The 270,110-nt window shown below is 43.1% G+C and overlaps 7 protein-coding genes and 1 pseudogene across 23 annotated transcripts; 2 read left to right on the top strand and 6 right to left on the bottom strand.

The window, feature by feature from the left end:
• The first annotated feature begins 14,315 nt into the window (after positions 1-14,315).
• On the top strand, positions 14,316-16,367 carry AVP (arginine vasopressin). The gene is made up of 3 exons (XM_019971961.2): positions 14,316-14,493; positions 15,731-15,932; positions 16,121-16,367. Exons 1-3 carry the CDS (start codon positions 14,374-14,376, stop codon positions 16,297-16,299), a joined length of 501 nt encoding a protein of 166 aa, XP_019827520.2. The 5' UTR covers positions 14,316-14,373; the 3' UTR covers positions 16,300-16,367.
• Positions 16,368-26,013: 9,646 nt separating this feature from the next.
• Positions 26,014-26,941, bottom strand: OXT (oxytocin/neurophysin I prepropeptide). The gene is made up of 3 exons (XM_019972770.2): positions 26,777-26,941; positions 26,266-26,467; positions 26,014-26,175 (listed from the first exon to the last, which is right to left on the bottom strand). The coding sequence occupies exons 1-3, from the start codon at positions 26,894-26,896 to the stop codon at positions 26,120-26,122; spliced, it is 378 nt and encodes a 125-aa protein (XP_019828329.2). The 5' UTR covers positions 26,897-26,941; the 3' UTR covers positions 26,014-26,119.
• A 14,609-nt stretch (positions 26,942-41,550) lies between these two features.
• Positions 41,551-43,843, bottom strand: MRPS26 (mitochondrial ribosomal protein S26). The gene is made up of 4 exons (XM_019971962.2): positions 43,606-43,843; positions 43,365-43,511; positions 43,154-43,277; positions 41,551-41,781 (listed from the first exon to the last, which is right to left on the bottom strand). The coding sequence occupies exons 1-4, from the start codon at positions 43,815-43,817 to the stop codon at positions 41,647-41,649; spliced, it is 618 nt and encodes a 205-aa protein (XP_019827521.2). The 5' UTR covers positions 43,818-43,843; the 3' UTR covers positions 41,551-41,646.
• Positions 43,829-51,522, bottom strand: LOC109567205 (progonadoliberin-2). The gene is made up of 2 exons (XM_019971963.2): positions 44,944-51,522; positions 43,829-44,819 (listed from the first exon to the last, which is right to left on the bottom strand). Exons 1-2 carry the CDS (start codon positions 45,116-45,118, stop codon positions 44,590-44,592), a joined length of 405 nt encoding a protein of 134 aa, XP_019827522.2. The 5' UTR covers positions 45,119-51,522; the 3' UTR covers positions 43,829-44,589.
• A 135-nt stretch (positions 51,523-51,657) lies between these two features.
• PTPRA (protein tyrosine phosphatase receptor type A) lies at positions 51,658-222,558 on the bottom strand. 8 transcript variants are annotated; one of them, XM_070801203.1, is made up of 24 exons: positions 222,275-222,558; positions 185,755-185,852; positions 171,529-171,609; positions 119,816-119,894; positions 118,373-118,711; positions 111,368-111,394; positions 96,374-96,458; positions 95,160-95,233; positions 94,831-94,967; positions 82,031-82,121; positions 80,782-80,858; positions 72,093-72,129; positions 67,942-68,039; positions 66,547-66,666; positions 65,555-65,721; positions 64,926-65,061; positions 64,105-64,254; positions 62,596-62,689; positions 62,200-62,276; positions 61,579-61,713; positions 54,857-54,982; positions 54,626-54,777; positions 52,936-53,071; positions 51,658-52,294 (listed from the first exon to the last, which is right to left on the bottom strand). In XM_070801203.1, exons 3-24 carry the CDS (start codon positions 171,556-171,558, stop codon positions 52,220-52,222), a joined length of 2,442 nt encoding a protein of 813 aa, XP_070657304.1. In that variant the 5' UTR covers positions 171,559-171,609; positions 185,755-185,852; positions 222,275-222,558; the 3' UTR covers positions 51,658-52,219. The 8 variants fall into 8 exon arrangements, with proteins under 8 accessions (XP_070657304.1, XP_019827523.1, XP_070657305.1 ...); XM_019971964.2 differs by lacking the exon at positions 185,755-185,852; XM_070801204.1 differs by lacking the exon at positions 171,529-171,609.
• On the bottom strand, positions 72,136-76,845 carry LOC139186518 (proline-rich protein 13 pseudogene; annotated as a pseudogene).
• An 8,948-nt stretch (positions 222,559-231,506) lies between the features above and the next one.
• On the bottom strand, positions 231,507-259,647 carry VPS16 (VPS16 core subunit of CORVET and HOPS complexes). Of its 6 annotated transcripts, none has more exons than XR_011570100.1 (24): positions 259,452-259,647; positions 238,016-238,104; positions 237,661-237,758; positions 237,445-237,573; positions 237,220-237,364; positions 236,982-237,097; positions 236,759-236,881; positions 236,576-236,631; positions 236,128-236,217; positions 235,945-236,039; positions 235,714-235,790; positions 235,140-235,271; positions 234,927-235,054; positions 234,761-234,796; positions 234,459-234,567; positions 234,164-234,298; positions 233,960-234,068; positions 233,772-233,869; positions 233,585-233,692; positions 233,198-233,275; positions 232,934-233,103; positions 232,751-232,852; positions 231,908-232,011; positions 231,507-231,792 (listed from the first exon to the last, which is right to left on the bottom strand). XR_011570100.1 is itself a non-coding variant. In XM_019971968.2 (24 exons), the coding sequence occupies exons 1-24, from the start codon at positions 259,502-259,504 to the stop codon at positions 231,648-231,650; spliced, it is 2,520 nt and encodes an 839-aa protein (XP_019827527.2). In that variant the 5' UTR covers positions 259,505-259,647; the 3' UTR covers positions 231,507-231,647. The 6 variants fall into 6 exon arrangements, 2 of the variants coding, with proteins under 2 accessions (XP_019827527.2, XP_070657308.1); XM_019971968.2 differs by having other exon boundaries at positions 232,756-232,852; XR_011570103.1 differs by lacking the exon at positions 232,751-232,852.
• Positions 259,648-259,685: 38 nt separating this feature from the next.
• PCED1A (PC-esterase domain containing 1A) lies at positions 259,686-264,863 on the top strand. 5 transcript variants are annotated; one of them, XM_070801208.1, is made up of 8 exons: positions 259,688-260,047; positions 260,322-260,487; positions 260,963-261,042; positions 261,153-261,391; positions 261,492-261,642; positions 261,760-262,006; positions 264,058-264,129; positions 264,477-264,863. In XM_070801208.1, exons 1-8 carry the CDS (start codon positions 259,850-259,852, stop codon positions 264,722-264,724), a joined length of 1,401 nt encoding a protein of 466 aa, XP_070657309.1. In that variant the 5' UTR covers positions 259,688-259,849; the 3' UTR covers positions 264,725-264,863. The 5 variants fall into 5 exon arrangements, with proteins under 5 accessions (XP_019827535.2, XP_070657309.1, XP_019827531.2 ...); XM_019971972.2 differs by having other exon boundaries at positions 259,694-260,047; positions 263,860-264,129; XM_019971973.2 differs by having other exon boundaries at positions 259,695-260,047; positions 260,343-260,487; positions 263,860-264,129.
• The last annotated feature ends 5,247 nt before the right edge of the window (positions 264,864-270,110 follow it).

Below are 270,110 nucleotides of genomic sequence, written 5' to 3' on the forward strand. Positions count from 1 at the left end.
AAAATACACATTCTGACAACTGTTTGCTGTGTGGAGTAGGTCCTAGTCATGGGAGAGTTCAGTGAGGAAATCCATTGTGCTGTTCTCTGTTCCCTTCTGTGCATGTTGGGGAAGGAGGAGCCGAGAAGCGATGCTTCTTATTTTGTATTTGAGGTTTCATCACGAGCACCTGTGGACAGGCGTGGGGGCTCTCAAGCCACTCAGGGTCTTGAACCACTGATCTCCCCAACTCCCACAGGCCTGCTGCCTCCACTTTGCTCTAGGGGGACCCGCAGGGGAGGAGGCCCACATTCTCCCTAGTTTCTGTGCTTTGCACACAGGGCAGAGAGAACTATACTTCTTAGACTAATGGGGGAAGGAGGAAGCTTATTAAAATTCCATTCTTGGATTCCATATCTAAGACTCGAGAGAGATGAGGTTGGGGTTACAGGGCGTGTTTTTAGGGTGTGTATGTCTACAAAGGTGGCTGCAGAGAGGCAGTCCCACCCTCCCCTCTGCCTCCTGGTGACACTTCCCTTGACCCCTCACGTGACTCTGAGTCTCCAGGGTCTGCATTGGTGGGCTTTCGATGCTCCTGTGTATCCTTTGGCTTTAAATGTCTGAAACACTCCAGATTCTTTCCTTATTTTCCTCGTGTGCTCGTATTCTAGGAAAAGCTCCACCATTTGTAGCAAAAGCACAGCCTTGGGGAACTAACAGCCTAGTTCTCCAAAAGCAAGTTCACTGCTGAGAGGCCATCCCTCTGGGGTTTGTCCTGTCTCTCCCAACCTGGGAGCCTGAGGAGGCTCAAGCACGGGTCAGCATAAAGCGCAGAGTGCCCAGATGAGGGCAGAATTGCCTCCCCTCCTGCAGGGCGCCTGGTGATCTGCATTTTGAACACACTTATGCTCCCCAGGGAGCTCTGGGGGGAAACCGGGCCTGGGAGCCCCTGTGATGGACAGCTGGAGACACATCCATATCCTTGAAGATGCATCCATTTGTATCTCAAGGAGTCCCCTAGAATGAAGTGTTCTTTTCTCCACCCTTGCCAGCAACACATTGAGTTTCTCTTCCCCAGAAAATGAGGATACCTTCTCTTGCTGCCAACTAGACTCAAAGGGTAGTTTGTTTCTCACCAGAGCTGGGGCCAGGCACAAAGCAGCTACCAACAATCTCAGGGAGCTGGACTCTACTGACTGAGACCCAGAACTTCAAAGCCTTGATGTGACCCTTCTGCCCTCTCCTGACCACAGGTTCTGTGGGGGCACAGTTCCCCTTTTCAGTAGCATTTTCTCAACACAAAGTTCATTTTGAGGACATGCAACTGTGGGCCCTTTGAGGGCAGGAAACAGCCCCAGTGGCTGGTCTCCAAATCACCCTCAAAAGTGCAGCGTGAGATCTTGCCCCACATCCTGGCGTCCTCCTTGGGGGCCCCAGCCCCCAGTCCTTGGCTAGTCTGCCCTCACTCATGCCTGCTCTGCCATCGTCCTCCAGCCCCAAACAGAAGGGAGGGCCACTCACACTCCTGAAGTAGAAGTAGGAAAACCAAATTGCCGAGATGAGCTCTGTACCCAGGGTACTGTACCTCCAGGTGGCGTCTGGGTCCTGAGGCCAGGCGGGCTTCCCCAGCCCCTCTTCAGTCCTGCCTCCTCCCGTGAGTCTCCAGCCTGAGGCCGCTCAGCTGCCGGGTGCTTTTCCATTCCCCGGGAAACAATGCTCCCTGGGTTGCTGTTAAGTAGGTCTACAGACAAAGAGACCTGCCCCTGGAGGAGGCTGGCTGCCCGGCTGCCAGGCTCCTGCTTACCTCCCACCTGCAGTATTGTGATGCTGGGCAGGCTGCTGCTGTGCTGGCCCCCTTCTCCAGCCCTCTCTCCAGCCTCACCAGCCTGCCTGGCCTCTCAGTCCACCTACACAGGCAGGCTCTTTTCTTCCAATTCTAGGTTGGGAATTGGCCAAAGAGGCACTGGCCGGTAGAGTGGCTACATAAATTAATTAAAAATAAATTTAAAAAGTCACACCAGCCATATTTGAAGTACTTAATAGTCACATGTGCTAGCGGCACCCTGTTGGACAGCGCAGAAAACAACATTCCACCCACCATCAGAGAAAGTTCTATTGTACATTGCTGGGCCGGAGTAGGAACTTGTTGAGAATGGCCCTTGGTGTTCCCTTAACCCTTAGGAATCTGCCTCCTGGTCAATAAGGAACACAAGGTGTAGAGCTTTGAATGGAGAGCAGGACAGGGGTGGGGAACCAGGTATGCCTGAACCTTCCCTACCACCCCACCCCCAGATCTGTCAGAGGCCATAACCCTGGGCTCCTCTGGGCTGTAATGTGCTCCCTCCTTTACAAAGAGATGCTGTGGCCCCGACCCGTGATAAGATCTCCAGTGGCACAGGGAGGAGGAGAGGAGGAAGGAGGATGAGACAGCCACGTGGCGGTTAGCAGAGATTTTCCATTAAGGTTTGCATCAGTAACAAGATAATGCTACCCATAGCGGTATTACTGAAAGATAACCACTCAAACCAGGCTCTCCTGGCTCTTTCCCTTCCACTATTTTTCTATAAGGAAAAAGACACATGTATATACTGTGTGGTTCTGTTGTCTGTTTTCTCTCCTAACGTTCTGTCATGGACATTTGCCCTTGTCATACACACTATTCTTTTTGTTGTTGTTGCATTGAGTCTTTGTTGCTATGTGTCAGCTTTCTCTAGTTGTGGTTCATGGGCGTCTCGCTGCAGTGGTTTCTCCTGTTGCAGAGCACAGGCTCCAAGCACATCGGCTTCGGTAGTTTCAGCACACAGGCTCAGTGCAGCTCTAGGGCCCTAGAGCTCGGGCTCTGTAGTCGTGGCACACGTGCCCCGTGGCATGTGGAATCTTCCTGGACCAGGGATCGAACCCATGTCCCCTGCACTGGCAGGCAGATTCCTATCCACTGCACCACCAGGGAAGTCCCACACTATTCTTATTATAAAGATCATTTTGAAGAACAGGCCAGAATAACCACAAAAAAAAAAAAAAAAAACAAAAAAAAAAACCTTTAAAATGAACAGTTTGAGTTGGGGGTTGGGAAAACTAAAGAATATACAAACAAACCAATGAAACATTTAAAAAAAATCCAGAAACAGGCTCAACTGCATATGGAAATTGAGGGGGGTGAGTATCTTTCAGTAAGTAGTGCCAGAGTCACTGGAAGAAGGAAATCATCTAAGAACTAGAAGAAAATGGAAAATGAGGAAATTCCTATAAACCTGAAAATGAGAAAAACTCCTGATTTCAGAATCCACATATAGTAAGGGGAAAGACTGATAAATCTGACTACATAAAAAAAACAACATATATAGAAAAAGAAATCCACTATTAGCAAAGTAAGAACATAAATTACAATCTAGACCAATATATAGCTTCTAAATATAAGAAAGACACACAAAGAAATGCAAATGGCCTTTTAACCATGTCAAAAGATGCTCAACCTTGCTCATAATATGATGAAATTTTTAGAAAAGACTGAAATACCATTTCTTGTTTAGTAGATTAACACAAATCTCAAAATTTGACCACAATCTGCTATTGAGGCTGTGGGAATGCAAGCAATATTCAAGGGAATGCGAGAGGCTGTGGGAATGGAGGGAAATAGCCAACAAAGCTACAAACACATGATCCCTCTGACCCCGCCATCCCACCTATAGGATTCCAGCCCAAAGATTCCTTGGCAAAAAATGAAGAGAACAATTCCAGCCCCATCCACAGGCAGCCTGAGCAGCCAGGACTGATCCCTGTGGGCTTAGAGCCACATTCTCCCTGTGGGAGGGGACAGCAGTTCCAGGAGGTAGGTCCAGGAACAAGTGGTTTATACACACAGGATTCTGCATGTGTTCTCTAAGAGGTTACAGAGACTGTGAAGCCCACCCACGTATGAAAACAAACAAACAAAAGACCTTTGCCTTCAAAAGTCTTTTAGAAAGTTCTATTATTGAGCACACCTGTTCTGGGCATCATGCTAAGTGCTTCATATGTATTATCTCATTTAATCCTCACAACTCTCCATAGAAGGAGGAAGCTGAGGCCTAGTTCCATGAAGAACTCATCTCATTGACTCTAAGGTCACCAACTTAACCCCTGTGATGTTCTGTAGGTAGTAGAGCCTGGGAAAGAGCAGACTCAGGTGCCCTCTACAGAGGTGGCCTGGATATTGTCAGCACAGAGCCTCTAAGGATCCCTCCATTGAATGGGAACCTAGTGCAAGGCACAGGGGCACTGCCAGCATCGATCTGGTGGGAGACCACCCAACTCCACAGCCTATAGAAACCTATCCACTTTGGCCCAAGTTCATCACGAGACCCAGAACTAAAGGCATAAAAAGTATGGAATGACCACTCATGACCAAGCTACAGCACAGCTTTTGAAAATTCAAAAATATTACACCTCTAGGCCCCAAAATAAGAGAATTCCCCTCACGTCCCCATAAAGTCTCAGCGGCATTAAATTCATGTAAATGGATACATCTCCTGATTGAAATGTTAATGGAAAAGTACAGATACTGAAAGAGGAAGGTGTGGGAAGAAGCAAGGAGACAGATGGGAGAGAGGCTTAGGAATGGTCTCTAGCTCGCTTTGCCAAGCACAGTGGGTGCTAGGATCCTGAGATGGGGCTGCCATGGTATAGACAGCTGCTCCAGTTGTGTGATGTATGTGGCTGGGCGAGATCCAGTTTAAAAGAGAAACTGGGTGATTGGGAACCAGTAATCAATGTGGTAACCTACGTGGTCCTGGTGGGTGGGCAGGCGTAAGGCATGGACAAACGGGGGGACAGTCCTGGGAAAATACCAGTAAGCAGAGGTGGGAGCAGGGACACCCCCTGACTGATACCCTCTAAACTGGTAAGAGGAACTGGGTTTGAAAAGAGAGGGGCTAGAGAATCAGCATGGGGGAGGCAGAGACACAGGCTAGCCTTCCCTTCCCATGATTCCTCCGAGTCTCCCCTCGGGCCCAGGCCCAGACATCAACCGTGACTCAGCTGATGAAATGCAACCCCACGGCTCATTAATTAGGAAGTCTGTAATTAGCCTGTCTCAGAGACCAGGATCCCCCAGAGAGAGCCCCTCTCACCTGCCTTCCTCTCCCTCCCACCCCAAGAATGAGATCAGGCTTGAGGGGATCTGGCCCCTGGGAACAAGGAGCGGGAGAGGAAGCATGAACACGGGGGAAAATGAGATGCCGGGGCACGCGTTTCTGCGCCAGGCAGCCTTGGCAGATTGACCTTCTGTAATGAGACGACGGAAATGATGGTGTCTCAGCTCCTGAAAGTTTCCTCGACTCAAGAAACCCCTGGGCAGGTTTGGGTGGCCTGGCTGGATCTGTTCAAGCTTGGTCTGTTTGAGGCCTGAAAACCATGGCCCACGAGGCTCGGTCTGGAGCAAAAATATAGATTTAGTTGCCAAAATGCAGTTTCACATGATGGGTGATGTCAGTCAGCAACTCTTCAAATCCCCCTGTTATCCTCCCCTCTCCCTCCTGCAGAACTTTGTGTGCACGCTCCCATACCTCTTTTCAGTGCTTCCTGGAAAGGTCTATTCCAGACCGTAGTCTCCAGACTTGCCTCCTGACTTCACACCACTGGGATGATTTCAAATGATGGGTTGCCAATTATTCAGCACTCCTCCCACCCAAAGGAGCTCTTTGTTCCTTCTCTTGACCCTGTGGACAGGCTTGTGGCTGCTTCAGCCCATGGAATGTGGCAGCAGTGACCCTACATGATTTCTGAGGCTGTCACTCTGCTTTGTTTGCTGAAACACTCACGCTTGAAGCCTTGAGCCACCAAGCAAAAAGTCCAACTGTCCCAAGGCTACAGGCATGAGAAGACACACAGAGAGGCCATAGGCAAGCAGGCATTCCAGTCTGTAGTCCCAACCTAGCCCAGCCTCTGAGTCATCTCAGCCCAGGCATGTCCATGAAGGAGTCTCCAGATGAATCCAGCCCCAAACCATTCATTCTTTCCAGTGGGGACACCACACACTGTGGGCAGAGAAAAGGTGTCCTTGCCGTGCCCTACTGGGACTCCTGACCTTCAGAATCCACAAGCATAATGAAATGGTGGTCATCTGGAGCACTGCGTCACACATGCAGTTACGCAGCAGCAGGAACCGGAACAACCACAACATCCTAGGCAATCGCTGCAGAGGGAGCTGGGGAAGAAGGGGGAGAGCCCGGGGTACAAAGCCAGAGAGGGGAGGGGAAAGCCTGAAAACGTTCCTGTGCTAATACTTTGTACTTGACCATGGGAACCAGTGCAGACGGAGGACCGTGATGCCCCTGGGCTGGCTGGCACACGAGATCGGCCATTTGCTGAAGAGCCAGTGTAGGGCCAGACACAGGGTCCAGGGGACACACTGATGGAAGGAACACTGTCTAGTGGGGAAGAGAGACGGTGAAACTCATGATTAAGGGATGTCTATGCAGGGCAACACACAGACCTACAAGAAGAGTCGGTTCCGCTAAGGTCAAGGGTGGAGCAGATGGGACTCTGGTACCCACTTCAGAAAAATGTCTCAGTGGATTTTGAGGGATGGCCTCCATTGACCTGTCATAATAGCATCCTGATTTTGTGGGGGTTTTTTATATTTATTTAATATTTATTTGGCTGTGGCAGGTCTTAGTTGTGGCACTCAGGAGCTCCGTTGTGGCATGCAGGATCTAGTTCCCTGGGACCAGGGATCAAACCCAGGCCCCAGGCACTGGGAGGGTGGAGTCTTAGCCCTGGACCACCAGGGAAGTCCCTTCATCCTGGTTTCCTTTTAAAGCACTACCCTTTCTCTGTTGGCTACAGACCAAGGGAGCTTTGTTCAGTCTGTAGCCTAAGGAGTGGACATATGACTCTCAAGAACATGAGGGACAGGTAAGACTGGTCAGGAAGGGGCAGAAGGCAGTGAAATGGGTGTTTATATTCTGGTCTGGACCCTCGTGTCCTAAGGCAGGTGAAGAGGAAGCAGCTGAGTCGTTGGAGCCATGTGTCTCCTGAGGGCAGGGTTCTGGCAACTCAAAGGACCAGTAATGCCTAAGACCCAGACAAGAGAAATCTTTAAAGCCCTTCTCTGGATCGCCTTAGGATAAGACCAGGGGATATGCCCACCCAGAATCTGTGCACTGCAGGCTGTGGCCTGGAATGCCTTACCTGGCTTCCCTGTGACCGTCCGCTACTGGAAGTGTCCTCTTCCCTGGGTCTGTGGCCCAGGTGGACTACACCTCAGGTGCACAAATGTGCCTGCACAGAGGAAAGAGGAGGCAATTTGTGAGGCCCACAGGCAGAGCCCAGCGTGTCCACGTGTGTGCCTGTCCCTGCGATGCGAGACAAAACAAAGCTGTAGGGAGAGACCAGCCCCCCAGGTTGCCAGGTTCTGCTACTTGAAGGTGGGCTTCAGATCATTGTAAACAAATATCTGTCAAGGTAGGAGGACAGAACATGTTTAATTTAACATTGTGTTAGCTTAACTTACAACTTTTATATAGTTACTCATATTTTACCACAGGGCCTAAAATGTGGGGCTGACACTTAAAAAACAAAACCTTTTTATTACGGAAAATTCCACATACATACAAAAATACAGATTAGTATAATCAACTCTCATGTATCCATCACTCAATTTCAACAACTCTCAATTCATGGCTAGTCTTGCTTCTTCTTACTTTTGTGTGTGCTAAATTGCTTCAGTCGTGTCCAGCTCTTTGAAACCCTATGGACTGTAGCCCATCAGACTCCTCTGTGCATGAGATTCTCCAGGCAAGAATACCAGAGTGGGTTGCAATGCCCAGGGATCAAACCTGACCCAGGGACCAAACCTGAATCTCTCAGTCTCCAGAACTGGCAGGCAGGGTCTTTACCACTAGCGCCACCTGGGAAGTCTTCTTGAAAAGTGAAAGTGAAAGTGAAGTCGCTCAGTTGTGTCCGACTCTTTGCGACCCTGTGGGCTTTAAGCCTACCAGGCTCCTCTGTCCATGGGATTTTCCAGGCAATAGTACTGGAGTGGATTGCCATTTCCTTCTCCAGGGTATCTTCCCAACCCAGGGATTGAGCCCGGGTCTCCTGCATTGTAGACAGACACTTTACGGTCTGAGTCACCTGGGAAGTCTTCTTACCCTCACCTAATTCACCCTTCTCATGTTATTTTGAAGCAAGTTAAGACAGCATCAGATTAACACATTTAGGACATGATGTGTAGGAGCTCCTGGAGCTCCCTCTTCCCAACAAAACAGCAAATCACAACCTGGGATAACCCATCAACGCTTTGAAAGGCGCAGGAGTGGGGACCCCCTCCCTCAGGGTGCTCTGGCATTGGGGTCCTGCTCCTCGCTGGCTGTGTCACTTCAGGAAATTGCTCAACCCGTTTGGGCTGCAGTCTCTGCATCGATAAAATGGTGATAAGTGTCTCCTGACGTTGTTGCACGGCTTACAGTGGTAGTAATGGGAACACAGTCAGCCTGCGGTAACTGTTAGCTGCTCTCCATCACCCCTGTTCAGGAGTTTTCCCTGTTTAGTGCAGAAGATGGACAGAGAAGTTTCTCCTCCCTGGGAAAGCAGAGGCTTGGAAGAGGGGACCCATTTTGTGGCTGCCTCCCTGGCCATAAGGAGGGACACCCAGACATAAAGTAGCTGCAAGAAGGGAGTAAGGAATTCCCAGTTGACATCCCTGAACCCCAGCCAAGCATAGGATCATCAGCCTTCAACCTTGAATCCTAAATAAGTTGTAAATGTCCTGGTGGTTTAGTCACGTCTGTGGGTTTTCAGGCAGTGGAGTGGTGAGGAGCACAGACTCTGGGGCCTGTGTCTGCTGTTTATTACCTGGGCCTCCTGGAGCAACTTCTCCTTCCTCTGGTTTCCTGTCTACAAATGGAGATAAAAATGACTTCCTCCTTCCTAGGGTTTTATGGGGATTCAAAGAGGAAAGGTTCGTAAAAGGCTGTGAACAGTGCAGTGAAAGTCGCTGTTGTTGTCTGGGGCTCAACAGGCCTATTTGTCCTGTGTTATGTCTTTACTGCACATGCGTGTGTACTAACACACACACTCACACACAGATCTACTTCCTTCACACCTTTGCACACACAAGCTGTTTATCCGGGCCAGCTGCATCCGCTCTCTCAGAGCTTCCCACTCAGCCTTCACTCCCCAAACTACAGGTATCGAAGGTGTTCGGGGACCTGCCCTGCGCGGCTGTCCGGCTGCTTGCACGTCTGCTCCGCCGCCCTGCGCGCGTCTCTCCGCCCACTAGGCGGGGCGGGACCGGCCGGGATCGCCGAGGGCGCAGCGAGGTATATTCTGGAAGCCTCAGCCGGCCGGCCTTGAGCCCAGGCAGCGCCTCCCGATTTGCGCTCGACCCCATCGGGTCCCCTCGGCCCACAAAGCTTCCTGACTGCGCTTCTGCTCATCTCGGCCCGCAGCCTTCCTGGTCACTCGTCTGGCTGCGTCGGGGAAGGGCGTGTGGTCCTCTGGCTCCTCCCCAGCCGACCCAAGGGGGCCACTTTGGTTGCCCCAGAGCAGCAGCCACTGTGCCCAGCGGTACGCCAGGCCGGCCTCGTGGGCCCTGGAGCTGGAGCCCACAGACCCCAGAAGGGAATCCACTCACTTGACCATTGTACAGGCTTTTAAGATAGAAAAAGTCTGTCAAAAATAATTTTCCGAGGTTATGTTGCTTTTTATTTAGGTTATTTTTGCAAGTAAGCCTTTTTATGATGTCCTCTCATTTCTGATTTCTTTTAAGCTTAATGTAACCCCCTTAGAGATCTGATAAACATTCACATTCAGTTCCCTCCTGTCTGATGAAGAAGTGAAAGCCTTTTTTCCAGCTTACTCCTAGTGCAGACCCAAGGCAGTTTCATACCAAGGCCCAGCATTTTCCCTGTTTGTCACCGCTGCTCAGCACACCCTCTTGGAGTCGATTCAGTCCTGGTTCTTGGGCTCCTACAGTGTTTGCTGGCTTCCGGTCCTCTGCACAGCTCACAGAGCACTTGTGTGACCACACTGCCAAGAGTCCTTGACCCAGACTGATAGGAAGGAGGTGAGATGCTAGCAGACCTGTTTGCGAATGAGGCCACCCCCTTCCGAGGGTGGCAGAGATGTCATTGGAGTACAGCACTAGGTTGACCCTGAGAAAAGAGGAATAAGAAACAAGAGTGGGGAGTAGTTAATTGTTACCTGTTCTCAGAAAAGATGGTCTCAGGGTAAGGAGGTACTTTAAGAACATTCTGAGATTTCAGGTTTAATCTGGAGGTTTGCAACTCTTTGTTACATAAAGATTTCAGACAATTCTAACGTCTTATAGCATCTTCAGATCTGAGTCACCTAAGACCTCAGACAGGACTTCCCTGGTAGTTCAGTGGTTAGGAATCCACCTGCCAATGAAAGAGACATGGGTTTCATCCCTGCTCGGGGAAGACTCTATGTGCCGTGGGGCAGCTAAGCCCGTGTGCCACAACTACTGAGCACCCCTGCCCTACAGCCCATGCTTTGCAACAAGAGAAGCCACCTCAGTAAGCCCACACACCGCAGCTAGAGAGCAGCCCCTGCTCGCCCCAGCTAGAGACAGCCCATGCACAGCAACAAAGACCCAGCACAGTCAAAAATAGGTAAAGAAATAAAAAAAAAGACCTCAGTGAGATAAGACATGGGGTCAGTACATCAAGCAACCTTGAGAACAGGTGTGACTCACTCAAACGCACAGAGTAATTCCCTGGAGAGCCTTTCCTTCTTTTAGTAATTTATTGAAAACCCACTGTGTGGCAAGTACTGTACCAGGAGTGGGCTTTCATTCTAGAGGGGGCACAGCCATATATACAAAAAATAATAAATAATACATAGACAAACATATAAACTGCAAATTGTAGTAGGTGCTATTAAACCCGTCAACATAGACCCAGGTTAGAAAGTAACTGAGGTAGGTGTGAAGGATGCTCCAGGTGGGTGCTCAGGGAAGGCTCCTCTTGGGAGGTGACACTTTAAAGCAACCAGTGAACCCTAGGGATGGGTGACAGTAGGCAAACCGTTTATGACAAGGAAACAGCAAGCTCTGAAATTCCAAAGCAGGGGTGGAAAGAAGCAGATAGTTTGAAATGATAGATTTTAGAGGTAGGACTAACAAAGAGTGAGGGAAAGCACTGGATCAGGGTGAGTCCCAGGTTCTGGGAGGACCAGTTGGCTGGATGCTGGTGTGATTGCAGAGCAGGAGAACCCTGGGAGAGAGCAGGCGAGAAACTAAGACTCAGGAGTTGAGTCTGTCCACGTTAAGTTGGAAAGGCTTATTGAATATCCAAGGGTAGATGTCACTGGGCACTTGGGGGAGAGGCCCAGGATGGAGGTATGGATTTGAGAATCATTAGTTTGTAGGAAGTATTAAAAAACTATGGGGTTAGAAGCAATCACCTAACAAAAGAAGAGAAGAGACATAAGACTGAGTCCTGGGATTCTCCAATATTTAGAAGTCAAGGTCAAAGAGGTAGAGCCAGAAAAGGAGACAGAAAGAACATCCAGTGTGGTAGATTTTTAAAGCCTATATTTAAAAAGGACAAGTGCAAATTTGAAATCCCTGGCAGTCCAGTGGTTAGGAATCAGCAACTTCACTGCTGGGGCCTGGGTTCAATCCCCGGTTGAAGAATTAAGGTTCTGCAAGCCAGGAGGCATGGCCAAAGAAAGGACAACTGCTCAACCATGTTGAATGCTACTAGGGGATAATGTAAAATGAGGACATGGATGTGACACCAAATTTGGTAATACAGAGGTACTTTATGACATTGATAATAGGAGTTTCTGGGGTTGGTTTGGGCAGAAGCCTGACTGGAGGGAGTTGAAGAGGAAATGTTGACTTCTGAATAAAAATGGCAGATGGATGACAATGAAAAGCAAAGGTGATCATTAACTCGAAGGAACAAAAAGCTATGACATTATTATATCAAGAAAATGGTGAATGGGAGGGTACCTGTTGTGAGTTGGGGTACGGAAGGACAGGTGAAAGAGCTAAATTCTCTCTAAGTGACATTGCATCAAGATCATGAGCTAAGGTGTAGGAGATGTAAGGGTGGAAAATATGTGAAGAAGTACTTTTGGAAAGGGAACATATAAGGAAAGTGAAGAAGGGGTGGGAGTGTCCCAAGGGTCCACAGGACCTGGGAGGTGTTATATTGGTAATGCAACCAGTCCCAACCACTGAGACTTTCCCAGCCAGTGTGGATTCCAAGAAGGTGGTACTGGGAGAAGCAGTCCCTCTGGTATCTGTTGGAGGTGAGGTTTGGTGTCTTTAAGGGGCCCTAGTGTGGGAGGCAAGTCTTAGATGATCCAGGTAGATATGGCTGGTTAGCACACAACTTGTACCAGAGCCTGAGCCCTTTATTTCCTGTAGCCCCTTCAGTTTTCAGTTGGTAACTCAGACCTAAAGTGCAGAGAGGGTAAGTGCTGGACCAAGGCCACACAGCTGGACTAAGCCAGGCCTCTGACTTTCTCCTGGGTCTGCCCCACAGCCCAGAGACTCAGGAGAGCAGTGACCAGACCAAGTTTATTTTTTGGCCATGAGTGGAATGAAAAGGTTCATCCTGGGTTAACTCAAGAAGGTACTCTCTCTGGAAAAATCTCTTAAGGTCTTAGTAATATGGCATTAATTGGAGAAGGCAATGGCACCCCACTCCAGTACTCTTGCCTGGAAAATCCCATGGACAGAGGAGCCTGGTAGGCTGTAGTCCATGGGGTTGCGAACAGTAGGACACGACTGAGCGACTTCACTTTCCCTTTTCACTTTCATGCATTGGAGAAGGAAATGGCAACCCACTCCAGTGTTCTTGCCTGGAGAATCCCAGGGACGGGGGAGCCTGGTGGGCTGCCGACTGTGGGGTCGCACAGAGTCGGACACGACTGAAGTGACTTAGCAGCAGCAGCAGCATGGCATTAATAATACTACAATACTACAATTAATTAACTTCACAATGGTACAGGCACTTTTCCAAAGCTCTCATATAGTACATTATCTTAGTCCTCATGACAACTTGGTGATGTGGCTGCAAGTATTTTCCCTACTTCACCCTGGAGGAAAATGAGGCTCAGAGAAGTCAAGTGATCCACCCTAGTCATGATGTTTCGAGCAACAGAGGCCAGATTCCAACAGGCTGCTGGGCTCCAATGTCCTCACAGCTCCCCATCCTTGGGACCTGGGACCCCGTACTGCGCTTGGTGGGCAGGAGGCAGCTGGAGCTTCCCGCCGGCACCCTGGAGAAGAGGCCAAGAGTCTGGGGGCGGGGGGTGAGCCAGGGGCTGTGCAGAACCTGAGAGGTACAGGGTGGCTAGCTTAGGTCCAAGGATCAGAGAGCCACTTAGGTGGCCCAGAGAGGGAGACTTCCATCCCTGAAGCCCACCAGCCTGGGGTCATAAACCAAAGGCTGCTTTCTCAGGCTGGGCCCCTTTGGCTGTGGCTTTGCCCCTCCCCCAAATCCCCTTGAGGCCCCAGGCCTGAGCTGGTATCTGCCCTAGTCCCCACAAATCAGGGTACTGGTCAGGGTAGGAATTGGGGTGCTGGCTGTCAGTTTCTCCCCCAACCTTTGAACTTTGCTGGGTCAGGATTTCTTCTTTCCCTGTAGACACTCACTCTACTGCTGCCTGGAAGGGGAGTGGTGGGGATATGCCAAGAAGCTGTCCCCAGGGTCCCCAGTCCCTCCAGGAAACTTCCCCACCCACCAAGTAGAAGGGCCCCTGATTCCATGTTGCTCCCTTGCCTCCATGACACAGGGCTGCGGGCAGCATTTCCTCTTCTAGGGCAGCTGGTACAATGGCCTCTGTCAGCACCACCGAGGGTGTGTGCCATTCTTGGTCACTTGTCCTCTCACGGGACTAATCCCCCAGATGGGGTCCTGCATACCGACTGTCCCCTGCCCACCACTCCTGGGCTGGGGCCTGACTTACTCCTTACCAGCAGCCCCTGGGTCCCCTTGCCCCCTTCTCTGGGGTCTGTGTCAGGGGACAGGGCCTGTTGACCCTCAGCCTCTTCTGAACACCAGAAAGCTTGGAGACAGTTTCCAGGTGACCCCCCCTCATTCCCCGTCTGTCCACCTCCCCAAGTCTAGAGAGCCGCAATCATAGCCGCAGCAGCTCCTGTCACACCGCAGCCACACTGCTGCCTATGACAGCCTGGAGGCCAGCATCCCTCCCCCACCGTCCCCTGCACAGGTCCACGTGCGTCCCCAGATGCCTGAATCACTGCTGACGCCTGGGGACCTGGAGGCCACGGGCTCCTGGGGAGCCACTGGGGAGGGGGTGGCGGCCACGTCACTTCAGAGGGAACACCTGCAGACATAAATAGGCAGCCAGCGAAGACATCGCAGCACAGTCCACAGAGCAGCACTGCGCACTGTGCCCACCCGTGCCAGGATGCCCGACGCCACACTGCCCGCCTGCTTCCTCAGCCTGCTGGCCTTCACCTCTGCTTGCTACTTCCAGAACTGCCCAAGGGGCGGCAAGAGGGCCATGTCCGACCTGGAGCTGAGACAGGTATGACCATGGCCGCTCTCAGAGCTGCAGGGAAGGGGCAGAGGCCCAGGGACGGCACCACCGTGCAGGGGCTAGCAAGGGAAGTCGTGGGAGAGGCAGGCTTTAGGGGAAGTGCCCAGCAGAAGAAGGGAGGCTTGGCATGGCCAGACAAAGGGGACCAGGCTGTCAGGCAGGCTAGGACAGGTTGCAGGACTTCCGGAACATTGTCCCTACCAGAGAAGGGATGCTGGCAAGAGGTTTCCCTAATTCCTGGGCTTGGAGCTGCAGCAGGGAGAATGGGCAAGGCCTTCTCTGTGCCCATGGGGCCTCTCCTCCAGGACCAGCTGGAGCTTCAGAGGCTCTGTCCTCCCAGCACTCTAAGCCTTCCCCGATCAGCGTCCAGCTTCTCCTAGCCATGGGCCCCAGCATTCACCCCGGCCCCGAAGCTGGCCATTGCCCTGAGCTTGCCCGAGTGACAGGTGCCACTCAAGCATCCTGTAAAGAAGTTCTTCTGGGTACCTAGCCCAATTCTTTCATGCTGCATGTCCAATGAGTCCCTCTTAATCCATCTTCAGCAGCACTAAAGGAAACCCAATCACCGTGCTCAATTCTGCCATGGTCAAAAGTGGCCAGTTTTGAGCTGCTGAACAAACTTTTGGGAAGGTGGGCAGCCCCCACTGACGGCCCTTCCTCTGCTCGGCAGCTTTGGAAGCTGGAGTCACCTAGGTGCCTCATACCCTCCTCTAGGGCTCAGATCCTTGCCACTCAGGGTCAGTCCTTAGACGGACTAGCAGAAGTCAAGGTCCCAGTGAGACCCACTGGCTTGAGGGGCAGGGCAAGGGCAGAGAGGGGACAGGACAGGACAAGGAGGGGCGGGGGAGGGAGGGCAGAAGGAAGGTCTGCTTCAAGGGGAGGGTAGTGGGCAGCTGAGAGAAGGGTGGACACCAGGAGGCCCCAGAGCTGAGGGGGAAATTCTCCCCCAAATAGCGCATGAGGGTTCCCTTTGACAAAGCGGGAGGACGCTGAGGGGTGTGACTGACAGCTGTTCCTCAAACATCTGAAAACCGAGGGAGCGGAGAAGCTTTTTTTTGATTGCTCTCCTTCGACCAATTTTGGGCCCAAAGAGAGCCAGGGAGACCCGCCACCTCCCGCGCTCCTCGGGCCGCCCTCGCCCGCCCGGCTCAGCCCCCCACCCCACAGGGTCTCCCTCCCCGGCCGCTCCCCTCCCGCCCCCGGCTCATCCCCTCCCTCCCACCAGTGTCTCCCCTGCGGCCCCGGGGGCAAAGGCCGCTGCTTCGGGCCCAGCATCTGCTGCGGGGACGAGCTGGGCTGCTTCGTGGGCACGGCCGAGGCGCTGCGCTGCCAAGAGGAGAACTACCTGCCGTCGCCCTGCCAGTCCGGCCAGAAGCCCTGCGGGAGCGGGGGCCGCTGCGCCGCCGCCGGCATCTGCTGCAACGACGGTGCGCGGCCCGGGCGGTGGGGCGGGGGCGGGGAGGGGGGCGAGGAGGGGGCGGGGTCGGGGCCGGGGGCGGGGCGGGGCGGGGCGGGGGCCGGGTTGATCTGGGTCCGGGTCTGGAGGGGGTGGGGAGCGGGGCCCGGTCCCCGAGACGCGCCCGCCAGCTGCGCGCTCAGCCCGTGCTCCCCGCAGAGAGCTGCGTGACCGAGCCCGAGTGCCGGGAAGGTATCGGCTTCCCCCGCCGAGTCCGCGCCAGCGACCGGAGCAACGCGACCCTGCTGGACGGGCCGAGCGGGGCCTTGTTGCTGCGGCTGGTGCAGCTGGCGGGGGCGCCGGAGCCCGCGGAGCCCGCCCAGCCCGGCGTCTACTGAGGCGCGCCCCCCCACCCCCACCCCCACCCCTGCCCTCGCAGCACGAAAAATAAACGGTTTTAAAGGCACTGCTAGTGTGCGTCTCTGCCTCTGGGGGTGGAGAGGGGAGACGAAGGGAGGGCGGGGGATCAGTTCCTGGACCCGAAGTCGCGCGCAGATCCACCCCCAGAAAAGGGACAGATGCTGGGGGAAGCGATCTTGGGCCAGCATGATTCTAGATAGAACAACGGCCTGGGAGACCTGGGGAGCGCGGAGAGGGAGGCCGCCGCCTGGGAGTGGCCGCGGAAGGGGCTGGGCTGGGGCTCTGGCAATAGGATGGAAATAAAAACAGAGAGAGGGGAAAGACGGTGGGCAAGATAGCAAGAGAGAGCGGGATAGCAGAACGGTGGAGAGAGACGTTGAGAGTCACAGAGAGAAGAATGAGAGAGGGGCAAGGGGATGAGCCAAGGGTGACCAGGAGTTCCTGACTCTTTTTTACATCCCAGGAGACTGAGGCAAAAACAGCTCCAGGAATTCCCAGACTTTCTCATCCGAGACTGTGTTTTATGTGCCCGAGTGTGGGGGACATTATCACCCCAGATCCAGCAGAGAGGAGGGCCAGGTACTGTCTGTCCAGGAGGAGACTAAGTACCCCATTCAGGCCCTCAGCCAGGGTGAGAGACGGAGCCTACAGAAACCCTGGGTACATTCCCCGCCCCCATACAGCCACACCAACCCCCTGCCTCCTCCAACACACACTCGCAATCAAGAAAAAAAATCATCAGGTACGTGCCCCATGATCCTTGACCACAGTCATAGATACGGATCTGAGATTCACATTCAGAAGCACAGACACACGCAGAGAAACGGACAGAGCCGACTGGACCACACACAGGCACGTGTACACACACACACACACACACGCACACACACACACACACGCTCACATTAGGACCTTCCAGCCTGGCCTATGCAGCTTCAGGGCAGATGTCTGCTAGCATTTGACAGATGCTCTTCTATGTCCCTCAATCCTTTGCCCCCTCTATCCCATTCAACCCTCTATCCCCCCTCCCCTCACTGCTCTCTTTCCCCTGCCCCCACCCCAGCTCTTTGGCCCTCTCCTGCCTCTTGCTTCTCTCCTTTCCCCGCTATATCCCTTCCAAGCCTCTTCTCGCCCCTCTTGCCTTTGTTACCTCCCATCCTTCTCTCTTTCTCTGCTCTCTCTTCTTTGCATCCTCATCTTGGGATTTCTTGCTCCATGTCTTGGGACCTCAAGGGGCTGCATCTGCTCTGGAATCTTCTGAGACTTGGAGGCCACCGAGAGAGCACAGGCAAAGAGAATTCTTTCTGAGCCCTGACCCCGAGCCCCTGCCTCGGGGCAGAGCCTAGTGACACAGTCCTGTCAGCCCCAGGCTCTCTTCTGCTCTTAGAGCCCTAGCTCTGCCGTCACCCTGACCCACCTCAGGGTCCAGCATGATTAAGTCTGGCTGGGGCAGGGCACACTCCGGCTTCTCTCCCTGCCATGGCCTCACCCCTCTGCCCTAGTGTGGTGCACTCAGGGCCAGTATTTAGGTCTTCCCAGACCTGGACCAGACTTAATAGGAATTTAGTAATTTTTCCAGGCAGAGGGAGATGGGAAGAGGCAAGCTGGTGTTTTAAAAATGGATCATATGCTCAACATTGCTAATTATTAGAAAAACACAGATCAAAACTACAGTGAGGTATCACCTCATGCCAATCAGAATGGACATCACCAAAAAGTCTACAGATAATAAATGCTGGAGAGAGTGTGGAGAAAAAGGAACCTTCCTACACTGTTGGTGGAAATGTAAATTGGTGTAGCCACTATGGAGAACAGTATGGAAATTCCCTAAAAAAACTAAAAATAGAGTTGCCATGTGATCCAGCAATCCCACTTCTGGGCATGGATCCAGAAAAGACAAAACCTCTAATTTGAAACGATACATGCACCCCAGTGTTCATAGCAGTGCTATTCACAGTAGCCAAGATGTGGAAGCAACCTAAGTGTCCATCAACAGATGCATGGATAAAGAAGATGTGATATACACACACATACACACACACACACACACACACGGACTGTTACTCAGCCATAAGAAAGAAAGAAATAATGCCATTTGCAGCAACATGAATGGAATTAAAGATTATCCTTCTAGATGAAGTAAATCAGACAAATATCATATGATATTGAATATGTAGAATCTAAAAAACTGATACAAATGAATTTATTTACAAAAGAGAAACAGACTCACAGACATAGAAAACAAACTTATGGTTACCAAAGGGGAAGGGGGGGATAGACTAGGAGTTTTGGATTAAAATATACACACTACTATACACAAAACAGATAAACAACAAGGACCTACTGCTGCATAGGGAACTATATTCAATATCTTGTAATAAGCCACAGTGAAAAAGAATCTGAAAAATATATATATATTCATATATATGTAAAACTGAACTACTCTGCTGTATACCAGAAATTAACACAACATTGTAAATCAACTATACTTCAATTAAAAAATGGATCGTAGACCTAAATGAATCTAAAATTGTAAAACTTCTTGAAGAAAATACAGGAGAAATTCTTTATGACCTCAAGTTATGTAAAACACTCTTGACACTCTGACTCCACAAGAGCCATAGAAGAAGAAATGTGATACGTTTGGAATTCACCAAAATTAAAAACTTCTGCTCTTTATTTTTTGTTCCTGATGCATCACATCATGATTTTTTTTTAATTATTTACTTGTTTTCGGCCGTGCTGGGTCTTCATTCCTCTGCTTGGGCTTTCTCTGGTTGCGGCAAGTGAGGGCTTTCTCCTTTGCGGCGCACTGGCTTCTCGCTGTGGAGGCTTCTCTTGCTGTGGAGCACAGGCTCTGGACTCAGGCTCAGGAGTTGTGGCGCCACATGTGGAATCTCCCCAGACCAGGAGTCGAACCCGTGTCCCCTGCATTGGCAGGTGAATTCTTATCCACTGTGCCACCAGGAAAGTCCTTGCATCATCTTTAAGAAAATATATGATGTTTTTATAGCAGAATTACAAGTTGAGTACAACTAGAAAAATTTTGCCCACTAAATATATTTTTTTTAAGTTTCAAAGAATAGACATCTGCTTTAAGAATATTGATGACTGTATTATTGAATGTCACTAAAAAATTTGTGTCAGAAATATGCATACCTTATCCATGACCATGTAGCCATATTCCTTTGTAGAAATTCTAAAGTTTTGTCTTTCATACATGTAGTAACTGCATCCTTGGAAGACAAGACATGATGAGCATGTGTTAGCTTCAGTCGCAGGAGTTACGTCAGATCTGGAAAATCTACCTCTTAGAATGTCCAGATCTGACTTGAGCTTGCCACACCCCCAGAGGAAGTACTCCTGGACAGGGAAAAAGTGCACTGACACCCAGCCCCATTTCCATTCCAATGTCACAATCCTCCAGCCAGATTGGGGGAAAGACAGCTAACCATGAAAACAAATGTCTAAGGGGGTATGAGAGGTAAAGGGACCCTGCCACAGGACTGGGGAGCACGGAGAAGTGCAGCTGCAAGGATGAAACTTTACCCTGATCAAGTACACAGGACCGGAACAGGACAGGTTTTTAAACTTCATATGAAAAGCCTGGCGTGCTGCAGTCCATGGGGCTGCAAAGAGTCAGACACGACTGAGCGACTGAACTGAACTTATATGAAAATAGAACATTCTGAAGTTCCTTTCATACTTTGTTAAAGTGAGAACTGCCCTAAAGTTATCGTAAGTCTACTTTCAACTCATGAAATGCTATTACATGGGAAAAGATTCTGTGCATGTGGAAATGAAGTTAGTTAAGATGGATTATCCATGTGATCCCTCCCTGTCATCTAGTGTTTCTATGACAGAGACAGTGGCAGAGGGAGATTGGACTATAGACAGCAGGCAACAACTTCTCTTTAAAGGACACTGTGAAGAGAATGAAAAGGCAAGCCACAGACTGGAAGAAATGATTTACAAGTAACATAGCTTATAAAAGACTTATACCCAGAATATATAAAGACCTCTTTCTCAAAACTCAATAATAAGAAAATGATTCAATTTTTTAAATGGGTGAAAGATTTAAAGAGATATTCACCACATAAGATATACAGATGACAAATAAACACAAGTAAAATCATTAGTGAAATGCAAATTAAAGCCATAGTGATATATCCATTTCAATGGTTAAAAAAACAGGGGGCTGCCAATATCAGGTGTTGACAAGGATATGGAACAATGGTAACCTTCACATATTGTTTGTTGATGTGGATGCAAAATCATTCATCTACTCCTGAAAACTGTTCTATGGTTTCTCATAAAGTTATTATTACCACTAACCCAGCTGTCCCATTAACAGGCAGTGGTCCAAGTGAAATAAATATCTATATTCACACAAAAAGCTGTATGTGAATATTTATAGTACCTCTCCTGTAATCGTCAAAACTTTATAAGTTTTAAACAGATTAGAATTTTAACTATGGTCCATTTGGATTTAATTTTTATATAGGGTGCAAGTCATGAGTTGAAGTTCATTTTTTGCGTCTGGATATTCACTTGTTCCAGCTCTATCTGTTTAAATTTTTTTTGGCCACATGGTTTGCAGGATCTTCATTCCTCCACCAGGGATTGAACTCTGGCAGTGAAAGTGTGGAGTCTTAATCACTGGTGTGTATGTCCTAAGTCATTCAGTTATGTCTGACTCTTTGTGACCCCATGGACTGTAGCCCACCAGGCTCCTCGTCCATGAGATTCTCCAGGCAAGAATACTGGAGTGGGTTGCCATTTCCTCCTCCAGGGGATCTTCCTGACCCAGGGATCAAACCGGCATCTCTTATGTATCCTGCATTGGCAGAGAGGCTCTTCACCACTAATGCCGCCAGGGAAGCCCTTGTCAATAAAGCATGAGTAAAAAGAATAGTGAACTTGGGGGTCTTAAGACAGTGTGAGCCTGCTCCACACTCCTTTCCCTTCCCACCCAGTGGAATCCACAGGATACTGGTCTCAGACATGCAGACAAAGATGAGGCCTGGGGATGACATAACTATATGACAGAAGAAACCCAAGTCCCTAAATGATGAAGTGGAACAGAGCCAGGAATGCTCACTGAGGACTGATATGACAGATGTAATTAAACAGCGACCTTCTCTAAGTCCCTAACGTCTCCTTACCCCTTTGATGTCTTTGCTATAACAGCCTAGCTTTACCTTAACTCCTGAATTCTGAAACAATTAAAAAATGAAACAAAAGAATGTGACATTTGGAGCCCTGAAGACTACCTTTATTATTGATAAAACTGATCCTAGAGAATGCAACTTCCATCTGCCGGCAAGGCGGCTTCATAGAACTGAATAACAGAGCTGTTTACCACCCAGGACACAAGGAGCTGGACCTTCACAACCCTTTCCTCCCACTCCAAGAGTTCCTGCGTTTGCACTGTGACAGCCTGCTTCCTGGCAGGGCACCCTCATCCCAAGAGGGACTGGAGAGGAAGGGGTGGGATTATGTCTGCTCCTATCCTCTCGCCCTCCCCCTCCCCAGATCAGCTGCTCTCTGGGAGGAGTGTTACCTCAGGGAGAGCTCTCTATATGGAAGAAAATATTGGGAAAGGGAGAAAATATTTCTGACCTTTGCCCCATGGATAATCATCTTTTATGATGCTGGAAAAACTTCTGGTATAATTTCAAACCATTCCAGATTTAAAAACTCAGTTCAGTCAGTTCAGTCACTCAGTCATATCCGACTCTTTGTGACCCTATGGACTGCAACATGCCAGGCTTCCCAGTCCATCACCAACTCCCAGAACTTGCTCAAACTCATGTCCATCGAGTTGGTGATGCCATCCAACCATCTCATCCTCTGTCATCCCCTTCTTCTTCCACCTTCAATCTTTCCCAGCATCAGGGTTTTTTCCAATGAATCAGTTCTTCACATCAGGTGGCCAAAATATTGGAGTTTCAGCTTCAGCATCAGTCCTTCCAGTGAATAGTCAGGGCTAATTTCCTTTAGGATGGACTGGTTGGATCTCCTTGCAGTCCAAGGGACTCTGAAGAGTCTTCTCCAACACCACAGTTCAAAAGCATCAATTCTTTGGCGCTCAGCTTTCTTTATAGTCCAACTCTCACATCTATACATGACTACTGGAAAAACCATAGCTTTGACTAGATGGACCTTTGTCAGCAAAGTAATGTCTTTGCTTTTTAATATGTAGTCTAGGTTGGTCATAGCTTTTCTTTCAAGGAGCAACTGTCTTTTAATTTCATGGCTGCAGTCACCATCTGCAGTGACTTTGGAGCCCAAGAAAATAAAGTCTGTCACTATTTCCATTGTTTCCCTTCTATTTGCCATGAAGTGATGGGACCAGATGCCATGGTCTTAGTTTTTTGAATGTTGAGGTTTAAGCCAACTTTTTCACTCTCCTCTTTCAATTTCATCAAGAGGCTCTTTAGTTCTTTTTTCTTTTTGCCATAAGGGTGGTGTTATCTGCGTATTTGAGGTTATTGATAATTTTCCGGGTAATCTTGATTCCAGCTTGTACTTCATCCTCCCCAGCATTTTGCATGATGTGTTCTACATATAAGTTAAATAAGCAGGGTGGCAATATAGAGCCTTGATGTACTCCTTTCCCAACTTGGAACCAGTCTGTTGTTCCATGTCTGGTTCTAACTCTTGCTTCTTGACCTGCATATAGATTTTTCAGGAGGTAGGTAAGGTGGTCTGATATTCCCACCTCTTGAAGAATTTTCCACAGTTTGTTGTGATCCACACAGTAAAAGTTTAGTTTAAAATCTACACTACACTAAATTTAGTAGGTATGGAAATAGGGCAAACTTATTTTCCACATAGATCCTACTGAAGACTGAGATTGCTGTCCTTCAGTGTTGTGCTGGAGGAGCTGAATAGTACAGTGTGACATAAAAATGAATCACAGCAATGAATGCTCAGTGATGATTGTATTTTTCAGACTGGAATGTTCTGTCCTAATGCTTCTCACAGCTGTGAAGAGCTCATCGCTGAGGTTGCCCACAGAATTCTGGCATGCACACATATGCATTTTTATTTTACAAATGAGTATTATTTAATCATGTATAGATACTAATTCACATTTCTTTTAAACAGAGTAAATTTGGGGTATCTCTTAGTATCAGAACATTTACCTCTACCACAATCTTTTTGTTTTTTAGTTTTTATTAAGAGAAATTTCAAATATACAAAAAAGTATAGCCACTAAATAAAGACCCATGGGGTACCACTCCCCTCCTCACTCTCACAGTTTCAGCACAAGATCCTTTTCTCATCTCTACGTCCGCCCGCTCCTCCCACTCCCAAGTCACCCCAGCAGACATCCCACATTATCTATAAATGTTCCAGTGTACATCTCAAATAAGAGAGTTTTTTAAAAAGTTGTTTATTTTTAAAATTAATTCTATTGGAGTATAGTAGCTTTACAATGTAGTGTTAGTTTCAGCTGTACAGCAAAGTAAGTCAGCTATTCTTTAGGTATATATACATATAGCCCTTTCTTTTTGGATTTCCTTCCCATTTAGGTCACCACAGAGCACTGAGTAGAGTTCCCTGTGCCATACAGTAGGCTCTCATTAATTATCTATTTTATACATAATAGTGTACATATGTCAATCCCGATCTCCTAATTCATTCCCCCCCATTTTCCCTTTGGTGTCCATACATTTGTTATCTATGTCTCTGTCTCTATTTCTGCTTGCAAATATATTCATCTGTATCATTTTTCTAGATTCCACACATAAGTGATGTGATACAACATTTGTTTTTCTCTGTCTGACTTACTTCACTCAGTATGACAATCTCTAGGTCCGTCCATGTTGCTGCGAATGACACAATTTCATTATTTTTTTTATAGCTGAGTAATATTCCATTGCATATATGTATCATATCTTCTTTATCCATTCCTCTGTTGATAGAGATTTAGGTTGCTTCCAGAGAGGGACTTTTCTTTAAGATATGACTATAGACTATTACCACACACATGCAGGCCCCAAGCCCAAATTCAATAAAATATATTATTATCAAATATTCAGGCACTGTTCAAATTTCCCCAGGTGTCCCATGAATACATTCTGTGTGAGTGATTCATTGATATTTGAGTCCATCTTTTTTTAAGGTACAAAAGAGAATACTGATTTTCATGGTGCTTCAGCCGTCTTATTTTCCTGAATGTCTTGTAGAGAATGGGTTCCAATCTCTTTTTACTGCATTTGTTATAAGAAGGCATAACCATGAGATGACCTTATTGTGTGTGTCACCCAGTATAGCCTGATCTGTTTAGCTACATATTAAAATAATGTTATTTTGTACTAAATTACTTTCCTTTTCTCTGTATTACTGCTAGGATTTGAAATAAAAGACCCTGATGCTGGGAAAGATTGAAGGCGGGAGGAGAAGGGGACGACAGAGGATGAGATGGCCTCACCGGTTTGATAGACATGAGTTTGAGCAAGTTCTGGGAGTTGGTGATGGACAGGGAAGCCTGGCATGTTGCAGTCCATGGGGTTGCAAAGAGTAGGACATGACTGAACTACTGAACGGAATGGAACGGAACGGAACTGAACAGAGTGAGACAGGCTTCTGTTTTATTTGGAGTGGGTGTGCACCTTCTGAAATCGTTGGTCCCACAGCACGAGTAAGTGAAGGGGAGACACTTTCTGGGGGAGAGAGGTTAGGCTTTTACAAATTCTCCAAAATGGTCTTCAGTCCAGGAACAGATGGAAAGCACAGGATGCAAGCATCTCTCTGTTCATGTCTTCTGCTTTTGTGGTCATTTCTGAGGCTACGGGCTCTCAGGAACCCCTGTCGTGCAGGGTCCCCAGTGCTGTCACAGTCCTTTACTGCACAGGCAGGAGCAGGGCGCCTGGCTTCCTCACAACACTGGGGACCCAGGGTCTTCCAGCCCAGCCCCTCTTGACCACCACCCCTTCTGAGAGTACCGGCTGCCTCCTATGGCCTGAGAGGCCAGCTCCTTGAAACCGGAAAGCCCTTCAGCTGCCCCCCGCCAAGCTCCTCCCCCACCTTCGCCCCGCCCCCGCCTCCCCCACCTTCGCCCCGCCCCCGCCTCCCCCACCTTCGCCCCGCCCCCGCCCCCGCCCCCGCCCCCGCCCCCGGCTAGCCTTCTAGTGTAGCTCAAGCCTGCATCCAGATGTCAAGAAATCTCACTCTCCCTGACTGACCGCCAGCCCTTCCTCTGGTCCCCTGTCAGACCCTTGTCGTTGTCTGCCCAACTCTTCCTTTAGACCTCAGAAAGTGAAAGAAAGTGAAGTCGCTGAGTCGTGTCCGACGCTTTGCGACCCCATGGACTGTAGCCAGCCAGGCTCCTTCGTCTATGGGATTTTCCAAGCAAGAATACTGGAGTGGGTTGCCACTTCTTCGCTAGGGTATCTTCCCAACCCAGGGATCGAACTCGGGTCTCCCGCATTGCGGGCAAACTCTTTACCGTCTGAGCCACCAGGTTCCGCCCATGTCCAGCCTGTTTGGAGTTGGAAACTGGGGGCTGTTTCCATCTCCCTGGGAGCCCGCTGTGTAGTACCCCCAACCCCTTTCTCCATCCACCCCTATAGGATGGCACCCTGGACCGCGGCTCTAATTCCGTTTGAAGCGCCGAGAGCCGAGGATCTTCGATTCCCCCAAAGCCCTCCCCTCCCCGTTCTGACACTCAGATGCGAGGCTTGTTGGAGGGGGAAAAAACCGGCTTTATTTCATTGTCATAATTCCTGGGGATGATTACAGAGGGAGTGAGGGCTGCGCTCCGACGGTATCGGGGGCCGGCCGGTCTCAGTGCTGGGAGAAGGCGGCCTCAGGGTCGCAGGCGGGGTCCTCGTGGCAGCCGTCTGCACAGAGAGACGCCGAGTCAGGGCCGCCCTGGCCCAGCCCGCCTGGTCCTGGAGCCCCGGTCCCGTCTCGACCCCTGCCCGACTCACCCGGGCTGCAGCAGATGCCGGCGGCGGCGCAGCGGCCCCCGCTCCCGCAGGGCTTCTGGCCGGACTGGCAGGGCGACGGCAGGTAGTTCTCCTCTTGGCAGCGCAGCGCCTCGGCCGTGCCCACGAAGCAGCCCAGCTCGTCCCCGCAGCAGATGCTGGGCCCGAAGCAGCGGCCTTTGCCCCCGGGGCCGCAGGGGAGACACTGGTGGGAGGGAAGGGATGAGCCGGGGGCGGGAGGGGAGCGGCCGGGGAGGGAGACCCTGTGGGGCGGGGGGCTGAGCCGGGCGGGCGAGGGCGGCCGGAGGAGCGCGGGAGGTGGCGGGTCTCCCTGGCTCTCTCTTTGGGCTCAAAAGCGGTCGAAGGAGGGCAGTCAAAAGCTCCTCCGCTCCCTCGATTCCCAGGCTAGGTGGGGCCGGTACGCGGTCAGCGCGGGAAAGGGGGCGGCGGGGGAGACCCTGTGGCAGCGGGCCGGGCAGCCCGGAGCGCCACGGGTCGAGGGCGGGGCTCTCACCGTGCGCACGTCGAGGTCCAGCACCGCGCGTTTGCCGCCCAGGGGGCAGTTCTGAATGTAGCAGGCGGAGGTCAACGCCAGGAGGCCGAGCAGGCAGCAGGCGAGGCTGGAACCTGCCATGGTGCAGACGCGCTGGTCTCCGGGCCGGGGACTGCGGCCGTCTCTCGGGTCTGGCCTTTTAAGCCCGGCGGCCGCGTGGGCGGAACGGTGTCTAAGAGGGCAGCCGCATGACTGGTCACAGCGCGCCGCTGCGGGTCAGGCCCTGCGCCCCCGGCGCGCCCCCTCATTTGCAGAGGCTGTGCCGGGTCAAGGTTATGTCGGCTAATGGCTAATGGTCCGGGAGATGATAGCGAGTGCTGCTTGGGGGAAGCAAGCAGCTCTGGGCAGGGAGCCTGTGCGGTGGCCTAGGTCCTAGGGTGGGACAGGGAGTATGGGGGCTGCGGCCCAACCGAGGACTATGGAGCCCACTCTCAATCCCTTGGGGTGAGGGGTCAGGATGAACACTCGGGCCCTCCAGGAGAGAAGAGATTCGTTCAGAACTTCCCCATCTGCCCTCTTGGCCAACCACATACACTCCCTAGCTCCCCTCTGCAAGCAAGTTCTCTTCCTGAAATCTGATTTCCTGGAACCCCAGCCCGGCTCCCCACACCAACATCCAGCAGGCACTTGGATATGAAAAGATTTTATTTTCTCTCATTTCTAACTGAAATCAAGCCTTTCCTTCAGCTATAAGGTAGGCAACAAACCACAGTGGAATTCGCAATACCTGTGACTTCGTCACAAATTGAAATGGCTGATATCCTCCTATCCCATTACAACAGCTATTGCAAATGTCTCTAAACATCAGGCTCATTATCACTGTGAAATTATGGATTATTGGACGGACCTGCCACTAAATCTTGTTATCTAAATAAAGCAGCACATTTGTGACTGTATCTCAAACGTTTTAATATTTTGATACCTGATCATAAATATAGCTGGTTTCTTTTGTAATTTCATGTCTTTTGTTTGATTGTTTTGCATTTTTAATATACAGTATCTTAAAATGAAAATAATTAAAATAAAAGAAAGAGAGACTACCTCTGAGGAGTGTTGGTCATTGCTGCCATGAACAAGGAGGTGCTCAGCATGGATCCGCCTTCAAGAAGGGACTTGCCACCCAGCTTCTGGGAGAGTGGTCAGCAGATAGCCTTTGGCTGATAGCCCATCCAAGGCCTGCCTCAGCTACAGATAGCTGCCTCATCTAAGGTCATGGTCACACCATTCTCTGGTGGCCCGTATTCAATGACTGGTCCATTTTGGCCCAATGCTGGACAACTCTGAAGGACTATTTCAGCTTAGGACATCCTTGTGGGGTCAACTGAGGCCTGCATGGAATTCTCTCTCTGTCTAGCTCTGTTTCCAGCCCGTCCCTCTCGCAGGTATGGGTCCCAGGGACCCTTGGCAATAAGCGTGTATGTGTTAGTTGCTCAGTCATGTCCGACTTTTTGAGACCCCATGGACTGTAGCCCACCAGGCTCCTCTGTCTGTGGAATTTTCCAGGCAAGAATACTGTAGCAGGTTGCCATTTCCTTCTCCAGGGGTAATAAGCATCTTGTATGTTAGACTTCATTTCACTCTGCTCTCTGGGGACTTCAGTGTGCAAGAGGGAAAGATGAGATCATTGTCACTCGCGGAAGAGAGGCAGCCTCCTCTGCACTCTTGCTGACCCTCTTAGAGGAGGGTGCTGAGGCTCCCAAGCTGAGCAGGTCAAGCTGACCTGGAATATCAGTCAGCAGCTGGTCTTGTCTCTCACCCAAATCAGTTCATTGGCATGGCTGGTCTAGAAGGCCAAGGGCTTGACCCTGGAGGCAGCCCCAGAAAGTCCTCTTGCCTGCCCTGTGGGGATATTTTTGACCTCACCCAAATTAACAAATGCACAGAGATTACTTTGGCCTCATGGCCCTCACAGGGCCGGCGTTCCTTTATCTGTTCAACAACTGTCAACTGAAGATGCACCAGGTCCCAGGACAGATGCTTGGAAATACCAGTGACCCAAACAGACAAAAATCCCAGCCCTCAGGGGCTTATACCCTAGTCGAAGAGGAGAGGCAATAAGCATATTTCAGTAGGTTAGGGGTGGTAAGTGCTGTGGAGGAAAGCGGGGGGCACATCACAGTTTTCCTGAAGTCTTCAGCCTAGGCCTGTTTGTGAAGTGATATCTTGACATTTGAAGGAGGCAAAAAAGAAGCCACGTGGATATCTGAGGGTGGCCTAGTTTTCTATCGCTAAGTCCCAAATGACCACAAATTTAGTAGCTTAAAACAGTATCCACTTATTATCCCACAGTTTCTGTGGGTTTGGGCACTGCTCAGCTGGGTCCTCTGGGTCACAGGGCTACAGTCAAGGTGTCAGCCAGGCTGCATTCCCTTCTGGAGTCTGGGATATTGCTGACATAATGCATCGCTTACAGCTGTAGAACTCATGTGATTTGCATCTTCAAGGCCAGCAACAGAAAGAAAGAGTCTTTGGTGCTTCAAGTCTCTAAGTGCAAGCAACCTTCTTTTAAAAGGTCTCACCTGATTAAGCCAGCCGCAGGATCAACTTTGAACTCAAAATCAAAGTGATTAATTTGGATAATTGAGCCCATAATTACATCTGCAAAATCCTTTCATATTTAGCTTATAGTGTAATCATCAGAGTGACTTCCCTTTTACTGTATTCTTCTATGGGTTAGAAGAAAGTTACAGGTCATACCTGCATGCAACAGGAGGGGATTGTGCAAAGGTGTGGATACATGGGGCTTCCTAGGTGGTGCTAGTGGTAAAGAACCCATCTGTCGATGCAGGAGACGTAAGAGACTAGGGTTTCATCCCTGGGTCAGGAAGATCCCCTGGAGGAGGGCATGACAACCCATTCCAGTATTCTTGCCTGGAGAATTCCAAGGACAGAGGAGCCTGGTGGGTTACAGTCCATGGGTCACAAAGAGTAGGACATGACTGAAGTGACTTAGCATGCGTGCATACACACAGAGGGGTACCAGGGGTGGGAATCCCAGGGCCATTTTAGAATTCTTATGTCGGACCTGTAACTTTCTTTTGGAGGGAGATTTATCTAGGCAGGGAAAAGAGCAAGTGCAAAAGAACTGAGGTGGAATGTCTGACACGTTCAAGGAACAGCAAGAAGGCCAGTGGGACTGGAGTGGAGTGACTGAGTCCTGAGGTCAGCATGGTCACATGGGACCGAGTGAAATGGGAAACCGAGAGGGTTCTGAGATGGGGAGTGAGGTGGAGAGGTGACGTGATCCGGCTCAGATGTTATTAGCACAGATTTGGATATCGTGTTGCAGAAAGGCTGTGGGGAAAAGGTGGAAGCAGGAAAGAGGAGGCTCCTGCAGCAATCCTTGCAAGGGATGATGGTGGGCTGGACCAAGGAGGAGGGTGCATGGGGGTAGAAGTGACCCGATTCTGGATGTATTTAGAAGAAAGTACCAACTGAGGTTTGCTGATGGGTTGGATATGGGTGAGATAGAGAAAGAGGAGTCAAGCAGTGGGAAGTATGAAGCTTAGCGTGGACTAACAGATGCTCATCACACACCCAAGGAGACTGAGCAGGCATTTGGGTTTTAGAATCTGGAGTTTAGAAGAGAGGACTGGGCAGCAGATACGTAAATTTGGAAATCATCAGTACCAATATTTAAAGGCACAGACCTGAGTGAGATGGCTTAGGGGGAGTGATTTGAACCCCAAGTAAGGTAGGAGAAAACAAGAGGATGAAGACAGGATTACAAGGAGGAGGAAATGATCAGATGTGCAAATGCTGCTTGACATGAAAGTTGAACTTCTTTATTTAAACAACTTCAATAAAGTATAATCTATACAGGGCTTCCCTGATGGCTCAGTGGTAAAGAATCCTCCTTCCAGCGAAGGAGATGTGGGTTCAATCCTTGGGTTGGGAAGATCCCCTGGAGAAGAAAATGACAAGACACTCAGTATTGTTGCATGGAAAATGTCATGGACAGAGGAACCTGGCTGGTTACAGTCCATGGGGTCACAAAAGAGTCAGACACAACTTAGCAACTAAACAAAAACAACAATATAGTTTATGCAACATAAAATCCACCCATCGTAACAGCAGCATTTGATGATTTTTATTACAGTAAACAGTTATGCAACCATCGCCTCAATCCAGTTTTAGAACGCTTGCATTCTAGGAAGAAGTCCTTCATACCTGTTTGCCATTACTCCCTGTTCCTACCCTCAGCCTCAGGAAACCACTGACATAGATTCAACTTTTCTATAAAGTTCCTATAAATTTAACCATACACAGTATATAATCTTTTGTGTCTGGCTTCTTTAACTTGCCATTGTGCTGTTGAGGCTCATCCAAGTGACTGTGTGTGTCAGTGGTTTGTTCCTCTGTATCACTGAGAAGTAGTCCAAAGGCTGAGCGCTGAAGAATTGATGCTTTTGAACTGTGGTGTTGGAGAAGACTCTTGAGAGTCCCTTGGACTGCAAGGAGATCCAACCAGTCCATTCTGAAGGAGATCAGCCCTGGGATTTCTTTGGAAGGAATGATGCTAAAGCTGAAACTCCAGTACTTTGGCCACCTCATGCAAAGAGTTGACTCATTGTAAAAGACTCTGATGCTGGGAGGGATTGGGGGCAGGAGGAGAAGGGGATGACAGAGGATGAGATGGCTGGATGGCACCACCGACTCGATAGACGTGAGTCTGAGTGAACTCCGGGAGTTGGTGATGGACAGGGAGGCCTGGCATGCTGCGATTCATGGGGTTGCAAAGAGTCGGACACGACTGAGTGACTGAACTGAACTGAACTGAGTCCATAGATGAACCACATTTTGTTTATCCATTCATCAGTTGATGGACAAGAAGCAACAGTTAGAACCAGACATGGAAAAATAGACTGGTTCAAAATTGGGAAAGGAGTATGATAAGTCTGTGTATTGTCACCCAGCTTATTTAACTTACATGCAGAGTACATTATGCGAAATGCTAGACTGGATGAATCAAAACTGAATCCTAGAATGCTAGGAGAAATATCAACCTCAGAAATATCAACATTTGCACATCTGATCATTTCCTCCTCCTTGTGATCCTGTCTTCAGGATCCTTGTGATACCACTTGAATGGCAGAAAGTGAAGAGGAACTCAAGAGACTCTTGAGGGTGAAAGAGGAGAGTGAAAAAGCTGGCTTGAAACTCAACATTAAAAAGACTAAAATCAGACTTCCCTGGTGGCACAGTGGATAAAGAATCCATCTGCCAATGCAATGGACAAAGTCTCAATCCCTGGTCCAGGAAGATTCCACTTGCCTTAGATAGTAGGAAACAGGAGTCCAGAATGGCAGTGGCTAAAAGACAAGGAAGGGAAAAGCCCGCAAAAATAGAACAAAGAAAGGTCATTTCTTTGTAAAAAATGTAGTCAAATTTACCAACTTTTGAAGGCCCTGGGCAAAGGCTAATAGAGTTTTGCCAAGAGAACGCACTGGTCATAGCAAACACCCTCTTCCAACAACACAAGAGAAGACTCTACACATGGACATCACCAGATGGTCAACACCGAAACCAGATTGATTATATTCTTTGCAGCCAAAGATGGAGAAGCTCTATACAGTCAGCAAAAACAAGACCAGGAGCTGACTGTGGCTCAGATCATGAGCTCTTTATTGCCAAATTCAGACTGAAATTGAAGAAAGTAGGGAAAACCACTAGACCATCCAGGTATGACCTAAATCAAATCCCTTATGACTATACAGTGGAAGTGAGAAATAGATTTAAGGGACTAGATCTGATAGATAGAGTGCCTGATGAACTATGGAATGAGGTTCATGTCATTGTACAGGAGACAGGGATCAAGACCATCCCCATGGGAAAGAAATGCAAAAAAGCAAAATGGCTGTCTGGGGAGGCCTTACAAATAGCTGTGAAAAGAAGAGAAGTGAAAAGCAAAGGAGAAAAGGAAAGATATAAGCATCTGAATGCAGAGTTCCAAAGAATAGCAAGAAGAGATAAGAAAGGCTTCCTCAGTGATCAATGCAAAGAAATAGAGGAAAACAATAGAATGGGAAAGACTAGAGATGTCTTCAAGAAAATTAGAGATACCAAGGGAACATTTCATGCAAAGATGGGCTTAATAAAGGACAGAAATGGTATGGACCTAACAGAAGCAGAAGATATTAAGAAGAGGTGGCAAGAATACACAGAAGAGCTGTACAAAAAAGATCTTCACGACCAAGATAATCACGATGGTGTGATCACTCACCTAGAGCCAGACATCCTGGAATGTGAAGTCAAGTGGGCCTTAGAAAGCATCATTACAAACAAAGCTAGTGGAGGTGATGGAATTCCAGTTGAGCTATTTCAAATCCTGAAAGATGATGCTGTGAAAGTGCTGCACTCAATATGCCAGCAAATTTGGAAAACTCAGCAGTGGCCACAGGACTGGAAAAGGTCAGTTTTCATTCCAATCCCAAAGAAAGGCAATGCCAAAGAATGTTCAAACTATTGCACAATTGCATTCATCTCACACACTAGTAAAGTAATGCTCAAAATTCTCCAAGCCAGGCTTCAGCAATATATGAACCGTGAACTTCCAGATGTTCAAGCTGGTTTTAGGAAAGGCAGAGGAACCAGAGATCAAATTGCCAACATCCACTGGATCATCGCAAAAGCAAGAGAGTTCCAGGAAAACATCTATTTCTGCTTTATTGACTATGCCAAAGCCTTTGACTGTGTGGATCACAATGAACTGTGGAAAATTCTGAAAGAGATGGGAATACCAGACCACCTGACCTGCCTCTTGAGAAACCTATATGCAGGTCAGGAAGCAACAGTTAGAACTGGACATGGAACAACAGACTGGTTCCAAATAGGAAAAGGAGTACGTCAAGGCTGTACATTGTCACCCTGCTTATTTTACTTATATGCAGAGTACATCATGAGAAACACTGGACTGGAAGAAACACAAGCTGGAATCAAGATTGCCGGGAGAAATAATAACCTCAGATATGCAGATGACACCACCCTTATGGCAGAAAGTGAAGAGGAACTAAAAAGTCTCTTGATGAAAGTGAAAGAGGAGAGTGAAAAAGTTGGCTTAAAGCTCAACATTCAGAAAACTAAGATCATGGCATCTGGTCCCATCACTTCATGGCAAATAGATGGGGAAACAGTGGAAACAGTGTCAGACTTTATTTTGGGGGGCTCCAAAATCACTGCAAATGGTGACTGCAGCCATGAAATTAAAAGACGCTTACTCCTTGGAAGGAAAGTTATGACCAACCTAGATAGCATATTGAAAAGCAGATACATTACTTTGCCAACAAAGGTCCGTCTAGTCAAGGCTATGGTTTTTCCAGTAGTCATGTATGGATGTGAGTTGGACTGTGAAGAAAGCTGAGTGCCGAAGAATTGATACTTTTGAACTGTGGTGTTGGAGAAGACTCTTGAGAGTCCCTTGGACTGCAAGGAGATCCAACCAGTCCATTCTGAAGGAGATCAGCCCTGGGATTTCTTTGGAAGGAATGATGCTAAAGCTGAAACTCCAGTACTTTGGGCCACCTCATGCAAAGAGTTGACTCATTGGAAAAGACTCTGGTGCTGGGAGGGATTGGGGGCAGGGGGGGAAGGGGACGACAGAGGATGAGATGGCTAGATGGCATCACCGATTCGATAGACGTGAGTCTGAGTGAACTCCGGGAGTTGGTGATGGACAGGGAGGCCTGGCGTGCTGTGATTCATGGGGTGTCAGAGTCAGACAAGACTGAGCGACTGAACTGTCTGAACTGAACTGTCACTGTCTTTGTGAGGCTGCCCTCTGCTGGCCACATGGGCAGCTGCAGAGTGGATCTGAGTTTCCTCCAGCAATTGATTCTCAGTTTGACTGTATTTGGCATATAATTCTTTTGAGGAATCATCATACTATTTTAGTTCATGGTATGAGTTTGAGGTCATTCTCTAGTTTCACTAAAAATAGTATTTAACATGTATTGAGCACCAATCCCCAAGCACTGAACTTAGCTTTACATGAATGTCTCATATATTCACAACAATCTTACAGGTATCAGTATTATTTCTACTTTACTTTTAGGAAACTGAGGAATAGAGAGACTAAGAAGTGTTCCTCAAAACACTCAAAGTAGTAAGAAGGGGAGCTGGGCTTCAAATCCAGGCAGACTGCAGCAGGTTTTCTACACTAAGCTAGGTAGCCTCTCACGGTGTTTCTCTATTTTTAATTTATTCATATCGATTTCTGGATTGAAGCAGTGAGTAAGGCAATCATGCAAACACTCTCATATCTCTTGGAGATTTTTTATTTCTCCAATAAATTCACAAAAGTGTCCAGAAAGCCACAAGCTGTGACCCAATTAGCTCAAGTCATCCCCAAATTAGTCTTCTGGAGCAGTCTACTTGCAAAAATCATCCAAAAGCAAAAACTTAAATTTTGCCAGGTCAGGAAGTAACTGAAATACTAGCAATTTGCTGTTATTGGCTATATGATTTTTATTTATTTTTATTGAAGTATATAATTGATTTATAACGTTATTTTAGTTTCAGGAATACAGCAAAGTGATTCAGATATATACATCCAAATCATCACGTGGGCTCAGTAGTTGTAGCAGATAGGCTTAGTTGTCCTGTAGTATGTGGAATCTTCCTGGACCAGGGATCAAACCTTTGTTCTTTGCATATGTATAATATGCTCAGACGCTCAGTCATGTGCAACTCTCTGCGACCCCATGGACTGTAGCCTGCCAGGCTCCTCTATCTATGGGATTTTCCAGGCAAGAATACTGGAGTCAGTTGCCATTTCCTTCTCCAGGGGATCTTCCCAACCCAAGGACCCAACCTGGGTCTCCTGCATTGCAGGCAGATTCTTTATCAACTGAGCCACCAGGGAAGGCCAACTATAAATATACATATATGTGTGTGTATATTTAAATATATATCTTTATATACACATATATGACATTATTTATATTTTTGGCTGTTCTGGGTCTTTGTTGCTGCACACAGGCTTTCTGTACTTACAGCGAGTGGGTGCCACTCTCTACTTGCAGTACATGGGTTTCTCATTGTGGTGGCTTCTCTTGTTGCAGAACATGGGCTCTAGACACGTGGTTTTCAGTAGTTAAAGCCCGTGGGCTGTTGTGGCACACAGGTTTAGTTGCCCCGAGGCATGTGGAATCTTCTTTGACCAGGGTCAAACCCTTCTCCCTTGCCTTGGTAGGTGGATTTTTAACCACTTAACCACCAGGGAAGTCCTGTATTCTTTTTCATTATAGGTTTTTACAAGATACTGAATATAGTTCCCTGTGCTATATGGATCTTGGTCGGTTATCTATTTTATATATATATAGTAGTGTATATTTTGGAGAAGGCAAGGGCAACCCACTCCAGTACTCTTGCCTGGAAAATCCCATGGATGGAGGAGCCTGGTGGGTTGCAGTCCATGGGGTCGCGAAGAGTTGGATATGACTGAGCGACTTCACTTTCACTTTTCACTTTTATGCATTGGAGAAGACAATGGCAACCCACTCCAGTGTTCTTGCCTGGAGAATTCCGGGGACAGAGGAGCCTGGTGGGCTGCCGTCTATGGGGTCGCACAGAGTCGGACATGACTGAAGGGACTTAGCAGCAGCAGCAGTGTGTATTTGCTTATCCCAAACTCCCAATTTATTCCTTCCCCTGATCTTTCTCCATTGGTAATCATAAGATTGCTTTCTATGTCTGGGTCTGTTTTGTAAATAAGTTCATTTGTATCATTTTTTTTTTGATTCCACATGTAATTAATATGACATTTGTCTTTGTCTGACTTACTTCACTTAGGATCATAATATCTAGGTCCATCCATATTTCTGCAAATGGCATTATTTCATTCTTTTTTTGTGGCTGAGTAATATTCCATTATATATAATGCAATATCTATATTGGAAGCCATATATATATTATATATATAACGGAAGCCATATATATATATATGACATCCCTAGCTCAGGCTATAAAGAGTCTGCCCACAATGTGAGAGACCCAGGTTCGATCCCTGGGTCAGGAAGATCCCCTGGAGAAGGAAATGGCAACCCACTACAGTATTCTTGCCTGGAAAATTCCATGGACAGAGGAGCCTGGCAGGCCACAGTCCATGGGGTCACAAAGAATTGGACACAACTGAGCCACTAACACACAGACACTATACATACACACACACACACACACACACACACATACACACACACACATATATATATATATACCACATCTTCTTTATCCATTCATCTGTGGATGGACACTTAGGTTGCTCATGTCTTGGCGATTGTAAATAGTGCTATGCACATTGGGGTATGTGTATCTTTTCTAATTAGAGTTTTCCTCTCTTCTGGATATATGCCCAGGAGTGGGATCATACGGCAACTGTTTTTAGTTTTTTTTTAAAGAAACTCCATACTGGTCTCCATAGTGGCTGCACTAACTTATATTCCCACCAACAGTGTACGGGTGGAGGGGGTTTCCTTTTCTCCACACTCTCTCCAACATTTATTATTTGTAGATTTTTTAAATGTGAGGGAATAATGATTTATTGAAGGCCTACTATGAGCCAAGTGACTTATCTGTAGACCTTTTGATGATGGCTGTTCTGATCAGTATGAGGTGATCCCTCATTGTAATTTTGATTGCATTTCTCTAGTAATTAGTGGCTCAGTGCTAAAGAATCCACCTGCCAATGCAGGAGACTTGGGTTCGATCCCTGGGTTGGGAAGATCCCCTGGAGAAGGAAATGGCAACCCTCTCCAGTATTCTTGCCTGGGAAATCCCATGGCCAGAGGAGCCTGGTGGGCTACACTTAATGGGATCACAAAGAATCAGACATTACTTAGCGACAGAGCATGCACACACCAGTTACTCATCCATAGCTTTCAGTTCCACAGGAGGCTGGAAGTGAAGTGAAGTCGCTCAGTCGTGTCCAACTCTTAGCAACCCCATGGACTGCAGCCTACTAGGCTCCTCTGTCCATGGGGTTTTCCAGGCAAGAGTACTGGAGTGGGGTGCCTGCACATATTTCCCAGCTTTCCTTGACAGCTGGCTTCCATTGTGACAATAACATGGGAGTCACTGACAAGATCTAAGGACAGAGAAAGGGCAAACGCACATTTCTCCTCAGCTTCTGGCCCTTTTGGCAGCTGCAGCAGCAGTGGAGGTGGCCAAGTGTGGCTCCTGCATTCTTTCCTGCACAGGGACTGCAGTTCCAGCTGCAGCACCAGCACTTGCAGGCTCGGCTCTGGCACTGACGGCAAAGGTGCAGTAGCCAAGGTTGACGTTTACACCTCAGACACAAAGCCCCTCTCAGACCATCTTCTCCAGTAGCCAGAATTTAAAAAAAGAGACAAAGAGCATGAATACGACATTTCCCTCAGTGAGGGGAAAATGCCAAAGAATGGTGGAAGATTACTGAGCGTCAGTGATGCAGTCACTGCAGAGTACTGCTGATTATGAGTACATAATCCCCACGATTATGCAGCTCTGCCCTTCCCCATGTCACTTAGTTGGGCCCTGTGGCAGGATGCTGTTCCTTCTTACAGATTCTTGATCTCAAGGCCTTGTAGACTGCACTTCGAATTTATCCAGACAATGCTGTTTTTTGATATGGATATTCACATTTATAGCTTATATGCACTTACCTGCACTGAGGAAACAGTCATTAAAGCACCCCTCAAGAGAAATGCCTGCTTGTCTCAAGATTTGGGATTGCAAATATCACTTTTAATTTCCCATTTGGATTTCAGCAATCAGCTAGGCTTGGATCCTAGGTATCCATTTCACTTCAGTATTTGTTGGGGAAATAATCACAGGGTTAAGTTCAGGGGGAACTTTCCCAAAGATTTCTGGGAATATTAATAGTGGATACACACAGAAAATCTTGTGTATTCTGGAAAAATATGGGGGAATGACGTTAGGCTTACTCAGGCCTAGATGGTTTCCTTGATGGAACAGTATAAGGAGGCATCTGGCACCCACTCAATGTGGCAAGTTCATTCTTTTTCTGTCCACTTGGATTACTACCAGCAATATAGTAGTAGGATACCACCCTGGCAGCAGTGCATCACCTCAGCCAGGGATTGAACCCAGGCCACAGCAATCAAAGTTCTAACCACTAGACCGCCTGGGAAAACACTGCTCACTCAGCAAAGCTCTGGGGGTCAGCATACCTCTCCCAAGTCAAACACAGGTTCTGCTTGTTCCCTGCCCTCTCTACACCGCATTGTAGACCTCTTCAAATCTTGCTGAAAGCATTTACATTTGGGTGTTGTGCTTCAGATGCATTTATTGGGTAGCCCTCGAATCTACTACTCACAAGTGGGGCCTCAAACAAGAGGTTCTCTACGTGATACAAGTTCACATAGTCTGCAGCACATACAAGCTGAATCTGCAACTTGAAGTCAAGAATCGGAGACCATGGTTACCTATCAGGATTCTACTGGAGATCAGGCATGTTCGTGGGACACATATATCTGCAACGTGGACTGGGCATGACGTGACAGCTGACCTGTGCGCCTAGCAGCATTCTACAACCAATCAGATGCAGGTACAGTTGAGATTGGGCCTGAGCTGCCTGCTGCTGCTGCTGCTGCTAAGTCGCTTCAGTCGTGTCTGACTCTGTGTGACTCCACAGACAGCAGCCCACCAGGCTCCCCCGTCCCTGGGATTCTCCAGGCAAGAACACTGGAGTGGGTTGCCATTGCCTTCTCTGACTAAACTGGCTATTTGTACCTAAACCAATGAGATGGCTGTGGGTGAAGAAAATGTTCAAGGTTGGTTTACAGGTAGCTCTGCATGACATGCTGACATCAGCAGTGAATAATAAGGAATTACAGCCCTAAATGCAGGACACTAGTAAAGGAAACATGGCCCAAAGTCAGATTCAAGAAGGTATGATAACTCTTCTGTACCTGAAGACAGATGGCTTGTCTGGATCCTGATAGAGGACCAGGGACTTGTCCAAAATGAAACTGAACTTCCTCCAACAGGCTCAATGTCCCAAGTGAAAGTGTACCTAAGGTTTCCTCAAAGTTCAAGGCTGTGGGCACAATCTTGGTCCACAACATGTGCCCATCAGCCCTCAACCTAGAAATGGCACTGAGCACCTGAAATCAGGGCCCCACTATGCTGTGCCTGGGCTCAGTGCCAGGAAAAAGAAGAGCTATTGATCAGCCTGAGGGAGGCCATTGCCCTCAATGGTGCAGTGCCCTGATGGGGACTGAGTCCTAGGTCCTCTGCTTATACCTCTATTAGCCACTTCCCTACCTGAATGTGAGCAATTATCCACTTTCCCTCAAAGGTTTTTGTGTTGTAAGGTTCTCAGGGCCTATTTACAACGTGGGAGGTGGGGAAAGATTGTTTTTTCCCTCTGGTGGTATTTAGTGAATGGTGGCAAAGGGACAGCAGCTCTGGTTCAAAGAAATATTTCTCTTCCTCATCCTGGATGTTCTTTGAGGGCCTGCATCTGAGTAAGGGCCATGGACCTATATGCCCACTTATTCAATCTTGTGAACTTTAATCACAAGTACTCGTTTGCTCCAAGTACTTGACAAATGGGGTCTTCCTGTCTTCTGTCTTGGGCACACCACTCCCTGGCCAGCAAAATTCAGCATCAAGCAGGAGCAGGTCTTTGGTCAGTGGTTGCTTTGTTTCACTTACTGGGTGATACCTGACTGGAGCCTGAAAGCTCTGTATAAGGAAGGGGTCAGCAAACTTCTGTAAAGTCATATAAGACTTCCCCAGTTCTGTAAAGTCATATAAGACTTCCCCAGGTGTCCAGTGGTTAAGACTCCATGGTTCCACTGCAGGGGGCCTGGGTTCAATCCCTGGTAGGGGAAGTTTGACATATAGGAAAAAACAAATCATATAATGGTGGGGGGGGGGGAGATAAATTAGAAGCTTGGGATTAAAATATACACACTACTATATGTAAAATAGATAACAAGGACCCACTGTATAGTACAGGAAACTGTACTATATATTAAAAAAATTTTTTTTATTTTACAACATAATATTATGTTGTGATAACCTATGATAGAAAGGAACCTAAAAGATGTATGTGTGTGTATATATATATAAAACTGCATCACTTTGCTGTACACCTGAAACGAACACATAAATCAATGACATTTCAATTAAAAAATCATATCGATATTTTAGACTTTGCAAGTCATAAGGTCTCTGTTGCATCTGTTCATCTCTGCCATTGCAGTATGAAAGCAGTCAATGAATGGGTGTGGCTGTGTTCCAATATACTCTCTTCATTACAGCAGGCGGGATCTTTGGTTGTGGAGTGTACTCTCCAGTTGCAGCATTGTGACCTCTAGAATGCAGGGGCTTAAGTAGTCCCAGCGCGGGGGCTCAGTTGCCCTGAGCATGTGGGATCTTAGTTCCTCAACCAGGGATTGAACCTGCATCCTCTGCACTGGAAGGCAGATTCTTAACCACTGGACCACCAGGGAAGTCTCTGTGTTTCAATATATTTTATCCACAAAAACAAGCAATAGGCCAGATTTTGTCCAAGGACTGCAATATGCCAACCACTGATCTTGAGGATACTCAGGAGACAACCTGGCTGTCGAGGGGACTAAGCTTCTCTGTGAGACAGAAACTTCTCAGGCCTGGCGCTTTACTGAGAGGTGCACATGGGTGCAGAAGACAGTACTGCGTGTGTGGGGCTTCTGACCAAGCGGCAGGAGCTGAGGCCCCAAAGTGAAGCCTGCACCAGAATAGGTAGAACCTTTTCCTTCATCAGAAACACCAACTGCTTTATTTCAGATCAGGCCCAACCCCTTTCTTTCCATGGTCCCTGGGTGGGTACTGTCCTCACTGGGACCTCAGGAGCCCTTGTGCTGTGGCGTGACCACCTGCCCCTCTCTGGTGACGGCCCAGTTGTAGCTCTTGGGGGAGTCCAGAGCTTCTTCCACCCGCGCCTCCAGATTCTCTCGGGTGATGAAGTTTTTTGCATCCTCCTATTGGAAAAGATGAAAGTGAAAGAGGAGAGTGAAAAAGCTGGCTTAAAACTCAACATTCAGAAAACTAAGATCATGGTATCTGGTCCCATCACTTCATGGCAAATAGATGGGGAAACAGTGTCAGACTTTATTTTTTGGGGCTCCAAAATTACTGCAGATGGTGGCTGCAGCCATGAAATTAAAAGACACTTGCTCCTTTTAAGAAAATTTATGACCAACCTAAACAGCATATTAAAAAGCAGAGACATTACTTTGCCAACAAAGGTCTGTCTAGTCAAAGCTATGGTTTTTCCAGTAGTCATATATGCATGTGAGAGTTGGACTATAAAGAAAGCTGAGCTCCAAAGAATTGATGCTTTTGAACTGTGGTGTTGGAGAAGACTCTTCAGAGTCCCTTGGACAGCAAGGAGATCCAACCAGTCCATCCTAAAGGAAATCAGTCCTGAATATTCATTGGAAGGAGTGATGCTGAAGCTGAAACTCTAATACTGTGGCCACCTGATGCAAAAAACTGACTCATACGAAAAGACCCTGATGCTGGGAATGATTGAAGGTGGGAGGATGACAGAGGATGAGATGGTTGGATGTCATCACTGACTCTATGGACATGAGTTTGAGTAGGCTCCAGGAGTTAGTGATGGACAGAGAAGCCTGGCTTACTGCAGTCCATGGGGCTGCAAAGAGTTGGACACAACTGAACTGAACTGAATTGGAAAAGAGAAAATTCAGCTGAATGGGAGCCCCCAGAACAAGCCTCCCGGCTTTTAGCTCACTGAGGGAGGGGCTCCAGCTCTTCCATGGGAAAGATGTCTGGCGCCTAGGTCTTCTCTGAGCGCCCGGGTGATGTTCCAGTGGAAGAACATTAGGCAGATTTGTCACCTTGTTTTAAGACACTCATTCCCTGAACACTTAGGCCAAAACCCAGGCACACCAACTGTGACACTTCACTGGGCGGAATCCGTCTCAGAGTTGTCTAGGTCTCTCAATCTCTCTCAAATCGTCCTTCTCCCTCTATCAAGCCTCATCCATTGTCTCTGGATCACTGCTAATTGGTCTCGCTGCTTTTAAGTCTCACACCTGCTATCTCACGCCAAAACGTTTAAGCTTCGGTGACTTTCTCACCTTCAGGACAAAGTATAAACTCCTAGGGAAACGCGGAGGCCGTCTCACAGACCCCGTCTAGCCACGTGAATACTGCAGTGGCAACTTGACAGGCGCTCTCGCTGCACGCCTCCTCTCCCAAACCCTCACCTGCGAGCCCCGTCTCAAGACTCAAGGCTACTCTCTTCCCTCTGCGTGTAGCTGCATCTCCCGCCCCCGCTCACCGCGCGCTGGTCTAGCAGCCCCACCGTCTGGAGACGCGGCCCACCTGCAGCTGCAGCACTTCCCGCTCCTTGAGCCGGGCCCAGGCCTCCGCCTCTCGGGCTTCCCGGGCCGCCTCCTCCGCTTGCCACTGCTCCTGCTCCCGCGCCTCCTGCCGCAGCCTGGCCATCCTGGGAGGGGCGAGAGACCCAGACTGAGCGTGGCTGGGTGTCTCGGGGCCGGTCAGGCGGCCCCGCCCCGCCTCCTGCCCCACTCACCGCAGCTCATGCAGCCGCTGGTTCTCCGCCTGGTTCCAGGCCATCAGCTCGCGGTGCTCAGCGGCATCCTGCAGCGCCTTGCGCTCTGCCAAGACACCGGCCCGGGCCTCGTGCACCTTCCTGCGCACCTCGGTCACGAACTCCTGTCTGGAAGGAAACGCGCCCAGGGTCGGCACTGTTTTCAACTGCCCGCACTAACACACACGCCAGAGGGCGCCGCTTCCTCATCCATCACACATACCTGAGGGCGCGCACCGTCTGGCGGTACTGCCGGTAACGCTCTGTCAGCACGAAGAATTCCGCAGGATCCACGGCGGGTGGGGTCGCCACGCGCCCGATCTTGGACTTGGCCGGCGGATCGTGGCGGGTTTTTCGGCCGCGCGCGAGGAGCAGAAACTGGGCAGGAGGGCGGCCCAAGGGCCGCGCGCCCAGGGTGCTCAGCGCGCGCAGCATGGCGAGACGGCCCCGCCTCCGGCACGCCGCAGGGAATCATGGGGACCCGGAAGTGGCCGCGGGGCACCACGGGACGTGTAGTCCGCGGGCTCCGCCCCAACCCTGTGGAGCCCGCAGTTTTGCTTCCGCCCTGGGCCGGGAACATGGCTCTTGTCCTCCGCAGGGTCGGCTCCCGCCCGCGTGTTCGTGACCCGCATCCCTCCAGCTCCCAAGCAGGCAGTAGGGATGAGGGAGAGAGGAGACCAAGAGAGAAGTGTCAGCAGGGGTGAGAGAGGAGAAAAAAAGAGAACTCGATGCAAGAACTTTAGGGGTCTCACACCTTTATTGGAGGGCGGCGGGGCGTGGCCCTCGGGGTCCAGTCTGCAGAAGGGGGCGGTCATTCCAGTGGACGTTCTGGTCACCTGACCGCCGAACTGTGGCTTTACCCGCCCCCTCTTCTCCGCCCCTCCTGTTTCTATTCTTTCTTTCTCCTCTCCCAGCTTGGCTTCTTGCGCAGGAGCGGCCAACCGCGTTTTGCGACTCCCACGTCCTGTCGTTGCCTCTTGCCTCTTAGAGGTTTCAGCGTGCCGGTTTTCTAGCTCATTGGGCGTACAGATTCTTTACCTACTGAGCTATCAGGGAAGCCCAACAGCAGGGACACAGGGGGCATCTCATCATAAATTGTTACTGTCATATCATCATAAATTGTTAGTATATCAAATTGTCGGGAATTCTGGAGTATCAGATAACGGCGCCCACAGCTAGCTATACCAGGAGGCATCTCAGTGGTGTATCATCCCCCGAGCCCCTCAGTTCTTAGCTGGCCCTGTAGTGGCCAAGGGTGGGGGCCTTCCACTTTACTTATCAGCAGTGTCTGCACCAGGTGCTGCTTCCCACGGAGGAGCCACCGGGTCATGGTCCTGCTCTTCCAGGGCACACTGTCCTCAGGCCAAGCCAGAGCATCACTTGGGAGGGTATGGGCAATTTGGCCTGGGCTTTGAGCTGCAGTTCCCAGAACCTTTTCTTAGAAGGGAACTGAGGCTGTAGCCTGCCTTCCCCCACCCCCCACTCAAAGCTTGACGTAGGGGAAAGAACTCCAGCCAGCACCTTCTTCTTTCCACTTAGGCTGGGGAGATTCTTCACCTACCTGGGGGCCTAGGAGGATGCTGAGGGTCCCGGGGTAAGCTGGAGGCTCGTTTTCCTCCAGGGTACCAGCCGTGGGACCGGTGTTGAGCCTTTGAGGGTCCAGGGTAGGTGGTCAGCAGCAGCAGCAGCAGCAGGAGGCCTATCCCAAAGGTGGCCCATAGCAGGGCTGCTCCCATAGACAGTGGACAGCACTGGAGTCTGGCACTCCCAGACAGACCGCCTTCCTCTTCCTCCAGGGTCCCCTTGGACAACTGGCACTTCTAGGGCAGATTATTGTCTCCTAATGTTCTTCTCTCATCCTGTTATTGCTTCTTATCCCAGGACCACAGGGGTCTGGACTCTGAGGGCTCCTGGCAACGAGCCACCTCCCAGAGCCCCTGGGGCAGTCTCCCGACTTTGCCAGCTGAGGGCCCTCCCCAGTGTGGCAGGCCTACCCTTTCTTCCCTCAGGGATCCTAGAAGTGAAGTTAGAGAGGTTGTAGGGGAGATGTCCAAGAGACAGGCAGCAGTGTGGAGGCACTTGGGCCCCCCACCCCCTCCCGCCCCCCATGTTGGGAGACCCTTTTCCTTGTGAGTTGCTTTCTCTTCCTTCCATGGCAATTGGGGATGTGAAATGGGTGTGTGGATACAGGGCCAAGGGCTTCTACCCTTTGTCCCTGCCATGCCAGAGGCAGTGGGCACAGGCATAGTGTTGCTGCCAAGAGATGAAGGGGGCTTTTCTGGGCATGGGCTGGGGTAGAGGGGCTTGGGAGGGGGAAGAGGAGCAGCGTGCCATGCACCTAGAAGAGAGCTGCATCTGGACAAGCCTCAGCCTAGGGGAGGGTGGCTCTTCACTCACTGGGGAGGGCTGTGGGCCAAGTGGCTCCTTGCGGGTGGCTCTTCCAGGCAGCAGCAGAACCCAGCCAGGCAGCCCCAAGATTTATTGAGCAGGTGGTTCTACCCCCTGCTCTGGGCCCACAGGCTCCAATGACGTCTTGGTGGGGGACAGCTTGCCACCAATCCTCTTCCCTTCCTAGTGTATGTTCAGCTGCTGGCCCCGGGGTCATCAGATGCCTCCTCCTCCCATCTTCCCAGGGATCTGAAATCATTGGACTCTTTCTTCAGCCTGGCCTGTGTCCGTGAGGTCTCATCGATCCACTTCCCTGGCTGCTTTCTCAAGCTCCTGCCCTTAGATCTAGAGACCTTTCACAGCCCTCTCTGACACACCAAATGGTGGCCATAAGAGAGGCAACTCCTGGGGTCTCCCTGAATCCCACCTAGCTCAGGGCTTTCCCTGGTAGAAAGGTTGGGGGCCGAAGAGGGAGGGGCCCAGCAGCTTGTTAGTAAGTCTGAGGAGATCTATGACCACCCTTCCTGAGGGCTTGTTTGCTCACCTGTAAAATGGGTTGAGTGGGATAATCCTCCTCACACCTGGACACCAGCGCCGGGTCACTCGAGTGAAAGGAGCTTTGGGCGGGGCATAGCTATCCCCTCTCCTCCAAGATGGCCCCTCCTCCAAGCAAGCCCAGTTAAAGGGGCAGTGCGGCCTTTGTGGGTCTATCTGCAGGTGGTAGGAATAATTCTGCCTCTCAAGGTTCCAACCACCCCTCATCCTGTGCTCAACCCAGGACCATTTCATGGAATTGGGCACAGCTGCCCTGGAATGCTAGAAACAGGCTTCCGCCTTAGTCTGCATCAGCTCAGCTTTCTGCCACCAGCCACCAGCCTCTGAGGGGCAGAGGCCAGTTTATGGGGTTATAGCCTATCTCTCTTTGGACAGCAATTTGAACACCAAGTGCAAGGGTAGGGTCAGGCTATGCATTCACAGTGGCCAGTCATCAGGAGAGCAGGTGCATTAAATCCTGTGGCAAAGATGGGGGAGATGACATCATGAGTACCTAGACTTCTGCTGCCCAGGCAGGAGGGCATGGGTCAATTTCCGAACTGACTTACCAGAAATGAGTATTTGGACTGTATAATAAGTTAAATTGTTTGGGAAACAGACTTTTTCCCTTTATGTATTGGTTAACCAAGAAACTTCTAGGATAACATTTGCTTTGTTCAGTTCAGTCGCTCAGTCCTGTCCGACTCTTTGTGACCCCATGAGGCTTCCCTGTCCATCACCAACTTCCAGAGCCTGCTCAAACTCATATCCGTTGAGTCGGTGATGCCATCCAACCATCTCATTCTCTGTTGTCCCCTTCTCCTCCCGCCTTCAATCTTTCCCAGCATCAGGGTCTTTTCCAGTGAATCAGCTCTTCACATCAGGTGGCCCAAGTATTGGAGCTTCAGCTTCAGCATTACTCCTTCCAATGAATATTCAGGACTAATTTCCTTTAGGATTGACTGGTTTGATCTCCTTGCAGTCCAAGGGACTCTCAAGTCTTTTCTCCAGCACCACAATTCAAAAGCCTCAATTCTTCGGTGCTCAGCTTTATGGTCCAACTCTCATATCCACACGTGACTACTGGAAAAACCATAGCTTTAACTACACGGACCTTTGTTGGCAAAGTAATGTCTCTACTTTTTAATATGTTGTCTAGGTTTGTCATAGCTTTTCCTCCAAGGAGCAAGCGTCTTTTAACTTCATGGCTTCAGTGACCATCTGAAGTGATTCTGGAGCCCAAGAAAATGAAGTCTGTCACTGTTTCCATTGTTTCCCCTTCTATTTGCCATGAAGTGACCAGATGCCATGATCTTAAGTTTTTTGAATGTTGTTTTAAACCAGCGTTTTCAGTCTTCTCTTTCACTTTCATCAAGAGGTTCTTTAGTTCCTTTTTCTTTCTGCCATAAGGGTGGTGTCATCTGCATATCTGAGATTATTGATATTTCTTCCAGCAATCTTGATTCCAGCTTGTGCTTCATCCAGCCTGGCATTTCCCATGATGTACTCTGCATGTAAGTTAAATAAGCAGGGTGACAGTATACAGCCTTGACATACTCCTTTCCCAATTTGGAACCAGTCCATTGTTCCGTGTCCAGTTCTAACTGTTGCTTCTTGACCTGCATACAGATTTCTCAGGAGGCAGGTAAGGTAGTCTGGTATTCCCGTCTCTTGAAGAATTTTCGTTTGTTGGGATCCACACAGTCAAAGGCTTTGGCATAGTCAATAAAGCAGATGTTTTTCTGGAACTCTTGCTTTTTCTATGATCCAATGGATGTTGGCAATTGGATCTCTAGTTCCTCTGCCTTTTCTAAATCCAGCTTGAACATCTGAAGTTCTAGGTTCACGTACTGTTGAGGCCTAGCTTGGAGAATTTTGAGCATTACTTTGCTAGTGTGTGCTGCTGCTGCTGCTAAGTCACGTCAGTCGTGTCTGACTCTGTGTGACTCCACAGACGGCAGCCCAACAGGCTCCTCTGTCCCTGGGATTCTCCAGGCAAGAATACGGGAGTGGGTTGCCATTTCCTCCTCCATTACATGAAAGTGAAAAGAGAAAGTGAAGTTGCTCAGTCATGTCCGACTTGTAGCAACCCCATGGACTGCAGCCTACCAGGCTCCTCTGTCCATGGGATTCTCCAGGCAAGAGTACTGGAGTGGGTTGCCATTGCCTTCTCCGTGCTAGCGTGTGAGATGAGTGCAATTGTATGTTGTTCGAACCATCTTTGGCATTGCCTTTCTTTGGCATTACCAAATGGAAACATTTGCTTTGTGGGTTTAGTGCAAATGACTAAGTTCAGTAAACTAGCTTAATTCTGGTATGGGTTTACAAAATGTTTTGTTCAAAGGCCCTGGTGTTCATTTTAAAAGAAGAATGGAATGCCTTTATTTTTTCTGTAATTTGAGTGTTATCGTGCCTGAAAAATCCAAACATGAAGCTCTGGTCCCTTTCTCTCTGGCCACATACTCAGCCTTTTAGGAATATTTGCTGTCTGCTTCCAGATTATAAATTCTGGAATAGAATTCATCCTTGTATCCCTCTCAACAGGACACAGAAAGTCATTTGTTCACCACTGAACTCTTAACTCCTACTCAGCCCTGAGGCCACATCATTCCAGTCTGGGGGCTGCTGTAGTCAGCTGGAAAAGCAATTTTGAGTTGAATGCTCAGGTGCTGCAGCAGCAGAGTGGCACCCTCCCTGGGGCACCTTCTCCCCTCCCCCTCAGCAGATGGCCTGGGTGAAGGATAGAGCATTAGCTAGAGTCTTGGCAACAGGGCTGCAGTGGATGCTCCACGGTAAGGAACAAAATGGAGAAAAGCCAACATAGGCACTATTGGGGGAGTGTGTGTGTGTGTGTGTGTAGGGGGGAGGTCTGGGTTTGGTGCCGTGTGTGAACTATTGTGGGAGTGTGTGTGTATGTAGCAGGGAGGTCTGTAGTTTTGGTGCCCAGTAAGGAACAAAATGGAACACAAGAACTATTGGGGGGAGAGTGTGAGTGTGTGTGTGTGTGTAGTGGGGAGGTCTGTAGCTTTGGTGCCCAGTAGAAGTAGAACTGGGATGGGTGGGGGCAGAGGATGCTGGAGGCTGCACAAAGGGCAGTGGGCTATTGTGACTGGGCAAACCCCTGAGTCTGGGAAGCCTGATCTGCTGCCTCTGGGCTAACCTGTGGAGTCACAGCAGGAAGCAGGGTGTGTGGACTGGAAGCTCAGGACTGGAGAAAGGCTCAGGGTCCACAATACAGACTGCAGTAATGCCTGACCTCTGAGGAAGGGGCTGTGGAGGAAGGCAGTCACTACATCAAGGGGGGAGCTAGTGCACAGGAAGACTGGATCCTTGGGGCTCAGCACTGAGGATGAAGGGGTAAAAAAAGAATGTGTGGGAGTGAACTGAGGGTGGGGGTAGAGGATGAAGGAAAACCCAACACAGAGACTATCTGATGAAGTGAAGTCTCTGTGAGTGTAGCAGGTCCCACAGGTTTGGGGAGTGCGCTGCGCATGGTCACAGGTGACAGGCTGAGGGGTAGGCACTGGGTGAAGTGGGCTCCCCTGCCCTTCCCACATATTTGTGCCACGTGAGCCTCAATACACTTCCCTCTGAGCCTGTCGGGTTTATGTCTCTTGATGCCAGGTGAGCCCTGAATAGCAGGAAAAGAGAGGTGGATAAGGAGCGATGAGGGAGAAGGGGAACAAAGGGCTTGGATAACTCCCACTTGAAGATGTCTGTTTAGCAACCTGGGGATATGTTCACTGTATGGCTTGCTGACCCCAAGGCTTGCCCTCTTCCATGGGCTTGGACATGATCACACAGAGGCACCAACAGGTAGTACGCAAAGAGACGGATTTCCTTCCCAAGCATGGCACCCCTCAACAGAAATTCTTGAGATTTTTGTCTTTGCTTAATTTATTCCCACTTCTTATAAACCTATTGACTTTTGAGTTTATCATCCCTTACAGTTCCTTGCTTCCTATAGGAAGCCCAGAGTACATGTACCGACTTATACGACTTACCTCATGCAAGCTTTCAGAAGGTGATCTCTTGTGGCGGCCCCTGCTCCCTGCAGACATCCTGAATATGTGGGGGGAACTTGGGTCCCATCTTTAGTGCATCTTTGTTTGCCTGGAATCTGAGGCCCTCTGATCAGCTGCTCCGCTGACCTTTCCTTTTCACTCATCTGAGCTTCTAGCATCTCTCAGGTCCAGTTTAAGTGCTACCTACTCCCGGAAGCATGGCACCACTGATCTCTGAGCATTCCTCCATGGGCCAGGCTGGAGTGCTACCTTTCACTTCTGACAGCCCCCAAGGTGCCCCTGGTTCCTCAAGAAATGCCCTGAGGGCTGCAAGGCTTTGTCAGCCCTGCACTTACAGTCATGGCAACTGGTTTCTTCTCCTGTTCCTGTGAGGGGCTGATCATAAAGAAAAGAGACTACAGACATGCCCTCCCAGCTCTGCCCTCAACTAAAGACCACATTTCCCAGTGCCCTTTGTAGCTCAAGTGTGGGCTTACAACTAGGGTTTAGCCAATAGGGTATGAGTGGAAGTGGAAAGTGCAATTTTTATTTCATGTCCTTAAAAATGAAATTGCTTACCCATGCTCTTTTTGCTTCTCCATGGGAAAAAACAGTAACCTCAACTATCAGGATGAGAACAACGGCCTAAGGGTCTCTGGGACCATGAGATGAGGATACTGGGTCTCTAGACTGGGCAGACTGTTACATGAGAAATAAACAAAATGGATGTTCAACGTGTGCCTGGAATCTGAGGCCCTCTGATCAGCTGCTCTGCTGATCTTTTCCTCCTTTTTATGCATCCATTTTATTTAACACACTCTGACAGGTTATGCTCAAACTCAAACTAGGATCTAGACTTTCACCATCGTGACCTCTGGATCTGAGGCACTTCTATGCAAGAGTTCTGGAAATGAGGACAGATATGTAAGGAAATGGAAGTTGTTTAACACAATAAATGAGGATATAAATACTTACTCTGGACAAAGTGACATGATCCAGATAGTTCTGCAGCAGAGCACCAAGGACTAGAGAGGTCAAACTGATCCACAGCCCAAAGCCAAGCCTCCCCTCTCCTCCATGCCCCTGCACTCAGGGAAAGAGCGAGGACTCAGGCTATCTTCCCTAGGGAGTGAGGCTGGCTAGGACGACTGCACCAAAGATATTCTGGGAGTGAAAGAAGGGTGTGGCAGCTACCTAAGAGGTAGAGGGACTGTGTATATTGGAAAAAAGGCAGACTGTGCCCTCTCTGCAGCCAGCTAAGACAGATGGGTAACAGTGGGCTAGGAGTGGCGCAGGAGAACCCAGCCCTGGTGTGACTGCCCCGGCCCACACAAAGGGAGAGACATTCCTCAGGGAGTCAAAGCTTTTATTACCTGATAATCCCTAGTGTGGTGCCAGAGATACCACTCTGGTCCCTTTACTCCCCATGGTGGGATATGGGCGGTATGAGAAGGGGTCAAGGGTAGAGAGGGGAGAGATTATTTACAGAGCAGGAGGGGACAGTGGTCTGACTGGGGGCACTGGGACAACCGATTTCCTCAAGAGCTCTAATAACTTTGTGCTTTTTTTTCTTAGTTAATGCCTAGCTACCTGGAATGAGTTTTGTGTTTCTTCTTTAGGAAAACATGTATTGATATAAACCAAAGAACAATCAAGCCCAATTTCCAGGCAGAGGATTTCATGATATCAATCCAAACATCACACTATTTAATTCCCCAATAAAACATTGGAAAAAGGACTATCAGTGCTAACACATTTACATATAAAATCTCCACCTAATAGGTAATAGAAGCCTATGTACCAATTTCTAAAACAGTTGTAAGATATATACACAATTTAGGGTATATTAACAAAACAGAATATTACAAAATATTAAAGGCAATTCTCCTGTCCATGGGGCCTCATTGCCTCTCACTTGAAGTTGGCATAATCTGAGAACGCGTCAATATATTCCTGCACCACCTTGTAGCAGAACTCATACTGTTCCTGCAGAGTGAAAGTTGGGGGAAAAGGCCAGGGTTACTGAAGAGAGCAATATATCTGCAGCTCCTGACAAACCCGTTCTTTAAAAAATGGAAAATTAATAAGCACTTTTGCATTTCCACCTGAACCCTGATCTGCCTGCCTGCAGAATTCTGACAGCATTCTTTTCTGGGCTGAGTGAAGCCACCTTCTCCAGAAAGCAGAGACTGGAGGTGCAGATGGTGGTCCTAGCCCTTCAGAGGTCAGACGTGAGTTCACATCTGAGCACATACTCAGTGCTTACTGGTCATCTAGACTGTCAAGAGAACTGCTGAAAGGGAGCTGAGGAAAGGAGGTAGTCCTGAGTTCTCCCCATCTCAGACCTGTGGAGAAGTGAAGAGCCCTGACAGGCACCCCTTCTAGTCTGCACTGAGGCCACCAGCATCTCTTACTGGTATGGGGCTAGGCTATGCCCCCAATGCTCTCCTGCCTCCCAAAGCTTATTCTGTTTTTCTGAGGCACCTTGAGGAAGAATGAGTCTGTGGTTACATAGCCTTCTCTCTACCAGATAGGCCCCTCAGAACAGCCTCCCCCTGAGCTGGCTCTGGCAGAGAGGAGCTGTGGATGGTGTGTGGTGGCATGGATAAATAGGCAGGGTAGCATACCAGTGTCTGGACCATGTGTGGCCTCTGCAGTCGCAGGCTCTTGACGGTCTGGAAGACATCCAAAATCCCCTCTGCTTTCACCCGTTCCAGGACTGTGCTCAGGGCACAGAAGGTCCCTGTCCGTCCTGCCCCCGCACTGTAACAAAGAGATACACTCATCACACCTGCGTGGTGCAAGGTAGCTAGAGAATCTGGGGTTAGCCAAGAGAGGGTGACCAAGGGAGAGAGGAGCATGGGACACTGAAAAGTGTGGGCAAGGAAGTGTTTTTCGAAGTCAAGGAATCCTTTTAATCTGTCAATCCAATGGGCTAAAAGCCATGTTTTCATCTCCATTTCTCATATTGCTAATAAGAATTAGCATCTTTAAAAAAAAAAATTAGCATCTTTTCATGTTTACTGTCAAATGGTATCAGCTGATATACTTTGCCACTTTTTCTTCTTATAAATGTTTTTTTGAATGATTTATTTTTGTATGTGTAATAAATTAGCACAGCTCAAATTTCAAAAGGTTCAAAACATATAAAGTCTCCTTCCTACGCCATTTCTCCATCCTTTCAGTTTCCTCCTGGGAAACAACCAATGTCATCAAGTCCTTGTGTGTCCTTCCAAAGATAATTTATGCATATACCACACATATTTTTTCTGTCTCCCACTGCTTTCCTCACTAAACAATAAATCTAGAGGACTATTCCAAACCAGTACATAAACAGATTCTAATTAATTTTCTGAAGCTCTGTAGTATAAGATGTATCAGAGCTTATGGAACCAGTCCCTTATTAATATGTTCAGATTATTTACCATCTTTAAAAAAAATTTTTTTTTTGGCTGTGCAGTGTGGCATGTGGGATCTTAGTTCCCTGACAAGGGAATGAACATGTGTCCCCTGTGTTGAAGCATGGAGTCTTAACAACTGGACTAACAGGGAAGTCCCTACCATCTTTTACTATTATAAATAGTGCTTCAACTCTCGTAATTACAATTTCATTGTGGCCATCTGAAGAACATTTACAATTTACTGGGTCATTTCTAGAAGTTCCTTTGCTCATTATTTTATCTTCAGAACAAATCTGCAGAAATTTTAAATATATACTTTCTTCCCCTTTAAGAGAGATTCCCTTCTCCCAATTATAAAAGCAATACAAACACATGGTAAAATTTTATTTCTAAAATGCAGTCTCAAACAATGTGCCCCAAACTAAATCCACTCCCTCCCCCATGAGTTCTCATACTATCTTTCTTCTGTCAGTGACACCAGCATAACTACAGCCAGGCTAGGACACCCCTCTTTTTCACAACTATGTCTTATTCATTTTTCTTCAAACTGTTCTCTAAATCGTTGCCCTTTTCTCTTTTCCTATGTTTCTTAAGGAGGCAGGCCTTCCCATGTTGCGCAGCTGGTCTTCCCTATTGTCGGTCTCCCCTTTGTTCCCCTTCCCCAGCACTATTTCCTGCCCAGCATCTTAACTTAGAGAGACTGTTGTTCCCTAGCACTGGAAGTGTCGAGTTCAAACTCCAAGATCTTCTCTTATCATCTGGGCCTGTCCTAGTCATCAAACTTGATTGCCATGTCTCACCAACATCCCACTCTTGCCTGGCTTTCATCAGAGTCTGATAGAGGCTCCCATCTCGCCCCTCTGCCTGCCTTTTGTGTCTTTTTCTCTCTTCTCCCTGAGGGCTGGGGTGGGCGTACCTGCAGTGCACGGTGATGGGGTGGTTCCCTGACTGTTGCTGCTGCTTCTGCACGGCTGCAATGATGCTGATCATGCCCTTTCCATCACTGGGGATGCCCACTTCAGGCCAGCCATGGAAGTGGAACTGCCGGATCTGCCGGCTCTTGTTCTCCTTGGGAGGAAGGAGGATCAGAGAGGTAGGTGCAACCCTGCTTTCCCTATGGGAGGAGCCCACCCACCAGGCATCTTACCCTGGTGTTGGTGACCAGGAGGTCTCTGACGGTATAGCTCTCACATTCTTCCTCCTTCTTCAGCTCCACTGTGATGTCTCCATATGACACCAGTCCATCAGAGGGCCAGTACTGGGCACATTTCTCCTGGGGGACAAATGGGAGAGGTGAGAGGCTGAGAATACCACATGTGGTAAAAGCAGGGCTGCTCTATGAGCAGACTGCTCCTCTCAATACAGTCCTTCTTACACCAACACACTTCTTCCCCAAGGTATCAAAAACTCAGGGTCATTCTATTACTTACCATCACTGTAATTAACTTCTGATCCTCAGCAGGACATCCATATTTAACAACTTAAGTCTACCAATCACTTAAGAGATAATCACTTAACCTTTTACTGTTACTTACTTATAGTCTAATTTGCAACACTGACAGGATTTATGAAGACTTCTGACCATCAGCTCATAGCTGCATCTAACGTTTAATGGCAGGGTGGAGGGAGAGGAGGAGTGAATGTCTTTGTTCCGATTTCTTCTCCCCCCGACCCTCTTGAGGTGCTGCCACATTTGTAGTTGCTTATACACGTCAGATTGCTAACCCAGAAAAAAGCACCAGCTATGGCGCTTCAGAGCCCGGTCCACAGTGTGTTTTCATCCCTCTCCTCTTCAACTCTCTGCAGTGGCACCTTACAATCGCTAGTTCTTGTGTTTCTGTTCTTGTTAGCACAAGCTGGTTTACTGCGTTGTCTCTGCTTGCACCTGGCTCAGTTCCTTCTACAGCACCTTGCACACTGCCTGCATCTAGTAGGTTCTCAGTAAGTATCAGGGCCCCAGGTGGCGCTAGTGGTAAAGAACACGCCTGCAATGCAGGAGATATGAGACACAGGTTAGATCCCTGGGTTGGGAAGAGGCCCTGGAGGAAGGCTAGCATCCCACTCCAGTATTCTTGCATGGAGAATCCTATGGACAGAGGAGCCTAGGGGGCTACAGACCATAGAGTCGAAAAGAGTTGGACATAACTGAAGTAACTTAGTATGTAAGCAGTAAGTATCTGGTAAATGACTTTTAATGTCTATAGAACAAGCCAGGGTATAAATACATAAACAAAATAACAGTTGTGCTGTCCTTTTTTTAGAGCATTTTAGGCGATATCCTAGATCCTGTTGACAATTTAAAGATACTCAGCCATAAATATACTCTATGCTCTACGTTCACTAGGAAAGATCTGGGAAAATTAAATACAAAAATAAAAATCACCAATAGTTTCTCAGTCCAAATAAAATCAATATTAAAAGTCCAATTTAATGACTTTAAAAAATATTTATTTGGCTGTGCTGGGTCTTAGTTGCGGCACAAGAGATATTTATTTGCAGCATGTGGGATCCAGTTCCCTGACCAGGCCCCCTGCACTGGGAGCTCAGAGTCTTAGCCACTGGACCACCAGGGAAGTCCCTTAATGACTTGCTTTTCATATGTGTGATCATTCATTACCCCCTTTATAAATGACCCTTAGCTCATTTTAAAACACAGGATTATTAAAGTGGTGGATCAAGGAAATGCCATAGAGCAATGCTTTTCAATATGTGACTAGGAGCCCTGGGGATACCCTGAGAGTCAGAGCTCTGGACCCTCTCTTCAACAGAACAGTTTTAGAAAAGTCAAACCTAATTTAAGTTTTTGAAAAACCAAAACCCTTAATTAAGGCTCACCTTAAATGAGACTATGCTGGTTTTCAGGGATTCATGGGCAGAATGAGTTTTGCTATCACAGTTCCTTCCCAACACTACCTTTATACAGTTTATCAGTCAGAACTAAAGACTGGGCTTTAAAACCATTAGAAATACTAAGATACAAAGGGCTTGACAGCAACAGACTATAGGAGCCAGAATCACACTGTGACAAGAAGAAATTATTAAGGTTCCATACTTAACAGCCTTCAGATATTTTAGATCTTCTTAGTTTAGGCAAAGAGGCATAACAGAGAAGAAAAGGGGCAGCCTGGAAGGAGGACTCCCAGGGATGTACCACTGAACCATTAAGAGTCCCCTCTTCAGGGAGTTCCTTGGTAGTCCAGCAGATAGAATTCCATGCTCCCACAGCAGGGGGCACAGGTTTGATCCCTGGTTGGGGAACTAAGATTCCGCTAGCTTTGTGGCATGGCAAAAAAAAAAAAAAGTTCCCTCTTCAAACTATGGACAAAGAGTTGGTCAACAGTGAAAGCATGTAGCCAGAGCAGGTTGACTAATGGGGACAATCTGCCATGATTATCTGTGGCAGGCTCGAAAAATCAGATTAGTGCTATTGTAGGGTGAATGTCAAGGTGACACAGCTACTCCGGGGAAGCAGGTATCGTGTGCTGAGAAAAAACAAGCACACTTCTGGGGATAGGATTTAAGGAATGATATAAGATAAAGAGAAGGCACATAAGGTGATTTTAGATGTTGGACCAATGGCAGGAAATTATCCTACTCAGCCAGGTGAAGGCTTACTGAATTTAGCTTCTGTGTGGGCTCCACAACAGAAACAGAAGAATCAGGTGGGGCTTAAATGGGACTTGACTCCCATGGTGCCGCTCAAGGGTGTGGGGAGACGTATGGCAAAAAGAGCTGTAAGAGAATCCAGAGCAGGGGCCAGCAGTGCCAGTGCCCACTGTTTCCCAAGGCTAACATGCCTTGGTGTCCTGCTGAGAATGGAGACATGAGAGCTGAGTTGGGGAATGCAAGGCTGACAAATATGGGACCCTGCTCTCAAGGAGTAGAGGCTAAGACTCATCTCAGAACCCAAGCTCCACTCTGCATGTGAGGGCCAAAGGGGATGAGGGAAAATGGCAACTAGAAGACCTAAAAGAAGCAATGGAAACAGAGAGGAAGAAGGACCCAATTCAAGTCTTGGAGTGGATACCTCAGGAAAAGTTTCTAACTTTTGTACGCATGGGTAGATTTTCCCTCAAGATAAGGAAGCTCAAAGAGGATTTTTAAACAAGGAATGATATATTTAGATTTATATTTTCAAAAACATGCTGGCCTCCATGTGGAAAAGTGACTAAAAAGGGATGGGAATGGGAGTAGGCGGACTGGCTGCCAGGCTACTTAAGTGATGGAGGAGAGAGATGACTGTCTATATTGGGGTGACAGGAGTTACACTGAAGAGAAGTGAATATAATACTCAGCCTATGTCAAGACTCAGTGACAGACTGGTTGTGAAGAGTAAGAAAAGGAGAGGAATAAAGGTAACTCCTAGACTTCTGATATGAGCATCTGGGTGAAAGGTGGTACAGTGTACTGAGATGGGTAAGGATGGAATGAACCAGTGTGAAGGAAAGGAGGAAACCAAATTTTACTTGGGGCATATGAAGTTTGGGATTTTTAACAGACACCCATGAGAAGATATTACATAGCTATGTGGTCAACAGCTGGGAATGCTGGTGGTTTATTTGCTAAGTCATGTCCAACTCTTGCAACCCCATGGACTCTAGCCTGCCAGGCTGCTCTGTCCATAGGATTTTTCTAGGCAAGAGTGCTAGAGTGGGTTGCCATTTCCTTCTCCAGGGGATCTTTCCAATCAAGGGATCGAATCCAAACAACTGGGAAGGTGGGGGGGAGGGGGTAATTGGGCTAGAGGCATAGATGTGAGAGTTCCTGGCATATAGATAGTATTTAAAGCCACAGAACTGGATGAGATCCCCAAGGAAGTGTGTCAAAAGGGAACAAAAGTGGGTTAAGGCCTCAGTGTTGGACACTCCAATAATTAGAGGTCATTCAGAGGAGGAGGAAGTCACAAAAGAATAGCAAAGGAGCTTCCAGGCCAGTGAGTACAGGAGTGACATCATGGAAGTCAAGGGAAAAAAGTGTTCTGAGGATGGAGTGTGTGTTGGCGTACAAAGGAACTGCTACAAAGGAACCAGAAAGATAAGAAAAGAGAAGTAACTTTCGAATTGTCAAGATGGCAGTCACTGGTGACCTTGACTGAAGTAGTTCCCAGAGGACTCAAGCCTAGAAGGATGAGGAAGCTGAGAAGCTGAAAGACAAAGGTAGATGGATCACCCACATATAAACATTGGCCTCCAAGAACAGAGACAGGAACAGGAACCAAAAAAGGGGCAGCAAGCCAGGTGTTGGAGTCATCACTGGATGAGAGATCAGAAATGAGGAGTAGGTGTTCAAGTCTAGTAGATGAATGCTTGGAAACTTGCAAACTATGTAATCTAAAATTTACATTGTCGGGTTATGGACTCTAGGTATTGGAATCCCCAAAGAAGTGGAAACAGAGAAGTTTTTCAGTCTTTTCTCCTGCTGTCTTTGTTTACCTTCCTTCCACTACATAGCACTAAGTCTCTTGCTACGGTCTAGGGCTGACAACAGTGATGGGGATACAGAACTCTGTGGGCTGGGGTCTGATGCGATCGTGTTTTATTGTCTCTCTGGAGAAGCAGAATGTGTCCTTGGGTTGAGCTGACCCCATGCAGAAACTGCTAGGACTGCTCTGATCATGGTCCAAGCTGCAGCTGATGAGGGAATTCAGGCCTTACCAAACATCTTGGTGGACCATTATAGTTAAAATGATGGAGAAAAATAAAACAGGGAGAAGAGAATTTTTGGTTTTAATTCCTTTGGAATTTTAATATATACAGAATTTACATTTTTGGATCAGATGTTTTCTCTGGGAATTTAAACAGGGGGTGGGGAGTGGTCTTAAAGGAGACACTCTTCACTGTCTCATTTAGGCTTATTGTGTTAGTATCTCTTGAGAGCTACACCTGACAAGACGAATGGGAGGTGGAACATAAAGTAAAATTTTCTCTCAGAGGCCAATGAGGCTGGTAAAGAATGTTACTATAACCTGTACTGATCCATTTCAGAAGCTTCTGTTTCACTGGCCCTAAGACAGAGCACAAGGCACAGCGCTAGTAGGCAGGGGGGAATGGGCCACACCACCTGAGACCAGTGTGTGCATGCCCCCTCTCTCCCCACCTCTACCCGTAAGAAATGTTTCCTGCCTCTCTGCCCTGTACTCTTACTAGGTCTGCTTCAAGGATGGAAAAGCCTGAAAAATCTGACTAGACAGAGTCTGAGGTATTCACTGGGCCACTTTTTATTACGGGGCAGTGGACAGAGAATGTGCTTGTCACTCCAGCATTTTCCGCCTACTCTTTGCATCTGACTGCCACAGATCCAGGGGGCAGAAGTGTGGCATGTAGGTCCCTATTTGCATATTCCATCACAGCTTATCAGAGAGAGTCAGGATACTGCACCTCATTCCTGACAATAAAGGAGCTCATCCCCCAACTGGCCTTTATTACACAGGTGTACACTTCCCCCAAATTTCTCACCTCATCAGTATTGTTATTAATGATAGAGGAAGATCAAAGATCTATTATGTATGTCTGTTGATTAGGTACATGATACAAATCCAGGAAGAGAAATCTTTCAAATTTAAATGATTAAATTTGAAGAAAATCTTGACAAATCAGAACATCAGGTAAGCAGATACAAAGCCTGTATCAAGGTTAAAATAAACAAACTGTCCAAGTACAGAATGGGAATGATGTGGTTTGGAACAATTAACATAAAAAATGTGTTTAAATCCCCGCTCCCCAGGCCCAGTTCAGTCCAGTAGCATCCCTGTGGCAGCGTCCTCTCTGCTTTTGGCTTGCTCTTTTCTAATGTGTCCTTCTAACTGCAGTCAGAGAGATTCTAAAAAACTTACAAATCTGAGACTGTCAAGGGTTCTTAAACTGCTTTACAAAATTCAAACTCTTCACTCTGGCTTAGAAGGACCTTCTCCCCAGGGCCCTTGCTGGCCTCTTCTGCTTGTTCTCTCGATTGTGCCCACTGCTAAGGCGTCATGAAGCAACCATTTACTGCACTGTCATCCACAGCAGAGAGAGTGTGAACATAATAAGCACTATCTGAACAAAGACTGGGCCTCTCTGTAATACTGGGAGAGGTGGGGTGGGAAGTGGACAGAGAAAGAGCGACCCCTGAGATTGAACGTACTCAGCAGAGGCTTCAAGGTTCTGACTCAGGAATGGTGTTTGAGATTTCCTACACTGAATGTGAGCTGGCCTAGGGGCCTCTAAGGTCCCTTCATATTCTGAGTTCACTGACAATTCTAATTTTTAATTGACTCAGGGCTTTTAAAAAAATATTTCCTTGTTATTGACTGTAACTTGTAAGTTTCTTGCTTCTGGAAAAAGAAAAAAAGCATGTGGTATATAAACAGGTCTATAAACAGGTCAGCAAATGTGCTATGGAACTAGCTATTGGATATATATGAAGAAACCATAATATTATTCTCTGTCATCCAATTAAAAAATAAGTTTCTTGTTTTTATTTCTCAAATTCTATTGTTTTCTTTTGGGCAGTTGGCAAAGAGGTGACCCATCTTCCCATCAGTCTTCTGGTTAATTTCTCTGGCTTGGAAGGCTCCTTAAGGGACTTCACACAAGCTCCGATGGAGCTGCAGTCTGACTCTGTATCCCTCATCTTGCTAGCTCTGCTCTGCCCATGGAGGTGGGGTGTAGCAGGTACAAAGCTAGGCATGAGGAGACTGTATTTAGAACAGAAGTGAGAGGTTTGGGAATCGAATGGAAACTCAGACCAGTCCTGAGAGAAGCTGACTGTTCAAATACCAAGAGGCTGGGCAATGGCTATTTTATTAAATCAAAGAAAAATCCTCTTAGCTTCCCCACCTCTCCCTGCCTTGTTGCTTGTCTCCCACAGCCCAGGATCTTTTGAACTCACCTGGCCTCTCTCCTCCAGTTCTGTTAGCATCACGATAGAGCAAGATTTCCACTCCCAAATCATTCGCCAGAAGTCCTCAATTGTGTGGAACAGAGGGCCTTGGCTGGCGATATAGGAGTCCTTCTGCCGGTACCCCTATGAAGGCCAGGTCAATGTGAGATGACATGTGAGTAAGATGGTTTGATCACGGAGGGGCTAGTAGAGAAGACAGGCCACTGGGCTGGGGAGGGGGCTGCCTAGAGGCAAACAAATCCCAGGCAGAGCTCCTCTTTGGCCAAGGACCAAATTCTGGATGGCACACTGGTTTCCTTGCATGAGGGTGAAGGAAGTGGGGCTGGGGCTACGATGAGCACAAATGGGAAGGTCCAGAGGTTAGTGTTTTTAGCCTTTGGTTTGTGCTGTGAACTTTTCCTTCCAGCTCTTACATTGGTGTTTACCCTCTGTTACCCCACCTTCTACTCTTGGGGGGTCTGACAGACCTAGTGCACAGGAAGGGTATCAGTTCTGCATTTGATGACTGACTCAAAGACCATCCTTTCAAGCAGTGAGAGGGCAGCACTGCAAGGCCCAGCCCAATCTCCATGAAGTGTTGGGAGCTCAGGGGACACTGCCACAACTTACATCAATGAAGGATGCGTTCACGTAGTCTGTGTTCTCCTCACCCCTCTTAACTGGAATGATCACTCTGTTGAATTCATCTGCAAGAAGGACAGCAGCTTGTGGCTCCCCAGCATCACCTGTCCTCTCCTCCCTCTCTTTTCATCTATCCCCGCCTCTTCTCAGGCTCTGGGCAGACGTAATTCCAGCTGGGTAACAACATGCCTATTCCTATCCCAGGAGGCAGAAAACTTTGGCCTTCCTGCTCTTTGCAAAAGCCACTGAAGAACTGGGAGCAATAAGAGACAATGTCATAATTCTTGTCTCCAAGCTGATCATTAACTAGTACAGAAGAAGGCTGAAGGGTTAAGGGAAAGGGGGATGGGCATTAGGGCTTTGGGGTCAGGAGAGGGCTCTTACATGGAATGATCTGTAAAACCCTATTCTTCTTCATGTTGGCTGGAAGGTTTCCGGTCCGCATCTTGTCGTTCTGGATTTTGATCGATGTTAATTTCTGAATTGGGAAGGGGAAGGGAAACATTACTGGTCTCAGTAACTGAACTTGACAAGATTATGTCTGTCACTGGACCTGCATCCAGGCCACACTGGTTGCACACTGCTCTTCTCATCAGAGCCCTGATCTCCATTTCCACATGCTCTTATCAGACCATTGTTTTTTCAACTTTAAGATCAGTGAACAAGACAAGAACGTCTGGGAAACACTGCTTTCCAGGGCCCTGTGGACCACTGTGTTATTTCCTTGGACTGGCACTTTTATGATCCTGGAGCAAGGAATCTAGTGTGCCCTTCCTCCCTCCCTCCCTGCTGTTCTATTCCCAGAGGCTGTCTTACCTTCTTTAGAAAAACCTTATTAAGATGGTTTCTTCTCCTGATTCCAAGGTTTCTTCCTGATCTTTGCTACTCAAAGTGTATCCTATAAACCAGAAGCATCAGCCTCATCTTGTCAAATATGCAGAATCTCAGGCCCCAACTCAGAGTTGCTGAATCAGAGCCCCGAGGTAACCTCTTAGTTTCAGGAGTGCTTATGGAAAGTGGTCCTCCCCGTCCCAACCCAGAAATCTCTTGCTTCTGGGAGCACTTTTATTGCTGAGACTGTGACACATCCCATAAATGTGTTTAGAACCATTGTCTATCTGAATACGGCAGGGTCAGCAACCTACGGTCTATGAGCCAAGCTGGTCTACTGATTGTAAATGAAGTTTTATGGAAACACTGCCGTGTTCATTTGTTTACATGGTATCTATGGCTGCTTTTGTGCTAAAACATTGCAGAGTTAAGTAGTTGTGAATAGACCATATGGCCTGCAAAGCCAAAAATATTTATTCTGCATAAGTTTATTCCTGCTGTACATTGTAATCACCTGGGAGGGGCAGCTGATGGACTTAAAAAAAAACAAACCACTGCCTGTTTTTGTTTCTTCACCCACTCCCTAAATGCAACCCAAGTGATTCTAACATGCAGGATTGAGAATGACTAGGGTATGAGTCCAGTACTTTTGCCTAGAAAATCCCATGGATGGAGGAGCCTGGTAGGCTGCAGTCCATGGGGTCGCTAGAGTCGGACACAACTGAGCGACTTCACTTTCACTTTTCACTTTCATGCATTGGAGAAGGAAATGGCAACCCACTCCAGTGTTCTTGCCTGGAGAATCCCAGGGATGGGGAAGCCTGGTGGGCTGCCGTCTATGGGGTCGCACAGAGTCGGACACGACTGATGCGACTTAGCAGCAGCAGCAGCAGCAGCAGCAGGGTATGAGTAACGGGCCACAGACACACCTCCCTAACTATCCACATGCCTTGAAAGAGGATTTACCATTTGTTGGTAAACTCAAAAGCAGTCAAACATTCTGTATGCCGCAGGTCACACAGATCCTTCTTTCTGAAAGAAGACAGTTCAGCTCCAACTCACCTTAAACTCCTCCTCTAGTCCATTGTTGCTGGTCCCTGGGATTTTGTTATAAATTTTCTGCAGATGTGTTTCTAGAGAGGTGACTTCCAGTTCTGTATCCCCATATAGATAATGCTCCAGAAGGGCTTGGTATATGAAGACGTATTGCATCTGAAATATGGATGATGCAGAGTTCCTAGTTACACACTGGTGGTGCCGGAGCACTCTCTCCCACACTCCTGTTTCACTTCAGTCCACTTCTTTGATCCCAACACATATAAAATGATTTGCTCTTGTCCAAATTCAAGGAGGTAGGACTCAAAATGCCTGAGTCCCTCTAGGGGTGCTTAAACTTGGGAGGGAGAGTCCTACTCTGATACTCTCCTGGAGAGAAGGACAGATCCAATCCATTCATTCATCCATATCCAGAGCATAGATGGATAGACTGAGGGGCTGTCAAACCCCAGTGACACAGAAAGCCCATGCCAGCCCTCTTCCCAGTGCTGTGCCCTCTGCACCCCATTCCCTAACCAGAGTTGATCACACTGCTGCTCCTGGACCTGGCTGAGCTGTGTCACCACTCTGGGGCAATGGCTCTTCCCTTAGGACCTGTTCCATATCCTTAGGGCCTAGTGCAAATGACATCTGCCCATCTTCCTGACTCCCTGAGGGCACACCCTTCTCTGTGCTCCATATTCTTTTACTACATAATTTATAAGGCCCTTTGTCACACTGTATGATGATCATTTACAATAACCTGGGAGATTGAGTAATCTACGAGGTGGATAGATGTTTTGGTCCTAATATGCCCCCCACCTTTGTTTCACACACAAACCACTCACGTCTGTTTGCACCATCTGGCAGCGCTGTGCCCGGATCCGGCTCACAAAGCCATAAACATCCACTTTCCGCTCTGTATGCATCATATCCAGCATGGCATCGATGACAACAAAGGTACCTGTACGTCCTACACCCGCACTGTGGCCAGAGAGCAGGAGTATTACTGGGATGGCTAGCATGCCTTGGGGGAACACAAAGGGAGGGGGAAGCACAGGGTAGAGCTCTTTCTTCAAGCCTTTACATTCTAATTCTGTATGGAGCAGAGCTGGGACTCTCATGGAACCAACAACCCCACTGTATTGTGAACTCCTTACCTCGAGTTATCAGGACCAGGGACACTTAGAATGGTCTGCAGAGTCCACGTACACAAGGCAGCACTCAACTTAGCTTTCTGGCTTCACAGCAGTGGTCCCCTCACCCCCAATCTTGGAGGACTGCCCTTCCCTCTTTCTTCAAGTGCTTTCCACCTAGCACCCAAACTTGAAGAGTCTCTCTGGCTGCTGCTCTGGGGCCTAGGTAATTCATCTGCTCTGTGCCAGCCTCCTTGGCCAGGGCTCCTATGCCTGCCCTGCTCTCAGTGTGAGAACAGAATGTGGTATGAGTGGGGAGCCAAGGGTCAGGCCACACTGACCTGCAGTGTACCACGATGGCCCCTGCATACTGAGGGTTACAGGCCTTCACCTTCTTAAGGAACTTGAGCATGCCAATCGGTGTGAAAGGCACCCCAAAATCTGGCCAGCTGGTAAAGTGGAACTGAGTGATGAGGCGCTGTGGCTTTCTGTTGGTCACGTCGCCCACCTGTGAATTGAAGAGATCTTGCATGTTGGCCCTGATACCCTGGGGTAGGGCAGCACCAGGGGAAGGAGGGTGAGACTGAAGGGGCCAGGGCCAGCTGTAGCTGTCACTGACAATGGGGAAGTGAAGAGTAATAAACTTCTCAAGAAAACAATTATCCTCCAATTATAAATAAATAAATTTTTTAAAAAATTAAAAAGAAAAGTTTTAACCATGGACAGAGAACCTTCCCAGGAACCCCATAGGGTAGTCAAGGCTGTTATTGTTATTTATTTCTACAGACATGGAGTGTGAAACTCAAAAAAGTTAAATGACCTGGTTATGGTCCCAGGATTAGTAAAAGGCAAGGTCAGAACTAAAGTGCAGGTCTCCTAATTCTTGGTAAGCTCTCTTTTCACAGCAGCACACTGCCCTCAGCTGAAGGCAATCTTTGCTCAAGCCTCCAGGGTCACTCTGAAGGGTCAGAAGCAGGGCCCACATCCTTGATGTCAGGAGTCTTTGGGGTAAGAAAGGAGATGAGTCAAGTACCCAGAAGATTACACTACCTCCTGACACACCCAGTTGATACTTAAGATGACCAAACTCCACCTGAGTAATACTTTTTCTCCCAGTCATGAAAATGTTCCTCCCTTGGCTTTGATCAAAACGGGGGGAGGGGGGAAGATAAAATTCTGAGAGCCTTGATCTCTGATTTCAGAGTCCAAACATACTGCATGCTCAGTGACTCCTGACCACCCTGAGTAAGAGGGGGATGACCCAGCCTGTTCTGCCCTCTTAATGGTCAGCAGATCCTAAATGAGAACCAAGAAAAGAGGCAGTAGACAGTACCTGTTGAATGCAGAACTTTCGTACTGTGTAGTCCACCAGCACGGTCACATCCTCTACTGACACACGGATATTCCCGTAAGTCCAGCAGCCTTGGTCTGGCCAGTACTGGGCACACTTACACTGGAAAGGAACAGACATGCATCCCCCTGACTTCAGGCCTCCCACCCCTAAAGGAAAGGACCACAAAAGCCCAGACTGAAATCTTCAGAAAGCCTTCTGGCCTTTTCTCACACCTCTGTCAGCTGCAGACTTTAACTGTTTCCCTTTTTTTCTTTGGCTGTGCCATGCAGCTTGCAGGATATCAGCTCCCCGACCAGGGACTGAACACAGGCCACAGCAGTGAAAGCCCGGAATCCTAATCACTATGCTGGCAAGAAACTCCCTGTTCTTTTTTTAAGTTCTTCAGTTTCCATCCCATTTAGCACAATCTCTTAACTTACACATAGCCCCAGCCACATATTTCCTCATTCTTTCCCAACTCTAGTGTTTCAATTCAGGGCAAATCAGAAGCCATTTTATGTATAAAATCTGTACTTCCACAATATTCCAGGTCACGCTCTAAGGGCAAGTCCACTGATCCCCTGGAAAAAGCAAGCTGCTATGAGGAAGTCACTAGGATGGATTGATACAGACTGTAAACTTGCCATGAGAGGCCCAAGGCCTTCTCTGGGGATTAGGCCTTGAACAGCTCCCAAGAGCCACAGGTAGGGATGGAAGAAACGAACTTAAAGTCCAGCTCTAAAGCTAACCCTCCTAAGCTGATCAACACACCCAACAGCCCAGCATGGGTATTAGATTGACTCCGGCGCCATCCTGGAGAGAGACAGTCATGAATTGGGATTCTTCTCTGGGGCCTGATTCAGGACTCAGGATTGGTGCTGGCTGTGGCCCAGTGATGGAGCTGACTAGGCATGGACTTAGCAGTCACAGAAAGAAAAGGGCCAGTCAGAAGCTTTGCCTGAAGGATGAGGTCGGGGTTTCACATTTCCTTGGGCCCAAACAGCTCCCTCTGCTGACTCGGGAGGAGGGACAGAAAGAAAACAAAAGCAAGAAACCCAGGGGAGTGAGGGACAAGAGAAGCCAGGGGAGAAAAGCCTCACTGAGGCTTTTCCTTGGCTAATGGTCCAAGTCTTTCTTCTAAGATGTTTTGGATCTAAGGTGAGTTATGTTACCAAACACAGGCCGTGTCCTAGGAATATCCCTCAGATCATCTAAGGCGTCCAGGCCACAGGAAAATGTAGTGGGCACCCTGGCCTGGAGTCTGTCTGGATGAATGACTGGCACAGAAGCCAAAATAGGTGGACACCCTAGGCTCAAACACAGAACACCAAAAAAGCAGTCCCTCTGTTCCTCATGCCTGTATCAGAGGCCATTCTATCTAATTTCTCCACTCACCTCCTTTCTCTCCTTCAGATTGGTCACCATGACAATAGTGGCTGTGTTTTGTTCCCAGATCATCCTCCAGAAATCATTCACCGTTTCTTCCTTTGGTCCTACAATAACCAACAGCAAAGATGAGAACACACAGCAAGAGGAAGAAGGATGCTGGGAAATTAGGAACATTCATTCCTGATTTTTGGAAGCCTGTACCCACATGTCCCCAGTTAATTATAGAATCCATCTACCCATCCACCCACCTACTAACTGAACATTTCCACCATGTATGTGTCAGGTACTTCAATAGGAAGTGAACTGGGGGTGTGAAGTTGTCAAAATAAAAAGAGACCCATACAATGTTTCCCAAGGATACTACAGTTGAGGATTAGGAATCATGACTCCTACTGAATACCAGTGTTAAGGGCAAGATAGTGAGCTACGTGCTTTATATCTCATTTACTCTTCTTATCATGCTGTGAGGTGAGTATCGTTAGTGAAACAGGTTGGGTAAATTTCTTAGGCTGAAATTTAAAATTTACTTCCTATACAGCCTTTTCCAGAAAGCCACTAAAAGGGCATAAATAAAGAAAAAAGTGGGATCTAATATAGGACAGAGACTAACAGAATCCCCAGGGTATTGGAAAAGGGAAGGCTCAGGATAATTACTCTGCTAGAGGTTAAAGGGCAATCAACCCAGAATGGAACGAAAGAAGGTTCTAGAAGGATCCCAAGAGAAAAACTTAAAAAAATTAAACCTCATGTATCTGAGGGTACCAAGAGAAAATATGTATTTCCAGCAAAGAGTTTGGAGGGGAAAAAAAAAATCAGTGCTAGGTATATACAAAATTAAGTAAATAAGGAAAGAAGGTAATTATTAACACTTGGGAAAGAAGAAAACCAAAAACTGTATCCAATTAAAAAAAAATCATATAATACTATGTGCTTTAGCTGTGAATAACACTGGCCTAGTAATAAGAATGTAAATAACAAGTATTATCTTCACTCCAAATTGTGATTTAACTCCACTGGGAGAATAGGGAAAAGGGACACATCTGAGTGTGATGTAGTTTGTAAGATTTAATAAGTTATGTAGTAATACAATAGGGCTTCCCAGGTGGCGCTAGTGGTAAAGAACCCACCTGGCAATGCAGGAAACATAAGAGAGTCCGAATCCTGGGTGGGGAAGATCCCCTGGAGGAGGACACAGCAACTCACTCCAGGATTTTCGCCTGGAGAATCCCATGGACAGAGGAGCCTAGGGGTACAGTCTATGGGGTCGCAAGGAGTCAGACATGACTGAGCTATTCAACAGCAGCAGCAGCATGCATTAGTATAAGAAGAGGTCAACAGATAAAAATGGTTGAATTAGACTAAAAAGGTGAAGATAAAATTTTGAGGGGAGAACTTGTTTCTATAGATCTTGTAATACCTTTTTTGACTTTCTTCAAGAAATTTTGTACTCCCTTTGGTAAAAAGAAAAATATTAAGACGAGAAACAAATCATGTCAGAAGTGGACACATGCCAGAAAGATGTACAGAGGGAAACTGTTTCACTGCCTGGTAAAGTTAGGAAAAATCTCCTGAAGGAGGTGACATCTTAGCCATGTGTTAGGACAGATAAAGCAGACGTGAATTTAGAAAGGAGGCGCAGGGAGAAGAGGCACTCCAGGCAGAGGGGCCGGGGGCTAACAGTGTGAAACACACATGGGCTGAAGGTGAGCTCACTGTGTTGGCGGTGTGGAGGAGAGAAGACGAAGCTAGGAAGATAGGTGAGGTACCAGAATCTAAAGAGCTGGAGGCCAGGTCTTTACAAAGGCTTGTTTTACAGATAATGAAAAATCATTATAGGATGTTCATGCGAGTCTGACAGAAGTTTTACATTAAGGAAGGTCATTCTGGTGGAAGAAATGCAAGGAACAAAGCTAGGGCCTACAGGGATCAATCAGTGAGCTACTGCAACAGAACGAGAAGAGCTGAGAGCAAGGGCGCGTGTCAGAGAAGGCCGATTTTGGAGATAGAAACCCGAGGACTAATCGTATTTAAAGCAAGGGACAGGTAGGACATCTGAATGATCCTAAATTAGGCTTGGTGATTAGGTCTCCAAAGAAGTTATGAGAAAAAGCAGCTCTGGGCTGAGGAAGTCACATTTCAGCTTCTGATGTTGAATCTAAAGAGTTTGTGAGAGTATTCAAGTGGAGGGGCACAAAGTTAGTTTGAAAATGTGGCTCCAGAGCTCAAGAGAGGCAGCAGCCAGTCAAACAGAGGTGGGTATTAGATGAACTCTCTCAAAGAGGGGGTGGGAGTGGGGAGTAAAGAAGGGGTAAAGAATTCTGTGTAAACACAGAATGCTGGGGATCTTTGAGCATTATTCAAGTTCAGACAGAACAAAAAGCTGAGGAGGCAGAAGAATGGACAGAAATGTGCCACGAAAGACAAGAATGGAATTTTAAAGAAGTAGCCATCTACAATTTTCAAGAGAAACTATATTTAAGATGCAGAAAGAAGAATAACAGCTAGAGAGAGAATACTTAGAGAAGTGAGAAAAATCAAGAGAACAGAATGTCTGGAAATAACAGAGTTTCAAGAAGAGCGAAGTTCTGTGAAGTTCAAGAGGGAGTCTGAGAAAAGGCCCACAAGGAAATCAAAGGTGACTAAGAAATATTTTAGCATCAAAAAGGCACCATGACCAACAGAGGAAGAGACTGTATGTGGTTGTTGGTGCCAAAATCACTGAGTAGGTGGCAGATGAGCTGGGCCTTGGAGAGTGGCCCTGAATCGACAGATGGCTATAGAGGGAGGGTAGTGGGGCTTGGTTAGGCAAGGGCCAGGCCCTGGTGGAAGATTCAAGAGCAAGGAGGATATAAGGCTTTTCCTGACCACTCTACTTTATTTTATCTCTATCCCTATTTTACCATGCTCACAGTACTGTCCAACAGAATTTTAGGCGGTGATGGAAATGTTTCATATCTGCACTAATACGGTAGTCTCTAGTCACTGTGACTAGTGTGACTGAGGAACTGAATTTAAAATTTTATTTAATTTTAATTATTTTACTTTGGCTGTACCATATGGTTTGCAGGATCATAGTTCCCTGACCAGGGATTGAATCCATGTCCTTAGTGGTGAAAGTGCAGAGTCCTAACCCACTAGACTGCCAGGGAACTCCCTAAAATCTTGTTTTAAATAGCCACTTGTGGCTAGTAACTACTGTATTGAACAGAATAGCCACTTACCAAAGTTTCTGTTTATTTTGCTACAAATTATCCTCTAGGGGTAAAGAACCCGCCTGCCAATGCAGGAGACTTAAGAGATGTGGGTTTGATCCCTGGGTCAGGAAGAGCCCCTGGAGAAGGAAGTGGCAACCCATTCCAGAATTCTTGCCTGGAGAATTCCATGGACAGAGGAGCCTAGGGGGCTACAGTCTACAGGGTGGCACAGAGTAGGACATGACTGAAGCAATTTAGCACAGCACGGCATCCTCTACCAACTAAAGGCTCCTTAAAGGCAGAGACCATACTCTATTTTATTCCTGTACATATTTCCATCACCTAGGCCAGTGCGTGGCACACAATAAATGGTCAATAAATATTTGTTGAATGATTAATTAAATGGGCTTTGATGGACCATAATAACATCAATTACTTCACAGTGCTACAAACATCAAGATATTTTTTGCTAGGATCCTAAAAGTGAGGACACTTATTAGAACTTTACACTGTGGAAATGTGTACAGAGCATGTATAGCACATTGGGTCCCTGATTTGAGGGTTTTTAGACCACTTTTCTGTGAATAATAGTAGAGCTCAGGCCCATGAGTGGGTGGAGATGAGTCAGACTGGACCTTTGAGTCTCTAATCCTCTTTAGAGAAGCTCACTAGACTGTGTTGTGAGTGTGTGTTGTGTGTGTGTGTGTGTGTGTGTGTGTGTGTGTAGTGTTCTCCAGTATTTTTTATGTACATATAAAAAAGAATTTATTTCAAAGGACCCCTGGACACTAAATCATCAAGATGAAGCCCCTTAGTTAGAAACCTGCAAGGTAAATTGCTTTTCTTTCAGGTGGTAATAATTACAGAAGCTAATACAGTCTGTGTAATCTATTTAGGATTTGGAAGAAAAAACCCAAGCCCATTCATGGTTAAACCCAAGAGTAAAAAATTATCTTATTTTACCTTGTGCAGCAATGAATTTGTTCTTTTCCTGGTAGCCCTGGGAGTGGGGTAGGGGGAAATAGAGGAGAAAAAGAAAGTGAAAATCCAAAAATGGATAAGAATGAAATTCTCCAGACTCCCAACCAGTTTACAAAGCCTCCCTTGTGAAAAGGGCCAGGCAATTAACAAGAATTTCTGTTCTAGAAATTTTCAAGGTACTGATGTTTGAAACAACATCAAGCTTTGGATGTTGTTGTTTTTCAGTTGCTAAGTCATGTCCGACTCTTTGCAACCTCATGGACTGCAGCATGCCAGGCTCCTCTGTCCTCCACTATCTCCCAGAGTTTGCTCAAACTCATGTCCATTGAGTTGGTGATGCTATCTCACCATCTAATCCTCTACCGCCCCTTCTCCTTTTGCTTTCAATCCTTCCCAGAATCAGGGTCTTTTCCAATGAGTTAGCTCTTTGCATCACATGGCCAAAGGATTGGAGTTTCAGTATCAGTCCTTCAAATGAATATCCAGGATTGATTTTCTTTAGGATTGACTGGTTTGATCTCCATGCAGTCCAAGGCACTCTCAAGAGTCTTGTCCAGCACCACAATTTGAAAGCATCAACTCTTCAGCACTCAGTCTTCTTTATAGTCCAACTCTTACATCCGTACATGAGTATTGGAAAAACCAAAGCTTTGACAATACAGACCTTTGTCGGCAAAATGATGTCTCTGCTTTTTAATATGCTGTCTAGGTTTGTCATAGGTTTTCTTCCAAGGAACAAGCATCTTTTAGTTGGATAGCAGGAAGCAAAGCTTACATGGTCTAGGCAGTCTTCTTAAAGTGAATTATTAATGAACACTAGTATAAGAACATCCAAATAACAACTACTAGGCTAGATCCCATGGACGGAGGAGCCTGGTGGGCTGCAGTCCATGGGGTCTCGAAGAGTTGGACACGACTGAGTGACTTCACTTTCACTTTTCACTTTCATGCACTGGAGGAGGAAATGGCAACCCACTCCAGTGTTCTTGCCTGGAGAATCCCAGGGACGGGGGAGCCTGGTGGGCTGCCGTCTATGGGGTCGCACAGAGTCGGACACAACTGAAGCGACTTAGCAGCAGCAGCAGCAGGCTAGATCCTGTTTTGATGCTCTCTCAGCTGCTGACAATCTGAGTCTTAGTGTTAATGGATAGGAAACTTCCAAGTCAGAAGCATGTGAGGCTGAGCCCACACTAAGAAGGTAAAAAGTCTTTTGCTTGATGATGCTTCACCCAGGTGCAGAAGATTTCTGGGAATAGTCCATGGGTATGGTTAACAGCTCCCAGGTGTTTGACAACAGGGTTCTCCTTTACCGGAAATGGGAGACAAAGAAGCCAAGCAGCCTGGGGACATCACTTAATAAGATATCATATATTGTCATACATATATATATATCTTAATAAGATTTATATATCGTATACTGACACATATATATGGAATCTAAAAAGATGGTACTGATGAATTTATCTCAGGGCAGCAATGGAGAAAGACAGAGAACAGATCTATGGACATGGCGGGGGGAGGAAAGGGGAGGAGGGAGAGGGTAAGATGTATATAGAGAATAACACGGAAATTTATAATATGTATATAAAATAGACAGCCAATGGGAATTTACTGTATGACTCAGGGAACTCAAACAGAGGCTTTGTGACAATCTAGAAGGGTGGAACAGGGAGGGAGATGGGAGGGAGGTTCGAGAGGGAGGGGACATGGATGTAACTATGGCTGATTCTTGATGTGTGACAGAAAACCACAAAATACTGCAAAGCAATTATCCTTCAGTTAAAAAAAATGATAAGGATCCTCTGAGAAACTGACACTAGCAGTAACTTTCTTTTTCAGTATTTACTGTTTAGTCACACACCTTTTCAACCTCATTGTTTAAATGTAGTGTTCACTTGAGAAGTCCTAGGTAAATGAAAAAATCATTTGATTTAAAGATTGTAAATACCTCTGTTTTTTTCAGACAGCATTAAGATGGGCAATGAGGGCAAGACAGTTTCATGGATGGGACACCATGTCACACCAAGGTGACGATGTGAAATACAAGTCTGCAAGGCAGTGGCAGAACTGCTGCTCAGCACTGGAGAAAGCTTTAGGCCTCAAGATGGAGATGTTCAGAATTAACAAGAAGCTTATTAAAATTTTTATTTAGAAGAGCAATTTAAGTTTTTCCAAATATTTTTAATCAGTAGAAGATGAAAACTGATAAGACCTTAATTCAGGATGCTGCACTTTGGTTACAGCACTAAACGTGTAATTAAAACCGAGAAGTTCTTAGATTATGTTAAGCTATAATATATCCCCGCTCCAGGAGAAGTAGCTGCCAAACTCTCACTGGAGTGTGTGGGTCATGAATAGCTTAAAAGCACAGTTGGAGGGTCCGGCCCGCAAGTGCTTCCTGCTCCATCTTCATTAGGAGTGTGCTATATATTCCCTATGAAAACATGCCTACATAATGATATGGTGATATTGCTTAACCAATAAGGTAAAACTAGAATGAGGCCAAACTACTGATCTTCCCTGTGTTATATTCAAGGGAAAGAAGAAATGTGGCTCCCGAGATCTTGAGACATCTTTGGATTCTGAAAGTCAAATGCCAAGTTGGCTCCATGTGGCATCTACATTTCTACCAGTTTAAAAACAAAAACAAAACACTTCTAAAAAAATCCTGTAAATACTCTTAGACACCTAAGAGTAAGTGAGGAAACTGGTCTCTCCTAAGACTTCAGGCGGAAAGCCCAGCTGCCACCTGTTCCACTGTCTATTTCATCTTCTCTTGTTAACAATGTCAGGTTCACTTCGGACCTTTGTAGTCTCCAAACCACAGGTCCCACCCCCTCCCCAACTGCTGCCACCATTCCCTGGTACCTGACACCACTTCTCTTTAAGATTCATGTGTGATCTTGGTTCTCTGTGTGCACAAAGGGCTCAGTAAGTGATTGCCAGGACTGGGAATGTTGATAAGAAGATTCTTTTGGGGGTAAGCAAAAAGTTCTAAAACTAATAGGCAATAGCTAAGAGGTACAGTGTTTCTTTTCTGCGGTGATGAAAATGTTCTAAAAGTGATCACTGTTGCACATATCTGTGAACAGACTAAAACCAGTGAATTGTAAACTTTAAGTGGGTGAAAATTATGGAATGTGAATTACATCAATAAAGCCATCCTAGGTGGTATGTGATAAAGAGGCTGCCTGCCAATACAGGAGACCTAAGAGATGTGGGTTTGATCCCTGGGTCAGAAAGATCCCCTGGAGAAGGAAATGGCAACCCACTCCAGTATTCTTGCCTGGGAAATCCCATGGAGAGAGCAGCCTGGCAGACTACAGACCAAAGGGTCGCATAGTCAGACACGACTGAAGCAACTTAGCATGCAATGGAAGCATTAACTTGGTAAACTTACTAAAATTCAAGGAATTCTATTGTTTCAAATGTCTGAATTACTGTTATATAACACTTACCAAACCCTATTTTTTCTCCCAACATGATTGAGGTATAGTTTATATAAACTTACCTTATATACCTCAGTCATGCTGGGAGAAAAAATAGGGTTTGGTAAGTGTAACTGGCAGCCCACAACAAATGGCCTCAATGTGCTTCAGCAAAGGCTGCTGTCTGACCCTCCCAGTCCAGAGCACATGTGCTCCCTCTTTCCCACTGGATCTCTCATCTGCACTCAACTCTGCTGACCACTGAACACCCTTCTCCATGCTTTTCTTTGTCCTCTGAGATGCTCTTCTCTCCTGGTCTTCTGTCTCACTCACGAGCACCTCTTGCCCAGTGCGCCTTGGCAGAGGTTTTTGGACTCCCTGTCTCTAATGGCTTTGGAATCTCTCTCCTGAGCTCAGATCAATGCCCAACTATGCTGGATACATCCACATGAATCACCCTATACTTTTTTTTTTTAATACAAGAAAGGCACAGGTTGGTTTTCTTTCCCCATAATTAATTTTTCACAGCATCTCTCCAATCACAAGTATTACAAATGAAAGTGAAAAAAATCACATTTTATAGATTTTAGATTTGTCTTCAGCATTTAGTTCAAATCTCACCATCTTCAAAAAACATTTCTCTTGCAAAACTCATCAGCTAAAAGTTCTACCCAGGCAGTAGGAAGATGGTCTTTGCTAGTCCATGGCTATTCTTCTGCCATTTTCCCTAACCAGTTAGGGTTGAACAGCAGAGTGAGGCACAGATGGTGGGGGTGAGGGGAAGGGACACAAGGGCTAATTTCCCCTAGTACAAGATGGCATCTGAAGCTTGATGGAAGAGCAGAACTGGAGAGACCCGAGGAAGGGTCCAGGCCCTGTATTCAGTCAGAGTCATGGCTGGGAGTGGAGGAGCGGGAGGAGGTATGTCGCCTGCCATGCTTGTGGTGTTTCTGCTGCTTTTTATGATCGTTCTTCATTTTCTTCTGCATCCTTTGTCTGTCACCATTCCTGGTGCTACCATGCCAGGAGCCAATGGGTTCACAGGATACATGCCAGGGGCAGGTGGTGGGTATGGGCAGGGGTAGAGACCTGAGGGCTGGCATCCTAAAGACCCTGGTTGTGGCACAGGATAACAGGGCCCACCAGGGAGAAGAGCTGGATTCCCCTGGGGTGCTCCTGGGGGAGTGGGAAGGTGGGCCTAGAGGAAAGGTAGTGTTGGCGGATGGTGGATGAGCAGGATTGCAACCTTCAGGGTGCTCAATGTTAGGCAGGTGTGGATGTGGCCCTGGCTGCCCAGCACTGGGATTTCACACGTTCAGTGTTTCCTCCAGCTCAGGTCAATATACTCTACAGAGTATCACGCTATACTCTCTCATACATAATCGATCACCACGTCCTACTAAATTCTACCTCCAAAGTCGTTTTTACTTTGATAATTCTCCAACCCTTCTACCCTCACCATCCAGAGCCTGATACTGTAACAGCGTCTAACTGGCCCTTCCTAAGTCCATGCTGCACACAGTAACCTGAGTGATCAATATTCAAATGTGGCCATGTCACTCCTTATCTTTAACACCTTTCAGTGTTATCCCACTGCCTAGAATAAAAACTCAGCTGTACTGAAAATTTGCAGATATTTTAAGGTAGCTCAATCAACATCCAGTCCCACCCACTAACAGCCTGACCTCCTTTCTATAGAGGCTGAGAAACTAAAAGCTGAATTCCCCAGACTCTCTTGCAGCTCTGTTCAGCCTAAGAACTCAGTTTCTTCCTAGTCCCACATAAGACTTGGGACAGAAGTGAGTAATGTGAGACGGTGACTGCTAAGAAGATGTAGTCTCTGGGCAAGCATGGCAGCAGAAGCATTGAGTTCTTCTGAAGCAGCTGTAAAGGAGTTCCACTCCGAGAGTCATACGGGGCAGCTGGGTACATCTATGGCTGCTCTGTTCCTCACTGAACACCACCTTGCAACTCTCCCACAGATTCTGTAAGCTACCTAGTATCTAATAATAAACCCCTTCTGCTTAAAAGAATAGAAAGCTGACACTGCTGTCTGAAACTAAGAACCCCAACACACACCTGACATTCAGCACCTTATAAGACTGAGCTCCTACCAATCCCTCAAGCCTCCTTCCTTCCCACCTTGTACCTCATAACTAAGACTACTATTTCCAGTCTCTGACTTCACTCTTACTTTTCTTTTTGCTTTAAAATTTCTACCTGTCTTTCTTCTCTTGAATGTAGACTTACCCTTTAATATTCAGCTCTACTGGATCACCAGGTTGGCTGAATGTTTCCTTCTCTTAAGTCCCAAAGAATCTGGCAGTATCTCCTTTGCACATGTTGCACACTAAAGATAATGATCTACCTGTAGGTAGATCACACTAGGGACTACATCCTATCTCTGTAACCTCTAAGCCTATCCCCAGTGCTTAGCACACAAAAGGTGATCAAAAAATGTTGCTTGAATTGAATAAACCTAAATCTTCTTTAAGCCCTGACTCTTACTCATGGTTCACCATAGCTTTTTCTTGCGTTTCTACTTTCACTGAATTTGTAAGTGCCCCCAATTTAACCTCTTCATCTGAACTTTCATTTCACCTATTAATAACCTCCAATAAACACCATGGCATTACAGGATGCCCTACTGTGAGCTCCAACTAAGCATGGCCAAAGCAGAAGGCATGCTTCCTTTTAGTGCCTTGCTTATTATGATCATAAAGACCCACCTTACTTGCTTACCAGTCTTCACATCCAACTTACTTTTGTCTGTCTTCACCTTCAGTGTGGGAAGGATCCAAACTAGTTACAGTGACAGATGCTGCTGATTACTAACTCAAAAGCTATTCCTCCCCATTCTTCCTTGCCATCAAAACCATGCTTTTGTTTGGATATTTACCTTCTACTGGCTTGGAAGATGACAATTCCTCAGCCCCAGAAGGGTAAATCAAGATAATTCTCAGTGCCTTAGCCAGTGACTAGAGACAGGGTGTAAGCATGTGATCCGATGCTGGCCTGTTGGCTCTGAAGGGCACTGTACTGGACAGGCTTCTGAGAAAGATCATGCTCCCAAATAAAGAGGAAAGCATATGTACAAATTCTCCACCTCCTCCTCCTCTGTGCTGCTTGTTGTGTGTATAAGAAATGTTTGAAACTGCTACAGCCATCTTGTGACCAAGAGACACTGCCAACAGGATGAAGACATCTGAGTAGAAAGATGGAAACACCTGTTTTCTTAAGGATGTCACTGAGTCACAGACTCAGCCAACCCTGGAACTGCTGTATATTTGCTTTCAGATTATATGAGAAGTAAATGTTCCTGTCCAGACCAATTCTAGCTGAGTATTCTGTTACCTTAAGATGGAAACATTTTGACTGATACTGCTATACTCTTCCATATAATATTAAACTCAATCTATTCCTCCTTACCTGTTCATCATAATCTTTGATCTAAATTCTGGGAATCTTATCTGGTTACTAGCCTTTTTCCACTTTCCTTTATCTACCACAGCAATCATTTCTTGCAGGGTTCTTTTCCTTCTAACTATAAACATATGACCATCCCTATGAAACATAAATACAGGAATTTCAGCAAATCCATTCTAGTGAGGATGCCTGCACCGCTCCATTTCTGAACTCCATCTGATAATCTATTCATTAGCCACAGCCTCTTTTCTTCCACCTTTCTCCTTTTTTATCCCAAGACTGCTCTTTCAATTTGTTGAAACCTGGTCCTTGATCCCTTCCTTTCTCCACCGAACCTGAAGCCCTTAGCTGACTACTCAGAGGAGCAACTGACTTCTCTAGTCCTTTTAACTGAGTTACCTAATGTTTTCTGCGTATCACCAATCCTAGGTACAATCGGAGAAAATCACACAACTGAGGCCCTTATACATCAATGATTTCCATCTTAGGTAGGTCCTCAGTGCAGCTAAACATGTTTTTTTTCATGCCCTTTTCCGTGTTCTTTCTTACTGATCTCAGTACTCTCATGTCACAGTCCCATCCCCCCTTTTCAGCAGATAACCCTGACTTAACTTCTCAGAAAACACAGATGAGTTCCTTCAGCTTGATTTATTCACACTTACAAACCAACTCTATCTATTCTATATTCCTTTACCAGCAAATTAAGAGGAAAAACTTCCTTTTTTATGTTCAATGCTAATCTATCAGCTTAAAAAAAAAAAAAAACTGTGGTAAAATATATACAACATAAAACTGACCACTGTAGCCATTTCTAAGTGTACAGTTCTGAATAAACAAGTTTATTCACATTGCTGGGCAACCATCATCACCATCCATCTCTGAAACATTTTCATCTTCCTAAACTCTGTACCCATTAAATGATAATTTCCTGTTCCTCTCTCCCTCTAGTTCCTGGCAACCACCATTCTACTTTTTGTCTTTATGAATTTGACTACTCCAGCTACCTCACATAAGTAGAATTAGAAAGTATTTATCTTTTTGTGACTGGCTTATTTCACTTGCCATAATGTCTTCCAAATTCATCCATGGTGTAGTATATGTCAGAATTTCTTCCCTTTTCAAGGCTAAATGATATCCCATTATATGTATATACCATATTTTACTTATTCATTCTTCCCTTGATGGGCTGCAATCACCTTTTAGCTATTGTGATTAATGCTGTTATGAATATGAGTGTACAAATTTCATCAATATTCTCTTCATGCTTCAGTAGTCAGGCTTGCTCTTTTTAGCTCTCTTGCTTACTCTCTTTTTTTTTTCAAACTCTCCCTCTACTGATTCCTTCCTGTGAGCCTATAAAACATACTCATGTCTCTCATACCATCTCTATAAACATTCTCTAAATCACCCTAAAAACCTCCTTCCAATTTCAGCTCTCCTCTTGAAGTAGACATGACTAGCCAGACTCATCTGGAGTCAGATATCCTTGTCCTGTTTCCCTACTTTTACTGTAGATGGCAAGGTGTGATTCTGTTCTTAGTTATCCGAATAAGCTCAATAAAGGATTCACTGACTCCTACTGTGAGGTATACATTTAGATTCTGATTTCTGCGTGGGAAAATTTTGGTAATGATGACAGGTAAACATAAGAATACATTTTAAACTATCTGTTTGATCTTTAAAAAAATTATTTTTTAGTCTTTTAAAAAAATTATCCTCAGGGAAAACTTGTAATGACAAGTAATCCTCCTTATATGCAGCTGGAAAAGAGCCAATGATAAGTCAAGGTAACAATGAGAAAAACTCAAGTTTCTTACATTGATGAATGAAGCATTGATGTAATCAGAATCTGGAACTCCTTCAACTGGTGTCAGATGGACTCGAGAGTGGTCATCTAGAAAAAAAAATTTTTTTTCAATTAAATTCAATTTTATTTTTCCCTGGTCCCAATGCAAGCAGGCCAGTTGTGACGATGCAGAACTGTATAGGTTGTATATACACCTATATAGGTTGTCACTGCAACACTATTTATAACAGCAAAAATTCAAACATATCTCAACCATAATATGGAATAGTAAGCAGATGATAAAAAAGAAAGTGAATATTCCTATTTCTCGACAATTGCCAATATATATTAGCTTTGTTTTTATTTTACATTTCTTTATAGTCTCAGGTATACAACCTTATAAGTCAACATCTGTAATGACTACAGTGATTACCACAAGTCTAGCTACCATCCATGACCATGCAATAGACCCCCTCCCTTTCATTCATTTTACCCACGTTCAACCCCCTTCCTCTCCAATAATCAATAATCTGTTCTCAGAATCTAGGAGCTTGTGTTTGTTTTGTTTTTTTTTAGATTTCATGTGAGTGAAATCATACAGTATTTATCTTTCTCTAATTTTCCAAGATAACAGCAATGTATACAGCATACCAGTTATACTAAAAAAATATATACACATTTATACACAAATAAGAAGACAAAAGTATCTATAAACGGCTAGTATAGTGGTCTCTAATTATATTATGCACCCAAAAATACACCAGGAATTTTTAAAAGAATTAATTTTTAAAAAAGCAATTATAAAAATAAAGCAAAGTTCAAACATTTTGCTCTTGCATCCCACTGGATTATGTATATTCTATTCTGGAGGCCACTAGCCTAGAAAAATGTCCATTAAGTTATAGATAAACAGATTCATAATGACTAACTCTGGGAAGGAGTTATGAAGAGAACTCTAAATAAGAATTTTTTTGCAATAAGCAGCAAAAAACTCCACAACAACCACTTTCTATCTGGTCTTAGTGAAATTGTTTTCTTTAACCTCCTAGAAACTTTAGGTCTGCCACAAAAACCTGGTTAAGTACCCCAAATGACTTGATGAGCACCTGGGGATGCCTGGGGAGCCATAAAGACTCTTTCATTCTATTCTTATTACCCAAAGTTTTCACTCTATTCTTATTACTTGTCTTCCCATGATCAATCACCAGATTCCTTCTATCCTCAGAAAACCTGGCTACAGATGCAGTTTCAGTTTGTATCCCAAGAAACCCTACACTCACAAGGCAAGATGTTTACGTATCGATTTTTTTCCTTGTTCTCCTCCTTGGAGGCAGCTTCACAGGTGGCCTGGATAGGACAAGCAGGAAGAGCCTAAAAGGTTAAGAGAAATTACAAGAGTTATTCATAGGGATAAGTACCAGGCATGTAAACTGCTGCACCATACTCTGACCTGGCAGCAAGTTCTACCTTTTCTTGGGGAGAAAAAAATATGCCCACATGAATTGCTACAGCCTAATAAAGACAGCGCACCTCTTTTCTAAATAGCTCCTAAGCTACGTAGAGTCCGAATGCCCAGAGGGCTGAATGCCCTTTCCATTACTATAAGCATGCTCTTTACATGATTACTCTATGGTTAGGGGCCCATTACAATGCTAGATCAAAAGGCACCCCCTACCCCTTACTGTATATAGGAGTGGGCAGCATAACTGAAGGGATGGGCCATTTATACCCATGCTGACCACCATGCAAAGTCGATATGCATTTCAAGAGTAAACCACACAGGAGGGGTCTGGATGGTCAGCTGGGTTAGGGGCCTGACAAGCAGGTATGGCAGCCCAGCCTCTAGCATCATGTGGATAAGGTTGGTGGGTGAGACGGCATTCACGGGGATGCAGCAGTTAGAAAGCAGAAGACTTGGATGACGTGACATGGAATCTGCAGCAGTTTTGGAGCAAATGTAAATTAGCTGGCACTGGGAGGTATGGAACAAGTATAAATGGCTTGATATAAGATAGTCTGGACTACATGAACTTGAGCAAATTGGGCAAAGTTTCCCATAAAATTGGGATAATAATATCTGCTACATAAGGAGTAAACAAGATGATCTCATGTCTGGCATAGAATAAGCATTCAATAAATTAAGTTTTAATTTATTATTTATTTATTTAGGAGGAGGAAGCTAAACTTTATTATTTGAACGGTTTTCTTCTTCTATGTTCTATATATTCAAAACTAAGAAAGCAAAAAAAAAAAAAAAAAAAAAGAAAGAAAGAAATAGTTTAAAATTATCACCTAGACAACCTTCCTGATAAGTGATTTGGAAATATGCTTTAGAAGCCTTAAAAATATTCATACTCTTTGACCTAACAACTCTGGATTCTAGTCTAAATAAAAATCTCAATGCTCAGATTACTTACTTTATTATTGTTTAGAACGACCCCAAACTGAAAACAACCTTAGTATTCAGCAGTAGGGGAACAGTTAAGTAAAGTATGGTTTGTGTGTTACTTTTCATTCACTCTTTCAACAAACATAAAATGTGTACCTCTTAGGTACCAGGTTAGGCACAGAGCAAACAGTGGTAAATCAATCATATACATAGCTCTTGCTCTCATGAATAATGCAAACTTGTGGGTGAAAGATGGATATTAAATAAAACAAATAAAGTTACATACCAAGGTATATGCAATGAAAGAACAGAATATTACTAGAGAAAGAATCAAAAGCCCAAGAAATTCCCGAGTACAGACTGAGGGGTAGGTCTCTATGAGGAAGGATGAGTACGGAAAAAAGTATTCCAGGCACAGAAAAGAGCATGTGTGATGATCCAGAGGCAGGAGAACACTTCGTTTGTGTGGGGAAATAAAGTGTCAGGGAGGGTGTTATGCACAAAATGTGTTGTGCAAAAAGGGTGTTATAAACAAAGTGTGGTTGGTGGGAATGGCAAGAGGAAGTGGGAGGAGCTTAGTTTAACAAGATCATGTATTTCCATGTAGGTCCTTTAATAGGAAGTTTGAGTTTTACTTTAAGTGCATGAGGAAACCGTTTAAAGTTTTTAAATTGCAGTTCATTCTACATGTTAAAGAATCACTCTGGCTGCTGCGTGGAAAACGGGCTGGGAGGAAGGCAAGTATAGAATGTAGAAAGGCGATAGTGCAAGGAAATAGTCACATCTGCAATGTATCACACAGTTAGAATTATTATATTTAGAGATGGAATGAACAAAAGGGAAGTTGGGGAGAGAAAGAGACAGGAATGAAAGACGCTTGCAGGTTTCTAGCTTGGATAATAATAATAAAGATTAAATTAAGTAAATGCGAGCCTAAAAAGAATCAATTTTGTCAGACAGAAGCAAGACTTTTATGAAGGAACGAATATATTTCCTGGGAACCAGCAGTATAGTGGTAGGAGAAACTAAAGTGAAAGACCACAAGATAACAATAATCATCAAAGTCTCATAGTCCATCTACCTTCACTTACTCAAGAGATTTTCTTTTCACAGTTAAAACCTCAGAGGTCCTCCATGTTATTTCTCTAAGAAAAGCAATTTATTTAGACCCAGTGCTGTCAACACATTAAAGGCGAAAAAAGTTTCCTGGGCTGGAAGATTGGAATTTCCCAATTCACCCACAGTTTGCATTCTCTTCACTAAGACAGGCTAGATTTCCACAGGTTTCCACCTTGATGCAGGATAGGATGAGACAAGATTTTAAAAGCCCTCACGACTAATCATAAGGCATAACTGTTACATCCCTTGTCTAAAATGATATAGAACAGATGTAGAGACAACAAGATTCTTGAAAATAATCCTCAAGGTCAGTAATGACAGTGACCACATCTCACAGTCCTGTCAGCATCCCTAACTCCCCCAGTCTTGATGAAGAAAAGTTAGGTCTCCAGGTCGGTTGAGGCTCCAAAAAGCAAAGTTAGGAAGAAACAGGAGCCACTGTTTGACGAGAGAAAATAAAAAGTTTCCTTTTGAGGACACGTGCTAGATGCAAAATGTCACACTAAAGAGCTGAGGTCAAGGATGAAAACAAGGGGAATCTTATTTCTTTCAGTTTCTACTCTGACAAACTGAGCCTGGATAGCTGGACAGAAGCAGCTAAACCAGAAGGCTCTAAGATGTTAAATTCTCCACAAACAGGAGGTGGCATCAAAGACCATTTCATCCCTTGCTTCAGCCTTTACAGGATGCAAGGCTTTTTTTTTTTAAATGTCAATTAAAGTTTTTTCTTCAATTTTTACATTTATCTTTTAAAAAAGTATATCCACCACCCAATTTAACTTAGAAAGATGTTCTCTTTAGGTCCTTCCTCATCATGTCTTCTTCCTTCTCTCACAAGTAAATTTGGAATTTTGTTCTTATTATCCCTTTGCTTTATTTGTATCCCAAACATTCTGTATCTATAAAAATATATTTTTTATTGTTCAGTCTTTTTTTTTTTTTTATAAAAATGGAATGATTATCCAGTGGTGACTTGCTTTTTTTGCCCGACATTACATTCTTAAGATTCACTCAGGTTGTTCCATGCAGCTGAAGTTCATTCATTTTAACTACTTGGTAGTCCTTCATTTTTAGTCCATACCAACATTTATCTTTCCATTCTCCTATTGATGAACATTTGGGTTGTTTACAGTTAACAATCTGCTTTGAGCACTAACTGTGTTTCCTCATGCATATGCACATGAGTTTTAGGTATGAGTATGAGTAACCTTATCAGAAGAGGCCAAACAGTTTTTCCAAGTAGTTACACCAATTCACACTCCCACCATCGAAGTGTTCCAGCTGTTTTGTATCCTCATCAACAGTTGCTATAATCAGACTTTAAATGTATCAATATAGGTTTACTTTACATTTCTCTGATTATTATTATTAACCATCTTTTCACAGTTTACTGGTCTTTCCTCTTCTGTGAAGAACCTGGTTGAGTGTTTCCCCATTTTTCTACTGGACTGTTTCTTACTAATTTGTAGGGAGTTCTCTATGTGTTCTGGATACTCATTCTATTATCAGTTATAAATGTTATAAGAATTTTTTCCCCCAAGTTTGTGGCCTGCCCTTTCATTTTATGTTATTTGTTTATAAAGAGAAGTTCTGCATTTTAATGTAGTCAAGTTGATCAATCTTTCCCTTTATAAACATTTTAAATCTTAAGAATGCTTTCCTATGAGAGATCATGGTATATTTTCCTACATTATTGTCTCCACATTTTGTCTTTTAAATTTCAGTGTTTACATCAACTGGGATTGATTTTTGGTATGAGACAAGAATTCAATTTCATTTATCCCTACCCAGTCGTCCGAGCACTGTTTATGTAAGGACCCTCCTCTCCCCCTGCGAAACTACAACAGCATTTGTCACCAATATGTTTCCCTTTACACATGTATCTGCTTCTAGGTTCTCTATTTTTTCTGCTGGTCAATCCATCTATTCCAGTGCCAATATAAAACTATCTTACTTACTACACTTTATAATAATTCTTTATATCTGGTAAGGCAGGTCTCCTCACCTTGTTCTTCTTCTTCAGGAATGTCTTGGCTATTCTTGAATCTTTTCTCCTCCATATATATTTTAGAATCAGCTTGTCAAGTTCCACAAAAAACCTGTTGGGATTTTTATTGGAATTGCATTGAATCTATATATCAGTTTGAGGAGAATTGACAACTTTACAATATTGAGCCTTCTAATTCATTGATCTTATCTCTTTCACTAATTAAGGCTTTTTTCTTTAATGTCTTCAAACATTTTAATAATTTTCTCCAAATATTTTATAAATATTGTATTAAATTTATTCCTAGGTACTTCATATTTTGGATGTTACTGTAAATGACATCTTTTAAAAACTATTAGACTTCCTGATTTTGGTTTTATGTATAGAAATGCATTAATTGTTATGCTATTTTTGTATCTATCAACCTTGTTAAGATAACATTAATTCTAATAATTTATCTGGTGAATCTATGAATTTCTCTGGAACAATAATTTCCTCTGTGGGAAAAAAACAAAACTGATTTGTCTCTTTCTTTCCAATCCTTCATACCTTTCATTTCTTTTCTTGCCTTACTGTGCTGTCTAATGTCTCTAGTATAGTAATGAATCTCATTCACTTTAAGTTTGAATCCCCTTCCAAATATCCTGACTCCTCACCAGTGTCTGAACACCCTGCTGTGATGGGGATCCTACTACCTTCCACAGCAGTTCCCCTTATCTTGGAACAGTTTGGTTTAGAAGGACTTAAAACCTCGATACACAATTTGTTTCATTTTTCCCTTGTACTGACTACTGTAAAATCCAAGTGGTCAGCTGGTGTATTCTCTGTCCCCTGGAAATCCTGAACCCCCAATTCCCTGCTGAAACCCCAATTCCAAAGCTCCTGACTGCTACTGATAACTCCTGTAGCCTTTGGCTCTGATTCATTTATTTGGAGACAACTCATCCATGTAGAGGCTATTCTGTTTCTGATTCATTCAGTTGCCACACAGTTCTGTTACCATGTTGCACATAAATGTGTCTTTACTTGGAAATTCAATAATTAAGATGTCTCTAAAGATGCAGGGCCCTGACTGGGTTGTGTGTGTGGGGGTGTGGTTCACATTTCACAAATCACAGACTTTGACCACTTCACTGCCTCTCCAGTTCTTTTCCTCACTTATTCCTTTCACTTCAGGAGCTAACTAAATTCTATCTATTTATTAAACCTTAAACAAGCTTTAGGGACCTCAATAAGTGACTTTTCAAACTCTTGCTTAAAAAAAAAAAATTCAATACTTTCTTCTGAGACAAATGCTGGTCAGTAAAAAAAGTTCCAGCTTGTAACTTTAAGACAAAGTTCCATTACCCATAACTTTCAACTATGGTGGGGCTTCATAGAAATGAAAGGCCACACTCTCTGGTCTGTCAGATATCTGAAAACAGCTGTCATTTCCTATGCTTATTGTTTCTTCAGCTGTTCACCTCCATGGTCCAGTTTTTCTCTAAAACAAATTCCCTTTTAATGTTATTCCTTTTCACAGAGACCTAATCACAAGACTCTTGGCACAGCTCACTCTGGGTACACAACTCTTTATTCTATATGCTACACATTCATTAAAGCATAATGGATATTATGCTAAAGCTAATAAGCTTGAATAGCTTTATTTACTATATTAAAAAAACTTTTTTATTTTAAAGCCTGCTTTTAAAAGTATTATCTGAAACTATGCTTGCTGTAAGAGAAAGTCAAATAGTTCAGTAGAAAGTGGAAGTTCCCTATCATCTTTATCTTCTACCCATCCTTGTAGGCAACCACTGATTACAGTTCAGTGTTCCTTCAGACTTAAAAAAATAAAATAAATAAAAGCATTAATACACTCACACACAGACATACATATATTTTTTAAAGGGGATTATACCATGTAATGGAGAAGGCAATAGCAACCCACTCCAGTACTCTTGCCTGGAAAATCCCAAGGACGGAGGAGCCTGGTAGGCTGCAGTCCATGGGGTCGCTAAGAGTCGGGCACGACTGAGCGACTTCATTTTCACTTTTCACTTTCATGCATTGGAGGAGGAAATGGCAACCCACTCCAGTGTTCTTGCCTGGAGAATCCCAGGAACAGAGGAGCCTGGTGGGCTGCCGTCTCTGGGGTCGCACAGAGTCGGACACGACTGAAGCGACTTAGCAGCAGCAGCAGCAGCAGCAGCATACCATGTAAAGTCACCAAAATAGTGATTTTTTCCCCCATATTTTTCTATGTTGACATTTATTTTAACGACAGTACAGAATTTCATAATAGATGAGAGAAATCATTTAGCCACTTGGCTATCTAACAAATACTTTTCATTTTGTTTTCTTTGCTATTATAAGTAATGCTATAATGAACATCCTTGTAAAAATATATGTGTGGTTTTTCTTGTTAGAGTCTCATAAATTAGGTCAGATAGTATAAGCATTTGAAATTTGGTTGATACTGCCAAATTATCCTCCCAAAGCTCTATCAACTTAAAACTCCTCCTACCTGTGTGTAAGATTGCCTTTACCCCCATACCTGTCCATACTTGATATGAATCTTTGAAAATTTTCAAATCTAACAGGCCCCCCAAAATGGTTAGTTTTAATTTGGATTTCCTGATTACTAGATATAGCTGAGTTTGTTTTCCTACGTTTATAGACCATTTGCTTTTCTTCCCTGAATTTTTCTTCCCAATTTTTCTCCTGAAACGTTTACTTTTTTCTCATAGGTTTGGAGAATCTCTATACATTATGGAAAATTCTCTTGTCTACCTGTGGCAAATAGTTTCTTCCAGTTGGCCACTTTTTTAAGGTGTCATTTTTAAGAGACACTTAACATTTTAATACACTTATTATCTTTCAATCTATTCCATTCTAGCTTCTGAATTTTGAGTTTTGTTTACAAAGGCCTTTCTCACTCTATGATTATAAGAATATTATTCTATGATAGTGGACACAAACTGGTGTGTTTGTCCTATGGTTATTTCTCCTCTTTCCTGTCAGGGCTGACCAATGCAAGCACAGTCACACCGTACCTACACTGTGCCATCTAAATTCTCTCTTCTAGGATTTTGAAACTCAGGAAGCAGCAGAGGCTTCCCTAGAGGGCCCAGAACCACCAAGATAGGATCTGCTCAGTCCAGGGGCTGGGTGTCTATCTCATCTTTTGATTCTGCCAGGTTCCCCAGTATCTTCCCAATTGATGGTTTTAATTTTTTGCTTAATTGAGATGACTTCTCTTGCTTTTAAGCTCACTTAGCAGTTAGTAACAGAGGGTGGGGTTGTAGGTGAGAGACTGATGGGGGAAATGCAGGTGATGTGAACCTAATCACTGAGTTCAGATGAAGGGAAAGAACTGTTAGTCAATTTTCATTATGGGAAAGAGCAAGCCACTTATACCTCATGACTCTACAACAGTTACTTCAGTTACTGACTTGCTTGCCATCACCTGGGATGTGTTCTAGCTGACGGTAAAGGAATTTAGGGAGAGGGGAGTCCCAACTAAAAGGAGAGAAGCGACACTGAAACCAAGTAACAGAATTATTTCTAACAATTTTAGACAACAAAACAAGAAAAAGACCAGCTCCAACATCAAATATTCATCTCCAAAGACACCATAAAATTCAGGGCCCTTCTATGATTGTGCTATGTATTTTGCTGAACCAAAAGTTAAGGTTTCAGAATTTTGCTGATTACTAAGTGTTAACGCCAATGGAATTCACATCTTTTCTTGGTTGGTCATGTGAAAGACAAGGCTTTTAATTATCTTTTAATTATCTTAGAGAAAATTATCTCTTGAATTATCAAGTGAGATAACTGAAATGATGCAAAAATGAAACAACAGTTGGAGAAAACTAACTTCTAAAAATCTCTATTGTGCTCTTCACTGCATCCTGCTTTGATGATGAAAACTGCCCCATAACCCAGCTCTCATTGCTCATGGATAATCAGGATGCAAGCATAACACAATCTGGAGGAAATATAAAAGAAGGTAGAAAAGCAAAGAACTAACACCCAGAAGAAACTACAGGAATTCACTGAGTTGGATCATCAAAAACCATAGGAATAACTGTTGAAATAGATTTTGAGAATGTTAGATCAAGGACGGATCTAATTCTAATTGTTGAATAGGGCCATATTTCTAGTTATGGCATGGTTAACTGAACTTCTGCGTTAGTGTACCTGCTTAGGAAACTGGCCACAATTCTAGTGGTGGAGTGGCCAGTGGGAACCTGGACTGAAAGCTGGGTTCAATGAAAAGCCAGAAAGCCCTTGGGACAAAGTAGAGGAGATCAGTGTTATAGGGGATCCAACAGGTTCAACCTTCTTACTGACATCTTCATCATGTCCTTGACGGGCTGTATAATGCATGCCTTAATAGAGGGTGCACACTGGTGAGGAAAGCACCTGAATCTTTTAGAAGAAGGAACTGACATAAAAATGGGATTCTTGATCTTAGTGAAATGAAAAAAAGCTTCAGAGGCCACACCATGACCTCCAGAACAAATGCAAGCTGCTGGAGTAATAATCTCCCTTTATCAAAAGGCTAGGTCCCAGGCAAGTCACAGAGATCCTAACTGTGACAGGAGACTTAAAAGCTGTGGGTAACAATGAGATAACCCATTTACATGTGTGAGTTTACTGACAGCATGAAGCAAATGCTCAGTAACTACTAGTATTAACTATTCTGATGCTTCCTATTACTCCCCATATAAGTTACCAAATAGATGAGATGACAGTTTTTAGGAATGTCAGTATACAGCATACACAAATCATGTGGAGCTGCAGATTTGCAGATGCTTTTCCACATGTGCTCACATTCCTAAAGATTAATATAACCCTGAGTACCTGGAATTTCACTATTAATAAGGCAAGTGTACTTATTTTTTCCTTTACGACTACACATGCAGTTTCCCTTCCTCATGGCAGGAGCAGCTTCAGTGATAAATCATCTTGACCTCTCTCTGCTGTGATCTGGTTCACTGGGGTTTTGTCTTTGTTTCACAGGACATCACCCTGATAACTATGCTGATACAAGAAGCTAACAGGACTTGGAGAACAGGATATTATGTATCTTAGATGTACATGATAGACATAAAAATAAAAGTATAGTGGCTTGTCACCTAGGCCAAGTTTTCTGAAAGTCAAAGGCCCACAGCACGTCACCGTCTACCGTAAAGAACAAGTTGCTACTCCTTGCCCCTGTGCCCCCAACCTCTGCCCACTTGAAGGAGGAGGAGTGATGCTTGCTGTGCCATTACAGACTTTGGAGACAACACCTATCTCATGCTGGTGTCCTGGTCTGACTCATTTGTTGAGTGATCTAAAGAGAAGGCTCTTTAGCTGATCCAGGCCAGAGAAATGAATTCTGGTAGGTTTTGGGGGCCCTAAGTGTCTCTGGTTAAAGCTGAGCAGGAGAACTGCAATGAAATAACCTTAGAATCTGGGGAAAAGATCATGATCCTGTCAGCAACATCATGTTTCTAGTTCAACATTGGGCTCTGGTAATGATGTAAGCCTGGCCATGGGACACTAGATATCCATGACCTTAACTGCTCATTATAAACTTAGTGTTGCTCAGTCGTGTCTGACTCTTTTGCAACCCCATGGACTGTAGCCCACCAAGCTCCTCTGTCCATGGGATTTTCCAGGCAACAATACTGGAGTGGGGGTACTTTCCTGGAAGTTCAGTGGCTAAGATTCCACACTCCCAATGCAGGGGGCCTGGGTATGATCCTGGTCAGGGGACGAGATCCCACATGCCACAGCTAAGAGTTCCCATGCCACAGCTAAAAAGATCCTGCATGCTACAATGAAGATCAAACATTCCGCATGCTGCAACCAAGACCTGACACAGCCAAATAAAGCAAAATAAAAAAAGAACACTGGAGTGGGTTGCCATTTCCTTCTCCACGGGATCTTCCTGATTCAGAGATCGAACCCACGTCTCCTGCATTGGCAGGCAGATTCTTTACCACTGAGCCACCTGAGAAGTCCAAATTTAGTATTATGTAAGTCTATAGGCTATAAATTGGGACATGTCCAGAATTCAGCTGAAATGGATGTGTACAGAACACACGCCACACACCCGCTCCTTCAATAGATTCCACTGACTTCCTGATGATACTAACAGTTGACTAAGGGAGAAAAAAAGTCCAGCCTAGTGTACTAATGGCTCTGTGAGTCATGCTAGCCCATTCTGGAGGTAGACGGCTATGGGATAATCTACTTAGGTATCACTCCGAATAAAAGAGAAATTCATCTGGTGAACAGAACTTCAAGCAAGGTATCACACTATCCACTTCACTGGATCTCAGGATCTAAGCTGACCCCTGGGTAGTAGATAACTGGGACAAGAAAGACAGGAAATATGTATTACACTCCCTGTGTATGCTCACCAGATGGCACGCACTGTAAGAAGCCAAGAGACGCTGATCAGCTCTTTCCCTCACCACCCCAACTGCACATATGTGGCCATGGTAGCACAGCAATTGGCTGGCACAATACCTATCTGAATTTGCCTACCATGCCTCTTAGGAACACCACCTCTACCCAGATATTTGTTATGGATCTCAGGGAATTATCTCCAAACAAAGAATTCATTTCACAGAAAAAATATGGCTACAGGGCCACATACTCATTACTCAGAAGCAGCTTACACCATAATTACAAAACAACAGAATGCCTACTGGAAACCTAGCTTAGTTGAGGCTAGAGTGCTATCTTGTGGGATAAGGTGAAATGTTCTTAATCAATAATGAGTATTAAATGGTGGTGTTATTCTAACAGCCAGAAAAAGGGGTCCAAGTTATTACTTAACTCTTCCCTGGTAAATGGTCTTCTGCTTTACCTCTTGCTTCCCTGCCATCTATTCTCCAAATTGTAGCTAGTGATTTTCTCAGACTGTAAGTCTGACCACACCACTCTCTACTCCAAGCCCTTCGGTGGTGGAGCAAATATCCCAATAATCATTCCTCCTTTCCTCCTTGCTACAAGAGCTTCCATTCTATGGGTTATCCACCCATCTTCTACATGACACAGGAATAACCTGGACTGGTCTCCACCAGGTGCAGTAAGTCTATTTCTTCCTTGCCTATGACTAGTTTGTGACAGAATATGTGACCAGGTAAGTCCCCAGAAGCTTTTGGGAAAGTTTTCCTCACTAGTAAAAGGAAACACACAGGAAGAAACAGTCACCCTTTTCCCCCTGGACTTGTTTACCTCCATTTGTGCCTACAACTAGGGCAGCCATTACTTTTTTAGGGAGCCGTGATGCATGGTTTATGGGGTCTTAGTTCCCCAACCAAGGACTGAACCCAGGCCCTCAGCACAGAATATGCAGTGTCCTAATCATTGGACCACCAGGGACTTCCCTGGGCAGCCAGTTTGGCAACATGAGGGGACCCAGCCTAAGAAACAGGGCTGACACATGGCTGAGTGGAAAGGTTTGAAGGAGACTGAGAGTTCAGCAATGCCCATGTCGATGAATTAGCCAATTCTGGAACTGTTCTTGTATCTTCAAATCCACTCCCCTCTCCCTAATCATTACCACTTTACATCAGTTGGATCAGCACCTCTGGTCTAACTGCTGCAGCCCCTAACTGTATTTCCTGTTTCTATCCTGGTCTCACCATTTTCTTTTCTATCCTGGCTATTCCCTAACCACCAGAGTCATTTTTTTCAAAATACAAACCTGGCTGGTCTGTGGCTTTCCACCTCTCTCGCGACAGTCTACAGGATCTACAGTCTGGCTCAGTCTTATACATTTTCATCTCCCTCAAGTCTCTGCCTTTCAGCCACTCACAGCTTTTACTATTCTTTGAATGTGCCTTCCCTCACCCACTGTCACTACTGACAGATTGATTATGATATTCCCAGTACCTGGAATGTTCCCCATCTGCCTTTCCCCAACGCCCTTGCCTATGATTGGGTCTCAATTAAAACATTGTTTTTTTTTTTTTTTTAAAGTAAATTCTGAATTAGTGGACTGGGATCAGCAACTCGTAGATTCATAAACATGGTCTGCTTTCTTGAGGAATTTATAAAACATACAAATGTAAACACTACCCAAAATGAGGCCTGTGCTCTGCAATCTGCCATGGTCCTCATTTTCCACAATGACTTCCTCCTGTTGTCTACTCAAGATACCCTGGGACCCCTTGGCTCTAGACTCTAAAGGCCACGCCTCTTAATATAGGTTCCCATGCCTCAGCACCAGTTCTTCATGTTCTCCAGTTCTTCATGTTCTATACTGCTGTTTGAACTTATACACCAAGTTCCCTGAATGCAGGGACTATCTGCTTTTGCTCCCCTTGCACCTCACATATATTAGATGTCTGGATGAGTAAATAAAAGTAACAGACGCAATGATGAATGAATGGATAGATGGGTAGATGAGGGAGGCAAGGCAATTTTTTTTTTTCATTTCCTGTCCATGATCACATAGAAAAGAAGTCAGATGAACCTGGTAAAAACTCCTCACCTCTTAACCTATTAGAAACCTGTTTTCTACCCCATCACTCAAAAGGCTTGACTTAGGTCTGCCTTTCTCCCTGCTGATACACCAGCCTCAGTAAAGAACTCACGTTGAATTCCTCTCTGAAGAGCTTATTGTCATCAGCCATTCTCCGGTTAATCTCCTCTTCCAGCTTGTCCACAGGCAGGGGCGGATACTTCCTGTTGGTGCTCGGGGACCTGGCCAGAAGTGGTACGCTCTGGGGTTCTGCAGTGCATAAGGGGGAAGGTTGGTCAGGTGCCTTTGGGACACAGCCCTTCTCTGGAGACCAAATTATGGGCTCTAGCTCATGGGCCAGTCCTGCTCTCAATTCTTTTTTTCTTTTAGGATGGGGAAACTCCTATTTTCTCCATTTTTCTTCTCCATGAAAGTCCCCCATGTCATTCAGGGGTGTCTTACCCACATCCTCAGTGCGGCCATTGGATAAGCGGAAAGAATTGGAATGGCTCCCAGCTTGCTTGTATTTCTTAAACCTAATGAGAAAATGTTCACAGTGAAACACTAAGCATGGAGTCAGAGAGACCAATCACTGGTTTGTAGTTCCACTTATCAATTCAGCCTTTATACACTGAAGCAGCTCCAGTGGAGACTGAGCACCTCAGTGTGCTCTTGCTTAAGCAAGAGAATTCAACCCCACAGTATTTTCTCATTGGAATGGCTCCTTTGCACAGTTCCAGGATTTGCTGCAAATCACAGCCACATCAGGTGGAGACACTGGGTAGGATATGTGGGTATAATAAAGTGGAGGGAGATCAAAGAGTATCAAACAAAAATCCTGGTACTTTCTGGGTGTAATAAGAGAGAAACTTAGAGCTTCAGACTTGTTGGCACAGGTCTGGCCAAAAGTCTTCTGCAGAAAGATAGGAGACACAAGACAAACTATAGGGGTGTACGAGGTGTTCCCCTCGTAGGGTGTTCCCCTATCTTTACCCATACAGAAGAACAGAAGGAGCCCAGAGTAGCTTAAGCCAAAAATAAGAGCAGAGTTAAACTCAGTCAGGGCAGTGACTCCAGTAGGAAAAGAACAAATGTATCTCCCACTTCCCTCCCTTGGGTTTCCCTTCCTGGCTTTTGCTCCCTGTTTGAGGAGCAGTATCTAGAAGACCCTGGAAGAAAGTCAGGAAGAGGAACCCTGTTGCTTACATGGTTCAGTTCAGCACACCCAGTCAGGGGCGTAGCTGGAGGGGTATGGGGTCAAAGCCACAACCAGAAATAAAGTAGACCTTAACTGAACACATAATCTCCACTGGGGCGCTTTCAGGGGTTGTTTCAATAGGGCTAGGTCTGAAGACCTTAAAATGCCGATAGGTAACAACAGACTGTGGCATCTTCCCTCAACCTCTAAACCACGGTCCTGGGCTTTAGGATGAACTGGAGTTGAGGGACTGGACTTGGGACAGATGGAAACAAAAAGAAGGGGCTGGGTGTTAAGACTATACAAAATTTCAACAACATTTTTAAGCAGAATTTTAATCTTAGGAAAGCTACCATGAGTCATTCCCTCTATCCTACTCATTGTCCTTATCCTACTGTCTTTTGGACTTGTGGGCTTATCGAGAACCTGGGGTACTGAAACAGAGTCCACAAGAATGCAGAAGCATCAGCATGCTCACCTTAACATGTACAAAACTATGATAATAAACACGATCACTAGCAGAGAGGACAGGGCCACCATCACTGCAATAATTGGCGTCTCATCTGAAATCAAGAGAACAAAACATGTTGTTAACCACTGTAGGTAATGGAAGGCTTCAGTCCGCTGCTCAGGGAAACACTCAGATGAGGAAGAACAACTCTTCCAAATGCTTATGTATTGACAGATGGAGGAGGAAAGGGAGAAAAGAGAAGAGTGCCAGCCCAGGGCTACTGGGCGAAGAGGAGGGTAGAGCAAGGTAAAGGCCCAGGGTGACATGCCCACCCGACCTGACTTATCATACATATGTTTATTCTCCGTTTTCCTACATTAAAATGAAAGTTCTTTGAAGGCAGAGACTGCTTCTTTCACTGCTATAGAGCCTAAGACAAAACCAGTGCTCAGCATGTAAGAAATACTCAAATATTTGAAAGCATGAACACATTCAATCCTGATGGCAAGCTGGGGTGCAGGCCCAACAGTGTACTTTCTCCCAGGCTCAGTGGGCTCCATGAAGATGGGAGAGAAAGGAAAAAGGACAATTTTCCTATCATAAATGCAAACAGTTTCCTGGAACAGAGAATACTGTTCCTGATTAAAGCAAGGAGACATTATTGGATCTTTAAGCGCTGTGTGTCTAAAACAGCTGGTTACTCTGATCTACCTCTTTCCACAGTCATCCTTTTCTACCTCTTTCCACCAGGACCCCAACTACAGCAACATCTGGCCTGGAGGAGACACAGTAACTCTGCCCTCCATTCCACAGGGCCTGGCTTCCTTTCCACCCCATAATGAGTCTCACCCTCCTCCTGCACTTTCATGCCCCTGCCACGAACTACACAACCAGTATGAATTTGTAACTATCTTCACCGTTTTCCACCCTTTCTAGCAGCATCACTTTCTGCCCTCTGCAGCAGATCCCTCCATGTAAAAGTCAATCCTGTCACATGTGGTCTGTATTACATCTGTTACTGTCACCTCAAGTATCTGTCTTCTTGACCTCACTGACCTTCTTCCTACCACCAATAGCCAGTCCCATGTCTCTCTTCACAGTTATCTTATAAAACAGTTGTCTTCTCTAACCTCTTACCTCTGGGTACTCCATACTCTATTTTGCTCTGACACCTACCCTGAATGCACCCTTTAAATACATTCCTCATGAAGGACACCAATAAATGGCAAATTGCCAAATCCAACGGAAACATTCCCACCCTCATCTGATTCAACCTCTTACTAGCATTCATCCAAAAAATATTTATGGACCCACACTGTATGCCAGACACTGTTCCATTGACTGTGAATAGAAAGTGATTAAACAGACAACTGACAGTGAGCTGACATTCTGGGGGAAGAAGGAGAAAACTGATCATAAACAATTTCAGAGATAAGATACATGATGAAAAGAAGGGTAAGGGGATACAGAATGATGGGGTTTGGGAGAGGGCAGTGGCTGGCTATGTTAAGAGTAGTCTGGGAAGGTCTGAAGTAGTTACCACTGAAGTGAAGTCGCTTAATCGTGTCCGACTCTTTGCGACCCTGTGGACTGGAGCCTTACCAGGCTGCTCAATCCATGGAATTCTCAGTTACACTGAGCAGAGGTATGAATAATGTGAAGAAGTGTATCACAAAAAGGTCTGTGCAAAGAGTTTTCTAGGCCCAGGGACTAATGAGCATAAGAGTCCTTAATAGTTTTGTGGGTTCAAGAAAGAGCACAAAGACCAGTTTTGGTACAGGATGTGGCTGGAGAGGTTGGCAGGAATGAGAAGACTCTGTACGTCACAGTAATGAGTGTGGATTTAATTCTGAATGTGATGAGAAACACTATGTGACTGGTGAGTTTGAACAGAGAAGATATATAAGTAGACTTACATTCTTAAAAAGATCAGGTAGGCAAACTAACTTGTAAGTAGCAGTCTTAAGGTAGGAGATAACCCAGGAGAATGTGGTGTCATGAAAGCCAAGAAGAGTTTTTCAAGACGGCGGGAGTAATCAACTCAATCAAATACTATAGACAGATTAAGTAGGAAGAAAACAGAGAAGTGAAACTTGATTCGACAAGAGGGCAGTTATTGGTAACCTTCTCAAAAGAGCGGTTTCAGTTAAGTCATTGAGAAAGCCTGAATGGAATGAAATAAAGATGGAAAGAAAAGACAGTGAAACACCGATTCCTTATCTGAGGTGAGGACTTTCATCATCAAGAGATGCAGAGAAAAGCAGCAGCTGGAGGCAGAGGCAAGATGGAAAGTTTGTCTGTTTTTAAAGAGATGGGAAATATTATATCATGCTTCTTTGTTAATGGGAGCTGGCATGCAATACATACCCTGGTATGTGAATCTCATATTAAAATGAGCATTCAAACTGGCTGACTACTCCCTCCTCTTTGAAGAACTTTCTTCTCTTCAGTTTCCACGAGAAAGCACTCTTCTTCCAGTCCCTTGGCTGCTTTATATTTTCCCTCATCAGTTGTTCCTTTTCTCACACAGAACTTTAACTGTCTGATTTACTCAGGGCTTTGTCCTTGGCACTCTTCTCAATACTCATCCAGTTGATCAGACCAGGCTGGAAGCTTAAGTTATTATGCTAGCAATTTCCACATATGCACTGCTTGGTCAGACTTTTCTTCAAACTTTTCTGAAACTATCTTACCTCTACTTTAAATTTCACAGGCAATGCCACCTTCCTGTGTTAAAAAAGTTTCCTTCACCAGTAACTCAATAGTTAGCACTGCCATCCATCTACTCTACTGCTCACCTAAGAATTTTAAGAATTCCCTTAATTTCTTCCTTAGGCTTATCTTCTATATGCAACTCAGCTGCAAGTAGTATTTTATTTATTTTTTAAAAATAGCCTCTCATCTTATTTATTTATTGTGCTGCGTTGCATCTTAGTTGTGGGGCTTAGATGCTCTGTGGCATGCGGGATCTTCATCCCCTGACCAGGGATTGAACCTCCATCCCTTGCATTGCAAGACAGATTCTAAACCACTGGATCACCTGGGAAGTCCCTGCAAGTAATGTCTTGGTACTAAAACCAACACCTCAAATTTGTCTGCCTTTTTTCCCTTTTGTTGCTATCACTCTAGTCTAAATCTCTGTCTTTTCTCATCTGAATCACAGTAAGCCACTATCCCTTGCCAGTCCATTTTCCACAAAGCAGGGACAGTGATCTTGAAGAAAGCATATCAGATCATAGTCTCCACTTATGTAAAACCTTCCAAGGTTTCCCAGGCCTTTAGACTGAAATCTAATATCCTTACCTTGGCCAGAAACAACCTCCCCCATTTAGCCCCTGCTTTTTCTGTCTCCTCCATTCTTTCCTTGCTCACTAAACTTCAGTCACTGGCAGTCTTCCATGCTGGGTTTGTTCTTTCCTTGGGCCTTTGAACCCTATTCCTTCTGCTGTATTTAGCCTCCCTCCATTCTTTACCTGGCTAACTCCTAGTCATTTGAAAAGACCCTGATGCTGGGCAAGATTGAAGGTGGGAGAAGGGGACGACAAAGGATGAGATGATGGCATCACCAACTCAATGGGCATGAGTCTGAGTAAACTCCAGGAGTTGGTGATGGACAGGGAGGCCTGGCATACTGCAGTCCATGAAGTCGTAAAGAGTCGGACACGACTCAGTGACTGCACTGAACTCCTAGTCATTCAGTTCTCATTTCAAGTATTACTTTTTCCAGAGAGGTCTTTCCTGACTTAACATTAAATTAGGTAGGTCTTAGTTTCCCTATCTCTAAAATCAGTTATTCTAAAGATTAAATGAGATTATCCACGTAAAGTTCTCGGCACAGTAATTCGCACACAATTACGTACACAGTCAATATTAGCTATTTTTTTTTATTATTTGCACAGACCACTGTTATTTCCTTTGAAAATACCCCTCACATTCTGTATTTATTTGAGTAAAGCTGATTATGAGTATCCCTCCTTTATACCCTAAATTCCACAAAGGCAAGGATTATATACTTGCTTTGCTTCTCACTATATACTTAACACCTAGCACAGAATTTCACACATACTAGGTGCTGAACAAATACTAGATGGACTACACCGAGTGAATGAATAGAAGAATTAATGATTTATCACCATATTATGTCTCAGTTCAATGCTAATCACAGAGGGCTGTATGCTGCTGCTGCTGCTAAGTTGCTTCAGTCGTGTCCGACTCTGTGCGACCCCAGAGACGGCAGCCCACCAGGCTCCAACGTCCCTGGGATTCTCCAGGCAAGAACAGTGGAGTGGGTTGCCATTTCCTTCTCCAATGCATGAAAGTGAAAGTGAAAGTGAAGTTGCTCAGTCGTGTCCAACTCTTAGCGACCCCATGGACTGCAGCCTACCAGGCTCCTCCGTCCATGGGATTTTCCAGGCAAGAGTACTGGAGTGGGGTGCCACTGCCTTCTCCAGAGGGCTGTATATCAGGTATTAAAAGAAGGTAATTAAATCCCACTGCTGGGCATACACACTAAGGAAACCAGAAGGGAAAGAGACACGTGTACCCCAATGTTCATCGCAGCACTGTTTATAATAGTCAGGACATGGAAGCAACCTAGATGTCCATCAGCAGATGAATGGATAAGAAAGCTATGGTACATATACACAATGCAGTATTACTCAGCCATTAAAAAGAATACATTTGAATCAGTTCTAATGAGGTGGATGAAACTGGAGCCTATTATACAGAGTGAAGTAAGCCAGAAGGAAAAACACCAATACAGTATACTAACACATATATATGGAATTTAGAAAGATGGTAACAATAACCCGGTGTACGAGACAGCAAAAGAGACACTGATGTATAGAACAGACTTATGGACTCTGTGGGAGAGGGAGAGGGTGGAAAGATTTGGGAGAATGGCATTGAAACATGTAAAATATCATGTAAGAAACGAGTTGCCAATCCAGGTTCGATGCACGATACTGGATGCTTGGGGCTAGAGCACTGGGATGACCCAGAGGGATGGTATGGGGAGGGAGGAGGGAGGAGGGTTCAGGATGGGGAACACATGCATACCTGTGGCAGATTAATTTTGATATCTGGCAAAACTAATACAATTATGTAAAGTTTAAAAATAAAATAAAATTAAAAAAAAAAAAAAGAAGAAGGTAATTAGAAGACATCTGGCTCAAGATAGTGGGCTAAATCCATAATTGTATTTTTTCCTCTTGCCAAAAGGACACTGAAATGATAGAAGAAACAGAGTGGCATCAGTAGACCAGAAACTTTGAGGGATTTGTGGAAGACAAAGCAGATGGACTTAGACTGCTAAAGAGATGAGAGCTAAAGAAACTCCAGGAGAGAGGTAGTACTAGTTCTACCAGCCTGGGCTGAGAAACACCTCAAACTCAGAGTCAACCAGGACTAGGGATAAAAGTAGGCTCTGAGATAGCAGAGTATTTAACCAAAGGCTCACCAACCACAGCTTGTATACAGACAAGCTGTGGTTCAGTTGGAAAAACAATGCTCTATACAGAGAGGAAGTGTGCTGATGGCTCCTTTATTAAATATACATAAATAAATAGAAGTTGCATATATATTTTATACCTTATTATGGAAAACTTTCAAACTCCCACAGGGAAAAAGAGAACACTACAATAAATCCCTATGCACTTATCATTTCACTTCAACAGTATCATCACATGCCAGCTTTTTCCATCTTTACCAGGTCTGGGGTTCTCAGCTGCACACTAATTAACACTGTGGGATAACTAATTCTCTGTTGTAGGGGGCTGTTGTGTGCACCACAGGATGTTTAACAACATCTCTGGTCTCTAGCTACTAAATGCCAGTAGAAAACCCTTATTTGTGATGACCAAAATCAGCTTCTGTGGTTTAGTTGCTAAGTCGTGTCCTACTCTTTGGGATCCCATGGACTGTAGCCTGCCAGGCTCCTCTGTCCATGGGATTTTCCAGGCAAGAATACTGGAATGGGTTGCCATTTCCTTCTCCAGGGAACCTTCCTGACCCAGGGGTTGAACACGGGCCTCCTGTATTGCAGGTGGACTCTTTAACAACACAGCCACCAGGGGAAGCCCAAAAATCACCTTCAGATGTTGCCAAGTGTTTTCTAGGGGAAAAGTCACCCTGAACTGAGAACCACTGGTCTATACCTGTTGCATATATTAAGGCAAATCTGAGACATATCATTTCAACTGTAGTTACTTCAGTATGTATCACTAAAAGATAAGAATTCTTAACATATTCACAATGCCATTACCCTACTGTGAGCACATTCCAATCCCCTCAGCACTCCAGAGTAAAGCTCAACCAGAGTCCTACAGAAGACCGCCACAAACATCAAGGACAGAAGACGTAATATAAGAAATAGGGTAAATCTTCAAAATATACTGCAATTTGTGCAAGAGGACCCTGCACAATTTAATTTAAAATAGCCACTATAAAATGAGGAGCAATCTCACACTTATCAGGATGGCTATTAAAAAAAGGTCCTAGAAAATAATAAGTGTTGGCCAGCATTGGTAGAAAAGTAAAAATGGTGTAGCTGCTGTGGAAAACAGTATGGCAGTTCTACAAAAAATAGAATTACCATATGATCCAGCAATTCCACTTCCGGGTATATGCTCAAAAGAATATCCATGTTCATAAAAGCATTAGTCACAATAGCTAAAGTGTAGAAGCAACCAAATGTCCTCTGACAGATGAATGGATAAGCAAAACATGGCATATGTATACAATGAAATATTTTTAGCCTTAAAAAGTAAGGAAACATATGTTACAATATAGGGATGAATCTTGAAGACATTAAGCTAAGTGAATAAGTCAGTCACAAAAGGACAAATACAGTATGATTTCACTGATATGAGGTACCCAGAGCAGTGAAATTCACAGAAACAGAAAAGTTTCAGTATACAGGATGATGATCTGACTTACATCATGAAACAATCATCACAGTAAGTTTAGGGAACATCCATGATTTATATGGACACAAAATTAAATATATAGAAAACATTTTTTCTTGCATGAGAACACTTAGAATTTACTCCCTTAACTTTTGTATTTAACATACAGTAGTGCTACTTATAAGCAATAGTTAGAACTGGATATGGTGCAACGGATTGGTTTCAAATTGGGAAAGGAATACGTCAAGGACATATATTGTAACCACGCTTATTTATATATGCAGAGTATATCATGCGAAATGCTGGGCTGGATGAGTCATAAGCTGGAACCAAGACTACCAGGAGAAATATTAACAACCTCAGATATGCAGATAACACCACCCTAATGGTATAAAGTGAAGAGCAACTCAAGAGCCTCTTGATGAAGGTGAAAGAGGAGAGTGAAAAAGCTGGCTTAAAACTCAACATGCAAAAAACTAAGATCATGACATCCAGTCCCATTATTTCATGGCAAATAGATGGGGAAAAACATGGTAACAGTGGCAGATTCTATTTTCTTGGACTCCAAAATCATTGTGGACAGTGACTGCAGCCATGAAGTCAACAAGACACTTGCTCCTTGGTAGAAAAGCTACCACAAACCTAGACAGCATATTCAAAAGCAGAGACATCACTTTGCCAACAAAGGTCTGTATAGTCAAAGCTATGATTTTTCTAGTAGTCATATACAGATGTGAGAGTTGGACCATAAAGAAGGTTAAGTGTCAAAGAATTGATGCTTTTGAATTGTGGTGCTGGAGAAGACTCCTGAGAATCCCTTGGACAGCAAGGAGATGGAACCAGTCAATTCTAAAAGAAATCAACCAAGAATATTCATTGGAAGGACTGCTGCTAAAGCTCTAATACTTTGGCCACATGATGTGAAGAGCTGACTCATCGGAAAAGACCCTGATGCTGGGAAAGACTGAAGGCAAAAGGAGAAGGGGGCAACAGAGGATGAGATGGTTGAACGGCATCACTGACTCAATGGACACAAGTCTGAGCAAATTCCGGGAGATAGTGAAGCCTGGCAGGCTGCAGCCCATGGGTTTGCAGACAGTTGGACACGACTTAGTACTGAACGACAATAACAAGTGCTAATTACGTACATCCCTAGGACTTACTGCCTTTATCCAATTCCCCCTCCCCCTACTCCCCACCTCTGGTAACCAAAATCTGATCTCTTTTTCTATGCGTTTGCTGGAAAAACATTTTAACTCTCCCAAGCTTTCAGGCCAGAACAGTCCTCTATCATTAAAGTCAGATTTTACCTCTTGACATCTAAATTATACCCATGTTTTTTTAAATACAGTTAGAGATAATACAGAGAGTAAAGATGTCCCAGCCCTGTGTGAAGGAAGGAGACTCAGATCTATTAATAAAAGAGTAGAGAATTTACAGCTCCCTGTATCAAATCTCAGACTTGGAGACAGGCTCATAATCCAGTCACTATACTAGGTAGGGCTCCTCCAAACCAGACAGACTCATCATCTCATTGTGCCTTGTCCTGGTCTGGGCTCTCTGGAGATATGGCCTTATATGATGCAGCCAAGGCAGGAACGGTAGCCCATTCCCTGCTACTCCCACCCCAACACCCCACTCCCCAACCATCCATTCTAGCAGAAGTTCAGCATTTAAAGGGCAGCATTTTAAAAGTACTAAAATGGTGTTCTGGGACAAAAGTTGTCTATTTGCTTATACTCCCTTTCCAAGAAAACAAAGGGCATATTATTCTAAGGGCTCATAAATGGCAACCCACCCCAGTATTCTTGCCTGCAGAATCCCTTGGACAGAGAGGCCTGGTGGGCTACAGTCCATGGGGTCACAAAAGAGTTGGACACGACTGAAGCAACTGAGCATATGTAGACAAGTGAATCATCCAAAGTCTTAAGACACCCCCTGGTCAACTGCAACATGATCAGTGAAGTAAAGTTCGTACTCCTCTAGCCTCAACTCCTAAGGCCCAATTTTTTGTCTTGTCTTCATACTTTTTGGCAAATATTTATCAACTCTCAAAGTCACCATCGTTTTAAGAGCGTCTTCATAGGTTGTCAAGTGCTCTAAAAACAGTGAAAGTCATCAAGTTGCCTCAAGTGCCCAAACCTCTGGGGTGAACCCAGTCACTGTTGTCTTGGGCCAAATTACCATTTGGAAGCCTTTATTTCTATTACTCATCCATCTTCCCTAAGGCCCCTGGAGTTAGCTTTCTTAAACAATAATCTGACCATCTTCCTTCCTTCCATCACATCACCAGGAGACACCCTGAGCTTAACACACCACTAAGGCTACCTCCTACCACTTCCCACCTCAGGCAAGTTAACCACGCACAATTCCTCAAACACATGACTGGCTCTTTCATGTCTCCTCGCTTTTACCCTATCTCATGCGCCCTCATTTTCCTCAGTTACTATATTAATTTAAACTGCTCAAAACTCACCATCGTGCCTCCTTCCCACTCCTCATGTACAGTGAGCCTTTTAAGCTCTCCTCATAGCACTTTGTATGGTATATCCAATAGTATATAGCTGAGCAGACTCTGATTCTTGGTGTTCACATGCTTCTTCCATGAGACAGGGAACACTGCCCGCCCACAGAATCTTCAGCATCTTATAGGTGCTGAGTGAACATATTATTAAAGGTGCTTCAGAAAACCACTGGGCTTCCCTGGCAGCTCATCAGTAAAGAATTTGCCTGCAATGTAGGAGATCCGGGTTCCATCCCTGGGTCAGGAAAACTCCCTGGAGAAGGAAATTGCAACCCACTCCAGTATTCTTGCCTGGAAAATTCCATGGACAGAGGACCCTGGTGGGCAAGAGTCAGACACGACTTAGTGACTAAACCACCAAAACAGAAAGCCATTATAAATGAAGTTCACTTAATAATGTCACTTACATCAAGATATCTCTTTAACAAGAATGTCAGGCCCTTTCTAGATTCCAACTCTAGAAAAGAACTGAAAGAGAAAGCCAGGGGGAGCAGGTGATCTGATCTGAGAGCTGAGAAACTTAAAGGCGCCTCTCTCTAGGATGCAACAGAATATTTATCCTGCCTGGTTGTAGAACTCTGTAGTTCCAGAACTCCTTCACAAATACTAACAGGGTACTATTTCAGATCTAAAAAAAAAAAAACAAATTCAAGTTATATAAATGATTACATCTAAAATAATTTATGGTTAGAAAAGTTTTAGCCTGTACTCTTGCTATTTAACAAATATCAGTTATAAGGTCTTTCATATAAAAACCCTACTTTTAAAAACATTCAGATGGTCAAGAATCTACTTACAATGCGGGAGACCTGGGTTTGATCCCTGGGTTGGGAAGATCCCCTGGAGGAGGGCATGGCAATCCACTCCAGTATTCTTGCCTGGAGAATCCCCATGGATAGACTATGGAATCTGGTGGGCTACAGTCCATGAGGTTGCAAAGAGTTGACACTGAGTACTAAGCACACAGCACGTTAAAAAGTAAGATGAGACAAGTTTATGCAGAATTTTGTTTAAAAGATACAGGACAGAGAATGACCTAATGTCGACAGTTGTGGTAGTAAGCTGCAGTGTAACCCTGCCTTGGGATACCGTGGAGCACCCTTGTTCCCACAGTTCTGACTGGATGGCTGAGATTCCTGATCCCTTACTCACCCATCTAAGTAACAGTAACAGAGTGGCAGCGGTAGCAGGAGTTGCTGAGCAACTGCTATATGCCGACCCAGCACTGGTTTAACGTCACTTCATTTCTCACGACAACCCTATGGAGGAAATTTTGTTCCCATCCTATCTTGCAAATGGCAAAAGAAGACAAAGTACCTACCCCCACCCCTGCCATAAGTTGTAGAGTCAACACGCAAACTCAGATGGTCTAGCTCCAGAGCCCACACAGACTAATGCCTTTGCTCTGATATCATGGCATCTTATTTCCCAACCCCTACCCAATTCTCCTGCCATCACTGCCTCACAGGTACATGAAATCTCTGTCTCAGAGTCTACTTCCCCTAGAACAAAACTAATAAAATTGGGATCTCAAACTAGCAATGACTAAATAACAACTGGAGCGTATACTCATGACCACTGTATTTTGGTAGATAATGCTAGAATTAGGCTTAATATATTATTGTATATTACACAAATCATCCAGTCACACAAACTAACACCAGTGAAAATGTTTTAAAAGAAAAGCCTGTTACAAAACAACAAATATTGTGAATCCACTTAAATGAGGTACACAGAACAGACAAATTTATAGAGATAGGAAGTACATTAATGGTTACCAGGGGCTAGGGGAAGAAACATGGAGTTATTGCTTAATGCGCTACAGAGTTTTAGTCTGAGATGATTAAAAAAAAAATTGGGGGGACAGATGGTAGTGATGATTGTGTAACAATGTGAATGTACTTAATGCCACTGAACTGTGTGGTTAAAATGGTAAATCTTAGTATTTTTCAAAATTAGGAAAAGGCTGGCTCTACCAAAATAATTTGGAATACATTTAATAAATACACATGAGAAAATAATTACTGAGTTGGCCAAAAAGTTTATTTGGTTTTTTTGGTAAGATGGCTTTAGTAGTGCTCAGTTGTCTTTAACTTCATTCGAAACAATTTTGTTAAGACTATTGTGACAGCTATCATGTCAGTATGTATTTTTCTTTTAATATCAAAATTGGTGAATTTTTGTGTAGCTATTTTAATAACTAAAGACGGAAGGAAAAAAGCAACATTTTCAACATATTATACTTATTATTTCAAGAAAGGTAAAAATGCCGCTGAAATGCAAAAAAAGATTTGTGCAGTGTTTGGAGAAGGTGCTGTGACTGATCAAACATGTCGAAAGTGGTTTGCGAGGTTTCATGTTGGAGATTTCTCAATGGACGATGCTTGACAGTCAAGTAGACCAGTTGAAGTTGATAGCGATCAAGAGACATAACGTTACACCACATGAAAGATAGCTGACATAGTCAAAATATCCAAATCAAGTGTGGAAAATCATCTGTACCAGCTTGGTTATGCTAATTGCTCTGATGTTTGGGTTCCACATAAGTTAAGCGGAAAAAAACCTTGACTGTATATTCACATGTGATTCTCTACTGAAACGTAATGAAAATGTTCCGTTTTTAAAACAAATTGTGACAAGTGATGGAAAGTGGATACTGTACAATAATGTGGAACGGAAGTGACTGTGGTGCAAGTGAAATGAACCACGACCAATCACACCAAAGGCTGGTCTTCATCCAAACAACGTAATGTGGGTACATTGTGGACTGGGAGTTCTCCATTAGGAGCTCCTTCCAGAAAAACAATTAATTCCAATAAGTATTGCTTCAGATTAGACCAACTGAACGCAGCACTCAACAAAAAACGTCTGGAATTAGCCAACAGAAAATGCAAAATCTTCCATCAGGATAACACAAGACCACATGTTTCTTTGATGGCTAAAACTGTTACAGCTTGGCTGGGAAGTTCTGATTCATCTACTGTGTTCACCAGACATTGCTCCTTCAGATTTCCATTTATTTTGGTCTTTACAAAATTCTCTTAACGGAAGAAATTTCAATTCCCTGAAAGACTGTAAAAGGCACCTGAAACAGTTCCTTGCTCAAAAAGATAAAAGTTTGGGCAAGATGGAATTATGAAACTGTCTGAAAAATGGCAGAAGACAGTGGAACAAAACAGTGAATATGTTGATCAGTAAAGTTCTTGGTAAAAATGAAAAATATGTCTTTTATTTTTACTTAAAAACTGAAGGAACTTTCTGGCCTACTAAATAGCTTCAACTTTGAAAGAAAGGAAGCAAAGCAGCTTGCCTCCCTTCCCTTCTTTTTATTCTTTTATGCCCCTCCTGCTGTTCAAAAACATATCAAAGATCAATGCATAAAAATTTACAACCCTTAATCACCTACATAAGACATCATTTGCTTAGCAAACCCAACATAATACAGATGCTTCAAAACAATAGCCTCATTTGTCAAAAAGCACTTGGCTTTAAAATTACAATGTGATATAAAAATTTATAGTAATACTTCTAAAGATAGGCTCTAGTAAATCATCATTACATATGAGGCTGAGACTACATATGCGTCTTCACTTTCCTATTTGGTTAAAGGCAGTTACACAAAATTATTTTTTAAACTTAAAACATTTATTACATTGTCGTTCAGTCGCCCAGTCATGTCCAGCTTTTTGAGACCCCATAGACTGCAGGATATCAGGCTTCCCTATCCTTCACCATCTCTCGGAGCTTGCTCAAACTCATGTCCATTGGGTCGGTGAGGCCATCTAACCATCTCATTCTCTGTCATTCCCTTCTCTTCCTGCCTTCAATCTTTCCCAGAATAAGGGTCTGTTCTAATGAGTTGGCTCAGGTGGCCAAAGTAATAGAGCTTCAGCATCAGTCCTTCCAATGAATATTCAGGACTGATTTCCTTTAGGATGGATTGGTTTGATCTCCTTGCAGTCCAAGGGACTCTCCAATACCACAGTTCAAAAGCATCCATTCTTTGGCACTCAGTCTTCTTTATGGTCCAATTCTCATATCCATACATGACTACTGGAAAAACCATAGCTTTGACTAGATGGACCTTTAGCATGTCACAATTAGCAATAATCTAGATAATTAAAGTAATTTATTTCTTTTTAATCAGAGTATTAAAATCCATATTAGTCAGGTAGATAAAACAGGGATAGTATCTAGGGCAAGAAAAAGGCTGAAGAGTAAGAAAAGAAAGTGAAAGTGTTAGTCACTCGGTCGTGTGACTCTTTGTGACCCCGTAGAGTGTAGCCTGCCTGGCTCCTCTGTCCATGGAATTCTCCAGGCAAGAATACTGGAGTGGGTTGTTACTTCCTTCTCCAGGGGATCTTTCCTACCCGGGAATCAAACCCAGGTCTCCCACACTGTGGGCAGATTCTTAACCGTCTGAGTCACCAAAATACACACTAAGTAGGAAGTAGGAAGGAATCACAGATCTTATGTTTAATTTTGAAGCCTACCACTTTGACTTTTGATTTTATTGTAAGATTGGTTAAAAGAGCAGTTTTAGGGAGCAAATTCAAGTATATATTGCAACATAAATCTAATTAAGTTCTACATTTGATAGTGAGACTCCAGTAACTGAAAGTGAATAACAAGGACACTGCATTAGTCAAACCAAGTTCCCAAGTTTAAGAAAGCAAGAGCTGGAAAATCAAGGGAAATCTATACATAAGATGGTAACACTTCACTGTTCCTCACCAAACACAGTGGTAGACAGACAATAAATAAAGGGCTGGAGTATCTACTTTTATTTCCTAGTATATTAAAAAAAATTATAGTTGCTGCACAGAGTATTACCTACTTTTCTGATTCAAATGTTCTCTACTTAATAGACCTTCATAAGCATGCAAGTGTTTGCTTACTGATGCAGAAAAACTGTGCATGATTAAATAATGGAATCAGAAAAATCTCAAGAAGTCTGATTTGATAAACAGGAAATCAGAATGAGAAAAATTGCTTCATAGATTAATATTTTCCAAACAAATGAAATGATCATTTCTTAGACCATTTGATAGTCTACCTTAAACTGGTATTCTTGTGTGCATGCTCAGTTGCTCAGTCATGTCCAACTCTTTGTGACCCATGGACTGAATGAAGCCCATTAGGTTCCTCTGTTCATGGAATTTTCCAGGCAAGAATACTGGAGTGAGTTTCCATTTCCTACTCCATGATGGCAGCCTTACTATTCCCTAATCAAATGTGCACTTATACACATGAGGATCCATGCATTCTATTCTCTGGTAACCAGGGATTCCACAGTCCTGCTTTGACCACTGACACAGCATCTTCTGCCATAGCGACTTTACAGGAGAGGGCTGAAAATCCATATAAAGTGACAAAAGGCCAACGTTTTATAGGCTACAGAAAAAACAACATCTACATTTAAAAACAATGAATATTTGTTACTCTTCTCCATGAGGTTATTATGGAAACAATTTAAGGAAAAATAAACACGTAACAGCCAGAGATGCACAAGGTTACATAGATTGAGCAGAGGAAACACAACAGATATTATATACTGTAAAAAGGACAAGAGACATAAGGTGAACGGCTCACCTCTTCTGTCCTTCGAGTCAGAATTACCTGTGTAGTGAGTAAAAAAACAGAAATGTTCACTCAGATTAAAGAAAAGCATTATTATTCAACCTAATGTAAGTCAAAATAAGCTCTAGGAATATGGATACTTTTCCCTTGTATATGCTGGAGCTAGAATGAGGCACCCGCAAACAACTGGGAAATAAGACTGCCCAGATTCATTAAACTTTTATCAATGATCTGGCCTTCTCCCTGAGGACAAAAACAACACAGCATTAATGTTCATAAAATGTACAAGAATGCAAAGAGTAATATAAACACAATGGTTCTTGTGGTCTTTATGTCCTTTTAGGCCATCAAAATGCATCAGGGCAAAATTAAGTTAAAAATATAAAAGACCTAAATGATAATAGATAATGAAATCTAAATGGCATAAATCAAACTCTATATATTAACAGAGAAAACTTTTTCAAAGGCTTATGGAATATCCACAAGCTTTTATAAATGCCTCATAGGAGAAACAGCACAGACAACATTCTTTTATCATGATGCAGTAAAACTAGAAATTAACAAAGTAGGAAAATACTTGAAAATTAAAATCAAAACCAAATTGCAAAGGGAAGTTCAAGAGGGAGGGGGCATATGTATACTTATGGCTGATTCACAGTTATATGGCATAAACCAACACAACAAACTAAACTGCAAAATATCTAAAAAATAAAAAATCACATTTGTGGCAGTAATCTACCACCTTTCCCCCAATATCAATTAGTCTCTTCCTCTTCTTGCCCTTAGTAAAGAACATCCCTCCTTTTTAGGTGAGCGCAAAGCTGTCCAGTTAGAGACTTAATTTCTGATACTCCAGGTATAATCATGTGAAGAATTCCAGTCAACAGGATGTGAACAAAAGGGAGAAGAGTAACTTCTGGGTTCCACCCTCTAGAAAATAAATTGTGCTATTTTCTCTGTTTCCCCTTCCCAGGGGCTGGAACCAGAATCCAGTGATAAGAGCCATCTCTGATCAAGCAGATGAGGGCAACTGTCAGGATGCCAGAGCCACAAGAAAAAAGGAAAAACGTGGTTTCTGACAAAGCAAAGCACCAGGCCCCCCCCCCAGCCCCCCACTTACGGAATGTGACAGGGGAAGGACATTTTTGTGTAACCAAAGAATTTTGGTATGTCTTTGCCAGAATAGCTTAGACCACACCCTAACTATCTACCTACAGGAGCATTTATGGGTTATGCCTAAAGCTGTGTTTATAAAAAATTCACAGCATTACATACATATTAATTAAGAATGAAAACAAACCAATGAAGCATTCAATTAGGGAAGATAGAAAAAGTGTAAAATAAATCTAAGAAAAGCAGGAAAAGAATAAAAGAGAAATTAATGAAATAAAAACTGAAAAATGACAGAACTAATAAAATATACAATATTTATTGCAGATTTCTGAGAAGGAAAGAGCAATAAACGATGAAATAGGTTAGTCAACCTAAACAGGAAAAAGGACTTAAATATATAAAATACTCATAGGGATGTAAGAAATTAACTCTAAGGGATGACTTTTTCTCAAATCTATTTAAGTAATTTTGAAAACCTGTTCAGGTTTTGTTCATTTTGTTCAAAATGAAAAATTTAAGTGAACTTCAATTATTTTCATAAAGCAAAGCAAAACATCGACTAATAAAACTTATCAAAACTAGCTACCTACAAAGGAAACACATATACCAATCTCACTTAGAAAAAACTTGGAAAAATTTACAATAGAAAATAGCAAATAAATCACAACACTTCAGTCAAGAAAAATATAAGACCAAGTGGAGCTGTTTGTGCAGGAATGTAAATAGTTGAAAAACAGGAAATCAATTAATATGATATACTGTAGCACATAATAGGAAAAACCATACAGATCTTGCTCATTGATGCTGAGCAGGCAACTGGCAAAATTTAACACCCTTTCTTAACATAAATATTCTTTAAAACAGGAATGAATCGATAAATATCTAGAAATAAACTGAATAAAACATGTGCCACACAAGTGGTAAAAATTTTAAAATACTTCCAAGAAATACAAAATAAAAGACTTCAGCAAATGGAATATATAGCATTCTTAGATAGGAAAAATTAAAGATATCAACTGTCCCTGTTAATCTAAAAAGTCTACAAATAATAAATGCTGGAGAGGGTGTGGAGAAAAGGGAACCCTCTTACACTGTTGGTGGGAATGCAAACTAGTACAGCCACTATGGAGAACAGTGTGGAGATTCCTTAAAACACTGGAAATAGAACTGCCTTATGATCCAGCAATCCCACTGCTGGGCATACACACTAAGGAAACCAGAAGGGAAAGAGACACGTGTACCCCAATGTTCATCGCAGCACTGTTTGTAATAGCCAGGACATGGAAGCAACCTAGATGTCCATCAGCAGATGAATGGATAAGAAAGCTGTGGTACATATACACAATGGAGTATTACTCAGCCATTAAAAAGAATACATTTGAATCAGTTCTAATGAGGTGGATGAAACTGGAGCCAATTATACAGAGTGAAGTAAGCCAGAAGGAAAAACACCAATACAGTATACTAACGCATATATATGGAATTTAGAAAGATGGTAACGATAACCCTGTATACGAGACAGCAAAAGAGACACTGATGTATAGAACAGGCTTATGGACTCTGTGGGAGAGGGAGAGGGTGGGAAGATTTGGGAGAATGGCATTGAAACATGTGAAATGTCATGTATGAAACGAGATGCCAGTCCAGGTTCAATGCACGATGCTGGATGCTTGGGGCTGGTGCACTGGGACGACCCAGAGGGATGGTATGGGGAGGGAGGAGGGAGGAGGGTTCAGGATGGGGAAAAACAACAACAACAAAAAAAAGCCCACTAAAAAAAAAAAAAAAAAAAAAACTTAACATGATCAATAAGAACTTTTTCCAGCTATACAATAAGTTGATTCTAATGTTCATGAAGAAAATAATCAAGAACTACTAGCAAAATTCTGAAAAATAAGATTAACAAGGGATGACTCACTTTATCAGATATTAAGTATTTTATAAAGTCCACAGTTCACACTTTACATCAGAAAAAATTCCAGATGGATCAAAGATTTTAGTGCAGGCACATACAAGCACATGCACACACACAGAAGAAAAAAACTGTAACAGTGTAAAAGAAAAACATAAGACAATCATTTTATAATATTGGTGTAAGGAATGGCTTTTTATATATGATCTAATACCTAGAACACATTTAGTTAACACAAATCCATTTTTTTTCCACTGCGCAGCATGCAGGATCCTGGTTTCTTGATTCAGGATTGAACCTGCGTCTCCTGCAGCGGCAGTGTAGAATTTTAATCACTGGACAGCTAGAGAAATCCCACAAACCAGTAAGTTTTTAATTAAAAAAATTAATAGCTGATAGTAACAGTTTCTACAATGAAGAAAAGTTAGATGAACAACTAGGGGAAATAACTGCAATCTTATTATAGGGCTAATTTCCCTAACATCAAAGACCTTCTATAAATGAGTTGGGTCACATCCTCTGGAAAAGAAATTGTACTATTTCCTCTGTTCCGCCTTCCCAAGGCTGGAACCAGAAACTAGTGATAAGCCTGACACATTAATAAAAAAAATGGGTAAAGGATAGCAACAGAGTTTTCTCAAAAAAAGAAAAGAAAGAAGGAAATATAAATGATCCTTCTAAATATGGAAAGATGCGCAACCTCACTCAGTAAAATGCAAATTCAAGTCACACTGAGATACTAATTTTCACCTGTCAGTCTGACATAGATCCAGGTGTTTGATAATTTATTGCACTGAAGAAAATGTAGGAAAACAGGCATTCTGACACACAGCTTAAAAGAGGGAGATCTCACAATATTCAATTTAAATTTATAAATGCGCACTAAAAATAACTTATTCAACCTATATTCTCCCAAGACTATTGTCAGTAAGTGTAAAATCAGCCTGAATGATGGCCAATATGGCAGACTGGATAAATATATCAAAGTAAAGCCATACAACGAGGCAGCTCCTTACTATAACATAGAAAAAGTATGACAGGCTAATTGAGAAGAAGTAAGGTGAAGAAATATACACAGTACATTTATTATCTGTGTTATAAATGGAAGAAAAAAGGTATGTTTAAGTATGTATGTATGCTTATTTTAAAAAAGAAAAAACTCAAAGGTCAATAGGAAAGAAAAATTAAGATTAAAAAATTAATCCAGGGTAAGTCCAATATCCAAATAATAAGGATTTTTAGAACAAGACAGAGAAAATGGAAGGGGGAAGAACATTTCTGAACAGATATAAGAAAATTTTTCAGAACCAAAGGACAAAAACTCCAAAGGTCCTATCCCAAAATAATGAACGGAAGAAAAAGACCCACATCAAGATCCATTTCTATGAGATTTCAAGACACCAGTGATGAAGAGTAGATCTTTAAAAACACACAATTAGGAATCAAGACAGCAGTACAATTCTCCAAGCCTGCAAATTAGAAGTCAGGACAATGCTTTAAAAATTCTAGGGAAAAAAATATTTCCTCAAATTCTATACATACCCCTGAAGATATTTTTAGACATGTAAAAAAGAAATAACAGATTATCTAGTAAGTCTGACTTTATGGAAAACTGTATTATGAAGCTATGGCAAATGCAGGAAGAACTGGCCATCAACAGTAAATAGAAAACTAAACAAACAAATAAAAGGCAATTTCACATTATACCCACAGCTCAGCAGGGAACAGTATTACAGAAGTTATGATGTAACAATTATGGGGGGATTGGTAAAATGGTGGTAAATGAGGAGGATGTGGGGTTACAGAATGTAACATCCTGATGTGCCATAAAGTTTTCCTTTTATTGATCTTGAATAACAGTCACCAGTGAAATACAGTCTCAACTTCCTCTGAGATATGAAATGTGTTAACTGTTCAATAACTGGCTTCTCAGCTATGGCATAATTTGGACCTACAGCAGATTACAGAAAACTCAGTAGCAGTGTGCAAAGATTACTGAAGTGAGAAACAGGCCTAATTCACTACCTGACAGCCTTCAGATCTAAAGCAAATTATTTAACCTCTAAGGTCTTACATCAAACATCTACTAAAAAAAGAGATAATTACCACTGGTCATCTCACAGATTATTAAATGAAAGACAGAACAGAACATAAGTTAAGAACATAAGCCGTGGGACTTCCTTGGTGGTTCAGTGGTTAAGAATCTACCTTCCAATGTAGGGGATGTATGTTCCATCCCTGATCGGGGAACTAAGATTCTACATGCTGTGGGGCAATTAAGCCCGTGAGCCACCACTACTGAGCCCATGTGCTCTAGAGCCTGTGCACCACAACTAGAGAAAGAAGACACAGCACAGCCAGAAAACAACAAAAACATAGGCTGTGAAGTTAGTGACAGTCTCACCTTTTCCATTTACTAATTCAGCTTGCACAAGTTTTGTTTTTCCTCTCTAAGCAATGGCCATAATTTACAGAAAGAAATACATTTTTACACCATTACTTAGTATATGTTTGTGTATAACTTGAACAGAAGTTCTATAAAATAAGTTAACAGGAAAAGAATAAAAGTTGAAAAGGACAATACACACACACACAGATTTGTAGTGGCCCACTAAACTGATTTCATGAATCAGTCATGATTTGTACTTTGAAAAACACAGTAAAACTCCTTCACCTATAAAACATAAAACAGAACCAACGTAACAGAATCCATAGGATACTTCATATGAATTACTTCTATAACACTCTTAGTACAATGCCTAACACTTAAAATTAGTGCTTACCACATGCAGGTCCCACTATAAATGCTTTACCCATAATAACCTGTTTAATGCTAACAGCTCCTTCATGAATTAAGTACTATCAACATCATTCATTCTTATATACTGATGACAAAACTGAGGTAGAGAGGTTAAATAAACTTGCCTATTGTCACACAGCTAGGGTACAGCAGAGTTAGGAGGATTCAAACTCAAATGGAAAATATGGGATTAAAGCTGGCAGGTGCAGGGTCTGAGTTGCAAGGTCTAGCTAAGAGATGTCATCAGCAAATGACACTCAGTTCATGAGCCATATGTGATTCCACCCAGGGGCACTCACCATCTAACAAGTGAAAAATATGAGCCAAGGGGATGAGACCAAAGAAGAGTAACTGATTTTTGCTAGAAAAGGAATGACAATTATACAGCTGTCAAGGAGTAATTATTTCCTTTTACTACTCATAGAAGCCCTAAGAGGGACCTTCCCAATCCTTGGAAATTTGCCCTACCCTACATGGTCTCGTACTCAGGTCTCTGATTCTATCTTCAAAGCCACTTCCACTTCAGTGATTGACTCAAGGAGAAGTGGGTTGGGTTCAGTCCTTGAACAAACTGGTACTGTAACTTAACTGTTTTTCCTGATCTTCTCTTAATAATTCTACTCCTGGCCACAGACCTTCCACTCTTACCTAACTGTTACAGATAAGGCCCATTCTCCCTCCCATGGTCTCCAGGGATTCCTTTCTTTTCAAGGCTAATCCTATTATTCAATTATACTTTCCTTTCAACCTCAGTTTCTAGCATCATCAATTACCTATTCTCTTTCTATCTTCTTCTCTATCTTTAAATATTAATCGTCCCTAATCTAACCAGGATTCCATGCAAAGCAGAATATCCTCCAGGATCTACCTTCTTTCCTCCTTTTTTTTTGACCATACCATGCAGTGTGCTGGATCTCAGTTTCCCGAACAGGGATCAAACTTGTGCCTCCTGCGCTGGAAGAATGGAGTCTTAACCACTGGATGACCAGGGAAGTCCCCTATCTTCTTTGCTCTTAATTCTATGTTAACCAGATATTCTTGAGAATCCCCTATATCTAGGTTTCATTACTTTGCTTGGGCAATTTTACTTATTTCAAGAAATTTTATGGCTAGAAAACACAAACAATAACAATAAAAGGGTGAATAAACTCAAAGAGCCAAAGAAAGAACAAACAGAAACCATCTCTAGTACCTGAAGGAGGAAAAGTTTCTGGAGTGGTTGCTGCAGTGCTGGCATTCCCCTCCCAAGGTTCTGTTCTGGTATCTGTGAACTGGTTATCTGGAAGCCATGTTCCATTTGGTGAAATTGTAGTGACTACAGAATTGGTGCTTACTGTTCTTGTGGTTCCATTGTCAGAGTCTGAAGAATTGACAGTGGTTACATATACAGGTCCCAGAGTTAGATTTGGGCTGAATGTTGGTGTCAAGGAAGAAGTTACTGAAGGAGTAGGATTTGAAGTTTTGGTCTCTTCTTTAAGTGATTCTGTTGTAGATGCTTTCACAGATCTTGTAACGCCTACTGAAGGTGAAACTACAAAAACCAAAAAAACCAAGAAAACATCACACAAAGAATTGAGATCTCAAAAGTTATGAGACACAAAGCAGCAAGCCCTACTACACCTCAAACACTTGGAGACCAATAGACACACCACACACACACTTTTTATTATCTTTTTAAAAAATTAAAGTATAGTTGATTTACAATGTTGTGCTAATCTCTGCTGCACAGCAAAGTGACTCAATTACATACACACACACATTCATTTTTAAATATTCTTTTCCATTATGGTTTGTCCCAGCTCATATTTCCCTGAGCTATAACAGTAGGACTTTGCTATTTATGCATTCTAAATATAGTAGGTTGTGTCTACCAATCCCAAACTAACAGGCAGTCCCTCCCCTCACCTCCATGGCAACCAGTCTGTTCTCTATGCTGTGAGTATTTCTGTTTCATAGATAGGTTCATTTATGCCATAGTTTAGATTTCACATATAAGTGATATATGGTATTTGTCTTTCTCTTTCTGACTTACTTCACTTAGTATGATAATTTCTAAGCTGCTGCAAATGACATTATTTCATTCTTTTTTAAGACTGAGTAGTATTCAATTATATATATGTACCACATCTTCATTCATCCGTTGATGGACATTTAGATTGCTTCCATGCTTTGGCTATTGTGAATAGTACTATTATGAACATAAGAGTGCATGTATCTTTTTGAAGCAGAATTTTCTCCAGGTGTATTTCAAGGAGCATACACTCTTTAAATGGTGAATCCTTCCCTCCAATTCTAAAAGTTTACTGTCTAATGGAGGGAAAAACTGGTCTCTTAGTTAGTTCCTCAGAGTCAATATACAGGATCTTAAATAGTAACCATTTTGTCTTCTTTAACTTTTCAGGAATGAATATAATCTCTTCATTTGAAGTAGTATGGGGTATATAGAACAATGCTGAGTGTGGCATACAATATGACCCAGAGATTCCCAAAGACAACTTACTTTGCCATCACTTTTAAGTAAAACTTAATATTAATTTTTTCTTTCTTTAGTACCACCAAGGTCTTCAAACTTGGGTCACTAAACATAAATACAAAATTCTATTCCAAGTACCAATCTTATCAAATGGCAATTTACCTGTGGTAGTGTTGCTGGCACCAACATGTATCAGACCACTGCCAAGCAGAGTAAGAAGGAACCAGGAATCCATGCTGACCTGGAAAACAGAGAGTCATTTTAGATACAGTACTGAAATACTGTAAAACTATGTCCAAACAACTCACCAAAGGAGGTATTTTGGGCAAATTCTTCCTAGCTATTGAAGTACACACACAGGACCAATGATCTTTTAGGAGTCTGATAAGCACAACTCTCCAGGAATCCAACTACTTAACTGAAAGTTTATACAACTATAAGTAAGAGCAGTCATTCTCAATCTTGGCATACTTTAGAATCACTCAAAGAACTTAATAACAACAAAACTCTGTGCCGGACTGTATCTCTGGGAGTGAGAGGCAGGTAGCAGTCCTTTTAAAAGCTTCCTAGGTAACTGCAGCTTTAGTATCTTTAGGATGAGAAGCACAGAGAAGGTAGGTTGACTGCAAGGATGTACTGACCTCCAAAGCAGACATTATACAGCTGTCCTCAAACTTTATTTCCCTTCAAACCGTATCAGAGGGCTGTGCCCCATTCACACTGGTAACAGAGGTTTATTCATCCATTCAGATGTCTGTGCCTGATACTAAGCTAGGTATCAGGGAAACAACTAGGGAACAATATACTCCAAGATCCCATTTTCATGGGACTCATAGCACAGAGGTAATTTAATGTGGCAGTGACTCTCCAAATCAACCAAGACAGGCCTCTCCGAGTGGAACATGAAAATCTCTGAGGGAGGGTGGAGAGATGTAGGTGGTTTATACACAGCCCAGGAGATTGCCTTTAATACCAGCAATCATGCTTAGCAGGGAACTGGGTTCAGCCAATGGCCTTCCCAAGGTATAACCATATGTGATTTGACCAGTTCCCCACTCTTCCTACCTGACTGTTAACCCAAAATGGGGAGAGCACAAAATTTCCTCCATAAGGGTTAGGAAACAGATTGGAAGGCTGATTATTATGTATGTATTCATGTATATGCTAGATAAATCAATAGGAAACGGTTTTGTGAAAAATAACAATGTATTTGGAGGAAGCAGGCTAGATGATCACTTCATTCCATATATCAAAATAAAATCCAGATGGGCTGAAGAATTAAATGTTTACAGACACATTTTAAAAGGAAATAAATGAGTATGTTCATAACGAGGAAGGATTTTCTAGACATAAAGGCAATGTAAGAAATCACAAAGGTGTAAAGCAAATATCTTTCAATAGAAAAATAAATTAATTAAAAAAAAGAAATCACAAAGGAAAAATGGAATATCTGGCAATAGAAAAAATAATCAATCAAACAATGTTAATGGACAGGAAGATTCCACACTGTCAAGACATCAGTTCTTCTCCACTCAGTTTACAGATTCAATGTAATCTCAATCAAAATACCACCAACCTATTTTGTGGATGCTATGCTATGCTATGCTAAGTCACTTCAGTCGTTTCCGACTCTGTGCGACCCCATAGACGGCAGCCCATCAGGCTCCCCTGTCCCTGGGATTCTCCAGGCAAGAACACTGGAGTAGGTTGCCATTTCCTTCTCCAATGCATGAAAGTGAAAAGGGAAAGTGAAGTCGCTCAGTCGTGTCCGACTCTTAGCGACCCCATGGACTGCAGCCTACTAGGCTCCTCCGTCCATGGGATTTTCCAAGCAAGAGTACCGGAGTGGGGTGCCACTTTGTGGATAGCAACAACTAGTTCTAAAGTTTATATGCAGATGCAAAAGATGGAGAACAGCCAACTCAATACTGAAGAAGCAGAGTAAAGTCAGAGAATTACTATTAATTTAAAAGCAAATAGTAATACAAAAAAGCAAAGAAAGATACAGCAACGAGTGGCAGTATGGTACAGACAAGACAGACCAATGGAACACGAGAGAACTCAGATAAAGACCCACACAAATAGAGTCAACTGATCTTTGACAAAGGAGCAAAGGCAATACAATGGAGCAAACACAGTCTTTTGAACAAATGGTGCTGGAATAATTCAGCACACACATACCAAGAAAAACAAAAACAAAAAACTAGACACAGATCTTATACTCTTCACAAAAATTAACTCAAAATGAATCACAGACTGAGATGTAAATGCAAAAGACTCCTGGAATATAACACAGGAGAAAAATCTAGATGACCCTGGGTATGGCAATAACTTTTAAGATACAATACCAAAGACAGAGCCATCAAAAAATAATCAACTGCACTTCATCAAAACTAAAAAATTCTGCTCTGTAAAAGACAAAACCAAGAGAATGTTAAAACAAGCCACAGACTGTGAGAAAATACTTGCAAAAGACACATTAGCCGAAGGACTGTTATCCAAAATAAACAATAAAACCTCAACAATAAAAAAATTATCAAGCTGATTAAAAAATGGTCAAAAGCCTGAACAGACACCTCTCCAAGGAAGAGAAACAAACGGCAAACAAGCAAATGTAAAGATGTTTAACAGCATGTGTTACTAGGGAATTGCAAAGTAAAACAATGAGACACCACTACACACCTATCAGAATACCAAACACTAACACCACCAAAATTAAAAGACGCTTACTCCTTGGAAGGAAAGTTATGACCAACCTAGATAGCATATTGAAAAGCAGAGACATTACTTTGCCAACAAAGGTCCGTCTAGTCAAGGCTATATTGGAGAAGGAAATGGCAACCCACTCCAGTGTTCTTGTCTGGAGAATCCCAGGAACAGGGAAGCCTGGTGGGCTGCCATCTATGGGGTCGCACAGAGTCAGACACGACTGAAGTGACTTAGCAGCAGCAGTCAAGGCTATGGTTTTCCAGTGGTCATGTATGGATGTGAGAGTTGGACTGTGAAGAAAGCTGAGTGCCGAAGAATTGATGCTTTTGAACTGTGGTGTTGGAGAGGACTCTTGAGAGTCCCTTGGACTGCAAGGAGATCCAACCAGTCCATTCTGAAGGAGATCAGCCCTGGGATTTCTTTGGGGGGAATGATGCTGAAGCTGAAACTCCAGTACTTTGGCCACCTCATGCAAAGAGTTGACTCATTGGAAAAGACTCTGATGCTGGGAGGGATTCGGGGCAGGAGGAGAAGGGGATGACAGAGGATGAGATGGCTGGATGGCATCACCAACTCGATGGACGTGAGTCTGAGTGAACTCCAGGAGCTGGTGATGGACAGGGAAGCCTGGCGTGCTGCGATTCATGGGGTCACAAAGAGTCGGACACGACTGAGTGACTGAACTCAACTGAACTGAACAACACCAAATCCCAGTGCTTCTGTGGAGCAACAGAAACTCTCCTTCACTGTGGGAATGACACTTTGGAAGGCAGTCTGCTGGTTTCTTGCACAACTAAACTTACTCTTATTATATGATCCAACCAATTGTGCTCCTTGGTATTTACCTAAGAAGAATTGAAAACTTACACCCATATAGAAATGTGCTTTATTCATAATTGCCAAAACTTGGAAGCAAGCAAGCTGTTCTTCAGAAGATGAATGAATAAGCAAACTGTAGTACACCTAGAACATGGAATATTATTTAGCACTAACAAGAAATGATCCATCAAGCCACGAAGAAACATGGAGAAAAATGCATATTACTAAGTAAAAGAAACCAATATGAAAAGGCTACAGTCTGAATGATTCTGACTATATGATAATTCTTAAAAAGGCAAGGCTCTGGAGGCAGTGGTTGCCAGGTTAGGGAGGAGAGGGGAATGAATAGGTGAAGCACAGAGGATTTTAAGGGCAGTGAACTATTCTGTATGGTAATACAATGGTGGATACATGTAATTATACATTTGTCCAAACACAGAAAATGTATAACACCAGAAGTGAACTCTAATGTAAACTATGGACTCTGGGTGATAATGATGTCAAAGTAGGTTTATCAACTGTAGTAAGTGTATACTGTGGTGCAGGATGTCAACGGCGGGGGAGGTTGTGTGTATATGGCAACAGGGAAAATTTGGGAACTTTTTATTCTTTCTGCTCAATTTTGTTGTGAATATAAAACTGCTCTAAAAAATAAAGTCGATTTCTTAAAAAAGGTAATTAACTGGGAAAATTGTCACAAAACAAATAATTAAAACAAGAACTCATATTAATATGGAATACATTAAGATTCCAATTCTGAAAAATGTGAAAAACCTAATGTACAAAAGAGAAAAAGAAACAGCTAAGAAAATACACAAAAAAGTGCTGACTAATCAAAGGAAAATAATAAAGAGAGAACATTTTTACTTGCAGGAAAGACCAATGGCATGAAAATACAATGTTTCGAAGAGTCAAATGAAAAGAACTGAAATAATGATGGAAATACCAATTAGCCTATAATAACAAACTCCTTTCCAGAAAGATTATACAAGAATCTTAAAGGTGCCCACATTGTTTTCTGACCGATTTCCAAGGTTCTATTCTTGAGTATAAGTAAATAATCTGAAATTCAAGATTAAAATGATAAAGAGCTATTTAGTCATTAAGTGGAAAAACAGGGAAAAGCTGGTAGTGAGTATCATGCTGCTAGTCCAAACAATAATTGTGGCTACGTGGTATGCTATGGGCTTCCCTGGTGGCTCAGATGGTAAAGAATCTACCTGCAATGCAGGTGACCCAGGTTTCATCCCTGGATCAGAAAGATCCCCTGGAGAAGGGAATGCCTACCCACTCCAGTATTCTTGTCTGGAGAATTTCAAGAATTTAAGGAAATGGAACAAGCTTGTCATTTTTAAGCTTAAAAACAAGTCAGATCAGGACTTCCTGGTTGTCCAGTGGCTAAGACATCACACTCTCAATGCAGGAAGCCTGGGTTCAATCCCTGGTCAGGGAACTAGATTCCACATGCTGCAACTAACAGTTCACATGCTGTGAAAGAAAAGACCTGGGGAAGGCAAAAAAATAAAAATAAATATTAAAAACCAACCAGATAAAAACTGAATAGCCCATTACTGAGGGCTTTCTTTGCCTACTGGTCTCCTGGCACTCACTGAGGACAATACAATGTGGCTCACAGCTTTCTTCCTATCCCAAAGTCCTGATATCCTTGGAAGATTTTTCAACATCCTCACAGGTGACAGCCACAATTCACATCCAGACACATCTCTGAGTTCTCTGATTTCAACTCCAACGACCTTAAGGGAAATATACTGATTTGAAATCTCCACACTGGCCAGGCACTATAGTAACCATTTGCATTAGTTATTTTATGACAGGCAGTTACAGTAAGGAATACAGAACTAATAAGCCACAATCAACCAGAAGAGTTCAGGAAAGGTCAAAAGGAGAGGCCATGTGTCCTACCACCTCCCAGAATCCTCCTCGCTAGAATCCATCTTGGCTGAGGAATGCATGTGCTACCAGGAAGGTAGAGTTAGAATGACTGGCCAGACAACTTGGAAATTAACCCCATTACCATAAAACCAGAGACTGTGACTTTGAGCCATGTGGCAGAGCAGTTCTCCTGGGTTCCCTTACCCTCCCACTCTCTGCCTGGGCGTCCCTTCCCAATAAAGTCTCTTGCTCTGTCAGCATCTCTATCTACTCAGACAACTCATTTCTGAGTGTTAGACAAGAGCCCACCTTCAAACTCTGGAAGGGGTCCCCCATCCTACAACACTTATACAACTTCCACTCCACTGAAGCCGGTCGTGACAATGGCTGTACTTTAGACTTTGTCAGCACTGGGAAAAATGCTCATACTGAATCTTACTTTCCCACTCTCCAACCATACTCCCTTACTACTAAAGCCTGGGACCTCACTCAGGCTTTCAGTCCCTTGATCCTCTAATTTTCATCCCAATATCTCTGTTCTATTTCCTTCTCTACTCAGCCAAGAAAAGTTGGTGTCAGTTCAATCACTGCCTTGCAAATATCCTAAATTCTTTTGCTACACTCTTCTTCTATTATACCTATATGGGAAAATAACCCCCAATCCTGAACAAATCCAACTGTCAGTCAACGTGGGCTGCCAAATGCTTCTTAAGAAAATCAAACTACCCCTAAGGTTGAGATTTGCCTCATTGGAACTCTGAACACTTTCTGCAATCTTTCTATATTTCCCTACTTAGCTCTCTCTCCAATTCTCCACTGCAGTGATTTCAAAGAACCTCCTCTCCTCTCCAACATATCCTCTTCTCACATCCTTGGCCGTTGGCCTTGCCTTCAACTTCAAAGAAAACAGAAACCACTAGACTGGGACACCCTTACCTACCAGTCACCTTATTTACTAATTTCTTCCTTCTCTGCATTTCCTCCCAAGAATCTCAGTTCCTTAGGAACCTTGTCCTGTAGATCTTCTAACACCATCTTCTAGCTTTAACACCTCCCTTTCGTAACAACATTTAAACACAATTAAGAATTTCTTACAAATAGCTGAGAAAAGAAGCGAAGCGAAAGGCAAAAGAGAAAAGGAAAGATATATCCATCTGAATGCAGAGTTCCAAAGAACAGCAAAGAGAGATAAGAAAGCCTTCCTCAGGGATCAATGCAAAGAAATAGAGGAAACATAGAATGGTAAAGAATAGAGATCTCTTCAAGAAAATCAGAGATATCAAGGGAACACTTTATGCAAAGATGGGCACTATAAAGGACAGAAACGGTATGGACCTAACAGAAGCATAAGATATTAAGAAGAGGTGGCAAGAATACACACAAGAATTACACAAAAAAGATCTTCATGACCCAGATAACCATGATGGTGTGATCACTCATCTAGAGCCAGACATCCAGGGATACAAAGTCAAGTGGGCCTTAGGAAGCGTCACTACAAACAAAGCTAGTGGAAGTGATGGAATTCCAGCTATTTCAAATCCTAAAAGATGATGCTGTGAAAGTGCTGCACTCAATGTGCCAGCAAATTTGGAAAACACAGCAATGCCACAGGACTGGAAAAGGTCAGTTTTCATTCCAATCCCAAAGAAAGGCAATGCCAAAGATTGTTCAAACTACGGCACAACTGCACTCACTGAAGAGTAATGCTCAAAATTCTCCAAGCAAGGCTTCAACATATGTGAACCAAGAAATTCTGGATGTTCAAACAGGATTTAGAAAAGGCAAAGGAACCAGAAACCAAATTGCCAGCATCTGTTGGATCACAGAAAAGGCAAGAGAGTTCCAGAAAAACATCTACTTCTGCTTTATTGACTACACCAAAGCCTTTGACTGTGTGGATCACAACAAACTGGAAAATTCTTAAAGAGATGGGAATACCAGACCAGCTTACCTGCCCCCTGAGAAATCTGTACACAGGTGAAGAAGCAACAGTTAGAACCAGACATGGAACAACGGACTGGTTCCAAACTGGGAAAGGAGTACGTCAAGGATGTGTAGTGTCACCCAGTTTATTTAACTTATATGCAGAGTACATCAAGCAAAACGCTGGGCAGGATGAAGCACAAGCTGGAATCAGGACTGCAGGGAGAAATATCAATAACCTCAGATATGTTGATGACATCACCCTTATGGCAGAAAGAGAAGAACTAAAGAGCCTCTTGATGAAAGTGCAGAGGAGAGTGAAAAAGCTGGCTTAAAACTCAACATTCAGAAAACTAAGATCATGGCATCTAGTCACATCACTGAATGGCAAATAGATGGGGAAACAATGGAAACTGGCTGACTTTATTTTCTTGGGCTCCAAAATCACTGCAGATAGTTACTGCAGCCATGAAATTAAACAATGCTTGCTCCTTGGAAGAAGACCTATGAAAAACATAGACAGCATATTAAAAAGCAGAGACATTGCTGACAAAGGTCCATCTAATCAGAGCTATGGTTTTTCCAGTAGTCATGTATGGATGTGAGAGCTGGACTATAAAGAAAGCTGAATGCTGAAGAATTGATGCTTTTGAACTATGGTGCCAGAGAAGACTATTGAGAGAGTCCCTTAGACTGCAAGGAGATCAAGCCAGTCAATCCTAAAGGAAATCAACCCTGAATATTCACTGGAAGGACTGATCCTGAAGCTGAGGCTCCAATACTTTGGCCACTTGATGCGAAGAACTGACTCACTGGAAAAGACCCTGATGCTGGGAAAGGTTGAAGGCAAGAGGAGAAGGGGATGACAGATGATGAGATGGTTGGAAGGCATCACCGACTCAATGGCCATGAGTTGAACAAGCTCCGGGAGTTGGTGATGGACAGGGAGGCCTGGCGTGCTGCAGTTCATGGAGCTGCAGAGTCGGATGTGACTGAGCGACTGAACTGAATTGAACTGAAGAATTTCTCAAAGAAAAGAAGAGCCCCTTTTAATCTATATCAGTCCTCCAGCTAGCAATCACTCTACTCCACCTTGCAGCCAAATTTCTAGAAAGAGTTGTCTCCATAGCAATCTGGCTTCTTTTCCCACCAGTCCACTAAACAGCTACCTCCATATTTTTAAAGCATTATAAAAATATTTCCAACTAATTCACAAAACTCTAATTTCCTTGATATAATAAAGGACTCCTACAGATTAAGAGATGACAAAAGAGATGAAACAGATTCACAGAAAACCAGATAGTTCTCTTAAAACATAAGAACAAATTCTTAACCTTACTCGCGATCAAAGACAGTTAAATCAAAGCTACACTGCAATGTCATTTTTCACCTATCAGATAGGCAAATACAGAAAAACTTTACCACCACCACACTGGCAGATTTCCCTGGTCCAGGAAGATTCCACATGCCACAGTGAAACTAAAACCCATGTGCCATAACTACCGATGCCCAGAATGGACTCACTGGAAAAGACCCTGATGCTGGGAAAGACTGAAGGCAGGAGAAGGGGACAAGAGAGGATGAGACTGTTGGATGGCATCACCGACTTGATGGCCATGAGTTTGAGCAAGCTCCAGGAGTTGGTAATGGACAGGGAGGCCTGGTGTGTTGCAGTCCATGGGGTCGCAAACAGTAGGATACGACTGAGCGACTCAACTGAAGTCTAGAGCCCCATGCTCTAGGGCCTGTGCTCTGCAATAAGACACCACAATGAGAAGCCCACACACCACAGCTAGAGAGTAGTGACCTGGCACAGCCAAAAATAAATAAATTAAAAAAAAAACAAAACAAACCACTGTGTTGGCAAGGGTTTGTGTAAACAAATACTCTTATACAAACTATAAATACTTACCAGAATTACGAAAGCATAAGCTCTTTCACACAATTCTACTTGGGAACTTTACAGATATACCCATACTTTTAAAGTGATCTTTTAAATGTTATTCAAAACAATACAGTTTGTGACAGAAAAAGACTGAAAATAACCCGAGAGGACATGTTTAAATAAATTACTGCAGATTAATAAAATGGAATACTATGCAGCTGTTAAACAGAATGAGGAGGTTCTTTGGAGATCATTTTATTTCAGCATACAAGACTTTAAAAATTTTGAACCATCTTGAAAATAACATTTTCAAAAAAACTCAATTAAAATTCACAAGAGGAAAAGCCCACTTGTATTTCTTTTTCCTTCGCCCATTTTCCTTTCTCTTCCTCTCTCCTCCACCCTTCTCTCTGGGTATGTGTCACACACGCACACAACACCTTTCTGTTGTTAAATCCCTCAACCTCTCTGTCACATCTTATTTATCCACACCCCATACTTCCCCAAATTCATCTCTTCCCCATGCCTCTCTATGAATTGAGGATTTTTAAAAAGTTGGTTCTGTGATGAAGGCCTAGTCCTGACAAGGATGAACAGTTAAATAGTTTGAATCTGAGGGAAATGTGCACTACCAAATGTCAGAAGGTAACCAGCCCTGTTCAGCTGAAGTCTGCACAATGCCAGGAAGCCTGTGCACAAACTCTCATAGCAGAAATGGTTCTGCCTTGTCACAGAATGATTTTTAGATGAGTAATCTGTGATACTTTTTGTCTGACTTACAGACATGTAACTTTGTGATCCAGTAATTCCACTTCTATATATTTATGTAAGAGAAATAAGAGTATACGTTCAAAAAATAAGTACAATAATGTTTGTAACAAAAAGCTGAAAATAACCCAAGTAACCACCAATAACAGAATATATAAACAGAAGTGCAGTTTTCCCCCTCACAATGAAATGTTACTCAGTGATTAAAAGGAAAGAACTCCAGATACACACAAAAACATGCATGAATCTAAAAACCACTCAGGAAACTCAAACAGGGGCGCTGTATCAACCTAGAGGGGTGGGGTGGGATGGGGAGGGAGATGGGAGGGAGGTTCAAAAGGGAGGGCATATATGTATACCTATGGCTGATTCATGTTGAGGTTTGACAGAAAACAACAAAATTCTGTAAAGCAATTATCCTTCAATAAAAAAATAAATTAAAAACCATCATGCTGAGTGAAAAAAGCCTTACAGAAAAGAGTAATATATGACTCTACACAGCAAGGACCTAAAAGAAGCAGAAGAGATTAAGAAGAGGTGGCAAGAATACACAGAAGAACTGTACAAAAAAGATCTTAATGACCTGGATAACTATGACAGTGTGGTCACTCACCTAGAGCCAGACATCCTGGAGTGTGAAGTCAAGTGGACCTTAGGAAGCATTACTACAAACAAAGCTAGTGGAGGTGATGGAACTCCAGTTAAGCTATTGAAAAATCCTACAAGATGATGCTGTTAAAGTGCTGCACTCAATATGCCAGCAAATTTGGAAGACTTGGCAATGGCCACAGGGCTGGAAAAGGTCAGTTTTCATTCCAATCCCAAAGAAGGGCAATACCAAAGAATGTTCAAACCACCACACAGTTGTGCTTATTTTACATGCCAGCAATGTAATCCTCAAAATCATTCAAGTTAGACTTCAGCAGTACTTGAACTGAGAACTTCCAGATATACAAGCTGGATTTAGAAAAGGTAGAGGAACCAGAGATTAAATTGCCAACATCTGCTGGACTATAAAAAAAACTAGAATTCCAGAAAAATACCTACTTCTGCTTCACTGACTACTTCATTCAGAGTCCCTTGAACTGCAAGAAGATCAAACTAGTCAATCCTAAAGGAAATCAACCCTGAATATTCACTGGAAGGACTGATGCTGAAGCTGAAGCTCCAGTACCTTGGCCACCTGATGTGAAGAGCTAACTCACTGGGAAAAAACCCGTTGCTGGCAAAGATTGAGGGCAGGAGGAAAAGGTGGCAAAAGAGGATGAGGTGGTTGGACAGCACCACTGACTCAATGGACATGAGTTTGAGCAAACTCTGAGAGAAAGTGAAGGACAGGTGCAGTCCATGGGGTCACTGAGAGTTGGACACGACTTAATGACTGAACAACAACAAATTAAAAGATTACTTTTCTTATACAGGAAGGACACTGGTTCTCCTTTCCTTCACTGAAATTATAAACTATTAAAATAAGTCAATAAAGCATGCTCATTACAAGACATATAACCTGGGAATTTCCTGGCAGTCCAGTGGTTAGGACTCGGGGCTTTCATTGCCATTGTCTTGGGTTCAATCTCTAGTCAGGGAACTAAGATCCCACAAACTGTGTGGTTCAGCCCAAAACAAAACAAAGATATCAAAAAGAACAGAGGGATATAAAGAAAACTCTGAAAGTATCATTCATCTCCTGCCTGTCCCATTATCCAAAAGTGACCACTAAATACTTTCCTTCATATCCTTTTGAAATAGATACCCACACATAAAAAATAAATAAATAGGATAGTAGACATACTGTCTACAGCTTGCATCTTTTACTTAAAATAATAAATCCTGGATATCTTCCACATCAATACTTTCTGGTTACCTTTCTTTGCAATGGCTGCGTAGTAGGTCATCATACAGGTATACCACAATTATTTTTCAATTTATTTTTTAATTGGAGGAGAATTGCTTTACAATGTTGTGTTCATTTCTGTTGTACCACAACGCAAATCAGTCATAACTGTACCTATATCACCTCCCTCCCCTCCCTCATCCCATCCCTCTAGGTCAACACAGAGCATCAGGCTGGGCTTGCTGTGTTATATAGCAACTTCTCACCAGCTACCCACTTTACACGTGGTGGTGTATATATGCCAATGATACTTCCTACATTCGTTCCACTGTCTCCTTTCCCAATGTGTCCACAAGCCTGTTCTCTATAGCTGCGTCTCCATTCCTTCCCTGCCAATACGTTCATCAAGATCATATTTCTAGATTCCACATATATGTGTTAATATACAATTATTTTAACCAGTCTTTCTATTTTTGTTAGGTAGGAGATAACTGTATATGATTTCCTCTTCTGTCTTACACATTATTTTTGATTCGGCAACAGTGGATTGAATAAAGACAGAATTATATACTCTAGGAGAGCCAAATGGGAGGAAACTCAAACTTACACGTTTTTCATTTTTCAAACACATTTGTGAATAATAAGCTTTTCGTTATGTGAATATAGCACAAATAAGCAGGGAGGCTTCGGGAGATGAGTCATGAAGTTCTGGGCAATTCCCTATTTTATTTGACACAATGGCATACACACTGCATCCTTTTGCCCACCCCACCACACCCAGACAAAGGGCTAATACACACCATTTTTTTTTAATTACAAAAACATTTCTTACTTAAAAAATCTGTTTCTACTGCACATTAGGGAGATAAACCAGGAAAGTTTAACATTCAAATAACAAAGGAAAACCAAGATGCCAACAGCAAATACTTAAAAGCCTTATGACAAACAACAAAGTAAGTTCTAAAAAATTACAGCTATTGTTTTTCTGATAACTGAGAGTCTAAGAATATTTCCTAAATGTTCTTAGAGTGAGAGAGTCTCTCTTGAATCACAGAAATTCATAAGCAATCAATTATATATGCTTACACACATTTCAGGGGTATATTATTTGAAATATATGTACTGCACTCGAGATGAAGGAACCATCACAGGTATGTTGAATATCTTGTAGAGAAAGATTTTGTGAGCTTCTGGCCAAAGAGGAACATTCCTTGCCCAGATGTACACTCACCATCAGTGGACCCAGAAGTCCAGAGAGAAATGCTATCCTTTCCTAAGAAAAGGAGAGGAAGAAAGAAAACTGGATGCTAGGAGAACACATCCATTCTTCAGTTAGGGGTGGACAAGTACTAAATTCTGGCCAAGGATGTATAAGCTTAAGTATATCATGCGGGAAAAAAGTTTATTATGAGATCTCTAGGAAGGTGGTTTAAGAGGGAGAGAGGGAGTCTTTTTTTTTCTCTGTCCTTTTCCTTGTAATCTAGAATTCAGATGTGATGAGTACAGACCCAGCAGCCATTATGAACTTTGAAGTGACTTCCAGGATAACAGAATTAGAGAGCCAGGAAGAGACTGAATTCTCTGATGACACTGTTGAACTGTCATACCAGCCCTGCTTACTTTCAGATTTCATATATACAAGAAAGAAATAAACCTATACTCTGAGATACGCAACCAACCCCAATCCTGATAAAGAATAAGACCAATGGCACCCCACTCCAGTAATCTTGCCTGGAAAATCCCATGGACGGAGGAGGCTGGTGGGCTGCAGTCCATGGGGTCGCTGAGAGTCGGACACGACTGAGCGACTTCACTTTCACTTTTCACTTTCATGCATTGGAGAAGGAAATGGCAACCTACTCCAGTGTTCTTGCCTGGAGAATCTCAGGGACAGGGGAGCCTGGTGGGCTGCCATCTATGGGGTTGCACAGAGTCGGACATGACTGAAGCGACTTAGCAGCAGCAGCATGACTTATAATGGATGAGGAATGGAAATGATGAGGGTACTCTGAAATGCATTTTTCTTGGTGCTCTTGTTAGGAAGCACAAGGCTGCATATGTATATGCTAAAGAAAAAAATGTTACAAGGAATCAGTATTATGAAATTCCCAGGAGCAAAGGAGAGCTTGGCCAATACACACATTCTCTAGAGTTTAGACTGGCTGTGATAACTTCTAATAAAAGTCCACCTGTACAAAGCTAACCATTCAGTATTAAATACATTGATAAATTATGATCAAGTGTCTGGTACAATTTATCTGAATATCTGGCCTTTTACCTCAGTTAAATCTCAGAGCAACTCTACAAGAGAGATATTCTTACTCCCATTTTGAAGATTGAGAGATGGTCACATAGTTGGCAGTTGTACAAGTAGAATTCAAAAAGTTTACAGACTGTTGAAGGATACTCCTAGGTGTGAAAGAAACAAAGGAGTGGCAGCTAGGAGTGTTAAGCTCTGTCCGAGCCTTCTTCTAGAGCTGTTCAGGTTCACTTTGAGAAAAAGGCACCCAGATGGAGAGTTCAGTTCCTTCAGCTGTTACTCAATCAACATTATGGTATTTATTATTAAGAACAAAAACTATTTTTACAATTATAATCCTTGGTTGTCTGCTATGTGCTAGGCACTTGCACATAGGCATTCTGTATACTTTAACCTAATTATTCCCCACAACCACCTTTTGAGTTAGGTATTGTTTTTCCATTTTACAAATGAATAATGATCAAAGAGGTCAAGAAATTTGTTTAAGGCCACGTATCCATTAAGTACCTACTTACTAGGATTCAAACTCAAGGCTTTTAAAACTCCAAAGTTCATGTGCTTTGTACTTCATCATAATGGGAATACACAGGTTAGATATGGACTAGATATAGATTGTCGTCAAGTGGTGAGGGACAAATAAGCTATTTGTTCAAACCCTGAATTATCTTGTGGCATAATGTTGATCAATTAACACTAAGATGAGGTAGTAAAACTGTAGTCCAGAGAAAGAATTTTCAGAGGAGGTAATGCTTGAGATAAACTTGGGAAGATAAAAAGTAGTTAGCCAAGAGAAAGATCAGAAACAAGAAATAGTCTTTAGAGCAAAGAGGACTCTGAAACTTAAAAAGGTCTATCTTGCCCCAAGAATGGCAAAGCAGGAAAGGTATCAAGCAGGACCTCAATAAACATTTGCTGAATGAATGTGAAAATGGTAAGCATTAAAGAGTGGGGTCTGTGAGGATATATGGAGGAAATACAGGAGATGAGGCTAGAAGAAGCAATGAAGAGATCACAAAGGTGCCTGTTAGGATGTAATAAAAAGTTCTGACTTTCCACTAAACTCACCGAGGAACCACCAAAGGCTTTAACACAGGGAGGTTGACAATAACAGTCTGGATTTTAAAAACAATGACCGACAGTAGGAGAGAGGATCAACTGGTGTGGTTTGACGTTTGGAGGGCCGCTGACGGAAGCTTTTCAAAGTAACCTAGCCAATAAACCAGAAGGACCTCAGAGCTATAGCAGCAGAGTATAGGGGTACAGATCTCAGAGCACAGGGGCAGAACTAAAAACTTAACAATGAGATGCCAGAGGTAAGGAAGGCCCAGGTTTCCGACTTAGAATCTCAATGCTATACGCAGGAGGATGATTGCTTTGGGACACACTGCAGGGAAGGTGATGAACTCAGTTCTGAACCCTGAGAATGACACAGTACTACAGTACATGCTACACCTAAGGGGGAAGGGATGAGGGGGTGAAAGGCTGGATATGGGGCAGAATGGCAGACAGGCAATGATAGAGCAGCTGCCACGGAAGTCAGGCAGCATGCCAGAGAAAGGAAGAAGACAGCTGTAGAGCCTGACAAAAGCAGCAGTGAGTAAGCCAGGCAGGAGACATCTGACAAACACAGGAGGGAGGAGAAGGTGGGTGCTGATGAATAAAAAACTGACACATGTCACCAAGGGAGGGTGGAGTAGGAATGGCACACACTGCATACTTGCTAGTGAGAAAAAAGAACCTGAAAAACTGCTGAAGGGCTCCTCAGTGAGGCCTGGGACACCAGAAATCAACTTTTGTTATAGGTCTTCCATGGAGAAAGACAATGTGATAGAGGTAAAATTAACAGGAATCTGAACCTCTAGAAGCAGCCTGTTTCCAGAGATAAGCCTATATACAGAATGAAAACAATGACAACGCAAAAACACTAAGGCTGTGAAACAGAATGTTAAACTCTATTATCTCTGAGTTACACCTAAGGCAAGATTCAATTTGGGTCCCGGAGACAAGGAAATCAATTAGACTACTTCAATAAATAAAATGGTTTGGTATAAACTTATACTGCAGGTTAATTAAGACAAAGAACAATATGGAAAACTATTTTTCCTACTTAAATCACATATTGGAATAAACTACTGGATATATAAAACCAAAATATAGCACAGGTTATATGCATAAAGTTTAAAAACAAATTAGAGACAGAGCGTGGCCAAGATGGTGAAGTAGGATGGTCCTGAGCACCTCCTCTTGCAGGCATACCAAAATCAGAATTATCTCCAGAGCTACTACTGATGAGAAAGACCAGAATCTAGCAGAAAAGATCCACAGAGATAAGAAGGAAACCACAACCAGATGGGCGGGAGGGCTGGCACTGTGACATAGTCGAGACCCATACCCCCTAGTGGAGAATGGATACATGTATATGCATGGCTGAGTCCCTTCACCTGAAACTATCACGACACTGTTAAATATATAAAAAGTTAAAAAACAAAACCATACACCCAGGTGGGCAAAACACAACAGGAGGATAATCATAATTGCAGAGGTTTTCCCCAAGTGGCAACCAGTTTTTGCTACACATTGGGGTTCCCAGTCCAGGGGGCCTGCACCAGGGAAAGTCTCCAGAGTGCTCGGCTTTGAAGGCCAAGTGGGCTTGCTTGCAGGAGTCTCAGAGAGCTGTGAGAAATAACCTCTTCAAGGGTACATGCAAACTCTCACATGCTTCAGGATGAAGGGCAGAAGAAGTAATTTGGAAGGACACTGGTCCAACCCACCTGCTAATCTTGGAGAGTCTCCTAGAGAGGCAAGAGGCAACTAGAGCTCACCCTAGGGGCACAGACACTGGCAGCAGCCATTTGGGGGAAACTGTTCTACCACATCCACACTGGTGCTAGCAGTACCATTTTGGAATCCTCCCTCTAGCTTATCAGCACTGGGACATTGCTCTGCCCGCCAGCCTGTCAGTACCAGTACTGGGACACCCCAGGCCAAGCAACTAGTAGGCAGGACACAGCCCCACCCACCAGTAGGTGGTTGTTGTTCAGTTGCTAAGTCCTGTCTGCCTCTGTGAACCCATGGACTACAGCATGCCAGGCTGCTCGCTCCTCAACTATCTCCTGGAGTTTGCTCCAATTTCATTGAGTTGGTGATGCTACCTAACCATCTCATCAGGTGGCCACAAAGACAATGGAGCTTCAGTTTCAGCAGCAGTCCTTCCAATGAATATTCAGGGTTGATCTCCTTTAGGATTGATTGGTTTGATCCTCACAGTCCAACGGACTCTCAAGAGTCTTCTCCAGCACCACAGTTTGAAAGCATCAGTTCTCTAGTACTCAGGCTCCTTTATGGTCCAATTCTCACAACTGTACATGACTACTGGAAGAACCATAGCTTTGACTATACGGACCTCTGGCTATGAATACACTGTCTAGGTTTATCATAGTTTTCCTCCCAAGGAGCAAGTATCATCTGCAGTGATTCTGGAGCTCAAGAAAACTAAATCTGTCACTGCTTCTACTTTTCCCCCCTCTATTTGCCCTGAAGTGATGGGATTAGATACCATGATCTTGGTTTTTTTTAATGTTGAGATTCAAAAGACCCTAGGACCCAGCTCTATCCATCAGTGGGCAGGCACACCAGTGAGCCAATACACCAACTCCAGGACCCCCAGAGCCCTGCAGCCAGAGACCCTGGGAGACACAAGTAGGCAGGCACTAGCTACAGGACCCCCTGGGCTCCAGCTCTAACCACCAGCAGGCCAACATCAACTCCAAGACACCTTGGGGCCCTCGGCTAGCCAGCCTGGTATCTGATCTATACAGCAGAGGGCAGGCATAAGCCTCAGGACAACCCAAAGAGAACAGTCAGCTGTGTTGGGAATTGGACCCACACCAATTCCAGGACCCTCATGGCCCTGCAACAGAAATCACAGCAGCAGGTGTTCAACATCAACTTTGGGATCACTCAGCCCTGTAACCAGAGACCCAGGGACCCAGCTTCACTCACTGGTGGGCAGGCCCTGTGTCCTGGGAGCTCATGTCCCAATCTTACCCACCAGCTACTGAATACCAATCGTAGGCCCACTGCAGCCCTGCAGTCTCCCCTGTCAGGACCCAGCTAACAAGTGAGCAGGCTGGCACCAGCCATGGGGACCCCTGCACCCAGAACCCAGCTGTGCCCACTAGTAGGTCAAACCAGCTCTGGGACATCTTGGGCCCCTCAGCCAGCAGCCCCGCCCACCAGCAGGCTGAACCAGCTTTGGAGACCTCAGGGCCCTGCACTCAGAGACCCCAGGACCTAGCTCCTCCTAGCAGTAAGCTGGCACTCGCCCCAGGAATCTCTGGGCTCTGTCTCCCTCCACCTACTAGCTGGTCAATACCAGCCACGGGCCCACATGCCAAAAGGCGAACGCCAGCTCTAAGAAGCCATTGACTCCTCACCCAAGTGCCCCAGGGTCCAGCCCCATTCACTAGTGGGGCAGCACCAGCTTTGCAACACCCTGGAACCTATAGTCAGGCATGTCAGGAATTGGCCCCACTTACCAGCAGACTATACTATATCCAGGAACCCTTGTCCTGCAACCACCCACCCCAGAATCTGGCTCTAGCTGTGGTATCCCCTTAGGCTTCCATAACCAGCTGCCTCATGCTCTCATCCAGCCAACCAGTGGCCAGCAGCCTCCATACAAGGCAGGGCCTGGCAACCAAATGGACCAGGGACCAGCCCCATCTACCAGACCACCACAACAGAAGGATCAATGCAGTCTACACAGTGGGCACCCCTAGAGCATATAGCTCTGTTGACTGGAGAGGAGTGCACTGCTGGGATGCACAGGTCATGTCATATGAAATGCCTCATATCCAAGGTTGGGAAATATAACCTACCAGATACACAGAAATAAAGTCAGCATAGTAGGCATAAGGAGGTGTCAAAGGAACTTGCTCCAAATGAATGAACAAGATAAAACCCTAGAAAAAGAACTGAAGTGCAGATGGGCAGTCTACCTGATAAGAGAGTTCAAGGTAATGATCGTAAAAATGATCAAAGAACTTGGGAAGAGAATGGATGAAAAGAGTGAGAAGTTAGCAGTTTAAAACATAGAGTTAGAAAATATAAAGAAGAACCAGAAATAAAGAGTACAATAACTGAAATAAAAATGTACTAGAAGGCATGAATAGTATATTAAATGATAAAAAGGAACAGATCAGCAAGTTGGAAAACAAAATAGTGAAAATCACTGAAGCTGAACAACAATAAAAAAGCATAAAAAGAAATGAGGACAATTTAAGAGACTGCTAGAACAACAACAGTACTGACATTTGCATTACAGAGGTCCTAGAAAAGAGAAAGGGGCAGAGAACACATATGAAGACATAATAGCTGAAAATTTCCCTAACCTGAAAGAGGAAACAGACATTTTCTATACTTTCAAGTCCAGGAAGCACAGAGAACTCTAAATAGATCAATCCAAAGAGGACCACATCAAGACACATTGTAATTAAAATGGCAAAAACAGAAGATAAAGAAACAATATTAAAAGCAGCCAAGGCATGTTGCTTTGTATGCATTAATGTTTGTGCATCTATTCAACAGGGAGCTACAGTATTTAAACTGACCAAACTAATGATACAATTACTTTTGAACTGCCCAAATACAAGCCCTAATTAAAATGGTGCCATTTTGTACAACTTAGCATCAGCAGGTCACTAAACTTGGACCATGCAATAAATAAATAAATAAAAGCAACAAGCTATGTACAAGGGGACTTCCGTATGGCCATTAGCTGACTTTTCAGAAGAAACTCTGCAGGCCAGAAGGGAGCCACATGATATACTTAAAGTGATGAAAGGGGAAAACCTACAATCAAGAACATTCTACCTGGCCAGGCTTTCATTCAGATTTGATGGAGATCAAAAGTTTTATAAACAAGCAAAAGCTAAGAATTCAGCACCACCAAACCACTTTACAGGAAGTGTTAAAGGCACTTCTTTAAAAAAAAAAAAAAAAAAAAAAACAACAACTAGAAACATGAAAATGACGAAAGGAAAAAGCTCATCAATAAAGGCAAATAAACAAAAAAACATTAAATAAACCATGTACAAAGCTACTAGGGAAGTTAAAAGACAAAAGTAATGAAATCATCTGTATCCACAGGAAGTAGACAAGGGATACACAAAACAGATGAAAAATATGACATCAGAAACAGTAATCGTGCTTTTCTGGTTGCGGCACTGCACGGTTAGGAGCTCTAGCTTACACCCACAGCCATGCTGTCCAAGAGTTCTGTCTCAAAAGCAAGAAGACTGTCACAGCCACTGTGCACTGAAAATGAAGTAACGACCTCATCAAGGTGAATGGGCACCCCTGGAGATAATATACTGTGATCCAGCCATTCTACTCTTGGCCATTCATCCAAGAGGAAAGGAAAGATATGTTCATATAAAAATTTGTTCATTACTATTCACAGAAGCTTTATTTGTAATAGCCCCAAAGTGGAAATAACTCAATGCCCATTAATAGATGGATAGAAAAACAAATTTGGTATAGACACTACATATAAACATATAATGACATACTACTCAGCGCTAAGAATGAATGAATTGTTGATACACAAAACATGGAGGAATCTCAAAATAATTATGCTGAATAAAAGAGTAAGAAAAAAAGAGTTCATACTTGTTTTAAAATATAGGTTTCATTATTATTCACACATGCTGTGACGAACAAATCAGAGGACTGTCCCTGAAAAGGCTTGCTTGTCACTCACAATTCTCAAAAAGAGACGGAGTGAGGGGAAAAGTTGAGTAAGAGCCATTACTGTTGTTTCTTCAGGAAGGAATGGACAACAGAAGGAAAACAGGTTTAAGATTAGCTCTGGGGCTTAAAGGTTGTCCTTAGTCAGCTGGTACATGGCCCTGGGGAAAACTGACCAGGTCAACAGTGACCATGGGTGTGTGTGTGCTCAGTTGCTTCAGTCGTGTCTGATTCTGTGACCCTATTGACTGTAGCCCATCAAGCTCCTCTGTACAAAGATTTTCCAGGCAAGAATACTGGGGTAGGTTGTCATGCCCTCTTCCAGGGGAGAAAGAGTATAAGAGCCCAATAACTGAGGTATTTAGGGTGTGGGCTCTGGACTGGTTGGTTTGCATATGAAAGGTACTCTAGCAGGTGAGTGTTTTTTTTTAACTATCTCTAGAAACTGGCTAAGCCAGGAAGTGCAGTCTCTCCAAGGTCAGCAAGGCTCCAGAAGTCAAAGCATTCAGTTCAGTTTAGTTCAGTCACTCAGTCGTATCCGACTCTTTGCGATCCCATGAACTGCAGCACGCCAGGCCTCCCTGTTCATCATCAACTTTCGGAGTTCACTCAAACTCACATCCATTGAGTTGGTGATGCCATCCAGCCATCTCATCCTTTGTCATCCCCTTCTCCTGCCCCCAATCCCTCCCAGCATCAGTCTTTTCCAATGAGTCAACTCTTTGCATGAGGTGGCCAAAGTATTGGAGTTTCAGCTTTAGCATCAGTCCTTCCAAGAACACCCAGGACTGATCTCCTTTAGAATGGACTGGTTGGATCTCCTTGCAGTCCAAGGGACTCTCAAGAGTCTTCTCCAACACCACAGTTCAAAAGCATCAATTCTTTGGCGCTCAGCTTTCTTCACAGTCCAACTCTCACATCCATACATGACCACTGGAAAAACCATAGCCTTGACTAGATGGACCTTTGTTGGCAAAGTAATGTCTCTGCTTTTGAATATGCTATCTAGGTTGGTCATAACTTTCCTTCCAAGGAGGAAGTGTCTTTTAATTTCATGGCTGCAATCACCATCTGCAGTGATTTTGGAGCCCAAAATCAAAGCATTAGAAACACATTACCAGGCTTCCAGGGTGGCTCACTGGTAAGGAATCCACCATGCAAGAGACAAAGCTTCTATCCAGGAAAATCCCACATGCCCTGGAACAACTAACCCAATGCGCCACAACTACTGAAGCCCGTGAGGCTACAGCTTGTGCTGTGCAATGAGAAGCTACCACAATGAGAAACCTGAGCACTGCAAAGAAGACCCAGCATGGCCAAAAATAAATACATACATACTCAAAATTATTTTTTAAAAAAGAAACACGTCATCCACTTATATAAAAACCTAGAAAACGCCTATAGTGACAGAAAATAGGTCCCTGATTGCTTGGAGATGGAGGAGTAGGCACGGGCAAGGAGAAGAGATTACAGAGAAACACAAGAAAATTTTGAGGGGAGATGGATATGTTCACACTCTCTTGATTATGGTGAGTTTCACCGCTGTATATTTATGTCAAACCTATTAAATTTTAAACTTTAAATGTGCACAGTTTATTGTATGCCAATCATAAAGTTGTTTAAAAATTATAGAAATAATAATACACAATAAAATACATAAAATATACAATAAAAATGAAATAAAGCAAAAGGATGGTTCTTTGATAAACTAACAAAACAGATAAAAAGAGAAGGAACAAAACATTCATTCTAAGAGATGAGGAAAATCTGACATTAAAATTGGACAAAAATATTATAAGAAATAAAATAAGATCATTTTGACTCAATATAGATTCAAAAATCCTAAACAGAATACTAACAAAATGAATTCAGTATATGAAAAAGATAACCCACAATCAACCTGAGTTTATCCAAGGTATACAAGGATGTTTTAATATAAAATCTATAAATATAATTCACCCATATTAAAGAAGATAGATCATATAATCTTTTCAACTAATGTAGAAAAAGCACTGGATTAAAACACATGAATTCACAATAAAAAAAGGAAACCCTCAATTAAGAATTGAAAATTTCATAACCTGGTAAAAACAGTTACTTTCAAACAACGAAACTTAACAATTATCATCTTTAAAGGGGAATCAAAAAGCAATCTCTTTGAAATGAAGCATAAGGCAAAGTGATGCATTATTACTCCTATTCAGTAATGTATGAGAGATCCGAGTCTATGCAATAAGAAGAAATCAGAATCATAAAAAATTGGTAAAATCACATATTTATAGGAAATGCTATCATTTACAAAGAAAACTCACAAGAACCTATATGCAAATAATTAGGGGGTTATTAACATGACTAGATATAGGTTTTTATATCCTACAAAAATAGCCACTGATTTGCACAAGACAGGGTTTGTTTGTTAGTGTAAGAGAACACATCATGTATAAATGCTGGTAAGAAGGAATCAGAAGGGAAGGAAAAGATACGTAAGAAAGATAGGAAGAGATAAAGAGAACTAGTAGAAAACTGAGGGAGCTTTCATTTTCAAGGTTTCCTGTGAAGTACACAGCAAAATTAAAAGCTAAAAAGGAGGAAGAGACAGTGGGATAGAGTTTTAAGAAGTGATAAGACTAACACTGCTGCAGCAAAAAGTGGTAGTATGTGTTGGCACTGGGAAGCCCAGAGGGCCCAGGTAAGATGAAATTCATTTTTTTAAGGACTCTTTTTTTTGGAAAAATGCTCTGAGTAGTAACGGCTTAGAAAACATATAGAACTGAGGTTTTGCTGGGTGAAAGCAATGTAACTATAAGCAACAGAGTTATAGTTATACTAGCAAGAGAACAGCTGAATTGCTGAAAAGTCTATACTTAACAGGAGAGGAAGGCAGACGTTACAGATGATTTGAGAAAATAAAGGATTTAAATGACTACAAACTCAGAAGCTGTTAGAGAATATTTCATATTGGGAACAACAGAGTAAATAAACTGGAAGCCTCCCACCCTTCAAGAAACTAATTTCATCAGAATTGTTTGGAATTCATTGTAAATGTTAGACTGTAGTCCTTGAAAAACCAATAAATGAATGGTTAACTTTACATACAGTTAACCCTTAAAAAATATAGGCGTTAGGAACACCAATCCCCCATGCAGTTGAAACTCTGCATATAAATTATATATGTGTATATGTGAACCACATATCTGTATATGTGGTTCATTACCCTTGGAATTCAACCAACTGTGGATCATGTAGTACTATAGTATTACTATCGGAATAAATCCATGCAAAAATGGACTCATGCAGTTCAAACCCATGTTGTTCAACAGCTAACTGCAATTATAGCTTCCTTGAGGCATATGGAGTGTCAGTAAAATGCAAATCCTTTACTACCAGATGATGCCACAAGCAGCTTGCTTAATATCCCTTTAAAATTTCATGCTTACTTTCCTCCTTTACTTCTGCAGGCAAAAAACTATTTCAGTGTTGATTATCTTCTTTTAAAAAGCCAATTATTCAGAAAGCAGCAGAATACACTTTCTTCTCAAGCACATATGGAACATTCTCCATGATAGCTCACATCTCAGGTAACAAATCAAGCCTAGATAAACTTAAGAAAATTGAAATCGTTATCAAACAACTTTTCCAACCACAGCACTATGAGATTAGAAATCAATTACTGGGGAAAAACTGTAAAAAAAACAAACAAACAAAAAACCAGAAAACCACAAAACATATGGAGGCTAAACAATATCAAATAATTAAGAGATCATAAAGAAATCAAAGAGGAAATAAAAAACCAGAAACAAATGACAAAGAAAACACGATAATCCAAAACCTACAAAATGCAGCAAAAACAGTTCTAAGAGGGAAGTTTATTCAGTCTTACCTCAAGAAACAACAGAAATCTCAATAAACCTAACCTAACACCTAAAGCAACTAGAGGAAGAACAAACAAATGCCAAAGTTAGTAAAAGGAGCCTCTTGATGAAAGTGAAAGAGGAAAGTGAAAAAGCTGGATTAAAGCTCAACATTCAGAAAACTAAGATCATGGTATCCGGTCCCATCACTTCATGTATAATAGATGGGGAAACAGTGGAAACAGTGACAGACTTTATTTTGGGGGGCTCCAAAATCACTGCAGATGGTGATTGCAGCCATGAAATTAAAAGACACTCACTCCTTGGAAGAAAAGTTATGACCAACCTAGATAGCATATTCAAAAGCAGAGACATTACTTTGCCAACACAGATCCGTCTAGTCAAGGCTATGGTTTTTCCAGTGGTCATGTATGGATGTGAGAGTTGGACTGTGAAGAAAGCTGAGCGCCGAAAAACTGATGCTTTTGAACTGTGGTATTGGAGAAGACTCTTGAGAGTCCCTTGGACTGCAAGGAGATCCAACCAGTCCATTCTAAAGGAGATCAGTCTTGGGTGTTCACTGGTAGGACTGATGTTGAAGCTGAAACTCCAATACTTTGGCCACCTGATGCAAAGACCCGACTCATTTGAAAAGACCCTGATGCTCGGAAAGATTGAGGGCAGGAGGAGACGGGGACGACAGAGGATGAGATGGCTGGATGGCATCACTGACTCAACGGACACTGAGTTTGAGTAAACTCCAGGAGTTGGTAATGGACAAGGAGGCCTGGCATGTTGCAGTCCATGGGGTTGCAGAGTCAGACACGACTTAGCGACTGAATACATGAAATAGAAACAAAGAAAACAATAACAAAAATCAATAAAACTAAAAGCTGGTTCTTTGTGAAGATAAACAGAATTGATTAACCTTTAGCCAGACTCATCAAGCAAAAAAAGGGAGAGGATTCAAATCAACAAAATTAGAAATGAAAAAGAAATTACAACTGATATCACAAAAATACAGAAGATCATAAGTAATTAAGCAACTATATGCCAATAAAATTGACAACCCAGAAGAAATGGACAAATTCTTAGAAAAGTAAACTTTCCAAGACTAAACCAAAAGAAACAGAAAATATAAACAGATCAATCACAAGTAATCAAATGAACTACAATTAAAAATCTTCCAACAAACAAAAGTTCAAGACTAGATGACTTCACAGGCAAATTCTATCAAACATTCAGGGAAGAGTTATCACTCATCCATCTCAAACTCTTCCAAAAAACTGTAGAGGAGGGAACATTCCCAAGCTAACTCTAGGAGGCCACCATCACCCTGATACCAAAACCAGACAAAAATATCACACAAAAAAGAAAATTACCATGTTAATGTCACTGATGAACATTTATGCAAAAATACTAGCAAACAGAATCCAAGATTAGGTAAATTAATAGAGGCAGAAAGCAAATTAGTGGTTGTCAGAGATTGGAAGGAAGGGGAAATGGAGGGTGATTTTAAATAAGTATGGGGTTCTTTTGGGGTGATAAAGATGTTTGGAACTAGATAAGGGTCAAATACTACAAACAGTATTTGTAGTACTATGTAGTACTATGTATTTACTACAAATGTAGTAAATGTACTACATTTACAAATAGTAAATGTACCAAATACTATTAAACTGTCCAGTTTTTTAAAAATTAATTTTAATTGGAAGCTAATTACTTTACAATATAGTGAAAGTGAGAAAATGAAGTCGTTCAGTCGTCTCCGACTCTTTGCGACCCCATGGACTGTAGCCTACCAGGCTCCTCTGTCCATGGGATTTTCCTGGCAGTAGTACTGGAGTGGATTGCCATTTCCTTCTCCAGGGTAATCTTCCCAACCCAGGGATCGAACCTAGGTCTCCCTCATTGTAGACAGATGCTTTACTGCCTGAGCCACCAGAGAAGTCCTACTTTACAATATAGTAGTGGTTTTTGTCATACATTGACGTGAATCAGCCATGGGTGTACATGTGTTCCCCATTCTGAACCCCTCTCCCTCTTCCCTCCCCATCCCATCCCTGAGGGTTTTCCCAGTGCACTGGCTTTGAGTGCCCTGTTTCATGCATCGAACTTGGACTGGTGATCTATTTCACATAGGGTAATATACATGTCTCAATGCTATTCTCTCAAATCATCCCACCCTCACCTTCTCTCAGAGTCCAAAAGTCTGTTCTTTATATCTGTGTCTCTTTTGCTGTCTCGCACATAGGGTCATCATTATCATCTTTCTAAATTCCACATATATGCGATAATATACTGTATTGGTGTTTTTCTTTCTGACTTACTTCACTGTGTATAATAGGCTCCAGTTTCATCCACCTCATTAGAACTGACTCAAATGCATTCTTTTTAATACCTGAGTAATATTCCATTGTGTATATGTACCACAGCTTTCTTATCCATTTGTCTGCTGATGGACATCTAGGTTGATTCCTTGTCCTAGCTGTTGTAAACAGTGCAGCAATGAACATTGGGGTACACATGTCTCTTTCAATTCTGGTTTCCTCATTGTGTATGCCCAGCAGTGGGATTGCTGGATCATATGGCAGTTCTCTTTCCAGTTTTTTAAGGAATCGCCACACAATTCTCCATTGTGGCTGTACTAAAAACTGTCCAGTTTTAAAGGTTAATTTTATGTTATGTAAATTCCATCTCAATAAAAAATTTTTTTTAAAAAGCAAAAAAAAAGTTAATTATCAGTATGTAGGTTGTTTGAAGCATCCATCAATCTCTCATTCAACTGGTTATACAGAAATTATCTATAGGACAATTTTATATATAAGCTCTGGCTTATATAATTTATATATATATAAATTATATATAAGTATATATATAATATATATATAAATTTTATATATAATTTTATATATAAGCTCTGGCCCAATAATTCTGCAAAAATTAGGCTGCAAGTCACTATATTAGATACTAGTGGACACTAAGTTTTGTGGCTAGGACACTAATTAATATTGAATTCTCTTGTCTGGAAGGAGGATTTTTCATATATTCAGGGTCTGCAGAGTTCCTGCTGAGCTAAAACATAGTGCAGTGCGTACTCCATGAAAGAATCCATGAGACAGGCATGGGGCAGGGGGTAGTTTAACTCTTTTATAATGCCTGCAGAGAGTCTGGCAGTGTGAAAGCCTAGAAAACTCATGAAAGGCCCTTTTATAACCAGGGTGAATGTGGAGCACAAAAGCCAAGTCAGGTGACCTACTTAAAGCTTTGCTTTTACTGATGAGAATTCATTCTCATTCCAGTTTAGTCTCTTTCTAGAAAAAGAAAACCTTACATAATAGGTGTAAAATTAAGAAACAGGGAATGTAACTCAAATTACTAAATTCCAATCTTTTCCTCTCAAACATCAGCTGAAGCCCTACAGTCTAAGGCCAGAGACAGAATACTTTCTAAGGTTCCAAGAGGTATGATCTTGTTCACTTCAGTTTAACAATATGTTCTCTGACTGCTGGCTATGAAGAAATCTAAGCTGTATATCCATCAATCAAATCAGAAGTTTGGGCTAACAATATTATGAGAGGAAGTAGTTTCTTAATCCCTCCCTGGAATTTATACAAAGCTAAGGGATGCTAAACTGTATGGTAAGGTAAGGACAAACCAAAATTGCCTCAAAGCAGGGAACCACTCATTTGCTAATTTGTTCAGGCAAACTCTTATCTTGTGCCAAGTGGGGCTGCAAAGGAGAGGGGTGCTCCTGCCCTTGAGGAGCTCACATCTAAAGTATTCTCTCACCCACCATTCTCATGTTACTCAAAACATTTCAGCTTAGTCAATAAAATCCTTGTACTCCAGGAGGTAGATGAACATGGCTTTTCTTCATTTTGATTCATCTATTTTCTTTCCTTTAAGTAGAGGGATAAGATGGAAAATTCTCATTCTTCTCTGCTATGATTAATTCCCCATTAAAAGCATGACCTGATCTGTTCTCATTTTGCTAAATCAACAGGTGCAATGCTTACTATACACACCAAACAGTGCAAACACTTGTAAGGAATACAAAGAAACCTGACATGCTCTCTCTCCTCATGTGCTTCTTTCATTACTTCCCATTCCATCTCCACGTGTGTCCCCTCCTTCTCTCCCTCCATTTTGCTCTGAATGAAGAATCAGGTAACTGGTCTAAGATCACAGGACTAGATCTAGTACCTAGATTTGTCAATTCCCAATTCATTAGTCTTTCTGAAACAAAATGAAAGTAAAATGGTGGTGGAGGCAGGGTAGGGGGGTGTTGTTTCCCAGACTCATTAGTATGGTTCTAAATCAATCTCAGTCATCTGGAGATTCCCTATAGCTCAGTTGGTAAAGAATCTGCCTGCAATGCAAGAGACCCCAGATCAATTCCTGCGTTGGGAAGATTCGATGAAGAGATAGGCTACCCACTCTAGCATTTTGGGGCTTCCTTTGGGGCTCAGTTTGTAAAGAATCTGCTGGCAATGCGGGAAACCTGGGTTCAATCCCTGGGTTTGGAAAATCCCCTGGAGAAGGGAAAGGCTACCTACTCCAGTATTCTGGCCTAGAGAATTCCATGGACTCTATAGTCCATGGGGTTGCAAACAGTTGGACACGACAGAGCCATTTTCACTTTCAAATCAATACCAACTCTCTCCCCCTACCCAAGTTTTTTGTTGCCATCCATTCTCTAACTGGCACTGCTGCTATTTGAACACTTCTGCTCCCAGTCTTGTCACATCAGCCAGGTCTCAGTTTTAACAAAACTTGCTCCAGTTAGTTAAATAGGACCATTCTCCCTCCTTCCCTACCCCAAATATTCACTACCATAAAGATCTATTCATTGCTTTCCAAAAACTTAATTGCATACACATTTACCTGTGAATCATAATCAATACTCTGTGCTCCATGTGAATCAAAGACTATGACTACTCTGCTCACAGGATCTACCCAACACCTAGCAAAGCTCCCCACACATAACAAGTATCCCAGGTAGTGGACTGCCTCTGCTTAAAAGCAACACAAACCCTTGAAACTGGATTAAAACAATTCAAGACCCCCAAGAAAGACTAGTAACAAATTTAAATCCTCCAGAAAAAGATACCATACTAGGTCTCATATTATTTCTATAAGCAATTTTAAAAATAAAATGTTTGGTTCATGAGAAAATAACAAGAAAAACAGTAAAAAAACAGACAAGAACAGTACCACAGCATTGAGAATTTCAGCCAAGTGTTAGTGCCACTAAAAAATGTAATAGAAAAACTAGAAAAAGAAAAAAGACAGAACAGAAGTTTTAGAACTGAGAAAACAATTATTTGAAACAAAGATCTCAATACAAGGATTTAAGAACAGATAAAATACAGCTGAAGAGAAAGTTCATGAAATGGAAGATAGGTCAAAAGGATGTACCTAGAATAAAGCAGAGGGAGGCAAGAGGATAAAAAACATACAAGAGAGGATAAGAGGTATAGAGAATATGAGTAAGATGATCTAATGTACATGCAATATGAGTCCCAGATAAGAGGAAAGAGAGAAATGAGACAGAAGAAATATTTCAAGAGACAAAGGCTAAAAATTCCCCCAAACTGATAAAAGACATCAAGCAACAGATTTACGTAGCTCCAAGAACCCCAAGCAGATAAACAAACATGAAATCTATGTATAGATACACCAAAGTAATACTTCTGAAAAAGAATTTTTAAAAAAATTAAGCATTAAGAAAGGGGAAAAAAGATACCATGGTAGACTGCAAAGATGGCTACAAACATTCCTCCCATTGCTGTACATATATCTTTTATAATGAGACTAGTATTCCTCCTACCAAAAAGTGAAATATATTTCCCCATCTCTTTTGAATTTAAGCTGGCCTTGTGACTCAGGCTTCCCTGATAGCTCAGTTGGTAAAGAATCTGCCTGCAATGCAGGAGACCCAGTTCAATTCCTGAGTCAGAAAGATCTGCTGGAGAAGGGATAGGCTACCCACTCCAGTATTCTTGGGCTTCCCTTGTGACTCAGCTGGTAAAGAATCAGCCTGCAATGTGGGAGACCAGGGTTTGATTCCTGGGTTGGGAAGATCCCCTGGAGAAGGGAAAGGCTACCCACTCCAGTATTCTGGCTTGGTGAATTCCATGGACTGTATAGTCCATGGAATTATAAAGAGTTGGGGTTATAAAGAGTTGGACACAACTGAGTGACTCTCACTTTCACTTGTGACTTGACTGAACCAATATGCAACAGAAGTGATGGTGTAATTTTTAAGTTGAGACCTAAAGAGAACTTAAAGCTTTCATTTTGCTCTCTGGGAACACTGTTGCCATAATGTGAAATAGCCCATGCTGACCTCTTTACATAGACAGCTCCAGCAAACAGGTAACACCAACTGTCAGAGATGTACTTAAAACAGTCTCAGTCCCAGAATAACCACTAGCTGACTACAGCTACACAAATGACTCTAGTCAATACCACAGAGGAACTAAACAGCAAACCCAGCATGGACTGCTGATTCACAGAATCATAAGCTAATTACAGATCTTCCTCAACTTACGGTGGGGTTATGTCCAGATATTCTTACTGTAAGCTGAAAAAAGTCCAATTCAAAAATGCATTTAAGGATGGACCCAGAGTGTCATACTGAGTGAAGTTAAGTCAGACAGAGCAGAAATATCATACGACATCCCTTATATGTGGAATTTAAAAAGAAATGATACAAAAATGCATTAAAAATGTTTCTTTTAATGCATTTAGTAATTTAACCTACCAAATGTAAGAGCTTATCTTAGTTTACCTTAAATGTGTTCAGAACACTTAACATTAGCCTATAGTTGAGCAAAATTTTATAATAAAGTATTGAATATCTCACATAACTTATTGACTACAGTGGGTGGCTAAATCTAATCAGTTGAAAGCATGAACAGAACAAATAGCTGATTCCCTAAGTCAGGGAATTCTCTAACAGACTACCTTCAAAATTCAACTTTTTTGAGTCTCTCATCTATTGCCCAACCCCTCATCAGATTTTGAACTAGACAAGTTGCCACTATTGGGTGAGTCATTTCCTTAAACTGCATCTTTTTATATATACATGCACATGCAACCTACTGGTTCTGTTTCTCTGGAGAATCCTGACTACTACAGACAGAAGCCAGAAGACAATGTAATGATAATCATAAAAGGGAAAAAAAAAAAAATTGCCATCTTAGAATTCTATAGTCAGCAAAAATATCTTAAGACTCTTGAGGTGAAATTTAAGAATTTTCAGATCAAGAAAAGCAGACAAAATTCATCACTGGCAAAACTACAGTAAGAAATCACTAAATGACATTTTTTCAGGCAGAGGGAAAACAATTTCAAAAAGAGTCTGAGAGAAGACTTGGAAATGAAAACGGTAATATGTAGATACATCTAAATGTATACCAACCATATAAAAAAATAATAGTATCTTTTGGAGTTTAAAACAAAAATAGGTATACATGGAGAGGGAAACTGAAGAGGTCAAGTGTTTCAAGGTCTTTACACTGTTTAAGAACCAGTGTACCAAAGTATTGTTAACATTAATCTGATAGTCTAACCTGCTTGTTGTAACCTCTAAAGTAATCACAAAACAATATATAGAGTTTATAACTTTAAGGATAAGAGGGGGGGAAATTCAGTAGTAAAAAAGCCAGTCAATGCAAAAGCAAGAAGAGAGAAAAAGGAACCTAGAACAAATGGGTCAAATAGAAAGCAAGGAGTAAGATGGCAGATTTAAATTAAAATATATTAACTACGGGCTTCCCTTGTAGCTCAGTTGGTAAAGAATCTGCCTGCAGTACAGAAGACTCAGGTTTGATTCCTGGGTCGGGAAGATCCCCTGGAGAAGGAAATGGCAATCCACTCTAGTATTCTTGCCTGGAGAATCCCATGGACAGAGGAGCCTGGCAGGCTACAGTCCATGGGCTTGCAAAGAGTCAGACACGACTTAGTGACTAAGCCACCAACCATATTAATTATATGAAATGAACTAAATATTCCAATTAAAATATGAAAATTATAAGACATAAAAGCAAAAAAAAATGAACTACGTGCTGTTTTTAAGAAACACTGAAAATACAAATACATATAAAAGTTGAAAATAAAAAAGCAGAATAAAATAATCTATGAAAATAGAATAACTCTGGTATCGATATGTGACAAAGCACGCATGCACACATATACGCACACACACAATAACTGTAAAGATCTTAAAATTCTAACCAAGAAAATATAGCACATGTTATAATTATACTACAATGAGACCAAGTAAGTCTTACTTCAGAAATTTAGCAACAATCTGTTCTTAGGAAACATATTAATAAACATTCTCACAAAAATAATTCAAAATATAAAAGCCACATGATTACCCTGATGGTTGCCAGAAAACCTGCTTGTAAAACTCTTGATCTTTAAAAATGCATTCATTAGACAAAAACATTTACTGAGCACTCATTTTGTGCCAGGTCCTACTCCTGGTACTAGAAGTGAAATCGTAATAAGCAAAACCTAAATGAATCCCTGCCTTCATGAAACTGCAGTCTAGGAGCAAACAAAACTGACATTAAATAACTCACCTGAGAGATAAACTCTGAAGGAAGTGAGAGAAGAATTACAAGACTCTTAACAGCCTATAAGAAGAAAATCTGACCAAGATCAGGGAGCTTAGTAAAGCTCCTTGAGGACTCCTGACTCTTGAACTGAGAAGTTAAGGATGAACAGGAGTTGAGCAGGCAAGGGGAACCCTATTCCATCTAGCCAGTGGTCTCAGAAATGGTGGAAACAAAGCCAAAAAGCAGCCATTGTGTCTAGAGCACAAACAACAAGGAAGATCATGGTACCAGAGAAGAGTGGAGATGTATCCAGGTCAGGACCACATATGTGGGATTTTTCTTTGTCCTAAGAGCATTAAGAAGCCTCTAAAGAGTAGAAGCATGAATTCTATTTCTACTAGAGGGTGACTTACCTCATTTTGGAATGAATACTCTGGCTGGGTATAGGACAGTGGTCCCCAATCTTTTTGGCACCAGGGACCAGTTTCGTGAAAGATAATTTTTCCATGGACCCAGGGTGGTGATGATGGTGAAGAGTTTCAGACTGATTCAAGTGCATTACATTTATTGTGCTCCTATGAGAATCTAATGCCACCGCTGATCTGACCAGAGGTAACGTGAGCAATGAAATACAGATGAAGCTTCGCTCACCCGCTGCTCACCTCCTGCTGTGCAGCTTGGTTCCTAACAGGCCATGGACTGGTACTGTGGGGATCACTTGTATAGAGGACAGAGTTCAGGACCTGAGGAGAAATCCAGGCTACTGGCAAAGATGTTAAGTATTACAAGTAGGAGACATTTAGAAGGTAAACTGCACAGGACTTGATTAGTGGATTTTCTCTTAAGCTGAGAGAGAGGAAGGCGTCAAATGCTACTCCTCCGACTTCTGGTTTACTGAGTTTGTGCCATTAGATGAGTCAAAGAACAAAGGAAAATAATCACATTTGTGAGGGAAAGTTCTCAGGAATCCTTAAAAACCAGAAACAAAAGAATCTTTCAACTGAAAAAATTAAATATCTCAAAATAATGGTCAACAACATATTGAAAAGTAAAACACTTAAATCATTTTCATTTATCAATAAACCAGGACAAAAAAAGCACATAAGCTATCACTACAATGATTTAATCTTCTACAATAGAGGTTGGCACACAATCTCTGTTGCAACTACTCAACTCTGCTGCTGTACTATAAAAGCAGCTGTGGACAATATGAAAATGAATGAGCATAGTTGTATTTCAAAAAAACTTCATTTATGAACACTTAAATTTCATGTAGTGTTCCTACAGTATCCTTTTGAGTCTTTTTCCATCCACTTAAAAATGTAAAACCCATTTTGTGCTCATATGTCATACCAAAAAAAAAACACAAAAAGGCAGTAGGCTGAATATGGGAGATGGGCCAGTTTGCTGCCTCTGTTCTAGAAATTCCAGTTAATGAGGTGAGGAAACAAAATGAGCTGTGACTATTGGGGAACCGCACCTAAACTTAACACATGCAAGGCCGTGTACTTATGAAAAATAAGTATACAGGTGTTAAACTAGTGTCCATAAACTCAAGTTTATAATTTAAAACAAACTGGACTTTCAGTTCAGGACAAGAGATGGAATAAGCATATTTCACCCTATTCCTCCCACCAATTAGAACAACAAAAAACTCACACAAAATTCATGAAGCAACTGACAGAAGATTACAAAAAAGGAGAAAAAATAAGGTAGATTAGCTAGGGACCATGGAACACAAAGACTGACACAAGGACAGAACTTCCTGCAGGAAGTTTCCTATTTTTTGTTTGGCTTGGTTGGGATTGACTCCTAATATGTCCTGTCCTGAGCTCTGGAGACGCCCACAACGTGAAAACAAAAATGAGCACAAACAAAAAAGTACCAAGAAAAGCCTGCTTTCTGTAGACAAAAGACCAGGAAAAGGGTGACACAGCAAGACAGAAACATTTTGACATACACAATCCAGGCAAACAACAACAGAAAAGTGGCATCCCTCCACCTCACGAGGCAATGTTTCCCAGTTCTGTCCAGTATCAATAAGGCAGCACCTCCCCTCACCCATTAGGCGGCAGTTTTAAAGAATGTGGGTAGAGCTCTGTCTTCCATTTCTACCCTGGAATATTAAGGTGGAGCTTCACCCCAGTACAACTAGAAAATGGGGTGAAGATTATGTGAGGAGAGAGTTAGAAAAATGAATCTTTTAAATATCAGTACAAAATCCTAGACCACCTCTGAACAACCTATGTATAAAAGTGACCAGAAACAGCACAGTAAAAGGTTTCAGTACTAAACTCTGGTATGAATTAAGGCCCAGGTTTCAGACTGGTCTCCTGGTAGCACACAAGTAGGGCAGAGCAGAATAACAGTGCAAGATTTCGAAAATTAAACTGATTTTCGAACCACAGTCAGCAAAAGTAGGCCAGGGTGTGTGCTCCAAACCTAAACAGGTTGACTGCCTATTAAATAAAAAGGTTTAAATGGGAACAGAACACTCAAAATGGATAGGATGCAGTTCAAAATCACTTGTCACACCAGGAACTATGAAAGTCTCAACTTGAATGAAGAAAAAATAATAATAATTATAAATAAATAAATAAATACAATATATTGTATTATTGTATTGTATTATAAATAAAAACATAAAACCCATTTTGTGCTCATATGTCACACTAAAAAAAAAAGGCAGTAGGCTGAATATGGGAGATGGGCCAGTTGTATTACAATACAATAATACAATAAATATTTTAATAAATATTACAATAAGATAATACAGATTTTAAATTATTTGGAAATTATTTTAAAGCAGCTATCCTAAGAACTCTCCAAAAAGAAATCATAAACACTCAGGAAGCAGAAGATATAAAGAATATCAGATAGAAATTTTAGAACTAAAAGCACAAAAGTTGACACTGAAAAAGAAACAATCAAAGCAAACAAACACTGGATGGGGACTTCCCCGGAGGTCTAGTGGTTAAGCTTTCACCTCCCAATGCAAGTGGTGCAGGTTCAATCCCTGGTCAGGGAGCTAAAATTCCATATGCCTGACTGTGGCCAAAAACCAAGAATACAGACAAGAAAAGCAATATTGTAACAAATCCAATAAAGACTTAAAAAAACTCAATAGCAGAATGGAAATGACAAAGGAAACAATCAATGAACTTAAAAACAAATCAACAGAAAAGGTCCAATCTACAACCGAGACGAAAGAGATTAAAAAACAGAAATGAATAGCACCTCAGAGTCCTGTGGGACAATAATAAAGATATAACATGTTCACCACTAGAGTCCTAAAAAATGAGAAGAAAAAGAATGCAGAGATAAATATACATATATATATTTGAAAAATGATAGCTGAAAATATTCCAAATTTAGTTATGGATTATCAACCTTCAAACTGCTGAAAACTGATGACAAAGTTCTGAAAGAAGCCAGAGAGAAATGATATGCTACTTCTAAGAGAATAACAATTTGAAGGACAGTATATTTTCCACCAAAAACCACGGAAACTAAAAGGAAATGTATAATATTTTTCAAATGCTAAAAGGATCAAGCCAAAATATTCAGTTCAGTAGTTCAGTCGTGTCCAACTCTTTGCAAGCCCATGAACTGCAGCATGACAGTCTCCCTGTCCATCAACAACTCCTGGAGTCCATCCAAACCCATGTCCATTGAGTCGGTGATGCCATCCAAACATCTCATCTTCTGTCGTCCCCTTCTCCTCCTGCCCTCAATCTTTCCCAGCATCAGGGTCTTTTCAAATGAGTCAGCTCTTCGCATGAGGTGGCCAAAGTATCAGAGCTTCAGCTTCAACATCAGTCCTTCCAATGAACACCCAGGACTGATCTCCTTTAGGATGGACTGGTTGGATCTCCTTGCTGTCCAAGGGACTCTCAAGAGTCTCCTCCAACACCACAGTTCAAAAGCATCAATTTTTCAGCACTCAGCTTTCTTTATTGTCCAACTCTCACATCCATACATGACCACTGGAAAAACCATAGCCTTGACTAGATGGACCTTTGTTGACAAAGTGATGTATCTGCTTTTTAATATGCTGTCTAGGCTGGTCGTAACTTTCCTTCCAAGGAGTAAGCACCTTTTAATTTCATGACTGCAATCACCATCTGCAGTGATTTTGGAGCTCCCAAAAATAAAGTCAGCCACTGTCTCCCAATCTATTTGCTATGAAGTGATGGGACTAGATGCCATGATCTTCGTTTTCTGAATGTTGAGCTTTAAACCAACTTTTTCACTCTCCTCTTTCACTTTCATCAATAGGCCCTTTAGTTCTTCTTCACTTTCTGCCATAAGGGTGGTGTCATCTGCATATCTGAGGTTATTGATATTCCTCCCAGCAATCTTGATTCCAGCTTGTGCTTCTTCCAGCCCAGCATTTCTCGTGATGTACTCTGCATATAAGTTAAATAAGCATGGTGACAATATACAGCCTTGACGTACTCCTTTTCCTACTTGGAACCAGTCTGTTGTTCCATGTCCAGTTCTAACTGTTGCTTCCTGACCTGCATATAGGTTTCTCAAGAGGCAGGTCAGGTGGTCTAGGATTCCCATCTCTTTCAGAATTTTCCACAGTTTATTGTGATCCACACAGTCAAAGGCTTTGGCATAGTCAATAAAGCAGAAGTAGATGTTTTTCTGAAACTCTCTTGCTTTTTCGATGATCCAGCAGATGTTGGCAATCTGATCTCCGGTTCCTCTGTTTTTTCTAAAACCAGCTTGAACATCTGGAAGTTCACGGTTCACATATTGCTGAAGCCTGGCTTGGAGAATTTTGAGCATTACTTTACTAGTGTGTGAGATGAGTGCAATTGTGCAGTACTTTGAGCATTGTTTGGCATTGCCTTCTTTGAGACTGGAATGAAAACTGACCTTTTCCAGTCCTGTGGCCACTGCTGAGTTTTCCAAATTTGCTGGCATATTGAGTGCAGCACTTTCACAGCATCATCTTTCAGGATTTGAAATAGCTCAACTGGAATTCCATCACCTCCACTAGCTTTGTTCGTAGTGATGCTTTCTAAGGCCCACTTGACTTCACATTCCAGGATGTCTGGCTCAAGGTCAGTGATCACACCATCGTGATTATCTGGGTCATAAAGATCTTTTTTGTACAGTTCTTCATATTAGAGTAAAATCATCCTTCAGGAATGAAGATGAGAAAAAGACACTGGCAGATGAAGGAAATAATGTGTCATCAACAAAACAGCTCTGAAAGAATGGTTAAAGGAATTTTTTCACACAGGAAATAAATGACAGAAACCTCAAACATCAGGAATAATGAGCAGTAGAAAGGGTGTGTGCCCACACGTGTATGTATGCTACATATGTATTGTGTATGAACATATACATAAATACATATATACTAATTAAACAGTTTTCCCCTTGTTCAGTTTTTAAAATTATGTTTGATGATTGAAAGTAAAACTGTAACACTGCCCTGTGGTTTTCAACATACATAAAGGTAACACTTAAGACAACTGTTTCATAAAGCGGGTAAGGGCCTAAAAGGTAGTAAGGTTTCCACCTTCCACTTAAAGTGGCAAAAGATCAATTAGCAGATTGTGATAACTTATGTATGTGTATTTTAATCCCTAGAGCAATCACACAAAAAAACTATACAAAGAGATACACTAAAGACATTACAGAAAAACCAAACCGGAGTACTAAGAAAATGTTCAAGTAACCCATAGGAATACAAGGAAGGGCAAACAGAAGAAAAATATGAAAAAGAATTCCTAAAATGGCAAACTTTGCCATTCATAAAATGGTAAACAAATGCAAAATACTGAAAATTACATTCAATATAAACAGTCTAAATACACCACCTAAAAAGACAAGGATGAGAAGAATTGGTTAAAAAGGAAAAAGACCTAACTAACTATATGCTGTCTAGGGGGCTTCCCTGATAGCTCAGTTGGTAAAGAATCTGCCTGCAATGCAGGAGACCTGGGTTGGGAAGATCCCCTGGAGAAGGGAAAGGCTACCGACTCCAATATTCTGACCTGGAAAATTCCATGTATAGTACATGAGGTTGCAAAGAGTTGGACATGACTGAGCAACTTTCACTTCAATTCACTTCATATGCTGTCTATAATAAACTTACTTCAAAGATAATGATATAGAAAGGTTAGAAATAAATGGATTCCATGTTTTAGGAGGAGAAAAGGAAGGATAAAAAAGTATAGCACAGAAGGTGTTTAGGGTAGTGAAACTATTTGGTATGATACTGTAATGGATATATGTCGTTATGTATTTGTTAAAATTCATAAAATATACAATAAAAAGAATAAACCCTAAAGTAATCTATGAACTTCTAGTTAATAATAATGTATCAATATTGGTTTATCAGTTGTAACAAATCAACCACATGAATGCAAAATGTTAATAAAGGAAACTGGTGGGAGTTGGTAAGAAGAGGGTATATGGGAGCTCTGTATTTTCTACTTTGAACTGCCTAAATTTTTTTGTCAATTAAAAAAAAAAATGGATGAGGAAAGACATACCATGCAAATATGGAACAAAAGAAAGCTGAAGTAGCCATGTTACACTGGATAAAGTATTTTTCAGAACAAGGAAAATTATCAGAAACAAAAAGGAATAATACATAATGACTAAAAGGCCAAAATAGACATAAAATTCTAAATGTGTATGCTCCAGAAAACAGCTTCAAAATACAAGAAGCAAAAATTGGCCTAATTGAAAACAGAGAAAGACAAATCAATAACCCCCTCTCAGTAACTGACAAAAACCTTAACTGAAAATCAGCAACAGAAAGAACACTACCATCAACCAACAAGACCTAACTAACATTTATAGGACACTCTATCCAACAGCAGGCTAGACTTTTTTTTGTAAACTCCTATGGAATACTCTCTAAGACAGACCACATCCTGGTTCATAAAGCAAACCTTCACAACTGTAAAGAAGGGACATCGCTATAGAAACCACAGACATCAAAAGGATAAGGGATGCTAAGAACAACTCTGTAAACAGAAATCCAACAACTCAGACAAAATGCACAAATTCCTTGAAAATCACAAACTCCTATAGCTTTTAAAGAAATGTTTAACTTCAGAAAAACAAATCTTAAGGCCAAGATGTCTTCAATGGCAAGTCCCACAAATATTTAAAAAGGAAATAATACCCATTCTACACTTGCCATAATAACACCCATTCTAACTCTTCCAAAAAATAGAAGATGAACACTTTCCAATTCTCATTTTTATACTGATATTATCCTGATAAAACCAGATGGTAAACAAAAACAAAATTACAGATCAATTCCCCTTATGAACACAGAAACAAAAATCCTCAGCAGAATATTACCAAACCAAATGCAGCAATACATAAAAAGAAAAATATACCATAAACAAGTGGGATTTATCCCAGGAATATAAGGCTGCTTCCAAAAAAACTGTCAATCAACAGATCCTATCAACAGATGCAGAGAAAACGTTTGACACAAACTCATGAGAAAAACGCTCAGCAAACTTGAAATTTAAGGAATTTCTCCCACTACCTGATAAAAGGCAGCTAAACAAAACAAAAACAAAAAACCTAGTCTGACTACTTCCTCCTAAAATTATGAACAAAGCCAAGATACCTGCTCTCACCATTCCTATTTAACACAGTACCCCAAGTCCTAGCCAGTGCAAAAAATAAGGCAAGAAAAGGAAATAAAATTTTCCACAGATTGTAAAGTAGGGGACATGATTAACCTCATAGAAAACCCCAGGGAATCAAATTAAAATCTCTTTAAACTACTTAGTTTAATAATGTCACAAGATATTAAGATCAACACAGGAAAATCAGTAATATTTTAGTATACTAAGAATGACTAAAGAAAAAACAAACTTAAATGTAACACCATTTACAATCACTTCCCCAAATAGAAAATATTATTTAAGTATAAATTTAACATAACATGTTTAGAATCTGGTATGCTGAAAATGATAAAGCACTAATGAAGTAAAGCCTAAATAAATGGAAAGACATACTGTGTGCATGTTTTGGACCACTCAACATTAGTATAGCTGTCAACTCTCCCTAAAATGATCTACAGATTTAACACAAATCCTATAAAAAAAGCATAGCAGTTTTTTTTCCCCCTTTTTTTGGCTACACCATGCAGCATGCTGATCTTCCCCAGCCAGGGACTGAAACTGTGCCTTCTGAAGTAGAAGTGCAGAGTATTAAACACTGAACCACCCACCAGGGAAGTACCACAGCATTTTTTTGGGGGGTGGACACAGACAAGTTATAGACAATTTTTTAAAACAGACAGACAAGTTGATTCTAAAATTTATATGAAAAGATAAATGATTCAGAATAAAACAATACTGAAAACTTGGAGGAACCATATTATCAAATTTAAAACTTACCATATGGCTTCAGCAATCAAGAGTGTATGGTGCTGAAGAAGGGACAGACACAGAGATCAATAAAACAGGATAGAGAAACTGGAAATAGACTCACAAGTATGCCTAACTGATTTCCGGCAAAGATATAAAAGCAATCCAAAGAAGGAAGAAAAAATCCAAAGAAGGAAGAATAAATGGGGATGGAGCAAATGGACTTCCATAGGCAAAGAAAAAACAGAGATCCAAAATTTATGTAAAAATTAACTGCAAATGGATCTTAGATGCAAAGATAAAGGGTAAAACTATAAAAAATGGTACAGGAAAACACAGGAGAAAACCTTTGTGACCTAGAGTTGGGCAAACAGTTTTTAGACATGACACCAAAGCAAGACTTATAAGAGAGGATTGGCCTTCATCAAAATTAAAAATCAAGTTTATCAAAGACCCTGTTAGGAAGATTAAAAGACAAGACACAGACTGGGGAGAAAACACATATAAAGAACACTTATCCAGAAAGTCTCTAAACACAAAAATGAGAAAACAAAGAATCTCATTAGAATATGGGCAAACACATGAAAAAATATTCACTGAAGAATATATTCACATGGCAAATAAGGACATGAAAATGTTCACTATCATGAGAAATCAGGGAAATGCAAATTAAAGACACAATGAGATACTATTACAACACCTTTCAGAATGACCAAAATTTGTTAAATATTGACAATGCCAAATGCTAGTGAGGATAGAAACTTCATCTTTCATATAATGCTAGTGGAAATGCAAAATTTTTATAACTTGTCCAGAAAGTAGTTTGGCAGTTTCTTTAAAAACTAAACATACATTTACCATACAACATAACAATGGCACTTCTGGGTATTTATCCCAGAGAAATGGAAAACATGTCCACACAAAACATGTGTACATGAATGTTCGTAACAGTTTTTTTTTGTATACCTCCCCACTCCAGTACTCTTGCCTAGAAAACCCCATGGATGGAAAAGCCTGGTGGGCTACAGTCCATGGGGTCGCGAAGGGTCGGACACGACTGAGCGACTTCACTTTCACTTTTCACTTTCATGCATTGGAGAAGGAAATGGCAACCCACTCCAGTGTTCTTGCATGGAGAATCCTAGGGACGGGGGAGCCTGGTGGGCTGCCATCTGTGGGGTTGCACAGAGTCGGACACAACTGAAGTGACTTAGCAGCAGCAGCAAACTGGACTTAATACAAATGTCTTTCAACAAGAACATGAATAAAATGCAACATATCCATACAGTGTAGTACTACTGAGCTACAAAAAAAGAACAAATTACTGATACACACAAAAACTTGGATGGATCTCAAAGGCATTATGTTGAGTGAAAAAGCCAATCTCAAAAGGTTACACACATTCCATTTATATACCACACTTGAAATGAAAAACTTGTGATTTTCATTTCACTGATAGGTTGCTTCGCTGGTAGCTCAGCTGGTAAAGAATCCGCCTGCAATGCAGGAGACCCTGGTCTGATTCCTGGGTCAGGAAGATCCCTTGGAGAAGGGATAGGCTACCCACTCCAGTATTCTTGGGCTTCCCTGATGGTAAGGGAAGATGGTAAAGAATCTTGGGCTCAGATGGTAAAGAATCCACCTGCAATAAGGGATTTGATCGATCCCTGGGTGGGGAAGATCCTCTGGAGAATTCCATGGACTGTCCAGTCCATGGGGTTGCAAAGAGCTGGACATGACTGAGCGACTTTCACAGAGATAGGCTGCCACAGTTACGTTGGGGAGAGGATCTGGTGATTATAAAGGGGTAGCACGAGGGATTTTTTCCTTCTTTGTGGTGGTGGAACAGTACTGTATCCTGATTATGGCAGTGGTTATACAACCTGATAAAATTTCAGTGCTGGGTTCAGAAATCCAATTAAAACCAGTCCTTGTCTGGGATTTCCCTGGTGGTCTAGTAGTTAAGATACTCTGCTTCCACTGCAGGGGTTGATGCCTGGTAGGGGAACTAAGATCCAGCAGCCAAAAAACAGGAAAACAAAACAAAAACAGTTCTTGTCTTCAGTGAGCTCATAGCCCACAGGCAAACTTCTTTTCTGTGTCCCTAACTTATGCTATACACTCCTTGAAAGCAGAATCTTCACTCAGCAAATGCCCAATACATGAAGAACAAAAGACTAACAATGCTTGGTTTAGAAACATATTGTAGTTTTCACCATACATGAGAAATTGAGAAAGCAATTCTTTTCCTTAGAGATCCAACACAGTAGAGTGAAAAAAACATGGACTGTGAAGTCACACATACTTGTATATGAATCTTAGCTCTGGGATGACTACAGCTTAGAAAAAGCTCTTGGTTTTTATGTTTTGAGTTTTCATTTCCTTATCTTTAAAATAGCAATGTCTCCCACTGATAAAAGGGGACTGCTATGAGTACTATAAAAAACATAATGTAGGGAATTCCCTGGTGGTCCAGTGGGTAGGACCTGCAACTAAGATCCCACATGCCACAGAGAATGGCCAAAAAAAAAAAAAAAAAGTAATGTAAATATATCTACACATAAAACTCCATCATAAAATCTAGTACACAGCAGGCATTTTCCAAGTTGCCCCTACACCTGTTCCTTATTCACTAATCCTTCACTATGACCAAAATGACCATTTGTACTCAAATTACACATTTCTTTGCCTTGACTTTTCTGGCTTCAATTAAGCCCTTACCTTAATGTACACCTTCAAGATGAGGAACTCAAATTCTATATAACTCAATATCATAACACTCAAATTTGTAAGACTTTACACTTAAACTTTTCCCCTAAGAAGCATTCTATAGGTTCCTTGAACCTCAAAATTTGCACATGTAGTGATGAGGATGAAAACAGTAATGCATTCATGTTGGTAGTAGCAGCTCACTCTGTTCCTCATTTCCACAGCCACTCTGGAATGTGATCAGCAGTTGGGAGCTTACTTTGGGGTTCCTGCTGCCACAAACTAGAAATCTTCGGACTCCTACCAGCCTGGGGTTAGAGTATCCACAAACGTTTAAGTAAATTTTCTTCAGTCAGTGCCTGCTTCACTGCCAATATTTCCATGTCTTGGGCCTTTCCTACTACAGATCCCTCCTGATCGAGAGCTCATCCCATCAATTTTCCTCCATTTAGTTCTTCTCTCCCAATTCCCTTTCTTTCACCTACTACAGGCCCTACTGCAACTTTCTCATTGTTAAATTATTTTATATTTACTTTTTTTATTATTATTATGTAACTTGATTTTTCTTTTTTTTTTGTCCTACACTATTTTATGGTCATTTTTTGATGTCAGCACACACAATCTTACCTCACCCTCATTAATGATAACACTGTTCAGAAGCAGAGATGTACATTAAGTAAATAATAAAGAATTTGTTTAAACATACAGCAGGAACTAAAGTTGGGAGAATAGGAAAAACAGAGAGCTAATGCTATGGTCAAGTCCTCTGCATTCTTCAAAGTTTAACAGCCAGCTCATGCCCACTTACTCTGCCAGCTGACAAGTCTTTCCTATGTACTCAAAGCTCTTACTCAACTTTTCTAAACTTTCATTCTTAAAAATAAAGAATAGGCAAGGATCACCAAAGATAAACAGGAAAAGAAAATGACTAGAGGAAACAGGAATGATTCCAGGAAAAAAAACAAAACTTTTAAAAACTATCTTCAGAGATAAAAATAGAAGTAAAATCATAAAACAAGAAACAGCTCTAGAAAAATTTTAAACAAACTGAAGATAATTCAATAGAAAGAGAGGAAAAAGTCATGAAAATCTCCCAGAAGAGAGACCTGAAAAAAGGAAACCAAAGAAAAAAAGTTTGAAAACAGGCGAGAATAGATAAGAACATTATAAGAGCAATCCAAGAGGCCCAAATTAGAATTTCTGAGAGAAAAAAGTAAGAAAACGGAGTGGAGGATATCATCTAAGAAAAACATAAGGCAATCATTAAACATGAAAAATACGAGTCTGCAGATTAAGGGGGGCTAGGACTTTCCTGGTGGTCCAGTGACTGAGAATTCACCTTCCAATGCAGGGGACATGGGTTCGATCCTGACTGGGGAAACAGGATTCCACATAACAGAGAGCAACTAAGGCTGCATGCCATAACTAAGAAAGCCCGTGTGCTGCAAAGAAAGATCCCTCATGCTGCAACCAAGAGCCAATGCAGCCAAATAAATAAATATTTTCAAAAATTAAAAAAAAAAAAAAAACAGATTAAGGGACCCATCAAGTACACCACTATGGAATTCTTAGAAAACAACTGATCCTTGAACAACTCGGGGGGTTAAAGGTGCCAACCAGACCCCCATTACCACCACCAGTCCCCCACACAGTCAAAATCCATGTATAAGAATCCATCTGCTAGACATAACAGAGAACAGACTTGTGGACACAGTGGAGGGGAAGGAGAGGGCGGGATGAACTGAGACTAGCACTGAAACACACACAGTACCATACATAAAATACATAGCCACTAGGAATTTGCCATATGACAGAGGGATCTAAACCCAGTGCTTTGTGGCAACCCAGAGGGTGGGAGGCGGGAGAGAGGGGACATATGTTGATGTATGGCAGGGACCAGCACAACACTGTAAAGCAATTACCTTCCAATTAAAAATTAAAAAAAAAAAAAAGCATCCATCTGCCAATGCAGGGGACAAGGTTCAATTCCTGGTCCTGGAAGATCTCACATGGCCTGGGGCAAAAAAGCCACATGCCACAACTACTGTGCCCCAAAGCCTGTGCTGCACAAGAAAAGAGAAGCCACCACAACAAGAAACCCAGGCACCAGAACTAGACAGCAGCCCCTCATCTGGTTGAAACTAGAGAAAAGCCAACACACAGCACAGAAGACCTAACACAGCCAAAAAAAACACTCATGTATAACTTTATATAGTTGGCCCTCCACATCCTAGGTTTGGCATCCTCAGATTCAAGTATCATATGATGCTATATAGTGCTACATTCAACATACCTTTTTTTATTGCATTCGACACTACCATGCTTTGCAGAAACTGTTTTTTTTACAAACTGTAGGTCTGTGGCAATCCTGCATCAAGCAAGTCTGTTGGTACCATTTTCCAGTAGCATTTGCTTACTCTGTCTCTGCACCCCGTTTTGTTAGTTCTTGCAATATTTTGAATGTGTTCATTATTATTATATTTGCTACACTGATCTGTGATCTTTGATGTAACTACTGCAAAAAGATTATGGTTGACTGAAAGCTCCTTTTTCACCAATAAAGTATTTCTTAAGTTACTTAGATTTTTTTTTTTAGACTTAATGTGATTGCACACTTAGTACAAATTTTTCTTTTTTTTTTTTTTACTGTATCACATGGCTTGTGGTATCATCACAGTCATACCAGGGATTGAAGCTGGGCCCTCAGCAGTGAAAGAGTGGAGCCCTAACCACTGGACAACCAGGGAATTCCCCCTAAACATACCTTTTATATGTACTGAGACACCAGAAAAAAATTATGTGACTCACTTTATTGCAGTATTTATTGCAGTGGTCTGGAACCAAACCCACAATATCTTTGAAGTATACCTGTATTTATTTTTAAAAATTTGTGAATAAGAGGAGTTCAAGCGTGCAGTTAAACCCGTACTGTTCATGATCAACTATGTATGGAAAAAAGAGAAGTTTTCAGAGAAATGATAGAATAAATTTCCTACAGGAAACAAAATGAGACTAAATTTCACTTCTTATGATGAACAATGAATGCCAGAAAAAAAACCGAGCAATGACTTTCAAAGTTCAGAGGGAAAATAACCTGCAATTTAGAATTCTAAACCCAACCATCACTCAAACATGAGGGGAGAACAGACATCAGAAGAATCAGTTTATCTGCTGAGTACTCTTTCTCTTAAGAAGTTACTTGAGAATGAACTTTAGCAAAAAAAAAAAAAAAGCTTTTAATTTTTATTTTTATTTTTTTTTTAGGTTCAGGCATGTTTTTTAATGATTTTATTTATGGTTGTGCACGGTCTTCATGCTGCGTGGGCTTTTCTCTAGCTGTGGCTCCTCTTGTTGCGGAGCATGGGCTCTGGTGCCCACAGACCTCAGTTCTGCGGCTCCCGGGCTCGAGAGCCCCGGCCCAGTGGCTGTGATGCATGGGCTCAGCTGCTCTGCCACGTGTGGTCTTCCCAGACCAGGGGTGGAACTCGCATCCCCTGCTTTGGCAGGGGGGCGATTCTTTACCACTGAGCCGCCAGGAAAGCCCTCAGGAGTATTTTAGACTAGTTTTCCATGCTCCTATCTGGTGAGAGAGGCCTGGGAGCCAGGAGTCCTCAGCCACGGTGCTGGCTCTGCCATCAAAAGCTCTGGGGCCTCTAGCGAGCACCTGCCCCTTGCTCAGTCGTGTCTGACTCTTTGCCCACCAGGTTCCTCTTGTCCATGGGATTTCCCAGGCAAGATTACTGGAGTGGGTTGCCATTTCCTTCTCCAAGGCTTTTAATTTTTAATTAAAAAAAAAAGAAAACTGAGATCTAAGATTCAGGGGGAAGGATACTACTCAAAAATGCAATGAGGAAAATCACAAGAAAACAGCCATGCAGATGACCTCAAGAATAATAGACTAGAATGTATATGATTGACAGCATGGGGAACAGTAGGATAATAATAAAGATAGATCAAAAAAAAAAAAAAGACAAGAAAAAAGAAAATCAGGAACTCCAGAAAGAAAATTCCAGTTGAGCTATTTAAATTCCTAAAAGATGATGCTGTGAAACTGCCGCACTCAATATGCCAGCAAATTTGGAAAACTAAGCAGTGGCCACAGGACTGAAGGTCAATTTTCATTCTAATCACAAAGAAGGATAATGCCAAAGAATGTTCAAACTACCATACAATTGCGCTAATCTCACATACTAGCAAGGTTATGCTCAAAATTCTTCAAGCCAGACTTCAGCAGTAAGTGAACCCAGATCTTCCAGGTGTACAAGTTAGGTTTTAAAGAGGCAGAGGAACCAGAGATCAAACTGCTAACGTTCGCTGGATTATGGAGAAAGCAAGGGAATTCCAGAAAAACATCTACTTCTGCTTCATTGACTACACTAAAGCCTTTGTGTGGATCACAACCAACTGGAAAATTCTTAAAGAGATGGGAGTACTGGACAACCTCACATGCCTCCTGAGAAACCTGTATGCAGGTCAAGAAGCAACAGCTAGAACCAGATATGGAACAACAGATTGGTTCAAAACTGGGAAAGCAGTATGACAAGGCTGTATATTGTTACCCTGCTTATTTAAATTAAATGCAGAGTACATCATGTGAAATGCCAGGCTGGATGAATCACAAGCTGGAATCAACACTGTCAGGAGAAGTACCAACAACCTCAGATATGCAGATGATACCACTCTAATGGCAGAAAGTGAAGAACTAAAGAGCCTCTTGATGAGGGTGAAAGAGGAGAGTAAAAAAGTGGGCTTAGGCTTAAAGCTCATCATTCAAAAAACTAAGACCATGGCATCTGGTCCTATCACTTCATGGCAAATAGATGGGGAAACAGTGGAAACAGTGGAAATAGTCACAGGTTTTATCTTGGGCTCCAAAATCACTGCAGACGGTGACTGCAGCCATGAAATTAAAAGACGCTTGCTCCTTGGAAGAAAAGCTATGACAAACCTAAACAGCATATTAAAAAGCAGAGACATCATTTTGCCAACAAAGATCTATATAGTCAAAGCTATGCTTTTTCCAATAGTCATGTACAGATGTAAGCGCTGGAAGGCTAAGTGCCAAAGAACTGACTCTTCTGAACTACGGTGCTGAAGGCGGCTCTTGAGAGCCCCATGGACTTCAAGGAGATCCAACCAGTCAATCCTAAAGGAAACCAACCCTCAATATTCACTGGAAGGACTGATGCTGAAGTTCCTATACTCTGGCCCCTGACGTGAAGAGCCGACTCACTAGATAAAAGACCCTGATGCTGAGAAAGATTGAAAGTAAAAGGAGAAGGGGTGGCAGAGGATGAGATGGTTAGATAATATCACCAACTCAATGGACATGAATATGAGGAAATTTCACAAGATAGTGAAGGACAGGGAAGGCTGGTATAACGTCCATGGGGTCGCAAGAGTTGGATATGACTTATCGACTGAACAATAACAATTGTTATTAACAATTCATATAACAATAACAACTCATAGTAACATTACTCACAACAGCCAAAAGGTATAGACAACCCAAATGTCCACTGAAGGATGAATAAACAAAATGTGGCATATATGCACAGTAGAAGATCATTTGGCCTTAAAAAGGATGGAAATTCCGATCCGTGCTACAACATGAATAAACCTTGAAGATTATACTAAGTGAAATAAGCTAGACACAAAATGACAAATACTGTACGGTTCCACTTACATGTGTACCTAAAGTAGTCAAAGCAGTCAGGGAAAGCAGAATGTGGTTGCCAGGAATTCAGAAAAAGGGGAAATGGGGAGTTAGCTATAAACGGTACAGAATTTCAGTTGAGGAAGATGAAGTTCTAGAGACTGTTGGTGGTGATGATGGCTGCACAACAATATAAATATACTTAATGTCAATGATTTGACACATAAAACTGATTTAAATGCTTAATTTTTATGTTACGTATTTTTGTACAACAAAGAAAAAAATAGGTATATGAATACTTTAACATGTAACACCTTTTCCTGCTCCCAACTCCTGCCAGAAGAACCACTAGTCTGATTTCTATCATCATATCTCCTGGCAACTGAACTGTAGCTACTTTTTTGTGTATCTGGCTTCTTATATATATCTGTGAGATTCATCCATATTGTTGCACAGTAGTTCATTCCTCTCTATTGCTGAGTACAATTCTATTGTATGAATGTATCACAATTTATTCATCTTTTCACCCATTTTTAGACATTTGATTATTTCCTTTTTCTTTTTTGCTATTATAAATAAAGCTACAGTGAATATTTACATGCAAGTCTTTATGTAGACATATATTTTCATTTCTCAAGGGTAAATACCTAGGGGTAGAATTTCTGGATTATTGGATACATGTATATTTAGCTTGTAGAAAATACTCAATGATTTTCCAAAACTGTAGTGTTGGTGCTGTTTAAAACTTAGAATGATGGGTAAGTTGATAATGAAATTCTGCTTTTCCTTTTTAATACAAATTGTTGTTTAATGCTACACAGACTGAGTACTGAATTCTTTGAAACTCTCAGTGCATCAGCTCTTCAACAAGGATCCATATCAATTTCAACTAAAAAAAAAATGCACAATGTGAGTTGTGAGTTAAGTTTTATTTGGAGCAAAATGCCAACTATAACCTAGGAGGCAGCAATTCAGACAGCTCTGAGAAACCCTTCTGAAGAGGTGGTAGGAAGGTCAGCGTATTATGTGATTTTGGTGAAGGCAGAATACATACAATCAAGCACACATTTCTGCAGAACATTGCTGCCAGTCTTATAAAGGTGACTGCTAGTCACAAGGAGCACATGTCACCATGAAAGATTTTAGTGCTTTTCTAGATATGAGGAGATGCAAGAAGTGGGCTCATAAAATCTTCTTCTGAAAATATCTAACTATCTGAAGGCCTGTTCTGCAGGTTTTTCCCAGAGCACAGAGTACCTCATTCCTGATCTCCACCCTGAATCCTTTCAGAGTGGGGTTGAAGGTCAGCGGTCACAACTTGTAATTTGATCCTTGCAGAGGCAAACGACAAGTGCCAATTTGTAGTTGACATCAGGATCATCTCTGCTCTACCCACAGAAACTTTGATTCAACAGAGAAGGACAGCAGGGTACAGACTTTGGTCTTTTATTTCTTAAAGCTCTTTAAGTGATCCTGATTCATGACCCGGTTGAGAACCAGTGTCTTAACCGATGAAAATTATAATATTTTTAAACATTAAAAAAAAAAACCTACTCTTGGGACTTCCCCAGTGATCCAGTGGCTAAGACTCTGTGTTCCCAATGCAGGGGGCCTGGGTTCAATCCCTAGTGGAGAAGCTAGATCCCACAGGCCACAACTAGGAGTTCTTATGCTGCAACTCAAGAGCCCGCATGCCGCAACACAGACTCGACACAGCCAAATAAATAAATAAATAAAAATAGTCTGTAAAAAAAAAAAAAAAAAAACCTACTCTTATAGCTTGGAAATTAAATGGGAGTGGGAGAAAATCTGATTTTAGCTATATTTTGTGAAGACAATAATTTGGGTGACAAATGTTTCCTTGTACTTCAGGTTTTACCTCTTTAGCTACTTGAACTGCATCATCCATCAACACTCATTGGAATTCCATTAAAAATTTTTTCAGTTGTGCCACCTGCAACTAAAGAAAAAAAAAAACCTTTAGAAAGATGAAACAGCCCTATTTAAAGAGCACTGGTTGTTCTGGGGGAGAGGGTACACTCTACCAAGATATCTCACAGAGTTGTAATGAACATTCCAGGAGCCACAGCACAAAACTTCATCTTAAATAGTTAATTCAGATCACTGACAAGCTCATGAGAACTGAATTCAACGATATCTTAGGTCCTTACTGTAGGAGATAGGATGGAACACTCCTCCCTTGTCCAAAAACCTGGATTATTCCATGGTAGGGGTATTTATGTACCATAACATTCCGATAGGGGACATTTGGCAATGTCTGAAGACAGTTTTGATAAACAAATCATAGGATGGCCCTTCCAAAACAAAGAATTATCCCCAAACGCCAAAGCTGAAAACCCAAGCACTGGTCAAAAACACCCTCGGGTCTAACCTTTGCAACCTAAGTGTCTAACTAAGTGTCCCAAGCCAAATCTATAAACCTCCTTAAGCCTCAGTTTTCTCCCTTGGAAAAACACTATAGAGTCTGCATTCAATATTCTCTGCCTTTTCTAACTCCAGCTTCAACAGCTGGAAGTTCACAGTTCATGTACTATTGAAGCCTGGCTTGGAGAATTTTGAGTGTTTTTACTTTGCTAGTGTGTGAGATGAGTGCAACTGTGCAGTAGTCTGAACATTCTTTGGCATTGCCTTTCTTTGGGATAGGAATGAAAACTGACCTTTTCCAGAGGAACCAGAGATCAAACTGCCAACATCTGTTGGATCATTGAAAAAGCAAGAGAGTTCCAGAAAAACATCTACTTCTGCTTTGTTGACTATGCCAAAGCCTTTGACTGTGTGGAAAATTCTTAAAGAGATGGGAATATCAGACCACCTTACCTGCCTCCTGAGAAATCTGTATGCAGGTCAAGAAGCAACAGTTAGAACTGTACATGGAACTACAGACTGTTTTCAAATAGGGAAAGGAGTACATCAAGGCTGCATATTGTCACCCTGCTTATTTAACTTATATGCAGAGTATATCAGGAGAAATGCCGGGCTGGATGAAGCACAAGCTGGAATCAAGATCAGTTCAGCCCAGTCACTCAGTCGTGTCTGACTCTAAGATTGCTGGGAGAAATATCAACAACCTCAGATATGCAGATGACACCACCCTTATGGCAGAAAGCAAAGAAGAACTTAAGAGCCTCTTGATGAAAGTGAAAAAGAAGAGTGAAAAAGTTGGCTTAAAACCCAACATTCAGAAAACTAAGATCATGGCATATGGTCCCATGACTTCATGGCAAATAGATGGGGTAACAATGGAAACAGTGAGAGACTATTTTCGGGGGCTCCAAAAATCACTGCAGATGGTTATTGCAACTGTGAAATTAAAAGATGCTTGCTCTTACGAAGAAAAGCTATGACAAACCTAGACAACATATTAAAAAGCAGAGACACTACTTTGCCAACAAAGGTCTGTTAGTCAAGGCTATGGTTTTTCCAGTAGTCATGTTTGGATGTAAGAGTGGGACTATAAAGAAAGCTGAGCGCTGAAGAACTGATGCTTTTGAACTGTGGTGTTGGAGAAGACTCTTGAGAGTCCCTTGGACTGCAAGGAGATACAACCAGTCCATCCTAAAGGAAATCAGTCCTGAATATTCATTGGAAGGACTGATGCTGAAGCTTAAACTCCAATACTTTGGCCACTGATGCAAAGTACTGACTCAATGGAAAAGACCCTGATGCTGGGAAAGGCTGAAGTCAAGAGAAGGGGATGACAGAGGATGAGATGGTTGGAAGGCATCACCAACTCAATGGCCATGAGTTTAAGTAAACTCCGGGAGTTGGTGATGGGACAGGGAGGCCTGGCATGCTTCAGCCCACGAGGTTGCAAAGAGTTGGACATCACTGAGCTGAACTGACTGAACCCATCAGAAGAATGTCCACAAGTTGATCACGCCCTCTTTAAACAATTACTATAAAACTTCTCACTATCTTCCTCAAGTTGGGACACATGGTTTTAAGGGCATTAGCCCACTATGGGCCTCTTTCCCTGGCAAAATAACAAAGCTACCCTTTACTACTTCACCCAAAATTTTGGCACCAGTGTACAGGGAAGCTGAGCTTTTGGGATCGCTTTCGATTCTTTTGGGCATATACCAGAAGCAGAATTACTGAATCATGTGGTAATTATATGTTTAATTTTTAAAAATATCTCCAAACCATTTTCCACAGCTGCTATATACCACTTTACATTCCCACCAACAGTGCACAATGTTCTAATTTCCCCACATCCTCACCAACACTTGTTTTCTGGTTTGATAGTAGCCACCCTACTGATGTGAGCAGGACAGACACAAAGCTTTACTGCTCAGAACCCTCTTCAAGAAGGGACTTCTTATTTAGTTGTGGAGACTGGTTAGCTGACAGCTTCCTGCTGTTAATCCCTTTAGAATTCACCTTAGCTTTCAAATAGAGGGTACCCTTTCCTCAGGACTGTCCCTGGCCAATGAGTGGACAAGGTGGGGTGGTACAATGGCCTAGACCTTTCCAACCAGTCAATTTGGCAATCTGGGCTGACAGATTTTGTCAGGTGGGCACTGCATTCTGACAGCCTCCCATGCCCAACCTAATCTGTTCTGCCACTTCACAGGCATTACTCCTCAAAAAGCCCCTTGCTCTCCTACTCCATCTCAATCTAATTCCTGGAGAACCCAATTGGCACATATATTAAGTATACTATTTACACTGATGGAGTGACAAAAACCACTGGGGAAAAATACAACTCCCAATTAAATAAACTAAAATGTTAACAATGGTGAGACCTCTGTACTATTTATGTATTCCTTATTAGTGTTAGTTGCTCAGTCATGTCCAACTCTGTGTGACCCCATGGACGGTAGCCCGCCAAGTTCCTCTGTCCATGGAATTCTCCAGGCAAGAATACTGGAGTGGGTAGCCATTTCCTTCTCCAGGGGATCTTCCCAACCCAGAGACTGAATTGGCTCCCCTGCACTACAGGCAGATTCTTCACCATCTGAGCCACCAGGGAAGCATTCCTTAACCACCATCTATTAATTACTTATACAAATTAATAATAAAACCATTAGAAGATGCCATACCTAATTCTGCTCCTAAGGAAATATTCTAATGGTAGGATAAAATGGTGTATTTTGTAATTTTGTACAAAATTATGACTAATTAGTGAGTCATAAACAAATTGCTGGTGTTCTTAAAAAAAAAAAAGCATATGCCCAGGTACCAAGGAACTAAAAGATCAGGCACTGGGCTTCATAGACTTTTCATAGGTTCCTCTTTTGTTTATAAAGACTTTCAGAAGAGACAGTGGAGCCTGTTCATTCACCCTCATGTTTTCATAGATGAGATCAATGCCCCAGATAGGATGAGGGAAGAACATTTGTTGGCCTTGTTTCTCAATGCCTATGTCCAAAGAACGCTCAAACTACCACACAACTGCACCCATCTCACACGCTAGTAAAGTAATGCTCAAAATTCTCCAAGCCAGGCTTCAGCAATACGTGAACTGTGAATTTCCAGATGTTCAAGCTGGTTTTAGAAAAGGCATAGGAATCAGAGATCAAATTGCCAACATCCACTGGATCATTGAAAAAGCAAGAGAGTTCCAGAAAAACATCTATTTCTGCTTTATTGACTATGCCAAAGCCTTTGACTGTGTGGATCACAACAAACTGTGGAAAATTCTGAAAGAGATGGGAATCCCAGACCACCTGACCTGCCTCCTGAGAAATCTGTATGCAGGTCAGGAAGCAACAGTTAGAACCGGACATGGAACAACAGACTGGTTCCAAATAGGAAAAGGAGTATGTCAAGGCTGTATATTGTCACCCTGCTTATTTAACTTATATGCAGAGTACATCATGAGAAACACTGGGCTGGAGGAAGCACAAGCTGGAATCAAGATTACTGGGAGAAGTATCAATAATCTCAGATATGCAGATGGCACCACCCTTATGGCACAAAGTGAAGAGGAACTAAAAAGCCTCTTGATGAAAGTGAAAGAGAAGAGTGAAAAAGTTGGCTTAAAGCTCAACATTCAGAAAACGAAGATCATGGCATCTGGTCCCATCACTTCATGGCAAACAGATGGGGAAACAGTGGAAACAGTGTCAGACTTTATTTGGGGGGCTCCAAAATCACTACTGATGGTGACTGCAGCCATGAAATTAAAAGACGCTTACTCCTTGGAAGGAAAGCTATGACCAACCTAGATAACGTATTCAAAAGCAGAGACATTACTTTGCCAACAAAGGTCCATCTAGTCAAGGCTATGGTTTTTCCAGTGATCATGTATGGATGTGAGAGTTGGACTGTGAAGAAAGCTGAGCGCCAAAGAATTGATGCTTTTGAACTGTGGTGTTGGAGAAGACTCTTGAGAGTCCCTTGGACTGCAAGGAGATCCAACCAGTCCATTCTAAAGGAGATCAGTCCTGGGTGTTCTTTGGAAGGACTGATGCTAAAGCTGCAACTCCAATACTCTGGCCACCTCATGCAAAGAGTTGACTCATTGGAAAAGACTCTGATGCTGGGAGGGATTGGGGGCAGGAGGCGAAGGGGATGACAGAGGATGAGATGGCTGGATGGCATCACTGACTCGATGGACGTGAGTTTGGGTGAACTCTGGGAGTTGGTGATGGACAGGGAGGCCTGGCGTGCTGCAATTCATGGGGTCGCAAAGAGTTGGACACGATTGAGCGACTGAACTGAACTGACTGATGTCCATTTCTCTTTCCAGCTAAAGGGGTAATATGTCTAAATGTAGGAACCACATTAAACATACAATTCCAGAAAGGGTAAAGTAAGATTATCCCAAAACTGTTCAAAATGTATCTCTTTCTATGAAAAATTGAATGGTGGCCATCTAATACCAACATTCCAGGCAGTTAGCAAGTGCTGACTCCCTCAGTGCATGAACCTTTCAAATGAAATCTCTAATGCCTTTCATTCCCAGCTATCACTTTCTCTCCTTTCCTTCCCTGCCAATCTTCTCAATAGTACACTTAGTGTCCCTCCTCCTCTACTTCATACCCTTTGACATACACTCTCACTTTGTCTCCACAGGAACTCCTCTTGATAAACAGTCAAAAACAATCTTCAAAGAAGATTTCACAATCCTTATTTATACCACCAAATTGTGAATCTGACCACTGCCACAAGTCCCATCATTACTCAACCAGAATCAACAAGCTGGCATCAACATTACTGGGAGAAATATCAAGCAGCTCAGATACACAGGTGATACCACCCTAATAGCAGAAAGCAAAGAGGAACTAAAGAGCCTCTTGATGAAGGTGAAAGAGGAGAATGAAAAGGCTGGCTTAAAATTCAACATTCAAAAAACTAAGATCATGGCGATGAATTCAACATTTAAAAAACTAAGATCATGGTGATACTTGCTCCATGGAAGAAAAGCTATGACAAACCCAGCGTAAGCATATTATAAAGCAAAGACATCAATTTGCCAACAAAGGTCCATATAGTTAAAGCTATGGTTTTTCCAGTAGTCTTGTATGGATGTGAGAGTTGGACTTTAAAGAAGGCTAAGCACTGAAAAATTGATGCTTTCAAACTGTAGTGCTGGAAAAGACTCTTGACTATCCCCTGGTCACGAGTCCAGGAGCATGGAGACCAAACCAGTCAATCCTAAAGGAAATCAACCCTAAATATTTATTGGAAGGAACAATGCTTAAGCTCCAGTACTTTGGCCACCTGATGTGAAAAGCCAACTCACTGGAAAAGACCCTGATGCTGAGAAAGACTAAGGGCAAGAGGAGAAGAGGGTGCCAGAGGATGAGATGGCTGGATGGCATCACCACCTCAATGGACATGAATTTGAGCAAATCCAGGACACAGTAAAGGACAGGAAAGACTTGTGTGCTGTAGTCCATGGTGTCATAAGAGTTGCACACAACTTAGTGACTGAACAATAGTAGATAAAAATCACCATCTATCCCAGGAATCAGCAAACTTTTTCTGTGAAGAGCCACACAGTAAACATTTGGCTTTGGAGGTCATACAGCCTCTGTCACAGTTACTCAGCTCTGCTGTTTTAGCATAAAAGCTGCAACAGACAAAAGGTTAACTGTAGCTATAGTTCAATTTCATTTCAGAAAACTAAAATTTGAATTTTATATAATATCCATATGTCATAAAATATCATTCTTCTTTTGATTTGACTTTTCCCAACCATTTAAGGACGTTAAAACAACTCTTAGTTTGTGGGCTATGCAAAAACTATCAGTTTGCAACCTCTGGTCTCCCCTTTACCAAAGCCAGAGATTCTAGGTGTCCCAACTCCTTCTTCTCCCTTAATCAGGAGAGTCAGTCCTTACCTCTAGTAAAGTACTTGTCACACACTATTCTAACTGTTTATGGCCTCCTTCAACTGACAGTAAGATCCTTGAAGGTAAGAAACATGTCTGTTCTAAGACGATCCTTGAAGGTAAGAAACATGTCTGTTCTTTTTAGTTTGGCTCATTCTTGAACTTAACAGTAACATTTAAAGGAAAAAGAAAAACACAGCCAATTTTAAAATGCATTATCTAAAGGCTCAGGCAAACGTGGAACATGTTTATTAAGTACAAATAGTAATGATCTTTATTCAATGCTTCAGTAACTGCTCCATTTGTTTTCTGGGTGCTTTTTGTGCTTTCCAAGGCCTTGAAATGCTGTATGGGTCTTGAAACAATGAATTTGAGATGCCAATACAGTGGCTAGCTACCACTACAGTTGGGTCTATGAGCAGCCTTTATGCCTTCTACACATCTCTCCTTTCTAAGTGGCACGTTCAACCGTAATCACATCTTCAAAGTCATTCAATTAAAGAAAGAAAAACAAGGCATAGTAAAAAAAAAAAAAAAAAGACATAACCAGACACATCTAAAAAAACAGCAGCTCAACAAAGATTGTAATAATAACCATTTGTTAATGCTTAGTATGTGTTAGGCACTGTATCAAGGCATATGATGCACAGTGTTTAACATATCTTCAAAGCACAGAAAATAGATGCTTCATTTTGCAGATGAAGAAACTGTGGCACAGAACAGTTAAATAACTTGTCCATAGTCAAACAACTAGTAGGTGACAAGACTAAGACTCAAACTGAGGTATGCTGCTTTAGTCGCTAAGTCATGTCTGACACTGTCACGCTATGGACTATAGCCCAACAGGCGCCTCTGTCCATGGAATTTTTCAGGCAGAATACTGGAGTGGGTTGCGGTTTCCTTCTCCAACCCAGGCACACATGATTCCAAAATCTATGCTCTCACCACTGGTTGAATAGGGCCTATAACCAAGGTACATCAATATCCACTGGAGGAAAAGCTTCCTTCAGAAGGAAAGTTTCAAAGCTCTATTTGAAATGTATCATACTTGTCATATAATTACAAAACTCCTAAGTATGGTGCAATGTACACAGACAGTGAGGCTTTCTAATCACTGTCTGACTAAATAAACTGGAAGAGTCAATTCCTTGTATATAGCAGAACCTCTTACTCTAAAGATGGGAAACAAAATCTTATGGCAAATTAGAACACTCCCATGGTTCCATTTCCTACTGTTAATAGAGCCACTGTCAGGAAGTCCCATGCTTACTATAGCAACCACTGGTCTTACTATTCACCAAGTTTCTGCCTTTTTGCTTCCTCAGGAAACAGACAAGAAAACCACGCTCCTGATGTTTTTTAAAAGAGGAAGCTGCCATTTAAAACTGAAAATTAATAAATGAATATGTAAAAGTAATTTTATATTTTGGATGACACCCAATATTTCCATATATTAAACTCAATCTTTAAAGCACACAATCTTATCTTTTTTTATCTTCAAATAAACCTCTTTCAAGTGCACATAATTGTGGTAGAATTCAGTTCCTTGCAGCTGTAGGACAATGGGCCCTATTTCTTTGTTACTTCTTATTCAACTGTGGCAGAAGGGGGCATGAGAGAATGGTTACATCCTAGGTCTTAGGGGAGAGTCACTGGGATAGGCGCTAAGTGAGAGTCCTTGGCTTTGTACAGGGAAGAATTTAACAGTAAGTCAGAAGCAGAGTGAAAACAGATTTATTCAGGGAGAATCACACCCCACAGATAGAATATGGGCTTGTTATCAGAAGGCTACAAGGTCCTAGGAGATACACATTCCATAGACAGAAAGTGAAGGTGAGATAAGAGTGGTTAGTTTTTATGGGCTAGGTAACACCAACTATTGGGGGGGGAGGAGTAGGGATTTCCAGGAATTGGGCCACTGCCGACTTTTTGGCCTTTTATGGCCAGCCTTCGATCTGTCCTGGTACTGGTTGGGTGTGTTATTTAGCATAATACATTATAATGAGCATATAATGAGGTTCAAGGTCTACTGTAAGTCATCTTACACCATCTTGGGCTTAGTTGGTTCTAACTAGTTTTTGTCATATCCTCAATGGCTGTGTCATTCTTTAACAGTTGGGCCCTGCCCGCTTCCCTCCTATCTCACAAGGGCCATTCTCAGCTGCTAGAGGTCATCTGCAATTCTTATCATATGGACTCTTTCATCTTCAAAGTCAGCAATGGAAAAATCTCCCTCTAATTCAATTCTTCTCATGTTTTAACTTACCCGACTCTTTCTTGCTCTGACTCTGGACCCAAATTTTAAGATAGGCCTTTCTGCATAATCTCCCTTTTTACTGACTCAAAGTCGCTTTATTAGTAACTTGATCACATCTTTAATATCTCTTTTGTAACATAGTGTAACATTAAGCACTGAAATAAAATTTCAGCAAATTCACAGGTACAGTACACATTCAAGAGAAGAAATTCTACACAAGTGTGGGTCATCAGGGGTCTTTTTAGGGTTCTGTCAACCAAAGATAGATGAAGACTTCTTAGATTGGACACAAAAAGCATGAATCATTAAAAAAAAAAAAGTAATTAATCTGTGGCTTCCCTGGTGGTTCAGTGGTTAAGAATTCACCTTGCAATACAAGGACACTGGTTCAATCCCCAATCTAGGAAGATCCTACACGCTTCGCGGCAATTGAGCCCATGTGCCACAACTAATGAGCTTGTACTCTGGAGGCCACAAGCAGCAACTACTGAAGCCATGCACCACAACTACTAAAGCCCGCATGCCTAGAGCCTAAGCCCTGCAACAATGGAAGTCATCACAATGAGAAGCCCTTGCACGGCAACTAGAGTCACCCTAGCTCGCAGCAACTAGAGAAAGCCCACGGGTAGCAACAAAGACCCAGCACAGCCAAAATAAATAAATAGATATTTTTTCAAGTGATAATTTGAACTTCATCAAAATTACAACTTTCTGCTCTTTGAGAAACACCATTCAGTTCAGTTCAGTCACTCAGCTGTGTCCAACTCTTTGTGATCCCATGAACCGCAGCATGCCAGGCCTCCCTGTCCATCACCAACTCCAGAGTCCACCCAAATCCACGTCCATTGAGTCAGTGATGCCATCCAACCATCTCATCCTCTGTCATCCCCTTTTCCTCCTGCCCTCAATCTTTCCTAGTATCAGGGTTTTTCAAATGAGTCAGCTCTTCACATCAGGTGGCCAAAGTATTGGAGTTTCAGCTTCAGCATCAGACCTTCCAATGAACACCCAGGACTGACCTCCTTTAGGATGGACTGGTTGGATCTCCTTGCAGTCCAAGGGACTCGCAAGAGTGTTCTCCAACACCACAGTTCAAAAGCATCAATTCTTCGGCGTTCAGCTTTCTTTATAGTCCACCTCTCAAATCCATACATAACTACTGGAAAAATCATAGCCTTGACTAGACGGACCTTTGCTGGCAAAGTAATGTCTCTGCTTTTTAATATGCTGTCTAGGTTGGTCATAACTCTCCTTCCAAGGAGTAAGCGTCTTTTAATTTCATGGCTGCAGTCACCATCTGCAGTGATTCTGGAGCCCCAAAAAATAAAGTCTGACACTGTTTCCCCATCTATTTGCCATGAAGTCATGGGACCATATGCCATGATCTTCATTTTCTGAATATTGAGCTTTAAGCCAACTTTTTCACTCTCCTCTTTCACTTTTAAGAGGCTTTTTAGTTCCTCTTCACTTTCTGCCATAAGGGTGGTATCATCTGCATATCTGATGTTTCTCCCGGCAATCTTGATTCCAGCTTGTGCTTCTTCCAGCCCAGCGTTTCTCATGATGTACTCTGCATATAAGTTAAATAAGCAGGGTGACAATATACAGCCTTGACGTACTCCTTTTCCTATTTGGAACCAGTCTGTTGTTCCATGTCCAGTTCTAACTGTTGCTTCCTGACCTGCAGATTTCTCAGGAGGCAGGTCAGGTGATCTGGTATTCTATTCTCATCTCTTCCAGAATTTTCCACAGTTTATTGTGATCCACACAGTCAAAGGCTTTGGCATAGTCAATAAATCAGATATAGATGTTTTTCTGGAACTCTCTTGCTTTTTCCATAACCCGGCGGATGTTGGCAATTTGATCTCTGGTTCCTCCGCCTTTTCTAAAACCAGCTTGAACATCTGGAAGTTCACAGTTCACGTACTGCTGAAACATGGCTTGGAGAATTTTGAGCATTACTTTACTAGCATGTGAGATGAGTGCAACTGTGTGGTAGTTTGAGCATTCTTTAGCATTGCCTTTCTTTGGGATCGGAATGAAAACTGACCTTTTCCAGTCTTGTGGCCATTGCTGAGTTTTCCAAATTTGCTGGCATACTGAGTGCAGCACTTTCACAGCATCATCTTTCAGGATTTGAAATAGCTCAACTGGAATTCCATCACCTCCACTAGCTTTGTTTGTAGTCATGCTTCCTAAGGCCCACTTGACTCCACATTACAGGATGTCTGGCTCTAGGTGAGTGATCACACCATCGTGATTATCTTGGTCGTGAAGATCTTTTTTGTACAGTTCTTCTGTGCATTCTTGCCACCTCTTCTTAATTTCTTCTGCTTCTGTCAGGTCCCTACAATTTCTGTCCTTTACTGAGTCCAACTGTGCAATAAATGTTCCCTTGGTATCTTTAATTTTCTTGAAGACATCTCTAGTCTTTCCCATTCTATTGTTTTCCTCTATTTCTTTGCAGTGATCACTGAGGAAGCTTTCTTATCTCTCCTTGCTATTCTTTGGAACTCTGCATTCAAATGGGTATATCTTTCCTTTTCTGCTTTGCTTTTTGCTTCTTTTCACAGCTATTTGTAAGGCCTCCTCACACAGCCACTTTGCCTTTTTGCATTTTTTTTTTCCCTTGGGGATGGTCGTGCTCCCTGTCTCCTATACAATGTCACGAACCTCAGTCCATAGTTCATCAGGCACTTTGTCTATCAGATCTAGTCCCTTAAATCTATTTCTCACTTCCACTGTATAATCATAAGGGATTTGATTTAGGTCATACCTGAATGGTCTGGTGGTTTTCCCTACTTTCTTCAATTTAAGTCTGAATTTGGCAATAAGGAGTTCATGATCTGAACCACAGTCAGCTCCCGGTCTTGTTTTTGCTGACTATACAGAGCTTCTCCATCTTTGGCGCAAAGAATATAATCAATTTGATTTCAGTGTTGACCATCTGGTGATGTCCATGTGTAGAGTCTTCTCTTGTGTTATTGGAAGAGGGTGTTTGCTATGACCAGTGTGTTCTCTTGGCAAAACTCTATTAGCCTTTGCCCTTTACTCCAAGGCCAAATTTGCCTGTTACTCCAGGTGTTTCTTCACTTCCTACTTTTGGATTCCAGTCCTCTATAAGGAAAAGGACATCTTTTTTGGATGTTAATTCTAGAAGGTCTTGTAGGTCTTCAGAGAACAGTTCAACTTCAGCTTCTTCAGCATTACTGGTCAGGGCATAGACTTGGATTACCGTGATAGTGAATGGTTTTCCTTGGAAACGAACAGAGGTCATTCTGTCGTTTTTGAGACTGCATCCAAGTACTGCATTTCGGACTCTTTTGTTGACTGTGATGGCTATTCGATTTCTTCTAAGGGATTCTTGCCCACAGTAGTAGATATAATGGTTATCTGTGTTAAATGCACCCATTCCAGTCCATTTTAGTTCGCTGATTCCTAAAATGTTGACGTTCACTCTTGCCATCTCCTGTTTGATCAACTGCAATTTGCCTTGATTCATGGACCTAACATTCCAGGTTCCTATGCAATATTGCTCTTTACAGCATCAGATCTTGCTTCCATCACCAGTCACATTCACAACTGGGTGTTGTTTTTGCTATGGCTCTGTCTCTTCATTATTTCTGGAGTTATTTCTCCACTGATCTCCAGTAGCACCTACTGACCTGGGGAGTTCAACTTTCAGTGTCCTATCTTTTTGTCTTTTCATATTGTTCATGGGGTTCTCAAGGCAGGAATACTGAAGTGGTTTGCCATTCCTTTCTCCAGTGGACCACATTTTGTCAGAACTCTCCACCATGACCCGTTCGTCTTGGGTGGCCCTACACGGCATGGCTCATAGTTTCACTGAGTTAGACAAGGCTATGGTCCATGCGATACCTTAATATTAACTGATGTTAAATATGCTTTCACTTGTAAACCTTGTTAATACTTTCTGAGGGACAGAAGGGGATATAAGGAAAGTTTCAGTTGCCACAATTTGTCCTTAACTTTAACTTGTTAGACAAATATTTCTGGAGTTCCTACTGTGTGTCAGATACAGGTATAAATATTCTTTTACTATAGGGCCTTAATCATGGATGTTTCACAGGCACCTATCACAAGCAACTTCTGTTTTAATAGTGTGGTAAATGAGACTCAAGTGATGAACAAATAAACAAGTAGTAGACGGACAAGGTAATTTCAGAGCACGATAATCACTACGGAGAAAACAGAAAAGAATTATTATCACATACTATGCAGTTGTTTACAAATGCGGAGATTTCTTATCAGCAGAGTCAAGTGACACCATCAGCATGGCTTGGTGGTAAAGAAGGTATCTCTGTAGGCAGATTTGTTGGGCTCACAACCCTGCCTCCCTCACTCCCTATGTGGCTCTGAACAAATTATTTAACCTTCCCCGGCTCCTCTTTCCCATGCTCTTAACAGTATCTATCCTGCATGAGGTGAATCAAAGATTACAGAGTTGGTATGTGAAGTGTTTGGTGCTATGCCTGGCAACCCAGGAAGCGGTTGGTAACTGTTAGTAAACATTATCATTGGTCATGTTAAGAAAACTTAGAGACCAGAAAAACAAGCAGCAATTCAAAAATTATAAGAAAATTTTTGTTTACTTGCTTGCTGGTTTTTAAACATTGAAAAATGTAGTAGTATTTGCTTCCTGTAAAAGTCTCAAGCAATATTCAAGTTGTATTAAGTGAAAAGTGAAAGCCTGCCATGTTTTCATTTGCCTTCCAATACTGGTTCAGTATTGGATCAATAGTTCACACAGTTACTGACATTTGTATTTATTTGGTAAACCACCTTTGCCCATTTTTCTAATAGAGTATTGGTCTGTTTCTTTTCTGTAGCTACTCCTTCATACTAGGATGATATTATTAACCCTTTCCTGACACACTGTTGCAAAAATTTGCAGTTCATCATCTAGTTTTGCTTATATTATCTTTTCAAGTAGTCACATTTTATGCAACCTTTTCCTTCTTGATTTTGGCCATGTGTAATGCTTTACCTTAAATAAAGATGAGTGAACTATCTGATAAGATCTGCAAGTTAATAAACATTTTTACATTTTTTAATGTTTAAAAAAATAAGAGTACTATTTCATGATATGAAAACTATATGAAATTCAAACTCCAGTGTCCACAAATAATATCAAATGCAGTTGTACTCATTCATTTACATGTTGGCTATGTATGGCTAGCTTCATCATTACAACAGCAGAATCAAGTAGTTCCTTGTATATGTGGTGCTCAGAGCTTCACACTGCTGTTCAGTGTACCACAAATCACAGTGACCAAGTTACAAGTCAACAGCATTTTGAGTGTCACACACCCATATTGGCATACTGTGATAGTTTTTTTTTTTCTTTTTTTAATTACCAGTACATAGCTGTCAAGTTAAAACGAGAAAAGAGAAAAGTTGACTCTTTTCAACGTGCAGTGGACAGTGTGGATTATTTTGCTATCAAGTCAGATAAGAAAACATTGTTTATTATGCAATGACACTACAGCTTGTGGTAGAAGAAGTCAATATATATAAACATTACCAGACTAAGTAGTCATCTCAATATTCCCAATTAACAGGAAAGCAACGGTCAAAAAAAGTAGAAAATCTGAAGTAGAATATCTCATCACAGCAGAATTTCTGGAAGAAAGAAAGGGAAGGAGTATATAAAAAAAAAAATTACGCTGCAACAAAAGTAAATTTCCAAGAAGCTCATTAATTAGCCAAGCAAGGAAAGTAATTTTCTAATTTTGAGTGAGTAAAAAGCACCTAGGAGTTCCCTGGTGGTCTGGTGGTTAGGATTCTGTGCTTCCACTGCTGGGGTCCTGGTTTGATTCCTGGTCGGGAAACTAAGGTTCTGCAAGCCAACTGGCATGACCAAAAATAAAAGCAAAATAAAATAATAATGCTTGACTGCCGGAGCTCAAGAAATGTATTCAGAGAAACTAAGCTTGAGATTATTATTAGCCTTTCAGCAAAACCAGCTGCTCCAAAGGTTGAAGACAATGGGAATAAAATTTGTCATCTTTTTTTAAGGCAAATGATTTCAAGTAAATTATCCTGTCCGTTGATGAATTAGATGTTACTAATACAGCTCAGTTGCTGTTGTTTACTCAAGGAATTAATGCCAAGTTTAAAGTATTTGAAGAATTAGCTTCTGTTAATAGTCTGTGTGGTGAGAAACTAAGAAAATACTAATTTGGAACAAGCTGAAATAGAAAGATGAGTTATAACTGATGATGTTTGTAAAAATATATATGGAGTAGAAAAAGGCTTAGTTGCATAACTTAGAAAGCTTGTGAAGATATAAGGTGGTTGTTTATTATTTTTCATCAGCAGGTACTCTGGAAAATATCTAAATTTATCATGTTACTCGGAGAAGGCAATGGCACCCCACTCCAGTACTCTTGCCTGGAAAATCCCATGGATGGAGGAGCCTGGTGGGCTGCAGTCCACGGGGTCGCTAAGAGTCGGACACGACTGAGCAACTTCACTTTCACTTTTCACTTGCATGCATTAGAGAAGGAAATGGCAACCCACTCCAGTGTTCTTGCCTGGAGAATCCCAGGGACGGGGGAGCCTGGTGGGCTGCCGTCTATGGGGTCGTGCAGAGTCGGACACGACTGAAGTGACTTTGCAGCAGCAGCAGCATGTTACTGAAGGAACCAATAGTGTCAATGGTGAACCTAATTCGCTATCATGGGCTAAATCACAGTCAGCAACAGAAGCAGCATAACCTGTCTTGCCTGCTCATGTAGTTATGGCTTAGCAACTGTAAAGTTTTACTGTGATAAAATTTTTTTAAAGCTCGGGGCTGAGATTCCAGTTTCAGAACACTAAGACCTTTTCAGTCACTATTATCACTGATGGCTTTGAAACTTAGCTTCTGTTGCAGGTTTTTTAATATTTAATAAAATCAACCTAACATTATAGGGCAGAACTGGACTTACATATGAAATCTAAACTGTAGTTAATTCATTTAGACAAAAACTATTATTCAAATCGTAAGTAATGTCAAGCTGTTTTATATACTTCCAGTGCTGTCAAAAAGTTAAAACAAAAAGTGAGATCTCAATTCTCAATAAATTTGCAGTGAATACATATTTTAGATTAAATTATAATTTTGGAAGCATTTTTAAGACTTTAAGGCAAGTGCAAAGAATATTTCCATGTCTCAAAATCTATTTAACAGTGCAATTATGGCACTCACATCTAACCTTCAATTGGAAGTAATTAATCTACAATGCAATGATACACTAAAAGGCAAATACTAAGAGAAAACTACAATATAATTCTACAAATGTTTCCCAATGGATTAATATGCTCAATTAAAACCATACGCTTGTGGGCTGATTTCAATTGGCTATATATCTGTGTGAAGATATTTCCAAAGATGAAATTTGTAAAATCTCATTATAGATCAGCAATAAGAGATGAACATTTGCAATCAATTCTGATGACAGGAAACACTAACTCTGAACCCCAATTAAGAAAATGTATCACCATTTTTCTCATTAGCGTACATATATTACAAAAAGTGTACTCAGTAGTAACAGTAATTATCATTACTATTACTATATTTGAATTTCATCAGTAATAAATTTGTGGAAATGTATTTTCTCTCTGGTTATAAAGTACCCACATAAGAGCCTCAATTTTGCTTTTTGGACTGCAAAATCTAGAATGTTTACTCTCTGGCTCTTCATAGAAATTGTCTGATGACCACAGAAATTGTCTAATGTCTATGAAGACAACAGTCCTCACAGACATCAAGGCAGAAAGGTTTTCTTTAGCCTAAGCATATAAAAGCACTACGTCTATTTCTTCCAGGGACAGGTAAAAACTTTTATCCAACACAAACAGGACCCAGGCCTGGTTGGTTACATGAAAAAACACAGTAAACCAGGTCATCAAAATAAATATATATATATATGTAACTTAAATATTTTTTACTTAAACCCATTTACTTTCATACACAGCATTTTCTTTAAGTACAGATATGCTAATTAATGCTTCACATCTTCTTTCCTGCATAGATCATCATGTCCCTAATACATATCTATGATTTTAATTTCAATAACTTAGACATCTGTGAAACAATTGAGCACAGAAGGATTAGTAAGACTTTTATGGTTCTTTCCCTTAATCTTTTAAAGGATTAAGTGCCCAAAACTAGTAAGAAAGTGGGGGACTAGTAAGAAAAAGGGAGGAAGGGACTCGTATGTATCCAATTCTTTCAGGATCTTCAACTTAACTTTCTTAAAAACAACTCTTTTTATATATTTCATTGGTTTATATAATATTTAATTAGGTTACAATAAATATAACTGGCAGGTTTAGAACACACTGATCCCTGAAAGTATAAATTCAACTACTGATTGCAGAAGGCAAGGTATACTAGAGAGTAGTCTATCAGCCATGAGTGTTTGGATTATTTTAAGAACCACTCAGTATATTCTAAAGAATGAAAAGTGTAACTGGGAATTCCTTGGTGGTCCACTATAGGGGGCACAAGTCCTAAAGTGGTTGAGGAACTAAGATTCTGCATGCTGCGTGGCACAGTCAAGAAAAAAAAAAAAAAAGTCTAGTTAATTCAGTATTATGCATACTGATTTAGCATATTAAAAAACAGAGACATTACTTTGCCAACAAAGGTCCATCTAGTCAAGCCTATGGTTTTTCCAGTAGTCACGTATGGATGCGAGAGTTGGGACTATAAAGAAAGCCGAGCGCAGAAGAATTGATGCTTTTGAACTGTGGTGTTGGAGGACTCTTGAGAGTCCTTTGGACTGCAAAGAGATCCAACCAGTCCATCCAAAAGGAGATCAGTCCTGGGTGTTCATTGGAAGGTCTGATGTTGAAGCTGAAACTCCAATACCTTGGCCACCTGATGCGAAGAGCTGACTCATTTGAAAAGACCCTGATACTGGGAAAGACTGAGGGCAGGAGAAGGGGATGACAGAGGATGAGATGGTTGGATGGCATCACCAACTCAATGGATATGAGTTTGAGTAGGCTCCAGGAGTCAGTGTTGGACAGGGAGGCCTGGCGTGCTGCAGCTCATGGGGTCGCAAAGAGTTGGATACAACTGAGCAACTGAACTGAACTGATGCATACTCTATAATTTCATGATTATTCGAGCATAGTCTAAATTAGCAATCTTTATATATTTTCCTCCAAAACAGCCTACTATTGCAGGACCACTCACTGAATACTCCATCCTTCTCATCCAGATTTTTTAAAATTTTTATTTATTTATTATTTATTATTGTGGCTGCACTGGATCTTCACTGTAGTGTACGGGCTCTGTGATGCAGCATGCAGGCTTTTCTCCAACTGCAGTGCACGGGATTCTGTTGTTGCAGAGCATAGGCCCAGCAGTTACAGCGTGTGGGCTCCCAATTTGTGGCATCTCGTTGATTTTTAAATGTTATTTTTATCACATTCTAAATTCCCAACATACCCAGGTCTGTTTCTGAACTTACTGTTCTGCTCTAAACACTTGTTTTGTCTATTTTAACACAAATGCCATGCTCCCTAAATACCTTTAACCTTCTGATATGTTACTATCTGGAGGGTCAAATGTCATATACCCTCCCCATTTCTACGGTCTTCCAACTACTGTTCTTTTTCAAAGTTTTTTCAACTACTGAATTCATCCTTCCAAATGAACCATGCATGCGATTTTTTAAGCTCTAGAAAAGGCTCACCCCACTGCTTATTGAATGTTATTTATCTCTTAAAAAATCCTTTATATTCTTTTAAAAAGTTTTCATTTTTTCACATTAATTTTACATATTTTTTATTAAGTTAATTTGTACTCTCCCGTATCACATAATTTTTTTAATTTAAAATTCTACTAGTGTAGCACCCCACTCCAGTATTCTTGCCTGGATAACCCCATGGATGGAGGAGCCTGGTGGGCTTTAGTCCATGGGGTCGCTAAGAGTCGGACACGACTGAGCGACTTCACTTTGACTTTTCACTTTCATGCATTGGAGAAGGAAATGGCAACCGCTCCAGTGTTCTTGCCTGGAGAATCCCAGGGACGGGGGAGTCTGGTGGGCTGCCATCTCTGGGGTCGCACAGAGTTGGACACGACTGAAGCGACTTAGCAGCAGCAGCAGCAGCATTTAACACAATTTTTAAAAATAATTTTATTTTTGACTGTGCTAGGTCTTCATTGCTGTGCAGGCTTTTCTCTAGTTGTGACGAGCAGAGGCTACTCTAGTTACAGTGTGCAGGCTTCTCCTTGTAGTGGCCTCTAGAGCAGAGCATGGGCTCTAGAGTGGGCTTCAGTAGCTGCAGCATGCAGGCTCAGTAGCTACGGCTCCCAAGCTCTAGAGTACAGGCTGAGTAGTCATACTGCAAGGGCTTAGATGCTCCTCAGCATGTGGGATCCTCCTGGGTCAGGGCTGGAACTTTGTCTCCTATACTGGCAGGCAGATTCTTTACCACTAAACCACCAGGGAAGCTCTTTAACACAGTTTATAAAGAATTAAGTTTTATAAGAATAGGTCATTCTCACTTCTTCACCCTTCTCCATTCACACCCCTCCAAACAGAATGTTGTCTCATTCACCTTTGAAATCTTAGCACCTACCTAGTATGTAGCAATCAATCAAACAATTACTGTTTCCCAGACTGACAAATATCTTACTAAATGTTTAAAAGGAAGAAAAAAGCAGATGATTTACTCTGCTAAATCATAGGGATAGGGAGGAGATTCCTATATCCTCTATCACCTAGTTAACTTAAAAAGCAGTACATATGTCAAAAGGCATCATCCTTCCTTTTGGGGTCTTTCATAAATGAACTCAGTACAAATCATCTTTGAATTTAGTTATTTTTCAGCTTTTTTTTTTTTTTTTGTAAGGCATTTTTCTTTATTATTTTTCGGTTTATCTTAGTAATGCCAGAAAAATAACAGCCATTATTTTCACTTTATTTATTTATTTTTTTAATTTTTAATTTAATAATTTTAAAACCACCTGACAAAGATCCCACAAAAAAAGAAAACTACAGGCCAATATCACTGATGAACATAGATGCAAAAATCCTAAATAAAATTCTAGCAATCAGAATCCAACAACACATTAAAAAGATCATACACCATGACCAAGTGGGCTTTATCCCAGGGATGCAAGGATTCTTCAATATCCGCAAATCAATCAATGTAATACACCACATTAACAAATTTTTCAGCTTTTACAACCTCATCAATAATTCTATTCTTTATGTATAAATTGAATGGCCAATATTAGTTTCATACTTCTGATAAGTTAGGTATGCTACATAATTTAGCTCATTTACTCCCCACCACAACCCTGCTACTGCTGCTGCTAAGTCACTTCAGTCGTGAAGTGGATATTATGATGTCCCATTTTGCAGAGGGGAAACTGAGACAGAGAGATTAATCAATTTAGCAGATGGCTTCATAATCCACAAAATATTTTAAAGAATACATTATTTCATATTTTTATTTCATGAGTAAATAGCATTTAGTGGGTAAGTTGAAAATCTTGTGTGTGCTCTGTTGTGTCCGACTTTGTGACCCTTTGGACGAGCTGCCAGGCTCCTCTGTCCATGGGATTTTTCAGGCAAGAATACTGGAATGAGTTGCTATTTTCTTCTCCAGGGTATCTTCCTGACCCAGGGATCAAACCTGCATCTCGGATCCACCAAGGAAAGCCCTAAGTTGAAAACCTCCATTGCACTAAAAAAAAAAATGTTCAGCATATCTACAACTCTTCACATTTTAAATTCATAAAGCTAAAAGCAAAAAATAAAATCCTCAAATTATACTTAGGAATGTTTTAAACTATTCTTTAAAAGGACTAACCACAGCTTCCCTGGTGGCTTAGTGGTAAAAAATCCACCTGCCAATGCAGGAGACAGGGGTTTGATCCTGTCTGTATGTGGTCCAGGAAGATCCCACATACTGCAGAGTCCATGGGCCACAACTATTGAATCTGTGCTTTACAGTCGGAGAGTTGCAACTACTGAGCCCACCTGCCACAACTACTGAAGCCCACTCTAGAGCCCATGCTCTGCAAGAGAAGCCATGGCAATGAGAAGTCCAGGCACCACAACTAGAGAGTAGCCCCTGCTCGCTGTAACGAGAGAAAAGCCAGAGTAGCAAAAATACATAGCACAGACAAAAATAAACAAATAAAAATTATTTTTAAAAGGACTAAATATTAATAATTCTATACTTTATAGTTCTGCTTAAATTAGGCATACAAATCTCTCATTATCACTGTAGTTTTGTTTAGCAACTTGTTAATACTTAAAGTGAAAGTCGCTCAGTTGTGTTCGACTGCCTGCAACCTCATGGACTATATGGTCCATAGAATTCTCCAGGCCAGAATACTGGAGTGGGTAGCCTTTCCTTTCTCCAGGGGATCCTCCCAAACCGACCTGGGATCGAACCCAGGTCTCCAGAATTGCAGGCAGATTCTTTACCAGCTGAGCCACAAGGGAAGCCCAACAATACTGGAGTGGGTAGTTAGTACTTAACTGAATTGCATCTATTTGACAACATTCCCAACCCCCCTCTGGGATGACCTGGAATCATTTGGCCCCAATCTTCCCAAAATGAATTATTAAAGAATCTCATGCTTTTAAAAGAAAGGATCAGACCAATGGTGGCAGCTGCCAAGAATGAGTTTACTGCTTGGTTTCCACGACTACATCAATCTGAGACCAGTGTAAGAGAGAAGATGTATCCTTGGAAACCAACTCTTTGCTTCCCTCAATTAAGAAAAGGAGTGGAAAAAAAGAGCGAAAAGGCTTCAGAATAATTTAACTTGTGTTTAATGTGTTCACTGCGCATGATAATCAATGGCAAAAGTTCTGTCCCAATCAAATCTGTGAGAAAATTATATGATGTTAGTGGAAAACTCCAAACTGATTTTACAGAGGTTATCTTATGACCCATGAACAATTATTTTGGTTTCAGTCTTTAAAAAAAGATCACAATAGAAGCTCCACTAGTAAGAACTTCATAAATGATATCTAACTGGGAACAATATTTGGTAACCCTCAAGTGCACAACTGCATACTATCACCTGAACTCTCCACACACATCCATATACTCTAGAAGAGTCCTTTGTTTTAGGTGTCACAAATTGTGAAATTTCAAAATGGAAGTTTTTTTTTCCAAATTCAGGAAAAGACTGAATATATTTATGAAAATAACTATGCTTCGTAACATATGCTGCAAGTCCATTCATCTCAACTTCACTTCCTATGAAGTGCAAATGAGCTTCAGTGAAATATATTAAGTACAGCCTCACAGGTTTTCTTAAAACCAGGACCCTATTTCCCTGGAGCTATAAATATACTTCCTGTCATCAACAGCAATGGCTGGAGCAACCCCTCTGTTCAAAAGAACTAAAAATACATTTTTGTACATATCCTCTCTTTTCTACCCACCCACCATTCCAAGAGGAACTGACAGAGGGAAATGCAGAGCTGTGTAAAGTTCAGCTGAGAGCAATGCAGAGACTGCAATTTTCCTTTAAAAAAAAAAACAAAAACATGCTACCTTCAACTGAATATTGTTCAGGGGAGATAGTAATCACAGCTATTACAGAGTCAAAGTAAATTTTAATTCTTTTGGAGAAGTTATTTCTGATCACAAGTTATATTTAGTTACATTAACTGTTATTTGGGGACTGGTGTCATCTAAACCATGGTAACATAAATTCATGCATATGGACTATGATAAAGGCACTTATCCATATTTTCCCCTCACTCCTCTGCCTCCTGACTGACTTTAGTGCTTTTCCCATGTAACCCTGCATAACAGCTTGGTGCCTGCTCCCTCTGGGGAACTATGAGCAATGAACTTCCTTCAATGGCACTGACCTCTTCATGCCATCACTCAGTCATACTTATAAATTAAATCCTAGGTACATTTAAAAACACTATCCTATCTCTAACCTCTAACAGAGCCTAGGAGCAATGACATCTCAGAAGCAAAGAACACATCTGGTATTCAGATCTTATTTCCTAAATACATCCCCTAATAAAAGGAACCAGAGCTCCCTGATAGACATTGTTGATTTCGGACTGGGGCAGTGAAAGTACAAGATGAGCATGGAAAATCTTACTGTGTAAAAAGAAAAGTAAGTGATCAAAGAAGGATGGGGACATGAAAAAAGACCACAGGAGCCAGCCTGAAAGGGTGTCTATGGCCAAATCTAGCACAATATGAGCATCAAATAAATGGTAAATGAATAACATAGGAATCCAGGAGTTCATGTTGATACGTTTAAATGATTTTTAAAATAAATTTCTTTTCTGGCTGTACCGAAGTGTTACTAGCTTGGACTTTTCTCTTGTGGAGAGTAGGGGCTAATCTCTAGTTGCAGTGTGAGAGCTTCTCATTGTGGAGGCTTCTCTGCTTCAGCAGTTGCAGCATGCAGGCTCTAGAGCGCAGGCTCAAGAGTTGTGGTGCATGAACCTAACTGCTCTGCAGCACGTGGGATCTTCCCAGATCAGAGATGGAATCCATGATCTCTGGCACTGGCAGGCAGATTCTTTACCACTGAGCCACCAGGGAAGCTCCTAAATGATTTTAAAAGAGAAAAAAGAAACTTCCCTGGTGGTCCAGTGGTCAAGACTCCATTGCAGGGGGCATGGGTTCCATCCCTGGTCAGGGAACTAAGATCTCCCATGCCAGGCAGCAGGGTAAATACATAAATAAAAAGGGGTAGAGAAAGCTTTTTCTTACAGTGAAATGCCAAATGAACTCAAAAGGAGTGATGAAATTTTATAAATTTTATCATTTGGTAACACTATATTAATAACTGACTTAGGCACAGATCATCAATGAATGGGTGCTAAAACACAGTAGGTAAAAAGTGGATGAGAAATGAACTATTCATACAGCCTCAAAGTTATCATTTCACAAAAATGGATATTATTTACTTACTAGAAAAGGTAAAATATTTTTGAACTAACTGTAACTGAAGAGACATGATAACTAAATGCAAGACATGTTCCTAGATGGTTTCTGAACTGGAAATAAAAGGAGGAAAGGAAGAGGTTTTCCTGGTTTTCTTTCTAGAAGGGTTGCTGTTGCTGTTTATTCTCTAAGTCGTGTCCAATTCTCTGCAACCCAGAGAACGCAGACTGTAGCTTGCCAGCTCCTCTGTCCATGGGATCACCTAGGCAAGAATACTGGAGTGGGATGCCATTTCCTCCTGCAGGGGATCTTCAAAACCCAGGGATCAAACCCAGGTCTTTTGCTTGGCAGGTGGATTCTTTACCACCTGAGAAGCCCTTTTGGAGCGGAGAGTTGGGTTTTTGGTTAATCTTTTAGCTTTTTTTTTTGTTTTTGCTGTAAAAAACATAATTGGAAAATCAGTGAAATTTGAGAGGTATCTGTGAATTAAACAGTACTGTATCAATATTTATTTCCTGATTTTAACGAGTGTGCTATGATTAAACAGAAGAGTATCCTTGTTTTTAGGATATATATACAGATTTAAAAGTTACAGAGCCTTTTGTCTGCAACTTATTTCTTAAATGATTCAGAAAACTTGTATAGCTAGAAGGATATAGTGACAAAGATAAGGCAATTATAGTACAATGTTAATAATTTAACATTAATAATGTGGAGAACACACTCAGCCAAACAGCAAACAAATATTAAAGGACTAAAATCATACAGGTCAATCCTTTAACCACAATGCAGTTAAATCTATTAATCCATATTAAAAAACCTCACAGTTGAAAATTAAAAGACACACTTATAAATAACCCATGAATCAAAGAAGAAAACCACAATGGAAATTAGAAAATGGCCTTAACTGTTATTGAAAAAATTCCAACCAAAATACTAGTAATCTGATGCCATCAATGTGTAAGATAAAAAGATACTACTGTAGACACCATGATCAAATTGTGTTTCATTTAAAAACTCCCTTTTTAATTAATGAAAGGTAGGTGCCAAGGGCTAGAGGGAGGGAGAACTGGAACATACTGGTAAAAGAATACAGAGTTCTAGTTGGGAATGATGAAAAAGTCCTAGAAATGGATGGTGGTGGTGCTATCACAACAATCAATATGAATGTACACCAAACTGTAATAAAAATGGTATATTTTGTTATGTATATTTATAATAAAAATTACATGAGTCTAAAACAAAAAAATAAAACAATATTTTCTCATGAAGAGTTGATTAATGTAATTCATTATATTGACAATTTAAAGAAATATCATATGAACATTAAGAGATGCAGAAAAAGCATGATATACAATTCAACATCCACTTTACAACAAGGAAAAAAAGGGAAGTTCCTTAATCTGACAAACAGTGTCCACAGCCAAACTGCCCTAAAAGCACAGGGCAAGATTCAAAAAACTAATGCCAGATCAGATAACGTGGCATACCATATAAAATTCTGCATTCCTCTTTTAAAATTCTTTTAGAATTATTTGAAATGTAAAAGACAGAAAATGCAGTCATCTCTTCTGTGCTGATAAATACTGTTTTGATGTCAAGAACAATTACCTTAACAGAAAAGTGATTCTTTTAAGCAACTAACCAAAAAATTGGATCCAGATCAACTTTAAAATCAAAACCATTTAGAGCATCCAACAATTTTTTAATATTTAATTTTAATAAAATCCAACAATATTTTAATATTTATTTTTATTTATATTTGGCTGCACTGGGTCTTAGTTTCAGCATGTGGGGTCTACTAATAGTTCCCTGATTAGAAATCAAACCTGGTCCCCCTGCATTGGATCACCTGTGAAGCTCCCAACAGCCAACAATTCTAAAGAACAGAACAATTCTGTTTCTTGTTCAGTCACTCAGTTCTGTCTGACTCCTTGTGACCCCATGAACTGCAGCACACCAGGCTTCCCTGTCCTTCACCATATCCGAGAGCTTGCTCAAACTCATGTCCATTGAGTCGGTGATGCCATACAACCATCTCAACCTCTGTCATCCCCTTCTCTTCCTGCCTTCAATCTTTTTTTTTTAAACACATCAGTTTTAATTGTCAAGATTATTCCAGGGCAAGGGTTCACTTCCAATCACTTCTCTCTGGCTTGCATTCCTCTGTGGCCCAGCCAAGACCATCATTCCAGTTTATTCTTGAATTTGCTCTCTCCTGCCCTCCCCATGAGGCCAGCGAGAGAGGCGCGGCCCTGCTGAATCTGCAGCAGCCAATCAATCACCATCAAGTCCAACAGACTAGCCGATTGTGGCCAGCGCAGAACGCACCATCTTGCTTCGAGCCCGGAGGTGAAGACAGATGTGTGTTCTAAGCGATGCATAGGCCTCTTCACAGCCCAGTGTCAGCGTCCACCGGCCTGCAGCCAGGGTAGATCTGAGGTCATAAGGCCACTCGGATGCAGTGGTGCTTCAGTCTGCAAGGTAGGACCCTTTTTTCAGCTGCTAAAAGTCAACAAGCTGGATCAGGTCAGAGAATTTGGTGTTCCCATTGTCAAGGCTGAAGTATGTCTGCCCATGATCCTTGCAAGGTAAGATCTGGAAATTTTTAATTTTCTGATGACGACACGGTCTGAAGACAAATGCCTTTGGATTACTCTCCTGCCTTCAATCTTTCAGTGAAGCCCAAGAATACTGGAGTGGGTAGCCTATCCCTTCTCCAGGGGATTTTCCCCACCCAGCAATCAAACCCGGGTCTCCTGCATTGCAGGTGGATTCTTAACCAGCTAAGCTACCAGGTAAGCCCAATTCTGTTTCTAGAGAAACCTTGTCCAAAAGAGTCGTCCTTATTAGAGGATTCACGAGAAAATTATGCTACCTGAAATTAGGTAATTACTGATACCTTTCTATAGCTAAAATGAATAGCCAGGTACATCAACTTTGACATTTTTTTCAGACTAAACTCATTCAAGCCATGCTCTCTTCAATTGGGAGGGTTGGAACCTGTGTATCCATTCATTTGTGGATTAGAGCAGTGAACACTTTTCTGATAACCATCTCAGCCTTTCCTATGGTTGTTTCATGTAAATAGATGGAGTCACCATCTATGAAAACTACCATTATCTTCAGACTTCTTTATTTTCAAAGTAAGTTGGATTTGTCATTAATCAGCAACTGTACTCATGATTTCAAAGTCTTTTTCTAATCAACAAAATTCAATTATGAGAAATGACATTTAGAAAACTGCCTCTTATTTGGGCATCTGTGGACTCCGTTGAGAATAAGCAAACCTGTAATAAGGTCATGGCAAAATCACTACTGCAGAGCTTCCCTGGTGGCTCAGTGCTAAGGAATCCACTTCCCAATGCAGGAGACATAGGTTCGATCCCTGATCTGAGAAGATCCTACATGTTGAGGAGCCACAACTGTGGATCCTGTGCTCCAGAGCCCGGGAGCCACAAGTGCTGAGCCCACATGCCACAACTACTGAAGCCCACACACCTTAGAGCCCGTGCCCCATAACAAAAGTAGCCACCAAAATGAGAAGCCCAAGCACTGCAACTATAGAGTAGCCCTTGCCTGTTGTAACCGAGAAAAGACCAAGTAGCAACAAAGACCTAGCATATGCAAAAATAAATAATTTTTTAAAAAGTCACTATGGCAGGAGTTCTCAAATTTGAGATACGGACTACCTTTTAAACGAAGCAAAATTTTTAACAAACCTTCACTGCTAATTAAAAGTTTTATTGATGATTAAATATAAATGTAACACTGTGCTATTACACAGCTATAAAACCAAATTTATAAATATAAAAATATAAAACCAAGATTCAAATTAACAATATTAATAGATAATAATAAATTCAATGCTGAAATTAAGTCACCACTCATAACATAGCTACTGTATGACCTACTACAAGTTTTTGTGTGTTTGTTTAAGCTTGGCAAGCCTAAACACATATGTCATATAACACCAATTCTCCCACCACTTTCCCATTCAAACAACTACAAGCAAGTTGCCCACTGTGCCCAGCACTACTTGGCCTTCCCTTGGTCCCACAAACTACTTACTTACAAATAAAGATGTAGCTTGATCCTAAACATACACAAACATGGGGGCTGAAAGTGTGTGGCAATAATCAGTTACAAAGTCAGCAATCTACATACTTAACGCTCAGATTATTGAAACTTCTAAAACTGTTAGAGTCTACTCAGAGAAACTCCTCTCCAAAATATATCCAAGGCCTTCCATTTGAGAAACTGCACTACAGTATGACTGTAGAGGTACTACTGAAAACATTCACCGTATCACACAATACCCCTTTTAAGAGGAAAATGCCTCAAACCATAGTGCCAGGAAAGGCTGTTTTTCACTGCTGATGATAGTTCATATCTTCTAAGTCAAGTCAATATCTTGGAATCTTTGGCTACTAAAACTTGAGAGCTCAATATATAGTCTTCTTTAAATAAATGCACAGGATCTAATGAACTGCACCATCATTCCCATTATTGGGTAGATAATGAACCACACACTATATTGGATAGTCCTTATTGGGTAGATAACGAACCACACACTATAAAGTCAAAGAATACCAAAGAAAATATGCTAAATAGAATGTATCCTTCCCACCAATAATCCAGTTCCCCACTCCTCAGTAATGATTATTATTGACTAGTTTTTTGTCTTTCTAGAGAGCTCCTAAACACAACCTCTCCAGAAACACATACACAATGGGTATTATACGAACTTCAGTAAATTCCTTCAAATTCTTCTTTGAATGAACAGTATTTCCTTCACTGGTCCAAATATTTTGGAAATTAGAGTGTTTCAGACTAAATAATTTTAGGGAAAGATTTGAAACCATCAAGTCCCTTATCACTTTACAGAGGAAGAAACTGTGACTAGGAAAGACCTGACTGAAGTCACAATGTTAATTAGTACTGCCAGAAATAGGACTGAGGTCTGTTTATTCCAAACTCTTTCTTTATCCAAGGTCCACTCAAATTTCTTTATATTTTCCACAATTATCAGGTGATTTATGAGTCTTAACTGTATGAAATTAGAACAGGAAGTTCCCCTTGTAGGGATTTTTTCTCAGGAGGCTGAACCATTGATTATTTGGAATTAAGTTTAGTCATCATCCGTACACAGATCTGTCTGCACCAAAAAGAGCAACACATATCAATCATGACTAACATTCCTGGTAATTTCCAAGAAACAAAGCTGAAATTAGTATAGCCACACAGCCCTTCAAATCATCAAAAGAGAAGGAAATGTTATAGGCTCCCACATTTTGGTTTTAATCAGTATCTGTTCATGGATAAACATGTCTGTTTACTATATCCTAGCACTTTACTCAATGATAAACACCAATGTATTGAACTCCTAATGGAATCAATAAGATGTTCCTCAATACATAATTCTCTTCAATAAACTAACAGGAAATTAAGACATGAAAGTGAGTAATTAAAATACATTTAGATCAATACTTGTTATTCCAACCCCAAAAGGAGGAAAGAACAATTCCGAGGAGAATTCAGGAGACTTCACTAAGTAGGTAATATTTCAGCTGGGTCTAGAAGACCAAGTAGTAGTATGGCTACTTAAGTTTTTACTTATTTAATGAGTTTAGTTTCATAAAGATAAACTAAATCATATAGGTACAGTCTTTAGCAATTACACTGAAGTTTCAAAATGGCAGCACAGTGTATAATAAAAATGTTAAATATGAACTTCTTTAGATAGACCATGGAGAAACTCCAGTGTAACATGAGACCCAACAGATCTATCTTTCTCGTTCACATAAGCTGCCTGGCTTCCAAAGACATATTTGAGTTTGTATCCCCTAATTTAGTGCCAAAGATAAGGGAGATAGAAAGAGAAGAGAAGAAAAAGACATCTTAAAAACCACCTGGATTTTCAAGTCATTACAGGGACTTAAGTTTTCTGTTTCAATTTTCTAATTTTGGAATCAGAAAACCTACAAAACTAGAAAATGAACAGGAAAAAGCAGGAAATAAAAAAAGACAGCTTAAGATTCTTAGTGAGGTTAGGCTCACTGAAGAACTAAGTGAACTCAACTGCTGCCATCAAACTCAAAGTCCAAGTAATATGAATCTGTGCCCAGCAAAATTACATATTATGACACATCTTGGACCACCAGGATCCTTCTAAAGTTGTTAATCTGCAAGTGTCAACGTACAGATTATAAATGTCTGGATTATCACACAATATGATTAACTGACTTGACAGAAATAAGCACAGGATCTATAACTAGATCCCCCTTTATGGATCACAGCCTTGTCCTATAGAAGGGGCTAATGTAACTCAATGAAGCCATGAGCCATGCCGTGCAGAGCCACCCAAGAAGGACAAGTCGTAGTGAAGAGTTATGACAAAACATGGCCCACTGGAGAAGGGAATGGCAAACCACTCCAGTACTCTTGCCCAGAGAACCCCATGAACAGCATGGAAAGGCAAAAAGATGTAACATTGGAAGATGAGTCCCCCCGGTCAGAAGGTGTACAATATGCTACTGGGGAAGAGTGGAGTGCAATTACTAATAGTTAAAGAAAGAATGAAGCAGCTGGGCCAAGGCAGAAATGATAGTCAGTTGTGAATGTGTCTGGTGGTGAAAGTGAAGTCCAATGCTGTAAAGAATAAGATTGCATAGAAACCTAGAATGTTAGGCCCATTAATCAAGGCAACTTGGATGTGGTCAAGCAAGAGACAGCAAGAGTGAACATCAACATCTTAGGATCAGGGAACTAAAATGGACAGGAATGGACAAATCTAATTTAGATGACCACTGTATCTACTACAGTTGGCAAGAATCTTTTAGAAGAAATGGAATAGCCCTCATAGTCAATAATAGAATCTGAAATGTAGTACTTGGGTACAATCTCAAAAATGACAGGATGATCTCGGTTCATTTCCAAGGCAAACCATTCAATATCATGATAATCCAAGTCTTTGCTTCAACCACTCTAACGTCAAAGAAGCTGAAACTGGTTCTACGAAGACCTACAAGACCTTTTAGAACTAACACCAAAAAAAGATGTTCTTTTCATCAGAGGGGGCTGGAATGCAAAAGTAGGAAGTCAAGAGACACCTGGAGTAACAGGCAAGTTTGGCCTTAGAGTACAAAATGAAGCAGGGCAAAGCTAACAGTTTTGTCAAGAGAACACACTGGTCATAGCAAACACTCTCTTCCAACAACAAGAGATGACTCTACATATGGACATTCACTATACTGAAATCAGACTGATTATATCCTTTGCAGCTGAAGATAGAGAACTCTATATACAGTCAGCAAAAACAAGACCTGGAATTGACTGGATCAGTTCCTTATTACAAAATTCAGGATTAAATTGAAGAAAGTAGGGAAAATCACTAGGCCATTCAGGTATGATCCAAATAAAATCCCTTATGATTATACAGTGGAGGTGACAAATAGATTTAAGGGGTTACATCTGTTAGAGTGCCTGAAGAACTGTGGATGAAGGTTCTGAACACCATACAGAAGGCAGTGACAAAAACTATCCCAAAGAAAAAGAAATGCAAGACAAAGTGGTTGTCTGAGGAGGCTTTACAAAGCTGAGGAAAGAAGACAAGTGAAAGGCAAGGGAGAAAGGGAAAGACACATCTAACTGAATGCAGAGTTCCAGAGAATACTAAGGAGAGATACAGTGAAAACGAAGTTGCTTAGTCGTGTCCGACTCTTTGTGACCCCATGGAATGTAGCCTATCAGGCTCCTCAGCCCATGTGATTTTCCAGGCAAGAATACTGGAGTGGGTTGCTATTTCCTCCTCCAGGGGGTCTGTCCGACCCAGGGATCGAACCCGGGTCTCCCACATTGTAGGCAGATGCTTTACCATCTGAGCTACCAGGAAAGCCCAAAGGAGAGATAAGGCCTTCTTAAATGAACAATGCAAAGGAATAAAGGAAAACAATAGCATGGGGAAGATTAGAGATCTCTTTAAGAAAACTGGAGATATCAAGGGAACATTTCATGCAAGGATGGGCAGGATAAAACAAACAGTAAGGACCTAACAGAAGCAGAAGAAATTAAGAAGTGGCAAGAATACACAGAAGAACTATACAAAAAAGATCTTAATGACCCAGATAACCTTGATGGTATAGTCATTCACCTAAAGTCAAACACCCTGGAAAAGGTCAGTTTTCATTCCAATCCCAAAGAAGGGCAATGCCGAATAATGTTCAAAGTACCGCACAATTGTGCTCATTTCATATGCTAGTAAGGTTATGCTCAAAATCCTTCAAGCTAGGCTTTAGCAATACATGAACCAAGAATTTCCAGATGTCAAAGCTGGGTGTAGAAAAGGCAGAAGAATCAGAGATCAAACTGTTAACATTCGTTGGATCATAGAGAAAGCAAGGGAATTCCAGAAAAACATCTACTTTTGCTTCATTGACTACACTAAAGCATTTGATTATATAGATGACAACAAACTGAAAAATTCTTGAGATGGGAATACCAGACCACCTTACTTGTCTCCTGAGAAACCTATATGTAGGTGAAGAAGCAACAATTAGAACTGGACATAAAACAGCTCATTGGTTCAAAAACTGAGAAAGGAGTATGACAAGACTGTATATTGTCACTCTGCTTATTTAACTTATATGCAGAGTATATCATGCAAAATCCCAGGCTTGTTGAATCACAAGCTGGAATCAAAATTGCCAACAGAAAACATCAACAACCTCAGATATGTAGATGATACCACCCTAATGGCAGAAAGCGAAAAGGAACTAAAGAGCCTCTTGATGAGAGTGAAAGATGAGACTGAAAAAGCTGGCTTAAAACTTAACATTCAAAAAACTAAAATCGTGGCATCCAGTCCCATCACTTCATGTCAAATAGAAAGGGGAAAAGTGGAAGCAGTGACAGATTTTCTTTTCTTGGGCTCCAAAATCTCTGCAGATGATGACTGCAGCCATGAAATTAAAAGATGCTTTCTCCTTGAAATGAAAGCTATGACAAACCTAGACAGCATATTCAAAAGTAGAGACATCATTTTGGCAACAAAGGTCCATATAGTCAAAGCACTGAAAAACTATTGCTTTCCAACTGCGGTGCTGGAAAAGACTCTTGACAATCCCCTGGACAGCATGGAGACAAAACCAGTCAATCCTAAAAGAATCAACCCTGAATATTCATTGAAGGACTGATGCTGAAGCGCCAATACATTGGCCACCTGATGCAAAGAACTGACTCACTGGAAAAGACCCTGATGCTGGGAAAGATTGAAGGCAAAAGGAGAAGAGGGCAGCAGAGGATAAGATGGTTGGATGGCATCATCAACTCAATGGACATGAATCTGACCTAACTCCAGGAGATTGTGAAGTACAAGGGAGCCTGGCATACTGCAGTCCATGGGGTCGCAAAGGGTGAGACATGACTTAGCAACTAAACAACAAAATACCTACATCAGTCTTGAGACAGTCAGTCAGACAATGCTGACTAGAGGAGCTGATCCTTACCTAAGAAATTATAATGTGAAGTAAAAAAGAGGGAGATGCACAGCCAGTCAGAGTCTGAAAGAGCATAGCACAGTCATGGATATAGGGAAAGGTTAAGGCTAAAAGATTAAGAGGGGTTGGTCACAAAAGCTTGCACTGATAAGGACTTTGGATTTTATCCAGAGGATTTCAAACTGGGGAGTGCTGTGATTAGATAAGGAAGTCAAAAAGATCACTCTTGGCAGCAATGTGACACATGATCTGGAATAAGGAAATAATAATGGGCACTCATCTAAGTAAAAAGAAAACCAGAGCTGAGGGATAGAAGAGGTGGGGGAAAGCAGGCAATTTTGAGAAATATTAAAGTTAAAACAGGACTATATCATCAACCATAAGAACAACGTCATTCAAGTTTGATTTACTGGGTTGTTTACTGGTTTGATTTACTGGGTGGTTTCACTCATCAAGATGGAGAATATAAAAATAACACATTTAAAGGGAAGAAGATGGGGTCAGTTCTGAGCCTGTTACAGGTTCCTGGGAAACTGTCCAATGACGATGAGAGGAGGTTGATGGTCATCATCCAGTGCTAAAGACGAATTTTCTCCTAATTAGCAAAGAACTGGAAGCTGAAACCCTAGGCATAGGCATGTAGCTTAAACACAAGAGTACTCTTTGGTAAGTCAAAGAGTGGTCAAAGTGAGGCCTAAGGAAACTGACATGTGGCAAGAAAGGAAGAGAAAAACAAAGAAAGTATACGACAGAACTCCAGGGAAGATGGTTCAGGGAGCAAATGTTCTACAGTTTATCCCATTTACTCCATTCTTCTCTTGTCTCTTCCTCTCCCATCCTTGCCACAATACCCCGCACTGAAACTCTTGCAAGATAAAAATTACTCTGTGATCAATTATACAGCTAGAGCAATACTGTATCCTCATCAACTACTAGCGAGGAAAGACAAAATCAAGATCATTATAATACTGAAAACTTTATTTCAGTAAAACATTTACTCAAAGTTTACTACACACTAAGCACTTGGGGTGCACTATCTAATCCTTAAAACAAACATGCAGTAAAAGAGTACTACTGTTGAACCCATGTATTAGATAAGGAAACAGTCCCAGAAAGTTAAGGTTAAGTACTTTGCCCATGTTCACAAAGAACAGCAAGTAATGGTATGGCACAGGGCCCTGTAGGGCTCCTGGGCACAAGGCCTTTCTGTTTCTCCCATTTCTTTGATTATAGGCAATAGCTTTCATTCAGTCTCCATGACCTTCTCTGAGTTCCAGTGGGCAGATTCAAGTAGTTGTTGATTAGGGAGGGGAGGGGATGTGAGATGAGGGAGAAACAGTCAAAAGCAGCTTTTGGGCAGGGTCCTGTTTCCCCATCAACAGATATGTATAACTGTTGGGCTTCCCTGGTGGCTCAGACAGTAAAGCGTCTGCCTGCAATGCGGGAGACCTGGGTTCGATTCCTGAGTCGGGAAGATCCCCTGGAGAAGGAAATGACAATCCACTCCAGCACCCTTGCCTGGAAAATTCCATGGACGGAGGAACCTGATAGGCTACAGTCCATGGGGTCGCTAAGAGTCAGACACGACTGAGCGACTTCACTTCACTTTCACTTTATGCTATTTTGCAGACACCGAAATCCCCTCCAGGTGGGAGAAGTTAAAGATGGTAATCTGCTCACAAGCCATGACCCAGACCGTTGGATCTACCTGAAGGTTGATGATGCTGACTCCTACTTACCTTACCACTAACTCATCAGAAGAATGTCCAAGGACCTATCATGCTCTCTTTGAACAATTACTTTAAAACCTCTGTCTTCCCCAAGTGGGGACACAGTTTTGAGGGCATTAGCTCACTGTGGCCCCCTTTGCCTGGCAAAGTAATAAAGCTACTCTTTTCTACTTAACTCAAGCTTTGGCATCAGGTATAGGATATGAACTCTAGTCGCTTTCAACTCCCCAAATTAAAATAACTATGGGGGGTGGGGTGGGAGGGAGGTTCAAGACAGAGGAGGTATGTGTATACTTATGGGTGATTCACAGTGTTGTTCGGCAGAAACCAACACAACATTGTTAAGTAACTATCCTCCAATTAAAAATAAATAAATAAAATAACTATAAGGTCTGACAAGGAAAAATGAAAGAAACACAAGCCCAATCTGATTCAGAAAAAAAATATTAAGAGGTTAATTTGAAAAAATACAAAATAAAACACACGGAGGGTTGTAAAACAAACCTCAAACATTGATTCCCCTATTGATACCCAATTCAGAACTCTAATATAGGGAAGGGCACCTCTTAAGAACTATCCTGGAAACAAAAAGCCTTTAGTTTTCTCAGTCTTGATCCTTTGACCAACAAATAACTGCATTGTGGTTCTATATTTTCAATCTAGTAACTCAGGCTCTCTTACAGATGATAAAGCTGTCCTCCTTAATTGGCTAAGTGGCATTACAACTCCAGCAGAAAAAGGTGTTAGCAACAAGATGAGGTATATCAAACTCACAGTTCTTCTGAGTTAAATTTAGGATGTGTGTTTTTTAAATGCTGGTAATTCACGTGCTGGAGAGGACTTGATCTCCTTGTTGTCCAAGAGAGTCCCTTGGACAGCAAGGAGATCAAACCAGTCAATCCTAAAGGAAATCAACCCTGAACATTCATTGGAAGGACTGATGCTGGAGCTGAGGCACCAATCCTTTGGCCACCTGATGCGAAGAGCTGACTCTTTGGAAAAGACCCTCATGCTGAGAAAGATTGAGGGCAGGAGGAGAAGGTGGTGACAGAAGATGAGATGGTTGAATGGCATCATCAAACCAATGGACATGAGTCTGAGCAAATTCTGGAAGACAGTGAGGACAGGGAAGTCTGGTGTGCTGCCATCCATAGGGTTGCAAAGAGCTGTACTCGAATAAGCAACTGAACAATAACAACAAATTCAGATTCAGCTATTGAAAAGTACAGGAAATCTTAAAAGATTCCGTTTTACTACATTTATAAGTTTAATTTCTTAGTACTGCTCAAGTGCTTAAGGAGATTATGCTTAAGGTAGTAACTCTAACTTGTCAAGGACTTGTATTTGACAGATTAAAAGTATAAATGTTTTTTAAATATCTAAGAAAATTAAATTCACTAACAAAGGAGTATGAAGGAATTTAATCAGTTAAGCTGAATTAACACTAAAGAGCAAGTGAAAGTTATTGGTCTTATTTCTCTACAAAAACTGCAAAGCTAAAATTACAGTAACAAGACTAAAGAAAAACTAAGTGCAATCCAGAACACCATCATCCCTAGCCAAACTTGCTTTAACAATCACCAAATGAGTGTCAATGCTCTGTTCAATTCATTATCCACAGTAAGGACAAACCTTTGACAGCACACTGGCCAATCAATCAATGTGAACATCCTCAAAACGTTTCCCAATAAATATGACAAAGGTACTAATATATACAAATACTACAGAAACACACATTCATTTCCAAATGTAATAAAATAATGACAGCAATAATGGTTCAACCATTACTACTACTACTAAGATACTAAACTTGTTTTAAAAATATTTAGTGTGATCCATAGGATCAAATATTTCTCATTATGCTTGAAAAATCTCATTTTAATATTTTGTGACAAAGCAATCTGCAAGTCTGGTTTCAAACCAGTATTTGACTTTTTTTTTTGGATGTGGACCAGTAAACTCTTTGTTGAATCTGTTACAATACTGTCTGTTTTATATTCTAGCTTTTTTGGTCATGAGGCATCCTAGCTCCCAGATCAGGGATCAAACCCACACTTCCTGCATTGGAAGACGAAGTCTTAACCACTTGACCATTAGGGAAGTCCCAATGGTTGGTTTTAACAGCTATCACAGTCAGAAAGAAATATGGATCCAAAAGGAAGAAGTACTATGGCTGTGCTTACTAAATTGTTAATATTTATTTTTCCAACCCATTCAATTATACAAACATTTCCCTTTAAATGTGGCTAGCAAATATCTATCTTCCCTTGAAAAGGAAACTGCTCTTAAAATTACTCCTGAAAACTAGTCAAAAGATGTTACTTTTTCTAACGAACGGATGTGAAACCCACTAAAACTAAAAGCAAAAGCAAACTCTATAACCAACCCTTATGTACCAAGTACCCAGTGTCAATGATTTATCAATAATAGTAAATAATCTACAACCCTCAGATACACTGAGTTATCTCAGAGCAAATCCCAGACATCATATCATTTCATCCATAAATACTTCAGTACTAATCTCTAAGGAAAAGAAATCTTTTAACATAATACTATTATATCTTTATGATAATAAAGAAAATATGAAAATAATAAATTTTCATAATTCTTTATGAAAATAAAAATATGATTATATGATAATAAAACAATTGTTTAAAAATCATTTAATATATTAAGTGGTATTCAAATTACTCCCAAATGTCTCATAAATATTTTTTAGTTGGTTTGTATGAAACAGGAGCTAAGCAAGATCTAAGCATTACATTTAGTTAATATGTCTCAAATCTTCTCTACTACTACTACTACTAAGTCGCTTCAGTCGTGTCCAACTCTGTGCAACCCCACAGATGGCAGCCCACCAGGCTCCACCGTCCCTGGGATTCTCCAGGCAAGTACACTGGAGTGGGTCGCCATTTCCTTCTCCAATGCATGAAAGTGAAAAGTGAAAGTGAAGTCGCTCAGTCGTGTCCGATTCTTCGCGACCCCAGAGACTGCAGCCTACCAGGCTCCTCTGTCCATGGGATTTTCCAGGCAAGAGAACTGGAGCAGGTTGCCATTGCCTTCTCCACAAATCTTCTCTAACCTGTTATATTTCTCCACTTTTCCCCTTGCCATTTATTTGAAGTAACTGGCTTAATCTTTCCTATCAGATCCCTCCCACTCTGAATTTTCTAATTACATTCTGTAAACTGACTGTTAGATCTAGGTACTTAATTTGAGTCAGGTTTGGCAGAGAAAGAATATTTCATGAATGGTGTTATATTTTTTCTATTGTCTCACATCAGAGGAACATAAAGTTTGGTTGTACCCATTTTAGAGATGTTAAGACTGATTAGAAGACTGTCTATCTGATCCTTCTATTATAAAGTTCCCAACTGGTTTTAATAGCAGCTGATGATCAATGCCAAGGTGCTTTATTTCATTAGTAGCTCATCTGGAAAATTTTCAGAAATATATTTGAGTATGTTTATCATGTAAGAAATTTGTTTCCAAGGTTCTTCATGTGTAAAAATATGAGAGTTTTTATGGCTGCAACAAAATCACAATGAAAAGAGTCACCAAGGAAATGCAAATCAAAACTACAATAAGGTATTACTTCACATCACTAATAGTCAAAGACAGCATAATAAATGTTGAGTGAGGATGTGGAAAAACTGGAAACCTAGTGCACTGCTACTGGGAATGTAAAATGACACAACTGCTTTAGAAAACAGTTTGGCAATTCCCCCTCAGAAGTTTAACAGAACCATTTAACCCAGCAATTCCACTCAATATCCAAAAGAAATGAAAACATGTGTCCACACATGTACTTGTACACATATGTTCACAGCAGATTAATCATAATAGCCAAAAAGTGGAAACAACCCAAAAATTCACTAACTGATGAATAACTATATATCCATACAATGGATTGTATTATTCAGCTATTAAAAAGGAATGAAGTACTGATATATGCTACAACATGAATGAACTCCCCTTCAAAATATAAGGCTAATTAAAAGAAGTCAGCCAATGAAGACCACATTTTATGATTCCATTTATAAAACTGTACAGAAGACAAAAATTGACAAAGACAGAAAGACTAGAGGCTGCCAGGGGCCAGAGGGAGGATGGAATGGGAAGTGAAGGTAATGGCTGCAGGACTTCTCCTTGGTGTGATGAAAATGTTCTGAAATTAGATAATGGTGAGCATTTGCACAACTCCACAAATATACTAAAAATCACTGAACTGTGCACTTTAAAAGGGTGATGTTTATAATATATAAATTACATCACAATAAAGCTTTTTCTTAATTACAAAGAAAATGCTATCCCATAGCACACTTTTAAGAAAGAAAGATATTAGGCAATTAGTCCATACAGCAATGTTATGAAGGCAGTCACTTATTCTTAAGAATGTCTTCTCCAGTGTAACTTTCCTCCAGTTCAGTTCAGTCGCTCAGTCGTGTCCGACTCTTTGCGATCCCATGAATCGCAGCACGCCAGGCCTCCCTGTCCATCACCAACTCCCGGAGTTCACTCAGACTCATGTCCATCAAGTCAGTGATGTCATCCAGCCATCTCATCCTCCGTCTCCTCCTGCCCCCAATCCCTGCCAGCATCAGACTCTTTTCCAATGAATCAACGCTTCGCATGAGGTGGCAAAGTACTGGACTTTCAGCTTTAGCATCATTCCTTCCAAAGAACACCCAGGGCTGATCTCCTTCAGAATGGACAAGTTGGATCTCCTTGCAGTCCAAGGGACTCTCAAGAGTCTTCTCCAACACCACAGTTCAAAAGCATCAATTCTTCGGCATTCAGCTTTCTTCACAGTCCAACTCTCACATCCATACATGACCACTGGAAAAACCATAGCCTTGACTAGACAGACCTGTGTTGGCAACATAATGTCTCTGCTTTTCAATATGCTATCTAGGTTGGTCATAACTTTCCTTCCAAGGAGTAAGCGTCTTTTAATTTCATGGCTGCAGTCACCATCTGCAGTGATTTTGGAGCCCCCCAAATAAAGTCTGACACTGTTTCCCCATCTATTTCCCATGAAGTGATGGGACCAGATGCCATGATCTTCGCTTTCTGAATATTGAGCTTTAAGCCAACTTTTTCACTCTCCTCTTTCACTTTCATCAAGAGGCTTTTGAGTTCCTCTTCACTTTCTGCCATAAGGGTGGTATCATCTGCATATCTGAGGTTATTGATATTTCTCCCAGCAATCTTGATTCCAGTTTGTGCTTCCTCCAGCCCAGCATTTCTCATGATGTACTCTGCATGTAAGTTAAATAAGCAGGGTGACAATATACAGCCTTGATGTACTCCTTTTCCTACCTGGAACCAGTCTGTTGTTCCATGTCCAATTCTAACTGTTGCTTCCTGACCTGCATATAGGTTTCTCAAGAGGCAGGTCAGGTGGTCTGGTATTCCCATCTCTTTCAGAACTTTCTACAGTTTATTGTGATCCACACAGTCAAAGGCTTTGGCATAGTCAATAAAGCAGAAGTAGATGTTTTTCTGGAACTCTCTTGCTTTTTCAATGATCCAGTGGATGTTGGCAATTTGATCTCTGGTTCCTCTGTCTTTTTTAAAACCAGTTTGAACATCTGGAAGTTCATGGTTCACCTATTGCTGAAGCCTGGCTTGGAGAACTTTGAGCATTACTTTACTAGCGTGTGAGATGAGTGCAACTGTGTGGTAGTTTGAGCATTCTTTGGCATTGCCTTTCTTTGGGATTGGAATGAAAACTGACCTTTTCCAGTCTTGTGGCCACTGCTGAATTTTCCAAATTTGCTGGCATATTGAGTGCAGCACTTTCACAGCATCATCTTTCAGGATTTGAAATAGCTCAACTGGAATTCCATCACCTCCACTAGCTTTGTTCATAGTCAAGCTTTCTAAGGCCCACTTGACTTCACATTCCAGGATGCCTGGCTCTAGGTGAGTGATCACACCATCATGATTATCTTGGTTGTGAAGATCTTTTTTGTACAGTTCTTCTGTGTATTCCTGCCACCTCTTCTTAATACCTTCTGCTTCTGTTAGGTCCATACCATTTCTGTCCTTTATTGAGCTCATTTTTGCATGAAATGTTCCCTTGATATCTCTAATTTTCTCGAAGAGATCTCTAGTCTTTCCCATTCTGTTGTTTTCCTCTATTTCTTTGCATTGACCACTGAGGAAGGCTTTCTTATCTCTTCTTGCTATTCTTTAGAACTCTGCATTCAGATGCTTATATCTTTTCTTTTCTCCTTTGCTTTTCGCTTCTCTTCTTTTCACAGCTATTTGTAAGGCCTCCTCAGACAGTCATTTTGCGTTTTTGCATTTGTTTTCCATGGGGATGGTCTTGATCCCTATCTCCTGTACATGTCATGAACCTCCATCCATAGTTCATCAGGCACTCTATCTATCAGATCTAGTCCCTTAAATCTATTTCTCACTTCCACTGTATAGTCATAAGGGATTTGATTTAGATCTGAATGGTCTAGTGGTTTTCCCTACTTTCTTCGATTTAAGTCTGAATTTGGCAATAAGGAGTTCATGATCTGAGCCACAGTTAGCTTCTGGTCTTGTTTTTGTTGACTGTATAGAGCTTCTCCATCTTTGGCTGCAAAGAATATAATCAATCTGATTTTGGTGTTGACCATCTGGTGATGTCCATGTATACAGTCTTCTCTTGTGTTGTTGGAAGAGGGTGTTTGTTATGACCAGTGCATTTTCTTGGCAAAACTCTATTAGTCTTTGCCCTGCTTCATTCTGTATTCCAAGGCCACATTGGCCTGTTACTCCAGGTGTTTCTTGACTTCCTACTTTTGCATTCCAGTCCCCTATAATGAAAAGGATATCTTTTTTGGATGTTAGTTCTAAAAGATCTTGTAGGTCTTCATAGAACCATTCAGCTTCTTCAGCGTTACTGGTTGGGGCATAGACTTGGATTACTGTGATATTGAATGGTTTGCCTTGGAAACGAAGAGAGATCATTCTGTCGTTTTTGAGATTGCATCCAAGAACTGCATTTTGGACTCTTTTGTTGACCATGATGGCTACTCATTCTTCTAAGGATTCCTGCCCGCAGTAGTAGATATAATGGTCATCTGAGTTAAATTCACCCATTCCAGTCCATTTTAGTTCGCTGATTCCTAGGATGTCGATGTTCACTCTTGCCATCTCCTGTTTGACCATGTCCAATTTGCCTTGATTCATGGACCAGACATTCCAGGTTCCTATGCAATATTGCACAGGAAATATGCAACTTTCCTCCAGTAGCCCACAAAAGTGATTCTTCTTGGATTTCTTTCAATAAAGAGAATCTAGCAAATACTAAGACATGCTACAAGCTTCTATACTTTTAAAACCATGTAACCCACTCCAGTGTTCTTGCCTGGAGAATCCCAGGGACGGCAGAGCCTGGTGGGCTGCTGTCTATAGGGTCGCACAGGGTTGGACACAACTGAAGCGACTTAGCAGCAGCAGCAAACCTCCCACACTGGAAGATTTGTTCTAATATTGCTTGTTCAAATCTTCAGCAACATTTTCTATGCATCTTACAAGTTATAAGGGATACATTTTAGTTTCTTGACATATTATTTTCCATATACAATATCAGCGGGGTTTTTTTTGGGGGGGTGGGGGGTGGGGCACCATTGCAGACAGGAAGACCTGCCAATGGTATATGCTTTTCTGTTGTTTCTAAGAACAGAAAACTCTAATATAGATACTTGAATCATTAGGTTAGTAAAATTATTTACAGCATCTGATTGAATAGCCTACATCTTTTTTTCTTTTTCTTTCTGGCTGCAATGCCAGGCCTTGTAGGGACCTTAGTTCCCCCACCAGGATTGAACTTGGGTTGGGGCAGTGACGGGCCAGGGAACTCCTCAGCCAATGACTTTAAACATCACAGGGGGAGGACTTCCCCGGTGGTCCAGTGGTTAAGAATCCGCCTGCCAATGCAGGCGACATGATCCCTGGTCCAGAAAGATTTCACATGCTGTGGGGCAACTAAGCCTGTGCATTCCAACTACTGAGCCTATTCTCTAGAGTCCATGCTCTTCAACAAGAGAAGCCACTGCAATGAGAAGCCAGGGCACCTCAATGAAAACTACCTCCCACCTGCCCCCAAACCTGCCCAGCCAACTAACCCCAGTGCAGCAACAACCAACCAACAGAGCCAAAAAGTAAATAAATTAAAAAAAAAAAAACAAAATCATTAGGAGAAAGAAAATGCAGAGCTTCTCTTTATGCTCCAGATGCTTAGTTTTCAAATGGCTTGGTACTAGTGATGACCTCATATTTTATTATTTTACATCTCAGGTTCTACACAATCTTAAAGCAAGATTCCTATAATAACAGAGGATGTAAGTCCATAGGGTTCTTTATACTTTCCAATGTAATACAAGCTGAGTAGCTCACTAAGACTTCATAATAGGAGCTAGACAAAGGTCAACTGTGCCATTTTGCTTGTTTCCTTGTGCTTGCATTATTTTCTTCAATCACTGGTTTCTTTGCAGGGATCATTTTAAGCCACTTCTTCATTTTGTGAAAGTCAGTTTAACAAAACTTGATAATATAAACTGTTATTAATGTATGTATACAGCTCTGCTCGCTTACTGCAGAACTCCCCTCTCTTACTTCTGGACATCTAAGGTTCTGCAGTTAACATGTTAACATTGTTTGACCTATAGACACAAGGAGATACCAGTGACAGTCTCTAATGTAATATTTTATCAATTTTTAGATAAAAATAATTAAAAATTCAGCATCCCAGCATCTTATCTACCTCACTCTGAAAACTACTGCTCTGGACTGCAGCCACAGTGAACTTTTCATAACTGCAAATCAGATCAGTTTACTCCTCTTTGAAATCTCTTAAAGGCTTAGCTCTGCCTTAAGGATCAAGTTCAAAATACTTGCATGGCATACAGGGCCTTGAACTCTGGTCCTTGCCTCTCTCTAGCCCAGTGGTTCTTAACTCTGGCTGCATATTAGAATCACCCAGGGAGTTAAAAAAAATATATATGTATATATACTCCCTCAGTCCCTTAATCAGAACTATTATGTAATAAAAATTCCTGGGGGTGGGCTATTAAACATCCCTGATCGTTTAAGTTCCCCAGGCAAACTCAAAGTGCAGCCAGGATAGAGAATTACCCGCTACTACTCACCATGGTCATTCAGCTTTTGATACTAACCAAGCTCTCAATTAGGCCTTGCTACTCAAGCATGGTCCACCCACCAACAGCATCTTCCTCACCAGGGAGCCACTTAGTAATACAGAATCCCAAGTCCCACCCTGTTGTTTAGCTGCTAAGAATTTCCAACTTTGCAAGGCCATCGACTGTAGCTGCCAGGCTCCTCTGTCCATGGGATTTCCCAGACAAGGATAGTGGAGAGGGTTGCCATTTCCTTTTCCAGAGGATCTTCCCCACCCAGGAATCAAACCTACATCTCCTGCACTGGCAGGCAGATTCTTTATCATTGAGCCACCAGAGAAGCCCAAGTCCCACTTCAGACCTGCTGAATCAAGACTTGGTATTTGAACAAGACCCCTAAGATGGTTCAGGTGAACTCTCAAGTTAGGTACCTAAGGTATCAACACCCTTCCTAGCTCAGGGATTTTGTGTTGTTTAACCGCAAGTGTTGTTTACCTGTTGAACTTCTCTGGCACTCCCAAGACATCCTATTCTTCCCCTCTGATCGTATCTGTAATTACCATAAGGTAATTAATGTCTGCCTACTGAATTAGTCCAAAAGGATAGACATCACATCCATGTTGTTGTTGAGTCACTCAGTTGTATCCAGTTCTGCATCCCATGGACTGCAGCACACCAGGCTTCCCTGTCCTTCACTATCTCCTGGAGTTTCCTCAAACTCATGTCCACTGAGTCTATAATGCCACCCATTCACCTCATCCTCTGTCACCCGCTTCTCTTCCTGCCCTCAATCTTTCCCAGCATCAGGATCTTCTCCAGTGAGTCAGCTCTTTGCATCAGGTGGCCAAAGGACTGCCACCTCAGCTTCAGCGTCAGTCCTTCCAATGAATATTCAGGACTGAATTCCTTTAGGATTGACTGGTTGGATCTCCTTGCTGTCCAAGGAACTCTCAGGAGTCTTCTCTAACACCACAGTTCAAAGCATCAATTCTTCAGCACTCAGCCTTCTTTATGGTCCAACTCTCACATCCATATGACTACTGGAAAAACCACAGCTTTGACTATACAGACCTTTGTCAGTAAAGTGATATCTCTGCTCTTTAATATACTGTCTAGGTGTGTCATAGCTTCCCTTCCAAGGAGTAAGTGTCTTTTAATTTCACAGCTGGAGTCATTATCTGCAGTGATTTTGGAGCTCAAGAAAATAAAGTCTGTCATTGTTTCCCCATCTTATTTGCCATGAAGTGATGGGACAGGATGCCATGATCTTAAAGTGTTTTGAATGTTGAGTTTTAAGCCAACTTTTTCACTCTTCTCTTTCACCCCCATCCAGAGGCTCTTTAGTTCCTCTTGACTTTCTGCCATAAGGGTGGTGTCATCTGCATATCTGAGGTTATAGATATTTCTCCTGGCAATCTTGATTCCAGCTTGTGATTCACCCAGCTCGACATTTCTCATGATGTACTCTGCATATAAGTTAAATAAGCAGGGTGACAATATACAGCCCTGACATACATCTTTCCCAATTTTGAAGCAGTTCATTGTTCCATGTCCAGTTCTAACTGTTGCTTCTTGACTTGCATACAGGTTTCTCAGGAAGCAGGTAAGATGGTCTGGTATTCCCATCTCTTTAAGAATTTTCCAGTTTGTTGTCATCGACAAAGGCTTTAGTGTAGTCAATGAAGCAGAAGTAGATGTTTTCCTGGAATTCTCTTGTCTTTTCTATGATCCAATGGATGTGGGCAATTTGATCTCTGGTTCCTCCACCTTTTCTAAATCCAGCTTATACATGTGGAAGTTCTCAATTCACATACTGTTGAAGCCTAGTTTGAAGGATTTTGAGCATTACCTTGCTAGCAGGTGAAACACATCCATATTACTCTGGGGTATCCCTAACTCACAGCACAATGTCTGATATTTTCTATTGAATAGCACCCAGTTTTCTATTTCATACTAATATGATCTTATCCTAAATTTCCTCAATATTTCTGTCATAAACTATGTCCTTCTTCAAAAACAAGTTGGCTTTAGCTACATAACTCTTGGATATGATATATATCACAGTACAATAGCTAATTCAAAATCTAAATGAGCTACTAAAGCTCATTTAGTAGCTCATTTACTTTTCTAAAGTTTTTCTGAAGAAACGTACATTTAACCTAATTCAAAGTACTATTACATTTTTTGTAATTAACAAAATTGATTTTTAGGTTATATTTAATAGTACTGATTATATTGTCAGGATATAGAGCCACATAAATTGTTAATGGTGTTGTAAACTAGTTCAATCTTTCTAGACACCAATTCGGCAATGAAATCATATTCTGATACAGTGAGCCCATTTTAGGGAAAGAATCCAAGAAAATAATCCAAAAGAAGTGTTTCAGGGATACTCAAAAGTACCATTCAAAATAGTAAAAAGGAGAGAAAAAAAGAAAACAAAAACGATTGTACAAAGTACAGTTATCAATGCATGGACTGCTATTTTGTGATTTAAAATAATAAACAAAATGAGTAAAGATAAAATGTTTGATGTTATTCAAAAACACAAAAATCAGGGATTCCCTTGTGGTCCAGTGGTTAAGAATCCGTTGCAACTACTGAGCTCTCACGCCCTACAGCCATGCTCTGCAACAAGAGAAACCACTACTGCTTGTGCACTGCAACTGGAGAGTAGCCCCCACTCTCTGAAACTAGAGAAGGACCACACTCAGCAATGAAGACCTAGAATAGTCAAAAATAAAAATCAATAAATTACAAAAGAATACAAAAATCATATTCTGCATGTACTTTACCTACCAAGTACAGATAAAAGGTAAAAACAAACAAACAAAAAAAAAAAAAAAGAAGAAGGAAATGGCAACCCACTCCAGTATTCTTGCCTAGAGAATCCTGAGAATCCTGTGGATGGAGCCTGGTGAGCTGCTGTCCATAGGGTTGCACAGAGTCAGACACGACTGAAGTGACTTAGCATGCATGCATAGCATGTCTATACAATGATACAAATAGATGTGAATTTAAAGTACCTACAATTTCATATTTAATGGATTCTCTTTTCTATAGAGAATATATTAAAATAAATTTTAATGTTGGGTTATTTATGGATTTGTTGCTCAATTGTATTGTTAGTGTTACAGTATTGCTACTTTTGTTGTACTCAGAGTCACTAAAAAAATTTCCTCAGATTTGGCATTTGTTAAGAAGTAAAACGACAAGACTCTACATTTGGCCAAATTCTTGCTTAAAACTGGAGTTTCACTGGACCTCATTTTTCCCACATGAGGGTGGAGAAAAACAATGCAACAATGTTTACAAATCAACTCTAACTTCCAAAGATAGATGCTGGGCAAATACAAATAACAGGGCTGCTTAAAAAAACCACCACCACACACCATCTTGCACAAGTCACTCTATCCTTCTGAGACTCAATCTCCCTCTGCAAATTCAAAGAAACAGGATAAAATCAAACAGGGGGAGAAGGTTAGGTGAGAGAAAGCATGTGGAGAAGCATCCCAGGTTATCCTGATATATACCCTGATAAAGATTCATTTGAGTTCCATTCACATCTTTAGAGAGAAGATAAATAAGCACAATGGGCTTCCCTGGTGGCTCAGAGGTTAAGAATCTACCTACAAGGCAGGAGATGCAGGTTCGATCCCTGGTTCAGAAGATCCCCTGGAGGGGGACATAGCAACCCACTCCAGTATTCTTGCCTGGAGAATCCCATGGACAGAGGAGTCTAGCGGGCTAGTCCACAGGGTCGCAAAGAGTCAGGCATGACTGAAGCGACTTAGCATGTACTCTAAACTTCAACCATCTCTGAGGAGGTCAGGTAGAAAGAAGATATTTCTCTATTACATACTTTCAAACAGCTGTAATTTTTCTCCTAAGTATTATCTTTTTCTCAAAATTCTGCAGTATTCTCTTTGGACCTCACTCCGGGTTTAAGAGGCCATGATTCTGCCTCTGTGCGTCCTGGCCATTGCCTCTTAAATTGGAAGGGCATGAGCATCTGGCCCCACATTGCCCCCGAGTGACTTTTCCAAAGCCTGGTCTGCTCAAGTCCCTGACCGCCTCTAAAATCCTCCTTTAAAGTCTCCACTGCCCAAATTTTGGGGCTTCCCAGGTGGCTCAGTGGTAGAGAACCCGCCTGCCAATGCAGGAGATGCAGCAGATGTTGGTTCAATCCCTGGGTCAGGAAGATCCCTTGGAGTAGGAAATGATATCCCACTCCAATATTCTTGCCTGGAAAATTCCATAAACAGAGAAGCCTGGTGGGCTACAGTCCATGAGGTTGCAAAGAGTTGTACATGGCTGAGCATGCACACTCAAACTTAAACACAGCACTCACAGCCCTTCAAGCTGACCTAATCTCATCTCCCACCCTTCTCTCTACCCAATCCAACTATGTTTAACCTCTCCTCGTTCCCCAAGGGCAATGGATTCCTTCCACCTCCAAGCCTGCCTGTGCTGCTCCCTCGTTCCCGTATCCTGTCCACCATACAGAAACTCCTATCCATCCAAGGCCTCCTCCCAGTCAAGTTTTCTCAAGCCACCCAAAGAAGGAATGCTGTCTATACAGCCAGGTAGATACTCTGGAACTGGACCGCCAAGATTCAGATCCTGATTATTCCCTCATCAGCATACTGTATGGGCTCAGTTTCCACCCTTGTCTAGTAGGAATTAGCCACTATTAGAGGGTAGAAAGGAGTAAATAAGATAATTCATGGAAAGCATTTATTATCTAGCCTAACACAAGGCAAATAAAAGGTATTATCACATCCTAACAATACCTGTGGCAAGTATTTGTATCCACCTGTCCTGCTTTAAGCTGTGAGCCCCTCAAAGGTAAAAATGTGACTTCCTCACTTTTATTCTGTATCCCAAGCACTTTGTCTGGCAAATAGAACACCATGAATGTAGTTAAGTCAGAGATGTGGCTTTTCTGGTTCTGGATTTCTCCTAGATGGTAAATCAGCATCTAAAAAGTACCCAGTGAACAGCCTCCTAGATCGCACTCTGCCTCAGAGTATACATTAGCCAGTGCACTTCAGATAGGCAGAGGTGAAAAAGAGACCATAGCGCTTTTGGCCTTTCAGAGACAGTGGAGCAGATTGAAGGTCGTGGGATATGAGACCTGTCAGTTCCTACCTGCTAATTAGTTATGGGGCTGGATGGGATGGACATGGGTAGATGGGGAATCAAGGTACTAAAAGTCCTGTCTTCAACATTCTATCTGCCTGGCTGCATGCCAAGCAGGAAACGCTCAAGAAAGATTCTCTCAGGAAGTGGGTACCTGGAAGTAAACATAAGGGGAAAAGATGGGACAGGACCTATAAGACAATTGGGAGGAAGAAGCTCTCAACATGGGAGATGAACAGCTGAACAAGACACAGCTCCTACATCTAGCCTCTCAACTGAAAACGGCTTTAAAGAGGTGGAGCTCAGCAGGTAAAGGTGGGGAAGAAAGAGCAAGCAAAAGTATCCAAATGTAAAAAAAGGCAGGCAAGCAATTCTGAATGACCAGAAAAGGGGATGAAGGGAAGGAGAATTGAAGGATTAATTTAAAAATAAAAGAGTAAGTTGAAGCAAGGCTGTCAAGGGTCTTGTATGACTTGTTAAGGCATTTTGGGCTTCATTCATCCTATGGCAAAAGAAAAGCAAGGGAGTTTTAAGTAAACAAGTGATAGCATCAGATCTGTGTTTTGTTTAAAGGAGTGGCCAGGCAAGGGGCTTCCCTAGTGGCTCAGACCATAAAAAATCTGACTGCAAAGCAAGAGACCTGGGTTCGATCCCTGGGTTGGGAAGATCCCCTAGAGAAGGGAATGGCTCCCACTCTAATATTACTGCCTGGAGAATTCCACAGACAGAGGAGTCTGGTGGGCTACAGTCCATGGGGTCACAAACAGTAGGACACAATGTTCATCCATCTTTCACCACCAGTCCTCTCCTCGCCTACCATCTTCTGGTTCTAGAGCTGCCTAACAGCAAGCAGGTGGCAAGAGATCTTTCTGGAGATGTGACTGGTTCTAGAGCAGGGATCTCCAAGCAAGGGCTTCTAAAGGCATTCACCCTCCTAGAGAGGTTTTGAATATTCTTCTTTTCCTGTCTTACAAACATCATTCACTGACCTCAAAAAAAAAAAAGAAAGAAAGAAAGCTCAACACTGGGCTCAGCTCTGCCATTATTATTTTTATCTTCAGGAAATACAATTAGGAACTAATTTCTCAAGAAACGATATTCTTTGTGTTATTCACGAAAGTCAAAAGGAGGGGGGCATGCATTCCCAATTGGCTCATTTTGAATTCTGGGCAGCTCTGAGCCCGTTTTCCTTCTTTAGCAGCCTCAACTGCAGGGAGTGGACAGAAAAGAGAGGGGCTGGGGAAAGAAAAGTTGGTCACTGCAAGAGCAAATTTTCTCATGCCAGGAGTTCTCCTCTTTCTTCCCATTAAATGGACCTGAGCAAATTCTGATCTCACTGTCCAAATTTCTTCTTTCAGAATGAACTATGGCAGCGACCCGGCCCCAGGAGGATGCACGCAAAGTTCCTGGGCTGTGGAGAGGGGTCGGCCCCTGGGCGGGCGCGTTTCCGGGGACTCTCCCCCTCCCCCGCCCCAGCCCCACGGACAGCGCAAGGATGTGGAATCCCTGGAGAAGCCGGATGGATCCTGCCCGGAAAAGAGGGATTTGGGCTCAGGCCGGGGACCCCCTCCCACCCGCGCCTGGGAACCGCCGCCCCACCTCCGGAGCCCGTCGGGGTGGCGGCGGCCGTGAACACTCACCGAGTCCAGCGTTGGGCGGGACCGCTGGGGTCGAGGACTGCGGCTCCGCCTCGGTGCCGCGACGGCGTCTCGGCCCGCCACACGCCCTCAGGGCCACCGCCCGGCCCGCGGCTTGGAACCCCGAGGCGGCGGTGGCGGCCTCGCCTCCATGGCGAGGAGAAGCGGCTGAGGAGCAACTGGGCAGGCGGCGGTGATGGCGGCGACGGTCCGGGGTCCGAGCTGGGTCGCGCGCGCGCGTCTCTGTCAGCGCCGCACTCGCCGCAGCCTCGCTCCCGACCTGGCCTTGGCTGTAAGGAGCTTCCTCATTGGCGGTTCAGAGACGGGCGCTGGTTGGCCCAGATCGAACGGGCGTTCCCCTGGCCCTCGTGGGCCCCGCCCTTACGCGTCTCCGAACGCTTGCTAGCCTGCCGGCCTGGGGCGCAGGCCCGGGTCTCTCAGTCTCACGGTCTCATTGACCGCCAGGGAGGCGGTCCCCCCACCGCGGTCCAATCCTGGGAGAAACAGGACCCTAGGAGCACCGGGCGACTGTGCACCAACACCTTCCGTTTCTCTACAGTCCCACCTGGACGTAGGTCTTCTTCCCAGTTTACAGACGTGAAAACTGAGACCAAACACAAGTTACACCAGTGTTTAGCGATCGGGGCGACCTGGAGCTGAAAAATCTTTCCACTCTCTCCAAACGGGTTCCCTAGAGCTCCCCCTCCCTCCGCTTTTTAATTGCTGCAATGTATTTAAAAGACAGAGGTTCTCGGTGGTGAAGGTGGTGAACGTGCATAGCCCCTGGAAGACGCCTAGCACCGTGGCTGTCATCTTAACAAGTCAGCCCACGCCATCCCCACCCGAGCCCAAGGAAATCTCCGCAGCTTTCCAGATGCGCGTATCCGGGCCTGACTCGCGTCGAGCTGGGTAGAAACACTACACACGGTGCTCTGCGGAGGGTGTTTGCGACAGGTCTGGCCGGGAAGGAGAAGTTCACAGCTTCGAGCGGATCTGGAGACGCGTCTCCCCCTGGGGTCGGGGACTGGGACCGGGTGGAAGGCGCGGACCTCCTCCCCAGCGCTCCCCGCCGCGCGTAAGCACCTCAAAGCCATCCGTGGGTATGCCTGGCAAGTGGCTTCCCAGGCTGCAGGACTAAAAGAATCGCTGAAGGCCGATTACAGAGCCGTGGTGGGTGGCGAGTGAGACACCCCAGATTGTAGTCCTCAGGCAGGGTCCTTCGGACGGAGCCGGACCCGCTCAGGAGTGACCATAAGTCCGTAGGCGGGAGACATTGCTCAGCAGTGTGTAAGCACAGCTTGCTGGGAAACCCTTCATTCCTGACCCGCAGCCTGAGCTGCCAGGGGTGAGCGGCGGCCAGCCTCCCTCTCCCATCCGTGGCTGGGCAGAGTCCCACGATCAGCGCTCCCGAGGGAACGGGTCTGTTCCTGGTAGCAATCCTTTTTCTTGGAGGGGACATTTCAGCAAAGGAGAAGGAGACCACATGAGCTGCCATTTCCACAGGGCTGGTGCTTCTAGCACCTCCAGTCCGTACCACCGCCAGCAGTTGCGGCGTCAATTTGGGACTGTATGCACCCCGCTGCCCGTATTTGTAGAATCAGTGTGTGCTGACCAGAGCCATGACCTGGGAATACGGGGTGCAGCGGGCCTCCTTCGAGGCATCCCCTCTGCCACTGGAAAGTCCCTCCTTGAGAGGGAGGTGTATCTCCCACTACCTCTCAGCGGGGCTGACCCAGAGGTGTGAAATGACTGAATCCTAAACGCCTCTGAGTGACAGATCCTACAGCCGAAAGACCCACACACCAAGTCTCCTGTTAGAGCCTAAGGGCAGCCAATGAGGGCAGGACTTTCTATACACCAACGGTTCAGTTACCCAGGAAGCAGAAAAACTCACTCTATCCACACACTGAACGCAAAAGTGAAAAAGCCTGAACTCGGGAAAAATAATGATTGACTGCTGGAGACACCTGGACAATCTCATAAAAGAGTTTGACGTGCTACTTATATTTCCTAATCTATGTGGAAATAAATAGCTATTATAATAAAAAGCATTCATCCTTGGGATTATCTGAAAGATCCCCACCCAATCTGACCATACTTGGGAAAATGCTGTGGTTGAGCCCTGAAATTCAAGCCCTGCCACTGGCTGCTTGACCTGAGTCCCCCTCTGCTACTCTTCCTGGAACCTCCCAAGGCTGCATGAAGAATTACAGGCATGTACAGCTTGGCAAGTGGCCCATTCTTAGGAAATGCAGTTCCTTCTCTCCAGGAGACAGCTGCAGTTGGGTCAGAGCATGTGTGGGGTGTGTGCAGAGGTGACAGGACCTCACACCAAGGAGCCTTGCATATTCCATCCTGGAGACCCTGAGAAGGAAATTTCAGTTTGGTGACCACACATACTCTATTTTCAATGAGAGAAGACAGACTCTTATCCTCAGCTGCCCAGCTGTGGAGACCGTCCATATTCCCCATCCTACCTGATGCTCAGGGTATTCACAGCTCCCCCCACCACCACAAGGCAAATGGCTATCTTCAAAGAGAAGAGAGGAACTGAGAGAGGGCAGGGAGGCAGTCTTCTGCTCCAGATGCTGCTTTAGTCCCAGCCCACAGGAGCGCACACCTAGTGGTAGGCACTTGTCAGTCACCACACAGGTGCCCCAGAAGTCACAGGTTTCGTGAGAAGAGGACTGGACTAGAAGGAGAGCTGGAGGGCGGGAGTAAAGGATTCCTGTTTCTTTAGGCAAGTCACTTCTCTCATGGCCTCCTTTCCCCATCTAGTCAATGGAACAATTAATCATTCCCTCAACAAATACTTTTTGAGTGCTAATGGTGTGCTGGACATAGCAGGGGAGTAAGATAGAAAAGGTCTCTGCTCTTAGGAACTTACAGTCTGGATGGGGAGACAGACAATAAACAAGTGAACAAGAAAATTTCCTAAATGGAGTAATGAAAATAAAGCAAGACAGTATGATAGAAAGTTGAAGTAAATGAGAGCCTAGGGACTTACCAGGCCATTCACTGTTCTATTCCTAAGGGTCACTTGCTGGAGTACAGTACCTAAAGAAACTGCAGCCCCCTCACCCTGAGAAGGTGGCTTACAGGAGCCTTTGCCCCAATTTCCACTTCAGGACTGCCACTGATGTCCTAAAGCAGTAGAAATGTTTCTAGATTCACTACCCTCAGGCCCCAAATCCTGGTCCAAGGCTCAATTCTAGTTCCATCCATTGGCCAAGATGACTCTTCCTGTGAGTCAGGCCGAGGCCTGTGGTGCAAACTGCTCAGGGTAGAGGAGGCATTTTTACACCAAGCACAGTTAAGAAACCAAGATTTGAAAAATGAGTTCTAGTTATTTTTGTATTGCAGGTGAGGCTTGAACTAGTTTTTTTTTAAATTAAAAAAATCACTATTTAGAGACTTCCCTGGAAGGGAGCGTGGGTTTGATCCCAGCTGAAGGAACTAAGATTCCACATGCCAAACAGTGTGGCTGACCACCCCCCCTCCACAACCATTCATAAGTGTATAGATTTGTCAAAACTCAGCAAATGTACATTTATGAGATGAGAACTATATATTTTTGGTCTGAAAAGAAAAAAATTGCACAGATAATGAACTCTAGTTAACAAAATGCATTCTGAAGTATTTAGAGGGAAATACTAATGACTGCAACTTTGAAATGTGTCAAAAATAACATGAAATAATAAAATGGATAGAGGAATAGACAGATATATAAAAATTAAGCAACAGTCCAGTTCAGTCGCTCAGTTGTGTCCAACTCTTTGCAACCCCATGAATCACAGGACGCTGGCCTCCCTGTCCATCACCATCTCCTGGAGTTCACTCAAACTCACGTCCATCGAGTCGGAAATACCATCCAGCCATCTCATCCTCTGTCGCCCCCTTCTCCTCCTGCCCTCAATCCCTCCCAGCATCAGAGTCTTTTCCAATGAGTCAACTCTTCGCATGAGGTAGCCAAAGTACTGGAGTTTCAGCTTTAGCATCATTCCTTCCAAGGAACACCCAGGGCTGATCTCCTTTAGAATGGACAGGTTGGATCTCCTTGCAGTCCAAGGGACTCTCAAGAGTCTTCTCCAACACCACAGTTCAAAAGCATCAATTCTTTGGCGCTCAGCTTTCTTCACAGTCCAACTCTCACATCCATACATGACCACTGGAAAAACCATAGCCTTGACTAGACAGACCTGTGTTGGCAAAGTAATGTCTCTGCTTTTGAATATGCTATCTAGGTTGGTCATAATTTTTCTTCCAAGGAGTAAGCGTCTTTTAATTTCATGGCTGCAGTCACCATCTGCAGTGATTTTGGAGCCCCCCAAAACAAAGTCTGACACTGTTTCCACTGTTTCCCCATCTATTTCCCATGAAGTGATGGGACCAGATGCCATGATCTTAGTTTTCTCAATGTTGATCTTTAAGCCAAACTTTTCACTCTCCTCTTTCACTTTTAAGAGGCTTTTTAGTTCCTCTTCACTTTCTGCCATAAGGGTGGTATCATCTGCATATCTGATATTTCTCCCGGCAATCTTGATTCCAGCTTGTGCTTCTTCCAGCCCAGCGTTTCTCATGATGTACTCTGCGTATAAGTTAAATAAGCAGGGTGACAATATACAGCCTTGACATACTCCTTTTCCTATTTGGAACCAGTCTGTTGTTCCATGTCCAGTTCTAACAGTTGCTTCCTGACCGGCATATAGGTTTCTCAAGAGGCATGTCAGGTGGTCTGGTATTCCCATCTCTTTCAGAATTTTCCACAGTTTATTGTGATCCACACAGTCAAAGGCTTTGGCATAGTCAATAAAGCAGAAATAGATGTTTTTCTGGAACTCTCTTGCTTTTTCAATGATCCAGCGGATGTTGGCAATTTGATCTCTGGTTCCTCCGCCTTTTCTAAAACCAGCTTGAACATCTGGAAGTTCACAGTTCACGTATCTCTCGCATTTAGAGAATTTTGAGCATTACTTTCCTAGCATGTGAGATGAGTACAATTGTGTGGTAGTTTGAGCATTCTTTGGCATTGCCTTTCTTTGGGATTAGAATGAAAACTGACCTTTTCCAGTCCTTTGGCCACTGCTGAGTTTTCCAAATTTGCTGGCATATTGAGTGCAGCACTTTCACAGCATCATCTTTCAGGATTTGAAATAGCTCAACTGGAATTCCATCACCTCCACTAGCTTTGTTCATAGTCATGCTTTCTAAGGCCCACTTGACTTCACATTCCAGGATGTCTGGCTTTAGGTGAGCAATCACACCATCATGATTATCTTGGTCATGAAGATCTTTTTTGTACAGTTCTTCTGTGTATTCCTGCCACCTCTTCTTAATACCTTCTGCTTCTGTTAGGTCCATACTATTTCTGTCCTTTATCGAGCCCATCTTTGCATGAAATGTTCCCTTGGTATCTCTAATTTTCTCGAAGAGATCTCTAGTCTTTCCCATTCTGTTGTTTTCCTCTATTTCTTTGCATTGATTGCTGAGGAAGGCTTTCTTATCTCTTCTTGCTATTCGTTGGAACTCTGCAATCAGATGCTTATATCTTTCCTTTTCTCCTTTGCTTTTCACTTCTCTTTTCACAGCTATTTGTAAGGCCTCCCCAGACAGCCATTTTGCTTTTCTGCATTTCTTTTCCATGGGGATGGTCTTGATCCCTGTCTCCTGTACAATGTCCACAAACCTCAGTCCATAGTTCATCAGGCACTCTATCTATCAGATCTAGTCCCTTAAATCTATTTCTCACTTCCACTGTATAATCATAAGGGATTTGATTTAGCTCATACCTGGATGGTCTAGTGGTTTTCCCTACTTTCTTCAAATCAAGTATAGTAAAATGTTAACTGTAGAATCTAAGTGGTGGGTATACAGGTGTCCACTGTAAATTCTTTCAATTTAGTTGTATGTTTCAAAGTTTTCAGGATAAAATGTTGGCGGGAGAGAATCAGCATTTAACTTTATAAGAAAATATACAAAACTGCTTTTAATTTTCAAACACATCTCTTCATGGACAATTCCATTGCTTCTCCACATGCATGCACACTTTGTATAAAGTTGTAATCAGTTTATACAGTCGTCATTGTTATTTCTCATGTATTTCTAAAACTTCACGTGTACTATGCTTAATGTTTGCACACTGCACATTAATATGCTGCATGTTTGGGGACATAGGCTTTTTTCTAATGCAGGCTGTTTTGTTTTTATTTGGCTGCACTGGGTCTTAGTTGTGGCACACAGGCTCTTCCTTCCTTGTGTCATGTGGGATCTTTCATGCTGTGCAAGGACCCTAGTTGTGATGCTCTCACTCCACAGCATGCGGGCTCAGTAGTTGTGATGCAAGGGCTTAGTTGCTCCACGGCATGTAGGATCTTATTTCCCTGACCAGGGATCAAATCCTCATCTCTTGCATTGCAAGGCAGATTCTTGACCACTGGACAGCCAGGAAAGTCCTAACATAGGCTTTTATTGTGTAGCTTCTAAATGCACTGCACAGGGCCTCCCTTCCAGAAAAAGAGGACTGAGTTGGATGGTTCCAGCCCTTTTTCTAGTTAGAAAAGCTGGAGAAAACATTTGTTAAAGGCACTGAAGGGAATTCCCAGCTGTCCAGTGGTTAGAACTCTGTGCTTCCACCGCAGGGGGCATAGGTTCTAATCCCACATGCCACATGGCATGGATTAAAAAGCAGTGAAGAGGTACCAAGGCAGGGAAGAAGTGTGGTGCCAAGACTGAAGAGAAAACAAAAATACCAGAATGACCTCAGTATTGGAAATCTTCTGTCCTTTCCCCAGAAGGGTCTGCTGATTCTGAGAGAGAAGGCTGATATACTGTGCAGATCATGACTCCCAAAACTGGCCACATTTCCAGTTCTACTTACTGTTCCAAAGCCTTGCTACTTCTCTCTCTAGAGGCAGAATCTATTTCCCCTTGAAGTTGGGTGAGGTAGGCCCACGTAACTGCCTTGACAAACAGAATGTGGCAGGTATGATACTGCTGCTGCTGCTAAGTCGCTTCAGTCGTGTCCGACTCTGTGTGACCCCATAGACGGAAGCCCACCAGGCTCCCCTGTCCCTGGGATTCTCCAGGCAAGAACACTGGAGTGGGTTGCCATTTCCTTCTCCAATGCATGAAAGTGAAAAGTGAAAGGGAAGTCGCTCAGTCATGTCCGACTTTTCGTGACCCCATGGACTGCAGCCTACCAGGCTCCTCCATCCATGGGATTTTCCAGGCAAGAGTACTGGAGTGGGGTGCCATCCCCTTCTCCGGGTATGATACTATGACTTCTAAAACCATGTTAGGGAAGGCAGTACAGCTCTACCTGGCTCTTCTTGGATGCTGCCCTTGGGACCTGGCTGCTGGTGTTTGAGGCAGGTGTTCTGGCTAACAGAACTAAGGTTCCAGTCAACAACTAGCTTCAATTGCCAGACGTGTGAGTTGCCAAGCCTTCAGATTCCAGTTCCTAGCTGTCAAGTCACCCCCAACCTTTCAGTCTTCCAGCTAATGCCCTAGACATTGGGGAACAGACAAACCATCCTGTTTCATCCTGTTCAAATTCTCTAAGTGGTGAGCATAACAAATGATTCTTTTATAATTTGATTTATATCCCCAAGAATGCCAACAGAGGAGCCTGGCAGGCTATAGTCCAAAGGATCGCAGAGTTGTGAAGAGTCGGACATGACTGAAGCAACTTAGTACACGTGCATGTGGGATTTTCACAAACTTACAATCAGGTAGGGGAGGAAAAAGAAACATCTTGCCAAGCTTGAATCTCTCACTATTTTTAAACACAGCCCTAGGGGTGTCAAAGAGGGAAAAGCCGAAAGTTCCAGGGAGGTCTGCCTTCTCTTGGCTTTGGTTTCCTCCGTCTTCCATCTAGACTAATAAGAGCAACAGGAAGAAAGGTAATGCCCTCAGTGTTGGGTAACACTGCTGGGGTATGAAGCCAAAGTGCACTGGAGTGCAGAGGCTAGAGGCAGGGAGCCTGGAGGGCCATGAAGGCATTCTCACTGACTGTAGGGAAGGCCTCCACTGAGCCAACTGGGGAGCCAGGGGTCTCCAGTTTGCAGCTCTTCTTTGGCAGAATTGCCAAAGGGAGAATTCCCTTCTTTTTCTCTTCAGTCCAGTGACCGTTCAGGAATTGCTCACCACTATTCAGTGGGCAGGGTTTCCAAAGTCTCCTTCTCGATCTCTCCAACCCAATGGCCACATGCTCCTCATCCGTCCTCCAGTCCTCACTGTAGGGCAAACCAGGGGCCTTGCCTCAGGACCCTCTGCTCAGAGGGCCCGGTTTCAGGTCCGGCTGAGTCATCCTTCCTCTGTCACAACAGCCAAGGAGAAGCTCTAAAATCTCCAAATGTCCAACATGGTTTCAAATTCCAGTCTTGCCATCTAGTTGCTCCCCAGTCCTCAATCCTCTTCTGTAAAATGGGGCGGTATTACCTCTCTCATAGGACTGTCTTGTAGAAAAAATGAAAGCAAGGTAAAGTGCTGAGCTTGTACCATGTGTGCACGTGTGGGTAATGCTTTCAGTGTGGTGCTTAGCACGTGTGCTATCACGTCCCATAATCTTCCTAGGGGCTGTGAGTTTGAGAGGACTTTGCCTGGTAACTGTAGACCGGGGTCTGTGAATATCACTGGGGAAGCTCTCTCTCCAGACCCCCACAATCAAACACATGAAGTTCTGCTGAGATATCTGGATGGTTCTGCCTCCAAGCTGTTTTTGCTTAGACTGCACTGCATAAAACAAGTGCTCTAAAACAGGGGTCTCCAACTTCCTGGCCAGGTACCTCCTGTCAGATCAGAAGCGGCATTAGATTAGAAGTAAAGTGCACAGTAAATGCAACTCATTTGAGGGACTTCCCTGGTGGTCCAATGGTTAAGGATCTGCCTGCCAATGCAGGGAACACAAGTCCAATCCCTGGTCCAGGAAGATCCCACATTCTGCAGAGCAATTAAGCCCGTGAGCCACAACTACTGAAACCCTTGCTCTACAGCCCATGCTCCACAGAGAGAAGCCACCGCGATGAGAAGCCAAGTACTGCGAGGAAGAGTAGCCCCCACTCACTGCCAACTAGAGAAAGCCCACGCACAGCAATAAAGACTCAGTGAAGCCAAAAAATAAATTTAAGAAAAGGTAATATGCTTGAATCATGAAAACATCCCCTCACCCCAAGTCTGTAGAAAAACTGTCTTCCACAAAACCACTCCTTGGTATCAAAAAAGTTGGGGACTGCTGTTACAAAATATTTCAACTTTATTTACAACCAGAACCCTGGCCCCAACCCCAGCTTTTCGGGCTTTGCTCTGTGGGAAGATCTAGATGAGCAGGGACACTTCTGACAGGTCCAGGGCTCAGGAAGATGAGCAGGTAGGCTCCTCATTTCTTCTGGGCTTGTGCCCGGGCCCGTTGAATCTTGTCGGCTGTGGCCCCATCTGTGGCTCCAGTGCAGTGGGACAATACGAGGCTCATCTCCGCCTCATTCCGGTGTTCAATAGCAACGTCCGCAGCCTGAGCCACATCCCTGCAGTTTGAGTAGGAGGGGAGATAAGTATTGAGCTGCCCAAGGGCACAAATTGTGCCTCTCATCAGCCCACTGGCTCTGCCACCCAGCACCCCAGGGCTCTCAGCAGACGCACCCAACAAGAAGCAAGGCCTTGACCTTCTGCTCAGGACCCACACGGGAAGCATACTTCTTGGCCTCATATTTATTGTGTTGCTTCATGCAGATCTCCACAAAGGGCTTAGGAGAAGAGGATAGAAAGACATCAGGCAAAGCCCTCCTGTTCTCTCTTATGAGCAAAGCCTGTGTGTCAAGTCACATCAGTTGTGTCTGATTCTTTGCGACCCTATGGACCATAGCTCTCAAAGCTCCTCTGTCCATGAGTAAAGCCAAGTGGCTACATTATCCCAATGTATCTTATATACCCTTCTGTCTGTATAATCCCCCCAATTCCTATCCCACACCCATACAACAGTTGTGATCTCAAAATTCTTTGGGTGAAAACCACCTACCCCAAGCTCTATTAGAGCTTTGAGATCAATTATTTCTATGCATCCACGCCATCATCTACCGTTACCCCTCACAGCAGGCATTTCCCGCCTTCCCAGGGCCTGAGTTTTGGGCAGTTTATAGCTGCCCTTATTTGACCAACCTACCACACCTCTGAACTGCCTGCCACAGAAAACAAACAACTCAACATCCTCCACTGCTTTGCAAATGTACTCTCCCCTTCCTCCCCACCAACAGGACTTTCCTTCAGACACTGGTGTCCCCTATGGCCCTCCTTGGGGAAAAGCAGCTCAGTCTCCTTTCCTCCAGCATCTGCAGGCGGACTTGGGCCTGTCCTCCCCTGTGCCTGACTCCGAAATGTGCCCACCAGTTCTGTAGGATAGCTGAGCAGATGTGTGAACAGACCACTGGAGCCTGGCCATCTCCTCAGCATTGCCTCACTGGAGATGGGCTAGAGGGAGGTCCCCACCTCACCAGGTAGCCAATGGGTGATTTCTTGCTCTTAGAAAACTTCTCTAGCTCCTCCCAGTCTTCCAAATCTGCCAGGGCAGTCAACTTCAGCCACCAGAGCCTGTGGGAAAGCTGGGCATGGAGGCATTGCAGGAGGGGCAGGGGGTCCCAGGACCTACATGCAGATCAGGCCCTCATCTACCTCTTGTCAGGGATGCGAAAGTCACGTGCCAGCTGCTCCGCACGCTTGTTTTGGCCACTGAGAATGAGGGTGGTGACCGTGTCATGTAGAGACAGGTCTAAGAACTGGCCCCCCAGCTCATCTTCTAGGCGTCGCTGCAGCCGTAGGAGCCGCATCTGATCCTCTGTAGCCTGGGAACAGGGATGTGGTGGGACAGGGATGAGAGGGACAAGGAAGGAAGACTGGGAAGTGAGGAGAAGAGGTTTAGAGAAGAACGGGCCAAACCTTGGCTGCAAACTCATTTTTGGCCTTGTAGAAGGCGTCGGCTGCCGTCTGTAGAGCTGCAACTCGCCCCTCAATTCGCTGCAAAGGCCAAAAGGGAGCTCATAGCACAGAGAACCTCGGCCGTCACCACTCATGCTGCAGTTTTCTCCCCAATCCTTGTGCCTAGGGTCACCAGTGCCAGCTCTTCCTGCTGGGAGCACTGTGCTGGTATTCCTAATGGGAATGACTAGCTCCTCTGGGACCAACTCATGTGCCTCACATCTTCTCAAGCTCTCCCTCCACAATGAGGACCAAATGGGGTGTGTGACACATTCAAGGCCTAGACTCCTGGAGAAGCCAGACCAATGGCCCAGTTTGTGGGCCCCACCTGCCCTGTGGCCCTCAGACCTCCTCTGCAGCGTAGCTGGCTCGGATGTGGAAGCTGCCCAGCTCCTGGTGGTTGTCATCCTGGTTGTAAAGGTCCTTCAGTGTCTCCAGCTCCTGATGCTTACAGAACTGGGGACAGCAGGTGGGCAGTCAGCAAGGCCAACTCGGGGGCTCCTCAGGCTCCACCCCACCCTGCCCCTGCACACACCTGTCGGTACAAACTTAAGGCCATAGGCTGGTTCCGAAGTGTCATGAAAAAATCTCCTCGGTTCAGCTCATTCTTCAGGTGCAGCAGCACTGTGAACACTGCGGGACGATAAGGTGGGGTGGGGATTCAGCCCAGCCCCTTACTGAGCCCAGGGTCCCCAGCCTCGTCCTCACCCAAACCCTGCTCACCCAGATCAGTATCCCCACTCTCGATGGCCTTGCTTAGTGCCAGTTTGCTCCTCTTCATCTTCAGGAGAAGGGGAACTTGCTCCCCAGAGCGTGGCTCATATTCCAGCAGCTGTGGGACGAGGAGGAAGGCACAGAGAGAAGGAGCTGGCCTGGGGGCCTCTAACACCCACATCAGAGCATCCAGGGAGGGCTAAGCACCCACACCTTGATGGCCAGCTCCGTGCGGCCACAGCCATAGGCTCGTGCAGCAATGTCAGAGTAGGAGACACCAGGCGTGTCCCCCAGCTTCTGATTAATGGCCCGAGCAACATCCTCGTCAGACACATCCTTCTGTTGTACCTGGAGAGGGAAGGAATGTCACCAATCTGGCTCTCACCCCTTAAACCCGACCCCCACTGCCTTGATCAAGACCCACTCTTTCAGCTCTACACATCTTTTCTACACCTCACCTTGGCCTGTAAACCCTGAATTGCCCTTGGACTCCGTTCTATATCCTCACCTTGTAGCAGGCCCAGTGGGCCAGGATTCTGCTGACGCCCTGCACTTCAGGAAGCCGCAGGTACTCACATATCTGAATGGCCAGGGGGTAAAGCCTTCGCAACACAAGCCTGGCAGACAAGGGAGATAAAGGGAACAAGGGATAAAGTAGGGTAGAAAGAGGACAGAGTGGCCCGACCCTGTAACCCCAGCCTCCCTGATCCCAAGCAAATGGATCACAAGCAGTGACCAGAAGAGCAGAGCAAGGACTGTAATGTCTGCCCACCTACAGCCCTCCGCCCAGCACCCTTGGGCTAGCTGTACCTGTCTAGCAACACCTGGATAGTGAGCTGCTTGTATCTGTATTTCATTTTGTTAAGGATCCAGCTGGGAGATAAGTCCTATTTGCCAAGGACCTTTAGGTGGCATCTCCATCCCCTTGCCCTTCCACCCCTGGAAGTAAACACTCTGTCAGCACACTTGAGGATACTGGCTATAGGTGAGGGGGATTCCGATGTGATAGTCCCGAATAGCATTGAGTACACGAAGGTCCTGACACATGCGCACAAAGCTGTCAGGTGGAAATCTGTCCAGGAAACACTTTCCGAAGGAGGCCGCCTAAAAAGAGCCAGAGAGTAATGGAGGGCTTTCCCCTCTGCCAGCCAAACCCTGCCCTCCCTCCAGCCCTGCCATCCAGGCCAACCCTGAGCAGACTCTTCTGCATATCTGGCCAGTGCTCGTGTCCTGCAGCCTCGATGCACTGCTGCACAGCCTGGGGCAGCTGCCCCAGCTCCTGGATCTCCCGCAGGTACTCATCCGCCTTCTGGCTCTCTTTCTGGGGTGGAGGGAAAGTGCCAGGGACAGTGCGTCATGACCGAGAACACCTCTATGCCTGGCTCCCAACCCACTGGGCTGTGGTGGCAGGTCTGGAAGGTTGCAGAGGCCGGAGCCCAAATCCCCTCAGCCCCACCACCCGAGGTATTCACACACACCCCCAATCAGCGCAGTTGCCTATGAAGCCCTGAGATCTCTCGATAGAGCCCTGATTTGTGACTAGACTGCAAGGGTTCCCTGCCCCTCCCTATCACCATACAGAAGACACCAAGTCCCTTCAGTGCAACTGAGCCAGCTCTCTCTACCCCAGCCCGGCCCAGCCCATGTCCTGCCTGAACCCCCATCTTTAAAGGTAGCACTTGGCTGCAGAAACAGGGGCTGGGTCAATTAGTGGAAGGGGAAGGCGAGTGGCTTGGGGCCCCGGGAGAGGCCCAGGGCTTTACCTCATACTCCTTCTGAGCCTCCAACAACAGCGCTCCAGGGGCCATCGAGGCTATTTTAAAGATCTCCTCACTGGCCACTAGGGGAGGAAAATGGTAAGTGGGAGACAGGGAGCGTCAGGAAACCCTCAGCCCTGCCTCAGTGCCCTGATTCTGCTTTGGGGCACTAGTCCGGCAGCTGTGGTGTTGAGGAGCCCCTGTCCTGGTCACTCAGAGCTTTTACGAGGGCCTCACCTGGAACCTCATGCAGGAACTCGTGGGTACTGCGGGAGAAGACTCGGACCCCGTCCAACTCAGGCACCAGGTAGGAGTCCTCATCTAGCACGAACCTGAGCGTGGTCAAGGTTCCTAAGAGTAACCAGGGATGGGGCGGGGCAGGCCACCCTCCCCTAACCCCTGGCAGCCCTCCAAGGATACTGGATGCTCTCAGGGGCATCGCCCACCACCATTAGCCGCCTCTCCCAGGCCACCACAACAGCCCTCTCCTTGCTGCGCGGACGGCTACACCTGTGTGCACACACACACACATCTGGGATTAATACACAGGATGCCTGGCCCACAGTCATGTCTCTCACATCACTGTCTGTATCACTTTGCCTTGGGGAACTCCGCACAGGCTTGCTGCCCTTCATCTTACTTCTCTGGCTGACTTATTTGCTTCTCTCTCTCCCTGGGCCCATCAGCTTCCTGGCACACCTGGGGCCCACCGGGAACTGGGGTTTCCCTCAAATGTGCACTAGCAGGGAAGACAAGATTCAAGCTCTGCTTGCTCTGGTCAGTAGACAGGATGAATCAATGTGTCCCAGGAGGCAAGGCTATGTGCATGTCCACTCCCGTGAGAACAACACCCCTCCCCCATCCTTACCAGACCATCTGCTTCGGGGGGGCCCGGATGTTGCAGTTGAACTCACACAGCTTCTCCTGAAAGAGTGCAGGGAATGTCATGGCCCTATCCCAGCCATCACCAGTCTGGCTGAAAAGTCCTTCCCCTTTGCCCCACACATCTTTCCTAGACAAGGCACAGTGCCCTGAGAGATGTGCCTTATACCTTGAGAGATGCTGTCCCCATCCAGATGTAGCCTGTGTCTGTGAAGAGCGCCAGGTGTCTGTAGGTGAAGGAGACAGCCATCTGCAGGAAGCTGCTCACTCCTGGGGCCAGGCCAGGGGGTGTCTGGGGCAGGGCCAAGGGGAACACCAGACAGACTGACTTTTCAGGATCTCCCACTGGCTTCTACAGTCCCTCCGGTTCACTCCCAACCCAGGCTCCTCACCACCGCAGAGCAGGCTGCATGGTCTAGGAGGTAAAGATCAGGTCCTACAGCCAGGAGAATGTGCGCCACTCGGTCCTGGCACACTGTGGTCCAGCATGAGGGTGCACTCTGCAGACCTATGGTCGTGGAAAAGGACAACCTTAGACTGCCCAAAGTCCAGTTTCTGCCTCTGATGGTCCCATGGACAGGAGGCACATTTGTGGGCAGTGAATGCTGCTCCAGGGGTGTCAAGGCTCACCTGGCACCTCTGGCATCCGGCGGAGTTTGAGGTCACCCACGTTGGCACTGAGGGTGAAGCGGTGAGCTCCTGTGAGGATGGCCACCCCAGAACCAAACTCAGTATGGAAGATCCGGGCATCCAGAACCCGGTTCTGGAGCACCTCCTGGAGAGAGGGGTCGTGGGTTGAGGGAGTGAGAGAGTCCCAGACTCCATCCCTTTTCCCCAGCCCCCAGGGCCCCCTACATTGCCCATGCTGAAGTGTCTCCGGAAGTCACCATGCAGCCCGTAAACCAGCACAACTCCGTCTTCCTGCACGCAGAGCAGCTCCTCCTCAGCTGACCAGCCCAGGGACACCACGGGCCCACTCTTCCACTGCAGATGAGAGAGAGGCTCCAGAGGCTGTCCTCAGGATGCAGAATCCTGTAAAGCCCTCAGCCCCAGGGAAGGCAGGGAGCTCACCAAGAGACTGGCCAGAGGCACCCCGGAAGCTGAGTAGATCTCGAGAACCGGCCTGGCACTGGCGGGCTTCTCCTTCCGCCAGGGGTTCCTCAGCAGTGCTGTGGTTTGAGCAGAAACCTTCTGTCCTAGTTGCCCAGGCCCACTCCATGCCAAGCAGGCCTATGAACTAGTTCTGAAGGCCCACACCACATGTGGCAGGCCTCACGAGAACCACAATTAAAACATCTCAGTAAGGTGGGGTGGGGGTGGGTAGCATAGGCCAGCAAGAACCCCTCAACAGCAAGGCCCCCAGGAAACAAGGACCCTGAGTTCATCCCACAGTCCCTAAGCATGCAGTGGCAGAGGGGTGACTTACCAATGGGCCCCCCATAGGGTGCAGCAGCCACTAGGCAGTCCCTCAGTTCCTCCTTCAGGTCCCAGTCCATGCTATACAGCTCATATTTCCTGCCCACACAGAGACAAGCAGATATCAGCCTCGTCATGACCCTGCATCCACATGGAGTGCGCACCAGAGGAGCTCCCTAATGCTTCCAACTGTCCTGCACAGGTCCCCTCGGGAAAGGAGGAGGGTGATGACTAGAAACTGTGAGGGACATCCTAGGGACAGCAGGCGAGGAAGCAGAGGGTGTTGGGAGGGCAGACTATGTGGCCACTACGTAGAGCACAGAGTGAGGTGGGACTAGGGTGAGGTGGTTGGCTTGGGTCTCCATTGGCAGAAAATAAGACCCTGCAGGAGGTCCTCTCAGCTTAGGCAGCCTTTCTTCTATTTCTGGTTCTTAACACTGAATCTGGCTATGGGCCTTATACCCAGGGCTCCAGCCTGTTGATAATGAACTCAATTTTAGAGGTACTGAGTGAACACTGCCTGAAAGAAATCCAAGAGGAGCTCCTTAGTGAGCCCAGAGCTAGGAGAGTCGTGGGCTACAGATGCCAATCTGTGAAAGCTTGACTCAGAGAAGGTAACTGAAATTACAAACTGCCACAAGATGACTGCAATCTGAAGCGCATATGGATCACCAAGACATGTGCTGCATGAGAAGACAGAGTAGGAGGCTTGAGGAATGCCATAATTTGATGGTTGGAGGTGGGGAAAAGGGTACAGAGGAGTGGACACTCCTCCAGAATACAAGAGAAGACAAAGTTCCAGAAGCAAGTATTTTAGCTAGGATCATTTCAGGAGCCTTCCCATTAAAGACCAGGAAGATGCCATCGTCTCTCTCTTTTTTTTAGGATAGGTGAGAATCGGATTTATTTAAAAAGCAACATACTCCACAGACAGAGAGTGGGGTCATCTCAGAAGGTGAGAGAGGCTCCATTATCTCTATTGACATTCTTCTTGGAATTCTAGCCAAAATAATTCAAGAGAAAAATGGTATTCTAGCCAAAATAATTTAAGAGGAAAAAAAAAACAGGCTTCCATTTTGAAGAAAGAAAGAGACTGCTACTATTTATCAATCCAAATGATCAGACTAGCTACTTAGAAAATCCAAAGCAGTCTATGAAACAAAGAGCTCAGTAAATAATGAACAAAAATCAATATATTTTCTATACCAATGAGTTTTCTATACCATGAAGTGAAGTCGCTCAGTTGTGTCCGACTCTTTGCGACCCCATGGACTGTAGCCTACCAGGCTCCTCCCTCCATGGGATTCTCCAGGCAAGAGTACTGGAGTGGGTTGCCATTTTCCTTCTCCAGGGGGATCTTCCTGACCCAGGGATCGAACCCAGGTCTCCCGCATTCCAGGCAGATGCTTTAACCTCTGAGCCACCAGAGAGGCAGTTATACCATAGCAAGAACTAATTAGAAATATAACTTTTAAAAAGATCCTAATTGTGATATCAGTAAAACTATTAGATATTTAAGAGTAAGCCTAATAAAATTTTTAGCAAAATCAAATTTCTTTACTCAAGGATAGAGAAGACATGGGGAAATATTCTAAAGGATCTATAGACGGGTAAGAATTCCAATAAAAATCAGCCCAACTTTTTGATGGTTAGGGCAGCACAAACTGATTCGATAGTTCATTTGGGTGGTGGAGGAGGAAGATCTTCTGAAAGAGAAAATATTTAAGAATATTTGAAAATATGAAAACAGAAATACATCAGATACCAAATACATTTAAAAGCTAAAGTTAATTAAAATTTGTTTTCGCACAGGAATAAGCAAACAGATCAATGGAAGAGAAGACAGTCCAGAGAAAGACCTGAGACTAGACAGAGGTTGTACTGAGTTGGCCAAAATGTTCCTTTGGCTTTTTAAGTAAAAGTAAAAGACACAATTTTCAATTTCACCAACAACTTTATTGAACAACGTATTTACCATTTTGTTCCACTACCTTCTCTCATTTTTCAGGTAACTTCATAATTTCATCTTCCCAAAACTTTAAAAATGTATTTATTTATTTTTGGCAGTGCTAGGTCTTCGTTGCTACATGTGTGCTTTCTCCAGCTGCAGTGAGCAGGGGCTACTCTTTGCTGCAGTGCCTGGGTTTTTCTTGCGGTGGGCTTCTCTTGTCCCGGGGAGCACTAGTTCTAGGCGAGCAGGCTTCAGTAGCTGCAGCACAGGGGCTCAGTAATTTGTGGCTCGCAGGCCGGAGAGAGTGGGCTCTGTAGTTGTGGCACACAGGTTTGGCTGCTCCAAGGCATGTGGGATCTGCCCAGAACAGGGATCGAACTCGTGTCTCCTACACTGGCAGGAGGACTCTTATCCACTGTACCAACAGGGAAGTTCTTCCCAAAACTTATCTCTTTGACTAAAGAACTGTTCCAGGTGACCTTTATCTTCCAGGGAATTGAAATTTTTTCCCACTAAGAGAATTCTGTAAAGATCAAAATAAATGGACATCCAAAGGTGCAATGTCTGCTGAATACAGTGGATGCCTCAGAACTTCCCGCCAAGTTGTAACAGTTTTTGCCTGGTCATCAAAGAAATACATGGTCTTGTGTTATCCTGATAGAAGATTATGTGTTTCCTACTGACTAATTCCAGATGCTTTCTGTTAGAGTACAGTTGGTCTAACTGGGAGCAGTACTTGGAATTAAATCATTTTTCTGGAAGGAACTTGTAATAAAGGACTCCCTTCCAATCCACCAAATACACAACATCACCTTCTTTAGATGAAGACCAGTCTTTGGTATAGTTGGTGGTGGTTAATTTCGGTTGCCTCATGATCACTTCTGTTCCACATCATTACACAGTATCCAATTTTCATCATCTGTCACAATTTGTTTTTAAAACGGAACATTTTCATTAAATTTCAGTAGATGTGGAAATATGGGCAAGAAGATTTTTCTTCAGTCAAGAAGGTTTTTGTTCACTAAACTTACGGGAACCCCAACATTAAAGCAATTAATGTAACCAAGCTGGGGACTTCCCTGGTGGTCCAGTGGTTAAGAATCCGCCTTGCAATGCAGGGGACACAGGTTTGATCCCTGGTCAGGGAACTAAGATCCCACATGCCACAGAGGAACTGAGCCTGAGAACCAAATGAGAGAGTCCATGCATCACAACACAAGATCCAATATGATGCAATGAAACACAACCAAGACCCAATGCAGTCAAAACAAAACATAACCAAGCTGATGCAAATGGTTTTCAATGTTTGATTTGGGTATTTTGAATATGTTGGCTATCTCCCTCGTGGTATAACATTGATTATTCTCAATGAATGTCTTGATTTGATTGCCATCAACTTCAACTGGTCTACTGGACCATGGAGCATCATCCAGTGAGAAATCTCCAGCACAAAATTTCACAAACTACTTTTTGATATGTTCAATCAATCACAGCACCATTTCCATATGTTGTACAAACCTTTTTTTGTGTGTTTCAGATGCATTCATACTTTTCTTGAAATAATAAAGCATAATGTGCTGAAAATGTTGCTTTTTCTTCCATGATCAGTATTAAAATGGTTACACAGAAATTCACCAATTTTGGTAAGTTTTTTTTAAAAAATGCACGCTGATATGACAGCTGTCACAATACAATCTAACAAACTTATTTCAAATGAAGTTAAAGACAACTAAGTGCTACTAGCACCATCTTACAGGAAACACTGAAGGAGCCTTTTCATCCCAATGATAAAGATGGCATTTCAAACTGGGGCAAACTGATACTTGCAATGAGACAATGGGCCATATAGGAAGAATCACAATAAATGCTATTTCATTACTTAATCTCTGTAATAAAATTTTCTAGATGAAATTCAAGATTTAAATGTTAAAAAATAAAGCCATATCAGAACAAATCTTGTTTATTTTTACAATCTCAAAATAGGAAAAAATTCCATGAACATGATATAAAGTCTGGAAGTCACTAAGAGAAATAACAAGTGCTTCTAAATAAAAATTAAGACCTTCTGTATACTTGTATGTAAAAGGTGTAAAAACAATACATATTTATGCTTACTTCTACTTGAAAAAAGAGACTCTGGAAAAGGTTCTAAGAATTAATAACAGTAGTTACTTGCAGGTGAGGGGTGCAATCAGTTGAAGAAGAGAAGAGATGGGAATGAGACTGAGCTTTTAAACTACAGTCATAGCTATTAAAATAATTAACATTAAAAAATTTTTATAGGGACTTCCCTGGCAGTTCAGTGGTTAAGACTCCACAATTCAGCCCTTGTGGGGGAATTAAGATCCCACATGCCATGTGGCACAGCCAAAAAAAATTTATATGCTAAAGAAATCTATCAAAAGCAAACTAGGAAGACAAACTATGAGAAGGGGGAAAAAAATGAAAAAAATGTAACACATGTGAAAAAGGATTGCTGTTCTTTAAAATACAAAAGGCTCTAATTAATTGTAAAATAAAAATGAAAAGAAAAATGATCAACGGTTGTATCATAACTATGTGAAAATATGTTAAAATGAAACATAAAAAACTTGAGACTATAAAAGCTGATATTTTCATAATATGAACTATGGAAAATTCTTTTAGCACAAGACACAAACCCCAGAAATTACAAAGGAAAAGACTGATAGAGTTTATAACATGGACTTTTAACATATATATGTTAAAAATTAATACACACACTTTCCTTGTGGCTCAGCTGGTAAAGAATCCACCTGCAATATGGGAGACCGGGTTCGATCCCTGGGTTGGGAAGATCCCCTTAGAGAAGGGAAAGGCTACCCACTCCAATATTCTAGCCTGGAGAATTCCATGGACTATATAGTCCATGGGGTCGCAAAGAGTCAGACACGACTGAGAAACTTTCACTTTCACTTTGAAATGAACACAGATTAAATAAAATGAGCACTCCATAAAAATTAATACATAAAAGTCAAGTGACCACAGTGAGAAAATTTTTAACAAAGAGTTATTATGGAGAACATGTAAAGAGCTCCTTTACAAATCAACAGAAACAACACAACAGAAAAATAATTGAAGGATATGAACAGACATACTTAACAACTAGGTAAACATGAATTTAAAAGTTATTTTGATGTTTTGGGCATCTGAATAGCAAAACTTAAGAGGTTAATAAATAACATGCAATATTGCTGAAGGTGTGGTAAAAATGAAAACTTTCTCACATATTGGGAGTGTAAAATGGTTCACCCTTATGGAAGAAAATGAAGCACTATGTATCCAACTTTTAAATGTGTACACACTCTAACTTAGCAATTTCTTTTCAAACATCTAACCTATGAAACTACTTGCACAAGTACACAACAGTATGAATACACTGCAGCACTGTTTAAAATAGTTCCAAAAAAACAAATCCTGGAAAAAAATCTCCTTAAATGCCCATTCAAACGAGACTGGTTAAATAAACTATTGTATGCCCATTCTGGGGAATATTTTGTGCCCATTAACAAAGTGACCGTGTATACTGACATGAAGTGACCTTGAAAATATATTAAAAAAAGATACAATACAATGTAGTATGAACCACATGAATCCACTTATGCAATAAAAAAGTGAGCACACATTTTTACAGGCATATTTACATATACTCACGTGTATGTGTGTCAATACAAAGAAAAACTCTCATAGGCCTCCACACTAAGCCAGTGTGGAGAGACAGTGGCTACCTCTGGAGAAGGTGGTAAATGGGGGAGGGGAACAAGGAGACGGACAATTTGGCTATACAGGCTATCAGTTCAGTTCAGTTAAGTTGCTCAGTTGTGTCCAACTCTCTGCAACCCCATGAACTGTAGCATGCCAGGCCTCCCTGTTCATCACCAACTCCCGGCGTTCACTCAAACTCATGTCCATCGAGTCGGTGATGCCATCCAGCCATCTCATCCTCTGTCATCCCCTTCTCCTCCTGCCCCCAATCCCTGCCAGCATCAGGGTCTTTTCCAGTGAGTCAACTCTTCGCATGAGGTGGCCTAAGTACTGGAGTTTCAGCTTCAGCATCAGTCCTTTCAATGAACACCCAGGACTGATCTCCTTTAGGATTGACTGGTTGGATCTCCTTGCAGTCCAAGGGATTCTCAAGAGTCTTCTCCAACACCACAGTTCAAAAGTATCAATTCTTTGGCATTCAGCTTTCTTTACAGTCCAACTCTCACATCCATACATGACCACTGGAAAACCATAGCCTTGACTAGACGGACCTTTGTTGGCAAAGTAATGCCTCTGCTTTTTAATATGCTATCCAGGTTTGTTGTAACTTTCCTTCCAAGGAGTAAGCGTCTTTTAATTTCATGGCTGCAATCACCATCTGCAGTGATTCTGGAGCCCCAAAAAATAAAGTCTGACACTGTTTCCCCATCTATTTCCCATGAAGTGATGGGACCAGATGCCATGATCTTAGTTTTCTCAATGTTGATCTTTAAGCCAACTTTTTCACCCTCCACTTTCACTTTCATCAAGAGGCTTTTTAGTTTCTCTTCACTTTCTGCCATAAGGGTGGTGTCATCTGCATATCTGAGGTTATTGATACTTCTCCCGGCAATCTTGATTCCAGCTTGTGCTTCCTCCAGCCCAGCGTTTCTCATGATGTACTCTGCATATAAATTAAATAGGCAGGGTGACAATATACAGCCTTGACGTACTCCTTTTCCTATTTGGAACCAGTCTGCTGTTCCATGTCCAGTTCTAACTGTTGCTTCCTGACCTGCATACAGGTTTCTCAAGAGGCAGGTCAGGTGGTCTGGTATTCCCATCTCTTTCAGAATTTTCCACATATCTGGTCTTTATCACTAGGTCATGTCTGACTCTGCGACCCCAGGGACTATAGTCCACCAGGCTCTTCTGTCTATAGAGTTTTCCAGGCTAGAATACTAGAGTGGGTTGCCATTTCCTTCTTCAGGTATCTTTTCAACCCAGGAATCAAACCCACATCTCCTGCAGTGGCAGGCAGATTTTTCACTGCTTTACTCATATACTTTTGTTATTTATTTGAACTTTTATACCACATATGCATTTCTTCTGACATTTTGGTACTAAAATCCTTAGATGAAATCTGATGGAAAGATAGATATTTAAATAGCACCCCACTCCAGTACTCTTGCCTGGAAAATCCCATGGACGGAGGAGCCTGGTAGGCTGCAGTCTATGGGGTTGCTAAGAGTCAGACACGACTGAGCGACTTCACTTTGACTTTTCACTTTCATGCATTGGAGGAGGAAGTGGCAACCCACTCCAGTGTTCTTGCCTGGAGAATCCCATGGACAGAGGAGCCTGGTGGGCTGCCGCCTATGGGGTCACACAGAGTCGAACACGACTGAAGCGACTTAGCAGCAGCAGCAGCAGCACGCCAGTTATCAGTTCACTGACGCTCAGCTCCCTTCCATGTGTTCTGTGGTAACAGATGGTATTTCTTCTAAGCATTTCTCCTTCACAATGAGCATGATGTTGAGGCTTCTCAGCAGAGGGCGCTGGAGGAACACTACATGAGGAACAGGCTCTCCTGTTGATTCCAACCGGGCAGCTGGCTAGCAGCCAGGATGTGAGGACATCTGGCAATGCTCTGACTCCGCCATGCAGCAACCTCCAAGGCTTGCCCAGACTGACTCCCTGGACAGACACAGCATTTCTGGCTTCTTGCCTCCACCAGGGCCTACTTCCTCTGCATGCCACGATGCCTGGCCACTGGCTCCCCTGCCCGTGCCCTGGAGCATTTCCACTGATCCTCTCTGCATAACCATGCACCCAAGTCACTAGTTGTGGCTTGCCTTACAGATACTGTATGCTCCAGGCTACGAGCATCAGCTCCCCAACTCTCTACATGCCCACACCACTGATCCCTAGTTGTAGTTCTCCTGTGCCCCGCTACCCTCTGAAACCCAGAGGGCTGCTTCTTGCTTGCCAATCAACTGTGGACCAGCTCTGGCCCAGTGAAGTGAAAAGTGAAAGTCACTCAGTCATGTCTGACTCTTTGCGACCCGATAGACTATACAGTCCATGGAATCCTCCAGGCCAGAATACTGGAGTGGGTAGCCTTTCTTTTCTCCAGGGATCTTCCAACCCAGGGATCAAACCCAGGTCTCCCACATTGCAGGTGGATTCCTTACCAGCTGAGCCACAAGGGAAGCCCAAGAATACTGACTGGGTAGCCTATCCCTTCTCCAGACAACCTTCCTGACCCAGGAATTGAACTGGGGTCTCCTGCATTGCAGGTGGATTCTTTACCAAATGAGCTATCAGGGAAGCTCTGGCCTGGATGGCCTGCAACTGCATTTTCGCTGGGGTTCAGCTGGGGAAGGGCCTCCTTCCCACGTTTGTTGTTCCTTGAGTACTCTCCCTTAGTCCTAAGCTACCATATAAACTTTTCTCACATCTTATAGTTAATCTTTATCACAGTATAATAATCCCTTATATTTATTAAAATTTCCCAGTTTACATCTCCTCAGTGGACCCAGACTAACTGATACAGGGAGTGGCCCCAGGAGTGGTAGTGGTGGCAGTTTAGCTGCTAAGTCGTGTCTGACTCTTGCAACCCCATGGACTGTAGCCCGCCAGGCTCCCCTGTCCATGGGACTTTCCAGGCGGGAATACTGGAGTAGGTTGCCACTTCCTTCTCCAGGGGATCTTTCTGACTCTAAAGATGGGATTTGAGGATTGGTATGGTCATGTGCTTAGGCTTGGGTGCAGTGCTGTGTTCCCTACTGATGAGAACGGATGCTAGTAAAGTAACCCACTGCATGCAGCAGCATCACAATTAGTCAAACCTGCAGTTCAATATGGCGAAATGCCAAGTCAAACACATGCTTTGGGAATGACTTCTGTGCTTGATTGTATGGCAGTAATGATGATTATAAGGGCCATGGTGTGGATGAGTTATTTTGAGTGCATTTGAACATTTTCAAAAAGGAAATGACAAGGTTAGGTCCATTAACTTTCAGCTCAAGTCATGGTCTGAGAAGCAGAAAGCTTCTATAACAGCCTCAAAGAATCTCTTATTTCTTGTACTCACACAGCTGTTACTGCTGAGAATCAAAGACAGTTTAATTGTATGGGTTGTTAAACAATAACAGTTAAATTCCCCAGCACACCATCTCTCATGTGAAAGTGAAGGCACTAATTAGGAGAGAAAGGAATCCTGAAACATGGAAGGAAGATAACTGGTTAGACCCAGAGGAAGCTGACAATCTTGAACCCCCCAAGTCATCATGGGTCTTCCTCAGCAGTGGAAGCAGCTTGCCCTCCTGTGTTGAGGAGACTAGCCTTCCTCTGCTTGAAAAGCCTGTGATGACCTCACTTCAGGCAGATGTCTTGGGAGCCTCCCTCTCCGTGGCTGACCTGGCTAACATCCCTGCTGAGTGGTTATCAGCTAAGTCAAAGAAGCTCAGTCGTGTCCAACTCTTACGGACCCCATGGACTGTATAGTCCATGGAATTCTCCAGGCCAGAATACTGGAGTGGGTAGCCTTTCCCTTCTCCAGGGGATCATCCCAACCCAGGGATCGAACCCAGGGCTCCCGCATTGCAGGTGGATTCTTTACCAGCTGAGTAATCAGCTAAGAGCAGAGATCAATACGTGGCCCCAATATGGCACTGTTCCTGGGGGAGAAGCCTACAAGTCGATTACACTGGACTTCTTCCATCATGGAGGAGACAAAGATCTATCTTCATTGGAATACATATTCTTAATGTAAATTTGTCTTTACCTGTAATGCCTTTGCACTAGCAAACTTCCACCATCTATGTACTTAAGGAAAGTCTCATCTACCATGGCAGCAGTCTGCCAAGCCTTGCAATTAATCAAGGATCTCATTGCATAGCAAAGGAAGTGCAGCAGTGGGCTTAGGTACATGGAATCAACTAGCCTTACCTTACATCCCATTACCCAGAAGTGGCTGGTCTAAATGTACTGATGACTCAGTTATGGGACCAACTAGGAGACAGTAACCTAAAAATATAGGGCTCTGTCTTACAGGATGCAAGTCTAGGCTTTGCATCAAAGACCATTACATGGGATTAACTCGACAGACAATATGCAGGACTGGGAGTCAAGGGGTGAAGTGGGAGTGGCTCCTCTCACTATTACAAACCTAGTGACTCTCTTATTAAAATACTGCTTCTAGGACTTCCCTGGTGGTCCAGTGGTTAAGACTCTGCCCCCTCCATGAAGGGAACATGGGTTCGATCCCTGGTCCTCGATGATTCCACATTCCATGAGGCAACTAAGCCCGTGCACCACAACTACTGAGCCCACACTCTAGAGAGACTGAGAGCCTCAACTACTGAGCCTGTGCACCACAACTAGAGAAAGCCTGCACACAGCAATGAGCACCCTGGGTAGCTACAATTTTTTTTAAATAAAATTTTAAAATATTGCTTCCAGTTTCACTAACTTTGAGACCTACTGATTTGTATAGCTTAGTCGCCAAGGGAAGAATGTTTCCACCAGAGGATAAAAACATTGGATTCACTGAACTGGAAGGTAAGAGTGCTACCTTGCCATTTGGGTCTTCTTATGCCACTGAAGTGGAGAAGGCAACGGCACCCCACTCCAGTACTCTTGCCTGGAAAATCCCATGGACGGAGGGGCCTGGTAGGCTACAGTCCATAGGGTCACGAAGAGTCGGACACAACTGAGCAACTTCACTTTCACTTTTCACTTTCATGCACTGGAGATGGAAATGGCAACCCACTCCAGTGTTCTTGCCTGGAGAATCCCAGGGATGGCGGAGCCTGGTGGGCTGCCGTCTATGGGGTCGCACAGAGTCAGACACGACTGAAGCGACGCAGCAGCAGCATGCCACTGAAGCAACAGGCAAGAAAATGGGGTTAATCCACTGGCTGAAGTAATTATCCTGAGGGCCCAGGGGAAATCAAGTTGCTACTACATAATGGAGGCAAGGAGGACTTTGTCTAAAACCCAGGGATCTTCTGGGGCACCTCTTGGTACTTCCATGTCTAACGGGAAACGTTCATGAAAAACCTCAGCAATCAAAAAAAAGCAGAATGACAGGTTCGGGTCACTTCGCTATGTAAAGAACAGAGCAGTGAAGGTTCTGGCTGAGGGCAAAGGAAATACGTGATGGGCAGTTAAGAAGGAAGCCATAGGTATTAACTATGATCTTGTGAACAGCTACAGAAATGAAGACTGCAGCCACTTCGTGCATTTTCTCTGTGCTTGTTATGTGCTTGTGTTTATATGCATACACTAGCCATTATGTTCTCTCCTTGCCACTTTTATTTTATACACAAATTATTGAAGGTTAATTTTTAAATTCAATTTTTAGGTAACAAAATATCCAGTAATACTGTAATTCATTCGAGAAGTAACTAATATAGTGATTGATACAATGACTTAAGACGTGTGTCTCCTCATTTGGGGAAAGAGTAGTATACTTATAAGAAGGATGGTAGTATCCTGTGAAGCAGAAATACAGAGCTCTTCGGTTATAGTGAGGGAGTTGAAAAGCGTGTAGAGGGTGCTCGTTGAAGCTGATTGGCCAGAGAAAGGATCCTGCTAGTTATCAATTTATTACCTCCCAGAGCCAAATTCAACCTTCAATATGTGCTCCACAGCGAGCCAGATGTTAAGCTTTCTCAGTAGTTGGTCCTGTAGAAAAGGGTCTTTGTAGGAGGAAGGGAGTCTTTGGCTGTTTCCAGCAGGTGCAAGATCAGTCAGCAGTGTGGGCATGAGGGTATCTGGGGACACTCTGACCCAACCACGCACCCAGAGCACACAATCCCTCACAACCTTGGCCTGGACTGGCCATCTACCTTCCTGTGGTTCTCTTCACAAGATATTGCATGCTCTAGGTGTCCTGCTCAGCCTGGTGCTCCCTGTGCAAGGCCATAAGCCTGGCCACCAGCTATGGATCACCTGCACCCTATCTAGGCCCAAGAGGGCTGCCTCCTGCTTATCCAGTGGCTGTGGACCAGCTCCAACCCAGCACACCAGCAACTCTACCACCATTCAATGAGCTGCAACTATATCTTCTCCAGCAAGGTCGGAACCTTGTTTGGGGAGGGCACCCCCCTTCCAACTTTTCCTTCCTTTATCCTCAGCCCCCAGGAAAGGACAGTTTTATCTTATAGCTACTTTGCTATCATAGTTTAATAGTTCTTTATGTTAAACTTCCCCTATTTAGTCACTGTATGGTATCTCCTAACCAGAATCATAGAAATATTACCAGTGTCACATTCCACAGACCACTTGCTTGTCTCAAGGGGGAAACACGAATATATGGCAGAAGATGAAGCCGTCAGCCTCAGAACACTTCTCAATCTCAAATTCCCTTCCCTCGTAGCAGACAACCTGATACAATGGCCCATAGCTGTGATGCAGCATGAACACCACACAGTTCAGTCACTCAGTCGTGTCCGACTTTTTGCAACCCCAAGCATGCCAGGCTTCCCTGTCCATCACCAACTCCATGAGCTTACTCAAACTCATGTCCATCAAGTTAGTGATGCCATCCAACCATCTCATCCTCTGTTGTCCCCTTCTCCTCCTGCTTTTAATCTTTTCCAGCATCAGGGACTTTTCCAACGAGTCAGTTCTTTGCATCACGTGGCCAAAGTACTGGAGTTTCAGCATCAGTCTTTCCAATGAATATTCAGGACTGATTTCTTTTAGGATGGACTAGCTTGATCTCCTTGCAGTCCAAGGGACTCTCAGGAGTCTCCTCTAACATCGCAGTTCAAAAGCATCAATTCTTCAGCAATCAGCTTTCTTTATAGTCCAACTCTCACATACATATATGACTACTGGAAAAACCATAGCCTTGACTAGATGGACCTTTGTTGGCAAAGTAATGTCTCTGCTTTTTAATATGCTGTCTAGGTTGGTCATAATTTTCCTGCCAAGGAGTTTAAGCGTCTTTTAATTTCATGGCTGCAGTCACCATCTGCAGTGATTTTGGAGCCCCAAAAAATAAAGTCTGCCACTGTTTCCACTGTTTCCCCATCTAACTGCCATGAAGTGATGGGGCTGGATGCCATGATCTTAGTTTTCTGAATGTTGAATTTTAGACCAACTTTTTCACTCTCCTCTTTCACTTTCATCAAGAGGCTCTTTAATTCTTCAGTTTCTGCCATAAGGATGGTATCATCTGCACATCTGAGGTTATTGATATTTCTCCTGGCAATCATGATTCCAGCTTGTGCTTCATCTAGCCCAGCGTTTCTCATGATGTAGTCTGCATATAAGTTAAATAAGCAGGGTGACAATATACAGCCTTGATGTACTCCTTTTCCTATTTGGAACCAGTCTGCTGCTCCATGTCCAGTTCTAACTGTTGCTTCCTGACCTGCATACAGATTTCTCAAGAGGCAGGTCAGGTGATCTGGTATTCCCATCTCTTTCAGAATTTTCCACAGTTTGTGGTGATCCACACAGTCAAAGGCTTTGGCATAGTCAATAAAGCAGAAATAGATGTTTTTCTGGAACTCTCTTCCTTTTTCTATGATCCAGTGGATGTTGGCAATTTGATCTCTGGTTCCTCTGCCTTTTCTAAAACCAGCTTGAACATCTGCAAGTTCACAATTCACATACTGCTGAAGCCTGGCTTAGAGAATTTTGAGCATTACTTTACAGGCATGTGAGATGAATATAATTGTGTGGTAGTTTGAGCATTCTTTGGCATTGCCTTTCTTAGGGATTGGAATGAAAACTGGCCTTTTCCAGTCCTGTGGCCACTGCTGAGTTTTCCAGATTTGCTGGCATATTGAGTGTAGCACTTTCACAGCATCGTCTTTTAGGATTTGAAATAGCTCAACTGGGAATCCATCACCTCCACTAGCTTTGTTCATAGTGATGCTTCCTAAGCCCCACTTGACTTCACATTCCAGGATGTCTGGCTCTAGGTGAGTGATCACACCATCATGGTTATCTGAGTGAGTGGTTGGTGGGAAGAGAGAAAATGGAAGTGAATATAGATGGCAGTTTCCAGACCCTTGGTGAGGTGAAAAGGGATTTGTTGGTTTTTTGAATAGGGAACTTTATTTTCTGTTAGGCTGGGGAGATTTGAATATAGTAGTTGAGATCTGATACAGCCCTTGTGGGTAGGGATGGTGGAAAACAATATAGAGGTCTTCTACCCTGAAAAACACCTGGCTGCTTATTAAAGTACACATCAAATTCAAAGGACCCACGCCAGAGACAACAGAGATCTGCCCTAGGAAGCCACATGCAGCAGCACCTTTGGTGACCTGATGCAGGGAGTCCTATGCAAGAGTGGCTAGAGAAACCTGAGGCGACATGAGAGCGGGTAGACAGCACATGGTTTCTCAGAAGACAGGGAGGTGGGGCATATCTCCTCAGCAGGCTGGGAACACAACAGGCAGATTCTGTCAGGGAAGCCTAGGCCCTTCTAGGCCATGACTTTCAGCTCTCTGGGAAGCACGAGGTGAAGTCAGCAACTGGGCAGAGGGATCAAGGAGCCTTCAGTTGCAGGCTAGGACATTAGCATCGACATAGACTGGAGTGGGAAAGAGGTGCAGGGGTGCAGGAGTAAGGCTCTGGGAGTGAAGAGCAACAAAGTACAGGCCACCTCCTCAAGCCTTCAAGGTAAAGAAGGCTTCTCAGGGACAGTGAGGTGACTCAAGCTATGCCATAAGGTTGGCATGGGGTACAGATGGGCAGACTGAGAGCAGCAGAGAGAAGAGCATCTCAGAAAAGTCTGGAAGTGAGAACTTTGTAAGGATAGGTCATATTTTCAGTGAGGAAAGCCAGCTACATATTCCTCTTCTACCTGCAGGTCCTGGAAGTGGAAATTCCCATAGTAGCAGTAAATGAACCCTGGATTTGAATACCAGAAAATCACTAAAGCAGGTCCTGTTCTTTAGTCACTATGTCGTGTCCGACTCTTTGTGACCCCATGGACTACAGCATGCGAGGCTTCCCTGTCCTTCACTGTCTCCCAGAGCTTGCTCAAATTCATGTTCATTGAGTTCGTTATGCTATCTAACCATCTCATCCTCTCCTTTGCCTTTAATCCTTACCAGCATTAGGTCTTTTCCAATGAGTCAGCTCTTTGCATCAGCTGGCCAAAGTATTGGAGCTTCAGCTTCAGCATCAGTCCTTCCAATGAATATTCGGGGTTGATTTCCTTTAGGATTGACTGGTTTGATCTCCTTGCAGTCCAAGGGACTCTCAAGAGAGTCTTCTCCAACACCACAGTTCAAAAGCCTCAATTCTTCAGCACTCAACCTTCTTTACGGTTCAACTCTCACATCTGTACATGACTACTGGAAAAACCATAGCTTTGACTAGACAACCTTTGTCAGCGGGGTAGGTTTCAATCCCAGCCCCTCCATGAAGCACTGCCAAAATCCCTGCTGCAGTGCAGCTGAACTGCTGGAAAAGCATGACTCAGTGCAGTAAGAGAAGAGCTGTGTGAAAACAGATGATCTCCAGCCTCTCCAGGCTGGGCTATCAGAACACTGAAGAGGAAGAAACACATTAGGTTTAGCATGGGGAATATTCCATCAATTCAAAAATGCCCAGGCCCTGAAGAGAGACCACCTTCGTTGTTGTTCAGTCAGTAAGTCATGCCTGACTCTTTGCAACCCCATGGACTGTAACCTGCCAGGTTCCTGTGTCCATAGGATTTCCCAAAAATACTGGGAATATTGGAGTGGGTTGCAATTTCCTTCTCCAGAGGATTTTCCTGACCCAGGGATTGAAGCACATCTCCTGCACTGGCAGGTGTATGGATTCTTTATAACCCCTTGATCCCAGACTGCCTTAAAAAGAAATACTACTGGACTTTTCTGGTGGTCCAGTGGGAAAGGAACCCATCTACCAATGGAGGGTACGTGGGTTTGATCCCTGGTCCAGGAAGACTCCACCCGCCACAGAGCAACTAAGCCTGTGCATCACAACTACACTGAGCCCAAGCGCCCTAGACCTGTGCTCTGCAACAAAAAAAGCCACTACATTGAGAAGCCTGTGCATCACAATAAAGAGCAGCCCCTGCTTGCTGCAACTAGAGAAAGCCCATGCACAGCAACAAAGACCTAGCATACCAAAAATAAATGAATAATTTAAAAGACAAAAAAATACTACTACAGTATCCTTGTGCATTGTTTCTGGAAATGTAAAATGGTGCAGTTGTCATGGAAAACAGAATAGTTCCTCAAAATATTAAACACCAAATTACCATATGATCCAGAAATTCCATTTCTGGGTGAAAATAGGATCTCAAAGAGATATTCACACACCATTGTTCATAGCAGCATTATTCACAATAGCCACTAGGTGGAAGTAACCCAAGTGTCCACTGACAGATGAATGCACAAATAAAATGTGGTGTATACATACATTAGAATGTTATTCAGTCTTAAAAAGGTAATTTCGATACATTCTACAACACAGATGAATCTTGATGGCAGTATGCTAATGAACTAAGCCAGCCACAAGAAAGCAAATACTGTTATGATTTCACTTACACAAGCTATCTAGAGTAGTCAAATTTATGGAAACACAAAACAGAATGGTGGCTGCCAGGGCTGGGGCAAGGGGAGAATGAGGAGTTAATATTTAATAAGTCAGTTTTGCAAGATGAGAAAGTTGTGGAGATTGGCTACACAACAATGTGAATACACTTAACACTCCTCGATCATCCTTTATAATGAGTAAGATAATAAATTTTATATTATGTGTATTTCACCACAGTTTTTTAGCAGTTCATGTTTATACATGCAAAACAAACATACCAACACATAAAACCTACTAAAACAGCTAACCTTTCTCCTATGAAGAGTACGAAATGTAGTATCTTCAGTCTCCTTTCTTTCACCATACAGATGTTTCTTAAGTACCTGAAACACTGTATTCAGTACCAAGCTCATTCTCTTCCCCAACGAATTCACTCTTCCTTTCTCATTATTTTTAAGACTCAAATCTAAGTCATCCTGGATTCACTGCTCCTCCTCCTCCCTATCAAGTGCAACTCATCACAGTCTCCTTCAATTTTCCGCTGTTACCATCTGTCAGACTGCCCCCCTTCTCTCCATCTCTGGTGTTCACCACCATCAACTTCTCCCTGGTCTAGTCCATGAGCCTCCTAACCTAAGACTACAACCTAGTCTCCCTTGGCTCTATTCTTGCTTGCGCCTTTCAAGTTGCCCCCCACTCCCACTGCCTCCAGAATGAATTTAAAACACACACACACACACAAGCAAATTCAATCACATTAATCCTTTCATTTAGGCTTCCCATCGTTCTTCAAATAAAAATGGTCTATAAGGCCCTGCAGGGTATGGCTGCTAGGAGAAGACATTTACCTGTCTCTTGTCCTGGCCCCTTGCCTTTTGAAAAACACGTATTTTCAAAAGTAATACAAGTCAATATTTTTTAAAGTATATGTTGTGTTGAAAACACTAAATTACATGGCAACCCATGTCAAGTTATATCCTTTTTCCACAAAAATAGTTTAAATCACTGTTATTTCCCACTGATTTCACTGACTTAAAATTTTGGCAATTTTTTTCACAATGTACAGGCATATTAATAAGAATTAGAAACAAAGGACAAATGCAACAGTGTGACACTGCGGCCACGCTGGCTCTATTTAGGTCACTCAGAGTGTCCCTGTCTCTTCCTCCTCAGGACCTTTGTATATATTCTTGGATCCCATTCCTGCATTTAAATCTTCCTATCTTCTGGATGGGGCATTGTCTACTTCAGAAAGTCTTCTTTACCTCTCACTTACCAAACTGTTATATGCTTTCTGAGGGTCCCACATAATCTTTTACCTCAGTGAAAAGTGTGAAAAAATGTTAAGTCAGTCATGTCTGATTCTTTGTGACGATATGGACTCTAGCTTGTCAGGCTCCTCTGTCCACGGAATTCTCCAGGCAAGAATAGTGGAGAGGGTAACCATTCCCTTCTTTAGGGGATTTTCCCTACCCAGAGATTCAATCCAGGTCTCCCACATTACAGGCAGATTCTTTACATCTGAGCCACCAGGGAAGCCCCAACCTCAGTACACATGATCAAATAAACAGAGTTATTCATATGGTCAGTAGTGCCCAATTTTTTTCGGCTCAATGTACCGTAGCCCACCAGGCTCCTCTGTCCATGGGATTCTCTAGGCAAGAATACCAGAGTGGGTTGCCATTTCCTCTTCCAGGGGATCTTCCCAACCCAGGGATCAAACCCACGTGTCCTGCATTGCAGGTGAATTCTTTACCACTGAGCCATCAGGGAAGCCCAGATAGAGTCATTGGTGGTAGTGGCTTAGTTGCTAAGTCATGTCCAACTTTTGTGACCCCATGGACGGTTGCCTGCCATGGTCCTCTGTCCATGGGACTTTCTAGGCAAGACACTGGAGTGGGTTGCCCTTTCTTTCTCCAGGGGATCTTCCTGACTCAGGGATTGAACCTTGGTCTCGGGTATCACAGGCAGATTCTTTACTGACTGAGCCACCAGGGAAGCCCCAAATAGAATGATTGCTGCTACTGCTAAGTTGCTTCAGTCGTGTCCGACTCTGTGCGACCCCATAGATGGAAGCCCACTAGGCTCCCGTGTCCCTGGGATTTTCCAGGCAAGAACACTGGAGTGGGTTGCCATTTCCTTCTCCAATGCATGAAAGCGAAAAGTGAAAGTGAAGTCGCTCAGTCCTGCCCGACTCTTAGCGACCCCATGGACTGCAACCTACCAGGCTCCTCCGTCCATGGGATTTTCCAGGCAAGAGTACTGGAGTGGGGTGCCATTGCCTTCTCCAATACAATGATTATTGGTTACCAACTGTCTCCATGGTGGCTGTAAGATCTGAGGGCAGAAAGGGCCCATGTCTTTTTATTGACCCAATATAATTTCTGCCTGGCAATGGGTTGGGCAAAATTATTTAATGGTATTATCCCAAATTGGGTTTTTAGGATAAAAGTGGCTAAAATTCTGGAGCCTCACAAGAATCAACACCATTCCTTCGCCTTGCCCTCCTAAATTAGTCATTTTTTCAGAACACCACTTCCAATGCAAAAGAATCCTATCCCGTAGACAGAACTTGAAATGTGTGACAGCTGTTTATCATTCATTCACTTATGTGAACATTTATTTAAGTCCTGGCATAAGACTATGCACAAATACAAATAAAACCAAGTATCTGCACCTAAACTTTAAATTTTTGTTTACTCTGGCAGAGAGCCTATAAGGGTTTCCCAGGTGGCACAGCGGTAAAGACTCCACCTGCCAATGCAGGATATGCAAGAGATATACCCAGGGTTCGATCCCTGGGTCAGGAAGATCCCCTGGGGTAGGAAATGCAACCCACTCCAGTATTCTTGCCTGGAAAATTCCATGGACAGAGAAGCCTGGTGGGTTACAGTTCATAGGGTCCCCAAAGAGTCTGACACGACTGAGCACACTTATGTCTGTCTAGTACATAGAAAGGCTCAACACCCATTACCAAGAATAACACATCTTCTATAGTAGGGCTAACACTTTTAGTCCTTTCTGCAAGTACAGGGTAGGCTAGGGTAGGCTAGCAACAGTGGTCACGTCTATAGCATTCACTCAACACTTACACTTATTTAAAACTTTATTAGTGTATAAACAAAGCTAAGACTTCATATGATAAACAGAAGTTCTATGGTAATGAGGTCATCATTTTCAGTACTGTAACAAGCCTGTGTGTGCAACACATATTTTCAAAAGTAATACAAGTCAATACTTTTAAAAGTATATTCTGTGTTGTAAACACTAAATTACATGGCAACCCATGTCAAGTGACATCCCTTCTCCACAAAAATAGTTTGCTGCTAAGTCGATTCAGTCGTGTCCGACTGACTCTGTGCGACCCCATAGACAGCAGTCCACCAGGCTCCCCCGTCCCTGGGATTCTCCAGGCAAGAACACTGGAGTGGGTTGCCATTTAAATCACTGCTATTTCCTACTGACTTCATGCTAAGTTTTTGCCATTTTTTTTCACAATGTACAGGCATATTTATAAGAATTAGAAACAAAAGACAAATGGAACAGTTCTCTAAAAAGTGCATCAAGGCATTTGTCCATTTCAGAAGCGTTAAGAGCTGACATTTTATGCATCAAAAATTACACTGGAAAGTTTTAATATGTGAATAGCAATGATATATGGTTTCACTAGCATGAACAGCTGTCTTCTATTGAAGTAAGACTCCAACGTGATTTCTTTGTGATCTTCAGTTGCAATCAATAAAGTATTTTTTAAAAAAGTTTATGGCACTAATGGTAAAGAACCTGCCTGCTGAAGCAGGAGACACAGAAGACAAGGGTTCAATCCGTGGATTGGGAAGATCCCCTGGAGAAGGGCATGGCAACCCACTCCAGTATTCTTGCCTGGAGAATCCCATGATAGAGGAGCCTGACGGGCTTCAGTCCACAAAGAGTAGAACACAACTGAAGCAACTCAGCATGCAGCATGCACGCACGTAGCAGGCAGTGTTCTAAATACATAATAGGGATAAAGGGATGCAAGAAATATGCACTCAGCCCTCAAGGAATTTGGTTTAGCAGAAGAGACCTATATAAATATTGCCCTAATGTGTCATAGGTAACAACCTTAGCACTGAGACCCAAAGGAAAGTCAGCTGAAAGTCACTCTATTGGGATTGGATCAGGGAAGGTTTCAGAAAAAAACCCTTAAACTAAGCCCAGAAGGATGAGCTAGAATTCTCCAGTGAAGTAAAGAGGGAAATGGCAGTGCCCACAGAAGGAACTGCAGGCTGGTGCAAATACAGGGAGCCAGGAAACATCATGGAGTGTTGAGATCTTGTTCTGCCCAACTGAACACAGCTTTGGGTAACAGTTGAGGAAGCTGAAGAGACAAATGGGGCCGGATTATAGATATAATATGATAAGGAGTTTGAACTTTGTAAGGGAAAGTATTGCAAAAAAGTCTAATTAGGGTAATGATATGGCCAGTCTACATTTAGAAAGATTAGTGGTTTAAGGACTCCACAACTCCCATGAGAGGGCTGACCTTAGCAGGGAGTGCTCACTCGCCGTCTGATTTATTGACGGTTCGCTTTCTCCTAGCCTTGATCAGTAATGTCACCTGCAGCAGTGCAACCCCGCCCCCCCAGGAGCATCCAGTGGTCTGACATCAGCAGCACTTCCCGACAAGAGATAAGGCACTCACTGTCTCCAGAGGGCGGCCACCCACAGAGTGATGTGAGCATTCTTCCAGAGGGTGACAGCCCTGGGGTTGAGTTGGGCTGTGCCCCTACTTGTGTGACCACCAGGTTTGCCTCATTTTCCTTCTCCGCAGCAGGGGAAGGCCCGGCCCTAGGAGGCTGCGCGTTATGCCGTAGATACAGGGCGAGAGCCGGCGAAGGGCAGACCCACCCCCCGTAGAAGCGGGGTCGCGCGCCGCCGGCTCCGCCCGAAGACTAGAGCCAGAAAGCTAGCGGGGTAACCAGGCCGTGGACAGGAGGGCTGGGCGGCTCACCGGTAAAAAGCAGAGTCCCCGAGTGGGTTCCAGTTCGCGGTGTAGCAGTCCATGGCTGGTACAAGCGGCGACTTGCCAGCGCCAGGTACACTCGCCCAGCTTGGGCTCCAGGCAGGCACTTCCGCTTCCGCCCGTCCGGGTCACGTGATGAGGCCGCGGCCACCAGACTTCACCGCTGTGGGCGGCTTTTCTTGGCCGTCGCTGTGCCCCCGCCCACACGGGGGCGGGCTCGGCCCTGGCTCCTGCTCCCTACGGCGGCCACCCGCGCTGCCTTCTTGTCCCCTCGGACGTTGGGGGGTCGGGCAGGGCAGAACATGAGTGACCGGAAGTGGGAGTTGTGAGCGTTGTCGCCCGGGGCGGGGAGGCCCGAGGCGTCGTCGGGCCTCCGCGACTCACGTATGGAGAGAGCTGGGCGAAGGGCTGCGCGCCGACCACTAACCGGGACGCACAAGCTCTGCGAGGCAGGAGCAGTGCTGAAGCGACCAGCTCTTTTGGCACGGGAACATGAGGCTAGGCCTGGCGCCCGCTGCAGGCGACGCGCGCAGTGTGCGGGCCTGCCCCAGTCGCTGGTGAACGGCGCGGAGCCCCGGGACTCGGTAATTGGCGCGAGCGAGCGCGCGCATGCGCGGGGCGGCGACAGGCACGTGGCGGGGCGCAGGGCGGCACCGCGTGGGAAGCGGCAGGGTATCCCGGAGGTTCGCGGGCCTTGGCTCACTGTGCCAAGTGCAACAGAGGCTGGCGCCACCATGGACCCCACTCTAATGCTGCCACCTGGTACCTGTAACCCTGAGCAGCTTGAAAGGGGCCAGCGCAGGTCTCCTCTATCCCAAAGTGGGCCCTGGAGCTAGTTGAGTCCCCTCCCTCGTGCAGCTTGGTGGCCTTTCCCTGCAGCCCGTCGTTGTTGGCGGCAGCATGGTCTTCTGTCTGGAGAACGAGGAGCCGTGCCGCCCGCAGCGAAGCAACATGGTCCGTTTCCAGGCCTCGGAAGTCCAGCAGCTGCTACACAACAAGTTCGTGGTCATCTTGGGGGACTCAAGTGAGTGCTGAAATCCCACTTCCTGGTCCCGCACCTGCGGTCTGTTTTCTGCGTCTGGACGTTTGGTCTCCATCTCAAACCTCTTTCCTGATCCCCAGTCCGTTCCAGTACAGAAGGTTTATTTCCCCAACGCCTTCCACAGGTGTCCTGACAGATGTAGCTTGTCAGGCTTTTCACCCCCACCTTGCTCAGCATTTTTCTTCCTGACAGTGCCCCACAGTGTCCTCATGGAAGCAGTGTATTGTCTGTTTCTTGGGTGACTTGGCCAACTTACTCCTGCCAGGTCGCTATGAAGGTATACACCTGGAAGGAACAAAGTCAGTGCCAGGACTTTTTAACTTCACCTTTTCTCATACCTCTAAGTCAATACTCCACAAAGGTGGTGTTGGGCCACCTCAGCAAGAGGCCTGGATTTGAAAGGAGCTGGGGGTGGAGTAGGGCCTGCCTCAGCCTCAGGATCTTTGTCTCCCTTCAGTCCAGCGGTCTGTGTATAAAGACCTGGTGCTCCTGCTCCAGAAAGACTCACTGCTCACAGCTGCCCAGCTGAAAGCCAAGGTGAGGGAAGCTTGGTGGCCATGCCAGTGATGGGCGGGCACAGACTCTGGCCTGGTAGGGGCCTCCTCCCTGGCTTGGGTCTGACCAGCTGGGTGGGGGGGGGTGGGCAGGGGGAGCTGAGCTTTGAACAGGACCAGCTGGTCGCTGGGGGTCAGCTGGGCGAGCTGCACAACGGGACACAGTACCGGGAGGTCCGCCAGTTCTGCTCGGGTTCTGGCCACCACCTTGTACGCTTCTACTTCCTCACCCGCGTTTACTCCGAGTACCTCGAGGGAGTCCTGGAGGAGCTGACATATGGGCCTGCCCCGGACCTGGTGATCATCAACTCCTGCCTCTGGGATCTCTCCAGGTTGGGGCGGGGGGAGAGGGAAATACTGATTGGGGGTGGAGGTATGGCTCAGAGGCCACCCACCCCTGTCTTCTTGCTCACCCTTTGTGCTACCCAACAGGTATGGCCGCTGCTCAATGGAGAGCTACCGAGAGAACCTGGAGCGAGTGTTTGTGCGCATGGACCAGGTGTTGCCAGATTCCTGCCTGCTGGTGTGGAACATGGCAATGCCCCTAGGAGAGCGTATCACTGGGGGTTTCCTCCTGCCTGAGGCAAGTGACTGGAGCACCTCAGGATAGAAGATGGGGCAGCTGATTGGTAGATAGAGGACCCTCCCTCCCGATTCTGCATCATTCAGTGGCTCTTAGATGCTGCATTTTCTCACTCAGCTCCAGCCCCTGGCAGGCTCTCTGCGGCGGGATGTGGTTGAAGGGAACTTCTACAGTGCTACTCTGGCTGGGGACCACTGCTTTGATGTCTTAGACCTCCACTTTCACTTTCGGCATGCAGTACGGCACCGTCACCGGGATGGTGTCCATTGGGACCAGCATGCTCACCGCCACCTCTCACATTTGCTTCTGACCCATGTGGCCGATGCCTGGGGTGTGGAGCTGCCCAAGCGTGACTATCCCCATGGTGAGCCCTATCACAGGTGGGGAGGGTAGTGATGCAAAGAGGGCCCTCAGAGCATAGGTCTCATAAACAGCAGGACAGAGATCCTCAAGGGGAGCAGAGCCCCCTGAAGGACCATTGTGAATCCTGAGTGTGCCTTCCTTCCCCTAGCCCTGTAGTCACCTTTGTGTACACGAATTGAGTATTGAGTACATAAGGCAATATGTCAAAAGATCCATATGCTACAGATAAACAGGAAAAGAATGGGAGTACTTTTAGGTAGGAGTGGATGTAGGGCGTGGAAAAGCAGAATCAGAGGAAAGGTAATTCAGGCAGAGTGGTAGAAGCAACAAAGCCCCTTGGCAGGGACTGTTAAACCCTCAGTTCCCGCCTGCCCTCAGTTCCCGCCTGCTTTTAAAGGGGACGTCATGGTTTATTGTTCCATGTCTGCTTCTGCCCTGGATCATGTCCTGCAAGGGTAAACTACCTGCCTCACTTGTTAATAATTCATCCCTTTCAGCCCCAGTATCTAGCACAATTGCTGTGTATATAGTACCTGCAGGATGGTGTTTATTGAATTGGAGACGTGAGTCATGTTAGAAGGCTGTAGTAGCACTGGAGGATGTGAGGGCAGAATGGCCAAGAGTGTCACTTTTAGCCTGGAGTTGGAATATCAGGAAAATGAATTAGGACCTTGATCATATAATGGTCCAATTTCTTTGTTTTTTTTAGGTGAGAACTAAATCTTATCTTCCTTGGTGGCTCAGATAATAAAGAATCTGCCTCCAATGCAGGAGACCTGGGTTCAGTCCCTGGGTTGGGAAGGTCCCCTGGAGCAGGGCATGGCAACCCACTCTAGTATTCTTGCCTGGAGAATCCCCGTGGACAGAGGGCCCTGGTGGGCTACGGTGCATAGGGTTTCAAAGAGTCAGACACAACTGAGCAGCTAGCACACAAATCTCATCTAAATCAGTTGGAAAACTGATCCTTAACAGAGAAAGGGATCCTCTAAAGGTTGTAAGGCTAGTTTGTTGTGTCTCAGGTCTTCTGAACTCAATTTGGAGCCACAGAAATAGCAACATCAAAAGGAACAGTTAGGTGGAAGGATGAGTTGGTGAGTTTGATGAGGGCAGATCTCTTTGAAGTACTATGGAAATGTTGAGTAGATTTGGAGTCAGTGGTCCCCAGCAGGGAAATGGCCGATAAGGGCGTGAATGTGAACAGTGACAGAAAGAGCAAAACAATGGCCATGTTTGGGAGTTGGAAGAGAAGAGAGACTGATGGGGGAAACAAAAGGAGATAAGGATAGAGGCGCTTTCAGGGAGGGGAGAGGCTTTTGGCCATGTCATGTGATAGTTAGGAAGTGAAGAAGTGGTTACATTTTTGTAGGAAAAGTATTAAAGAAGTGGAGTAGGGTTAAAAGAGGCAGTGAACAGTTGAGAAGGGAATGGTGCCTGGGCAAAAATATACTCTTTGTGGGAGGAAGTGTGAAAGGAACCCGTACCTGCTGGGAAAGGAAGTGATAGGATCTTTGTTTTTAACAGAGACTTACTAAACTTAGTTATTGGTCTTTGAGGAAGAGCTAGGAGAGGAGAGATAGACAAGCTGGGCACTAGAGGGAGAAGACTGGAAGGGATCATGAGGTCAGACTGGAGGGAATCATGAACAAAGACAGATCCACTGACTACTGAGACACAGGGAAGAAGGAGCATAGCTTGGGCTTGGCCTGAAATGAGAGGGGATGAGGAAACCTGAGTATGAAGTAGAGGGTACTGTGTTCTCCAGAAGGAGAAAGTAAAGGTTTAGAAGCGTAGGCTGCCAGAGTTCAGGGTGACCTGGCTTCCTAGGCCTACTTAAAACAACCATCCTGTTTCTAGACCCATGGATTAAAGACTGGCCAGAGCCGGATCATCTCTTCCAGGGGAGCCAGGGGCAGCCCTCAGACTTCGGGGAGCAGCCGGCCTTGCCCCCACTCTCTCCCTTACCTCCTCCCATGCCTTTTCCCTATCCTCTTCCTCAGCCTTCCCTACCTCCACTGTTTCCACCCCTGCCCCAAGAACCCCCTTTTTTCCCAGGCCAGCCCTTCCCACCCTGTGAATTCTTCAATTTTAATCCAATGGAAGACTTCTCGATACCACCCCACTTAGGTATGTGCCCCCACAACTTCCCAGCACACCTTTTCCAGCCTCTCCTTGAACCTCCCTTAACCTGGTCTCCTGTGTCCAGATGGGCTGAGAGAAGTCAGAGACTCCTTGTGCCCTACCCTGGATTGGGTTCTGTCACAGCTGAGTTTGGAACAGCATCTGTAGACTCATGAGTTAGCTCATTGATTGTCAGTTTCCTGACTTGGCAGTACGGGAAGCGGTATTGCCATTTTGTAGATGGGGAAATTGAAGGCCAGAGAAACTCACCCTGAAGAACCAGAACTGCCTAAGGCAGAGTTGTGCTCACCATGGCCAGAAGCCCACTCTGATGATGGCTGGTTCTTTTGTAGGATGTGGCCCTGGAGTGAACTTTGTGCCTGGCCCCGTGCCTCCTCCAGTCCCCAGCCCTGTCCGCCATGGTCAGCACCGGGGCTTGGCTGTCCACCGGGGGATGTCACGCTGTGTTCACAACAGCCCCTACCATGTGCCGAGGATGGGGGCGCCCTGCAGGCAGCGTCCAAGACACTCAGACAGGCTGATCCACACATACAAACTGGATAGACGACCTCATGCCCATTCGGGTACATGGCCGGGGTAGACTGGTTCTTGCGTTTGGGCCGTGTGTGCCAGTGGCCCTGCAGTGCCTGTTTGCTACACCAGGTGTTGGCGTGGCACCTGCTATGCCTGACGTTGTTGTACATTGCTGTCACCAATAAAGGCATGGAAAAACAGAGTGACATCTTTTTGTGAAAGGGAGTGAGTCTCTGAACTGTGATCTTAAGAGTTGAGGAGGCTACCTCTGGGTTCTCTCCAGTCGGACCTTGCAATCCACACTGTTTAGAAATCATTGACTGCATCTTTCATACTGTCTCACACGCTCAATTATACTCCTACCAGAACACACGTGTACTTAACAAAGACCCTGGAGGGGTTACCTATTGTCAGCAGCTCTTTGGGATTGGGAAATGTCACAGGCTGAGCTGTAATTGAAACTTAATATTTTGTATGGAGTTTGGAATCTGGCTAGTTCTCACCTGTACTAGTCTCACCCATTCATATGTATGTTCAACGTTCACCTACTCTGGGAGATATACCAACCTTGCCTTGTATAATTTCTTGGCTCATGGTAGACACTCAGAAGTGGTTGGAACTAAGCAAGAAGCTCCCAGGCCCAAGTGGGAGACTGATTAGAAAACCATTACTTAATAGATACAATATGCAGTAGTAGTAAAGTGAACGCAAACCTATTTGGTGGGTGGGCAGGAGAAGAGGAGCAGAGAGAGAATTCCAAGGTTGGGTGTAGGGAGTGGGGAGCTGTGCCAAACTTAATAAGAAAGTTAAAAGAATTCAGGGACTTCCCTGATGGTAGTGACTAAGACTCCATGCTCCGAACGCATGCAGAGGCCCAGGTTCAGTTTGTGGTCGGGGAACTAGATACTTCATGCTGCAAATAAAGATCCTATATCCCACATGCAACTCAGACCTGGCACAGCCAAATTAATTAACTTTTTAAAAGTATAGCATCTCAGCTTTGATAAATGATCTTGACCCTGGGTTGGGTGTAGTATGAGGTGGGGGCTGAAACAAGGCAGTAAGTACACTGATAAGCGATGTGAAGCAGGAAAATAAGGAAACAGACCCACTAAACCTTAAGTAGAATAGGCTGGAGAAGAGGATGCAGAATTACTGCATTATCTTTCCTTACTTTTTATTGACATTTTACTTTGTCAAAGAACGTAACATCTTACAGAAATGGAAATAGCAGACCAAAGAAGTGTTGATCCTTGGTGGATAACTATTAAGTGCAAATGAAAGGAATCTGCTAAATAAACACACACTGGTGCTGGGGAAACTGGTACAGACAACATAAGTTAATAAAATCCTTTAGAGAATAATGTCATCAGGGCTACTGAGACTTACTGAGAGTGCTTGAAATGAGCTTGGTTTTCTTTGCTGTAGACAGTGGATGGGAACATACAAAAGTGAAAGAAAGCCTCTTGTTAGGAAGATAGATTTTAGATAATTTTTATTGTAAAAACTGTTTTTTTGTTTTGTTTTCATCAGTGTGGAGAATCCCTTGTTCAGTCATTTATTCCTTGACACAAAACCCTTTTCTTTGCACCTCTGAAACTGCGGCTTCTCAGTGTTTCTATGGAAAATTGTGCACCTAACTAAACTGGTTTATGGAAGGAAGTAATATGAGTTACCCAGCTTCACGGAGCCCTCTGTTGCTTGCCATCCTGTTCTCTAAGAAAACCTTGCGTGCATGCTAAGTCATTTCAGTCGTGTCCGATTCTTTTTGACAGGCTGGTCTGTCTAGGCTTTTCCATTCCCTCCCAACCCCACCCCAAGTCTGGCACGCTCACACTGTGAGCGCTTTGAGACTTCAGTGTGCTCCAGATCCCTGTCAATCTACCTGTGTGTTTCTCATTTTCACCCCATCTTGCTGTGTAGCTCCCATTGCTCACAGGTTTTATAATCTTTTCCTCAGCATCCCAATGTAGATTTGAAATCTATTGTAAGGATAAAATGCGGATAAATTATTTTATTTTCAGTTTGCTGTCATGTAAGCACATAGTACACTTGACTCCTTTATTAACAAATTTTTTATTAAGTTGTGACTGGGAAACAAGAAACTTCAAAATAGCTGCATACAAGTCATTACATGAATTTAAATTGTTTCCTGGATTTTGTTTTGAGATTATAAAAACAAAATCTTACATTTCTCCAGTATGTAGGCACATAGTATGTAGGCTAGTCAAGCATGAGAGAACTCAAACTTCACTGACAAATCGTGTAAGAAGAAAAGTGTACATAGACTTCCTCTCATTCATGGAATTTTGGTTTTTAAAAGTGACTCCAATATTCTTTCCTTTGCCAAAATAAAGTATTTCTGAAAGGGTTAACAGATGCACCAGCACAGCATGTTACACAAGCCTTTATTTTTCAGGGGAGAAAAGTTTTAAGAAATTTGGAAGATTATTTTTTTCAAAAAACTTTAACCCAGGGACTTTCCTGTGTGTTCCAGTGGTTAGAACTCTGCCTTCCAATGCAGGGGGTCTAGGTTTGATACCTGGTCAGGGAACTAAGGAGAAGGCAATGGCACCCCACTCTAGTACTCTTGCCTGGAAAATCCCATGGGTGGAGGAGCCTGGTAGGCTGCAGTCCATGCGGTCGCTAGGAGTCGGACACGACTGAGCGACTTCACTTTAACTTTTCACTTTCATGCATTGGAGAAGGAAATGGTAACCCACTCCAGTGTTCTTGCCTGGAGAATCCCAGGGACAGGGGAGCCTGGTGGGCTGCTGTCTACGGGGTCGCGCAGAGTCGGACACGACTGAAGTGACTTAGCAGCAACAGCAGCATTCCATTATATTCGATATCTGTGTTTATCCATTTACCTGTTGAGGGACACGAGTTATTTTCAGTTTTTGACCCTATAAATAAAGCCGCTGTGAACATTTCTGTATAAATCTTTGTATGGACATATGCTGTCTTTTTTTTTTTTTAAACTTTACATAATTGTATTAGTTTTGCCAAATATCAAAATTAATCTGCCACAGGTATACATGTGTTCCCCATCCTGAACCCTCCTCCCTCCTCCCTCCCCATACCATCCCTCTGGGTCGTCCCAGTGCTCTAGCCCCAAGCATCCAATATCGTGCATCGAACCTGGACTGGCATCTCGTTTCATACATGATATTTTACATGTTTCAATGCCATTCTCCCAAATCTTCCCACCCTCTCCCTCTCCCACAGAGTCCATAAGACTGTTCTATACATCAGTGTCTCTTTTGCTGTCTCGTACAAAGGGTTATTGTTACCATCTTTCTAAATTCCATATATATGCGTTAGTATACTGTATTGGTGTTTTTCCTTCTGGCTTACTTCACTCTGTATAATAGGCTCCAGTTTCATCCACCTCATTAGAACTGATTCAAATTCATTTCTCTTGGGGAAATATCTAGGAATAAAATGTCTGGATGGTACGGAAGATGTATGTTTAACTTTTTAAGAAACTACCAAATGATTTTCCAAAGTGGTTGTCCCATTTTACATTCACACTGACAGTGTCTAAGGGTTGAAGTTCTTCCACATTCTTGACAACACTTGGTATCAGTTATCTTTTTAATATTAGCCATTCTAATAGGGGGAAGGTATGGTTTTAATTTGCATTTACATAATGACTAACAATATTGAACATTTTCCTGTGCTTATTTGCAATCTATATGTCTTTTTTGGTAAAGTTTCTGTTTAAATTGTTTGTTCTTCATCACCATGCCCCCTTTTAAAAACCTTACTGGGTTTTGAGAGTTCTTTACTTTGTATCCAAGTCTGTTATCAGATATATATTTTGCAAATACTTTCTCCCAGAGTGTGGCTTGTCTTTTGAAGGACAGAACATTTTAATTTTAGTCAAGGACAGCTTATCAATTTTTCTTTTATGGATTATATTTTTGGTGTCATGTCTAAGAAATCTCTACCTAACCCAATGTCATGGCTATTTTCTCTGTTTGCTTCTAGAAGGTTTATAGTTTTAGGTTTTACATTTAAGTCTATGATATGTTCTGAATTAATTTTTGTACATGGTATAAGGTATGAATTGAAATTCATTTTTTTGCATATGAATATCTAATGGTTCCAGCCCACTTGTTGAAGACTGATCTTTCTCCACTAAATTCCGTGAACATTGTTGTAAAAAATCATGTATGTATTACACGTAGATCTATTTCTGGATTTTCTGTTTCATTTATCTATTAATATTTGTCTAACTTAGTGCCAGTACCAACTCCCTTGATTTCTATAGCTTTATGATAAGTCTTGGAATCAGGTAGTGTTAGTCTTCCAAATGTTTTTCTTTATCAAAGTTATTCTGACTCTTCTAGGACCTTTACATTTCCAAATGAGTTTTAAAATCAGCTTATTAATTTCTACACAAATTCTGAGATTTTGCAATTGTATTGAGCACATAGATCAATTTGAAAACACTTGAGATCTTACTGAGTCATCTAACCCAATGAGCAAGATATATCTCTCCATTTATTTAGATTTTCTTTAATTACTCTCAGCAATATGTTGTTGTTATCCATGTATAGATCTGTCATATCTTTTGTCAGATACCCCCAGGTCCCACGTTATTTTATTGTAAGAGAGATTTTAAAGTATCTTTTTCTGATCATTCACTGCTAGTACAGAAAAATACAATTGATTTTGTATTTTGACCTTGTATCATAACTACAATCATGTACACATTACTTTGCTAAATTCAGTTATTTTAGTAGCTTTTTGATAGACTCCATCAGAGAAGGCAATGGCACCCCACTCCAGTACTCTTGCCTGGAAAATTGCATGGATGGAGGAGCCTAGTAGGCTGCAGTCCATGGGGCCGCTAAGAGTCGGACATGACTGAGGGACTTCCCTTTCACTTTTCACTTTCAAGCATTGGAGAAGGAAATGGCAACCCACTCCAGTGTTCTTGCCTGGAGAATCCCAGGGACGGGGCAGCCTGGTGGGCTGCTGTCTCTGGGGTTGCACAGAGTCAGACACAACTGAGGTGACTTACCAGCAGCAGCATAGGATTCTCTACTTACACAATTTTGTTGTCTGTGAATAAAGACACTTCTTGCTTTCCAGTCTGTATGCTTTTTATTTATATTTCTTGCCTTATGGCCTGGCTAGGACATCCAGTACAATGTTAAATAGAAATGGTGAGAACAGACATACTTACCTTGTTCCTGATCTCAGAGGAAAAAATATTCAGTTTTTCACCATTAAGTGTGAGATTAACTGTAGATTTATCATAGATGCCCTCTGTAAAGTTGAGGAAGTTTCCTTCTACTGCCAATTTGCTGAGAGGTTTTGTTTTTATTTTAAATCAGAAATAGATATTGTATTTTGCCAAATGCCTTTTCTATGTCTAAGGAAATAATCATGTATGCTTTTCAGTTTGATAATATGGTGAAGTCCATTGATTATATTTGAAT

Source organism: Bos indicus, chromosome 13 (assembly GCF_029378745.1).
Source record: "Bos indicus isolate NIAB-ARS_2022 breed Sahiwal x Tharparkar chromosome 13, NIAB-ARS_B.indTharparkar_mat_pri_1.0, whole genome shotgun sequence".
Lineage (NCBI taxonomy): Eukaryota > Metazoa > Chordata > Mammalia > Artiodactyla > Bovidae > Bos > Bos indicus.

Excerpts from the sequence above, each read along its gene's own strand:
- AVP (XM_019971961.2), top strand. The coding sequence starts at position 14,374 with ATGCCCGACGCCACACTGCCCGCCTGCTTCCTCAGCCTGCTGGCCTTC. Across the intron at positions 14,494-15,730 it reads CCGACCTGGAGCTGAGACAG|TGTCTCCCCTGCGGCCCCGG; the intron begins GTATGACCATGG and ends CCCTCCCACCAG. Across the intron at positions 15,933-16,120 it reads CGGCATCTGCTGCAACGACG|AGAGCTGCGTGACCGAGCCC; the intron begins GTGCGCGGCCCG and ends TGCTCCCCGCAG.
- OXT (XM_019972770.2), bottom strand. The coding sequence starts at position 26,896 with ATGGCAGGTTCCAGCCTCGCCTGCTGCCTGCTCGGCCTCCTGGCGTTG. Across the intron at positions 26,468-26,776 it reads TGGACCTCGACGTGCGCACG|TGTCTCCCCTGCGGCCCCGG; the intron begins GTGAGAGCCCCG and ends CCCTCCCACCAG. Across the intron at positions 26,176-26,265 it reads CGGCATCTGCTGCAGCCCGG|ACGGCTGCCACGAGGACCCC; the intron begins GTGAGTCGGGCA and ends CTCTCTGTGCAG.
- MRPS26 (XM_019971962.2), bottom strand. The coding sequence starts at position 43,817 with ATGCTGCGCGCGCTGAGCACCCTGGGCGCGCGGCCCTTGGGCCGCCCT. Across the intron at positions 43,512-43,605 it reads CAGACGGTGCGCGCCCTCAG|ACAGGAGTTCGTGACCGAGG; the intron begins GTATGTGTGATG and ends GTTTCCTTCCAG. Across the intron at positions 43,278-43,364 it reads CAGCGGCTGCATGAGCTGCG|GATGGCCAGGCTGCGGCAGG; the intron begins GTGAGTGGGGCA and ends CGCCCCTCCCAG.
- LOC109567205 (XM_019971963.2), bottom strand. The coding sequence starts at position 45,118 with ATGGGAGCAGCCCTGCTATGGGCCACCTTTGGGATAGGCCTCCTGCTG. Across the intron at positions 44,820-44,943 it reads GCATCCTCCTAGGCCCCCAG|AAAAGGTTCTGGGAACTGCA; the intron begins GTAGGTGAAGAA and ends TTCCCTTCTAAG.
- PTPRA (XM_019971964.2), bottom strand. The coding sequence starts at position 171,558 with ATGGATGATGCAGTTCAAGTAGCTAAAGAG. Across the intron at positions 61,714-62,199 it reads TGAACGCATCCTTCATTGAT|GGGTACCGGCAGAAGGACTC; the intron begins GTAAGTTGTGGC and ends TGGCCTTCATAG. Across the intron at positions 54,778-54,856 it reads TCCTGGTCACCAACACCAGG|GAGAACAAGAGCCGGCAGAT; the intron begins GTAAGATGCCTG and ends CTTCCTCCCAAG.
- VPS16 (XM_019971968.2), bottom strand. The coding sequence starts at position 259,504 with ATGGACTGCTACACCGCGAACTGGAACCCACTCGGGGACTCTGCTTTT. Across the intron at positions 237,365-237,444 it reads GACACTTCAGCATGGGCAAT|GAGGTGCTCCAGAACCGGGT; the intron begins GTAGGGGGCCCT and ends CCCTCTCTCCAG. Across the intron at positions 236,040-236,127 it reads GATGCCCCTGAGAGCATCCA|GTTCGTGCTAGATGAGGACT; the intron begins GTATCCTTGGAG and ends GACCACGCTCAG.
- PCED1A (XM_019971972.2), top strand. The coding sequence starts at position 259,850 with ATGGAGAGAGCTGGGCGAAGGGCTGCGCGCCGACCACTAACCGGGACG. Across the intron at positions 261,392-261,491 it reads TGCCTCTGGGATCTCTCCAG|GTATGGCCGCTGCTCAATGG; the intron begins GTTGGGGCGGGG and ends GCTACCCAACAG. Across the intron at positions 264,130-264,476 it reads CTCGATACCACCCCACTTAG|GATGTGGCCCTGGAGTGAAC; the intron begins GTATGTGCCCCC and ends GTTCTTTTGTAG.